Raw genomic sequence first — 284,121 nt, 5'->3', positions numbered from 1 at the left:
TATAGCAGATTTAGAAGTCTATAGTCCAGAGCAGCCGGTCAGACACGACTGCATGGTTGACGATGACGACCATAGTTCAAATTGGCTGGGAATTTTGGGACAGGTAGTCCCTGTACCTCGGGAAAAGGCAAGCTGGAAAAAGTTTTCTAGATCTTTTGCAATTTCCAGGTGAAATTTATGGGATAAACTGAGTTTGGCTTCCAACATGCCCACGACTGACCATAGAAAGTTCTCTCATTTCCCAGGATCTCTCCGTAATTCCCCGTTAGCGTCATCTACCTTAGGTCGCTGCTGCCCCTCTAAAAGCGAAGTGACTTCGAATTGATCGAAAAGCGCTTCTGCCGACCCAACTCTCTCTCCTCGAGATGACGTCACTGGCTTCTCCCTCGTGATCGGCAAAAAAAATGGTGGGGGAGCTCGCTGCACAAACAACCCCACCCCGTTTTTAGAACTTTCCGCTAAAAACGCGCGCCCGAACGCTATTGGCTAGACAACCTGCTGCAGCTCAACGCGTAACCAATCAGAGGACAAGAATACGAAGGACGCCTTCTCCAGAGCGAGCGTGCGTCGTACGTCCGCTTCCGGTTGGCTTTGTGCGGCGAGTTGGGGAGGGGGATGGATGCTCGTCTGCCAACAGGCGTTTCAGTTCCATATAGTTCGAATAGGCTTTGCGTTGAAGTTAAATTTACTCGAGGGTTAATCCTTACTGCGTGCAGGCTTGTTTTTGGACAGGTTTGCCTAGAGCAGGGGTAGGCAACCTCGGCTCTTTTATGACTCATGGACTTCAACTCCCAGAATTCCTGAGTCAGCATAGCTGACTCAGGAATTCTGGGAGTTGAAGTCCATGAGTCATAAAAGAGCCGAGGTTGCCTACCCCTGGCCTAGAGCGGCCTTGTACGCACATAGGAGCCTGGAACATCCGCACTGATTAGTAATAGTTTTACACAATTAGAATATTTTTGTTACACTGTTCAGAAATACACATATTTCTCCCGTATATTCTTCCTTCCCTTGGGTGGCTCCAGCTTATTTAACCATCTTCCCGGTCGAGGCTATTTCTCCCTGGTGGCCTCTCACGCAGGATTGCCTCAGAAATGTCACCCACCAAAGTGTACAAGAGCCAGGTGTTTGGGAGCGCAGAGCAATTCAGTCTGGGAAGTCTTGTGGGCGCTGGCATCCTGGCCCACTGGGTACCACTGTAGCCAAGAGACCTGCTGAATGGGGCCCAGGGAGCAGCTGTTCCACCATTTTTTTCTGGACTGCCTCCTATGGCCGGCTTGCCTGTATATGAGGCAATTGATGCCCCGAACTTTTAAAAGCACAGGGTTGGAAGGGTCCTTGGAGGTCTTCTAGCCTAATGCAATGGATGCCCTGAAGAGGAATCCTCATATCATCTCAAAGAGCGGCCAAATTTTGCTTGAAAAACTTGACCGCTGGCGCATCCGTGATTCTGGATAGTTACCCCAGTCAAGAAATTTCTTGTTTCAAATTTGGTTTTCTCCCTGTTAAGTTTTTCATCCGCAGGTGGTTGTTCCCTCAGCAATATGGGGGCCGGGGAGAGTCTTGGGACCCAGGGGGATGGGGTAGGGATACCGATCCCCACGGTGATTGGGAATGGCAGCAGATGGATGAGCAGAGGGCCATATCGTAATCTGAGATCACGCCCCCGCTATTTTCGAACTGTGGCGCGCTCCGACCCTATGGCTCTCACCTGCTGTCCTGGGGAAGAGGGAGGGCAGACACCTGAGCTCAGGCTGATCTATTTTAATGCCAGGTCTGTTGTGAATAAAGCTCCCCTCATCCATGATTTGATCGAGGAGGAAGACGCAGACCTGCCGTGCATCACGGAAACCTGGTTGGGCCTGGAGGGAGGGGTCCCTCTGACTGATTTATGCCCTCCAGGTTTCCGTGTGCTGCATCAACCTCGAGCTCAGGGTAGGGGAGGTGGTGTGGCGGTGGTTATCAGAGAGACCCTCCATCCGCGGGAGGCCACTGCCCCTCAGATAGACGGATGTGAATCCCTCCTCTTAAGGTGGGGTCCTGGTGGTCAGTTGGGCCTATTTCTGGTATACCTCTCTCCAAGCTGCGCAGCAACGGTTCTACCCAGGCTACTTGACGCCCTCTCAGGATTGGCGGTTGAATTTCCAAGACTTATGGCTCTGGGAGACTTTAATCTACCTTCCCTGGGCAGTGCATCGGAAGTGGCCCGAGAGTTCATGGCTTCCATGACGGCCATGGACCTGACCCAAATTATTCAGGACCCGACTCACGAGAGAGGAAACATACCTGATCTTATTTTTATCTCTGGGCAATGGCTTAATGGGCTGGGTGGGGTTACTCCAACATCTCAACCCCTTTCATGGACAGACCATTATCTCCTGCGGTTGGGCCTCCGTCACGTCACCACCCCCCCCGCTGTCAGGAGGCAGAACTGACCAGATGGTTCCGCCCCAGGCGCCTGATGGACCCAGATAAATTCCAGATGGCGCTTGGATTGATTCCCACCTCCCTCTCCCACAGCCCGGTCGAGTCCTTAGTTAATGCCTGGCAACAGGCTGCTTCGGAGGCTCTCGACCGCGTTGTCCCTTTGCGGCCTCTGACCCGGTGCAGGTCCCGACTCGCTCCTTGGTTCTCCAAGGACCTGCGGGAGATGAAACGCCGGAGAAGGGGCCTAGAGAGCATTTGGAGAACCAGTCGGTCCGAGTCTGACCGAACACAGTTAAGATCCTTTTCTAGATCTTATCTTGTGGCAATGGAGGTGGCAAAGTGCGCTTACTTCACCACCCTCATTGCGTCCGCAGATAACCGCCTGGCCGCCCTATTTAGAGTGGTCCGCTCCCTTTTAAATCAAGGGACGGGAGAGGACCCCCTACGAGGACGGGCTGAGGAATTTAGTAAATATCTGGTGGACAAAATTGCTCAGATTCGGGCTGGTCTGGACTCTGGGCAGTATCTGACGAGAGGAAAACGATGAATTTGGCCGAGAACATTTGGGAAGAGTTTGATCCTGTGACTCCGGATGAAGTGGACAAGATCATGGGGAAATTAAGTGCCGCCACATGTTTGTTGGACCCGTGTCCCTCCTGGCTGGTCTATGCATCTCGGGAGGTTACACGAGGCTGGCTCCTAGCAGTTATCAATGCCTCACTGAGTGAAGGGTACTTCCCTGCCGCCTTGAAAGAGGCGGTGGTAAGGCCCCTCCTTAAGAAACCTGCATTGGATCCAGCTATTTTAAACAACTTCCGTCCTGTCTCCAACCTTCACTTTCTTGCGAAGGTCGTTGAGAGCGTGGTGGCACAGCAGCTCCCTTTGGTCCTGGAGGAAGCTGAGTATCTAGATCCGTACCAATCGGGTTTCAGACCCGGGTATAGCACGGAGACGGCATTGGTCGCGCTGGTGAATGATCTCTGGCGGGCCCAAGATAGAGGTTATTCCTCTGTCCTGGTCCTATTAGATCTCTCAGCGGCTTTTGATACCATCGACCATGGTATCTTACTGCGTCGTCTTGAGGGGTTGGGAGTGGGAGGCACCGTTCTGCGGTGGTTCTCCTCCTACCCCTCGGGCCGTTCGCAGACGGTGTTAGCAGGGGGGCAGAGGTCAAGCCCTAGACCCCTTAGTTGTGGAGTGCCTCAGGGGTCAGTGCTCTCGCCCCTCCTGTTCAACATCTATATGAAGCCGCTGGGAGAGATCATCCGTGGCTTCAGGGTGAAGTATCATCAATATGCTGATGATACCCAGCTTTTCATCTCCACCCCGAACCAACCCAGTGATGCCCTCGATGTGATGTCCCATTGCCTGGAAGCGGTACAGATTTGGATGGGAAAGAACAGGCTTCGGCTCAACCCGGCCAAGACTGAGTGGCTTTACGTACCGTCATCTCGTTTAGTCCAAGAGGTTCCATCTTTGATTATAGGAGGAGAGATGTTACCTCCCGTTGATAGAGCACGCAATCTGGGCGTCCTCCTAGATTCACGACTCAGTTTTGAAGATCATATTGGAGTCGTAGCTAGGGGGGCATTTGCCCAGATTCGCCTACTATACCAATTGCGCCCCTTTCTGGACCGAGATGCCCTACGTACAGTCACCCACGCACTCGTTACCTCCCGTATAGACTACTGCAATGCTCTCTACATGGGGCTGCCCTTGAAAACCACCCGGAGGCTTCAGCTGGTGCAGAATGCGGCTGCACGGGTAGTGATGGGAGCCCCCCAATACTCCCATATAACACATCTCCTCCATGAGCTGCATTGGTTACCGGTTGCCCTCCGGGTGAGATTTAAGGTGCTGGTACTTACCTTTAAAGCCCTACATGGCTTAGGCCCGGGATACTTGCAGGACCATCTGCTACCGGGAACGAATTCCCATCGCCCAGTACACTCACACAGAGAAGGCCTCCTCAGGGTACCGTCGGCAGCTAGACAATGTCGGCTGGCGAACCCCAGGGGAAGGGCCTTCTCTGTGGGAGCGCCAGTCCTATGGAATCAGCTCCCCCCTGAGCTTCGGATGGCCCAAGATCTCCAGTCCTTTCGCCGCGGCCTCAAAACACTCCTTTTCCACCTGGCTGACCTGGACTGACAGGCATTTTAATTATGTTTACAATTTTTAATTTATTTTTAATTTTTAATTTTAATTTATTGCACAGATGACTTTAATTTTAATTTTATCTTAATTTCTGTACTTATTATATGTTATTGTTGTTAACCGCCCTGAGTCCTTCGGGAGATAGGGCGGGATATAAGTCCCATTAATAAATAAATAAATAAATAAATAAATAAATAAATAAATAAATAAATAAATTACAAAAAAAATTGTGTAAATCCAGCTCTTTGCCCTGTGACATCTCTGCATCCAGTGGAAAAATACAATCTCTTCCCTTAAGCCTTCTTCTCTCTTTTTTTTAGATTAAATATGTAACCCGTTCCTTTAACTGCTTTTCATAAGCTTTAACCTTCAAGACCCTTACCATTTTGTCACTCTTCTCTGCACTTTTTCCAGTTTCTGAGCATCCTGTTGGTATTGTAATTACCAGAACTGGACACAGTATTCAAGATACAATTTGAGCAGTGCAACAGAAGGCAATACTATCTCTTCCCATGATCTTGATAATATACCTCTGTTGATTCATCTCAAAACTGCATTGGCACACTGGTAGTCATGTTTAATCTGTGGACTACCAGGACACCCAGATCCTTCAAGTACTACTGCTCAGCCAGGTACCACCTGTCTGGTGTCTGCATGTAGAGAACCTTACATTTTTCACCATTGAGCAACATACTGTTGGATAAGGCCCAACATTCAAATCTGTTAAGATTCTTTTCAGTCTTGAACCTATCTTCTGAGATATTGACAATGTCTCCAGCTTTGTATCATCCACAAATTTCATGAGCATCTTTCCTATTTTTCATCCAAGACATTTATGAATATAAAATAAAGAATGCCTTAGGCCCAGGACAGAACTCTGTGGTACCACACTGCATATATCCCTCTATGTCTATGTGGATGTAGAACCATTAAGAACTTTATGTTTGGAAACAATTGTTCAGTCAACTGCGAATCCATCTCATGGCGGGACCATCCATCACATATTGTTCCAATTTATCGAAAAGTTGGTCATGGTCTATTTTATTGAAGTCTAAATATACTACAGACCATTCCCTTGATTCACTAATCTAGTTGCATTGTCAAAGAAAGCAGTACGATTTAACTTCTTTTTAATGCATCCATGCTGGCTTCTGATCATAATCTTGTGGGTTTTTTTAAGTGCTTGCAGATCCACTGTTTGGCAATCTTATGTAGGATTTTCTGGCAGTATTAATCTTAAACTGAACAGTGTCTTAATGACTACAAAGCAGTATTGTGAGCCACAAAAACTGTGTGGATGGCCATATGTGACACATGGACTGTGAGTTTCATTAACATCAATTGTAAAAATGAGACACTAGATTTTACAAACTTGTACAGCTCAGAGTGAGAAACATCTAGTTAATGTTCAAATTAGGAACTGACAAACATTCTATATGCAATAAATGCCTACCACTTAGCTCATTTTTTTCTCCCCTTTGGCAATGAAACATGCCTATTTCCTTTTATATTTATATTTTTCATGCCTTGTTACAATAACATATCATAATTGAGCCGTTTGAAAACGAATGGCTCTCAGCCACCAATTAAAGACTGTCCTTGCGGGTTTTAACAATGAGGTTGCATTAAAATTGTAATTGTTTGATCCAATAAGGCCTCCTTTAATGCAAAGGAACACACAGCAGTAATCATTTCCTATTTGAAATAGATTAAATTCATACATTACCATCTTCCATGGTTCTTCCATAAGTAGCTCCAAAGCTATTCAGAGCCATGAAACTGAGAGACAACTGAAATCTCCCCAGAGAAGCCAGCTGGATTAGTAGCTGCATTTTATTACAACAGTGATGATTGGGTAATGTTTTCCATAATACTAGAGCAATATAATTTATGTACGCATGACCTAATTTAACATAGAGAGCTTTGTCTTCTAACACAAGGGAATCACTTAAAACTTCGTACGGGATAGCCAACAGATTGCCAGGATTATCTCTAGCAGTTGATTTACATTATATAATGGAAGGATTTTGCTCTGTTTTCAGCAAAGTACGGTATATTGGAAAGAATCTTGCCACCCAATGATGTCACAAGCATCTCTTGTGACCTAGCCTATTGGAGTGGCTCTTCTTCATTCATCCTTCCCATGCTATTTTCTCTTTTCCCTCCAGTATGTCTGAACAAAGATGCCACCTGGCAAGCAGAATAAAGTAGAGATTGAAAGAGTTTGAGGCCTTACCTTTATCTGCATACCTGCTAATGGTTTCTCCTTTAAAACAAGTCTGTGCCCAACGACTCCACCAAGAAAATGAGGTGGCATCCAGCCATTCTTGTTCTCCTTCTTATTTGTGGTAAGTTAGAACAAGGGTCCCCAACCCCCGGTCCGTGGACCTGTACAGGGCCGCAGCATGCCCGCAACCAGTCCACATAAACAAGCAAATCCGTGTCTGTGGGTTGCAGGCAGCACACAAAAGCACACAGTCTCCAGTGCATGGAAAAAACCTTTCTCCAGTGAACCAGTCCCTGGTGCCCAAAAGGTTGGGGACCTCTGAGTTAGAACATTAGTGTAGCCTCTTCCTTACTCTGTTCTCTTTTTTCAGAGGAACTTCACTTTCATTGTCAGGGCCAATGTGTTGACTTTTTTACTATCTTATCTATGGAAACCTCTGCTCCCAGGATTAGGCTAAGACAAGAGAAATCTCCTTTTCTCTTCAGGAATTTTGAATACTCTTATACAGCACGGAGACGGCATTGGTCGCGCTGGTGAATGATCTCTGGCGGGCGCGGGACAGGGGCTGCTCCTCTGTCCTAGTCCTTTTAGACCTCTCAGCGGCTTTCGATACCATCGACCATGGTATCCTGCTGCGGCGCCTCAGAGGGTTGGGAGTGGGAGGCACAGTTCTTCAGTGGTTCTCCTCCTACCTTCGCAGTCAGTGTTGGCAGGAGGGCAGCGGTCGACCTTGAGGCCCCTTGTTTTTGGAGTTCCTCAAGGATCGGTCCTCTCGCCTCTCCTGTTCAACATCTACATGAAGCCTCTGGGTGAGATCATTCGTGGTTTTGGAGTTGGTTATCATCAGTACGCTGATGATACCCAGCTTTTTATTTCGACCCCAAACCACCCCAGTGATGCCCTCGACGTGATGTCGCGTTGCCTGGAGGCGGTCCGGGTCTGGATGGGGAAGAACAGGCTTCGACTCAACCCTGACAAGACTGAGTGGCTGTTCGTGCCGGCATCCCGGGAAATTCCGATTATTCCATCTCTGGCCATGGGGGGTGAGCTATTACACCCCGTAGATAGGGCGCGCAACTTGGGGGTCCTTCTAGATTCACAGCTCTCTTTAGAAGAGCATATTGGAGCTGTGACTAGGGGGGTGTTTGCCCAGGTTCGCCTGGTGCGCCAGTTGCGACCCTATCTAGACCGGGATGCCTTGCGTACAGTCACTCATGCGCTCGTGACTTCTCGTCTAGACTACTGTAATGCTCTCTACATGGGGCTGCCCTTGAAGTCCACTCGGAGACTCCAGCTGGTGCAGAATGCAGCCACGCGAGTTGTGCTGGGAGCTTCCCGATACTCCCATGCTACACCTTTGCTCCGCAAGCTGCATTGGCTGCCGGTTGCTCTCCGGGTGAGGTTCAAGGTGTTAGTGATGACTTACAAAGCCCTACATGGCATGGGTCCGGATTACCTACGGCAACACCTGCGGCCGGCGTCAACTTCCCTCCGTCCAGTGCGCTCCCACAGAGAGGGCCTCCTCAGGATGCCTCCGATCAAGGAATGTCGATTGGTGGCCCCCAGGGGGAGGGCGTTCTCTGTGGGCGCGCCAGACCTTTGGAACCGCTTGCCGGTCGAGCTCCGAACGGCCCCTGACCTTCGCTCCTTTCGGCGCGATCTCAAAACTTTTCTTTTTGAACTAGCTGGCCTGGTTTGATGGGTTGGGGCTGGGTTTTATAATCAGTTTTAACTTTTAATATGTATTAATTTATTACGGGCATTGTAGTTTAATTACTTTTTAATTTTTGTACCCTGGTTTTTATTATGTATTGCCCTGTTCACCGCCCTGAGTCCTTCGGGAGAAGGGTGGTATACAAATTAAATTATTAAATTAAATTAAATTATACAAAAAGATGCCCTTGGAAAGTCAAAAATGTTAATTGTACTATATGTATGCAATCAAGGAAAAAAGAAAAACATGCACTGAAAGCTACCTACACAGCTCAGCATTTTTATGAATCTTGTGTAACTTGTTCCTTACAGAAAGATTAAAGAGGAGGCAAAGGTTGTGGCAGAAACAATGGAGAGAATTTCCTGGTTTAAACTAGGCTGCATTTCTTGGTCTTTGAGGCTGGGTCTTATGTGTTTCTATGCTCTGTGTTCCTGTGTTATTGCTGCCGTGTTAAAAACATTTTATCTGGTCATAAAGGAAAAGAACTAAGTAGGCTCTCAATTATAATAAGCAAGGCAGAGCCTGCAGGGTAGGGTGATCATCTAAAATATATATAAAATGCAGAGAGGATGAGGAGGGAAAAGGAAAACAAAATCAGGTACCAATCCTTCAAATTACCCAATCTTTATTATAACAAACAATGAGGTATAGTAGAAAAGAAACAAAGTAAAACTGGTCTTTTGGCACTCTTGAGGCAACAGCTCAGTGAATGGGGAAGAAGAGGAATAGTCAAATGGATACAGGTAGTCCTCGACTTACAACATTTCATTTAGTGTCTGCTCAAAGTTACAACGGCACTGAAAAAAAGTGACTAATGACCGTTTTTCACATGACCGTTGCAACATCCCCATGGGTCATGTGATCAAAATTCAGGTGCTTGGGAACTGTTATGTATTTATGACAGTTGCAGTGTCCTGGAGTCATGTGACCCCCTTTTGCGGCCTTCTGACAGGCAAAGCTAGATTCACTTTACAACCGTATTGCTAACCAGCAACTGAGGTGATTAACAACTATGGCAAGAAAGATCATAAGATGGGGCAAAACTTACAACTGTCTCACTTAGCAACAAAAATTGGGGACTCAACTGTGGTCATAAGTCGAGGACTACCTGCCTATCTTCCCAGTTTCTTTGCTTTCTGAAATGAATGTTGTTCTTACACTCCTACAGTCCGAAGAGACTTATTTCCAAGCAAGTGTCAGTCTTTTGAAGTGGGCGAAGTCAAGAGGAACAGCAGTGAATTTAGCAATGATTTTCAAAGTTGTAGGATGTTATAACAGTTTCTTGCTACCACATCTTAAATTAAACCAAATCAAGGCAGGGTTATTCTGAGTTTTTTTTCTCTCATATTTTTTTCTTTCCCATTCAGAAAACAAACGAAACTTAATGCTTCATTCATCCCATTTCCAGGGCCAAAGTTATGTTTCAGCACACGATGCAGAGACAAGATAGATTCTTGGCAGATAAGCACAATTGATAAATAACCAACCTAAAACCCATGTAGAATAAAGTCCCTTTCCTTGCAATGTATATGCCTTTTTGGAAACGGTCACAGTTTGCATTCTTGTTCTTGTTTCTTTTACGCAGCACTCTCAAAATGGCTTCTTGCAACAGACATACAGATACAAGATCCATCGCTAGCTGGCATGCCACTCTCAGATGCCGAATACAACCATTTCTTCAAAACTCTGAACAGTCCACATCGAGTCAGCGCAGTTTGCTTCTTGAGATCCATGTATGGCTGCCAGAACGCTTTGGTCCAGACTTTAGACCTGTACGAAAATCACGGAATCGTCCCAGAAGGTAAAGTCTATCACGGTACTTGCAATTACAGAATTGCTCTTACTCCTCTTTTAAACTTCATTAAAGCTCAATTTGGAAAGTGTTACTTACATGCGTGCAAACCTGTGGCTCTCTTACAAGGCAATTAAAATAATTTTTGCCAAACCCGTTTGGTAGATTCTTCTTGCTATTATTCTCATTGATATATAGTAAGTAAGATAAAAGGTAGTTTCCAATCCCTGTTCAAGGCAACCCATATATGTTCATGTGTTTCTTCTCAGAACTGATTTACTGAATATAATCTCAGTCTCTAAAATAATTATATAAAGGTCTCTCTCTCTCTCTCTCTATCTATCATCTATCTCCATTCATTTATTCATATTGTTTGACACTGAAGATAAGAAAATGCAAATTACATAGTGACCTCAACTTATAACCTTTCATTTAGTGACCTTTAAAGTTACAACAACATTGAAAAAAGTGACTTATGACCAGTCCTGATTCTGGTCTAGGCCTCACCTCAACAAAAGTAGAGAGAACCCTGAGGACCAAACTGATCTGGGGGGAAAAAAACCCTCTACTGTGTTTGTAAAGAAATCAAATGTTATAAAGTGCCAAGAACTTCCAAAGACTTCTTTCCAAAAGATCCTCCTCCAACACAATTTTTTACAGTTCGAAGTAACCAGTGGCAGATGCTGAAGTTGCAACCTGGCAGGACTTCATGGAATTGCTGCAATGTTTGGTAACCCATTTGGTGGGAAACCAAAGCCCACTCCTTTGAATTCTCAAAATCCAGCCGAGACTATAATGGTACAACAGTAATTATAGCAACTCTATGGGATATACTGGATCTCAGTGAAAATTAATGGAAGTAACCCGAAGGCCTTGGTGCTTTTTCTCTAACCCTCAACTTCTCTCCTAGGGAGGGTATGTTCTGACTTGGCAGAAATGCCCAGCTTTCCTGATTTCTGCACCCTCACTTTTTATCGCTGCACCTTGAAGAAGTATTTTGTGAAGGTAAGAAAAAGGAAAGGGGCGCTGTGGCTCAGTGGGTTAGGACGCTGAGCTTGTCGATCAGATGGTCGGTAGTTTGGTGGGTCGAATCCCGAGTGCTGTGTAACAGAGTGAGCGCCTGTTACTCATCCCAGCTTCTGCCAACCTAGCAGTTCAAAAGCACATAAAAATGCAAGTAGAAAAATAGGGACCACTACAGTGGGAAGGTAACAGCGTTCTGTGCGCCTTTGGCGTCTAGTCATGCCGGCCACATGACCACAGAGACGTCCTAGGACAAGCGCTGGCTCTTCAGCTTTGAAACGGAGATGAGCACCAGCCTCTAGAGTTGGAAACGACTAGCACGCACGTGCGGGGGAACCTTTACCTTTTACCTTTACCTAAGAAAAAGGAAGAAGCCGTTGTTGATTGGTCTGAGGTGTTTCTTTTCCAGTTATCTGGAAAGAGCGCTTTTAGTGTTAGAAGTAGAAGGGGCTGAAAGGTTTACTGAAGGCAAAAAATAACCATAAGAACCAGCACAGGAATACCAACAGAAAAGGGAATGGAAGAGGCTAGGTCTGCTGGTGGCCCCTAGGAGGAGGGCCTTCTCTGTGGGCGCTCCGGCTTTATGGAACCAACTGCCGGTTGAGCTCCGGACGGCACCAGACCTTCGCTCTTTCCGACACGGTCTGAAGACCCATTTATTTGAACAAGCTGGCCTGGCCTGATGGGGGAAGTTAGGGTTTTTTTAATTGGGTTTTATATTGTTATTGTTTTATCTGGGCGATTATTTAATTATTTTTTTAATTTTTGTATCCTCTATTTATATGTGCCCTGTTCACCGCCCTGAGTCCCTCGGGAGAAGGGCGGTATACAAATTTAATAAATACAAATACAAATAATTGAGAATATTTGCAAATATGATTTTCATCGCATTGTATTTACTTTATTTCCAAGAGGATCAGGCTAGTTGTGTAAGTGAGTAGAGTTGTTTAAATTGAGACCTCAGCCACCTGTATCCAGCACTCCAACTCCTCCTTTGGCTGCATAGCAAGAGTGGCAAGATTCCCTCTGCTTGTCACTCATCCCCATGTTTCAACATCACTGTCCTACACCTGTCTAGTCTATTTTTCGTGGCCATGACAATGCAATCTAACACTCTTTATGGCAGGGGCTGAAAGTTCTCACCAACCCACTTCATCAAAATGCTCCAAGTATTTCACATTTTAATATAGCACCAGAGTTCCATCTACCCTGAATAAAGAATTATAATTATATATTATAATTATATATTATAATATTATAACAGGAATATAGAACATTGTTTCACTCATATCTATTTACTCTGATTCAACTTCGTTTACTAAACTTGGATCATTTTCAGCTTTGTGAGATAGTCCAGACAAGAAACACACCTAAATAAACTATTTCTGCTTTAGTGTAAGGTTACTTTAGAAGAATTTTGCAAGTGTGAATGTGCACTTCTCCCTTATCATCTTTACAGCCCGAGACTAGAGAGGAATCCTCTCGCATTCTTGTTGAGGATTACCTGTCTTTTATCCAATTGTTCCCCTGGCTATGGCTCTCCTTCTTTCTCCCAGGTTCATTCCCACATACCAATACAGTCTATCTGAATACATGGATGCCACTTCACAGAATTCTCAGCCCTGACCATTCTGTAGTCGAAAACCATATATCCGGAGGGTACCCGCTGTTTTTTCCACCCTCCACGTGAGTAGGGAGGGCAGTATGGTGACTCAGCAGTTAAGATGCTGAGCTTGCTGGCTGGTAAACTGGCAACCCACATTTGAGACCTGAGCGCCAAGTGATAGGATGAGCTCCTGTCCTCGCCCCAGCTCCTGCCAACCTAGCAGTTCGAAAGCATGCAAATGTGAGTAGATAAATAGGTATCCCTTGAGTGGGAAGGTAATAGCGCTCAATGAGGTCATGCCGATCACATGACCAAAGAAATGTTTTCAGAGAGCATTGGCTCAGTCACCTTGGAACAGAGATGAGCATTGCCCCCTATGCCTCATTTTACTCTGCAGAGTAAAATCTGCAGAGACTCCTTTACATGAATAGGGGACCTTATGTTTGAGAATTCTGGACCAGCATCGTCCCTGGCCATTGTACCCTCTCTTCCTTGGAAGGACCAGTGTGGAGAAGCTGAGTCTAGGTCCTCCTGAAAAATGTCAGAAACCAGATATAACTTTTAAGCATACAGAATATTATAAGCTGTACAGCATTGTTTCCACATGGCATCATTACATTTGCAGTCAGGAGGAGCTGTCAGTTTCTGCATCACTGGCTTCCAAGGTGATTCTGTCCACGCTAGGCATAAGCATCACTTTCTGCTCATGGGGAACGAATCCAAGTCCCCATTTATGACCAAGGGCAAAGCAGCTTTACGAATGACAAGGGTTTAAGGAATTTTTTTTTGAGAATGAAGAGAAGAACTAGAAGAAGGACCAACAAGCAAAAGGTGAGGTCAGCCATATCATTAAGTGAAGCAAGATAGCAATTTGCCTTGAGGATAAGTCTTGGGATGCCATTAAGGAGAATGCTAGAGGTGAAGTTGTTTATGGCATTCGCTTTGGCATCAGTTTCAGAAAAATTAGTAGCAGCTTTCCTTAATCCGTTATGATCTTACACAGGTGTGTTTGCCATCCGCACATACACACCTACCAGCTGCCCTGCATCTACAATTTGCATTGGAAGGAAAGCTTTTATGGGCACTAACAGAAATTTTCCTCTTGAGAAACATTATTTTCTTCTTTCAAATATTATATTGCACAAAGACTAATGAGATTATTACCGCACCTCATTTGATTCCAAAAGCAGAAAAATGTTGTTGTTTTTTAAATGGAAAAGGAAAAAGGAAAAAAAAAAGGTCAGTAGAAATTACCGCAAGCCCCAACCTGTCTTGGTCATCTCCTTATCTCCTATTCCACATTTTATCCTTGGCAGAAGTCCTCTGTTTTGCAAAGCTGTGTAATTCAGTCAGGAAAGTATCCGCCACTGGTTCCTTGTGTGAAATAAACGGTACCTTGTGAGTACCTGCCTTTTAGTTGTTATAGGAAACAGGTGGGGACTGTTGTGATTCAGGGTCAGCCTGTGGGTTCGGCAGTTGGGTCGGATGACTCAGAGGAGGAGGAGGGGGGTGTTGAAGAGCTTGCTGAGGGGATTGGACAGCTTGATGAGAGCCCCCAGCCAGGCCCCTCTCATCTGGTCACGATGCAGACCCAGCTGTGTGAGCCTGACAGCGTGGATGAAGATGACCCACAGCTGGCCCTGTTCAAGGACGCCCGACGCAGGAGGCAGTCAGTCAGGAGTAAACAGAGGAAGGCAATGGGGCACCTCAGAAGGAGGCACAGAGAGGCCACGCCCTGAACTGTATTTAAGAGGAATGTGTGGGAGGGCTGGTTTGCTGAAGGCAACCGCTTGGATTGTTCTTGCTTCTTAGCTCGTGTTTTATGGTCGGTGTCTTGTCTTGCTCTGTTTTATGTGAATAAATTTGGCAGGCGTAATTCCAGCCTCTTGCCGTTTGTAGAGGGGTTGTCCCTGCCTTTTCTGCAGGGCCGGTAGCAGGCTGGTACAGAACAGGGACCTGAATCAGTTAATAGTTTGCTTCTTGAGTGGAGGAAGGGAAATGCTTGACAGCATGGGAGTGAAAAAAAATAGCACAATCAGAAGCACTTGACATTTCTGGACAACACTTTAGAACACCTCTAGAGATGTCACAGCACAGTCTTCTCTCATGCAGAAGAAAATGAGAGAAATGATAGCTTAGAAAAACCATAGCATCCCAAAGGTGTGACTTCTGCTTTGCATTATTTTCCCTATGTAGCGGATTCAGTGTCCAGATGAGATCAGTGAAACATCTTCAACACAAAACACCAATCAAGAACCAGAAAATACTGAATCACCATCTACCCTACAAGAGACGCCGCTTACCAGCACTCTCCCTATCACAACATCTCCTACACGTCTCACCTCTGCATCACACACTCCCACAGCAGCAAGAGAAACCATCACAACTGTTCCTGAACTTCCCAATATTATTTCTGATCTTCCTTTCTCAAATCCTTTGCTTGATCTGCCCACCTCTTCCAGTCCTTCCACAACTGACTCGGAATCCTTGCTTGAGCTTCTCACCAGCCTTGATGCAGTGATAGCCGAGCAAAGTTTTCCTGAATTATTTACCACCACTCCTAACACAGAGGTAGATTTTTCCCAGCACCTTACGTTTGATATGCCTTCTCCAACCCCTGTTCCTACGCTTACTTCCACTACCAGTGCTATGACAGCTACTCCAGTTACTTCTGTATCAATCGTCACTGAATCCTCATCTAAGCCTACCCCTACGGAAGCCACTACACCAGTGGGTTCTGTTCCTACAAATCCTACCATTACTGTTGCCTCAGCCAGTAGCCCAACTTCAGCATCTCCTACTCCCGTTGTCATTGTCACTGCTACTGAAGCCACTACACCATCAGTGGGTTCTGTTCCCACAAATGCTGCCACTACTGTTACCTCAGCCAGTAGCCCAACTTCGGCATCTCCTAGTCCCACTGCCACTGAAGCCACTACACCATCAGTGGGTTCTGTTCCCACAAATGCTGCCACTACTGTTACCTCAGCCAGTAGCCCAACTTCCGTTGTCACTGGCACTGCCACATCTACATCTCCCTGTTCTTCTTCCCCTTCTCCCTCATCTTCTACTGCTTCCAAAACGTCTGAGTTATTGACCAAGCCCATCATCCCTAAAAGTCCTGCTCATGTATTGCCTCCTGCCAGAGTTGCTGAATGGCCTGGTGTCCCAATCTCTGCTGTTCTTGGACAGTATCCCTTGCAGCCTACCTCCGTCATGCAGCTTCTTCTCCTTCCTCCTGGCTTTGGTCCTAGGAAGTCAAAACCTCAAGCAATTGCCATCTCTTCTCTGCTTCCATTTGGAGCAGGGCCTGCTAATATTTGGCAAAAGAAAATAATTCCTAAACCCCAAATGAACTTACCAACTGCTGCAAAATGGGAGAAATTCTTCTTACAAACAAAGCCGCCAACTGCTGCAAAATGGGAGAAATTCTTCTTACAAACAAAGCCGCCAACTGCTGCAAAATGGGAGAGCTTCTTATCACAGCTGCAGGATAAGAGAGTGCAACAGCTGATCCAGAATATGCGAGAGTTGATGGCTAAAGGGAAAGGTGTAAACAAACAGCTGTTGCAGTTCACCTCTCTGCAACTGCTGGCTGCCCTGAAAAATGCCAAACAAAAGTCTGCGGTTTCATTAGTACCCAAGAAGCAACTTCAAAGATGACATAGCCACATAAGCCGACCACCTCTTTTGTACAGTAAGCAGGATGCTAATGGCCGGATGTCTTGCAGCACCATTACATGAGATCTTGCTTGTACACTTGCTTGTGGTTTACCTGATTCCATTCCTGAATTCTTTCTAAGATGTTCCCTATCCCTTTGAGATGATGGGATCAAAGCAGAAAGCCTTTCCTCTGCAGATTTGAAGGACTGCGGGACTTGGAATTCTTTGAAACTGCACTAAGGTGGGTGCTTTCAGACCCCACTTTAATCTCTGTTAAAATGAAGAATCTCATTGTTAACTGGGCCTTCCTTTAATTGAAAGCCCTCTCTGATTTCTGAACAGAGGAGGACAGATTATTTATTCTTAATTTCAGTTTGAGATTGGACATTAAAGAAACATTTTGCAGAACTGAGCACAGTTAGTTCGCAAATTCTGCCCCACCACCACCAAAGAGGTTATCTGCAAGTATAGATAGTCATTGATTTATGACCACAATTGGGATGGGAACTGACGTTGCTAAGCAAGGCTGTCATTGAGTCAGGCTCAATTTTATCACCTTTCATGCCATGGACAATAAGTAATCACCGCAGTCATTAAGTAAACCATGTGTTTGTTAAGTGAATCCATCTTTTCCCATTGACTTTATTTGTTAGAAGCCTCCTGGGAAGATCGTAAATGATGATCTTGTGGCCCCAGGAAGCTTCAATTATGATAAATACATACCAGTTGCCAAACCTCTGGCTTTTGTTCACATGAATGCGGGGATACTGTGATGGTCATAAGTATGAAGACTGGTCATAAGACCTTTTTTTCAGTGTTGTCATAACTTTGAATGGTCGTTAAATGAATAGTCTTAAGGACTATCTGTAGTTTATTTTCCTTGTGGGAATCTTTGGAAAACTTCATTTCCCGTGACCTTCTTCACCTAAGCCAAACCTGCAAGGGCCACAGAGACCAGGAAGTGGAAAAAACCTTCCATTTTTCTGCAGTCAACCAACCATCGTGGTTGCTGCTGAATGACTGCCAGCTGAAGGGAAGGAGGTGGTCAGAAAACATTTGGAGACTGGAAAGAATAGCAATTTCATTAAAGTTGTTCGGTCAGTTTGGCATGAATATGCACAGCGCAACTACTTCTCAATTTACTTAGCCAGCATTGATGGAGTTTTTCATACACTCATATAGAATGCTATTCATTTGATAAAGATCATATAGGCTTGGATTTTAAACATTCACGAAAGAGCATTTTGGCTCTATCAAAGGATCTCTGTACACACATTTACATCTGCGTGCAGAGAGAGAGAGAGAGAGAGAGAGAGAGAGAGAGAGAGAGAGAGAGAGAGAGAGAGAGAGAGAGTGAGTGTGTTAGGCATACGGGCATATGTCAAATGAATGAGTGGGAAATGAACTGCCAGACATTGCACCAGCCTTTCCTAAGTCAGATTCTTAAGCAAAGCAGTTCTCTGAAAAATGTTTAAGTTACTTGCATCAGATTCATTTTTATTAGCAATAGTGATAGCACTTAGACTTATATACTGCTTCACAGTGCTTTATAGCCCTCTCTCAGAGTCAGCATCATGCCCCCAACAATCTAGGTCCTCATTTTACTGACCTCGGAAGAATGGAAGCTGAGTCAACCTTGAACTGGTGAGAATCAAACTGTTGGCAGTAAGCAGAATTAGCCTGTAATACTGCATTCTAACCACTGCGCCACCACGTCTCTACCTGTATGTTTGGGGAAAAAGTTATAATATCTCTCAGAGCAGACCTCTTGACCACAATGTATATATCATATACATTTCTATCTTAAGCAAAATAAGTCAGGGCAGTTATCAAGATTAGAAAGGTATTGTGTATTGTGTTAGCAATGGAAATTCTGGTCCCTATTGTCAGAGAATATAATATTCTCCAAGATGCAAAGCATCCGGAAGGACTGGGATTGCCTGATTTAAAACTCTATTTTGTAGCCACCCATTTTGTCTGGATGAAAGAGTGGAATGCAACTGAGAAACAGTATTTTAGAATTAGAAAAGCACAAACTGAGGTTTGGATGGCATGGTTTTCTATAGTTAGATGAAATTAAAATTAATATAGATTTTAAAAACCATTATGTCAGAAATCTCTTATTGAGAATAAGCAATAGATATAAATCCAGATGTTGCCTGCTGATTCCTTGTTGCATGATACAACGCACATAAGCAGGTTACCCTAAGCTTCTCATTGCATACAAGTACATACAGATACAAGATGAGGGGAAAGCATAAACACATAGACGTTATTTTCTTGCACAGAAGAAAATATAAATGCTTTCTTCAGTAAGGAGTTTCAAAAATTCAAGAATCCATGTTCTACATGCATTCTCTGATTCTTTAATATTAGAATATGTTTAATACAGAAATATTAGGAAACATGCTAGAAGCAGATGTATCTAACATTCAGAGGATTTTAGAAAACATATATGTTTCTACTTAAAGATATGCAGTCCTGGGCATTATGCCTTCAATAGCATGATTGCATTAGTTTCTTCAGAGCTGATTCCAAGAAAATACATGAAGGTTTGGCAATTAGCAATTAGCCCTTCTGAAGCACAATATTTATTACAGTTGTGGTTTTTAAAGTTCATTTTTCACAATTTTCCAGTAATCACTGTTGAAATCCAATTTTTATAAACAGAGATTTGTGTGTAGACTGTTGGAGACTCTGGTTCACAATGATCACTACCCCAGCTTACAAGACCAATAAGCTTATAGTGTCCATCAATCTTGCATATAAGAGGTCTCCCCAAGTCTCGCTGTAAACAGAAGAAGGGACAGAATGAATAGGATGCAAAATAATAAGCATTTTCAGCCATAATAATACATAGCTTAAAATCAATCCATAATTCTATAGGTTATAGAGTACCCATACTGCTGAGTATCTTAAGTCCTTATAACATTTGGGGACAATGATTCAAAAAAAGTAGGACCGTATCATATCCATAGGCAAAGCTTATTTTGTTTGTTTCTGGAGAAACATATTCTGTATGCTTCCTTCTTTAAAATGGCAGGGAGTTGCTCCACTGATTCTCTACAGCTACAATGCTGATTTGTGGCAATGCAGACAGAAAGCTTTCTGGTGTCAAATATAGCCCTGGGATCACATTGCCCATCTTTTTTATGGATAATCTTACTGATGACATTAGAAATTTCAGTATGATCAAAGCCTCTTCAGTTAACTGGTCCCAAATGTAAGATTACACTTCTCCTATTTAATGACAATATTCCACACCCGTTACGTACATCACATGAAGTTGTCCCTGTAGCACTTCCACATATATTAGTGTTTTTAATGTCTTCACTCCAGAATCTGGCACAGGCATCATTTGTGAGGAGTGATATTTGCATTTGTTGCAGTCTTCTGGAAAACCAACCCTCTAGATGGAAAACAAGCAATCAGACAAATATTATTTGATACATGCAACTGTGGAAAAAGACTGATTAAGTTGTTTTTATCAAACAGTTCCCTACAGCCCAGGTATAACTTTCTGTCAGTGAAAATAAGAATATGAGTCACCAAGCAAAACATACTCCAAATGCTTGTTCAAAGCAAACAATCCTTATGGAAGGCTTAGATGCACATATTTCTATAAACACTCTTCTCAAGCTTTTCCTGAGATTATTTAGGAGTGTGTGTGTGTGTGGGAGTTTCCCTCATTTTTCCTACTGAGAACTCATTCCCCTAGGAGAACTTGTTCAGAACAGTAGATGGAATTTAAAAGGAGTAGATGGATAGCTATCCTTTCTTCTTTCCTCTCTGACCTCCTCTATTTCTCTCTGTAATTTAACTCTCTACTGAATAACAAGTTACAGGGAAGAAAGATCTTTTCCCTCGCTGATGGCCTGAAATGATCCCTTACACAACCCTTGGTTTTTGGTGTGCAGACTTCACATACCGTTGCTTATAGCCTCAAAATGAGATCTATAATGCTCAAGGTGTTCCAGCAGATGTAGTAGGAAATGTAAGCTTTTCTTAAGGGACAAAAGAACTTAAACTAAGTGCTAACCCACCTGGAACCTAGCTCTCTGGAGTAACGCTGGGGAAAATGAAAGAGAAGACAAAGATGATGGGCTCTGTTACAGTGGCAATGGGGGCACCATTGGAAGAGCTAAAGGACCAAGATAGGGTCAGATCAGAGGGGACACAGTGACGCAAAGGCTTAATAACTCTGGAACTGCTGGCCAGACATGGTCTGTGCTCCAGTGGTTTGAGCCCAGTTTCGTGAGACAGAGTCAGTTCCCGTCGATCGATCCCTAGCTCCTGCCCACCCAGCAGTTCGAAAGCAGGCAATGTTGCAAGAAGATAAATGGGCATCACTTTGGTGGGAAACCCTCCCCTAGCTGCCTTTGTGTGTATGTGGAGAGTGGAGCCTGATGCTGGACATGGCCAGAAATGAGGCTTCGTGACATGAGGCAAGGCGAAACTGGTGGAGGAGCGTGGAAGAGCTAGCAACCCAAGCAACGCTAGCTAATCGGTGTAAAGCTAGTTCGCCCTCCAGTGTGCACCAAGGGTAGCTGCACATGCGCTGAATGGAATGAACTAGGAACCTAGGTTGTCAGAACTACATTGTGTCTAACATGTAGAGATTTCCCTGACATTGTATGCCATATGCTGAATAAATAAGGGTCAGATCATCATGGAGAAGCTATACTAACAGACGGAGCCTGAAGGTGGTGTCGAATGCTTCATCAGTTTGGAATCACTACACTTCCACAAGAAACTTACATCCCGCCCTCCGTGAATCCTGTTCACTCTTATCTAATGCCAATTTCCCTTGGCCCTTAGTACAGAGGTCACTAACCTTTTCATGCTGGTGGCCTGGAGGGAAAGGGAGCAGTTGGGCAATTTGCATGCACGTGTGCAGGGCCGTGCGTGAACGTAGCTAGCAGCCCCATTTGTGTAGGCACGCAGGCGCTAGCCACCGTTGCTAGCAACCACATGCATGCACAAACAGGCTGTGCAGCCCCTGCATATGCTAGCAGCCCCATTTGCGCAGGCGCTAGGTGCCGCTGCTAGCCCCATGCACATGTGCAAACAGTTCCCCGGGTGCTAGTGTGAGTGGGGGTGAGTGTGTGCACACACATGCGCGCTCTGGCCAGCCTGTCCCACAGCCTGGTGGCCAGTATGCCACAGCCTGGTAGTGGGGCGCAGCCCATAGGTTGGGGACCCCTGTCTTAGTAGATCAGATTCTTGTGTATAGGTAGCATGTAACAAATCTGAAGTGCTTTGAATTAACCTCCTGTTTCTGTTTACTTGTGCCTGAGAGAAAATCTACATGATCACTAACAGTCAACACCAACTTGACAGCACATAAGCAATCAGTGCAGCAGGACAGGATTCAAGTATCCCAAATAAAAGTGAGGATTTGTGCCCAGTGGCACCACTATCTATCAGCCTAGCAAGGTAATCCAGACAGGAAGCATGATAAATAGACTAATTCTACTTTATTGTAAGGTTACATTAACAGAATCTTGTAAGTCTGAAAGTACTTTTTTTTCCCTCTGTCACCTTTGCAGCCCAACAAACCAGGAAGGGTCCTGAGATGTTTGCCATGCTCACATTCCTTTCACGGGCTAGGCTGCTCTTATTGAGCCATTCCCCTGGCTGTGGCTCCTCCCCCATCTCCAAAAGTCACTTCCATATACTATTACTTTATGGGGAGAAACATAATACAGAAAGGAACACAATAATGGACTTGCAGGAATCCTGAATGCCAGCTTTCCATACTGCAATATTTTTTTCAACTCTCATTTGTGGCAACGCATAGCCATTTTTCATAAATGTGTACTTTCAGAAACACAACACTGGCCATATAGCAGCAATCACCCTCACCTGTTATGTTCCATCCTGCAGTCAAGCAGTTTGCATCAGTGGCTATTTTCTCATCCTGTTCTGGTAGACAGATAAGTCCTATGTTATCTCCTCAAAAAAGAGAAAATAAGGCATAACTGGATTGTGGTATATTCTAGGAAAGGTATCCAAAGATCTTAAAATTGATATCGTTCCTTCAAAGTAGGCCAGATTAAGAAACAGTTACAGCAGGGATTTCGAGAAAACTCTTTATTGATTTAAGTTAAAACAACAAAGTCTTGAGAGCTTGTCCCCTTTGTCTCATCTTAAATTAATAAAATTAAGCCAGGGTTATTCTAAGCCATGGTGGCACAGTGGTTAGAATGCAGTATTGCAGGCTAAACTCTGCCGACTGCCAACAGTTCGATCCTGACCACCTGGAAGTTGACTCAGCCTTCCATCCTTCTGAGGTTAGTAAAATGAGGGCCCAGATTGTTGGGGTCAAAATGCTAACTCTGTAAACCAGTTAGAGAGGGCTCTAAAGCACCGCGAAACAGTATATAGGTCTAAGTGCTATTGCTACTGCTATTCTCCTATTTATGCAGATAGCAATGAATTCACACAGGACAAATACTGGACTACTTCAGTCTGATAAGATGAATCATCTGCAAAAGAGCATTTTTACAGTCTAAAGAGCACTTTCTTGTCCATTTACACACTGGTCAGTTCCCAGAAGATACAAATTAATGGGGCTCAATATGACCATGGTTACAAGAACTTTGGCTTGGTTCTGGTCCATAAAGTTTCTTTAATTCAGCAACTCCGATTCAACTCCAGGTTGATTCCAGGTCAAGCTTCTTTGCAATGAAATTCTAGATAAAGGTTTTGAACCAAGAAAGTTATTTCCCCCATTATAGTACCTGTCTCAACGGGGATCTCCAGTTCTAACAGACTGATGTCATTGCTGGGAGGGAAACCACCGTAGAAGTTGGTATGAAAGTAGACAGCTTTCACTGAGATCTGAGTGCCACCTTCTGTACCAGGAAGCAGATCAGTGATCCCTAGGACAGCTTTGTCCGTTTGAGTGCTAAAAAAACAACATGCTGAGTTCACAACATGCACAATGTAATCATGGCAATAGCATGTTTCTTTTTTGCAAAGAGCAATGTTGCACATTATCTATACACTAAGACCTGGATCCAAGTCCAGAAACTCACAACCCTAACTCCCTCTTTTTGCTATGAAGACAATCTTGAGCCCCTGGAAGACAGTAAGATATAAATTGGACAAAATAAATAAATAATACAGCCTTTTGATGCTCTTGAAGGATTCTACAATACATTGTACTTAGCAAATTTGTATGGCTAGTTTATAAAACCATTAATAATTGAAACACCTATGGCTGTAGTAAAAATCTATAGAGTACATAGTTTAAGGTAAACTCATCCAATGTTTAAGGTTTTAAGGTTTTATTTAATTTGTATACCGCCCTTCTCCCTAGGGACTCAGATCTGTGCACTTCCCAGATCTGTGCACTGGAAGTTGCTGAACTACAACTCCTAAAATGAACAGTACAGAGGAATACTGGGAATTGTAGTTTAGCAACACCTGGAGCACCTGTTATATAGCAATACTATATTTACTATATCGCATTTCAGTTTGTTGCTCAAAATGTTTGTCTACAGATGCATATATCAGAGGATAGTAAGCACACAAAAAATATAGGGGAAGCAATTCGCACAATGTGTGTCCATTTAGGAAAAATATATATCTGAGTAATATACATAAAAGTATATACGAAGTACATGTAGTCCTAGATTTACAATCGGTCATTTAGCGACCTTTCAAAGTTATGACAGCCCTTCCCCCATCACATGACTGCATTTTGGATACTCGGCAACTGGCAAGTGTCCCACGGTCACGTGACCATGATTTATGACATTTTTGCTGTAAATCAGTTTTCAGCAAAAAAAAACAAACCAGCAAACAATGGGTTCACTTAACGATGGTGACGTTCGCTGAATAAGCATGATGTGTTCTTAAAGATTGCTGCAAAAAAGGTCATAAAATCACAGTCACGTGATAACTCACTTAATGACCATCATGACTTACAATCATCATTGCATGTTTAATGATGATCGTAAGTAAAGGACTAGGGTTAGATGCTAGGCAGGGATACAATCTTTTGAGAAATAATTCCAGTATTTGCTTACCTTACATTACAATGTCCAGCAGTCAGAACCCAAGTTTTCTCAATCAAAATGCCTACACAAAAGTGCTTGTTTTCAAACTGTAGGCTCACAAGCCATGGCCAAGATGCAGAAGATGCTAGGTTACCACTAAACATTTCCACTTTGCCCTGTCCTTCCAGTGAGGTGTTTGCGGGCATTGTCTCCATGGGGAATGGATCTTCCACTGGAATTCCACATTTCCCTAGTGCCAGAGCAAGATCCACTATTAATTCTGTATTAGACATTCTAGCATGCAAGTGATAATTCCATAACCTTGTGCAAAACTTACAATATTTTTACTATGTTTCTTTTAAGCCCCTTCCAACTACCATATTTTTTCCAAAATAAGCATTAAATTTGCTGAGAGAAGTGGCAAATAAGTAGAACTATTCTGAATAACCTCCAATACAGATATGTATTAAGAAATAATTGCTGTTTCATTCCCAACATATCACCTCCACGTTAATTAATAAAGTATAAATCTGACCAAAATTGGATGACTAAACTTTCCTTGTCCAACTCCCAAGTTTTACAATAATGTGCATTTATGGGATATTATTTACTTTCTTCAATAGCAATTTGTTTATCAGGCGAATCTGCAAAAGGAAAAACAGGTATCAGCTAAAAGTTCACATTGTTATTGTTACGCTATTAGTATTATTGGTCACTTCTATTTTAGCAAAGTATTTCACTTACAGCAGGGGTAGGCAACTTTGGCTCTTTTATGACCTGTGGACTTCAACTCCCAGAATTCCTGAGCCAGCGTGAAGTCCACGAGTCATAAAAGAGCCAAGGTTACCTACCCCTGATTTACAGTAATTAGCTCCAACACCTGCCAGTTAAAGTTAAATTTTTAAACATATCACCAAAGCCATTGTTGATGTTCTCAGATGAGAACATGGAAATGTTTTAAGAGCTCAACATATCAGAAGTGTTTGCAGGAGAGATTCAAAAAGTCAAGATGGCAGCCATACCATGCAAATGAAGACCTGAAAACCTGCAATTCCATTAAGTTTTACCAAGCAGTCTGTCTCAGATGTTACCAAAATAAAATATACTGTATATATGTAACATATCAAAGAGAGCCAGTTTGATGTAGTGGTTAAGGTACCCGGCAACTATAAAAGGCAGGTGATTGTAAGTTCCATTCCCACCTTAGGCATGAAGCCAACTCAGTGACCTTGGGCCAATCCCTGTCTCTCAACCCTAGGAAGAAGGCAATGGCAAACCACATCTAGAAACACTGACCCCAAAAAACAGCACAGATTAGTCCAGGCAGTTGCCAGGAGTCATGACTGACTCGAAGGTAAAAATAAAAATAAAAAAAACAAATCCTCCACACACAACATTAAAACAAATGTACAGTAATTTATTGCTCAATTTTTCCTAAGATGTCTCTTTATAGGAGGCAACTTGGCCAGAAATCTATAGACATATGCACACTGCACAGACTTCTAAATTTGCTTTCAAAATATGTCTCTTGTTCCAATGCTGGATTTTTGTTTTATCTGTAAAACAGATTGAGATTTCTGATGTATCATAAAAAGGTGACCAATAAACTTTCTAAATGAATAGGAGAAAAATCGGAAGGTCTGTTGGGAAGCCTACAGTCTGGGAAAAAGACTCCCACACAAACACACACACCCTTCTCCAGCTTAAAATTATTACATGGACTGTTGAGTTCTATCCCATTCTTGCTTCTCTGAACCGCTCCTTGATTCAACTCTTCAAAACTGATCTTGAAGCCCTTGGCCCCAACCGAGCCATCTGTTCTGAAATGCACTGTCAAGTAGCTGCTGCTCGAAAACAGCTGAAGATTCCTTTTGTGGCCACACAGTGTTCCTGCAAACCATAAGACAAATAAGATGCCAAGCCAAAGGGTTTCAATTTACCATATGGTTGGGGAAGAGCCAGAGAATGTGAATTGTTGCTGCCTACATTAACCATGTAGCTAGCCTCCCCTCTATGATTTATCCAACTTTTTATTTTCAGGATTTATTTTCTGCCTTTCCTGCAGGAACTTCAGATGGCATATATAGTGCTTATCTTCTAAGTACTTAAGTACTGCGAAACAACCCTGTGGGATAGCTTAGGGTTAAGAGATTGTAATTGCTCAATATCCCATAATAAGCTGCCAGGACAGAGTGTGGACTTCAACACTGGACTTTTCATAAGTCAGCCTCTTAGTTGCTGCACCAGAGTGAAGGCACTTCCACATGGTCAGTGTTACCACCTCAAAAATGCTCATCAGAGCAACTCCTACTCCTGTGATGATTGTCCTAATCACACCATTATAACCTGGGCCCTTTCTCTGCTTATCCAACAAGGGGACATCACAAACAGCCTGGTCAGCTCCTTACCTGCCCTTGTCACGCTGCATTGGTCACACTGAAGAAAATAAAAGGCAGTTAGTCTGAAAGAGACTTGACCCCTTAGTCTGGAAAAAGGATTTCATGGTACAATGGGACTTTGCAGCCAAGGGAAGACCTGCAGCTTTAGGAGATGGGACTTGCCGGAAGTCCTTATAAATGGACAAGCAGCGTCAAATCACAAAGCAGATATTTTGCAATTACAACTTTTGAGTAGCTGAGCTGGAGGAAAATTGTTTGAGCTACCCATCAAGGACCTTGGTATGGGGACCCAGAAGTACAGTGCCAATGTCCCATATCTTGTCTCTCTCTCTCTGAGACCACCATCATCCAAACCAAAGGATCAGATTTTCAGTGAGAAATGACTAAAATGAATACATATTCATAGAGGGAAAGGCAGCAGTTAATAGTATACAGCTCCATTCTGAAACTCTCTGATGCGTTTCTAAGCCTAATCAAACAAAAAATACAATTTCTTCCCTATTTGTAGGCTTGCCGACCATCTGGGCTAAATCATCAGTTTGGTAATTCCAGTCCACAGTCAGGAAAGGGAACAATATTTAGGGCTATGAACTAAAAAACAGAGGACAACGCACCAAGCAATTGTGAATGTTGATCTGGTCCATCATAAAAGCCCAGGGAATCCCAAAGGCAATCTTTAGCATCCTCAATAACAACATCTCGTATCACAGTTTTTAGTTTGCTTCCTGAAGCAGAATAGATTGTCCAAGTGCAGTTTAGCAAATTAGGATAGATGTCTGGATAATTTGGAGAAACTATTTCTGCAACACCGACTGGGATCAAATCCAAGACTGGACATCCTTTAAAAAAAGGGGAAAGAAGGCTTCTTATATTTCTGGATTTTTTTTATTTTGCCCATTATAAAATAGAAACAAACAAGCAAACCAGCCCCTCTGTTATCCAGAGTAGCCTTCATTAACTTGACATCTGGCAGTTGAGTTTATACTGCAATGCACAAAGTTTCCACCCAACAGTTTGAAGCTTCTAGATCTAGAATGCTGGGAACTGTAATTTCAATAGATTGCAGAAAGAGTATTTAAAAGTGTATTTTTAAAAACTCAATACATTCTTGAACTGGGCCTTTTTCAGTTGCAGCACGAGGCATCATGCCATTTCTATTAGGCCACCTGCCCTAGAAAACAGCCTACTCCTGAAGAACAAACAGTCCTATTGGTCTTTAAGAAGGCTGGGCCCAGGGATTGTAATCAAGATGTCACAATAGATGCTCTGGCACAGGGAGTCCAGCATGGGTAGGTGTGATTAGGATTTTGTGATTTTACCGGGCTTTAGTACAATTTTATTTGGCTGGTTGGTTGAATGGAATTCTTTACTTTTATCTTGTTCACCTTGTAGAGCAGACATGTCAAACTCGTGACGTCACGTGACGTCGTGCAACGTATCGGGATGGTTTTGCCATTGCTGGCAATGGGGTGGGCGTGGCTTCCAGTTAATGCATCCAGCCTGCGGGCTGGCAGTTTGACACCCCTGATCTAGAGCCTCCTGGATGGATTGGCAGATGTAAAAAATGGATCGATCAATAAATAAGATATCAATAAATGTTTGCACATGGAGACACTGTCTTCCTCCAACACAGCACAAAACTGTGCTAGCATTAAACGTTGATATGTGACTATTTCTTTTGGTTCAGGCTACCTAGAAAATTACCTACATGTTGATGGTTTGATTCCCTGCCTACTCCTTCCTACTTCAGTACATTTTTCATGCAGAAACTCAGCTGTCATACCTTTTCGAATATCTCTATCTTGTACAGGACCTTATTGGAAAAAGGAAAAAAAAGGATATCATGATACATCTTTATTTTTCTGAGCTAACACAAAGGTAGTTGATGGTTCAGCAAGTAGAGATTTATGTATAAATAGTAAAATTTAAAACTGTCTCATTCCTTTTTTATTATTTATACTTATTAATAATTTCCATATAATAAAAGACAATTAAAAGGAAAAACAAGGTGCAAGAACAGGAAAAAAAACTAAAGTTAAGATAATTGATTTCTGACCTTCTTTTCAACAGATAATTACAAGCTTATTGTCCCTTCTCCATCTTAAATATTTTGCAAATCTGTTCATTCCCTCATTTAATTAACTTCAATGCTCTCAATCTTCAATTCCATTAATCCTCATTTTTTTTCATCTTTCAGCAAAAAGTCCACAAAAGGTTTCCAATCTTTCAAAAAAATAAATTCTGTTTGTTCTCTGGCTAGAGAACTGTCTCATTCCTGTACTCTACTAACACACAACGTATACACGCATACACATATACAGGTAGTCCTCGAGTTACAACCATAATAGATCCTGGCAGTTATGACCATAAGTTGTGATGGTTGTAAAGCAGGTCCCCACATGACCAGACCCAATTTTGTGACATTTTTCACAGCAGTCATTAAGTGAATGCCGTGATCATTAAGCTAACCCATTGTTTACTACAGGCAAGTTTTTGCCACAAAGTAAACACTGGGTTCCAGCAAAACCATCATAAATTGCAATCACATGACTACAGGGTGCTGCAAAGGGCCACAAATGCAGGGTGGTTGTTGAATACCCAGAATATGGTCATGTGACTGCAAGAGGGAAACTGATGTCAAAACTTTGAAACTGGACTGCAAGTAGCTTTGAAGGGGTCCATCATTACTCTGAACTAAGGATTCTACATGTACACACATAATGCATCACACATTAAATGGACTTTCAGGAAAAAATCAGCTTAGGTGAAGAGTATCTCCCACTAGCCTATAATAACACAACAGCAACCTTCAGTGTCCTGTTCCTGCAAGAAGCAAACATCCTCTGAGAACTTTATGGGGCATGAATATTAAACTAACTAGTACTAAAAACATTTCATCTATGACACTGGAGGCATTCGGGAAAACAAATCTTTATGAGTAGTACTTTTTAACTGTTTTATCTTCCATGAATTGATCTAATTCTGCTTTAAAACCAACTAAGTGAATACTCATGCACCTAAGAAAAACAAATTCCAAGTCTAATCATGCGGTAAGTGAATAAATGCTTCCTTTGATCTGTCCTACTTCATCATTCAGCTTCACCGGATGAGTCTATTTTTTAGGGCAAGAAGAGAGCTTTTCTGAATTAAAACTGAGAAATATAACCCCAAATTTGGGGGTGGAAAAGTTGAGTATGTGATAAATGGAGCTCACTTCTTTATTATTCACACATCACTAATCTAAGCGTATTTTCTAGCTGGAAAGTAGCCAGAGTAGAGCAGTTGTTCATGAAGTGATAGAAGAGATAAATGGATGCCCTTCTGTGAGATGGGTTATTCTGCTTTGGTTTTGTAGCCTCTGTTGATATCACTTGGGGACACAATGGTTCAGCAGTTAAAGACGCTGAGCTTGTCAGCTGGAAAGCTGACAGCCCAGGTTCAAGACCCAAGCACCACGTGATGGGGTGAGCTCCCGTTACTTGCTGCAGCTCCTGCCAAACTAGCAGTTCAACAGCTTGCAAATGCGAGTAGGTACCAATTTAGTGAGACGGTAACAGCACTCTGTGCACCTTCTGTTGAGTAGTGGGTCCGACGCAAGGAAGAGACGCCAGCCGGTGTGTGAGTTCAGTTCTTTATTGGAGGGGGGTAGCGAACTGGGGAATGAGGGTTACCTGGCCTCCTTAAATACCTAGCCAGGTAAGCTGGCCCTAGGTTTCCCGCCGAAACTGGGTTTCCCGCCAAAACTGTTCAGGCCAACGCCCCCTAGTGGCTGTTGCTATGCAGGTGCCTGCATACATAACACCTTCAGCATATAGTCATGCTGGCCACATGACCACAGAAGCGTCTTCAAACAACACTGGCTCCCTCAGCTAAGAAATGGATGTGAGCACTGCCCCCTACAATCAGACATGACTGGACAGGGGGAAACCTTTCTTTTTACCTTTAGATATCCCTCAAACTGGTTTTCTCCAGATGTTTTAGACATCTCCAGTTTTCCTTGATCATTGGAAACCAGTAGAAACGACAATTGAAAACCTGTTCTCATCACACCCAGTGAAACACGCCCTCCAAGACCAGTGATGGGATGGAACACGACCAGAGCAATAAATCATGCAGAAATTTCTGGACAGCCTCTTCTTTGGTTCTGGGTGGATATATTATTTGTATTATTTCATTTATTTCAGATGGGAACCTAACTACAAATAGGTCACTAAATAAATACAGCAGGCCATTCGAATTTGAATTCCATTTCCCATCAAGAAGAAAATATGCATCTTCTAATTTGGGCCAATTCTCTTTTAGTTTAGTTTAGTTTGCACTTATGCCTTTTCTCCAAAGCCTTCTACTCACCTGATTCTGTTTCTTGGATTTTGTAGGCCAGAGCGAAACCTTTCATATTTGTATCGGTGCCAGAAGTGAAGTTCAGCATCATCATGGAGGTGCGTGACTTTATTGGATAATGTGGAGCTTCATTACAGAAGTTACCTTTCAGACATACATAAAAAAAGAAATTTGACCATTCTGCCTCTTCGGTTTCATTAATTTTCACTTTTTATTTATTTCTTCTCAAAGACCTGCTTTTCGTGATCTCTAGCAAGCCCTCTGAGAAAGCAAGGGAACCTTCAAAAGCCACAAGCAATATTTATACATGTTTATACATCGTTACAACCAAACAAGATCTAACAGTTGCAAGAACTACCACAGTATAAACATCCAATTCTCAATAAAAATTATAAAAATAGTAGAACAGTTGACATATTCAAACAGATTGCATAAAAAAGAAGAAAGAAACTATTTACAAAAAAGAGCATCATTCATTAATCACCATTATATACCTGGCTGAGGAATTCTGGGAGTTGAAGTCCACAAGTCTTAAAGTTGCCAAGTTTGAAGACCCCTGATTTCAAGGACAATGCCCACTAGACATATCTATGTAGTCCTGACTTACAACTATTCATTTACTGACCTTTTGAAGTTACAACGGAACGGCAAAAAGTGACTTATGACCATTTTTCACACTTATGACCACTGCGGCATCCCCATGATCACATGATCAAAATTCAGACGCTTGGCAACTGGTTCCTGTTTATGACCGCTGCAGTGTCCCAGGGTCATGTATTGCGTTTTCTGACTGTCTGACAAGCAAAGTCAATGGGGAAGCCAGATTCACTTAACAACCGTGTTACTAACTTAACAACCGCAGTGATTCACTTAATAACTGTGGCAAGAAAGGTTGTAAAATGGGGCAAAACTTACTTAACAAACGTCTCACTTACCAATGCAAATTTTGGGCTCAGTTGTGGTCGTAAGTCAAGGACTACTTGTAAAAGGAGGTCTCATGGAGAAGTACTGCCTCTGGACCCCACTCTTCTCACTTCAATATATAGGAGCTGAAAGCACGCTGACTTAAAGGAAGACATTGCATAGGCCATCTCCACATGAAATGGAGTGGTCTCCTATCCAGGTATCTAAGATGGCGGCTCCTGGAATGGCTGCGGCTGCATTGGCTCTTGAAGGCGAATAGTTTTGGGAGGGATAGTAAGGGCTATAGGCCACATGATCAGGAAGATTTTAATGTGTTTGAGCAACATGGTGGAACTAAGGTAACATACAACATACGACCAACAATCTTTGCTGGCATGGCGAGTTTCTAGTTGTTTTGGAACTGTTGGTGAGACCGTTAAAAGTCGTTGGCGCTGTTTGAATTTGTTCTACCAGCAGCAAGATCTGACTGCTGGCCTAGTGATGGATTGTATTGCAAATCAGGGCTGTTTCCAGAGGAGGCAGAGGAGGAGAGGACCTGGAGCTTATGGAGCGAAGGAACTGGATGAGGCTGTCAGCAGGCCCAGAGGAAGAGAGAGAGGCTTTTGGAGCAGTTGGTGGTGGCAGCAGCGTGCTCCAGGGGTAAAAAGAAGCAAGGCCTCTTTAAGGAAAAGGTGGAAGAGTCAGGATCAGAAAAAGGAAAGAAGGCTAGGTTGTCAGAATACAAGCGAATTTGAGGGCTAATCCACATGGAGCCCCATTTCCATCTGTCCTGTTTGCCATCGTTCACTCCCTAGAGACTAAAATGGACAATGTGAAATTTGAGCGGGCCCCGAACAAGGAGTATATATCGGAGGTGGTGACCCTTTGAGAGCTGTATGCAACGAAATTTCATTTTGATGTATGCCAATTGGTGTACATTCAAAGTGACAATAAAGTTATCATTATCATTATCATTATCAAATGTGCAGCCCCAAAGAGCCAGTCTAGCTAGAACTTTTAAAGTTCAAGCCAACTTCTTAAACTGTACCCTGAAACATATTGGAAGCCAATGCAGTGTCTACAGCAGGGGTCTTCAAACTGGCCCTTGTGGACTTCAACTCCCAGAATTCCTCAGCCAGTGTGCCTGGCTGAGGAATTCTGGGAGTTGAAGTCCATGAATCATAAAAGGGCTGAGTTTGAGGAACCCTGATCTACAGTATATATTTTACATGTGCAGTAATTCTCACCTGCTAACATGTGGACTGCTGCATTTAGCACCAGTACTAGCATCTGATCAGTCTTCAGTGGCAATGCCATATGAAGCATATTGCAATAATTCAGAATAATAGTGGTGAGAGGATGGGTCACTATTTCCAAGACATCTTTCAGCTGTTTCCTGCAGGTCTGCAACTGGTGCATGAACCAAAGTTATGTGAAGCCCAATAAGTCATGAAACAAAATGGGACAAGACATTGGACACACCGATCATAGTTCGCTTGAATGATGACCGGAACATCTGAACATACTTTGGCATGTTTCCTGTTTTTATGCACACAAAAGGGTAAATAGGTCACTGAACAACGGAAGCCACAGTAGTTATGTGGCAAAGCATATGCTTTGTGCAGTGGTGGGGTTCAAATATGTGAACAACCGGTTCTCTGTGTGGACTTCTGCGCCTTCCAGAAGTCCATTCTGGACCTGGGCAACAAAAAATTAGCTACAGGTTCTGCTGAACTGGTGTGGACTGACTGAACCCCACCACTGGCTTTGTGCATAAAAAGGTGGATTCAGTCACCCAGGATTCTTGAATATGGCTAAGAGGGGAAAAAGCCATCTTTCACTCATGATACACAGGCTATGTGAACTCTTTTTTTTTTGTGGTTCCAGATTCCCAGGAATTAATGATAAATTTACAACTATTGATTAAATTAGAATGGGCTTAACACATTAAACTACCTTCCCCCCCCAAGAAAACCTTCCTATTTTTTTTAAAGTAGCCTTCACCCATTGTAGTGATAGAAAACGATAGGTATAACTGTAATCCACTGAAAATCCTTTGCCTCTGGTGCAGACAATACCTAGATGAGTACACATATGCTCTAAGTAGATAGGGTGCGCAACTTGGGGGTCCTTCTAGACTCACAGCTCTCTTTAGAAGAGCATATTGGAGCTGTGACTAGGGGGGCCTTTGCCCAGGTTCGCCTGGTGCACCAGTTGAGACCCTATCTGGACCGGGATGCCTTGCGTACAGTCACTCATGCGCTCGTGACCTCTTGTCTGGACTACTGTAATGCTCTCTACATGGGGCTGCCCTTGAAGACCACTCAGAGGCTCCAACTGGTGCAGAATGCAGCCGCGCGAGTTGTGCTGGGAGTCTCCCGATACTCCCATGTTACCCCTTTGCTCTGCGAGCTGCATTGGCTGCCGGTTGCCCTCCGGGTGAGATTCAAGGTGTTGGTAATGACTTACAAAGCCCTACATGGCATGGGTCTAGATTACCTACGGCAACACCTGCGGCCGGTATCAACTTCCGTTGTCAACTTCCCTCCGTCCAGTGCGCTCCCACAGAGAGGGCCTCCTCAGGGTGCCTCCGATCAAAGAATGCCGATTGGTGGCCCCCAGGGGGAGGGCGTTCTCTGTGGGCGCGCCAGACCTGTGGAACCGCTTGCCGGTTTAGCTCCGGATGGCCCCCGACCTCCGCTCCTTCCGGCGCGATCTAAAAACTTATCTATTCGAGCAATCTGACCTGGTTTGATGGGTTAGGGTTGGGGTTTTAATATGTCTTTTAATTACTGTTTTAAATCTGGGCATAATATTTAATTGTTTTTTAACTTTTGTATTTCGTTTTTATATTTATTGCCCTGTACACCGCCCTGAGTCCTTCGGGAGAAGGGCGGTATAAAAATATAATAATAATAATAATAATAATAATAATAATAATAATAATAATAATAATAATAAGTATAAGTATAAGTATAAGTATAAAGCACAAAGTATAAAGTATACAGTACATGTAGTCCTCGACTTACAACCACAAATCAGCCCACAATTTCTGTTGCTATGTGAGACAGTTGTTAAGTGAATTTTACCCCATTTTACGACCTTTCTTTCCACATTTGTTAAGTGAATCACTGCAGTTGTTAAATTAGTGATACAGCTGTTACGTGAACCTGGCTTTCCCATTGACTTTGATTGTCAGAAGGTCGCAAAAGGTGATCACATGACCTCGGGATACTGCAACGGTCATAAATGTGAGTCAGTGGCCAAGCATCTGAATTTTGACCCTGTGACTGTTGGGATGCTGCAACAGTCGTAAGTGTGAAAAAGCATCCCAAGTCACTTTTTTCAGTGCTGTTGTAACTTCGAACCATCACTAAATGAACTGTTGTAATTCGAGGACTACCTATGTAAAGGTAGCTTCCTTAAGAGTGGCAACAATCCAAACTTCATTTTCATTGTAGATCCTTAGGACATTGTCATCTCAGATGTATCAACCTTGAAGAGTTTTTGCATGAAAAGCAATAGGGGTGAACAAGGGTGGGCAGGAAGGATATCACACATCCTTATAACAATCCACTGTAATGCTAAATCTCTCACCAAGCATCTCTCTTGTAGGTCCAAATCCTTCATAAAGTGTAAGTCCACCATGACATTTGGGGACGGAATTCTCAAGCACAAAGTTCAGGAAGTCCAATCGAATGATGGCATTTAATGGGGCAACAATCCTCCAACAGCAACTAGAGCAATAAATCAATAATAGGAAAGTTTCAGACCTAAACACTGGACCATTTTCCTGTCTTTTCTTTCTCCTCTATGTACTAAAGCTGCCAATTCAACATCGCATTGCATCGAGAGTGGCTTGAAGGGAGTGCTGCAAAATGGCATCCCTTCACATTATCCTAATAAACCAGCCTCCCACTCAAACCCCTAGAAAATGGATGGTTTTCACAACCAGAATTTTTAAATGTATTTTATTGATTTTTAAAAATAACAATCTTTAGTGCTTAGTAAACAGCATGTTGTCTGGGTTCATGTATTTGAAAAACAATCAGTAATAATTAATGTCTATAGTTCCATAGTCAATATATTAATTAATGATATATTTCTTTGATCTTTTCTTCTTTCAGTAGTATTCTCCTTTTGTCAAACAAATATAGTTCTTAATATTTTCGATTCATACAAAGTTGGATATAAACATTTTTCTTGTGTTTGTACAAATAACAGTAACATCGGCATATAACATCTTTTCTGATCAGCTTGTTTCAATTGTATTTATAAAAGTCATCTTATTAAATCACTATATGTCCTGTTTTCAAGATTCTTATTTAAGCTTAATTTCCCCTCTGTATTCATACCATTCTTATCAGTCATAATTTTCTCAAAGTTAATTACCTTTAAATATCTAAACTTTTCATTCATGTACACCATCCCAATATTTTTACATTTCATATATTGTAAAAAGTACTATACTATTTGTATATCTTATCCCTTTTACTGTATGGACCTCTTTATATCCATAATTTATGTATTCTTTTAACCATATTCAAATAAGTGTTTGATCATATAGTATTCCATCTAGTAAGTCAAATCAAATCTCTTGGATCTAACTCTAGCCTTCTTCTTTTGCCAAGTAGCTTTCCAAGTCAGTGTGTTCAACTTGCCAGGGCATTCCTCCTGTATTTTTGTAAATATTGTTGGGAATAGGAAAGACAAGTTAGGTAGAGTGTGCGTTTTTTGTCTCCCAAACTCTAATGATTCTCCTGGCTGCTCTATAATCCATTTTGTTAGATCTTCTTTCCTATCTTCAAGTTTGTTTTGAAGTCCTGAAAAATAAGATATCTTTTCCATTTCCATTGTTGTGGCAAAATCTTGCAAGTTTTCTTTTGTTTGTATTAACCTGAGTTCTCTTCATCTATAGCTTCCCACTTTGGGTCAATGTCCTCTGGTTTATGTTCTGTAATCTGGTTTGTTTGTTCATTCTTTGTCATCATTTTCTGAGAGTTTTTTAATTGTAGGTGTAGGTTAGGATGCTGAGCTTGTCAATCAGAAGGTCAGCAGTTTGGCAGGTCAAATCCCGAGTGCCGCGTAACAGAGTGAGCGCCTGTTACTCGTCCCAGCTTCTGCCAACCTAGCAGTTCGAAAGCACGTAAAAATGCAAGTAGAAAAATAAGGACCACTCCGGTGGGAAGGTAACAGCATTCCGTGCGCCTTTGGTGTCTAGTCATGCCGGCCACATGACCATGGAGACGTCCTCAGACAAGCGCTGGCTCTTCGGCTTTGAAACGGAGATGAGCACTGGCCCCTAGAGTCGGAAATGACTAGCATGCATGTGCGGGGGAACCTTTACCTTTACCTTAGGTTAAAGATATGCTCATTTATGTCATCAAAGTTGTTTTTAATTTCATTATGATTTGAAACCATTGTCATTTGAATCTGTCGCAGCATTGCATACATTTCCTCCTGAAAAATATGTGCCTTGTCTTTGAGTATTGCTCTTGCAGATCTCTGATGTTCCAGGCTGGGGCCTTCAGAAGGAGATATTAGGTGTGGTTTCCTGCCACTTTTAGAAAGGTATGCAATAAGTGTTTATAATCTCAGAAAGTCAGCAGTTTTTCAAACAAATATTGTTCTCAATCTTTAATAGGTGGCCCAGTGTATTTTCTTTCTTTTGTTCCCAGCTGTTCTCTATTTGGCTAGACATCACTGAGGTTCAAAGAAACAAGTTGTTCTTTATTTCTGGGCACCTTGCCAATTTCTGAGTCAATGCAGCTGTTGTTTTATGCTCTAATCCTCCACTAGATATCAGTAGCTATTCATTTTCTAACTTTTTAAAACAATGAATTTTTTTTGTAATTTCATCAACACTCTTTCAGATGTGAAATCTTAACAGTTTTCATAATTTTTGGATTTATCCAGACTGTAGTATTATTAACCTCATTTCAATATATTTCTGTCCCCCATAAAAATTAAATCACTGATTCCATCTATGGAAGGGTGGGGGTGTGATCCCCTCCCTTCTCACTTTTGGAGGATTTTTTTCTTCTTGGGGGTCTTTTCTAAGAAATCAATTACAAAATAGAAGAGAGACAATCAATATTCTCATCCATTTCCAAGTGCGCTGTTCACAGTTCTAGTTAGTGCTTTGGGACTTCAGCTGTTGGTAGCTTGGGCTAGTCACTGATGTGCAGCTAGCCTTTCTCCTTTTGGGTTGGAGGGCTTCCCCCAGATCAAACGGATTGACAGCCATCTTTCCGTGATCTACAGGGCGGCCTCTTTCTTTGTTGGCTCTCTGTGGTGACTTTAGACCAATTTAGGGTCCCCTGGCCGGACGAAACCAGCCATGAGATGCGGAGCTCCGCAATCCCTTGGCTGTCCCACTATGGTGCATTACCGGAAGTCTAGCATTTGCTTTCTAACTGGGTGATTCTGGCATTGAAATACAACATATGGAAGTCCCATATTGGAGAGGGTAGATAGAGATCTACCTTTTCCAATATGGGACTTCCAGATGTTGTACTTCAGTGCCAGAATCACCCAGTTAGAAAGCAAGCTTTTCATTATCATCTGAACAAGGAACTGCTGTTTAATCTTGACATGTGAATTAACCATCAAACCATGAAGAGGGATAAATCATTCCAGGTTGGATTATTAAGCCAAGTCTGGCAAGATCTAGGGAGTATAAATGATTCAGAGACACCTCCAGACATTTTGGGTGCTCCATCACTGGAGGTTTTAAAGAAGAGATTGGACAGCCATTTGCCTCCTGCTTGAGCAAAGGGTTGGACTAGAAGATCTACAAGCTCCCATCCAACTCATATATTCTGTTGCAACAAAAAAGATTACATTATAAAGTCATGAAATATAAAGCAAAGAGAAAAAATAAAGTATTTCTTAACTCGTTAAAGAGCTGGTCAAGGCTAAGCCTAATTAGTAATAGTGTGATTATCACAAGTCATTTATTTGTGTGGAAAAGAGATTGTGAAGATGAACACAAAACAGCCCAGTTGGGGAATATCCACTTGGAAAAGCATGCCATATTCAAAATGGACCCCCAACAGAATCTTATTTCAACCTTACCTGGTGGCATTGGAACAGCCATTAGGAAAACTCGGAGTCTGGATTATTCCTTCCTGGGCTGTAAGGATCACATCTCTGCAAGAGGACAATTGCTGGCTCAAGTCACTGGATTCTTTAATGATACGTCCTATCTTAGATTCTATAATGGGAAGAAAGGAAGCAGCAAATGCTATAGGTGGCTCTTTTGTCAAGGGCCCTGCAGCACCTACCATATTTTTCCCTCCAATTTGTGTTGTAAATAACTCCAAGAGAACTGTTAAAATAAAATCACTTTATAATTTAAATGGTACTAAAATCATATTTATAGGGTAATTATTTCAAACATACATACAAAGTATATACCTAGGCAAAGATAACAGTTGTTTCAGGTCATTTACATACTGCATATAAATGACCTGTCATCATGTTGAACGTGTAAAGTGTACCAGCCTAGATGTCAATGGCAGGCAGCCTTTTCACAGCCTATAACTGCATTTAAAAGAAAAGTTTTCAAAGGGCTTCAGGAATGAGGCAATGATGAAGCAACTTGATCATTGGTAGATACAGAAGCTAGGGGTAGATAATCTGTTTAAACAGAAAAACAGCACCGTTGAAAAATGTAATTTTGCCACTGAATTTTCAAAGGCTAATAGAACAAGGCAGTGGTGGGATTCAGCCAGTTCTCACCAGGTCGACGTAATCAGTAGCTAATTTTTTGTTGCCCAGGCCCAGAATGGACTTCCAGAAGCAGCATCCACACAGAAAACCGGTTGTTTACTTATTTGTATCCCACCACTGGAACAAGACTGTGCACCATATGGAGCCTATAAGTTATCCACCTCTGCAAAGGCAAATCCAAATATGGCTTTACAAATTTCAGAAGGTGATAGTGGCTAAATTCTACCACGATTCGTCACATAACCTTAAAAAATTCTCCACCAGTTGATGAATTCTAAAACAATGCAAATAGCCAGCTCTCTGCAAGGAGTATAAATCCTTACATTCTCCACCATCCAGTCATAGCTGAAGAAACATCTTGGATGAGAAGTGAAAAACAAAGAAAAACAAGAAAGTCCAGTTGCCTTGTGAAAAAGCATCTTCGGGAGAAGGTTATCTTCAGGTACCAAGTCCTGAGCCAGGGAGGGATTTAAAGGTGACAAACATCATTCTGAATTTCACCCAGAAAACAATTGGCCATCAAAGCAGCTCTCTGAGTAGTGAGCTCTTCAAGTGTTATGTGTGGTGATCAGAAAATGTCCATAACTACTTGACAACCTTTGCCTGTGTGACACCTTCCAAATGCATTAGTATGGTAATTAACAGAATAGTTAGCACAGCTTTCTAGGAATTGGAATAGCAACCCTTTTAGGATATCAGGCTTGTTGACGCTATGTACCTTGTCCATCAACAGCTTGGAGGAGGTTCATGGGTGACTCCAATGACCGTACTGAAGTTTCAAGACCAAAGTTACTGAGTGGCATCTCCGCTGGTTCCTTCTCTATTGTGAGGAAGGAGGGAGGGAAGGAGAGAGAGAGAAAGAGCAATAAGAGGTACTGAAAAAAGTGTAATCATAGAATCATGGAGCAGGAATGGACCTTGGAGTTTTTCTAGTCCAACTGCCTGACCAAGGAGGAATATTTTATTGCATCCCATACTAATGGCTGTCCGATCTTTTCTTGAAAACCTACAGCGATGGAGCACCCACAACTTCTGTGAAATAAAATTAGCTGCGCTAAGCCCAATGAGTTGCAAACATACTATACAAAGTTAAATAACTTTTAAAAAGTGGGGTCTGACTTGGCTTGTTTCCCTGTTTATGTCATCCTTCTTCCTTTTGATTTCATGTCTTTTATATTACGAACCTCTAGGAATGCCTGTATTGATTATGATTTACACCAATTGTTCTGCTAGCCCTTTTAGCTGAAAGGGGTAAAAAATATGCTAAAATACTGAAATGCAAACAATCAAAGCTACTTTCCCCAAATTATATTTTCCACACATTTGTGCTAATTGCTGTGCCAATTTTACAGTAAACGGGTAGTAACTTGGGTGCTGGCAAAAAATTCTGACATTCCAAAGAATTGGAAAATACATTCACACGCTGCTTGCTTTGCTCAAATCTAGAAGTTCCTAAACTTCTTGCCATCAGATCTCCCTTTAGTGTAATCTTTATGTATCCACCTCCCCTAACAATCCAAAGATCAAAATGAAAATGAGTGAACAATGGAAACGATATGATGAAACTCTATTTTTAATAAAGGCATAAAAATCTTCAAATCACCTCACCGTTTGGGAACTCTAATCCAAGCAGACGATGCCACTCAAATATCAGAAGGCTGTATTGCTTAGCGTTTAGAACCAAAGAGAGACCATGGGCAAGATATAGGACTATGCTTACCTTTCATGACGGATACAATCCAGTCAAAAAAGGTGCTCACTCTTGAATAAACACCTGGTCTCTTGGGCTGGGCGCAACCCACACCCCAGCTAGCAATTCCATGGAGTATAAATGGCTTGTTTTCATTTTGGCAAACCAGCAGACCTGAATCCCCCTGAAAAAAACATGCACACAAAGTCACAGTGTTTGCAAAATATAAACAAAGAACACATAGCTTTATATTTACAGTAATATTTCTAATGTACATGTCTAAATCCATAACTTTTCCATGCAGGCATGGAATTTCTTTCATAAGCTGAGTTGCAGCAAGGGCAGTAAACAGAATGGCTGTGTGATCTGTGTAATAGAGTTATGGTCTTCAGCAGCAGTAGAGTCCTTGATGCATTCTGAGCTTGATGGTTTTCTTGCAGATGTTTCATTACCAAAGTAGGTAAGATCATCATTGCTAGAATGGAGTGGGATTTGCTCTTATTTTTACTGTATATACTAGTGGCTTGCCCTGTCAGTGTTGTTCTTGGTGGTTCCGTGATCTACATACCACTCAAAAGAGACAATCAAAAAGCCCAAAAGGAAAACAAAAAACCCCAAACACCTCCTCGTGAATAATCAACATCTGTATGCACAAAGATTAACAAAAGGTTAACAATAGAACAAGTAAACAATACCCCAATCAAGGAGCTACCAACACAAATAAACAAGCTAATAGTAAACAACAGCTTAATCAAGGGACCACCAAGAACAATCCCATCAACATTGATAGGATAAGCCACTAGTATATAAAAATCAGAGCAAACCCATGTCTCTTTTAGCACTGATGATGTTACCTAGTTTGGTAATGAAACACCTGGGGGAAAAACCCACCAAGCTCAGAAACACCACAGTCGAACCCTGAGCTAGAAGAGTATTCTTTTCTCTTGGTACCAGTAAAGTACCTGCCCAAAAGGAATCATGTTATGCCCCACGAAGAATACAGATGACCCAACCCCCAATCTATTATTCTTCCCTTCCTGTAAAAGTGTGAAGGAGTTCCAAATTCAGCCTATAAGCTACAGATTCTCTTTGGTCTATAACTGTAAAATATTTAACAAAACAAGATGCAGATGATCCATTTTTGATAGCTTGAGCATACTTTCCTTGTCCTAGTTTACCCTTCTATGCTGCAGTTTTTTTCTTGTCTGCTCTCTTGATACCTGGCAGGAATCGTGGCCTTCCAAAGATGCAAACCCAGCACAGAGCATCCGAGGTGTAATCCCTCCAGGGTGATTAAAGTAGTAGTTTTGCCCACAGATGTCATTGGCCACCAGTGGGACATGCATTTGCTGTAGACGAGTAGCAAGGCCTCCAGCTATAAAACAGTAGAACAACATTTCAGAGTAATGCATGTTTTTTATTTTGTTGATGGACTAGGGGGAAAATCTTGCTCAAAACATATTACTAAGGTTTGGGCTACATCTGCGTTGGGCCTAAAAAAAAGGTCAGAAAAAGAGGCTGCAGTAGAAGAAATAGGCTCTATTGATACTTTGATCCAAATAAAGAATATGCAACCTGATGGCATCCAGATGTTTTGAACAAAATGGCCCACAATCCCTTCTCACTATTTATACTAGCTGGAACTGAAAGAATTTGAATTCCAGAACATTGCCTACCCAAATTTAGATAGGCCCCTATTACCTCCTTAGGTATGCAATCCTTCTTGCATTAGAACAGTTTTTTCTCACACTGGCAGTTTAAGATGAGTGGCAGTTTGAGATGGGTGGACTTCAACTCCCAGAATTCCCCAAACAGCAAAACTATCTGGGGGATTGTGGAGGTTAAAGTCACCCATCTTAAACTGTTGAGAAATATTGCATTAGAAACTGAAATCCGAAACCTGAACTTTTTTTATTAGGCATAATTCCAGAAAAAAATGATGAACAAACTGTATAGCTAACATTACATGTATTAACAGCAGCGAGGATTGTATTTGCTCAGCACTGGAAAAATGAAGAAACACCATTGGACGAAGAGATAATCAAGAAAATACAGGTCTGTGCTGAAATGGACAGACTTACTATGAGGATGAAAGAAAAAGAAGATACAAAATATTTCCAAACATGGAACTTATTTTATCAGTGGCTGGAAAAATGGGATAGAGAGTAAGAACTTAACTTGTATTATTAAGCAAAACAAATCAACCCAGACAACACGCTGTTCATTAAGCACTAATGAAATGTAATAACAGAAAATCAGTAAACTATTATATATAAAAAAGAAGAAACTGAAAACCAGATATATCACTGATGCTAAAGCATAGAACAAGTATGCCAGAGAACCCAAGGGTTCCCCCAAGACCCCATTAGGGGTACGTGAAATCCAATTTTTGGCCAGATATTGAAAATATTTCAAACATTTAAAAAATGTCACCCTTCTCATTATTAGTTTTTAATCACTTAAAATACAGTTTTTCATGAAAAATATTTTACCTAATAGGTTTAGCATTGCTATTATGAGTCAATAAATATTCTACAAATGTATCATTTTTAATTTTTAATATAGTAAATATTGATAAGTATAACCCGCATAAACAAATCAAAGCTCTTTTGAAGTCGTCTACGTATAATTCTTAAAAGTCGGGATGGATTCTGAGACACCTAAAAGTTTAAGAAACACTGGCATAAAACTTTAAGACTTGTAGACTTCAACTCCCAGAATCTCCCATCTAGCACGGCTGGCTGAGGAATTCTGGAAACTGAATTCCAGAAGTCTTAAAATTGCTACATTTGGAGACCCCTCGCATAGAACAAGCTGGCTCCAAGTTCCTTCTAGCTTCATAATGCTAATATAATATAGGATCAAGGTATCTTGGTGTGCAGAGATTCCTATCCTCACCTTTAGCCCCTGATGCTTAACAGCTTTACATTTAAGCATTCTTTTTTCTCATCTACCTGACCATTCACAACATTCCCAAGGACGATTTCCTGGCTACCACAAAGCAGTTTGCTCAGTGTTTAAAACTTATTTATACTGTATAGCAGGGGTCCCCAAATTGGCCACCAGGCTGTGTGAATAGTTGGCCAGTGTGCATGTGCGTGTGTGCACAGGCTCACTCGCATGAGCGCTGCTGTGAGCATTGCGGGCGTTGTGGCCCAACTCATGTGAGCATCGCCACAAGTGTCACACATGTTTGTGGCCCCACTCGCATATGCTTCACCACAGGGGTTGTGGGTGTTCGCGGCCACACTTGCATGAGCATTGTCACTGGCGTTCATGGTGCCACTCACGTGAGCATCCTGGGCATTCACAGCCCCACTCACATGAGTGCTCATGTCCCCACTCGCATGTGCAACAGATATTCATGCGCACGCATGTTGTTTCTAGTGAGGAACATCAAGAGCACCTACCTCAAACCAGCTAGAAAATATTAGTAGCCAATGAAAAATCCAGTCCCATTCATATACTACATTTCAAGTCATAAGAATTCACAAAATTAACTGTGACTTTTGCAAAATTCATATTCTCTATTTCTATCTCAACATACATTTATTCTTTCAGTTTCAGGGCCATCCAACTCCACAGTGACTCTGAGCAACTTACAATTTTTAAAAAATCAAAAGAAAACAACATCTATCAAAGAAAATGCTTTCTAGGGAACTGGGATGTGAGCAAAAACTAGATCTAAGAATAGGTTCATTTGATTCTGAATTCCGAAGTGCTACAGAATAAACATTTCTGCATGGGTAGAAAAGCTATGTAAATTGATTTGGATGCATTCAAGTTGATATAAATGAACTTTGCTAACTTGATTAAAAGATCTAATTTGGTTCAGAGATTCAACTGATGCATTTTCAAATTGAATTCCCAAATCAAATATTCATATCCTTAATATATATTTACCTAGGATGTGTGTTCAGTTTGTACATTGATCTCAAACTCTCTTTTTATTAAATGTCATGGTGTGTCCCTCTAAATCATTAGTTCTTAAAACCGACCTTATTATTCCTTTTCCTGCTTCTGAATTATGTCATTACTCCCATTAAAAAAAACACCCCTTCTTGTTTTACATAAATATCTTGGCGGCAGCAGTCCTAAACTCACAAACAAGCAATTACAAATTGCTCCACTGCCCCCCCCTAGGATATTTCCAAATTACTCCCTTGGATAATTATCCCCAGTTTAAGAATCACTGCTCTAAATGAAGGAGAACAATAAAAGGAGATTGCAACATTTCATATCAGGGTTTGGTGGTAAATCATAGGTCTCTAAATGCTTTAATCTGAATTGCTTTAGTTAGATTTTGCAGCAAACTCCCAGACAGAATTTGGCTAGATTACTGTAGAAACTAGCCATGGACAAAGCCTGAAATATAAGAATAACAGAATAGGAACATACTTTGGATGCCTTCTACTCTCATGCCCTGCTCAAGCAGGAGACCTTACTACATCATTCCGGACAAATGGCTGTCCAATCTCTTTTTAAAAATCTCCAGTGATGGAGCATCTACAACTTCTGGAGGCAAGCAAATCCATTCGATTAATTGTTCTCACTGTCAGGAAAGTTCTTCTTTAGTTTTCGATTGGTTCTATCCTATTTTTGCTAAGATTTAACTAAGGTGGAGAAAGTCCCTTAAAAAGGGGTCAATGATGTTCGAGGATCAAAATGGACTTAACCTTCTTGGAAACTTGCCCAGCTAGTCACAGTACAAAGCACAAAGGACGGCAACAGCTCCATGGAACTTGGCAAGCATACTGGCCTCACCGCTGCGCTATAGATCAGAGGTGTTTGCAACTGGACAAGGGCAATATCAGAATCATAACTTGCAACATCAAAGGCTGGGTGCACTGTAATGCCCTTGACTCTTCTCACCTGCATCAAGAGAAAGCAAGAGAATCAGTCATCAGCCCTTTTCACTCAGTAGTAGCCATTTGGGAGGAAAAAAGGAGGAGGGGGTGAGGAGGGGAAATATCAGTTTAGCTACAAATTACATTTTTAGCCAGCATCTCTTTGCAAAATAATCAGCCACTTCCTCTTCAGGGCTCTCCCTATTCAATAGATGCGCCTGCAGCAAGAATTGTTTCTATCCTTTCTTAGGCTGTAGCAAAGGCTGAATTGCTAATTCATTGATAGGAATTGCTGCCAGCACCACTACTGTAGTGCTGCCTTTGTCCGATAAGCTATGAACGTCCTTATTTTAGCCCACCCTTGATATAAATTACCCCCTTTCATCCTTGCTGCAATGTAATTCCTTCTTCCTGCCAGCATCTCCCTCTGAGCAAATATACCACACAATCTGCCCATTACTTTCATTAACATTTCCATTCTGCCTTTTTGGAGAGAACTCTTAGAAGTATATGGTTGTTTTTTTATTTACTGCTAGGATTGGTTAAACCCAAATTTGTTGTCCATGCTAGAATCAGTTTCATCCTGGCTTATTTCCCCCCCCCCCAAAAAAAATGATAAAAATCATGGTTTATTTATCCAGGACAAACAAAAAAAAGAGTTGATTGCATCAAAGCAGCATTTTTTTTAAAACAAACCATTGTTTCAAATTGTGCTTTGCTATGGAAGCCCATGAATTAACAAAACATGGGTAGACTTGTTTCTTTGGGGATTTCAGAGCTGGAATGACTAATCTGCAGCCCTTAATCCCAACTTCATGTATTTAATTAATTTAATTTATTGAGATTTCTATACCGCCCTTCTCCCAGAGGGACTCAGGGCGGTTCACAGGGCATAAATATAAATGACAATACAAAAATTAAAAGACAATTAAATCAATGCCCAAGTTAAAACAAGAATAATAAAACAAGCCTATAAAAAACCCATGTACCCCCATCAGGCCAGACCCGCTAGTTCAAATAAATGGGTCTTCAACCCGCGACGGAAGGATCGGAGGTCTGATGCCGTCCGGAGCTCAACCGGCAGTTGGTTCCATAATGCCGGAGCACCCACAGAGAAGGCCCTCCCCCTGGGGGCCACCAGTCGACATTCCTTGACAGGAGGCACCCTGAGGAGGCCCTCTCTGTGGGCGCGCACAGGGCGGAGGGGAGTCGACGCCGGCAGCAGGTGGTCCTCGAGGTATCGCGGACCCATGCCATGTAGGGACTTAAAGATCATAACCAAAACCTTGAACCTTACCCGGAAGACAACTGGCAACCAATGCAGCTCACGGAGCAAAGGTGTAACATGGGAGTACCGGGAAACTCCCAAGACAACTCTCGCGGCCGCATTCTGTACCAGCTGGAACCTCCAAGTAGTCTTCAAGGGAAGCCCCATGTAGAGAGCATTACAGTAGTCTAGGCGAGAGGTCACGAGCGCATGAGTGACCGTACATAAGGCCTCCCGGTCCAGATAGGGCCGCAACTGGCGCACCAGGCGAACCTGGGCAAAAGCCCCCCTAGTCATGGCCACTATATGATCCTCCAAAGTGAGTCGTGAATCTAGGAGGACTCCCAAGTTGCGAGCCCTATCCACAGGGGGTAAAAGCTCACCCCCCATAGAAAGAGATGGAACATCCCAGGTGTCCCGGGAAGCCGGAATGTACAGCCGTTCAGTCTTGTCAGGGTTGAGTTGAAGTCTGTTCCTCCCCATCCAGACCCGAACCGCCTCCAGGCAACGGGACATCACAGCGAGGGCATCACTGGGGTGGTTTGGGGTCGAAATAAAAAGTTGGGTATCATCAGCATATTGATGATACCCAACTCCGAAACCACGAATGATCTCACCCAGCGGTTTCATATAGATGTTGAACAGGAGAGGCGAGAGGACCGACCCCTGAGGAACTCCACAAGCGAGAGTCCTAGGGGTCGACCTCTGCCCCCCTGCCAACACCAACTGCGAACGTCCCAGGAGATAGGAGGAGAACCACCGAAGAACTGTGCCTCCCACTCCCAATCCCCTGAGACGCCGCAGCAGGATACCATGGTCGATGGTATCGAAAGCCGCCGAGAGGTCTAATAGGACTAGGACAGAGGAATATCCCCTATCCCGAGCCCTCCAGAGATCATTCACCAGAGCGACCAATGCCGTCTCCGTGCTGTGCCCGGGCCTGAAACCCGATTGGTAAGGGTCCAGATAATCCGCTTCATCCAGGACCAGAGGGAGCTGATGCGCCACCACACTCTCGACAACCTTCGCAAGAAAGCGAAGGTTGGAGACTGGACGAAAGTTGTTCAATACAGCTGGGTCCAAGGCAGGCTTCTTGAGGAGAGGTCTCACCACCGCCTCCTTCAAGATGGTGGAGAAGTAACCCTCGCTCAAAGAAGCAGATATAACCGCCTGGAGCCAGCCTCGTGTCCTCTTCCTAGCTGCATAAACCAGCCAAGAAGGGCACGGATCCAATAAACATGTGGTGGAACTCAGCTTCCCCATGATCCTGTCCACTTCATCAGGGGTCACAGAATCAAACTCCTCCCAGATAACATTGACAAGACCGCCCGTGTCCTGATCGCCAGACTCTGCCCAGCTGGAGTCCAAACCGGTCCGAATCCGAGCGATTTTATCCGACAGATGTTGACTAAACTCCTCGGCACGACCCTGCAAGGGATCCTCCCTCACCTCCTGATTAAGAAGGGAGCGAGTCACCCTAAACAAGGCGGCTGGGCGATTATCTGCGGACGCGATGAGGGTGGAGAAGTAATTACACCTCGCCTCCCTCATCGCAGCGAGATAAGACCTAATGTAGGTTCTTAACCGCAATCGGTCGGATTCAGATCGGCTGGACCTCCAGCAGCTCTCTAGGCCCCGTTTCCGACGCTTCATCTCCCGGAGCTCCGCGGAGAACCATGGAGCTCGCTGGGATCTGCGCCGGGTCAGGGGCCGCAAGGGTACAACCCGGTCGAGTGCCTCAGTGGCTGCCCTTTCCCAGGCTTCCACTAAGGCATCCGCCGAGTTGTGAGCAATGGAGGCAGGTGGGGACCCCAGCGCCGCTTGGAATCTATCAGGATCCATTAGGCGTCTGGGGCGGTACCATCTAGTTGGCTCCGTACCCCCACGGCGGGGGGTGGCAAAATGGAAGACCAGCCGCAGGAGGTGATGATCGGTCCATGACAGGGGCATAATAAATGGAAAGCCCCCACCAAGATCATCCAACCACCGTCCAGATAAGAAAATCAGGTCAAGGGTGTGGCCTCCCTCATGAGTTGGTTCAGAAATTACCTGCGTCAGGTCCATGGCCGTCATGGAAGCCATGAACTCCCGAGCAAGCTCAGATGAACCTCCCAGGGATGGTAGATTGACGTCTCCCAAAACTATAAGTTTGGGGAACTCAACCACCAACCCCGAGAGGATATCGAGCAGCTCGGGCAGGGCTGCCGCTACGCGACTAGGCGAAATGTACACGAGCAGCAAGCCCAACTGCGCCCCAGAACCAAATCTCATAAAGAGAGACTCACACCCGACTATCTGAGGAACGGTGGTCTCCCGCGGACATAAGGTCTCCCTAACAATCACCGCCACACCCCCACCCCTACCCTGAGCTCGAGGCTGGTGTAGCACCCGGAAGCCTGGTGGGCAAAGGTCAACCAAAGGGACCCCACCCTCTGGGCCCAACCAAGTCTCCGTGATGCAAGCCAGGTCCGCATGCTCACCCTCAACTAAATCCCTAACAAGGGGAGCTTTGTTAACCACGGACCTGGCATTCAGGTACACCAGTCGGAGCTCAGGAGGCTGCACATCCTCGCTCCCGGAACCTCGGGAAAGAAGCAGAGGGTCGGAGCGCCTCACCGCTTGCAAATAGCGGAGACGGCCCTCCCAGTAATGATATGGCCCCCTGTCTATCCGCCTGCTGCCATTCCCCGTCGTGGGAATTGGTAATCCCACGACCCGCTCATGAGCCCCGGAGACAACGACCCCCCGTTCTCCCCCCGTGCGGTCAGACCCAAGTCTGGCCTGAACTATGGTTGATTGGCCACCCCCCATAGCCAGACAACCCCTATCTCCCACCCCTCTCCCCAATCCCGTAAAAATTTTTGATAAAAACATAATCAGGGGCCTCTTATTAAATTTATGTTGACGGCCCCTGCCCCTGCCCAGCCATAGTAGTCTTCAATACAATGATAAATAATCAGCTCAGGATACAATATGTTTGTGCTTTCAGCAAAAACAATTTATGCCATCGTAATCAAAATGGCCATAGAGAAAGAAGAAAGAGAGAAGGATTCGAATCCTCTTTCTGCTTTTTTGTGCCATCTTGGCAGATGACTTCACTCCAGAGTTCCTCCTCTTGTCTCCAGGAGATGAGCAGGCTGAGTTGGATGGCGGGATTAAATGTGTCATCAGTCTAGAATCGTCATACAGTCCAGCCCCTGTGAATTTCATTGACCCTCATCTTGCATCAGTTTAGCTTTGACCATTAGTTGACCAGGTTCTTGTATATAGATAGCAATAATAATCTCTTCAGTGCTTTGAACTCAGCAAGTGTTCCTGGTTCTTTGCACTTGACATTGTCGGGCCTACAAGATAGCTTTATTTTAAAAGCTATAGTAACAGAATCTTGCAACACTGAATATATCCTTTATATTTGTGTGAACCAGAGAAGGGGTTGTCTGAGATGTTTTCTGAATATAGTTTCTTAACCTGGGCTTAACCTCTGTTTATCTGACTCTTGCCTTGGTAGCAGCTTGTCATCCTGTCCTAGACTTGCCCCTCCACACCTACAGATAATATGCAGTTGCTAAAATATTACTTGTAAAAGAACATATCTTCAACAAGTTCTCTCATCCCTGCTATGGTCTTATAATACAATTTCATATAATGGAGAGACTGATTCTCTTAGGAAGCATAGGAAATCAAATTTTACTTTCTGTGGAAACAAACCTATGTATAATTTTGGCTGAAGAACGACAATTGGAATCAGTGGACCTGTCATTAAGTGAAACAGTTATTAAGAGGAAAATCGCTTGACCCCCCAACTATGCTTCCCTTTCCTCACTCCCCATTTTTTAAAATAAAGTGCCCCAGGGTGCTGGAGTAGTTGGCTCAAAAAAGGTAATCAACTTTACACTTTCCGCTTTGGTTTGCCTCCTAACCACTTCTCTGATATAACTAACAAGAAGGAAACTAATGTTTTATTTGCATAGACTGGAGAGAACAGGATTAGAAAAGAGTAAGCAGGCAGACAATGGGGAATTGTCAGGACCCACCTCAATCCACATCTTAGGAAATAAGAACTCTTGGATGCAAGTTTAGTCCAAAAGGAAAATGTTTACTAGGATGGAATCGATTGTGGCAATACAAGACGGAATCTAACAAAGTTACATTTCAATCCTATATAAAGCATTCCCATTTCAGCCCCTCCCCTCATCCATTTGGTCAGATGTCAGGCCCTTCCATGGGAAAGGGAACTCTCCTTGGTTTTATGGTTATTGCTTCCTTTTGTTGTAAATGAAGATGCAATCCAGATCTGTCTCTCCCCCTCCCTCCCCCAGTTCAAATGTTCCCTGTTGTTAGAAGATCACCTTAAGTCTATCCTCTCCCCCCCCCTTCGGAGAGATGGCAGAATCCCCAGAATAAGCACATTGTTCTACCTATACATTTATGAAATGTGATATAAATGGATTCTGACAGGAATACACATTAAAAGAAAGTGGTGGTACCAGCAGCTAGAAACTAGAGTTAGGAACTGCAAGCGCACTGTGCAAACAGCTCAGTGTATTCCCCATTGTCTGTCTGCTTACTCTCTTGTAATCCCTTCTTCGATCTCTTCAACTCTGCAAGTGGGTGTGGTAGATAGAAATGGATCAGACACAGTAGAGATTGCTTAAGGGTTTTTTCAGTTTTCTTTTTTCCTCCCCTCACTAGTTTTAGTAATCTCTCCGTTCTACAAGAATTTTGCCAGCCATATCTGAAGATGCTGAAGAGGGACTGAACCAAGGACCACGTGGGGATAAAAATAGGTGCTCCACCAGTGAGGAAAAAGAAACATAAAGCTACGTTTGTCTCTACCTGCTCAGCAGCTTCTTTCAGCATTCTGTCATGTTTACCAGCAACAACAGTCCAATATGATGGATTATTTGTTCTAAAAAAAAGGTGTTCCTTTGCTGTTAAATCACGTTTTTTACGTAAATGAAAAATGTTAACAAAATATACTTTAAGTTTCAGTTTAACTTGTTCAACGTTTTATTTAATATTCCTGCAAAAAAACACGTAGGAATGTTTGTGTGAAAGCTGATAATGTCTTCATTATATTTATATCCACTTTGCAGAATAAATTAAATTGCAGAGATGATTCAAAATGTTTCAGGACCCTGCAGGAACTGAAGCATGATAGCATTCTTCCCAGGTCTAAATTCACTCTTACCTACTTTATTCCAAATAACCGGTGTCTACAAAAGGCTAAGGGACGCAGTGGCTCAGTGGGTTAGGATGCTGAGCTTGTCAATCAGAAGGTCAGCAGTTTGGCGGATCGAATCCCGAGTGCCGCGTAACAGAGTGAGCGCCTGTTACTCGTCCCAGCTTCTGCCAACCTAGCAGTTCGAAAGCACGTAAAACTGCAAGTAGAAAAATAGGGACCACTATGGTGGGAAGGTAACAGCGTTCTGTGCGCCTTTGGTGTCTAGCCATGCCGGCCACATGACCACGGAGACATCCTCGGACAAGCGCTGGCTCTTTGGCTTTGAAACGGAGATGAGCACCGGCGCCTAGAGTTGGAAACGACTAGCACGTATGTGCGGGGGAACCTTTACCTTTTTACAAAAGGCTGCTTTGCCCTGCTTAACATCTTACATATGTACTTACATCTTTACACAGTGAGCGGCTGTGAGCACCCAAGTCAAGTTGATGATGGCACCTCCACACCTGTAATCACCCAGAAAGTGCAAACTCACATGCCAGGGCCAGCAGTGAGGACAAGCTTCTTCTCCCCCAAAGATAAGTGTTGACAGCCTCTGAGGACCAAAGGGGGGGAAACCACAGATATCTGCAGCAAGAGGAGGAGGAGGAGAGGAACCAAATGCTAGAGGACATCCAGGAGAGTTCAATAATTCATTGCTTGGCAAGTGAAGTTTCAAGATTTTATAACCATCATTTGTCCTCTCATAGCTCTAGAACATATGTGTATGTTCACATGATAATGTGAACATGCACGCAAACATACATGCGCCTCTCTGGTATATATCTTCCTAGAACTAATATTTCTTCTAAAATCCAAAGCACATTTTGCATTTAACAACACACCTCAGACTTGAAGAATCCATGGTTAGCTACTTTAGTCCATACAAAAGTTAGAGTATCTTAAAATTTCTCTAGCAGTGTTTGCCAAATGCAAAAATGAAGCATTTCAAATGTAACCATGACAGCCACTGCACATTTTATGTTCATAATGGGCAACAATGGAATCCATAAACCTTCAGGCATGAGAGAACAGACAGCTCAAACGGGAATACTTCCAGACAGACCAATTTTGGTGTTAGCTGACAAAAGATATCATAAAGTTAATTATTCTTTTTCTTAATAGATTCTTTCTATGCAAAGAAGACAGCAATAATGATAGGAAGATTCAGCACAGATAGAAGAGGAAGTGTTACAACCTGGAGTTTTCCCAATTCCCGTATCATTTTATGAATGAATTAGGCAGAGTGATGTTACAATAACAACAGCACTGTCTGGAAGTGCCGAAGTCAAATAAAAGGTAAGACTGCTGGGTTTTAGTAATCCTTTTTCACATTCAGGTTGTTTCCTAGGAAATCTGAGAGTGGAGCTATTATTAATCCTGAGGAACTCGCTTACCCAGTGGGATATCTTTTGGTTCAAATGCAGATACAGAAAACAGCCCTTCATATTCCATTTTAGATGTTGCTGTAAGGAAGAAACAAAGCTTTAGTTCAGCAAAAAGTTATTTCTCAACCATGTGACACAAAGGGGTCAAATCTACACAGTTCAGTATTCATTGCTCCACTCATAGAACTTATTCCTATTTTTCTGATGCGCTCTCTCTCTCTCTCTCTCTCTCTCTCTCTCTCTCTCTCTCTCTCTCTCTCTCTCTCTCTCTCTGAATTATGACTTCTAAAGTATTTTGAAATGGAAGTATTACTAGTTTCCCTTGCATGGAAAGTCATGCTTGTTATACTGAATTAACAGGGGAGAAAAATCAGTGAAGATTTCATAAGCATTGCAAAGCTGGGTAGTATAGAATAAAAACAGCCTGCCATACATCAAAAACATTTTGGAAGCTGTAGAACGCAGCTTCTGAGATCTGCAAGTGGGCACTGCACACCGCCCAGAGGCTACCATACAAATTATGCATTGTAAAGATCCCTTGGAGGTGACAGATACTTCCAATGTAATCTACTGAATCCTCTGCATGGATTGCCTCTGTGACTAAGTAGGACAGATGGGGAAGAAGCTAACCACCAGATTGCAAGAGCACAAGTGAGTGGTCAGACAAGGAGACCCAAATTCATTGGCAGCCTCACATTGTAATGAACAACATACATTCAATTTCGCAGCTACTAAGATTGTTGGATGAGCAAGCACAAAAAGAGCCAGAGAAGTGATTGAAGCCTGGGAAACAGGCCCCATGTCAGTCAACAGGAGTGCTGATTTACCACCAGCCTATCAAGTACTGGGCTGGGAAACACAAGCAAACAACAACCAACAAAAACAGCCATTAACGCATCCCACTCAGCATCTAAAAAGCCACTTACAACAGGCACTAAAAATACCACACACAGAACAGCACACCCTCTGCTAGAGAGAAGTTCCCTGAAGATGGGCTCCAGCACGAGTCCAAAAGCTCAGAAGACAAAACGTCTCTTCCCGGTGACCGACCCAGATTGGATCCTGCAACATTATCCTGGGATACATATATTTGTCTTCATTCATGAGAATAAAATCAGATTCAAAGTGACTGGAAGGCAGGTAAAATGCTAAGGGGAAGATAGGCAGGCAGAGGCACCCAATGACTTCAACTTTCCAAAAAATTTTTTTGCATAAAAGGATCAATTTCTACTTTCAAAAATTCACACTAATTACATAGAAATAATAAAATGATAGCTCAAAGTGTGCAAGGTAATGCACAAAATAAGTCTAACATTCACAGCTATAATGTTGAAGCCTGCAGTTGCAGTGTTATTCATTATCATAAACATTTAGCCTTCTTAACATTTCCAGAGGGAATAAGTTATATTCCTTAAGATCAGGGTCTGAAAGTAGCAGATATTGTGCTCCTCTTTTGTCATGAGTCTAATGAACAACAAATTGCTTTTTCAAAATCTTTTGCCACCAGAGTGCTTTACACACTACAAAGTACACAACAGAACCTGTCCAAGTTTTCCTTTTTATTTTTCCACTCCAAAAGTATTTTTCCTGCTATTCTCGTTCAGACAGAAAGCTATGATTGGACCACCTGAACACATTTTGTCATCTGAAATAGTTAACCTCTATATCTCATGAGATGTATGCAGTAATCTATTATAGGAATGTGGAAGATCCCAAAATCAACATAGCGGCACAACTCAGAAGAACCATGGGGGTGCAGTGGTTACAATGCAGTATTGCAGGCTAATTCTGCATTCCACTGCCAGGAGTTCGATCCTGACCCGCTCAAGGTTGACTCAGCCTTCCACTCTTCTGAGGTTGGTAAAATGTGGATCCAGATTGTTGGGGTCAATATGCTGACTCTGTAAACTGCTTAGAAAGGGCTGCAAAGCACTGTGAATTGGTATATAAATCTAAGTACTAATGCTATATGCATATGCCCTTGATCAGACAATGATCAAGGCCTACATGTTCCACTCAAAACAAAATTCACTATGTCTTCTGAGAATAGCCTATATTTTCTTGCATCCAAAATTTTTTTTCTTTGTCTTTGTACATAGTTTGACCTAAGGGGCTTCAAAAAAAAAAGATCATGATGGATGAAACAGATAAAAGGTTGAAAATTGACCTGTTAAATGCTTATTGCAATCCATAGGACAATTCAATTTAGAACCTCAGAAACACTGGATAATCCCAAAGCATACTCTGTTAAGGATCAGAATGGTCAGAATGACTCTGAAAGACAATGAGTACTTGACCACAAAAACACTCCTGCCCCAATAGATTACTTCAATTATTTATGTCAATGGTATAACATTTATCGCCATACCTTTTACCTTTGCCTGGAATTGATACTATGTAGAACCCAATGCCATCAAGAAATTCCCCAGCCTGATTTGTACATTCAGGTGAGGCCCTAAAGTTAGGTGAGTCTCTCTAATTTCTCTGCACTCCCATTGACTCTGGATACAAAAGACACGTGAATCTTTTATTTAGTGGAAGCAGATGTTGAAGAGAACATTGCCAGCTAACCTGAAGATAAAAAAGCAAACTTGGCCTTGAATCCTCTGAAGTTATTTTCTTCATCACTCTCAAAGTGGATCAGCATGATGTTCCCTGGGCTCCACACAGGCGAAGGAATTGAGAAACCACACAGGAGAGCTATAAGGGAAAATAGAACACAACTCCTGCCATCAGCAGTCAAGTACTTCTCTACAGGGGCCATATCCCAAATAAGGGGAAAGAGCTCCCTCAGTCTAAATCACCTCAGGAAAGTTTATTCAAGATTTTGGGACAAATGTTTTAAACCAGAGACATTTTGGTTTGGTTTACTATCTCTTCTCCACCACCACTGCCCATTTGCTTGACTTCCTTTCAGAATATAATCCACACCATCTTCAAGAGTAAGTGGACATGGTCAATGCCACATTGCCTAGGAATTTTGAGAGCTGTATGTAGACCATTGCTGAGACACTAAGTGCACTCTTTCAATTTTTTGGTTCAGACAGCCATTACAATCTTCCAGTTATTACCTAGCTGTTGCTCTTCTTCAGTGTCACCATAAACAACAACAGCATCATAAATGCAGTCCTGGCTGTTTTCAATTGCAAAGTCTTCAAACTCCAACTGAAAGGGAAAACGTTAGCATTCACTCCCATAGAACTTACATAATAGCATTCCCATTCTTATGTCCTCTAGGACCTTCGATGGTACATTCTAGAAATTGTGGCCCTAGCTTATCTGAAGGGCATCTAATGAAACAGCATATCTGAGGCCATAGCAAAAAAACTCTATCCCAACTGAATCAAGGAGCCCAGTAAAGCAAATCAAGACATGATTTTGATTCATGAGACAGGAAATCCTTTCAACTTCTCTTTCTATGTCTGGCTGAAAAAGAATTCAGTAACATCAAATTAAATAATAACCTATTTTCTTGACCTCCAAAATCATCAGCTCGAGGCAGCTGCCTTACTCTGCCAATATTACGACTCTTGTATGAAGCAATTTTAAGTTCTTTGAGAACACAGATAAGTAAGAGTGTTGCCTCAAGAGTGATTTGTGACTGCCTGACATAGGCATTACAAAAAAGTTGGTTGTATTCCAACCTAGGTCATTGCTCCTTATTACCTTGATGACACAGTCCACTGGGGCTTCAATGAGCCAGTGGCATTTTGTGCTGCTGGGATATAAACCAGGGTAATTAGCCGTGTCAATCTTTCCTTCTTCCACCAGCATTGCAACACTGCCACAGCCAGAGCCTACAACATTAGAGCAAGAGAGGCAGCAGCAAATAAGCAAAGATGTTATGCACCATCTGCACCTTATTAACTGGCAAATCAACATTAAGTTCTTTTTCCACCTCAATATACTTAAAATATGCAAATGGAGGCAGAATGACTACCTGCTTTTTGGAAAATAAGTAGAGAGCAAGAAGCTGCCTCTTCCCCAACTGTCCTCCACAGAGAGGTCCAGAGGCAAAGGTGAAGTTACCTGCTTCAGATGCTGGATGCACAGCACTGAAGGTAAATTCAAAGCCTCTGCCATGAATGCTGCCATCAGACACAAAGATAACAATGGCTTGGTCAGACTCTATCAGCAAGGGGGAAGGCAAGACATCACCACAGATTTTACCTGTTATAAGAGAAGAAAGTCAAGTTGAACCCTGTGGGAGTCACATTCATCCTACTGACCCACTCTTGGTAGCTTTAAGGACTACAAAACGTACAACTGGTATAGCTCAAGGATAGGATTCTTGGGTTCAGACAATTCTTTCCCCAGAGCCCTCTGGTAAGATGAACTGTTCTTACCCTCCATTGAGTTGCAGGGCATGATAGCAGAAGGAGAAAGAGAAAACTGGAGAAGTCAGAAAAAGAAGAAGACAAAAGGCTATTCTATAACTGATTGGGTCTACCAGTGCACAAATTTGGTCCTCAACTCAGAGGAATCCTCGGCAAGCTGGTATCATCTAGGTCAGACGTGCCAAACTTGCGATGTCATGTGACATCGCGCAATATATCAAGACAGTTTTGCCATTGCTGGTAATGGGGTGGGTGCGGCTTCCAGATGATGCATCCGGCCCGTGGGCTGGCAGTTTGACACCCCTGATCTAAATCTACTAAGATGATCACTTTCAGAATGCCCAGCTAGTATGGTGCTCAGTTGGACACATTTCCCAGATTCAATCCTTAAAATTTTCCTTTAGGTCAGAAAAGCCATCAGTTGTCATGGCCCCATCCGATCCCAGTTTGGAGGAGGAGGAGGAGTTGGAACCAGGACCATCTGAATGAGATAGCACGTCTCCCTGGGAAATGTTTGGAGAGGCCAGAGACTGAGAATGATGCTGTCCCAAGCCCCTCAAACATCGGGGGAAGTGATCAACGGGGATCTGCCTGCCCTCATAGACATGGGTGGAGTATCAGCTGCAGACAGGCAGTGGTGTTGAGAGGCACCAGATCCCCTCTGATGAAAAACAGCTGCCTCCCCCACTAGATCCAAGAGCACAGAGAATTGAGCAGAGGCAAGCACAAAGAGGGTCTGCGAGGCTGCTCGGGAGAAAGTCGCCCCACTCCTTCTCACAAGGAACACCTGGCTTAAGCAGAGGCTGGGGGAGTTAGCCTTTGTCAGGAACAATTGCTTTGCTTTGGCATCCACTCCCCCGACCTTGGAAAAACCTGTGGAATTTGTCCCTTACTTCTGGACTCTTGACCTTGCCCTCTGGACCTGGAAGCTTGTGTATGACTTACAGAGCTTGCTGTGTGGATTTGCACCTTCTTTTTGAACTTCCTCTCTGCCTTTGCAATTTGGCCCTGGTGACTATTGACTTTGTTTGTGGAAATGTAGATGGCTGCCTTCAGGAAAGTTTGGAGTGGAGCTTTACCGGCCATTGCAGGGCCATTCGTTGTACAATTAGCACAGCAATAAAGGACTCTAGTGAAGCCTGGCTCTGCCTAGGCAACCAGGGTCGTAACACCAGTCCACAGAGCATCTGCTAATCATAATTAATGTATTTGGCCAAATGGAGAAGTGGTCAACTCAGCCAAGGGCAGTTTCCTAAATCTTAGATTGAAACTTCACAAGGAATCACACTAGAGACCTTCAAACCTACCAATTAATTCCTTCTTGCTTGAATGGAAAGCAACGTAGTCATGGTCACATTCAATCTGATCTTCTACGTCTAGTTTGATGAATTCCACCAGAATGATCTTGTCTTCAGACACAGTTAGGTTCCAAATGCACCAGCTGGAAATAGACCATTTAAAGTATGGCTTGGGCAGAAGACATGATATTGCTGAGCACCTGAAGTCAGGAACTGTCATGGACTTCTCAGATGAAAATGCCTTGCACTGTGTCTTCTTCTACCACCTACAAATGTACTACCAAAGCAACAGAGCAGCGAACTCATCTCCCCCAACTTTTATTTGTTTGTTTGCACACAAAGTGAATGGGCAGATTGAACCACAGAGAGAAAATACAAACATAAAGCAGGGGTCCCCAATCCCTGGGCCGTGGCCCATTTGGAACCAGACAGCAGAAGTGGTGAGTGAGCACACATGTGCATGCAGCTGCAGTTGTGTGAGCAGTGGGCAAGCGTGCAGTCCATTTGTGCATGCACGCTTGCACATTGATCGCATGGAACACCACCACCCCTGTCCGCAAAGCCGGAACGTTTGGGGAACGCTGACAGAAAGGATATATAATTCTGGCTTTTAGATCCTGCCTTTTATCTAGAAACCTAAGACAGCATATATAAAGCCCCCTCTTCATCATTCCCTGACAATAGCAAGAGCGTGACTCAGATGACTGAGACAGACAGACTGGACCACGATCTCCCAGTGAGCTGTCATGGATAAGAGAGGGGTGGGGTGGACAGGAACTGCTGGTTGGGGAATTCTAGGGGTTGAAGTCCACACCTTTGAAAGTTGCTAAGATTGGAAAACACTGCACTACAAGTTCCTGGCTTCGTAACAGAGTTTTTCTGGAAAATATAAATCCTATATCTCTTAAAATTCCTAGCTGAGTGACTCACTTCCACTGAGTGGAAAAGTTGGCATAAAAGAGGAATCACAGGTATTGATTCAAAGTGTAACAAAAGGGAATGTAATTTGAGGACCTGGTCTTGGTGGAGCAGTGGGCTAATGCCTCCTTAAGTAACACCAGCTGCCTGCAATTAGTGCAGGTTCGCATCCCACCAGGCTCAAGGTTGACTCAGCCTTCCATCCTTCCGAGGTAGGTAAAATGAGGACCCAGATTGTTGGGGGCAATAAGCTGACTTTGTAATAATGCCGCTTGGGGGGGGAAGCCCTAATAAAGCAGGCATATACATAGAATGAAGGCTATTGCTAAGCACATTAGGTTGTGCTTAAATTGTAAGCCGCCCTGAGTCTTCGGAGAAGGGCGGGATATAAATGGGATTAAAATAAATAAAAAATAAATGTATTCCCTATTGTACCTTAAGCTATGCCCCCCCTCCCCAGTTCCTCTTCCAAAGTTACCTCCAAATTTTAATCTTTATTCCTGCATTGAACGGAGGGTTAGAATAGATTATCGGCAGTACCACACCCAATCCTTACATTGAACAAGTCTAGGGTTCCAACAGAATGGGGAAATTATTAAATAGGCAACTATATTTAATTTGAGTGCAATTTAAATTAAATCTAATCTAATCTAATCTTAATTTGCCCCTGCCCACTTTTTGGACACCTGATCCTGGAATACAGGTAGTCCTCGAATTACAACCATTTATTTAGTGACTGTTCAAAGTTACAAAGTAGTGAAAGAAAAGTGACTTATCACCATTGCAGCATCTCCAGGGTCAGATGATGAAAATTCAGCTGCTTGGCAAATGACTCCTATTTATGACGGTTGCAGTGTCCTGGGGTGAATACCTTTTGCGACCTGGGAAGCCAGAGTCACTTAACAAACCTGTTACTAAGTTAACGACTGCAGCGATTCACTTAACAATGATGGCAAGAAAGGTCATAAAATGAGGTAAAATTCATTTAACAACTGTCTTGCTTAACAACGGAAATTTTGGGCTCAGTTGTGATTGTAAGACAAGGACTACCTCTACTACTTCTAGGCCACCTCCAAAAACACTGAGGATCTTTGGTGTAGCCAGTTGCCTTATTATAGAATGGCTAGCAAATATATCAAAACCACTGAATAAGAAATTAAATTGCTAACAAGTAATTCAAATAATTATTGAATAATTAAATAATAATTACATTATTGGCAGGATTGCTAGCATTTGACTGCTAAGAAGGCATCTATGTACAGATAAGCGATTGCGTCAAGTTCCCTAGGAATCTACCGCCCCTATCTATTTGTCAAAGAAGCAGTGAAGGACTAGAAAGGCAAAGCACATTATATTTAATTTATTTCTTTATGGTTAGGAATTGCATTCAGAATATTATTTAACTCGGTGACATTTACTGTGCATGTGCATTTAATATTCTGTTGCATCTATCAACTCTCCTTTGGTTTCACAAAATCCTGTCACTGCAGCTCATTTAGATTTAGATTTAGATTTTATTAGATTTATATACCGCTCTTTTCCAGTAGGACTCAGGGCGGTTTACAAGGTGTTTAAAACATGAATACAATACAAAAATTAAAAAAAACAGTTAAAAATAATTAAATTCGATCCCTGAAGTAAAATATAAAAACCCCAATTAAAACTCTCAACCTGGGCCGGAAAGCTCAAAGAGCCAGGTCTTCAGGTCCCGGCGAAATGAACGAAGGTCGGGGGCATTTATTTATTTATTTATTTATTTATTTTTATTCCATTTATATCCCGCCCTTCTCCGAAGACTCAGGGCGGCTTACAAGCTTAGCAGTAGCCTTCATTCTATGTATATGCCTGCTTATTAAGGGCTTTCACACACACCCCCAAGCGGCATTATTACAAAGTCAGCTTATTGCCCCCAACAATCTGGGTCCTCATTTTACCTACCTGGGAAGGATGGAAGGCTGAGTCAACCTTGAGCCTGGTGGGATGCGAACCTGCACTAATTGCAGGCAGCTGGTGTTACTTAAGGAGGCATTAGCCCACTGCTCCACCAAGGCAGTGTAGTAATGTCCCTCAAGAAAACTCAGCACCTGTAATAAATACATACCTGTTATCAAGGTAGTTGTCTTCACTCAGGTGGGGGTACTGAACAAGGCCACTTTCCCCAAACATCAGGTTTCCATGGGGATTGCATTCTTCTAGGCTGGATGCAGGCAGAAAGCTTGGCCCAGGTTCTGAGCCAAAGAAAGCAAAAAGGTACCTGTGAAATATTGTCAGCAACACGATGTAATGGAATGTGCACCTGCAGCAGCAGAGGGGGGAGATTTTGCCAACTCAGAACTTTCCCAGGAAACCCAGATCAAGAAACTGAGCAATCCTGAGCTGGAGGGGGGGAGGGGAAAGAGGTTCAGGGTAACTACATCTTAGAATCTCTAAGTATATTTTATTTATTTTATTTTATTTATTTTTATTACATTTATATCCCGCCCTTCTCCGAAGACTCAGGGCGGCTTTACAAACTTAGCAGTAGCCTTCATTCTATGTATATGCCTGCTTATTAGGGCTTTCACACACACACACACCAAGCGGCATTATTACAAAGTCAGCTTATTGCCCCCAACAATCTGGGTCCTCATTTTACCTACCTCGGAAGGATGGAAGGCTGAGTCAACCTTGAGCCTGGTGGGATGCGAACCTGCACTAATTGCAGGCAGCTGGTGTTACTTAAGGAGGCATTAGCCCACTGCTCCACCAAGGCTCTGTATCCTGTATACTCTGTATACTGTATCCATTACCTTAGAAAGTTATAGAAAGCAAGATTCAGTCTATTAGATCAGTGGTCCCCAACCTTTTGTGCACTGGGAACCGGTTCCGTAGAGAAAGGTTTTTCCACGGATCGGAGGGTGCATGGTTTTGTGTGCTGCCTGCATCCCATGGATGGGGCTTTGCTTGTTTGTGAGGACCAGTTACTGGCATTCCTCGGCCCGGTATTGGTCCACGGACCGGGGGTTGAGGAGCCCTGTATTAGTTGTAAGCAAACAAAGATTGCACTTGACTGGATCTCAGTCTCATCTCTGGGCATGAGCCTAACATCAATGTTGCCAAACTAAAACTATAACTTCCTAAGCTACTAGATATATTCTAAGAGATTCTAGGATGAGGTGTACTTGGTCCTCTCTGAGCTTGGTTTCAAGCTCAGAGCGCACCAAGGACCCCTCATTTCAACCCTGAGCTACAAATATTCTTCTTTATCAGCTTCTAGGGTGTGGTTGCCCAGAACCCTTTTCTCCCTTCCCCCTGCAGAATCTCTTGATCCAGGTCTCCTTCTGGGGAAGTTCTGAGCGGCAAAATTTCTCCCTCTGTAATGCAGGTGCTCATTCCAGATTAATATTGGCAGAGTACAGTAAAACGTTTTCAGAACAAAGCATCACTTGACCCAGTAATTGTGTACTTTCTGCCACTGATTTACCAAATATCACTTTATATTTTCATCTAGAGGTTGACCACATGAACACTATGATCATAGGGGAGCAAGGAACTGTACCTCTCTCTCTTCAATTTGGAAAAAATACATGAGAAGCACTCTCCCTTTGAATGCCTAGATGTCTAAAAAGAAAGCCATTAAACACCAGTCCCATCCCATCTTCATTAACTCTACTGTTTTCTGACTTGGTCACCATAGAGTGTATTAAAGATTACTAAAGGGAGAACCCTTAGAAATTGAAAGTTTCCAGAGAGAACAACCACCCCCATCCCTCCACTTTTTGCTATGGGGCCAAAGAATCATGTAATCCTAGAGGATTATCAATGGTGAAAGAAGGATGAGTTCAAAGCAATACTCACTACTGATCATATGTTGAGTAATGAAATCCAGGAGCTCATCCACTTTAGAGAAAATGCCTGGAGAACCTCTACTGCCATTGATCCTCTTGTCCATAAGCCAGCCTTTTCCACAGCCAATTCCCCATGAGGTGATGCCTGCCAATGTCCAGATGCCGCTGGCTTTCCTACATGCCAGAGGGCCTCCAGAATCACCCTGATATACAACATAATATGAGAAGAACCCTTCCAGATAAGCAAGTGGTGGCACAATCCACATTTTTAGAAAAATGCCAAGAACATGATGCCCTCTCCACGTTATTTTATTAGATGTATTGAATTTAGAGCTTGCCTTCCACTTTGGAGCTCAAGGAGGATATACAACATTTCTTCGTCCATTTCCCCCCTCCCCATATCAACCCTGTGAAGTAGGTTGGGGGATGAAGTCCATATCTCTTAAAGTTGCCAATGTTGAAAAACACTGGCATAGACCAAAATGTCCTACTTTCTAATCAACACCATTTCAATACTGTATTGCTCGATTGTATTGTATTATCTTGAAAGAAAAGAAATCCAGCAAATACACTAAATTCAAATTTGTCTCAATCACAAAGATAAAAAAAAGAGTATCACATAAACCAAGGCTGCAAGCACGTTTTGTGCATCTATTCTTCTTTTCTAGCTTTAAAAAAAAAATTATGGGAGACAACTGTTTAAGATCCTGGCATTGAGTGGACCCTTGTAAGTTATGATTCAAATTATCAGATGGGTCAGTATTTTCATCAAGGCAATAAAACTAGAAGTACAATTCCAGCAATTATTTCACCGTATTGGTGCATTGCCCTTAATTAGAGGGGGAAAAAATAAAGGACACCATGAGAAACATGGGGGATCGTCCTAACATTGAAAGAATAAAATTGATTTGGGACAGCTTGCAAATTCTTTTTCTGGGGTGCTTTAAACCCTTGTGGTATGGTTTCTACCTTGCACGCATCTCTTCCACCATCTGGAAAACCAGCACACAGCATGGACCTCTGTATTGGAGGCAAATTTAAAGCTTTCAACAGTTCACTGCAGGTTAGGCTGTCAACGAGGGGGAGTGCCACTTCCTGTAGGATGTTTGACAGGGACCCAGCTGCAAAAGAAAACAACTCTTCAGGATCCAAAAAAAGTATTTTCCAAGAAATCTCAGAACAGGAAAGCTCTCTTCATACCCAAGCTAATAGTTTGCATATCCTCACTATCACACTAAAATTTGATTGGGCCTCTGTTTTTTGAGAGAGAGAGAGACAGCTACTCCAACCATCGGTTTAAAGAAAAGTCCTATTTGCATTGGAAGAATTGTATGAAAGCTACTTTATAGTTGATAGAAATCCTAAATTCACTTATCTTATGGCAAAATGTTGCTACTTAGTGACATCACTTTGCCATGAGAAGGTCACCATTAATGGACAGGATGTCTTTGGTAACCATGCTTACATTCTAAAAAAACGTTGAATATTTCATTATGTGCGCTCTCTGAACTTGGCTGTTTTCCTGCAGACGTTTGATTACCAAACTAGGTAACATCATCAGTGCAAGTAGGGAAGAGGTTTACTCTTATTTTATAAACTAGTGGTAGTATTGGTGGGATGGTCTTGGTGGTTCTTTGATTGGGCTGTTGTTTATCATTAGCTTGTTTGGTAATTCCTTGATTGTTTGTCTAATGTTAACTTTGGTGTTAATCTGCTTATCTGAGTGTCAATTGACTGGTGAGGAGGTATTTTTTTTTAATTTTAATTCCATTTATATCCCGCCCTTCTCCGAAGACTCAGGGCGGCTTACAAGCTTAGCAGTAGCCTTCATTCTATGTATATGCCTGCTTATTAGGGCTTTCACACACACACCCCAAGCGGCATTATTACAAAGTCAGCTTAATTGCCCCCAACAATCTGGGTCCTCTTTAGTCTTTTTGTTTCCTTTTCAGTTTTTTTATTGTCTCTTTTGAATACATTTCATTATGTATCAAATTTCATTTATCTTACTGAATTTTTGGTCAATAACTATCATAAAGTTTTGATTTAATTTGCTCTGACTTGGTTTGTTGATCAATCCACACATTCCCACAGTGGCTGGCTTCATACAATAAGCCAGATAAAACTAAACGGGTGAAACTATTGTGATGTTGAAACCCCAAACAACTTCTCGGCATTCCAAATGACTTCTTAATGCAGCAGTTAAAAACCCAAAGAAACGGTGATAAGGAACATTAATTTTATTTATCTATTCATTTATTCAGACTATACTGCAGCCTCCTCGTAGACAACTCTGAGTGGCTCACAAAATTCCAAAGGAAAAAAAAGATAACAAGGAGAAGACATGTTTTACCCAGGTTATAGAAGTTTAGCAAAAGATAATAAAGACGGCTCCCTCAACTTCCTGGCCTAATGTCTGGAGCCATCCTAATTTTGTGGGGTCTACTGTTCCCTAGGGCAGGTGGTAACATTCAGGTAGTAAACCATCTTTCAGTTTGTATTAAAAATATAAACAATATTTTTTTTAACAAAAACCTTAATATAAAATTTAATGCCCTGAAATAATCACCCTAAAATAAATTTTAGATTACGATTTTTTTTAATAATGGAAATTGTAATGTATTGGGTTTTGTCTTACTAAAGAGTATCATGTGGGGTTAATCGCTGGAAGGTTGTTTAAGCAGGGAAGCTGGCTAACGGCTCCCAGCTCCTCAGACAACCCGTCTCCAGTGCCACCATTGGCTGCTTCTAGGGTGGCAATAGGTTGCTTTAAACCTATTGGCTGCCACCTAGAGCCCAGGGTATAAATAGTTTCATTCGCAGCCCTGTTTCTCAGTTCAGCTCCTGTAAGCAAATAAAGAATGATTCTTGCTGAGCTCACTCGCCTCGTCTCATCAATCAAGCAAAGAACCCAGTATATAACAGAAATAATGGCACATGATAAAAGGAAAATCCCTGTTTTTCAAAATGCTAATTAAGAGGCAGCAAGTTCATGCATCTTAAGGCATTTTCTCTACTGTTTGAACACAGATCTCAATGAACTTTTCCATTAGTCCTGAAGCAGGCAAGAAAGGTGTGCTTTCAACCTTGGCAATTCTGAGATGTGTGGACTTCAAACTCCCAGAATTCCCCAGGCACTTCCCCAGTTGACTGGGGAATTCTGGGAGTTGAAGTCCAGACATCTCATAGTTGCCAAGGTTGAAAAACATTGCCCTAAAGTGTTTTACAAATCTGCTGATTCTCTCAGTGCAAAATTCTAGGCAACGTATGCATCCACCTCAAGGTAGGATATATTAAGATTACTCAGCCAAAATCACTCCATCCTCCTAGTTAAAACAGCCAATGCAATCCTAGAACTTTCTTCAGTGTTCAATGTCTATAGAGCTATAGTTTCCTTTACATCCACTCTGCCTCTTTCAAGCCTTCCTGAGAAAAATAGATCTTTCCTACTTTTATACTGTAATTGGCAAGGAAACTTCAAAGCTCCAAGCAGCTTCAAGGCTTTTCCTTCAAAGAAGATTAATGACCTCTCTCATAGTGTACTAGCCATAATTGTTGTCATACAGACCAATATCTCTGGAGGGTGCCCAAGTAGCAAGGTTGTTCATGCTCTTCCCAATTACTTTGATGTGCCATACAATCCCTTAAGTGCTCATCATTCCAGATGACTAGATGTTGGGCTGGGTCACTACCAAATGCTCATATTGAGGGTGGAAATGTAGAGCAGGAGATGCCACAGAATGAAATATGATTGATGGTCTTTCCCCATTTGCACTTAAACCTTGGAACAAATCCATAACCCCAAAATCTCTTTTCCATAAGGTCTCACAATGTTGCCTATAACTTGTCCCTGGACCCTGTGTGAGTCAGTCTTATGTTGTCCTTCAGCTAACACTGTCCAGGGGTAATTTCAAACTATGTAAAATCTGTTGGGTCTTGCCTCCATTACTTAGAGCAGAGGGTAAAACTGGCAACTTTAAGATGTGTGGACATCAACTTTCAGAATTCCCCTTGATGGGGAATCCGGGTAGTTGAAGTCCATGCCTCTTAAAGTTGCCAAAGTTGGGAGACCCTGCCTTAGAGAGAAGCCAGATAACCACTGTGACTTCAAACAGAGGCATTAGAAGCAGGATGGGGTGTAGCATTCAGATGGTCCATGCTGATAGAGTTTTATATGAAGCATTTCAATTCATTAGTGAGGAAAATCCATGAGATAATAGGAGAAAGATGGTGAGCCAGAATGGAGGAGAACCTGGGCTTTATAAGGTCCAGTACAATGACTCTCAGCAGCTCTAGGCCACAAAGCTAATAGTGAGTCCCACTATGTTTTGTAGTTCTGCAGGTTCATTCTGGAATAATTAAAAAGTAAGTCAATAGCAAACTTCACATGCCACTCTCCTCAGGACAAAATACTCACCCTCAGAGGTTTTGCCCCATCCACTCACAACACAAAGTGTTCCAGCTTCAAATAAATCTTCCTTGTGGGGAAGACAGATAGGCTGCACTTCATAGCCTAAAAGAAGGAATACACCCAGAAATTTTAAATCAATGTTTTCTTTTGATGAACACCCATGAATTTCACAGAGAAGATTTCATTTCTACATTTTTGTGCCCAAAGAACAGCTCAATGATACAGAAATGCTGCATGTACAGTAGAAGTTTCCAGATTTGATCTCCAGTTTTTCCCCCCTCCCCTTTTAAAAAAAGAATCCAATGAGAAATCAAAAATTTGTTCCTAGGTTCCAGAGTATAGTTTGCCTCTACAAACTCTCTTGCTCCTATCCCCATCCTTAACTTCCTTTACTTTTGCACACACACAAAAAAAATCTTGGCCACACCCCTTCTACTGAGGTCATAGGCTTTCCCAAAGTTGGGAGATTGAGTTACAACCTTCCTCTCTCAAGCCTTCCCCATTTTTGGCATACATTCCAACCATTTTCTTTAATAGTGCTTCACTCAAATCTCTTCTTACCATATTGTACCTGGTGTTGCAAATACAGCAGTGCTATATCTGAATCCATATACCCAAATCTGTTGAAGTCAGGATGGACAACAATTTCAGAGACTGGGACACTCTGTTCTTCTTCATCCACACTGCCAAGATCAAACTCACCAACAGTTACAATCAGATTCTTCACAACTTTTCTTAAAAAGAGTGGAAAGAATTATTATTTAGCCAGATGGCTTTTGCACAAATTATACATCCAATGTAGTAAAACCAAATTTATGATTCCTTGATTCTTCTACACAGGAGAAAAAATCCCTAAACTTGCAGAGGTGATACCCAGCAAATTCTACAACAAAGTAGTCAAATTAATGTACTGAAACCTATTAGCAAATTCATTTTTATCATCAGCTCTCATGGACTTACAAACAGCCTTTTTCTGGGGTTTGCAACTCCCAGAATTTCTAGCCAGAATCCCAGAATTCCAAGGCTTCCTTCTTAGAAACTGGAATTCACAACATGCCTGGCAAGCACCCAGACAGAGCCACTTTAATGTGCAAAGCATGCAGTGAAAATAAAAGATAAAAGTTTCCCTGTCCAGTCATGTCCTAAGGTGTGATGCTCATCTCAGTTTCTTGGCCGAGGGAGCCAGCATTTTCCAAAGACATTTTCTGTGGTCATGTGGCCAGCATAGCCAGCATATACCAAAGGCGCATGGAACACTATTACTTACCCACTGAAATGGTATCTGTTAATCTACTTAATATTTGCCTGCTTTCAAACTGCTAGATGGGCAGGAGCTGGAGCAAGGAACAGGAACTCACCCCGTTGCACAGCTCTTGGGCCTCGAACTTGGGCTGTCAGCTTTCCAGCCAACAAGCTCAGTGTCTTTAACCACTGGGCCCTCATGCCTCACAGCCACAGTATTTTGCTTCAAATGCAATTGCTGTTGGGTAAGCATCCAAGAAATAGACTAGTCACCATCGGTACCTACAGCATTAGTTTGATCTTGCCACACAAGTGGACAAGATTAAAAATTCAAGAATGTTATGTACAATGCTGGTCGTGACATTTTGGAAAGTTGGAATAAATTTCTCATTCTTGTTTATAATTAGATAATTATGGGAGAACCTCTTTGAATGTTTGAAATGCTTCTCCCCAGATTTCCCCCCCATCTGGATTAAACTATTATTTATGTGATAAGTTGACATCTAACTAATCTACTGTCTCCTGATTGTTTATGTCTGCTCTTTTTCTCTCTCTCCTCTATTCCTTTCCCAGACCCCCTGGGATGTCTAGGGAATTTTGGGAACTGAAGACCATCATCTCAAAGTCGCCAAGGTTAATAAATATTGCACTAACACTTCCTCCCTTCAGCCTTAGGTTTACATTCTGCCTGCAGATTCCACAAGCTTTATGCACATGCTACTCCAGAAGCTGCCCCCGTATCTCAGCAGACAAGTAACCAGGCATCTTCTTCAATTGCTTTTGGTTCCTCTCCAAGCAATTTATATAAAATATAACTTACAGATCGAAATCTATGACACAGTGAGCTGCAGTGACCACCACATCATCACCAATCAAACTGCCACCGCAGAAATGAGACCGGCCTCGCTTGATGGAGACCTATTAAGTGGAGAGAGGGAGGATGGCAGAAGACAGAAACCAGATGACTGGGGGGAAAAAAGAGTTTTGCAAATGTACAGATTTTGTTTTAAGTGGCTGCCATAAGCCAGCCTGGCCAATTAGAAGTTTGATTAGACAAGGGAGTTGTGAACAGCAGCAAAAGTTTGTCCTTGTATTCTAGGGACATCAATCATAGAACTGATACAAACAAGTTTGTCTTGCCAAGGCATTATTAGAACTTCACTGGTATTTAATATTGGTACCAGTCAGTGAGTCCTGGACTACAAAACATTTCCCTTGACCATTCTACTGTGCAGCTGGTAGATGCATTTGGAAGTTATTAGAGAACTTGCTGAGGGACATCTGCTATTTCTGGTTTAGCTATGCAGCTAGTCCTTGTTTACCAAACACAGCTGGGGCCCACAACTCAGTCAGTAAGTGAAACCGCAACTGAGCTTACAATCTTACTTCAGCTTGCCTTTGCTTTACAGACCTGTGAAGGTCAAAAATGCAAGAATTGGTTCCAAAGTTGTTCTGTCGTCACCATCACAGCTGCAAAACGGTCACTGTATGGCCACAATCACTCAACAAGGGTTACCTATAAATGCTAAACTTTGTTGTTGTTGTTTTAAAAAAAGATGAACTACAGTTCCTGGGAATAGCAATAAGCAAACTTTTTTTTAAAAAACCACAGATACCTGCCAGGGTTGCCCTCCTGGTACAGACATTCTTCCTCCAATAATTCTTGAAAAGGACCCAAGTTGTAAATCGTCCTCCAGATCCATGAAGCGGAATCCACATTTTCTTCCTTAAAGAAGCAGAAAGGAGGGGAATTTGAGGTTCCACTATTCTTGCAGTCTTACATGAGGCCAAACACTGCCTTCCAAGTAATATTGGGATATTTTGCACTAGCATACGCCAGTGCCTCTATCTGTGTCCTGGAAGCCCTTGGGTTCTGCAGAGCACTGGTAGGCATTGGCTTAGCATATACCTGAAGTTTTCAAACCATGATTTATGATTGACTGGGAATTATGATTTGATTGGGAGCTGCCCAGAGTTGGTTGAAAGGTGGACAGCTATCTGAATGCTTTAATTAATAAAGAAATGGTTTATGACATATGGTTTAAAATCCAGCTGTTGACTTGGAAAAAAAAGAAAAATTTTTTTGATAGTGCTTGAAATGTTCTAGTGAGCATCCTGCAGCCCCCAGGCTTCACTTCAAGACTCAAGGACAAATTTAGCACTTCTTTACTGCTGTTTATTTGAATAAATAAATTTCCACAGCAGTAATGAAATGAATGACAAAACTGACCTTTGCTGGCTGCATAAAAAGCAAATATCGCATTTTGCAGCTGTACCATTTGGGGTGAGAAGCTGCCCCTTTCTATGGAACATCATCTCCCAGATATTAGGTTGGTCCCAATCCTGCTGGGTTTAATAAGATGACTGAGACTTTGCTTTTCAGCAAGACTTTGGGGTCTCATGTCTTGCATTTTGCTCTCCTGCAGGGGATGAATGAATGCAAGTGGAATCTTCCTTAGTATTTACAGAATGCAGAATAACAGAGTTGAAAGGGACCTTAGAAGTCTTCTAGTCAATGTCCTACTCAGGCAGGAAACCCTATACCCGTGGTGGCAAACCTATGGCACGTGTGCCAGAGGTGGCATGCAGAGCCCTCTCTGTGGGCAAGGGTACTGTCACCCCAGTCCTAGGCCTTCGGCTGGGTTTTATAAAACCTTTTCGCTTTAGGCCTCTGCCACCATGTGCAAAAAAAAATAGGTTCAATCAATCAATTTCAACTTCTCACGGGGAAAAAAAAGATCTCACAAAGTTGGAATTGATTGATTGAACTTTTTAATCCCACCCAGTCTGCCATTACCACTGCAGCCATGCCCACCCAATGGGCCACGCCCACGCAATTGCCACACCCACCCAATGGGCCACAACCACCCAGTGGGCCACGCCCACCCAGCACCCGACAATACATAAGTGGGTTTTGGGTTGCAGTTCGGGCACTCGGTCTCTAAAAGGTTCGCCATCACTGCCCTATACCATTCAGACAAATGGTTGTCCAATCTGTTTCCAGTGTTGGAGCATTCATAACTGCTGGAGGCAAGTTGTTCGACTGATTAATTGTTCTGTCTCCTTAGTTCCAAGTTGCTTCTCTCTTTGATTAGTTTCCACCCATTGCTTCTTGTCCTGCCTTCAGGTGCTTTGAAGAATAGCTTGACTCCCTCTTCTTTGTGGCAGCCCCTGAGATATTGGAACACTGCTATCATGTCACCCCCTCATCCTTCTCTTCATTAAACTAGACCAGTGGTGGCGAACCTATGGTACGCATGCCAGAGGAGGCACTCAGAGCCCTCTCTGTTGACACGCATGCCATTGCCCCAGCCCCACCTCCCCCCGCAGTCCCCTCATCACCAGAAGCCCCCCCCTGGAGAGTCAACCCTGGGCGTGGCCTGTGTGGAGCAGTGCAGCCAAGAACATGGCAGCCAGGCAGCAGGGACATGACTCTACCTTCATGCCCAGAAGCACACAGATGATGCTGCTGGGTGCGGGTGGAGGGCGTGGCTGCCATGGTGCTACAGGGCCGCCTGGGTGATCAGCAGGCTGTGGAGGCGGTGGGTAGCCCTGTGAGTGGGCGAGGTGGAGCAGGGGGTGGAGCAGGGGCAGGCGGCAGAGCAGGTGGGCGGTCCAGGGGGCGGTGCAGGTTTTGGGCACTCGGTCTCTAAAAGGTTCGCCACCACTGAACTAGACATACCCAATTCCAGCAAACGTTCCTTATATGTTTTAGCCTCCAGTCACCTAATCATCTTTGTTGCTCTTCTCTGTACTTTATCCAGAGTCTCAACATCTTTTTTACATTGTGGCAACCAAAACTGGATGCAGTATTCCAAGAGCGGCCTTACCAAGGCATTGTAAAGTGGTATTAACACTTCATGTGATCTTGATTCTATCCCTCTGTTAATGCAGCCCAGGACTGCATTGGCTTTTTTGGCAGCTCCAACACATTTTTGAACACCAGCCGTGTTGTTGAATCATTAGTGCATTGAGGTCTCTAAGCCACCCAAAGTCAGTCTTGGATTAGAGCAGCATTGAAGTCTAGTAAATACAGGTAGACCTCGACTTATGACCACAAATGAGATCAGAATTTCCATTGTTAAGCAAGGCAGTTGTTAAGTGCATTTGCACCCAATTTTTGTCAGAGTACTTCAGTTGTTTTATGAATCACTGCAGTTGTTTTGTGAATCATACAATTGTTAAATGAATCAATCTCCCCCTCATTGACTTTGCTTGCCAGAAGCCAGGCGGAAAGGTTGCAAATGGGAGTCACATAACCCCCGTGACACCCACAACCATTGTAAATACATGCTGGTTGCCAAGCACCCAAGTTTTCACCACATTACCGTGAGGATGCCATGGGATCAGAAGGGTGGCAGCTGGTCATATCTCAGTTATTTTAGTGCTCTTATAACTTCACATGGTCACTAGACAGATGATTGTAAGTTAAGAACTACCTATAGACTTCAACTGCAGTTATGACTTCCATCTTGATTTTTGGGCACATTCACACCCATAGATGTGCTTGGATAAATAGATATTAAAAGATATTAAGAAGGACAATCTTACCTCTTTCCTTCCTCTCAAAGTCCAGTGGCTTAGAAGGAGCAGAGTTCTCAAACAGCTGTTCATGAGACGATATTGGCTGCCATTCCTCTGATCCACTTAACTTGTCCATTTCTGAACTCCAGAAGACTGCAAAAGTAATTTTTTTTGTGGGAAGTCTGGGACCAACTAACTACAGGGAGGGTTCTTAAACAATTTGTACTCTGAGATGCACTTCCAAAACTATGACTGTAGCTTCACTATGGGAGTCTACATATTTTTCTGTTCCTCTCTAGGCATTTGTAGGTGCCCCAATTTCTGATATACAATAAACCACCAATGTGCCAGGAAAATAGAATACATTTTAGAAAATTTCCTAATCTTTCTAAACCACTCATTGTATGAATGAGATCAATGGAAATTGAATGAAACAAATAAATTGTCCATGACAAACCATGAGAGTGTGCAATGATAGAGGAGGCACCGCACGCACAGTGAATGGGGATGAACCAGCTAAACTTGCTAAGCATTTTGCAATTAGAAGAAGCATTTCATCACAAAGGCCAATAAAACTAAAGGACTTCTTAAGAAAAAAAGCTGAAATTGAAGATGATAGGACGTGCCCACGTTCCTTATGCTGGCTGGCTGGGGAATCTGGTAACACCAAATCACTGGACTCAGGGGAAAGAAATGAAGGGTGTAAAGATCACACTTTCCTAGTGTGATTCTCAGATTGACAGACTGAAAGTGACAGGGGAAAAAAAAAGCATTGCGCACATTGTCGAAGGAATAGTGAGTGTTTGATTTGAATTGTATGTAGTCCTAGGTTAATAATCACTCATTCAGCAACCATTCAATGTTGCAACGGCACTGAGTGAGTATTTATGATTGATCCTCAAAGGTCTGGCCATCTCAGCCCCGCCCCCAGTCACAAGATTGCAATCCAGGTACTCAGCAATTGGCTCATACTTAAACGGTTGCAATGTTCCATGTCATGTGATCATCCATTGCAACCTTCCCTGCCAGCTTCTGCTGGCTTCCCCATTGACTTTGCTCATTGGAAACTGAGAGAAAGTTTTGAGGAAGTCTTTGCTTAATAGCCAATGATCCTCGTTTAACAATGGCAACCGTGAGTGCCAGAATTGCCATTGCTAAGCAATGTATCACATGATGTCATGCCTTACAACCGTATTGCTTAGCGATGGAAATACTAGTCCCAATTGCCATCATAAAATGACCTTTATAGAAAACAACCTTAGGAATATACCATATACAATTATAAAGATGAGAGTCAGTTTGGTGTAGGGGTGAAGGCACCAAGCTAAAAACCAGGAGGCTGTGAGTTCTAGTTCTGCATTAAGCATGAAGTCAGATAGGTGACCTTGGACCAGTCACTCTCTCTCGGCCCTAGGAAGGAGGCAACCCACCTCACAGGGCTGTTGGCTTTTTTTTTGGTGAGGAAAATAGAAAGAGGAAAGTATGTTCGCCACCTTGAAATTATTCACAAAAATATAAATGCAAGATTAAAAAAAATCTAAAAAATAAAATTTAAAAATGTTCTCCAGGAAAGCTAATGCTATTTCCAAGACTGAAAATGTTAAGCCTTAACTAAAAGTGAGAGATTCAAAAAATAAGAATATAAAGCAATCATTCACTATATTATGGGTAATTTCACACAATGTTGACCATGGTGGCTAATCACTAAGCATACATTTACTAGAAGAAGCTGTTGTTCATTTAGTGATCGTTCGATGTTACGACAGCACTGAAAAAGGAGACTTATGACAGTTTTTCACACTTACACCCGTTGCAGCATCCCCATGGTCACATGGTCAGAATTCAGATGCTTGGCAATTGGTTCATATTTATGATGGTTGCAGTATCCCAAGGCCATGTGGATCCCCTTTTTTGCCCTTTTGACAAGCAAAGTCAATGGGGAAGCCAGATTCACTTAACAATCTTGTTACTATCTTAATAACTGCAATGATTCAATTTACTATGGCAAGAAAAGTCATAAAAACTGACTTAACAAGTTTTGGGCTTAATTGTGGTCATAAGTTGAGGACTACCTATTCTGTTTTCTAAGAACACATCTAAAGTTTATGTTTATGTAAGACCCAGAAACTTAGTTGAAATAACAAGTTATGCTTGAGGCTAGGGCTTAGATTCCCAAAATGGTAACATCCTAGTCATTTTTTAAATTAAAATAAATTAAAAAATAAAAATTAGGTGGGGCTTAGTGAACTTTTTACATTTCACTGGACAGAGCAAAATGCACTGGCAAATTTGTGCAGTCATTAAAGATACAGGTCATCATTTAGCAACCCTTCACAGTTAACGATAGTGATGAAAAAGTAACTTTTCAACCAATTCTTGCATTTATGATCCTCGCAGGTCTGTGGCAAGCCAAGAAAAGCTGAAGTATGATCATAAGCAGAGTCATGGTTTCACTTAATGACAGCTATGCTTAATGACTGAGTTGCCGGCCTCAATATGATCACCAAAGGAGAACTACCTTTATTCTCCAGAAACTTCAGGTGACTGGGATTTCCAGATGTAAGAGATGCTTCTGATAACTAGCCAGAGAGTGCATGGGGTGAAAGGGAATTATAGAGGGCGAGAAGAGTCGTGTTTAGTCACCTGCAAAGCTTTTGCTAAGCACTTAGGAGGGATAAGGCAAATGCTACTACTTGAATTACCTAAATCGGAAACATGGTGTAATACAATAATTGAAGGACCACTGGGATAAATTCAGACTTGCTTTCGAGAGGGAAAAACTCATCAAGACTGGGAAAGTGAAAGGCCTTTCAGCCATTGCGATGCAGAAGAATCAATATTTCACAAGCCAGTTTATAAACAACTACAACCAAGAGCTGTCCCTTGGCAGTAATTATGGTTTTAACGGAAAAAAAGGACATTTTAAATACAAGGGGAGTCAAAATGCAATTTTTATATTTTGACTCTTTTTGTTCCATGCCATTTGGACTCTTTCATTTCCTTAAGGAAGGCTGACTAATCCCTCTTGAATACTGTTAGGAAAAGAGGGAAGTTGGTTTGTTTGTGAGTTGCTTCCCAGGTTTGGAGATGTCCTTTCTGAAACAAAGCCAGTTAATGCAAAAGGGGCCATAGATGGGTGTTACTCAGTAGTAAAGCCCCCTGGGTCTGATATTGCTTACTACCAAGTAGATAACAGACTGGACCACCTTCAATACGATACACCTGGAAGTTCAGAAAGGCGTTTTGGACACAACCCTGTTTCTCTCATTAACAGCTCCCACTTCCTAGAATATTTTTAGAAAGCCAAATCGGATGCTTCCTTGTGACTACAATAGCACAGCAGGCAACGCCTCTGCTCAAAACAAACATAATCACTCAATTTTGGAAGGGGAGAGTGTTCTCAAACAACTTACCATGTAGATGGAGACAGACAATGGGAGAGAGGAACCATTGTGATAGTTGCATGGTTCACGTAAATCACAGCCAAACCCTTTTAGCAACAATTGGGAGATTAAGAAAGGATAGAAACAAAAAATAGGCTTCAAAAGGCTTTTTTTTCTTTACAACCCACCACATTTATCAAGAAAAAGGAAAAGTGAGGAAAAGATTCTTGACATCCTGTTCTATTAGTCAAGATCCTCTTGGCAGAAACAGGACAAATGAGCACTTTGTCCTTAACGATTTAATACCTGCCTTTTTCCAAGGGAATCTGGGAATTGTAGTTTAAAAGGCACGGGCAAGCATTTATTAGGTAAGACTCATTGAGAGAGACGTTGCTGAATGTAAACTAAAAAAAACTTACAAACTTTGTGAATAAGATTTTTCAGAAAGGGGGAAGTTAGAATTTGTTTTTCTTTCCTTTCTTTCTTTCTTTCTTTCTTTCTTTCTTTCTTTCTTTCTTTCTTTTCTTATTTTGTTTTCTTTTTAATTATTCTTAAACTTGCTTTATCTTTTTTCCTTTATCAACATATACAAAAAAAATAAGTAGCAGCACAATGGAGACCCTATGCTAAGCGATCAACTTAAATTGCAAATTTTTATTGTACAACAAATACATTGACCCAATCTCTAGTTTTTTTTAATGTTATATTCAGTTCTGGGGGGGGAGCCTAATCTTATCCTTATTGACATCCTAAATTGTCATTAATATTGATATATATATTTTTCTTTTTTTATCAACACTCCAAGTGATGTAAACATTAGGCTAATAATTTGTACAGATATCACTGTACTGTAACAATATGTTCTGTATTGAGATTTACAACATCATAAGAACACATTCAAACTATAAGTAATTGGGTGTACATATAGTATAGTGCTTTCCTGTGGTTAACTAAAGAAAATGCTTTTGTTAGTTAAGCCATATATATATATATATATATATGGGATTAATCTATAACCATGATTTACAAATTATATATGTGAATTTTCACAGCACAGGAAGCTAAAATTAAAGAAACAGCCTCATGGTTTAGTGCAAGGGTAGGCAACCTTGGCTCTTTTATGACTCATGGACTTCAACTCCCAGAATTCCTGAGCCACCTGGCTCAGGAATTCTGGGAGTTGAAGTCCATGAGTCATAAAAGAGCCAAGGTTGCCTACCCCTGGTTTAGTGTAACCCACACAATAAATCAAAACCTAAATGGATAGGTTTGAATTCTGCCATGGAGTATTATATGAACACAGTTCTTGTAGTTTGTAAAACACGATGTAGAGTTTAACCTATTAGATAAACATAGGTAATTTTACTTTAGTCATCAAACTGTAGTTAAGCAGAACACATGAATCCAGCTAGTAAATGGATGTCGTTGGTTTCTATGGGAAAATATAAAGATCTCTATCAAACAGTGGGAGTAGTCTGAGCACATGAAGAAGTTGGTGTGGCAGATGCAGGAAGAAAAGCAGAAGTTGGCCATGTGAACTGAAGAGCTGGGAATGAACTCTAGCACACTTGGAATCTCCAGATTGAGGAGGGGTGCTCCATTTCAAGCTTCCTCAGATTCATGTCCAATTTAAAAACTGAAGAAGAGCAGAGGTCTTAAAACTGCCCAATCTTTAGCCCCAGAAATACAGTCTGAGCAGGCACAAAAATTAAATGGTCATGGTTTGCCATCACTCCTCTTTGCTGCAGTATTGTATTTCTATTTGAATTATTAGCACTGTAATGAATTATTCTAACGTTGCCCCTGTGGAATCCAACAATTTCTGTCTATATCTCCATTCTTTCCTCCCTTCTGAATAAGCATTTTCTCTTTATTTCTCTAGGCAATGTACAAGTAGTCATTGATATACTTAGCAGGGAAATCTGTTTCATTCCAGTTGCTTTGAATATTGACTAAAATCCATTGGCAGATGCCAAATTCCTCCTTTGGACAACTAGGCCTGTGGCATTCTTTACATCAAGACAGTACTGGAACTTTCAGATTTTCTCCATCTGGATGCCTAATCTTTCTTTGGGTGGCTTTCACTCAGTAATTACATAGCCTACCTACAGCCAAAGGTGCTTTTTCAAAAGGCAACTGGACTTTGTTTTTGCTTAAAGCTGTTTCTCTGAGAAAGGTCACTCTTTTGAAGACAGCAAAGTCCACATTCTGGACAGAAAGGACAGCTGTTTGAAAGAGGGATCAGAGAGACCACTTACATTAAGACTGGACAGCCCTCTCTCAACAGAGGGGGTGGGATATGACACTACCTATCTCTTGTTTACAATACAGCCCTTGAGCAGTTCCAGTTCCATTTGTACTATTCAGGTGAAGCTGAGGGCACAGCTTCCAAGTGGCCTCAATGACTCTCAGAAAGAGTGCTAATGACCAGATGACTGCAAGGAATATAAATCCTTCTATCCTCCACCATTTTTGGATGAGAAGTGAAATGTCTTCAAGGAAAACCAAAGTCTAGCTGCCTTTTGAAAAAGCACCTTTGGGACAACCATGATCGGGATGACTCAGAATCTCCACAGACACATATAGCCTACAGTTTTGGGATCAGACTTCGACATGCGAAATATGCTTTGCTTATGAATCTATCCATGGTGACGAGCATCCTATGGTCTTATGCCTTAACATGCTCTGTGAACCCACCCAATTGAAGGCAAATTCAGTGCCAACAGTTAAAACAATCTTACAGCAATGAGTAAGATGTCAGGATCACAACTCATGCTAGGCCAGCCTTCCCCTGACTTGGGCATGTTCCAAATAGATGGACAAATCCCCAGCCACCAGCGCGATTGCCAAGAGTTCAGGGTGTTAAAAATAAATATATCTGGAACATAGTGAAAGGCTGTGCTTAACCAAAACATGATTTTGGCTTAACATGTTGTGCAAGTCTAGCTTTTGCAGTGGGCAAAGTATTCAAGATATTATGATTAAAACAAGTGATTAAGTCATGTGATTCAGGCTACATTTTGTATCATTCTGTTGTTGTTGTTGTTATATTTAGCTAAGCTCAGGCTAGCATCAGTTGCACATTCCCCAATCACATCCAAACACAACCATTTTGTCAAGGACTATCAGGAAGAATATTTTGTGGTAAGGAACTTCCTAACTGTAGCCCTCTCATAATCTTGCCATATACTGTAGAAGAATCCCATATAGCCAAGGGATAACATAGCCTTGGGGTCAGTCTTATATATAAGACAAGTTCAAGAGAAGGTAATTTAACAGTTTGGTCTTGCAGTTCTACTCAAAATATTTTTCTGAATACTTGAGAATTTAGAATCAGTCCTCCCCACTGATCTTTCTACATACCTGCAAATATTTCTTTGGTTTCAGCTATGGAGATATTGGACCTATAGCCCTGGTTCATAGGCCAGTCAGCATATCAGCTTTCCACACCATGAGTGCACATATACCTAGATTTTTCTTTAAATAGCCATTGACTTGATCCATTATTTGAGCTATTGGCACTCTGAACTGCAGTGTATATCAAGTCTAAAATGCAAACATTTTAATTTTTCAACTGAAAACTGTATTTCTTCTTGCATCCCTTGCAATTCACAATTAATATAGATTTTCTGACATTTCTTTAAATAGGAAAGTTTTATAATGCAAGGCATCTGGTAGGTGGTTAACAGTATACATTATTATACAAACAAGGCTAAACTGGACTATTTCTCTTCTGTATGCTGCCAACCTGAGAGTTATATCCACTGAGGATATTCGCTAAAGCATTTCTAAAGCCTATCGCTTGCTAGGGAAAAGATGAGCTTGTATGTCCCTTCCCATCTTGTGTCTTTGTTCACAGAATACACTTGATCAAATCAGTTACAAATCCAGCAGCTGCATTTATGCAACATGCTATGCTTATTGGTGTTAATCTTTATTAGCATTCTAGTATGCTGTGTGACATCAACCCAACTGCTTAATTTCAAGGTATGAGGTGCAAAGATGGAAAATTGATTAATATATAACTATGATTGTGTTGTAAAAATGCATTCAATGTTTGCGAGATTTGTTTGATAAGGCTTAAAAAACAAACTTTTCTGGAACGATGGTTGCTTGGGAGTCAAAATTGTTTTAAGAAGTTCCTTCTTTTTACAAAGTTTATTTTTCATTTTATTGGGATTTAAAAATATGTTATTCTATTTTGTGATTTGTCACCTTCAGCTGATTGAAACACTTCTCCATAAATGCACAGAAACACACGGACTAAAATGAAAGAATCAGTTGCACCACACACATTCCAAAGCAAACACTCAGGGGAAAAAACACACCGATACTTTTATCATTTTTATATAAAATAGACATTTATATACATCTGTTTTGTCCAAAGACTTCTTTGATAATAATTTCTGAGGTCAGAACCCATCCCTAATTTGACAATGAAAATAAAGAATCTTTCCAAATCTTGTTACCAGTGGCATACAATTCACAGCTAAATTGTGCATTTAAATCCAATGAACAAAAGCAATATTTTATTTATTTATTTATTTATTATTTTATTAGACTTATATACCGCCTAATATATATATATAGACATATATATTAGACTTATATACCCCAAAACTGAGAAAGGCAAAAGTGAAAACGAAAAATTCCACATCTATGCAATTAACCTCAACTTATAGAATTTCAATAGCATCCAGATTTGGCAAAGAGAATTCTGAATGTTCATAGAAGTCATCAGTTACCATCAGTGTCTTCACAAGAAGATTTTTCAAGGAACTCAGATCTACACCACAAAGAACATTGGCACATATTTGCAGAGATTACCATAAGTTGACATTTTTTAACCAAGTTTTCTTGTTGCTCCTTGTATATGTAGAAGCAAGCTGCTAACTATTGCACATACTCTAGGCAAAAAGCCCTAAAGGGCCAGATTTTCACAAAGGAAAAGTGTGCAAGCAATAAGCTAAACACATAGTGCAACTGTAAGAAGGGAGCTTAAGTGTGCAAGGATATCGGCAGGCTTTCAAATTAAAGATCAGAGCTGCTGTTAAGAAAACCATCTGAACCATGTAATTGCAATTCCATGACTCCAGCTGTAGTCCTGGTCTGATAAGGCTTTATAATTTTCATTTATGGTCATATTTAATTATTCTTAATCCCCAGAAGTCTGATCATTGCTGGCATCCTAAACTGTATGTGATTGTCAATATCCCCTTTTAGAGAGACTAAAGTTCAGTGACAGAATACCTGTTTTACATGCAAAAGATCCCAGATTCATATTTTGGTTAAAGCAAAGATCAGATAACAGATGGTGAAAAACAATTTGAAATAAATTGGGATTTTAATATTTTGGGGATCTTAAAGGACAATACTGGGCTGCCCAGATTGATGATCTAACTGGAATAAGATCAGGTTCCTATAATCATATAAATAGTGCTTGTAGATATTTGAAGCAGTGCTGAAAATCCATACTTTCTGTTTTTATTTAACATGTGAAGGCGAGGCCCTTGCCACATGATTATATAAGTATATGAACAGTCTTTGAAACAAGGGAAGTAACACAAAGTAATCACTTTTGCCATTCTGATAGCAGTGTCATCTCCCTCCCTTTCACCGCATTCTTTCAACAAAGGAGTCATTATTCTCCAGTATATTACATATATTTCTATATTTCATTATTTTCATCAATTGTGGTCAGATGGGGCTCCAGAGACTGCAAAATACACAGCTTGGAACCAAAAGATGTTGACTTCTACTCTACAGCACAAATTGCTTCTAAAAAGAATCACAAATCCACCATACAGCAAAGGAGAGATGGGGAGTTTCCTTGCTTTAGATAAGTCAGCTTATTTGTTTGGTCTAGCTAGCCCAATATTGCCTATTCTGATTTATAGTGGCTATCCAAGGCAGAACATCAAACTCAGATGAAAATGGAAGTGTCCAGCATGGAAAGGAGGTGTTCTACCATGTAGAGAATCCCTTTTCTGTTTCTAGAAGTGAGTTAGGGAAATGCCCATTGCTCAGCTGTGGGTGCGCCTCCATCTCCCTCAGCTTCATTTCAAAGGTCCATTCAAAAGCTTCTAACAACCTCTGAAAAGTACACTGAATTCTGCAGTTTGACAGCAAATCATCTTAATACAAAGACTTTTTAAAATCTGTCTTTAAAAGAAGGTTATTGTTGATCACTAGGAAACAAATGCACAAAACATTTGGCAAAGGGCTCAATTTTACACTGTGTGGAAATGAATCCACTCATGCTTCATGTTAAATTAAGGTTTGCTGAATAACTACAGCTGACTGTGTTCGCCAAAGATGCTAAGATACATATTTTTAATGATATTGTATAGTATTGTGTCAATAGAAATAGTCACAGACAATAGCTAATTGCAAACTATATTCAGTTACTTTGTCTTAGCATATTATATGAGTCTAACCACTGTGGTTTGTAAAGCAATCAAAATAGAATATAGCTAAGTATATCTTAATTCAAAATGTGAACACAGTCTTCGTTTTTACCAGAAGTAGAATAACTTATCATCATGCCTAACAATATTTCTAGAGTTCATGCACTTCAGGACTTTCCTTTTCACTTCAGTGGAGTGGGTCCTTTGCACAGATGTTAAACCCTTTGCATTGGTCCCATTGGAATGAATGGGGGAAGCTCTTAAAACCCAGTTTGTTTTAGATTCAGCTGACCTCTCTTCATAAAGGTCTGTATGCAAAACAGTTGTTCCACTATTTTTCTTGGAATTTTTTAAAGAAGTTGTTCATCATACAGGGCTAATATATGCCAGAAGAAGAGAACTAAGATATTTATAACTACATTTAATCTACAAGCAGCAAAAAATAAAGGAAAAGTGATCAAATCAGGAATGAAATGCCCTGGGATGGTGTTAGATCAATATGCATAATCACTAAACTGAGTCTTCCCCAAGATGGGCCCAATTCAGCTGGAAAAGGATCCACATTGTGTACATTTGCACAAGTGTGCAATAGAGGAAATGCTGCTCACAGAAAGAGAAATGGTCATGCTAATGCTGAATTTTTGAGATTTTTGAGAGGGGAAGGTAAAGGTAAAAAGGAATAAGAACTATTTTCATTTCAAAACTCAAAATTTAGATGCCATCTGGGAAAAACACATGGCTTGAAATGCAGCCCATTTTCAAGGACAGGATTATTTTTTTAAAAAAAACACACACAAAATAATAGAGCCACTTCTGACCAAGCTGGAATTGAACTGCTTTTTGCTCCTCAAATTGAAAAGCCAAAATTTATTTAAAAAGGAAGTCAGAATGGCTGATAGAGGCAATCATGATCCTCTCCTCTGAGTACATTTCAACTGAAACACATAGAAATCAAAATGGGAAAATAATGCCCCTGTGTTCAATCTGCCCAATAAATCAGCCAACCTGATTTATCTATCCACTTGTTGTGACTTCATTCCCCATTGCTTCCTTTAATGCCCAGCAAAGATAAATCTGTAAATACTTGAAGAAATAGTTTCCTGGTAAGAAAAATAGCAACTCTATTTAAATATGATAGTATTTCAACCATTGGCGTTTTCAGATAACTTGTTATCATCTCAGTTCAAAGGCTAATTTTCCAGAAAGTATACATTTTTTTTCATTAAATTGTGAATAATAAACAATAAATTTCAGCATCTGCATTTTGGATCCATAAAGATGATATATACAAACCTAAATGACTACATGTACCCGATTTACAAATTTATGTTGCCATTAAATTTGTAAGATATTTTTACCATATCATATATCCATCCTTGAGATTCAGTGAGCTGCAATTTGTGATATCCTTTAATGGACTAAGGTGCGGTTTCAGCTTAATTGGCTGTGATCAATTTCCTTTGAAAGGTCATAAATAAATTGTTCCATTGTTTTTCAGTATATCTCATTTATGCCTAAGGTCAAAATCACATACGTTTAAAGCATTTAAAACAAATAGGTAACTTCAGAGTTTTTCCCTCATTTTAGCTGATGTACATTTCAACATTCACAAATGAATATTTTCTTCTTATAAATGACACCACAGCTCCTCCAGCTTGTGCAGGAGAGAATACTCTCCTATTTCTGGCTGCTCTGCAGATTTCCAACTAGATGCAGATATAACTCCACATATCGTCTAATCTCTTGCACCATTATCTTTGCTATTCCTCAGTAAAACTAATAAGTAAATACGGTTATGCATACACACTTTTTTGAAGGGAAATAAATATATCAGAAACTCCCTCTATTTCCTCTTCAGGTCAGGATTAGTAGAGAATTTTTTCAGCATTGATGAAATTGACAAAAGTTGAACCTCCCTTAAACAAATTGTGTCAGTTTCATTAAACTGAGAGGCAAAGGGAAATCATGGTCTATGACATTAATAAAACCTGACCCTGAACATGCTATTTTCAACAAACATAGAAATATTTATGGATGAAACAGTTGAGGCATCCTTCATACATTTATTCATGAGGAAATAGTATGTGAAATATTCATAGCTGTGCAGAGCTGAACACACTGGTGGGTACAAGATTAAAAATGTGCTTATTTATGATAGCTTTACCAAATCAGATGATCTCCAGATGTGGATGTCAGCCTGCTTCATGTTCCTCCAAACACATCAATTGGGTATGCTAAAAGTATATACTCTGGTGGATTATCATGTATTTGGCACAATGTATTTATTGTAAATATTTATTGTCAATGGGCTTACATTTTACCAAAAAGCCCTGAATCATAGCCATGTTGATCCATCAGGGGAAAAAAAATCCAAAAATCCACATCTGGCTAATAAATTTTGATTTAAAATGCGGAAGATACAATGTGTTTCTGTTACAAGCTAACTTATTTTTGCATGCTGAGCTGCTGAGGGCCCACCTTTAACAGCTGACAGCCAAATTTCAGATTTCTGCATTACCACATCCTGAAAGTTCAGAACGATAACAGGAGCTTATTATCTAGAAAGTGCTATTTGTATAGTCAGATCTGTTACTCTATCATTTGATGCTTCATTACCTTATTAAGCATTTAAAATCTTGACTTCCCATCACATTAATATAAATATCACGCCATTTCACAGATAGGCATTAACTGCCTTCACAAGTTCAAGGAAGAATTGGGACTTGAATCCAAGACTCTGCCATGCAACCTCAGAATTATACTACCTGTTAAAAAAATAACTCAAAACTCTCTAGTTTTCGATACAGGTAGTTTTCGACTTACAACCACAATTGAATGCAATAGTTCTGTTGCTAAGCAACACAGTTGTTAAGTGAGCATTGCCCCATTTTACGACATTTCTTGCCACAGTTGTTCAGTGAATCACTACAGTTGTTAAGTTAGTAACATGGTTGTTAAGTGAATCTGGCTACCCCATTGACTTTACTTGTCAGAAGGTCGCAAAAGGTGATCAAATGACCCCAAGACACTGCAACTGTCCTAAATATGAACCAGTTGCCAAGCATCTGAATTTTGATCATGTGACCATGGGGATGCTGCAATGGTCATAAGTGTGAAAAACAGTCATAAGTCGCTTTTTTCAGTGCCATTGTAACTTCAAATGCTCACTAAATAATTGGTTGTAAGTCGAGGAATACCTGTAGATGATTTGAATGCTACTATGCAAAACATACTATGGAGCTGTTATGCCTTTCTCTTGTTAATGGATGCTGTGAGATAAACTAACCAATAAGAACAAATAGGAAAACATGGGATGGCTTCTGTGAATGGACAACTGCCCCACTAAAGCAAAGACTTTAGATCTGCTTCTTTGTGACTCCTGAATGGGTTGCCCCATTCGACATGTACATCCAAGTTTTCCCAAATTGTTCTAATAGCAACACAACAGCAGATAAATCTCTCCAGTCAGTTGCCAAAGTAACTGCAATGGATAGTTATTGTCTTGCCCAGGGCTCTCCGAACTTGGCAACTTAATGGCTGGCTGAGGAATTTTGGGAGTTGAGGTCCACAAGTCTTAAAGTTGCCAAATTTGGAGATCCTAGTTGAGCTAAATGGTTAGGAGCCTTTACTCTTCCCCACATTTTTGGAAATGATGAACTATCTTCCCTCCTGCTTGACAGATCCCCTGTCAGTGAATATGGTAAGGCAAGCCCAAACCACAGATCCAAAGCTAGGGAGAGATAGGATCAAACTGGATTACCAAGCTGGAGATGTTAATAGCATATTATCCAGTTGCAGCCAACATGGGGTTACTCCTGCTTTTCCAAAGCTCAGGTTTCTTTCTTTATCGTCATGATCCCCATCAATTCACATAAGGCCTGAGCCCAAGGCAGATTTGTGTTAGCAGAGCTTACCCTAAAGAACTTAATCAAACAAATATAAACTGCTTTCTAACTAAGCTGTGATCAAACTAAGAAGAAATTTCTTAATGAGAACAATTTAGTCAATGGAACAGCTTGCCTCCTGGAATTGAGGGTGACCCATTGCTGGAGGGTTTAAAGAAAAGACTGGACAACCATTTGTCCAGGATGGAATAAGGACCCCTGGCTTGGGCAGGGGGTTGGGCTAGAAGACCTACAAGATCCCTTTCAGCCCTATGATTCTATTTCTACTTCAGTTTCATGGTTGGTCCACATTCCTTTTCCTATAGAGAATATTTTCAAATCCTTCTCAGAGGCACCCACTACCCTTAGAGTATTATCCCCGTTCCTAGAAATTCTACCATATTTGGCTTCATAAAATAAGAAGCGCAGGTCTAAGCCATCTAAAGCAGAAAAAAATAAACTTATTTTTTGGTTATGCCAAACAAATATTCAAAAATAAACACTATCTGTGACACGAGTTCTCTTCTCCTCTATCATATTTAATAAACCTGATTTTTTTCTCATCTGAGAGGGTGGGGGGGGAGAAGAAGTGAAACTACTAGAAACTTCCACTAGGAAAAAAAATGCCTCAGAAATTATTCATTTCCCAGATCTCAAAACATTAGCAAATCCAAAGGCTTTGGAGCCAGCAAGATGTAGCTGTATCATGTGTCTTAGCCAAGATTCATTAATGTGTCATTCAAGGAGGTTCTGGGGTTTAGAAGGCATTCTGAGGCACTTAGCAGCTCCTTCTACCAATTCCTGACAATCAGCAGTCAAGATCCTCCCAAATCATCCTCTGAGATCACATAGGATCAGAGATATTTGCAAAATAAACCCACTGCGAGCATGAAGGGAACTTTTAGGGAGAGACTGTTCTGTTCTTTTAGGGAGAAGCTGTTCTGACCCCTTAATATTCCCAAAAGCATTCAGCTTTTTGTTTTTAAGCTGTCTCTTTTCATCCGATGATCCAGTTTTCATAATCCAGAAAAACAAATGAGGAATCATGTTGGCCAAAGCATATCCCTATCTCAATTCCTACTGCTGCTGTGATAACACGAGTGTAAATTGTCACAAATGTTTCAGAGGTTTTTGCTTTTTTTTTCTTTTCTTGAAATCACTCTCAGGATCTAAGTGTTTAGAGAAGAATGAGCTACATCACTTTCATTGAGATAACAGTCAATTCTTCTTCGAGATTTATTACCAAGAATTTACAAGTGCCTGGGGCGAGTGCTATTTCCCTCTGTGACAGCTCTCTCTGTCTCTTCTCTCGCTTCCTCACTGACTCATGCAGCTACATTCTTCGCTAATCAGGCACCTGGTTTCAAGAGCATTTCTCTTGCAAGGTGAATCCTTTCTCTGATTTTTGTTAAAACAAGTCCTTGCCTCCCTTCCAACAGTCATCCCAGCAAGGCATTTAATTTTAGCCATTTTTGAAGCATTTCCCCAACGTCCTCTCTGGATTAAGGTTAGGATTTCACCTGTCCTACAACACCTCCAGGAGGGCTCCTGAAGCTTTGGCGACTCCTCTATGATCCCTTCCTAGACGGGTCCCCACTGCCCCGTAAATCTGTTCCGTTGGCTTTTCTCTTGAGGGAAAGACGGGGCTTCCACAACAGGCAGTCATTAACCAAGAGGTGCGTGATTTGCCTTGCCAATCCTGTTACCCTCTTCCCCGCCCTTCCTGCAGCCGTCTCTCTAGGCGGTCCAGTTTTCCCAGATTTTCTTTCAGCAGCTTGCTGTTTGGAACCAGCTGTAAAGCCTTCTCGTAATATTGACGTGCGGTGATATAGTTACCCTGCAAAAAAATAAGAACGTGGAACAAGAGGGGAAACAAATCAAAACACATTTTGCACAGTATTGCCAGCCATAACTTCACAGGTAGGTTCTACAGATTTCTTTTAAATGTCAGCATTCTATCAACTCCACGTCATCATGGATGGTTGTTTTTGCAGTACAGGTAGTCCTCGACTTACAACAAGGTTACAACACTGAAAAAAGGGATTTATGACCCATTTTTCACGTGACCGTTGCAACATCCCTTTGGGCACATGATCAAAATTCAGGCTGTTGGCAACAGTCTCACATTTATGAAGGCTGCAGAGTCCCAGGATCGTATGATCGCCTTTTGGGACCCTCTGACAAGCAAAGTCAATGGATAAACCAGATACACCTAATGGCCACGTTACTAACTTACCATCTGCAGTGATTCACTTAACCGCTGTGGCAAGAAAGGTCGTAAAATAGAGCAAAACTCCCTTAACAACTTTCTCGCCTAGCAACTGAAATTTTGGGCTCAATTGTGGTCATAAGTGGAGGACTACTTGTCGTTCTGTTTGGTTCATTTTTAAAAAGCTGTCATTCTTTTCTTCCTTGAAAGAGCTCCGACAGTGTGCATGGTTCTCTTGCACACGCCCACACTCACAGCAGCCCTGTCAGATAAATTAATTTCTCAATTAATTGAGAAATGATGCATACACCAGACATAATGAATAAGTGCCGAGGCTACATAGGAATGGAGGCAAATGTACATATCCCAGGATAATGCTACAGGATCCGATCTGGGTCGGTCACCAGGACCAGAGATTTAGTCTTTAGTCACACCTTCCGGTGAGACAGAGGTTCCTCAAGGATGGGGGCTCCAGCACGAGTCCAAAAGTTCAGAAGACTCTGGTCCCGGTAACTGACCCAAATTGGATCCTGCTACATAGGAATCTTCATCAAACCAAACAGATAAAATCTCAAATTCATCTAGCTATTGGGTTTTTTTCCTTCCCAATATGGCCCATATTTCACTCTCTGCTGCTACTAGCTTGGCCAATCTCAGCTACTGCTTTTCTCTTCCATGACTTTTTACTCAGAGCCAGCTGTCTGAAGACTTTGTGCCCTGTTCTTGCCTTTGTGAATCTTCTTTTGTTAAAGTCCTAATTTATTTGGGAACTAACCCTCTCCCAAAACACTCTATCACCTACAGAAGTTATCAGAAACCCTGTGTTGTGCCTTACATGAAGGTATAAAGGAGATGACCCAAGATAAGGATAGTGTTAAGGCAGCATCCAAGCTGAGCAGCTACATTTTGAAGGAAGCTTCCATAGAGGCCATCTGTGATGGTATTTAGGTAGACTTCTACTATTTGTTGTTGTTGTTAGTTGCGAAGTCGTGTCTGACCCATCGCGACCCTATGGACAACGTTCCTCCAGGCCTTCCTGTCCTCTACCATCTTCTGGAGTCCATTTAAGCTCACGCCTACTGCTTCAGTGACTCCATCCAGCCACCTCATTCTCTGTTGTCCCCTTCTTCTATTGCCCTCAATCTTTCCCAGCATTAGGCTCTTCTCCAGTGAGTCCTTCCTTCTCATTAGGTGGCCAAAGGATTTGAGTTGACTGAGGCTGAGAGAACATTCCGTTCAGTTATCTGGAGGCCCAACTGTTTCCTATGCTTCTTTAAATAATAACTTAAAATAATAAGAAGTTTAATTGAAAACCAGATACATTTTGTTGCAGCTCTAATTAAACTAGAATAGAACAAGTCCACTTGGGAAATCTACTGTTGCTTGTAATGCTTTTAATTGGACAATGTAAAGATCTTTTGACTTTTAATATTTAATTATTTAATAATTAATAATAAATATTGTTTTAAGTAGACTTAGGGGACCTAGATAATCCAACATCATGTAATCCAACATGATCTGGTGACCACACATTATGTAAAGGATCATAAATCATACGGGTGACTCTTATTTTATTAAAATAAAAATATTTTAAAATATTTTAACAACAAACACTGAAATAATTTCTGCATTTTCTTACCTTGATATGTTCAATGCCTCCCATATTCATCCATGCTTGTGCTTGTTCTGGGTTGAAGTCTACAGACACTTTATAGCTCTATATTAACATGAAAATGAAAACTCAACATTAGAAGACCTGAAACTATATTGTGGAGATCTTAATGCACACAAGGAATAGCTTTTCCCACACTTGGGTTTTTAGATGTTCCAGATTACTAATTCCATGGCTTTACTGGATGAAGACTGCTGGGGGTTGTAGCCAAACCATAAACAGGAGCCCCAAATTGAGAAGGACAGGATAGTATGTTAATGACATGTTTTCCAATAATTGTAATTTCCTTAGAACTATTAATATATTTAATACAACTGGGATGTGTTCCCAAGAGAAGGGTACCATTCTGCAAAGACTTTGAAAGACTATCCTCTGTAAAAGTTTTTTGGGGGAGGGGGGAGAAACAAAGGGGAAACTAGAGCTGTTATCTTGGAGACAGCCAGCTAATGAAAATGTTCTTATGAGAGGGGAAGTGAAAGGAATACAGTTCAAGTGGAGATGAATTCTTGGATATGAACTGAGTATTATGGATCACAGAGACTGCTGTTCCAAATTAAGGAACTGGGAACTTTGGCAACATCACAGAAATTGATCCATAATTACTGGAAATTAGCATATGGTTACCTGTTAAATTTTAAAATAATTACTGGAAATAAGCAAATAGTCACCTATTAAATTTTAAGTTTCAAAATAGATTGTTTCTCTAGAACTTTCAGATATAGATACCCCTTGATATAGATATACATTCAGCTAAATGAATTTCTCCTGTGGCAGCCTTTCTGCTCCATGATCTTCAGATGCATGTGTTCAAGTAAGCAACTCGAAGAGCATCACTTAAATTTAATGAAATAAGCAATCTATGTGTTCATATATAAGTGAGTACCTCAAAAGCTTTATCCAGGTGGTTTTGTTCCCTTAGCTGGTTTCCTTTGGTGAAAAAGAGCTCTGATATGATTTTGGGGTCCTTTGGTTTCAATTGTAAAGCTTTGTCTATGGCTTCAAGTGCCTGCACATACACAATAAATAAAAAATCTTACTGCACCTCAATAGCTATTTTGACATGGCCTTTTCTAACTGTGGCCTTCCAGATGTGGATAGATTTCAATTCTTATATACTTCAACCATCAAGATCTGCCACATTTGGAAAGGCCTTAAGTTAACAGGGGACATGAATGAAAATGTCTTGCTGAACTTCCATTATATTTTGCTAATACCTCTGTCTTTTTGTCCTTTTATTATTAGGAAAAACAACATTTTATTTGCATCACCATTTTTATTCTGGCCACAAAAATTATCTGCTTCCTAGGAAAAAAAAGACTTGCCCATCTTTTACTCCTTTGTGCATCAGAAGTGGAAAGATGCTCACATATAGATTGGGCTGCATGCCACAAGAGTTGCACAGACAAGAAGGAATGGATTGAAACTGGGCAGTTGTCATCTATGTTTTGCTAATATAGCCAATAATTCAGTTCAGAAGGATCTTCTACCAAGGACTTTTGGATGTTCAGAGAAGACCCAGAAAGTTCCCCTAGATCAGGGGTATCAAACTTGCAACGTCACATGATGTGTTGCAATGTATTGCAACTTTTTTCCATTGCTGGCAATCGGGTGGGCACAGTTTCAGCATGACACATCTTGCCCACAGGCCGGCAGTTTGACACTCCTGCCCTCAATTAAATGTCATAGTTCTGACAGACAGAGACAAATAAAGCAGAACTCTGAGGCTTGCAAATTCCTTAAAGAATATGTTTATTAATTACAAACTATCAGCACATCAAAAGTGAAACCATGTCTGGAGATACACGTAACAATTCCCCAAAACAAAGTTAGAAAATCTCACCCCTAAAACTATGCAAGCAACTACGTTCCCCAATACATCTTTTCGGCGGGGTTTTTATGCAACGCCCAGCCTGCAGTCTCGGGAGCAGCCGATGACCTTGGTTCCCACAGGACAAAAGATTATTTAGACTAGCAAAGCACCTGGACAACCCCCCTCCCTCCGTTCTATGTGGCAACTGAAAATGAGTAGGAGCAATGGCTGCAGCCATGCTCATTTGTAGAGTTGACACTAGGGTTCTTTAATACCCTGACAAGTTACTGAATGTACCTATGGATGGAGAAATGAAATTGGTCTCTGCTGGGGACTGTTTCAGCAAAACAGGACCCATCACTTCAGAATCTTCTGAAAATCAGAATCTGATTTCTGAAGTCTATGGCAATTCTCAGTCATCCAGATCATGGTTATCCCAAAAGTGCTTTTTCAAAAGGCAACTGGACTTTGTTTTTCCTTGAAGATGTTTTGCTGCTAATCCAAATAGTTTCTTCAGTTCTGATGGAATGGTGGAGGATGGAATGATTTATATTCTTTACAGTCATCTGAATGACTGCAGAGATGACTGCAAAGAATATAAATCCTTCCATTCCCCACCAATCAGTAAGAACTGAAGAAGCTTCTTGGATGAGAAGCAGAACGTCTTCAAGGAAAAACAAACAAAGAGCCTTGGTGGAGCAGTGGGCTAATGTCTCCTTAAGTAACACCAGCTGCCTGCAATTAGTGCAGGTTCGAGTCCCACCAGGCTCAAGGTTGACTCAGCCTTCCATCCTTCCGAGGTAGGTAAAATGAGGACCCAGATTGTTGGGGGCAATTAAGCTGACTTTGTAATAATGCCGCTTGGGGGGGGGGGCAAAAGCCCTAATAAGCAGGCATATACATAGAATGAAGGCTATTGCTAAGCACATTGATTTGTGCTTAGATTGTAAGCCGCCCTGAGTCTTCGGAGAAGGGCGGGATATAAATGGGATTAAAAAAACAAACAAACAAACTCCAATTGCCTTTTGGGGAAAAACACATTTGGGATTGATTTCTGACATTTAAATAGGTCAGCACTATCCAGCCAAGGCAGCCAGCCACACAAATTCACCTGGAAGTACTGGATGGATCTCTGCCTTATTACTCTCTGCATTCTTTCAAGATTGTTTAAAGTTGTCCCTCTTAACCAGGTGCTCTGCTTGACGGCTTTTGGACTAGAGTGGTAACTTTACCTTGTTGTAGTTCTCTTGCTTGCTGTAGATGGCAGATAGCAAGCGGTAGCACTCCAGGCACTCGGCCCCTTCAGTCACAATATGGCTCAACATTTGCTCTGCTTCCTTTGCTTGTCCCATCATTGTTAAAACCTGAGCCTATTAAGAGAAAGAAGAAGTAAAGGAAACAATTCTCCCTCCCTAGAATCCAGGAGAATATTCAGTTGGTCCCACTCGGTAAAGCAGCCTAAGGACACTAAAGGTATGAGGTGTATGAGGTGGTTCCATCAAGAAGGCTTTTTTTTTAATAGCCTCTCATCTCATATCTGAGAAGAGAAAGCATCTGGCTGAATGATGATGATGAAGAGCCCATGATGTTTGCCGAACCTGGTTGTTTTCTTGCAGGCAGTTCATTACCCAACATAAGTAACATCAGCAGCATCAACCAAGCTCAGAGTGCACCAAGGACACACACACACCCATTTCAGCCCTGAGCTACAAATATTCTGTTTTATCGTTGAACAATGACGTTTGCAGCTGGTCTTTCAAACAGTTTATCTTTCTCTCACCAGGTGTCACTTCTTATGAGATGGACTACTGCTCCCATCACTCCCTATTCACAAAAAATAGAAAATACAGTTGTGGGAGTCTACTTCACATGTTCCTTTTTATGCCTTAGAAATACATTTATCAACCACTTGTTCAGCGACTATTTGAGGTCGAATGAGTGGAACTTATAACAGATCCTTGGAGTTCTGGCCATCTTTTGTGGTTATGCGATTGTGAACTGGAAGCTTGGCAACTGGCGGATGCAGTGTCCAGAGCTAACAGAATTGCCATTTGCAACCTTCCCTGACAGTTCCCACAAGCCAAGTCAATGGGGAAACCAGCAAGGGAAGGTTGCAGGTCACCCTGGCAAGTCCATCCAGCCTTCTATCCTCAAGCCCTGCTCTGCTGTCCACCCTCCTAGCCTTCCTGCCCTTGCGCGCTACTGCAGCATTCATCCCAGCTTTTCCGCACTCACACTGCAACATTCATCCCACGCCCGGCAGCACTGTCCATGCCTAGGTCACATGTGGCCTACAAGATGCCTCCCAAGCTCTCCCACCTCCAACTCACCTGCCACCCGTATTGCCCTCCCAGGACTTCTCCCACCCTCCTGCAGCACCTCTACATTCCTCACCTGGGATCCCACCTCTTCCCACTTAACAGCCTGTGTGTCCTTGGTTTATGACAAGAACCAGGACTCCAGAGACTGTCATCACTAAGCAATGTGATCACATGACATTGCAATTTATTACTGCATCACTTAGCCACAGGAAACCTGGTCCCAACTTTTATCATAGCCTGTTGATTACCTGTGGATCATATATCCTACTGGCTTAAGTATTAAATAGCTTGTAGTTCAGTGCTATGACCTAGGAATATGGCGACATTGTGATGGTCAGAACGTCAAATGCCAATCCTATGTCCATTTTTTTCAGCGCTACCCCAACTTTGAAAGATCATTGAAGAAACAGATATAATCCGAGTACTGCAATTAGTCATTTTTTTCTAATTTTTACTGATTATTTTCATGCAGGAGCAAAAAGAAGCTTCTGTGGAGCTCTATGTTGGGCTGAGAGAGAGTGTTTCCATGGCTAAAAGTAAGCTAGAAAATTGGTGTGCTTCCTTTAGTCCAACTGCTTAACCACTTCATCGCTTTGACTCTTCCTTCCTCACTCCTTCTGCCACCTCCACCTGTGTTACGTGCACTCCCAAGTTCATCACTCACTCATCTCATGCAGTTTGTCAAAGCACATGGATCTTGCAGCCCCTCCGCCTCCTTTAATCTCTATCTGTTTTCTAGATAGGTGTGGTTAGCGCACACAAGATCCATAGCCCTGGTCATCAGCTAGGAAATAATTAGAAATACATGCAAATCACGCTCTATAGCAAAGCAGTACATGGAGAACCAATGAATTCAAAGCGGCAGCAAAACTTTACTGATTATAATGTACGCTTGCTCACTCTCATGCATATGCACATACACACTCATCCCCACTTAGCCACATCCTTCTTAAGGAGACTGCCTGGCACTAGCTAGAGGGATGAAAGCTATCAAATCCAGATCCACAATGTGGGTGGCCATCGGAACCCCTTTTATCCCCCAAAGTCCTTACTTTGTTAATTCACAAATCTGGTCACTATTGATTGCCCATTGTGGTTCACGGGTGTCTGAATAACAGAATAACAGAGTTGAAAGGGACCCTGAAGGTCTTCTAGTCCAACCCCCTGCTTAGGCAGGAAACATATACCATTTCAGACAAATGGTTGCCCAATCTCTTCGTAAAGACTTCCAAAGTTGGAGCATTCACAACTTCTAGAGGCAAGTCGTTCCACTGATTAATTGTTCTAACTGTCTGGAAATTTCTCCTTAGTTGCTAAGGAGCTTCTTAGTTGCTAGGTTGCTTCTCTCCTTGATTAGTTTCCATCCATTGCTTCTTGTTCTTCCTTCAGGTGCTTTGGAGAATAGCTCACTCCCTCTTCTTTGTGACAGCCCTTTAGTCTAGTCCAGGGGTAGGCAACCTCGGCTCTTTTATGACTCATGGACTTCAACTCCCAGAATTCCTGAGTCAGCTATGCTGACTCAGGAATTCTGGGAGTTGAAGTCCATGAGTCATAAAAGAGGCGAGGTTGCCTACCCCTGGTCTAGTCAGTCTCTTTTGCCTATTCTCTGCTAACATTTCTGGGTTGATCCTTCGTGACTTGGTTCCTTAACTACCTCCTGAAAATCTTTTTGTCAGGATTCCTGACTTTTGTCCTCCCTGACTACATGCCTGTTCCATTTTAGTTTAAAACAGCTTCTGTATAGTCTCACATTCTCACACAGCCCAGTCTCATGTTCTCACATCTGCAAGCAAAAAAAAAAAACATGCAAAGTTGATACTTTCAGAAGAGTCTGAACTGACCAGAGCCAGCCGAGTCTCTTTGTTGGATGGCTGTAATGAGGCAGCTTCCCTGTAAATCTTTAATGCATCTTCATAGCGACCTGTGTTATAATACAGCGCTCCGAGCGGGGACAGGATTTCAGTTTTCCGTGCTACTTTAAGTGCCCTAAAGGATAAAATAAAATAATAATTTTCCGTACCTCTTTAAAGTTCCCCAACGGTTCCTCATCTTTTCTTCTACTGTCTCCCATTATGCCCAGCCCTTACTAAAAAGAACCTGGAATTCAGGTAACATTCAAATTCTTCCTTTGCAGTAAACGTCAAGAGCAAAATGTGCATAAAATGTTGGCATAACCCTTTCAAAATTATTTCCCTTCTAAAAGCCAAGGCTTTCTTGTAGCCTTGCCAAGAACATGAGACGCCCAGATGCTTACCGCTTGTACCAAATTTCGGCATCCTTGTTCTGCCCCAAGGAGCGGTAGAGTCTGCCCAGATTCACCATGGCCACGTGATGACCGGGGCTAAGTTCAATGGCTTTCTGATAATGGGAGACTGCAGTCTCTGGAGATCCTGGAAAAAAAGAAGGCTGGGTTAGGATTGCTCTTAAGAGGGCTCACAAAATGTGTTTGTTTGTACCCTATTATTAAAGGGACGCGGTGGCTCAGTGGGTTAGGACACTGAGCTTGTCGATCAGAAGGTCGGCAGTTTGGTGGGTCAAATCCCAAGTGCCGCGTAGCAGAGTGAGAGCCTGTTACTCGTCCCAGCTTCTGCCAACCTAGCAGTTCAAAAGCACGTAAAAATGCAAGTAGAAAAATAGGGACCACTACAGTGGGAAGGTAACAGTGTTCCGTGCGCCTTTGGCGTCTAGTCATGCCAGCCACATGACCACGGAGACGTCCTCGGACAAGCGCTGGCTCTTTGGCTTTGAAACGGAGATGAGCACCGGCCCCTAGAGTTGGAAACGACTAGCACGCATGTGTGGGGGAACCTTTACCTTTACCTTTTACCCTATTATTATTTTTACAAATAACTCAAGGCAGTGAACATATCCAACACACCCTCCTCCTCCTATTTTCTCCATCACAACAAGCCAGCGATGAGGGTTAGGCTGGGAGAGGGTGACTGGCCCAGGGTCACCCAAAGCCATTTCAAAATTAATATATCTGAAAGTATCTTATGAGCTGCTTGAGAGATGTTGGGAGTCAGGAGATATACAAGTTTAATAGATAAATATCTGGGGGAAAAAGAAATGCATATGGAAAAAGGAGGGACAACCCCATATAGAACATTCAAGAGGAACTCAAGTTCATTCAAAGGGAGGCATATCTGCAAATATAAAAAATATAAACAATCACTCCGAGAATCAACCAACAGTTGGTTACTTTGCAATGTTCAAACTACACAATTAATGTTAAGCACATCACCGGCTCTTTTAAATGACTTCCCTGGGCTGTAGTAACAACTGAATTCCCTAATCTACTTTTGAAAATCTAGGGAGAAGGGAATTATTTTCCCAGTATGGCAGAGGTAAGATTAATTCTAATTAGAATTTCAAAAATAGATGCCATATGTTTTAAAAGATGCTTCCAGCAATTTACGGGCATAAAATTAAAAGCGTTAATATTAGTTATATATGTATATATATTACACAGATACATACATGTATACATACACATGCACACACACATGGTGTAAAATATCCAGAGGACAGTATTAAGTCATCTAGAATTTTTGCAGCCCAGCTAAAGTAACCCTATTAACATTAAATAAGGGAGGAGAGCCATGCATAATCTAAAACCAATACCAAACCAAATAGCATATGTGATATTTCTTTTTCCACAAGATGGAGCTGGTCTATTACATTTTCCACGGGTATGTGGCAGAACAACCCATTACAAGAAAGCAGTGAGAACTACAAGCTGTGTGAACTGATTAAGTAGGATAATTTGTCGGTCTTATGTTAAGCAAAAACAACAATCAATGTGTTGACATTAATTTCATCCTTGAGAAAAGTGACAGATCGCTAGCACAGGAAAGCAAACAGCTTTTAAAGATAAATTTTATACAGCTTGTCACACATTCACATATATCCCGTATCACATATATTCCACAACAACAGAGTAGAGCAATCTGCACGTGAAATGCAAATAAAACCGAAGATTAAAAATAACCACAATTTTGATTTAAGATTTAAAGCAAGGAGAGACGAGATTTGCTGGTTGCTAGTTTACATGGTTCAAAATGTACAAACATCTTTTCAAGGTCACCATGTATTAATACGAAACAGGATAAATAATCCCTGGCTCATGGCCTAAAGTCAGGTCTCCTTCAGGCTGCTCTTGCCTCCTAGTCAAATCCATTCAAAGCTCAGCTGAAATAAACTAAATGTTGCCACTTAGCTGGACAAGTAAAACTGGAAACCTATGCAGATTTTCCTGGAAATATTGGTAGTTCTTGACTTATGACCAGTTGCATAGCAACCATTCAAAGTTACAACAGACCTTCCGATGGGAGGGGCTTGCAACCCCATTTCTGAAGTTCCAATAGCCACCCCCCAACCCACGGTCATGTGACTGCGTGTCAGACGTTCAACAACCAGCCCATATTTACAGTCATTTCAGTGCCCCGCAGTCACATAACCACATTATAACATTTTTGCTGAAAACTGATGTTTACTTCTGGTAAAGTTTGGCAAAACTGGCCCATAGGAAACTTGTTTCACTAAATGACTGCAGCCTTTGCTTAACAGCCACTGCAAAAAAGGTCATAAAATCAGGTCAATCACATGGGTGGCCCAATTTATGACCATCACAACTTACAACTATGATGGGCAGGCTCCATTAAGGTCATAAGTCAAGGATTACCGGTATGTCCATTGAACTGGAACTTACTTGCATAAACACATTTAAGATAATTCCGCAAATAAATAATGTCTGATTCTACTGTCAGAAATGTTTGAATGGAAAAACCTGTAATAATAGCAACATCTGTCTTTTCAACTGAGCTTAAATGCTCTTGTCAGCCTTCTCACAACCTGGGTGCCCTCCAGATGTACAGACTTGTTCTAGGATTTCACAATCCATCATGGCCATTGCTAAAAATTCTGGGAATTGAAGTCCTTGAAGTCCAGTCTGGGATGCCTCTGGTGTGTGTGTATTTTTGCATCTGAACTCTAATGCATTTGGACCTCAGGTTTTGCAGCCTCTCCCCTTGCTTTGCTGCAGCTGCCCAGAGGGGGCGCTAAAGCTCCTCATCTTGGAGAAGCTGATATAAGGGCTAAAGTACAGGTTTTCAAACTTGGCCGCTTTAAGACTTGTGGACTTCAATTCCCAGAATTTAGTGGCTGAGGAATTCTGGGAGTTGAAGTCCACAAGTCTTAAAGCGGCCAAGTTTGGAGACCCCTGGGCTAAAGCCACACTTGGCAGTTGAGGGTGTTGGGCCACAAATGTGGTTCTAGGAGAGGAAGAACAGCTTTACAATGCGCGTAATAAATAATAATAAATAGTAAACAGTAAATAATAAAAATGATGCAACACATAATGCAACAGAATGGGCTGAGCTTTTGGAAAATAAGAAAAAAAATCTTCCCAGAGCAGACTTGAGATAAATTGCTGGGCTAGTAACATTTTAATTTGTCCAGATTAGTTCTTAGTCCTTCACGTTTTGTCTTGTTGTTACTTACCAGTATCGACTAAAAAAACCCCGTAGTTATTATGCAGATCAGAGCTTTCAGGACAATTCTCGATGCCAGCCTGATATACTTCCTCGGCTTCTTTTAACTGTTCCTAAAGGCAAAAAAGGAAGCAAATGCTGTTATTCAGTGGCCAGCCACTATTTAGATCAGCGTTTCCCAACCTTAGGAACTTGAAGATGCGTGGACTTCAACTCCCAGAATTCCCCAGCCAGCTATGCTGGCTGGGGAATTCTGGGAGTTGAAGTCCACGCATCTTCAAGTTCCTAAGGTTGGGAAACGCTGATTTAGATGACCATATTATGATCCACCACAAACACTGGCATTAGCTGCCGTTGCTTTACTCCAAGTCCTTGAGGCAGCAGAAACCAGCAGGTCCATGGCACCTTTTGCTCCTGGAAGACAACTAGGGCATGCAACTAACATATAACTATATGAATACATAGTTAAAATGAATCAGTTAAAATACATACCTCTAAAATGATAACTAAGACACACTTTGAGAAATTTTAAATGGTGAACTGCAATCCCTTTAATGTGGGAGGCCTAGATATTATGCAAACTGCTGTCTATTTATCAGGTCCTGTTTAACAAGGTCCCGACAACAGCCAAAAATTAAATGATACATTCTACATTTTGACACAAAGCAGAATTAAACCATTAAGACTGTCTTTCCTAAACTAGAAGACTCCAGATATGTGTAGCTTACAAAAGTTTATTTATTTATTAGTTTTATCATATCCTTGCCTTCCCTCCAGAACCTCAAGGCCACACACATAGTACTCTCTCTTTCAATTAAATCCTCACAACCAGCATTCTGTAAGGTCAGTATGGTTAAGAGACAGACACTGGCCCACATTCAGCCGGTGAGCTTCCATGGTTAAGGACAGACTTGAATATGGCTCTCCTTTATTCCACTCCAACTTTCTTATTATTCCACTCACTCTCAAAAACCAATTGGCTATAACTTTCTGTGATGTCTCCCTTGGGCAACTCCCCAGATTCCTCCTCAGATGTCAGTTCAGAGAAGGTTGAGACCATTTCTGGCACGTCAAGAACTGGGTTGATAGATGGAACTGGGTTGATTGATGGCTCTGAAGACCGAAAGAGATTTAGAGGAGACTTCAACTGGGGAAAGTTTGCTGTGGGAAGATGGCCAGTGAACAGGAGGAGGAATTGCCTCCTACACCTGATCTGAGAACACGCAGGGCCGAGAAATGACCAGAGCTGCTGAGATCAGCCAGACTACTTGCGAGGAGAAGACCCCACCCATCTTGATGGACTGCACTGGAAAGCTGGCTATTTATCACAGATGGAGGCATTGCTGGGAACAAGTTGGTTTTCTAGCTGTTTGTTGATCGCCATGATTTCTTCTTCACTCTGGATTGACACCATGTTTTGAATTGTGCCTTGAAGACTCTGAACTTTTTTTGCCACTTGTATGAATTTGAATTTTGCCTGGTGGAGTTATTTGCTTTGTGGACTATTAGGCCATTGCTCTGTGGACTAATCTTGGCCTGCTGATGGCTGGACTTAATTGGGACAGTTCTGAGTTTTTGGTGAAGGGAATTGCTGGGGAATATTAATAAACGCACTACAACACAGTTACTATGCATGTGTGAGTGAGTGGGGCAGCACACTCTCACAATACTTAACTAGACAGACAGCTACAATAAACCTATATGGCAAAGAATCAATTATTTTGGAATATCTGAAAGCTGCTATGACCTGTTTGGAAGAAGAGTAGTAGTAGTAGTAGTACTATACAAATAGTCCTCAACTTATGATTAGTCACATTGCTTTGGTTCCTTATCAGCTTCCATTCAAAGTTATGATGAACCTCACCCCCCCACCCCCCAAAAAAGGAACTTATGACACATTCTGAAGTTCCAATGGCAGGAGCTCATTTTATGGCTGTTTGCAGCCTCCTCTGGTCACATGACTGTGATTTACAACATTTTCACCAGAAACCAGCATTTATTTCTGAGTTTTGGCAAAAATGCCCCATATTAAACACTGGATTCATCTAATGACCACCAGAAAAAGGTTGTAAAATTAGGTCAGTCACTTGGGTGAGCCACTTTACGACTGTCACAACTTATGACTGTAATAGGCAGGCTTCATTACAGTTGTTCTTTGAGGACTACCAGCAAAAACACAATTGATTATGGAAAATTATTGGAAACATACTGTATTTGATTCATACCCGGAAGCTGATAAGGAACCAAAGCAATGTGTTACAATAATGTGCTATAAAGATAAAGGTTTCCACCTGTCCAGTCATGTCTGACTCTAGGGAGCAGTGTTCATCTCTGGCTCTTAGCCGAGAGAGCCACCATTGTTCAAAGTCACTTCCGTGGTCATGTGACCAGCATGACTATATACCGAGGTGTATAGAATGCTGTTACCTTCCCCCCAAAGTGGTGCCTATTTATCTACTCACATTTGCATGCTTTGGAATGCTAGGTTGGCAGGAGCTGGAGCAAGTCACAGGAGCTCACCCCGTCATGTGGCACTTGGTCTTGAACCCAAGCTGTCAGCTTTCCAGCTGACAAGCTCAGTGGCTTTAACAACTGAATCATTGCTAATGGGTACTATAGTAATGTGCTATTGTCAGGGTATACAGCCAATAAGTCTAGCCAAGCTAGACACCAGCAGTATGTGGATCGAGAACTACCAGAAGTACAGGCAGGATTTCGAAGAGGCAGAGGAACTAGAGATCAAATTGCCAACATACGCTGGATCATGGAGAAAGCTAGGGAGTTCCAGAAAAACATCTATTTCTGCTTCATTGACTATGCTAAAGCATTTGATTGTGTGGATCACAACAAACTGTGGAAGTTCTTAAAGAGATGGGAGTACCAGACCATCTTATTTGTCTCTTGAGAAACCTATATGCGGGTCAAGAAGCAACAGTGAGAAGTGGACACGGAACCACTGATTGGTTCAAAATTGGGAAAGGAGTCTGGCAAGGCTGTATACTGTCACCCTGCCTGTTTAACTTATATGCAGAGCACATCATGAGAAAGGCAGGGCTAAATGAATCAAAAGTTGGCATTAAGATTGCCAGGAGAAATATCAACAACCTAAGATATGCAGATGATACCACTCTAATGGCAGAAAGTGAAGAGGAACTAAAGAGCCTCTTGTTGCGAGTGAAGAAGGAGAGTTCAAAAGTTGGGTTGAAACTAAACATCAAGAAAAACAAGATCATGTCATCCGGCCCTCTCAATTCCTGCCAAATAGATGGGGAAGAAATGGGGGTAGTGACAGATTTTATTTTCCTGGGCTCCAAGATCACCACAGATGAGGACTGCAGCCAAGAAATTAAAAGACGCTTGCTCCTAGGGAGGAAAGCCATGGCAAATATAGACAGCACACTAAAAAGCAGAGACATCACTCTGCCAACAAGAGTGCGTATAGTCAAGGCTATGGTCCTCCCAGTTGCAATGTATGGGTGTGAAAGTTGGACCATAAGAAAGGCTGAGTGCCAAAGAATTGAGGCCTTTGAACTATGGTGCTGGAGAAGACTCCTGCGAGTCCCTTGGACTGCAAGGCGATCAAACCGGTCAGTCCTAGGGGAGATCAACCCTGACTGCTCTTTAGAAGGCCAGATCCTGAAGTGGAAACTCAAATACTTTGGCCACCTAATTCACTGGAGAAGAGCCTAAAGCTGGGAAAGGTTGAGGGCAAGAGAAGAAGGGGACGACAGAGAATGAGGTGGCTGGATGGAGTCACTGAAGCAGTAGGCGTGAGCCTCAATGGACTCCAGAAGATGGTAGAGGACAGGAAGGCCTGGAGGAACGTTGTCCATGGGGTAGCGATGGGTCAGACACGACTTTGCAACTAACAACAACAACAGCCAATAAACAGACCTCTGCATTCTGGACAGGTCTAGCTTCTAAGTAATCTTCAAAGCCTCATGTGGAGTCAATTGCAGTAGATGGCCCCTTTCATAGGGCAATTCCATCTCTATCTATAGTGAAACTGATTTTTTTCTGTGGGACTTAACTGCAGGTAAATTTGTATAGAATTACCGGTATCTTCTCGCTTTTGTTAAGAAACAAGAAGCAAGGGCCTTTTTAGAATTCTGTGAGTTAATCTCCAAGACTGTTACACAGCTACATATTCTGAATTGATTTAATTAGCTTTTCAAAACAAACACTTCCCAAATTTGACAAAACAAGGCCAAATTTGTATTTGGGGCTTGCAAAAAATAATAATAATCATAGACCCTAATGGGAATGTGTGCATTCAAATTCAAGTAGGGTTAACATCCAGGGCAGCCTTTGAAGACAAGGAATCCTTCATAAGGCTTGGTAAACAGGAATTAGGCATTCCATTGTTAGATGTAAATATGAGGCATGCCAATTTGCTACTGATTTATGTTACTTAAAAGAATCTCTTAAAAGTCAAGTGGAAAATCAACCAACCCAACTTAGATATTGCCCTGGAAGAATGGAATTTTATCTGCTGGAGCCTGAAGTGGATACAAAATTCTGATGGCAGAAAAGAAAGGTTGCCAGCACTTTGACAACAGAGAACCGTAGTCTAAGATAAGCATATGTTTCCAGTAATCTAGAGAATTCTTCTTGCACTGGGGCCCCAGACATCATTAGTCTACCATTATTACAATTTCAGGACTCTAGCTGGTTGCTTGGAATAGAATTCTGGCCCTCTCTCTCCTATTAATTTCTATGTGACACACATGCAGACATTATAAATTTTACAGAACTACTGATATATGAGAGTAAGGAAGATCACAGCAGTTTTCTTTTTCATATCTGCGCAGGGAGAAAAGAATTTCAATTACACATTTATATCATAAAGCAAAGGCATTAAAGAGTGAGCCAAAGACTTCCTACACACAGCAGGGATTGAGAAAAAGACAAAAAGGGAAGCAAGAGAGGCAGTTATCTGGAGACATCATTCTGGGAGGAACAATAGGGATTAATTCACGGAATAGGAAGACTTTGGGATGATTAAAATTGGGGAAGGTCAGAAAAGGCAATTGTTATATATTGCGTTGGTTTGAAGCACGAGGCGAGACGAGCAGGTGAAAACAGGAACATGCTTTATTGAGCTGCTGGAACAGAAGAGAGCTGTGTGTGGGTCCGCAGTGCTATTTATCAGGATGGCCACTAGGTGGCAGCCAACAGGTTTAAAGTACTACAGTTCTCGCATAAATCAGCCAATAGCTGAGCAGGAGACTCTAAGTCTGGCTAAAACCCCCAAGCTGTTACACAGGCAACCGTTAGCAGCAATCACAACAGGTGAACTTTGCACACAAGAAAAACCCCAATACATTACAGGGACGTTTTGGGTTTTCAGTACAGAGAGGTAAGGCAAAGCAGAGAAAACATGGAGAAAGAGTGTGTGCATGCTCTGGAAGTAGGCAGAAAGCCTGTAAAGGTATATACCAGGGTTTCTCAACCTAGGGAATTTTAAGATTTGTGGACTTCAACTCCCAGAATTCCCCAGCCAGCATGGAATTCTGGGAGTTGAAGCCCACATATCTTAAAGTTGCCTAGGATGAGAAACACTGGTATGTAAGAAAAGGATGATATGATCAGAATGACAAAAAAATTAATATCAGGCTTCCCATTAGGCACAGTAGTAGAACTTAGCTCTCCAAATACTTTACCCCATATTCAAGGATTGTCTTATTTGTCTTATTTGGCGAAAAGCTCACTGACACAAGTTAGCAAAATTGGTTCTCTTTATTGAAAATAAGAATGAAGCCACATATAGAAAGAAATCAAAGCCCTCACACACCTCTATGTTTCTGAATTTAAATCCTAGGATTTTTCCTTCCATCTTTCCAAGATAATGGAATTTGGCCATTCTCCTAATGGCCTTGGCAGACCTGACCTATGCTGGCATAACATTCTCTCTATCATAACAGAACTAGTGTTGGTTCCTGCCTCATTCCTTGTAATTACGTTTCCAATGCTCTGTCAACCACAATTCATAAAGCAAACACTTCCTATCGGGCTTTTTGCTGTTTGTGGGTCCACTCTGTTTTGTGGTGCTTTTGAAAAAGCAAAGAGCATTTCTTGAGGCTGCTCCCCACCCACCGCCAGTCATTACACTGGTGATATTTGAAATGCTGTCTATCAACAACAGAGCATGTGTTTTGAAGACTGTTATGTATGGGGTTTAAGCAGCAGCTCAACAAATACCACCAGGTGGCGCTGCACTGCGACCGTATTGGCTGGTTAGCTTTCGGCGGGAGATTCAGATGAATGGATTGGCTAAGAGCGTACCTGGCAAGGTATATAAGGGGTACAGGTAGCCCCCTTTATTCAGTACAGTCCTACCCACAATAAAGAGCTGTTGCTGTACTCATCTGCCTGCTGTCTTCCATGCGGTCCAGAACCCACTACACAATAAAGACGGTGCCTTTAATTGTTACAGTTACAGGTGAAGAGAAAGGCTTCTGGATAGTCCTCAGGTTACAATAATAATTGGGACTAGAATTTCCATCACTAAAGGATACGGTCATAAAGGAAAATGTCACGTGCCCGCATCACTTAGCACTGACAACCCCATCAGTCTCCACTGCCATTGTTAAGCAAAAATCATGTGGGTTGTTAAGTGAGGACTTCACATGACCACAATGTACAAAGAGATGGAAATCCATAAGTGTTTGCTAACACCACTGAAACCGTGTTCCAGACAAGCAGGCCACTGAGTGAGAGCTATGGGTGGGTGAGACTGGTGCCACAGTCAGGTGCTAGGAAGACAGGCAGCCACTACAGAGTACAACATTTCCACACCACCTGGGGATCACTTAAAAACTTCCTTGCTTAGCCACAGAAATTCTGATCCCATTTGGGATCGTAAGTCGGTGATTATTGTATACATAATCTGACACAAAGACAATGAGCTACATCAAATGTACAACTAAATCAACTGCTACCTTTGGAACATTTTAGTCTCCTAAGCATTTCCATGGAAACAGTTTTTTCTGAGGAAGGAGACAGTAAACATTTTTAAAAAGAAGTCTGCAGTGTTACTTTGAAGTGTACAAGAATGACACGCCAATTTTCTGGCATGAAAAAAATAGCCTGATGAAAGGTGCAAAATTATCTAAAACACCAGAACCCAAATGGAAATGCAGCATATCAGGAAGGCTCAGATTGGGAAAAGCTGGGATAGATGATTCTGAATTTTTTCAGTTACCTGTTCAGCCAAGAGTGAAGCGAGACTAGAATAGGCATCGGCAAAATCTGGTCCATACTGAATGGAACTTCTCAGGAGGAGAAGCGCTTCCTCTTTCTTCCCTTGGGTCCTGAAAGTCAAACAACAAGGAGTAGATGGCAAAGACAGCTTTTTGAATAATTTACTCAGCTTGCCTATTGATTAAATCACACAGTTAACATACTCAAAACAGCCTGTCCTGTTTTCAGAAAAGGCTAAATAATTAAGTTCTTCTATTGAGTGTCTTCTGGGACAGTATTAGATTCTAGATCCTGGCTGGGTGAATCGGCGAATGGAAGTGGGAGAAGTGGTTGGATCCGTGAATGTCTTGTGCCTTGACTTCTGTTGGCAAATGCTTCTGTTCCCTTCTGTTGGATAGCCTATGACCGTGGTGGCGAACCTATGGCACGCATGCCATAGGTGGCACTCAGAGCCCTCTCTGTGGGCACGCGCACTGTCGCCCCAGTCCTAGGCCTTCAGCTGGGTTTTATAAAACCTTTTCAATTTAGGCCTCCACTGCCATATGCAAAAAAAGGTTCAATCAATCAATCAATCAATCAATCAATTTCAACTTCTCGCAGGTAAAAAAAGATCTTGCAAAGTTGGAATTGATTGATTGAACTTTTTAGTCCCACCCAGTCTGCTGTTACCACTGCAGCCACACCCACCCAATGGGCCACGCCCACCCAATGGGCCACGCCCACCCAGCACCTGACAATACATAAGTGGGTTTGGGGTTGCAGTCTGGGCTCTAAAAGGTTTGCCATCACTGGCCTATGAAATAAATATTCACAAAATCCCCCTTTCCTGATTTTTTTTTTAAATTAAACCAGGCAACATAAATTGCCCACAGAATCTCAGTCCAAACAGAAGACTAGGGGAATTTGAAGAGGGAGGAAAGGAGAGAGAGAGAGAGAGAGAGAGAGAGAGAGAGAGAAAAGGAGAAGGGGAGAGGGGGTGGGAAAGAGGGAGGGATGGAGAGAGGGAAAGGGAAAGGGAAAGGGAAAGGGAGAGGGAGAAAAGACTGCATGAGCGATTCAATTCAGTAATTTACCTAAATCTTTTGTTCTCAAGCAATCTGTCTGGTACTTCAAGAAGAAGAGAAAAGGCAATTCTCCTAACTTTAAAAAATGCTGCAGACAGCATTATTTAACTATGCTGGAATAGAAAACAAATCGTGCAAAAATATCTTTCATTGGTGACGACATGTCATCAAGTCAATGTTGATTCTTAGTTTAATGGAGCATGAGCTCCAGCTATGTGGACCTAAATTGACATGGACAAATTTTCTCCAGGGGGAACTTTTCCCAATGGGTCTTTCCGTTTTCAACAGTGAACCATTGCTGCTATAACTGAGTCCATTGACCACACCAAGATTCCAAGGCATCAGTACAGTAATCTTTGTCTCCTACTTTCTCAAAGTCCAACTTTTCATTTTCAGAGTCACAAGGAAAACCATTGTCTGCATGACTCTGATCTCTTTAGACATAAACATGTCACAACACCTGAATACTTTCCCCCCAAGGTTTACTGCTGTTCTACCTAGAGTTTGTCTGCTGCTTAATTCTTGACTGCTTGACTGCTGTTGATAGTTGACCCTGTTGTTGTTAGTTGCGAAGTCGTGTCCGACCCATGGACAACGTTTCTCCAGGCCTTCCTGTCCTCTACCATCTTCTGGAGTCCATTTAGGCTCACGCCTACTGCTTCAGTGACTCCATCCAGCCACCTCATTCTCTGTCATCCCCTTCTTCTCTTGCCCTCAACCTTTCCCAGCATTAGGCTCTTCTCCAGTGAATCCTTCCTTCTCATTAGGTGGCCAAAGTATTTGAGTTTTAGCTTCAGGATCTGGCCTTCTAAAGAGCAGTCAGGGTTGATCTCCTCTAGGACTGACTGGTTTGATCGCCTTGCAGTCCAAGGGACTCGCAGGAGTCTTCTCCAGCACCATAGTTCAAAGGCCTCAATTCTTTGGCGCTCAGCCTTTCTTATGGTCCAACTTTCACACCCATACATTGCAACTGCGAAGACCATAGCCTTGACTATACGCACTTTTGTTGACAGGGTGATGTCTCTGCTTTTTAGTGTGCTGTCTATATTTGCCATGGCTTTCCTCCCCAGGAGCAAGCATCTTTTAATTTCTTGGCTGCAGTCCCCATCTGCGGTGATCTTGAAGCACAGGAAAATAAAATCTGTCACTACCTCCATAGTAGTGACAGTTGACCCTATAAGGTATTTATTTACCTCCAGTTCAGTATGTCCATTGTCTGTTCTAAAGTTGGTTGTTATACTGTTGTTATTAGGATGGTCTTTATTAAATTTAATTTGAGTCCCATTTTTCCACTAGAAAGTTAATGAATATGCACTTCATTTGCATATTCAGGTGTCAAAGTAGTGTCCTCAGCATAGTTCCGATTACTTTGTTTCTTCCTCCAGTTTTAAATCCACACCTGTTTTCTTTCAAATCCAGATTCTCTCAATATATACACTGCATTACTTAATACCAGAATTACAGTCTCACAGAAGTGTGATGGGTGGCATAGTAATTTGATAAATATATGAAATAAAAACAAAGTAAATTAAATTCTTTCTATGAATGGATGCTAAATCTGTGACAACAAGGCACTGAAAATTAATAAAATAAGTTTTTCATGGATAATGACAGGTTAACATCTGGGACGCTAATAGAACAGAATAACTGAAAGCAATAAGTCATAGGCATTTTGCACATCAAGACTACTTTGAGATAATTTCATACTGTTTATTTCATATGTTAACAACAGTCAGATAGATGATGGACTTAATTTTATACTTACAAGCTTATTTTTCAGAAATATGCATTTAAGCTCCTATAATATAAAACAACTAGTGGAGCAAAAACTGCAGGTTACTCCTTTTCTAGGATTTTTTCCCCCTAAGTTGGTATCATTCAATCTAAATCAATCCAAATCAGTGGAAAAAAGTAGATGTTTCCACTGTGTATTTCTTAAGCAAAGAAAGCATGATGAATGTTAACACAGAAAGAATCTACAACTCATTACAGATGTGCTTCGAACTGAATCCCTGACATTTCCAGCTAAAAGAAGTAAGTAACATCTGATAGGATTATTTTTTTTGCCATATATTTTGCAGAGCTGGTCCCAGTTACAGATGGATAAATTAAAGTTGTTTAAGGCGTCTGCCTCTGTTACAGCTGTATCCTTTCCATTCATTTTACATAACTAAACACATTTTTGAAACCACAGTCAATAACTATGGCAAACTAAAATAATCAAATTCATGAATGTCCATAATTGCTGGAGGAACCCTACTGGCTCAGTGGTTAGAATGCAGTATTGCAGCCTAACTCTGCCCACAGCCAGGAGTTCGATCATGACAGGGCTCAAGGTTGACTCAGGCTTCCATCCTTCTGAGGTCAGTAAACTGATGACCCAGATTGTTGGGGGAAATATGCTGCCTCTGTAAACTGCTTATAGAGGGCTGCAAAGCACTTATATAAGTCTAAGTGCTATTGCTATTGCTTTAATTTCACCACAAACATACCTATTTGTTCTTTAAGACACTTGAAGGCACATACAGCCTTATATCAGTCTACAATGAATGAGGTTTTTATTATTTTAAAAGCAAGAGGTACTAAATGAAGCTTATTATGAGATAACAGCAAGTTCAAAAGTCTTCAGGATTCTGAATTCTGCTTAAGTCACACACCCTAAGAAGACAGTGGATATTAAGGAGCTAAATCATCTTGCCAGGATCTAAAACTTTAGCAACAGTGTTCCGTAACAGGGGTCCCCAACCCCCCAGTCCATGGACCGGCACCAGGCCACGGCATGCCAGAAACTGGGACATGCAAACAAGTGAAGCCCCATCTGTGGGCTGCAGTTAGCATGTGAAACCACACTCCCTGCGGTCCACAGGAAACCTCTTTTCCACGGAATCGTTCCCTGGTGCCCAAAAGGCTGGGGGCCTCTGTTCTATACAAAGCTCAGGTGATTAGTTTGCATATACTTTATTCACCATGTTACTTAAACTAGGCCCCAACATTATGCCCTCTTTCACAGAATTAGGCCACTTGCTACAAATATCTCCATTTCAATCAACGAAGGTCTGGAGAACAAGAGCCTTGGTGGAGCAGTGGGCTAATGCCTCCTTAAGTAACACCAGCTGCCTGCAATTAGTGCAGGTTCGCATCCCACCAGGCTCAAGGTTGACTCAGCCTTCCATCCTTCCGAGGTAGGTAAAATGAGGACCCAGATTGTTGGGGGCAATAAGCTGACTTTGTAATAATGCCGCTTGGGGGGTGGGGGCGAAAGCCCTAATAAGCAGGCATATACATAGAATGAAGGCTATTGCTAAGCACATTGGTTTGTGCTTAAATTGTAAGCTGCCCTGAGTCTTCGGAGAAGGGCGGGATATAAATGGGATTAAAAAAAAAAGATAGGGGAATATAATCCTGAAATGGCAGAGTAGAAAATACCATTAAAGGTCACACAGGATGTAAGCTTCGATCCACTTGTTTTATGATATTCAATAATTATTTTGCATATATGTGTAAGAGAGCCAGCATCTGATCGTATCTGACATTAGCAACCAAGTTTTTCAACACTGTGCAGCCTCCTTGGTACTTGCTGAGGCAGGGGCAGGCAGGACCCATCGCTTAACCTGTTTTGAACAGAGGGATAGAATGAAGATCACACACTGGTAAGACCACACTTGGAATACTGCATGCAGTTTTGGTCACCACAATATAAAAAAGATATTAAAACTCTAGAAAGAATGCAGAGAAGAGCAAAAAAGATGATCAGGGGACTGAAACATATGAAGAACGGTTGCTGGAATTGGGTATGTCTAGTTTAATGAAGAGAAGGACGAGAGGCGACATGATAGCAGTGTTCCCATATCTCAGGGGTTGCCACAAAGAAGAGGGAGTCAACCTATTCTCCAAGGGATAAGAAGCAATGGATGGAAACTAATCAAGGAGAGAACTTGGAGAAACTAATCAAGGAGAAATTTCCTGACAGTTAGAATAATTAATCAGTGGAATGACTTGCCTCCAGAAGTTGTGGATGCTCTAACACTGGAAGTTTTTAAGAAAAGATTGGACAACCATTTGTCTGAAGTGATTATAGGGTTTTCTGCCTGAGCAGGAGGTTGGACTAGAAGACCTCCAATTTCCCTTCCAACTCTGTTATTCTGTTATTTCTGGACCAGATGGGTGGAAATGAGAAGCTACTTTAGAGGTCTACATAAAAAAATCAAAACACAGCCCAGCATGCAGAGCACAACATAACTACTGTTGCCTCTTACTAAGAATGACTATCACAAGCACTAAAGAGTGTTCAAAAGGCTGGAGAAATGTTTCCAAGCCAGTATTAGTTACTCCCATTTCAAGCTCACTTCCAAAAATACTGGCTGAGTTGAATGTCCTTTCATCTTCTGCACGCCTAATATATCAGGAGAACACTTCTGCCTGGTTTCACTATTGAAGGAGAATAGAGCTCGACAAAGAAGGCAAAGCAATTTAGGGTGGCCTAGTTATCTGCCAACTCAAGGACAGGAGAAAGGTCCATTAGGACTGCCGAGAGAAAGAATTCAGACAGAGAGAAAGACATTTGTTGCTGTTGCTCTTGACAGTAAACAGACATTCCTCTCACATTTGATTCTTGCCCTCCCAGTCCACCAACAGGTGCCATTTCTTGTTTTAGTAGCCAGAGCACAAGAAGCAGGAAGTCATGGTTAAAAATAAAGCAAGGATGGCGAATCTGTGGTTCTTTACATGCTACTGAACTATACCCCGAACAACCTTCACCAGTGGCCATGTTGACCAGGTGTATGCTCATAAGAGACCAGGTTCCCCACCCCTACTATAATTTACTTTAAAACATCAACTCAGCTAGTATCGTTTTCATTCTACAGTCAACTTTCTGCAACTTGGTGCCCTTTAGATGGTCTACGAAAATTTATGAAGGTGGAGCAACCTGGGAATAACATTTGCAGTGCAGTGTCAAGATGGTAGAAGGTAGGTGTACAGACTCTGAAAAGAGTGCAGAAAAAAAGCCACAAAGATGATTAGTGGGCTGGAGGCTAAAAAATATGAAGAACGGTTGCAGGAATTGAACTTGTCTAATCTAGTAAAAAGAAGGACCAGGGGTGACACGAGAGCAGTGTTCCAATATTTGTGGGGCTGCCACAAAGAAGAGGGAAACCAGCTATTCTCCAAAGCACCAGAAGGCACAACAAGAAACAATGGATGGCAACTAATCAAGGAGAGAAGCAACCTAGAACTTTCCTAACAGTGAGAACAATTAACCAGTGGCACGACTTGCCTTCAGAAGTTGTGGGTGCTCTGTCACTGGAGGTTTTAAAGAAGACATTGGACAATCACTTGTCTGGAATAGTATAGGGCAGGGGTAGGCAACCTCGGCTCTTTTATGACTCATGGACTTCAACTCCCAGAATTCCTGAGTCAGCATAGCTGACTCAGGAATTCTGGGAGTTGAAGTCCATGAGTCATAAAAGAGCCGAGGTTGCCTACCCCTGGTATAGGGTCTCCTGCTTGAGCAGGGGTTTGGACTGAAGTCTGTTTTAAGGTTCTCCAGGAGACCACGCTCTATTATGCAGACCTAATCAATACTCATATTAATACTGTCTCTAAATTTGCTTTGTAAAAATATTATTACTGTCTCTAAATTTGCTTCATAAAAAAAATCAGTGATGATATTTGACTTGGAATTTCAAGCTCCCTGAGAAGACTGAAATATTAACAGCTCAGAGAGAGGTGGACCTTAACTGTAGCAACTGCAGATGGTTTGGCTAATGAAAAGCTTTCCTAGAAACACTAATTAAGGTAATAGTTCCCCTCTGGGAACTTTGTTCTTTGAAATAAAGTCACTTATTAGTAGTTTCCATCTCTTTCATTTTCATATTATAGAACTAAAACACAGGAACATGGTATGCCAGAAAGAGAGGGGGTGTCCTTTTTTCTAACTTTGACACAGATAGGAAAAAAGCAGTAAGATTAAATTAAATGATACCATCACATACGGGTAGTCCTCAACTTCTAACCATCCATTTAGCAACAATGCAAAGTTACAATGGCACTGAAAAGTAACTTACAACCAGTATGTCAAGGATGAAACTTTGGCAGCAACGTGTCTCTGCATTTCAACTTGCCTTTAGATAAAGGGGGGTGGAGTGTTACTTTTAAGTAGGTAGATGGAGAAACAAGCCTTCTTCGATTCAGTTGTGGATGTGGGAGCCTGAAGTCTTGTCAAGGGCACCAGAACAGGTGTGGATTTGAAGCAGATGGTTCCCATAACAAAGCGGACTTGTTGATATGGATTACATGAGATGTTGGGAGTTTGGCTGGGAAAACTATTGTTTAAGTCTATGAATTGGTGTTGGAACCTCAGAATTAGTTTTGCTTCATCATAACCATGCAGTGTATTCAATAAAATGTAAGATTTTTTGGAAACAGAATTATTGCTGGAGTTTTATCTGGATTCTTGAGCTGGATTTTGGCACTTGTATTTATAACTATGGCAGCATCACCAAGCTCACATGATCAAAATTCAGGCACCTGACATGTATTTACAAAGGTTGCAGCATCCCTGGTCATATGACTTCCCCAGGTGGCTTTTGAAAAGCAAAATCAATGGAAGAAGTGGATTCACTGAATGACTGAATGATTCACTTAACAACTACGGCAAAAATGGTTGTAAAATCAGACCTGATTCACTTCACAACTGCCTTGCTTAAATACGGAAATTCTGGTCCCAACCATGAATGCAAATCAAGGACTACATGTACATGTCACCATTTTAAACACTTCATGATGAAAGAGCACAAGGATAATTCAGATAGTTTTATGCTAGAAGACATGTAAAGGTTAAACCAATTATTCAGTGAAGGCTGGAATATCAGGCAAAGGGTCCAACTGTTCAGACAACTCCCAATTTCAATATCACATTCAACAAAATAGCTTCCATCTTGTTTTGAGATACCCTGAAACAAAAGTCCCAGTCTTATAATAGTATAGCTTGCATTATTCCTCCTTTTCATGTTTTTTCCCTGTGAATATTCTCATCCACAGAACAGCAAAGCGAATGAAACCCTGCTAACTAATTTCTGAAGTGGGTTTTTCACAAATTATATATTTTGGGTGTGATTACAGGACATATACCTGTGGGCATCAAAGTTGAAGAGCCAATTTTTTTTTCTTACATTCATTCCTAAAAAGGCAAACCACAGGTACACTCTCTCACCAATTAAAACAGGAAATGACAATGGCTGCATGTTTGAACCTTGAACAATTCAAAGGATTTTTCCAAAGTTATAGAAGAGAATATAAACTTGGCACTAAAAAAGCAGAATTTCAAAATGCAAGCGCATCTGAAAAGTTGGCATTTAAAGAGGGCATAATCAAAACTGCTGGCTGCAGCTATTGCATGAAATCTGTATTTATTTTATGTTTTAGCTCCACATGGAATTGGAGGTGCCATGGCAGCATGGCAAAATGAGGGATTTGGAGGGTTATGCTTGTGGCTTTGTCGATTTCAACAAATGTGCTCCCAGCAAATATTGGACTATTATGCAACTGGAAAATGTCTTTCTGCATACAGGAAGAAAAAAATAGTTCTGCTTTGGAGACAAAAATGCCAACACTTTAATTAATATAAAAGAGCCGTAACTATAAATCCCTGTTTTCTCCTGCTTTGCTCAGCAGCAAAAGGTCAGCTAATGTATGAATTTACACAACATTTGAACTTCTTCTGAATACAAGATTTTAGTACCTATTTTTTAGAACCTAAAATCTGCTGAAACAATCAGGATCCAGGAAGAGTAGAGGAAATGCTAGTATCAGTTAAAAGGTTTGTTAAAAATCAACTCAGCAACAGCAATAAATATCTTCATTATTCACAGCATGAATTATCCCCTTTTTCTGTTAAGAGTTTGGTCTTTTTAAAAAAAAATAGAGAACAATGCGCAGATTTTGTCAAGATAATAAAATGATTACAACATTTTGTAGATGATATCTTGAACTGTATATGGGACTTGATCTAATGAAAGGAAGAATATTTTGGCCTTAATCCAGATAGGCCCTGGTTCTGTATTAGACAGGATTGATCATATCAACTTCTTTGGTTAAAAATGAAGACAGTAAACAACAATCAATGTAATGATTGGAAGACAGATCGAGAAAAGAAAGGCTCTGAACCTGTGTGTTTCGGGATATAATAGGGATTGGAAGGGTGCTATATTTTCTTTCCTCTTTCAGAGGAGCTGGACTGGGCGAGGGGGGGGTAGACTAGAAGACCTCCAAGATCCCTTTCAACTCTAAGATCATTGAAAGAAATGGGTGGGAATAAACTAGAGCTTTTTCATATGTTCAGAATGGGGAATGTGTGGATGTGTCAAGAAAGGTCAAATGACAGGAGCAGCATTGTGATGTCAACCTCACTCCTTTTGTGCAATCATAGAAAATGGATCCAGCTTCCCTCAGCATGCCACTTCACCATCTTGCCTCTTTTTGACAGATATACAGGTAGTATACCTGAAAAAGAACCAGGTTGTGTTTAATAAATTCACCAAAGAAAGAAAAAATGTTTACATCTGGAGAAGAACTAGAAGTAGTAGACCACTACATATACCTTGGCCAACGGATCTCAATGAAAGGTGATACAATAAAGGAAATTGAATGGCATGTTAAATGTGGTTGGCAGGCATTCGGCAAGCTAAACATAATTTTCAAGAACAACCTCCCCCTATGCCTGTTTTCGATCAGTGTGTACTACCTGCTCTAACATATGCCGGTGAAAGATGGACACTAACCTCACAATCGGCACAAAAGCTACAAGTGGCGCAAAGAGAAAGAGAGATGCTCGGCATGAAAAGAGAGATGCTTGGCATTACAAGACAAGATAGAAAGACCTGCACATGTATTAGAGAACAAACAAAAGTATATGGGATCATCAAAAGAGTAAAAGAATTGAAATGGAAATGGGCTGGTCACACAGCCAGAACCAAGGCAGTCATAGAATGGATTCCACTTGACAAAAAGCATCCATGAAAGAGACCTAAAACAACATGGATTGATGACATCAGCAAGGATTGCAGGCCCAATTGGCAAAGGAAAGCTCAGGACTGTGTTGGTTGAAAACATGCAGAAGAGGCCTTCATCCTGCAGGGGATAAACAATGGCCAAAATTATGATGGTGATGCAGGTAGCCCTTGACAGCACTGGAAAAAGTGACTTATGACCATTGTTCACATTTACAACCGTTGGACTAGATGACCTCCAAGGTCCCTTCCAACTGCTTTTATTGTTGTTGTTGTTGTTGTTATTATTATCTGTTCAAAGTTACAAAGTGACATGACTGTTTTTCACACTTATGACTGTTGCAGCATCCCCATGGTCACAAGATCAAATTCAGATGCTTGGCAATTGACTCATATTTATGATGGTTGCATTGTCCCGGGATCATGTGATCACCTTTTGTGATCTTTTGATAAGCAAAGTCAATGGGGAAGCCAACCATGTTATTAAATTAACAACTGAAGTAATTTGTATCAGTTGTATCAGAGAAGTTATTGGCTTATTAAGCATTTCTTAGTGATTCTGACAAGGGGTAATTTGTAGAAGCATAAGTTTCTTTTTTTTCTTTCTTTTTTAACTCTTTTGAAATTCCTTTTTAAGGATTTTTTAAAAGTATTCCTTAATGAATTGTTCATCGTAGAAGTACTTACCATGTTGTTATGAAGACCAATTAAATATTTTTGCAATGCTTATCTGTGAATTAGCTGTGAATTAGAGATACTAAATACAGCTACAGTAGTCCTTGACTTACAACCTCAGTTGAACCCAAAATTTCTGTTGTTTTTTTTATTGAAAAGTTTTACAATACAGTTTTCCTTTAAAAAAAACCCCTTCCCCCTCCCTATACCCCCCTACCTCCCCCCAACCTCCCTCCCTCCCCCCCTCCCTCCACCCCCCCTCCCCCCCGACTTCCCAGAGCTAAATACAAGGTATATATATATAAAAAGGCAATCATAAACAACCATATACTAACAACTATAAGTTCTAAAATCCATCACTCTCTAGCTTATATAGGATAAAACACACCTTAACAATATTAAATATGTATAAAAAACTAGAATAAAAAAAAGAAAGAGAAACGAAAGAAGACTTATTCGAATGCTACATAAAACTTCTTAACCCTATACTTGTTCTGGATAAACTCAATCCATTTTCTCCATTCCATAATATAACGTTCTTGCGAATGATCTTTCAAATAGGCCGAAATCTTCGCCATCTCTGCCAGGTCGGAAACCTTTAAAGTCCACTCTTCTATGGTCGGCAACTCCTCTTTCTTCCAATATTGGCCTATCAAAAGTCTTGCCGCCGTAATTAAGTTCAACATCAGCTTGGTGTCCACAACTGTAGCGTCTGCAATTATTCCCAGCAAAAAAAGTTGCGGACAAAACTTTATCCTCTGTTTAAAAATCTTCTGCATATTCCACCAGATTTTTATCCAAAAAGCCTTAACCTTCTTACATGTCCACCATATGTGAAAATATGTTGCATCCTCATCACCACACCTCCAACATTTAGGCTGATAATTCGGATACATACTTGCAAGCTTTTTAGGATCTAGATGCCATCTATAAAACATTTTGTAAAAGTTCTCTCTTAGATTTTGAGCTTGAGTAAATTTTACGTTTCTCACCCAAATCTTTTCCCACGTGTCCATTGTAATAACTTCCTGGATATTTTGGGCCCATTTAATCATACAATCCTTAACAAGCTCTGTTTCCGAGTCAATCTCTATCAATGCAAGATATATCCGTTTAATATGTGCTGGTCCCTGATTTCTAATCTGCTTTGTCAAATTTTCATCAGTCATTGTAAATCCATTTTTCTGGTCTTCTTTCCACCTGGCCTGTAATTGAATATATTGAAACCAAGTTTGAACAACCTTCTCTTCTCGCAAGAGGCTATATGATTTCAAACACCAAACGTTCCTTTCCAAGCTTAAAATTTCCTTGTACGTAGTCACATCATGTTTGAAACCAGCATGTATATTTTCTATTGCGTGTTTTGGAATTGCCCACAATGGTATCTTGCTGCTTAGCTTATGTCTATACTTCTTCCAAACTCTCAGCAATGCCTGTCTTAAAATATGCATCCTAAACACAGTATCTACCTTCTTATCATACAACAAATATGCATGCCAGCCAAACAACAAATCATGGCCCTCAAGATTTAATAACCTCAATTGCGTCAAATTAATCCAATCGCTTATTCCTACTAATGCAGCAGCTTCATAATATAATTTAAAATTAGGCAGTTTAAGGCCACCTCTCTCACGAGTATCCTGCATAATCTTAAGTTTAACTCGTGGCTTTTTCCCTGCCCACACAAATTTAATGATACCACGCTGCCATTCCTCCAAGTTGGAATCTTTCTTAAGAATCGGTATCATTTGAAACAAAAATAAAAAATTGGGCAGGACATTCATTTTCACTGCTGCAATCCGTCCCAACAAAGACAATTGCAATTTTTGCCAACTCTCCAGTTCTTTTTGAATCTTCCCCCATAGTTTTTCATAATTATTTTTATATAGCTTTGTATTAGAGGGCGACAAAATCACCCCCAGATATTTAACCCTTTTAACAATCTCAAATCCAGTTAATCCTTCTAAGAGAGCCTTCTGTGAAACTGTCATATTTCTAGCCAAAATTTTAGTTTTCTGTATATTTACTTTAAATCCAGAAACATTCCCATATTGTGTTATTATCTCCATCAGGTCCACAACAGAGTTCTCTGGCTGGGTCACTGTAACAACCAGATCATCTGCAAATGCTCTCAATCTATAGTCCTGATCTCCAACTTGTATCCCCTTAATTTTTCCCGAATTCCGAATCTTAACCAATAGTATCTCTAATGTTAACACAAATAACAAGGGCAATAACGGACACCCTTGCCTTGTGCCCTTCTCAATATTACATGCTGCTGTCAGGCTATTGTTAACTATAATTCGGGCAGTTTGTTTTTGATATAATGCCCTAATCGGCTGTAAAAATTTTTCCCCAAAATCCATTTTATCTAACACTTTCAACAAAAATTGCCAATTCAATTGATCAAAAGCCTTTTCAGCATCTAAAAAGATTAGCGCTGCAGAGATCTGGTTGTGCCTTTCCAAAAACTCTAACACATCAACTATATGTCTCACATTATTTTTCATTTGCCTACCACTAATAAACCCCGTTTGATCCCCATGAATCACCTGTTGCAGAACCCTCATCAGTCTATTAGCCAAAACCTTAGCAAATATCTTATAATCTGTATTTAAGAGCGATATCGGTCTGTAATTTTTAACTTGAGTAGCATCCTGGTCTTCCTTCGGAATCAAAGAGATAAAAGCTGTCTTCCAAGACGGTGGCACCTTTCCCCCCCTCTGAATTGTCTGAAACAGTTCCTTTAACGGCTTTATCATCTCAAATTGTAAATTTTTATAAAAGGCCGCAGTCAAGCCATCCGTGCCTGGCGCCTTATCGACCTTCAGTTCCTTAATTGCTATAAGAATTTCTTCTTCTGTAATCAGTTGATTAATCCCCTCTTTTTGTGCTTGCGTAAGAACCGGGATGCTAGCATTCTCCAAATATTTATCAATATCTTTTACATTAATTTCCTCTTTAGTATATAATTTCGAATAAAAATCCACAAAAGCATCCTTAATAAGATTCTGTTGAAACACAACCCTTCCTTTATACTCAATCTTGTCTATATTAGAGGCCCTTTGTTTTTTCCTCAGTCTATAGGCTAACCATCTGCCTGGTTTATTAGCGTTGCAAAAAGTATTGTGCCTAGCAAACCGCAGATTGGTTGCCACTTGATCTGCCATTAATTTATCAAATTGTCCTCTTAACAGTCTAATAGCCTCCTTGATCTTCACATCCTCTGAATTCAAAATCAAAGCCTTTTCTTTTTCCTTTATTTCATTCTCCAGTTCTTTCCTTCTAGTTTCCACTGCACGTCTATGTCTATTATTCATATATATCAACACTCCTCTCATATAGGCCTTGCTAGCATCCCAAACCATATCCATAGAGGTACCCTTATTCATATTAATCTCAAAAAAATCCTTCATCCGCTGTTTACATTCTTCCACATTTCTCTGATTTCTAAACAAATTCTCATTTACGCGCCACGAGCGCCTGTCTCTTTTCTCCTTATCAATCTCCAACCAAACTGGACTGTGGTCAGAGATAGTTCTTGCACATATCTTCACCTTTTTAGTTCTCAAAAAAAAATCATTAGTCAACAAAATAAAATCAATCCTCGAAAAAGATTGGTGTCTGTCAGAATAAAAAGTATAATCCTTCTCCTGCAAGTGTCTCTCACGCCAGATATCTCGCAATTCCAGGTCATCCTTCATTTCAAAAAAAGATTTAGGCAGTCTAGCATGACTTGGAATGCGCTTAAAAGCTCCAGCCTTATCCAACTGTACATCCAGAACACCATTCCAGTCTCCCATAAAAATAAAAGATTTATAGTCCAACTGGGTAAGCTTTGTGTGGAGTAAGCTAAAAAAATCAGCTTGTTGTTGGTTAGGTGCATATAATCCAACTAGAAGCGTCTTTTTACCTTCTAACAAAATTTCTGTTGTTAAGTGAGACATTTGTTAAGTGAGTTTTGCCCCATTTTATGAGATTTCTTGCCAAAGCTGTTAAGTGAATCACTTTAACAGTTGATAATTTATTAACCTGGTTGTTAAGTGAATCTGGCTTCCCCATTGACTTTGCCTGTCAGAAGGTTGCGAAAGAGGATCACATGACTCTGGGACGCTGCAATGGTCATAAGTTTGAACAAATTGGAAAGCATCTGAATTTTGACCACATGATCACATGGGGATGATGCAAAGGTTGTAACACTGAAAAATGGTCATAAATCGCTATTTTCCGTGTCGTTGTAACTTCTAGCAGTCACTAAATGAACAGTTGTAATTCAAGGATTACCTGTATGGGGAGCAGCCTAGGTCTCAGTACTAGAGACTAGATGTCAGAGAGAAAACCAAAATACAGGTAAAATACAAGACGACCAGGATTCTTTGTGTGTATAGTACAACGTAAATCTACCTGACACAGATGCGGTATCTTGCCTGCCTATCATAAAGGCTTGTGCTACACATCCTACTTTTTTCCATGAAAGAGACTCAGAGCAAGCTATAAGGGGAAATACTTTCCCAGCCTTCTTTACCTGCTACCTAGCTTCCAGTCTAACTCTCTACTTCTCACACAATTACTTTTATTACCAAACTTCCATTGGCCCCAGTGGAGATTTTTAACAAGTTCAGTTGCTGCATTTTTTGAAAGTCCGAGATTTCTGAGAAGGATTTTCAAAAGACTTCCTCTGGTTGCTACTGAGGAGACGGCAGTAAGAAAGCAGCAGTGCTCGTGTGGATCATGCCAAGGATTGACTCACTAAATCTTAAGACACTGGATTTCCATGTGGATGCTCCAGGTTAGTGAAGGCCTGATGTAATTTCCTCTTCAGAGAGACAATCATCTGCCACACTTGATCTCTGCTTCAAGTGCCTGATTCATAGAAAATACTTACATTTTCAAGGAGATAGTGAGCTTCACCTAGTAAATATGCCATGCAAAGTAACCAGGACGCAAGGCTGGGTTTCTGGAAACACCCAAGGTATTTATTTGTAGATTGCATAATCGGTCGGGCAGAGATCGCAAGGTTGTATCCCCCTCTCATGTATCTGTAGAGAACTTAAGGAGCTAGTAAAGGTAAAGGTTCCCCCCGCACATGCGTGCTAGTCGTTTCCGACTCTAGGGGCCGGTGCTCATCTCCATTTCAAAGCCGAAGAGCTTTGGACTAGATGACCTCCAAGGTCCCTTCCAACTGCTTTTGTTGTTGTTGTTGTTGTTGTTGTTGTTGTTATCTGTTCAAAGTTACAAAGGGACCTATGACTTTTTCACACTTATGACTGTTGCAGCATCCTCATGGTCACCTGATCAAAATTTGGACGCTTGGCAACTGATTCATATTTATGATGGTTGCAGTGTCCTGGGGTCATGTGATCACCTTTTGTGACCTTCTGATAAGCAAAGTCAATGGGGAAGCCAGATTCACTGAACAACCGTGTTACTAATTTAACAACTGCAGTGATTCACTCAACAACTGTGGCAGGATAGGTCATAAAATGGGGCAAAACTCACCTAACAACTCACCTCACTTAGCAACAGAAATTTTGGGCTCAGTTGTGGTCATAAGTCGAAGACTACCTGTGCATATTCCTCGCAGATGCTACTGCTGCCTGGCATAAACTGAAGCCTGGTCATGAGCCATAATTTTGATCCTGGATTTATAAAAATTAGCTACAGTGAAAAATAATCAGTTTTTCCAAACTACCGGTAGGTATATAAAAGAAAAAAAAGTATTAATTTTGAAACAGAGACGGAAGTTTCAAGTTTGCTCCTCAAGACTTTGTGAATAAAGTAGCTACAATACAAACGTTTATTTTTTTTCCTAAACCCCTGCCTGTCTTTCTGATACACATTCTCAAATGGCAATAGTCCATTTAACCATATTGTTCTGCTTGTTTGCATAGATCAAGCTCAAGGAAAAGCAATATAAAGAGAATGGGCATTTATTTGCCCCTTCAGGTTCAATATATACCTATATTACTGAGCTTTTGACAGCTATTTCTTCTAATATCCAATTTCTGGTATTTTTATATTTCTCATTTGCTGTTAGAGAAAAATATGCAAAAATCCAAGTTGTCAAGAAACCAGGAGCCAAGATTGAGTAGAAAAGTACGAGGAGTTTATTTCATGCTACCTATACAAAACAGTTTGATCTATTAACAGTCAAGGCAAATTAGAGCTAGGTAAGAGTCAATGGAATTCACTGGGGGCTGGACTTAGATCTCCTGTGGGAGCACAGCAACTCCAAAATGATGACACAATTGACCCCACCTTTGGTCTCAGCTAGGTCATCTACAAGACCCCTGGGGTTTTTTATGCAGCACAATAATATTTTGCACCGGCTCTATGTCTCACTGCATTATTTTTATTTTTATATAGAGAGGGGAAATAACCAGAAAATTATCACATGTTATCTCAAAACTGGGGAAAAAACAAATATTCATTACATGTCTCCTATCAAAATATGATATCATATCAAAAACTCCCTGGCTAAAATAGAAAGCTAGAAGAATTGGGGGGGGTTGCTTTGCTTATTAAAAGAATATAGGAAGTAAGAAATATTCTATTTTGTGGGCTCAAAAACAAATCTAATGACAGTGAATAACTCTCTCTGGAATCTTATTTCATTATGAAAGATTATTATCTGGATGAATATGAAAAATTTAATCAAAAGCACGCACCAACTCAGTCCTAAATGTTCAAGTTGTCTAAACTTAATAGCAGTGCTTCCTAAACTTTTTCCTTCATTACCCCAAACCACTCATCATAAAGTCTTATCAAACTTCAAGGACCTTCCTTCAGCATCTTCGTAACCTTGAATGGTCATTGAACAAATTGTCGTAACTTGAGGACTACCTGTATTCTAAAAACAATATTACTGAATAATATTTATGTCATTTGAACAAATTGCCATCAGTAATTTTATTGATTTTTGTTTTATTAGGAATACTTTGGGAGATTTTTGAATATATGTTAGTATACATGGAAATCTAAAGAAATCTATGGAAATCAATTTAAATGTCTCTGTTGTGATGGTTAATGGATTTGTGGGTCATTACCCCCCCTAAAAAAATACATTTACCCAAGTTTGAGTTACTTTATCCAGGTTTGGGAAGCACTGCTCTACAGCAACAGCTACAACATTTGGGACACCCACAAAAATGCAACCATAGCTATGTGTGTTGCATGTATTCTCTGATCATCCTTTCATTTGGTACATCATTCACAGGCTAGACTAAATAAATAGCATCATAAACACATGCAGCGTAAATAGACTAGAACACAGGTCCCCAACCTTTTGGGCACTAGGGACTGGTTCCGTGGAGAAAGGTTTTTCCACGGACCTAAGAGTACGTAGTTTTGTGTGTTGCCTGCATCCCACAGATGGGGCTTTGTTTGTTTGTGCGGACTGGTTGCTGGAATGCCACAGCCCGGTACTGGTCCACGGACTAGGGGTCAGGGACCCCTGGACTAGAAGACTATTTGAACATGACACCCACTTATTTGTAAAAGAAAATGTTCTTCTGAGAAGTGCAAAAGATGCAAACTAAGTTGTTTCTGTATAGTTCAAATCTGAAGAAACAGCTGCCTGCAATCTTTTTTTTTAAAATCCCATTTATATCCCGCCCTTCTCCGAAGACTCAGGGCGGCTTACAATCTAAAGCACAAATCAATGTGCTTAGCAATCTGGGAGGAAGAGAACAAGGGCAATGGAATACAACTGTACTCATAAAATGTAAATGAAATCAAATTCAGCTTTTGTTCTGGCTCCGCCCATTATTTTTACAATGCAGCCTTAAAAGCCAAAAACAGCTATTAGCTGTTGAGTATCCCTGATTACATTTGTCTATGAAGGTTCTCTGTCATCCAGGTCATGGTTGTCCCAAAGATACTTTTGTCAAAAGGCAATCGGACTTTGTTTTTCCTTGAAGGCATTTCGCTTCTCATCCAAGAAACTTCTACAGTTCTGGCTAAATAGTGGAGGATGGAAGAACTTATATTCCTTGCAGTTATCTGGTTATTAGCACTCTTTCTAAGCTTTATTAAGGCACAGATAAACCTCCAAGTGCCCTCAAAGACTCTCAGAAAGAGTGCTAATGACCATATGACTGCAACGAATATAAATCCATCCTCCCTCATTCAGTCCGAACTGAAGAAGCTTCTTGGATGAGAAGCAAAACATCTTCAAGGAAAAAGTCCAGTTGTCTTTTGAAAAGCACCTTTGGGACATTATATTACATTATGACTGTAATCTGTCTATATACTACTAAAATACTCACTGTCATGACTGTTAACTTTAACTGGTACATCATAAGGTAACCATTTTTGAACCAAGGTATCTCAAATGGGCTAACTTACAAAATGTATCCAAAATCCAAGATTCATGGCTCAATGAAATTTGGGGGAAATGTGGTTGCTTCAGTATTACTGGCTGCAGTTATGCTGCTGCTATGGTCATCTGATCTTCATTTTTAATGTTCCATGACAGTTTCCCAACCAGTCTCATAATTTGTTACTCTGTTCCTCACACAGCAGTGGCCACTTACCTGTGGGGAGGGAAGGGAAGGGGAGGAAAAGAGAGATAAAGGGGAGGGGACAGAAGATTTCTGATGCTCCCTGCCAGATTCCCAGAAGGAAAGTCAGTGGGGAAGCCAGCGGGAAATGAAAAGTCTCTCTTGCTCCCACTTGTTTTTTTGCCAATCTGTGGCCATTCTGGTTTTCTGTTTAGGTAAGGAAATAGCTCTGAAATGATGACACAACTGGCAAGGGTTGTCTAGTTATTATACTGTCTGGACATTTGAAATGTTTATTATATTAACATTTATTTTCATGTAGTCAGATTACTGCCATACAAATAAATTAACGTGCCATGTGCATCTACCCCAAACTTGGATTTTTTTAAAGTCTACCTGGTATTTTAGATCCATTTTTCTATTATTGTTTAGAGAGTGGCTTGAACCAAATTATATTTGCTGCCTTCAAAAAGTAGCAAACTGTTATTGGATAAGCAGTATGATTCAAATTGGATTTCTGAATATTATTGTATTTCTCCTCAAATATTGTAGGCAAGTATACAAAGCAGTTGGTGAGCATGATTAATAGCAATTGATATTGGAGTTTAGATGATATAGCTCTATTACATGAACCTTGTATTAAAGGCTATGTATCAAGGATGATTTATCTTTTAGAAAAACATCAATATCAAAGAGTAGATAAATAAGGGAGAGCTGCACAAAGTTGCTGTTATTTAGCATAATCTAGCTGTTCATAGGAAACAATACCGATAGATAGATAGATAGATAGATAGATAGATAGATAGATAGATAGATAGATAGATAGATAGATGATAGATAGATAGATAGATGATAGAGAGATGATAGAGAGAGACACAGAGAGAGGGAGGGAGGAAGAGACGGGGGGGGGGGTAATACTTGATATAATACCACAATAGGGACCAGAATTTCCAGTGTTAAGTGAGGTGGTGGTTAAGTGAATCACACCAATTGTATGACCTTTTTTGCCATGCTCATTAAGCAGTTGTTAAATAAATCATGTGGTCATTAAGTGAAACTGACTTTCCCCATTGACCTTACAAGTTAGAAGCCATCTGGAAAGTTGGCAAATGGCAATTACATGACCTCGGGGTGCTGCAACCATCATAAATACATGCTAGTTGCTAAGTATCTACATTTTGATCACGTGACTGTGGGGATGCTGCAACAGTCATGAGTCCGACAGCTGGTCATAAGTCACTTTTTTAAGTACCTTTGTAACTTCAGACAGTCATTAAATGAATGGTTGTAAGTCAAGAACAATTAGATAGATAGATGGATAGCTAGATAGCTAGATAGCTAGATAGCTAGATAGCTAGATAGCTAGATAGCTTGATAGCTAGCTAGCTAGCTAGCTAGCTAGCTAGCTAGCTAGCTAGCTAGCTAGATAGATAGATAGATAGACAGACAGACAAACAGACAGATATAGATAGACAGACAGACAGATAGAACATTAAAACATAATAAAATACTTTACTGTATCTGAGAACCATTATAATAATACACTTGCATACCTTTTTCTCTTACTTCTGTAGTTAATTCTAACATTAGCTCAGTTTTGATGTTACAAGAAAGTTCAAGCTACAGTTATCCTAATTGAAACAAGCTTTAGCGTGCTTTCCATTCTGTTTCTCATTCTTCTTGGCGTGACAATAAGGAGATTTCACTTTCACTTTAATTCTTGATTAACTACAGTCTTACAGCTAAACCTTAGACTGAGATTAATCTTAGCAATGGTTTATTGTTAAATCTCATAATCCATAATGTAGGTTGACTTGTTTCAATCAAATAGTAAGTTGTAATTCTCACCCATCACAATGGAAAATAGTTTACTGCAGTGCCCCAAATATCTAACTGGCTGTGTTCACACTAAGCCATACAGATAACATTAAGTCAAAAACTCAAGCAAGGCACTCTGAAACAATGGAAGGGACCAAGGAAGGACTTAGTTTCTGCATTACAAAAGCTAAACAGTTGCCCAGTTAGACCTCCATTGGATTGGTTCTTTCTTTGTCTCTCACACTCTCTCCCTCACTCTCTCTCTCACAGCCATAGTAATTAAATGCTGGGTGAGGGTTCTGGTATTTCCTTGGCCTTGAAAACCAGCTGGGTGACTTTGGCCAGTTATTCTGTCTCTACTGTAGACTGGGAAATTGAAAAACTTTCTGAATTGGACCAGTGTGGTGGATTATATATACTATATATGAATGCATGCATGGACAAACACATACACAGCAGTTTGGTGCAGTGGTTAAAGGTGCCTGGATAGAAACCAGGAGACTATGAGTTCTAGTCCCACCTTAGGCATGTAGCCAGCTGGGACACTTGGGGTCTCTCTCAGTCCTAGGAAGAAGGCAAAGGGCAAAGCACTTCTGAAATCTTGCCAGAGAAATTGCAGAGACTTGTCTAGGCAGTTATCAGACTGACTTGAAAGCAGCAAAATTGTATATAGCTGTATCTCAACTGTAATTGTATAATACTTGAAGGAGTCCGGAAACCTACTTGAGAAGATTTCCAAGATTGAAGAGGACTCTATTGTGCTGAGGATTCAGCTGGAGAGCTTTACTGTAGTATTCCTTTGCTTGTGCCACATCTTTGGTCAACGTCCCAAGGTTGTTGAGGGCACTTGCATGACGTGGATATAGTCTGTTGAGCAAAAAAAATAAATCAGATCATCTTACTGAATACAAAAAAAATCCAAACCGTTTCATGTTCGTTGCTTCTTATTAGACCTTCCTATGACATGGTTTAATTCTTTCATTTCTTTGTGAAGACTTGGGACTATAAGGGAACAGCAACAAGCCCTGATTTGAAGGCCTTCATCAATCAGTGGGGCTGACCCATGGCCTGTGGGCTAAAAAAACACATCCATGGAATGTTGCCTTCCTCTCAAAGTGTGGCAGGGAGAATTCTGTACTGGGTGGCAGAACAGGCAGATGCTGAGCCCTCTTTGGTTGCACTGTACCCCCAAATGAAGGAAGGGAAACATCTGGAACCCATGGGGGAAAGGCTCCAGGAGAAAAAAATAGGGTTCTGCTCCCCACCGTGCCCCACTTCTCTGACTGCAGTTTCCCAGAGGGAAGTGATAAGCATTCTTCCTGTCCCATCTCACCTTTTTTACTTATGAATGTGAAGAGCACAGTCTTTGTTCCCGTAAACAATATCAGTGTTTAAACAGAGATTTTTAAAAAGTCTACTTGCATTTAATCTTACGGGGGGGGGGGTATTTTTGTTTGGATTTTTAATAAAATACAGACTTCCAGTTTGCAGTCTTTCTTACAAAGCCCATGTGTAGGCTCAAACACACCAGTATAATATAGAAGGAAGAAGGAAGCAGAAGCCACCAGCCTGATGATGACGGATGGGATTCCGTCGAAACGTCGCACCTACACCTTTAGTTCTACGCGGGGAAAACCCCGAATAACCAAAGATACACACACACACACACACACACACACACACACGTGTGTGTGTGTGTGTGTGGATCTTTGGTTATCTTTGGTTATATATATATATGTGTGTGTGTGTGTGTGTGTGTGTGTGTGTGTGTGTGTGTGTGGTTGGAAATGGCAACCATCTGCAAGCAATATCTCTTCTGCTATGCATCTCATTAACCACCAAGTCCTCCTCGCTTCACCTAATCAAGCGCCAACTACTACATTATTTATGAAAGAAAATGAATTTCATTAAATTCTCACTAGGGCCGCCAGATTCTATTTTTTAAAAAATATATATATATATATTGTTCCCATCTTTCCAAAATTCTAGGCATTTTTACAAAAAATAGCCTTTCCTTCATAGTTATATAAAAAACCTGAAAGCTGATTCCAATTGCCAAAAAAAAGGAGGAGAGAGAGAGAGAGAGAGAGAATGAATGGAAGTAATACTTTACATTAAGTTTGGCTTTGAGTTTTGTTTAAATAAGAAGCCGGATGTTTTTTGGAGATCAGATAAATTATTCAAAAACTCCTTCAACAGTGCCTCTTCAGTAGTCAGAACCCATTTAGATAGCTCGGCTTTGAAAACTTACTGCCTTCCCTTCTATTCCCCAGAAATATTATTAGATTATCCTGATTCCTAGTGAGTCTATAACAAAGTCTTCAGGAAGTGGAAAACCTGTCTGATCTTGGAAGCTAAGCAGAGTCAGGTATGGTTAACTTCTTGGGTGGAAGATATCCTGTGAAAATCAGAGCTATAATTAAAGAAAGCTATGAAAAGCTACAGTAACACTGTTGTCAGCAAAACTAGTAGGAACCACCTTGCTTAGAAGAAGTCTTCAACTATGACATAATAAGATCAGAGTTTTTAAAAAGAATTGCAAAAGATTAATTATAGCTTCAATACAAAAATAGAAGGCAGAAATGGATTTCAAGAGAAATATAACCAATCTTTTCTTTTGAGACACATTTTTATAAATATTCTTGAACTTTGAGCCTCACTGGTTGTCCCAGTTATTTGAGTGACACCAAGACAATTCAATATACAACTAAAAACACATGAGGGAAAAAAATGGAAGGGGGAATTTTTTACCTGATGCTACATTCTGTCTTTCAGTAAGAAGGTCAGTTTACAAGGAAACTCCGTAAATCGAAATGGCTGCACAATCAGCAAAGTCAAGGCCTATGGGAACTAAAGCCCAGATTCTATAAAGGTAAAGGTTCCCCCGCACATGCGTGGTAGTCGTTTCCGACTCTAGGGGCCGGTGCTCATCTCCGTTTCAAAGCCGAAGAGCCAGCGCTTGTCCGAGGACGTCTCCGTGGTCATGTGGCCGGCATGACTAGACGCCAAAGGCGCACGGAACGCTGTTACCTTCCCACCGGAGTGGTCCCTATTTTTCTACTTGCATTTTTACGTGCTTTCGAACTGCTAGGTTGGCAGAAGCTGGGACGAGTAACAGGTGCTCACTCTGCTACGCGGCACTTGGGATTCGACCCGCCAAACTGCCGACCTTCTGATCGACAAGCTCAGCGTCCTAACCCACTGAGATTCTATGCTGAGACCAAAATCCAAAAGAGTTATTTACAAGGTCATCAATTTCAGAGGCTGTTTTAGAGTCCACCAGGTTTTTGAAGGTGCTCTCTGAAACTGGTAGAAATCATCAGTGCAGAAATTACGGTAAATCAAATTGAATGAAAGAATAAGCTGGGGTAGAAAGTTCTAACAGGTGCCAACAACTCAGGTAGGAAATTACAAATGGAAGAGGCCCAGAAGGCATTTACAGACATTGTTGTCTTCCTATTAAAGGGCACACAGGTGCCACCTGTCATCCCTCTCAATCCTCATGAAATAAATGTTCTTGTAGAGGGGGGCACAAAGAGACTGTTTAATTTTTGAGCCTCAGTATAGTCCAAATCTCTCCTCCAAGATACTAGCCTAGACAAGAGATTCAGAGAGAAACAAAGGAGAGCATTAGTTCAGAGCTTGCCTGTTCCCAACAGATGGCTTGTGTGCTTCTGCTCACACTAGCAAAAAGGAGAGGTAACATCTCTACCTGTTTGTATTTTGGGCTCTATTTTTTTTAGCTAACAAACCTAGAATCAGACACTGCATTTTCTTTTGGTCTGTAATTTGTCTATGATAAGCAATATAGCATTTAAAAAAAAAAGTAAACAGTACGAGAATTCCAGGAGTTAGCTGTGGTGATCAGTGGCTGCTCTATGTTCCCAGAAACAGGGCCACAATTTTGACATCACACTTTGCCAAAATAGCTTATAGTTTATAGTGTTCACTCTGTGTGGAAAGTTGGAGTCCTATTGCACCAGGTTACATTATGCTGAATGATAATTCAACCTATCAGCATTTTGATTCTACGAACATCTCCAGTGTTTCTCAACCTTGGCAGCTTGAAGATGGGTGGACATCAACTCCCAGAATTCGTCAGCCAGCTATATGCTGGCTGGGGAATTCTGGGTTGAAGTCCACACATCTTCAAGCTGCTAAAGTTGAGAAATTCTGATCTAGAATATTCACAGACAGTTTGGAAACCAACCCACAAGCTCAGAGAACAAACCTTCACCCTCATCCTACACCCAAGCAACACATATTCACCACTATTGCAAAGCTATGTTCCTTAATAACTCTAACTAAACTCATCATTTTTCTTTCTGACCCATCACACATGGCCAGTCAGCAAGAATAAAGATTTTTCTCCTATTTATTCCACAATCTTGGCAGCTTGAAAATGTGTGGACGTCAACTCCCAGAATTCCTGGCTGGGGAATTCTGGGAGCTGAAGTCCACACATCAAGTTGCCAAGTTTGAGAAACACTGTCCTATCAAGTCATAAAAGTACAAACACTTCTGCAGAAATGGGATAAGATGAAGGCCCATTTCAATGTATCCGTTTATAAAATATATGGTCAAGCAGATCAGTTAAAATGGTTGAACATTTGCAAGAGTGGGAAAGTGGGAGTCTTGTGCTGTCCTTCCAAGACAAGGAAGAAATCCAAGAGAAGTATAATGTCAGATTTTTCCAACTTATCAAGCCATAGTTTGCTTAGCCATAGTTTATTAAATAAATCATAACTGAATGAGGCAAAACATTAGACCACTTGCATGCTACAATGGCTGGGGCTTCACTGTTCATAAGCCCAAAGTAAATAAGTTATAATATGGTTGAATATGATGGACAAACCCCATCTACACATGTCAGGATTTATATTAAGCAGTAGGTGAATACACTTCGCTTCCTGTGTTCTGTGAAACCAGTCACCTGTGGTTATAAGCTATGAATGATAAAAAAAACTACAATCTATAAGTATATGCACAGGAAAAAAAGAAACAAGCAGAAAAAGGATGAGAAATTTCTCTAATGTTCTGTTCATCACAAGTTTCTCCAAAGCCAAAGAGAAGGCCTGCCCTAAGGAGCTCATTAAATGGTCTATGTCAAAAGCTCATGGAATTGCTTACCTCCTGGAACTTTTTCTTTATTGCTGTATCTATTTAAGAAAATGCAGCTCTTTTGCTCATTTCTGGATTGATTGTTGGCTACGAATGTTCCTGACACAGCATTATAGTGACTGTAGCCAAACTCTAGGGAGATTTGGCTCTTTATACAGGAAGAGTGTAAATGGCTGATAACCTGAGCCAACGAGTTATAGCTAAATTCTATCATTTATCCCAGAATTGAAAATACACAGAATGTTGTTGTGTTTGCATCAATATACTGTAGGTATGTAAGAGAGATGAAATTCCACAATCTCTTGCAATTTTTTTTTGGCTAGAGATAGAAGAGATACATCATCTTCTGCTTCAATTATTTGGAACAAGGCTGTACATTGCAGCAAGGAAAATATGTGGAAATTGCATAAGCAAAACCATATCTCAACATTTGCACAAAGATACTTTCATACATTTTTAATTAGCATAACCAAACATCTTTACTCCGAACCTTCACCAGGTTTAGCTTAGTGATATTTTAAGGTTGCAATTCTAGACCTCATAATGATCTAGAATCATAGAATTCTATGACTCTATGATTCTAGATCATTATGAAGTTTAGAATTGCATCTTTAAAACATCACATTGTGCTCCAAGCAAAAGTAAAGTATTTTATTTATCTAATTTATATAGTTGCCCATTTCACAAGCAAGCAACTCTGGGCAGCATACAACAAAACTAAAACAGTATTTAACATCATTACCATTAACAAATATAAAAGCATTAAAAGAACAAAGGAAACAGCCCGTAAACAATCCTGGGTTGCTTTACGTGCCATTCCAAGCCTGAGCCATTCAAAACAAACCTCATTTAAACCAACAACCGTACATTAATTCTTTTGACAATGTTTACCATATCTGGGCTTCATCATGGTTATGACTCACATGGACCATTTATTTAACTGTTTACAGTATTAGGAAAGCCATTCCAATGGTAAATTTGAACATGTTAGGGTAGTTGGATAGGGCATGTTACATTATGTTTTTCCCTTTAAAACCAAATAATCTGGGCTGTTTGCTGTTAAATGCCTGACTGCCTTTAGCACATTTAGTATTTTTTTCTAAACAAAAATTAGCAGGATTATAGTGTGCATTGAAAACAGATTCTCTGTACTGAAGTCCCAAAGACAACATTGTCCTCCACAGCTACAATTAAATTCAGGAGGAAAGTTTCATTGGATCAGTGGCATTTCTTCATTCAATTGTACAGGTAGACCTTGAGTTACGACCTTAACGATCATAAGTTGTCCATCGTGATCATAAGTTGTGACAATCGTAAAAGGGGTCACCCATGTGACTGACCCAATTTTACAACCATTTTTGCAGTTGTTAACCAATTGTTTGCTATGGGGCATTTTTGCTAAAAACCAGAAGTAACTTTTGCCAATTCTTTTGCCAAAAATGTCAAAAATGAGAATACATGATGCAGGGCACTGCAAATGGCCATAAATGAAGACCAGCTGCTGAATGCCCAAAGTACAGTCACATGATCATGGGTGTGGGGGGGGGGGCATCAGAACTTTGAATCCAGTCCTAGTGGGGTTCGTCATAATTTCAAACAGTCACTAAGTGACCAGTCATAAATTGAGGTCTACCTGTAGTGGTTTCAGATTACTTTTGTACAAAGGCCATAGGACACAGGGTTTTTTTAAAAAAAAATATCCTCCTCCTAATATTTATCATACTCACACACTTACCACTTCTAAGAAAAAAACAACCCAACCACATTAGAAAAATAAAAATATACTTCACAATTACTTTTGCCTACTCTTTGTAGCTAAAGAACCAGAATAGATGGGAGACACCATAATTGCTGTAGGATCCAATATTTGACCATAATTGCTGTTCCTATATGTCAATCCACATCTTATAGAACCATGGCTTTTTGAATAAACCACAATGGCTCCTTTTGTGCCATGTGCAGTGCAAGCCAACTCCATTATGATTTGGCACACAATGCTGTGCACCTAATCTTTTAGCTCCTTTAGCCAGGCACAATCTGCATGGATCATATGAGCCCCTTGACATCCTCACCCAAATAATCCAATTGCATCCAATTTGGATTATCTCACTGGAGTAGTGTCCACAATGACACCCTGTGGCTTGCTTGTACCTATCAATGGAGAGATTTCTTTGCATCGCCTGACCAAAAAAAAAAAACCTACCCTGAAAAAGCCAACAATGATAAAACTAGGATTTGATTATGGACATGTCTGCATGCAAAACACGCGGGTTTGGTCCATCTCCAGCACTGAAGAATGACCACGAAAGCAAGACCACAGACAACCAGAGAAACAGACTCTGCAAGGGCGAACAGTAGAAAGCAAAATAAATTTTGCGGACTAGAAAACCTGAACATCAAAGAGAAGAAAGAGAGCGTATGTGTACATTTTAAAAAGACAGACTCTAATAGGCCATTAAGCATAGTACCAGAAACTAAATACCCCAATTTTCTTGCTGTAGCTCCCACATATTAATACGCCCATGTAGCAATAATAAGCTGTACTTTATTTCCTGCAAGATTAACATTCTTTGATATTCCTTCCAGCTAGATGTCTCGTGCTTTAATGGCAAATATTTAAAAATTAAACATCTGGGGATAAACGTCAACTCTCCATAATCACCAGTCTCTTGCAACATCAAGGATCTTACTTTTTCTCTTGATTTCCCTAAAAACACTTCTGCCAAACAGCATGACTTTTTTCCCTGGCTCCAACATGATTGGAACGCTTCCAAAGATCTCTGTTGTAGCAATTTATCTTTATTGCTTTGCTGCAAGTATGCTTAAAGGTTTTTAAACATTATCACCATTCCAGAATATCAATCGCTTGTGAACTCTGGTTTAGATACCGCTCAGTTTGCATTCCCCAAAAGAATGACCCTTTCAAGCTAAGGTTAATGTCCTCCATCTGTGCTTGGCACAAAGAAAAGAATTTCTGCCCAGACAAATAGAGAAGTTTATTTTATTTTGCTTATGACCGCCTCCCCTGTGGCTTCTGGCTGTGGAAATGGCCAGCTTTCTGGCTGCAATTTACAATAGGGCTGATATAGGCATCAACGCATCATTTTGGACCCACCTTTTTCCTTTGGAAATACCCTGCTTGAGAGTCACTGCTGAGCAAAATAGATTTTTCTTCTGTGAAGGAAGCTTGAAGATTCTTACTGTGATTTTTTTAAAGATGGAATTTTTATACCTATTATAATTCTCTCTCTCTCTCTCTCATATATATGTGTGTGTGTGTGTGTGTGTGTGTGTGTGTAAATTTTTTTTGGATTGCTAACAAAGAAAGGGAGACTGATATGCATTTCAAACTTATTTGTTCTCATCAGTCAGCCACACCCTTCTGAAATTCAAACCTGGGCTGATTGCACATTAGGCAATTGTTTTAACCCGTAGGCCACAGGCTCGCTCTCTCTCTCTCCTTGTTAGCTGAGAAGCAAGGGAGATATGTGTTAAATGTTTGTTAAGTATTTAGATTACCTTGCTAGGCCCCAAACATGGGACAAATCTTATTTCCTGTTTCAGCCTAACCCAAGGCCGTCCACAGGCAGTGGTCACAGTAGTGACAGCTCATATTTGTGTATGAGCTGACTGATGAGAACAAATAAGTTTGAAATGCATATCAGTCTCCCTTTAATTCTTTGTTAGCAATCCCCCAACAAATACACAAATATGAGTGGTCACTACTGTGACCACTGCCTGTGGATGGCCTTGGGTTAGGCTGAAACAGGAAATAAGATTTGTCCCATGTTTGGGGCCTAGCAAGGTTATCTAAATATTTGAGAAACATTTTTTATATACATATACATATACATATACATATAAATATACATACACAAACACACACACACACACACACAGACACACAGACACACACACACACACACACACACACACACACACACACATATATATATATATATATATATATATATATATATATATATATATATGTGTGTGTGTGTGTGTGTGTGTGTGTGAATTACTAATGCATATGAGGCAGTGTTATTTGCCTCTAAGCCACAAGGTCTCTCTCGCTCTGTTAGCTTTTTTTCTGCAAGGGAAGATATGTTTCAAATGTTAACTATTTAGATTACCTTGCTAGGCCCCAAACATGGGGCAAATCTTTATTTCCTGTTTTCAGCCTATCTTGAAGGCTATCGAACAGGCAGTAGTCACACCGGACAATTCATATATTTGTGTAAATTACTAACAAAGAATTAAAGGGAAACTGAGATGCATTTCTGACTTGTTAGTCGTCATCAGCCAGCTATACCCATCTGAGATTCGAACCAGGGCTGATTGCATATGAGGCAGTGTTATTTGCCTCTAAGCCACAAGGTCTCTCTCGCTCTGTTAGCTTTTTTTCTGCAAGGGAAGATATGTTTCAAATGTTAACTATTTAGATTACCTTGCTAGCCCCCCTAGTCACGGCTACTACATGATCTTCTAAGGTAAGCCGTGCATCTAGGAGGACTCCCAAGTTGCGAGCCCTATCTACGGGGGGTAAAGACTCACCCCCCATAGAAAGTGATGGAACATTTTGAATGTTCCGGGATGCTGGAATGTACAGCCACTCAGTCTTGTCAGGGTTGAGTTGAAGTCTGTTCCTCCCCATCCAGACCTGAACCGCCTCCAGGCAACGGGACATCACAGCGAGGGCATCACTGGGGTGGTTTGGGGTCGAAATGAAAAGTTGGGTATCATCGGCATATTGATGATACCCAACTCCAAAACCACGAATGATCTCACCCAGCGGTTTCATGTAGATGTTGAACAGGAGAGGCGAGAGAACCGAACCCTGAGGAACTCCACAAACGAGAGACCTAGGGGCCGATCTCTGCCCCCCTGCCAACACCGACTGCGAACGTCCCAGGAGATAGGAGGAGAACCACCGAAGAACTGTGCCTCCCACTCCCAATCCCCTGAGACGCCGCAGCAGGATACCATGGTCGATGGTATCGAAAGCCGCCGAGAGGTCTAATAGGACTAGGACAGAGGAATATCCCCTGTCCCGGGCCCTCCAGAGATCATTCACCAGAGCAACCAATGCCGTCTCCGTGCTGTACCCGGGTCTGAAACCCGATTGGTACGGGTCCAGATAATCCGCTTCATCCAGGACCAGAGGGAGCTGATGCGCCACCACACTCTCAACAACCTTCGCAAGAAAGTGAAGGTTGGAGACTGGATGAAAGTTGTTCAAGACAGCTGGGTCCAAGGCAGGCTTCTTGAGGAGAGGTCTCACCACCGCCTCCTTCAAGACGGTGGGGAAATTACCCTCACTCAAAGAAGCAGATATCACCGCCTGGAACCAGCCTCGTGTCCTCTCCCTGGCTGCATAAACCAGCCAGGAAGGGCACGGATCCAATAAACATGTGGTGGAGCTCAACCTCCCCATAATCCTGTCCACTTCATCAGGGGTCACAGAATCAAACTCCTCCCAGATAATTTGTCTCAACCTTACATTTTTCTCCCTGAATTTATTTCTGTGCTGGTCACCATGGAAAATATATAGGCCTGAGATCCTGAGTCTTTCAAGGCCAAGAGATGCATTTGGAATTTTAAAGACATGTCATGGTGTTCCAATAAAAAGGCTGGAGCAGGGGCTTCCCAAAATGGTTGCTATGAGGGACATCTCCATGTGCAAAGCCCCAGAAAGTTATATGCCCCCTTTCTTTAGCCTCCTGCCCCGTAGGAACCCCCCAATACACACATACACCCTTGCTTTCCTTTATATATTTTTCTGGGCAAGACAACATGGTCATTTCCAAGCAAAGCACTGTCTAACTATCCTCCATTTTCATTTTCTAAAAATACCTTATGGTTATCTAGTTGCCTATTATCAAAGAGACAAGTGCTACCTGCTCCTTGCTAGCTCCAAAGATTTTTTAGCAGCAAGAAGAGCAATGCCCTAACATGAAACCATGTCTAGTTTTGCCCACCTGAATTGCTGGAGTTGAAAAGATGACAGATGTGATCACAACTTAATTTCAAGTTGCCAAGCAACCAGAAATCCCTTAGTGTAGCTAGCAGCAACTTTAGAAGATTCACTGCCAGTCCTTCATACCTGCAAAAGTGCTCTGAAAAGAGCTTTGCTCTCCAGTCTACACACCTAATGAGGCTTAATTAATCCTCCTAGCAAATCAATCCTAAAAAACAACCTTCTTTATAATTAAAGCTCTTCCCAGCCACTTGATGCTTATGGAGTTGGGGGAGGGGGGAGAAAGGGAGAAGAAAGTCTCTGACAGCAATTACTGGGTGCTTAGCCTAATTCCCAAACAAATTGACTGAGCTTAAGTGCCAGTTGAAGAGGGCTGCATCTTCCTGTCTAGAGATAATAGAGAGATTGCATTCTGCAAGAGTAAGAGTTCAATCAAAAAAACCTGCTAACTGCCTCCCAGTTATTATTTTTGTCTATATTGGACCATGGAATGGGAAAACATGCCAGGGCCAACTCACCACATGGGACAACTCAACAAATACAAAAGTTAAATGAATTTCGACAGAACCGTGGCCAATAATCATAAAATAAAGTCTAACCAGAAATACAAGAGTTAAAATAATTTTGAAGAAAACATGGTCACCAATAACAAAAGATCCTGAATGAAATGATTACTACAGCATTGAACTACAGCGAGTTGTCCTGTGGTGAATTGACTGTGGCGAGTGGACTGTGGTGAGTTGTCCTTGACTCATTGGGCCATCCTTACATCTATAATAATGTCTCTCAACCTTAGCAAACTTAAGATGTGTGGAGTTCGACTCCCAAGCTTCCTTATCAAAATTTAAATGTCCAGATCTAACTTGAAGGGTAAAAGTAGAACATCCTGATGTGCATTTCTCCGCCTCCTAGTCAGTAAAAATACAAGAATAAATGCCACAATGCACCAAGTTACCTGAAGACAGCTGACAAAAATGGTATTATAACCAAGGGCCAGCTCCAAATCTATTACATCCTTGGGAGCTTATAATGCCAAAGAAGGGAGTGCTACAAGGAATTGGTGAGAAGGATAACACGTGGCAAAACCAGTTATGCAGAGACCCCGGCCCTCGGTTACAATCTGTCTCCAAATTGGTTCCATTCTGCTTAATACCACAAGGGAAGGCAGTGGCTACCCATTCCATGCAGGGGCCTCGTGCTAAAGTCAGTGAAGCAGGGCAAGACTAAGTTTCTTGTAGGTTTTACTTTAATGCAATTTGCATTAATCAAATTCAGACCCTGTGAGTCTGTCCCATATTTCCCTTTTTGTTGTGTATGTTTAAAACTTTGGCATTTTGGAATGCTGAAAAGGTGGCTGAAAGATGGCCCAGGCTGTGGGTACAATAAGCTCTGCCAGAAACCTCAGAGAGCAAGTTGGTCAAATCTTTTCAAGATGCTTTTTTCCCTAGAAGAGCAAAGGTAGAGATTCCGTGGTTGGGCTTTGATGCTGTGAGAAAAGAAAATCATATTTTCTTATGCAAAGTTTATTACATGAATCATAACTTGGTTCATGTAGAGGTAGTCCTTGTTATCTAGCATTGCTTTCATGGGAAACAACACAGATAGATAGATAGATAGATAGATAGATAGATAGATAGATAGATAGATAGATAGACAGACAGACAGATAGATAATAGATAGATAGATAGATAGATAGATAGATAGATAGATAGATAGATAGATACACAGACAGACAGACACAGTAGATAGATAGGGTTATGATAGATAGATAGATAGAGAGAGAGAGAGAGAGAGAGAGAGAGAGAGAGAGAGAGAGATGGATGGATGGATGGATGGATGGATGGATGGATGGATGGATGGACGGATGGACGGACAGACAGATATAGTTACAGTAAATAGAGTTACAGTAGCTAGACAGATATAGATAGATAGATAGATAGATAGATAGATAGATAGATAGATAGATAGATAGATAGATAGATAGATAGATGATAGATAGATAGATAGATAGATAGATAGATAGATAGATAGATAGATAGATAGATAGATAGATAGTGTTCTGTTCCAGCCTACGACTGGCCCTGTTTGTGTATCAGGGACAACCCCTTTTTCCTTTTTACAGTCAATAGGCTGGAAAAACCCAACCCAAATTTATTTACAGTTCAAACAAAAAAGCAATAGAATAAATGAATCAAAATATCAAACAAGAGTTAAACAGAAGTAACAAGAACAGGCCAGGACTCTCTCAGAATGTCTTCAAATGGTTGCCTTCAGCAACCAAACCCACCCACACCTTCCCCTTTTATTATCAGTCCCAAGGCGTGGCTTCTCACTGCCTTCTCCTCCTCTCACTGAGTTGCCTCATTGATTTTCTCTGCTCTGCTCTGCTGGATTGCCTTCTGCTTCTAGCATCTCTGAACAGATTTAGCTGTGACTCTTCTAAGTCAGACACCTCATGCTCACACAGCTGGGCCTCATGAGGAACATGACTGGAGGGGCCAGGCTGAGAGTCCTGCAGTGCATCAGAACCTCCCTCCGATACCAAAGGCTCTCCAAACCCCTCCTCCTCCTCCTCAGATTCATTGGACTCAGTTGCTGGGAGCACAGGCTGACACTGAATCACAACAGATAGATAGATAGATAGATAGATAGATAGATAGACAGACAGACAGACAGACAGACAGACAGACAGACAGACAGACAGACAGACATAGTTACAGTGGATGGATAGATAGACAGACAGACACAGATAGACAGATATAGTTACGATAGATAGATAGATAGATAGATAGATAGATAGATAGATAGATAGATAGATAGATAGACAGACAGACAGACAGACATAGTTACAGTGGATGGATAGACAGACAGATAGACACAGATAGACAGATATAGTTACAGTAGATAGATAGATAGATAGATAGATAGATAGATAGATAGATAGATAGATAGATAGACAGACAGACAGACAGACAGACAGACAGACAGACGATACACACACACACACACACACACACACACACACACACACACACACACACACACGGGATGTGTGCAGGTAGCTCTCCACATAGGACCACAACTGGAACCAGAATTTCCATATAATAAGCAAGGTGAATCACACCCAATGATTAAGTGAATCAAACCCAATTTTATAATCTTTTTTACCATGTTTGTTAAGCATGGTAGTCCTCCTTGGGAGTCCTCCTAGATTCACGGCTTACCCTGGAAGATCATATAGTGGCCGTGACTAGGGGGGCTTTCGCCCAGGTTCGCCTGGTGCGCCAGTTGCGGCCCTATCTGAACCGGGATGCCCTGTGTACGGTCACTCATGCGCTCGTGACCTCTCGCCTTGATTACTGTAATGCTCTCTACATGGGGCTTCCCTTGAAGACCACTCGGAGGCTCCAACTGGTACAGAATGTGGCCGCGAGAGTTGTCTTGGGAGTTTCCCGGTACTCCCATGTTACACCTTTGCTCCGCGAGCTGCATTGGTTACCAGTTGTCTTTCGGGTGAGGTTCAAGGTGTTGGTTACGATCTTTAAGGCCCTACATGGCATGGGTCCGGGATACCTCAAGGACCACCTGCTGCCGGCATCGACTCCCCTCCGCCCTGTGCGTTCCCACAGAGAGGGCCTCCTCAGGGTGCCGCCAGTCAGGGAATGTCGACTGGTGGCCCCCAGGGGGAGGGCCTTCTCTGTGGCTGCTCCGGCATTATGGAATCAACTGCCGGTGGAGCTCCGGATGGCACCAGACCTCCGAACTTTCCGTCGGGGCCTGAAGACCCACCTGTTCGAATTAGCTGGCCTGGCCTGATGGGGGATTATGGGTTTTTAATTGTTTTTTAAATTTGTATTACTGTTTTTAATTGGGCATGGGTTTAATCCTTTTTTAATTTTTGTATTGTCTTTCTTTTTATATATGCCCTGTGAACCGCCCTGAGTCCTTACCAAGGAGAAGGGCGGTATATAAATCAAATAAACTATAACTATAAACTATAAGCAAATCACTGCAGTTAAGTGAATCATGTGGTCATTAGGAGAATCCAGCTTCCCCACTGACTCTGCTTCTTGGAAGCTGGCTGTGAAGGTGCAAAGGGGGATCCCACGTTTCTGGGACATGGCTACCGATGTAAATACATGCTAACAGCTAAGCACCCAGATTTTGATCACGTGACTGTAGAGATGCTGCAATGGTTGTACGTGTGAGGACTGACTGTCAGTACCTTTTTCCAGTGCTGCTATAATTTAAATGGTTGTTAAATGCAAGATTGTAAGTCAAGGACTTCCTGCGCGCAAACATAAATTATGATTTACAAAATCCACAATGGCTGTATTAAAATAATCCACTATGCGAAAATCAAATTACATTACAGCTTTTCACAACATGTGCAAGAGATCTGTTGGAGCTGAAAAATTATTTTCAGCCAACTTTGAATAGGTAAATGGACTAAAGAAAAATGTTTCCCCCTCTTTTCTTCCTCAATCTCTTTTGTGCTGATGTTAGTTTTCTGTTTCCAATGCAATACATTCATACGTTTCATTTGCCCACAAAGCATTCTCTAAAGAAACATAAAAATACCCACTGGTAATGATTATGCATGTTGATAGCATTATATATGTATTTATGCAACCAGAACTGCAAAGCCTTGCCAATATGTTATATTTAAACATAAACATCCTCTTACCAGGCTAGTTGTAAACTTGACATCCTTTGACAATAAGCATGGAGATTATGACAAGGAAGTGCATTAATCCTACGCTCTCTCCAAAGAAATGCATGAACTCCAATCCAGAAAGTAAAAATATCTGGGAATTAATTGATCAACTGGATAATTTAAAGGAAATATTCATCTGTATCTCATCTGCCGTTGTCAAATTACTCAAGACAGGAGGTGGACACTATATCCTTCAGCACTCAAATTATTCAAAGCTAAAACAATAGAACAACATTTTTAGGGTGCCCAGCTAGACCCCCCTTCTGCAACTTTGTACTCATTAGAACTTGTTCAATTCAAATTTCTAAGCTTGATCCTTCAGATCTCAAAATGTGTGTCTAAAGCGACTCTAGAGATTTGAGATAGGCCTCATGAAAGTGGAAATTAAAGAGTTATATGCAGCCCCAAACTTCCCTTCAATTTTGCAACCTGGATAAATCAGCCCTATGTCCCAGCTATCAGGCTGTTGTTCTTTTTTTCCATGATGGAAGAAGGACAAATGAATGTTACGAATATTTCTGAGAACTTACTGGAGTGCCGTTTTGTAGTGGTAGATGGCTTCTCTATCACGGCCTTGGTCTTTCAGAAAATTGGCATAGTTGTAGTGAACCTTGGCATTATGGGGTAGAGTTTGGACTCCTGATCTATGGAAAACAAACCACACAGGAACAGCAATGTGAATTACTTGGTTTAAACATTATTGACTTTTCACTTACTTCTTATTCTGTCTCAAAGAACATCAAATGAGAAAGAAGCCTGCTCAAACATAAATACATGAAATGATCATATCATGCAGAATTTTATACTGGTGATTCATATTAGCTAAGAATTCTGGGACTTGTAGTGCTAGTACATGTGGAGAATACTAAATGAAGGACAAATTCATGGTATTTCACCATAATGGGAAAAGAACACACTGTATAAAAATTCAAGCTTGCAGCTTTGTCTCTAAAGAAATCCCTGCTCTGACACAGACATATTGGAGCCTAGGAATAGGGATGAACATCAGTGTCAGGATGGTCAGCTCCATTCCCAGAAGGAGAAAGTAGCTAAGATGGCATACAGCTAGTAAGGACATACTGTAGACACAGCTCTCAGTGGCTAGGGAAATGTATTTCCTTTTCCTTGGCTCCTTATTTTTCCCATTTCTTTTTTATCGTCCATTATCCCCCTCTCTCACACACACACCTTCCCCTAATAATACTGATAAATATGACTGTAATATGACCTTGGTTGATTCAGTAGTCCTGTTCTCTTCAATGAGAGCTGCCTTAGAACAACTATCAGATCACTATGGCAATGGACAGTGAACCCCAAAACAGCCCAAGACTGCCTCAGCTATGAAATGTCTGAGAAAAAGCAATGCCAAGTATAAACAATGAGGAGATGGTGGTGATGGTGACGTAGAACAGGGGTCCCCTGGGCCAGTACCAGTCTGTGGCATGCCAGCAACCGGGCCGCACAAACAAGCAAAACCCCATCCGTGGGATGCAGGCAGCACACAAAACCACACACACTCTCTGGTCGGAACGGGTCCCTGGTGCCCAAAAGGTTGGGGATCTCTGATGTAGAAAACAAGAGGTGGAGTTTGGGTGCTTCTACTACTTTTGCTGTCCTTTGGTTTCTTTTTGCAGAATCTCCAACTACCAAGATTTCTGAAGTACAAGAGAGAACAATAAGGGTCAACTTTTCCAAAAAGCGGTTGAATAAAAATACTCCCACGTTAGAAAGGTATTAATGCTTGGGTCTGTACTTTGCAGAACTCTGCTTAGAGCAGTATTTCTCCATCATGCTGGCTGGGGAATTCTGGGAATAAAATCCACATATCTCAAAGGTGCCAAGGTTAAGAAACACTGCTCTAGAACATTTTCCAAATAGTACCCACACAGCTTTCTTAAACTCAGAAGCTCCTCCCTTCAATTAACACAAACCGTTCTGAACGTGCAACAAAAAGCACATGTGAAACTGAAAAGAACAAGGAAACTCTTATAAACACCATTCAGATGAAGGTGAGGGCCAAATAAAAGTTTAATAGACTTTTGTCCAAAAGTTATATTCAGGGAGGGCTATAATAACTCAAAAATCCCAGGCTTAAATTTAATTGGATGATGCTAGTCTTCCTCATGTAATCAACAGAAGCAAAATCTGACATTTTGATACTCAGGAAATTTCTAAGTATTTTGTCAAATTGCCCTGAAAAGCCTGAAATCTGGTGCCAGATTTTACCTGGAAAATCATTTTTCTAATTAAAATAGGAAATAATAAGTATGCATAACATAGCCAGGTAGGGAAATGTGAGGAACAATAATGAAACATGTTTTCCATTTCTCGTTGAATAATACAACTCATAGTTTCCATGAACATTTGCCCAATAAAATCTGATACTGTTCCCTGTAGAAAATATATAACAATTGAACTAGTTGAGAATAGGAAATAAAGGGGGAAAAACTCACAATTATACTGTTTGAGAACAATATGATTTCCTTCCTAATAGGTTACTATGGCCTTTCTCACAGACCAACCTATAAAGCAGTGCCATGCATAAACGGTCCACTTGAGATGGAACTGCTATGGGTCAAGAATATGTTTATTTTTTAGGACACAGATTGTCCACACAGAATACACATTACCAGCTTCCTATAAAACTCCCATTTTAGGACTAAGAGAAGTGGTAGTGTTTCAACAAGTAGGTAGACCTGATGAAATTATTTATTTAGCACAGGGGTGTCAAACTAAATTTCATTGAGGGCCGCATCAGCATTGCGGTTGCCCTCAGGGGGCTGGGTGGGTATGGCCAGGGTGGGTGTGGCCTACTGGGTGGGCGTGGCTAGAGTGCATATGGCCTACTGGGTGGGCATGGCCAGCTCTACATCGTTTGCATCAAGGGTGCCTATGGGGGCCCGGGCAGAAGTGGGACAGATCTGAGGGTCTCTGGCAGAAGGAGGATCTCTGGGCAGGGCAAGGCAGTGGGGGCCGTTCCCTCACTGTTTCCAGGATGGCTTCACGGGCCACATGAAACCACTTCGCGGGCCGGATCTGGTCCCCGGGCCTTGTGTTTGACATGTCTGATTTAGCACATGTCATATCATACATGGACTAGCAATATATATTAACGTTTCATCTAGATTAGTAGAACACAATAAAATATAAATGTTAAAAAGATCTATGCTCAATCTCTAGGCCTTCTAACTGTTGAAGTGCAGCATCGTTTATATTTAAAAAATCAGATACTGGACTGGTATATGCCCCCAGCTTACAGCCGGTCATGATGTAGTCTACAGTTTGTCGTGGGATCACGCAGTCACACAGAGGGGAGGATGCTATGCCCCATTTATACAGAGTCCTGGCAGATGCCGTGTGAAGTGCGAATTCTATTCAGGGTTGTCCATTGCTGACGTGGTAGTTCAAAGCTTGGCACCTTTTTTGGTGGGATCCTTTATATGATGAAATAGTAGGTCAGTTCTGAAATCACTTGGTTCTAGAGGTTATTATGAACAATTCACATATTCCCTGATTTTGCTTCTCCTGTCTAGGGGGAAAATTAAATTAGGGATGGAGGTAAATGAAGCACGCTTAGCTTTTGAGTGGTGTGTTGATAGGCACACTGTGAAAAGTGAAGGAGGATGGTGGAAAAAGCAGTTGGGGCTATGAAAAGAAATTACTTTAAATTGGACCTGTTTGGCAGGCAGAAGGGGAAGATTGTAGACTAGACTGGGAAGTCAAAAAACATCCTGAAGAAAGCAAATATTAATCATTTCCATTCGATTGCCATGAAAACTACACATGCCTTCAAGTTACCAAATTGCTTTTATTGTCATTAGTCTACACATATTTAAGTTTTCCACTTCTATTGCATTAAAAAAATAATTTGGTAGAAACTCTTGGAGTATCTCCTGAAGCTTCAGATGATGCCCTCCTGACAGCCAATAACCAACCATGAAGCTTCTCCATAAGGTCTTTGATGTTTTCTTAACCAATTAAAATTTTAAGTGGTGCTGGTTTATTTGAAGAGGAACAAGCCAAAATGCTAATTTATCATGTATGAATCACATCATAAAGAGAAAAAAAAATCTATTTTTTCTCGATTGCCTTGAGAATCTACATTAATACAGTGCTCTACCATAACAAACTGTCTCCCATGCAACCTCTGATTAAATTTCCTGCCATTGATTTTTTTCAAGTATTTGTATGAGGTGCTTATTAAATAAATGTGTTTGCCATGTATGCATAAAAGCACAGTAAAAAAACACTTAGTGGGGACTGGGTGATCATCACATTCCCAGTTGGGTCATTTGGCTCAAAGAAAAAAATGAGGAATAAAGGAGAAACTAGAACAGACTTAAAAGGCAGCATTTTAAATGTCTGATTGCATCACTCAAGTTTCTTTCTACTCCCTTGCTACAGATTGTGTCCATGTATGTCTGATTGTGTGACTTTGGGTCAGTCAGTCTTGACTCCTAGCAACTGCCTGGTCTGGTCTCTTTAGTTTTCTTGGCCAGGTTTTCAGAAGTAGTTTGTCCTTGCCTGATCCTAGGACTTTTTGGCTTGCCTGGGTCACTTTGAGTGAAGAGGAATTGTCTTGGGCTGCATATAAAATATATAATATAGTAACTATCATCACAAGTCACATAATAATGTTAAAAGTTCACAATCTTGTGAGAAGGGCATTAATAGCTGTCCAGGGCCATATGTGGCCCATGTGCCACGGGTTGGACATTCCTAACCTAGACCCAAGGTCCCAGAGCTGCCTTTGTAGCTAAGGAATCTCAGGATTTACTGATTTCTAATATGGTGCTTTTAACCATTGTACCAGACTAGCTATTGTGACTGCTTATACAGTAATCAAAATACATGCTGTCCAGCTCATAATCCAATAAATCCTTTTTTCAGTTTCAAAAACATACAGAATAGAAAGGCACTGGAATACTCATACAAAGCCAACATGGCTTTTCCATCCGCTAGCTCTTTTAAAGCCATCCTACCTGAAAAGAGATTCTCTTGACAACCAGATTTCATTCTGTTTCACTGTTTTCCAAGAGAACAGAAGCAGCAGCAAAGCCGAGAAGGACACTGCGGTGATTCCCCATTTATGTAGCCACAGGCAAAGCCTGTTTAAGCCGTGGACCAATAGGATGCAGTAGCCCATACTGGAGGGGGGGAAAAGGGTGAGGGAATATGTTATACTTCAATTTACAGACAGTACAACAACCAGCGTGCCTTCTTAATAACCCTTTCTAATGATAACCTAATATGTTTTAAAGGCAGGATAAATGGCAACATTCTAGCTAATCTGAAAAAGCTAATTAGGTCAGATCAGATTCGTACAGGATGGGAGACCATCAGTGCAGAAGACTAGACAAGAAGTCAAAGAAAGATCCTGGAAAAAAGGCAGCGATGCCATTTCTATATTGTTGTCCAGAAAACTACATGACTATGAGCACAAAGTCTCCAGGTACAGAGGTCAAAATTACAGAATAGCATATTTGGGAAGGACCTTGGAGGTCTTCTAGTCCAACCCAGTGCTCAAGCCGGAGACCTGTACCATCCTGGACAAATGGCTTCTTAAAAGTCTCTAGTGATGGAGCATCCACACCTTCTGGAGGCAAACTGTTCCATCCCCAGTGGGTTAGGATGCTGAGCTTGTCAATCAGAAGGTTGGCAGTTTGGCAGGTCGAATCCCAAGTGCCGCGTAGCAAAGTGAGTGCCTGTTACTCGTCCCAGCTTCTGCCAACCTAGCAGTTTGAAAGCACATAAAAATGCAAGTAGAAAAATAGGGACCACTACGGTGGGAAGATAACAGCATTCCGTGCGCCTTTGGCGTCTAGTCATGCCGACCACATGACCATGGAGACATCCTTGGACAAGTGCTGACTTTTCGGCTTTGAAACGGAGATCAGCACCAGCCCCTAGAGTTGGAAGTTGGATTGCTGACATATATACATACATATATAAAAACATATATATATATATATATATATATATATATATATATATGTAGATCTAGAGTCTCGGGTTTCTTCCCGCGTTCCTTTCATCTTCAGAAAGTTGTGGCGACGTTTCGACGAAATCCCATCCGTCATCATCAGGCCGGAGTGTTCCTCCTGCTGCTTCCAGGAGCAATGCGTGGTCTGGCTGTTCCTTTCCTTCCAACTGCCGGTGGGGCTGTGGCCACGCCTCCACCCAGTCAGAACACAGCCCCACCGGCAGTTGGAAGGAAAGGAACAGCCAGACCACGCATTGCTCCTGGAAGCAGCAGGAGGAACACTCCGGCCTGATGATGACGGATGGGATTTCGTCGAAACGTCGCCACAACTTTCTGAAGATGAAAGGAACGCGGGAAGAAACCCGAGACTCTAGATCTACACATACAGACACCCGCGAGAATCTACGAAAACATATATATATATATATATATATATATATATATATATATATATATATATATATATATATATGTATGTATGTAATGTATATATATATATGTATGTAATGTATATATATATATATATACATACACACACACACGTGTGTGTGCGTATGTACGTATGTATATGTATATATACTGAATTTCTGGCAGTTGCAAATTAACACATTTATGGAACATTAATTTGTTCTTTCAAGATTAAAAAATTAACAATGAGTATTAAACTGGGAAGAGTAATATGTCTTCAAACATATTAAAATATCAATCCTATAGCAGCAGAACCAAAATATAATTTGTTTTTTCTCCCCCTTGAGAATCACTTTGCTATAGAGCAACAGAAGACAACATACTTTTATTTCCTAAATTTCCTTTGCTTTTTATGTAAGTATATTAATCAGATATCAACTAAGCCATACATGGGTATTTTGTTGTCTTGTTTCTCAGATTTTGGCTTTCTATGAAACCAAAAAGACTTTTTAAAAAAGCTCTTTTTAAATAAGCAAGAATATTGCATGCACAAAGTTGGAAAGATTCAGCAATGCCTACAGTGGAAGGATGCTTGGTGAACATGATGGAACTTGCTGAGATGGCCAAATTGACTTTTTTCATTAGAGAAAATACATTATCTACCTGTATTGCTAACTGGAAAATCTTCATGGACTTTTTATGTGAAAGAGAAAAGAAAATGAACTTATCAATAGAAGAAAAATATATGTAGCTCCGTTGAACTATGGAGCCCTTGGTGCTCTCAGAGCTTGGTTGTTGCAGACTCTTTTACTCACTCTGAACCTACTCAGGCAACAAAACATCTGCAAGAAAACAACCCAGCTGAGAGAACACCAAAGACTCCACAAAAATGAACTTATTGTTTATGGTTTTGATGATTAGGTAGGATAGTTTATTGAAGAAACTGAAGAGAAGAAACACAGACTTGTAAGAGAAAGAGATAAATTGATAATTGTACTTAAAAGTACTGCAAAGAAGATCAGAAGCATTTCTTTGTATCTTTTTTCTTTTCCACTTTCCCTTTCCATTTCTCCTTTCCTGCTCTTTATAGCTTTCTCTTTTTGATTTTTTCCCTTCCTATTTTATATCAGTGTCAGAATCCATTTATATCATATTCATAAATGGAATGTTTCAAACATTATTCCATGGATCCTGCCATCTCCCGAAGAGAAGAGAATATCTATTCTCTTCTCTTCGGGAGATAGCAGGATCCATGGAATAATGTTTGAAACATTCCATTTATGAATATGATATAAATGGATTCTGACACTGATATAAAATTGTATATATGTATTGTATATATGTATTGAACCGGCAAAAGGCATTTCAAAGGAAAGGAGAAGCTGTTTGAACTGGGGAAACAAAAGGGGGGGCTAGCATCTGGTTTTTGTCACGGAAGACAGCAATAAACATGAAGGGTCCTAAGTTCCTTTTTCCCACGAGATGGAGGATACGAGAGAAAGGATGGAGGACTGACCAAATGGGGGTTAAGGGGGGTTAAACCGGGAACTCTTTATAAGGGTTTACTTCGTGGAATAATATTAAGTCCTGTCTCGTTCCTACAACCAAGCATGTCATAGTAAATATTCTTTTTGGAATAGATTTGACTCCAAGTATTTTGTCTTCCTAAGACGTGGTTTGGGGTGGGTCCTGACAATCAGTTTGTATTAGTTTTTAATCTTCCTTTTTAAAACTGTTCATATAGAACAGGGGTGTCAAACTCAATTTCATTGAGGGCCGCATCAGCACTGCGGTTACCCTCAGCGGGCCGGGTGGGTATGGCCAGGGTGGGCGTGGCCTACTGGGTAGGCGTGGCTAGAGTGGGTGTGGCCTACTGGGTGGGCCTGGCCAGCTCTACATCGTTCGCATCAAGGGTGCCTATGGGGGCCTGGGCAAGAGTGGGACAGATCTGAGGGTCTCTGGCAGAAGGAGGGTCTCTGGGCCAGGGCCAAGGCAGTGGGGGCCGTTCCCTCACTGTTTCCAGGATGGCTTCGCGGGCCGCATGAAACCACTTTGCGGGCCGGATCTGGCCCCCGGGCCTTGTGTTTGACATGTCTGATATAGAATATAAAGGCTTTTACTGAATTCTATGCAGAGAGCCTGATTTGGGCAATACACAATGCAAAAAGAAAAGAAAAAAAGAATTTGGCTAAGAAAGATCTAAAAGAAAAAGTCTTTGCAACCCATAGCAAGTTACACTGATTTATCTGTTTTGAGTATAGAACAGGGGTAGGCAACCTGGGCTCTTTTATGACTAGTGAACTTCAGCTCCCAGAATTCCTGAGCCAGCCATGCTGGGAGTTGAAGTCCACAAGTCATAAAAGAGCCAAGGTTGCCTACCCTTGGTACAGAGCAAGGAAGCATTTAGCTCTAATGTCAATTTATTCTTCTTTTTTTAATGTGAGCAAATTAATTATGCTTTACTGCTATCTCCTGAAGGATTCTATTCTCCATGCAATTACATTTGAATACTCTTATATATAACACTGTGTAGCCGACAGTCAGGCAGAAATGTACTCAGCAGGTCTTTTTTTACAATCATGGCTGCTCCATCAGACCACATTTTATTATGCCAGGTCATACTACTGTCTATTGAGGGACATTTGGAGCAGAGAAATCTCCCCAGCTGTATTACTGCATGTACTAGTTCAACAGCTTGTAACTTTCTTTGAGCTCATGCGCTGAAAATTTAAATTTTTCTATTCTCCCCTTGGCTGAAGAGAAAAATTGACCATGCCTTAAATAATAAATGGTAGAAAAGGCCCAGCTCTAATCACAAAGTTTTTGGTACTTAACAAGATTTTTTAAAGAACTGCCAGAGGGACATGCTTTGTGGATGCCACATCTAAATGGATAAATATTCACCACCTTCACTGGGAAGCCACTGTCAATTACTCTAAGTAGGCTGTTTGCCGGAGGGCTCCACCACCAGGCCCTATTGGTTTCCAGACAGGATTATTCTATTCTCCTCAGCACAGGTTTATATTGTCACAGTATGTGTAATGTATTGTGCTTGTTTTGTAACACCATGTGGTAACGGCTGGAAGGCTGTTTGAGCAGGGAGCTAGCTAACGGCTCCCAGCGCCACAGACAAACCGTCTCCAGCGCTGCTATTGGTTGCCCCTAGGGCGGCAATAGGTTGCTTCAAACCTATTGGCCGCCGCCTAGGGGCCAGGGTATAAATTGCTGCATCTGCAGCCCAGTTCTCTAGTTCAGATCCTGCAAGCAATAAACCGTGATCTTTGCTGAACTCACTCGCCTCGTCTTCATTCCTGCGCAACGAACCCAGTACACAACAGTATGCTTGTTTTATTTGTGTGATGTGTGAATCTAGCCACTGTAGCTTGTAATCATAGTTTATGACTTAGCATTACAAGTAAATCAGGTAACTATGATTTGTTCAACAAACAAAGGTTTAGCATGATGCACAAATGCATTCAGACCCATTATTGGCATTGAACACACTCAGTATTTAAAATTATAGTATTAAATTTTTTACTTCTGGACAATGCATAAGTAGCTTTAAAAGAAAAAAAACTAGTAAAGCAGAGTTAATAAAACCTACAATTCAAAAAAACCCAGCATTGAAATTAAAACAATGCAATGATTTTCCTTAAGCCCTAAAATAATCCTGAATATGTATTTCTGATGATGATTTTCTGTAGCATCCCGATCATTAAGATTTTCACAAGGCTATTACCTGTTCTCTTTACTGCAGTGACATCTTAACAAGTTGTGATGACATTAAAATCATAACCCATATATCACATCATGTAAATGATTATAATGATATTATCAGCTGATGAAAGTATGTAAGTTGTTTGTGTGCTGCTATCAAGACACATGTCATTGTCTCTTTCCCTTGCCCCCCTCCCAAGCCACTTGCACTAGACTATCTAATTATAGCTCTATGTAGAATAGCAGGAATTAATAATCTTTTTAACCTTAAAGGCCTGGTGCTAACTAGTGAGCTGGTGCAAAACTCAGCATTCAAGATTAAGCTTCTCCTCCCATCATTCTATACCAAGTTCTCCAAGAGTTAGTCTTTAACTTATAAAGGAGAATGTTTGTAGTTCAGAGTTGAAATGAAGGGGCCTTGGTGCTCTCTGAGCTTGGTTGTTTTCTCGAAGATGTTTTATTACCCTAACTAGGTAACATCATCTGTGCACTGGGCTTGGGTAATGAAACATCTGCAAGAAAACAACCAAGCTCAGAGAACATCATGAACACACACACACCCCACATACACTTTAACCTCTTCTCCCCACAAATCTCAGCTGTCTCCAGGAAGTAGCTTAAAGCATCTCCTTCTTAAAAATCCCCCTCAACAATCTTGATGAAGCCAAAAGTGTTCTTGCCTTGCTGGTCAGTGATGGGATGTGTAAATGCCAGACAGAGCGAACTTGAGAAATATCCCTTGAAAGCAAAGGCATTTCTTCCTTGCTAAGCAGCTGAATTGCCCTCTTATGGAACCACAGACCCAGCTTACCCTGCCTTGGGGCAGGAAATCCATCTTGGAGAGAAGTACTCTATGGCAGTAGCCTGTACTGAACAGTTAATACTGCATCTAATTTTCACAATGACTGGCAGGCTGAGGCACTGTCTCTTGGTAGCTTAAAAAAGAAGTGCCTCTGGGGGAGAGACTATGAGAGTTTTATATAATTACAAGTGACATGGAAGATTGGGAGAGCGATATTTCTTTCTGCCAATTACACAATACTTGAATTCAGGATCATCTAATTAAGGTGACTGGCAGTAGGTTCAGGAATGACAATGAGAAACAGCTTTTTCAGGCACCATAAAATAGCTTATGGAAATTCATTGCCCCAAAGCAGTTGCACAGAAAATGAAAGTATTGTAAAAGAGGTTCCCAAAGTTCAACCCCTGGAATGTCCCATTGAAAGGATCAGGTGGCAGATCCCTTGCAAATAGGCTAGTGAAACTGTATTTTCAAAGGTGGACTAGATCAAAGCTAGTACATTTAATCACATAAACCATCTGGAGCTGTTTTGAGCTGTGCAGTGTAAAACTACATGAACTAAATAAACAAATGTTTTATAACACTTTATATTGAATAGATGACCCATTAAAACTACTGTAAACAGCTATTTGGAAATTCTATGATAAGGTAAAATGAATTTTTATGTACAAAAGAGACTAAGTGCAGTTACCCACAACAGTATCTTGGAAAACCTAGGCAATTGTAAACCCACTGATTTTAATAGGAAGGAATGTATCTAATCAGCTTGCTGGCTTTTACTTCAATGGAAGGTCTCCTTCAGAGAAAGTGAGATGGTGGACCTTTCTCCCCCCCCTGCTCATCCTTCAGTGAGAAATTGTCCAAAAGATGGGTTTCTTTGTCCCACAAGTCTCATGGGAGGCAAACAAATACTATATACTATCTCTTCCACCCCACTCAAGACATTTTTCAACCTGGGGATTCTCTGGGACCAGGAAGCCCATATGATGGCTCCATTATTTTCTCAGTTTGTAAACTCTCTCAGGGTTATATGCATGTTTCTTGTTTTATGGTTATTTTAAGATATGTTTCTGTTTTTATTGTCTACCAAAGATGTACCCAGAATTGTATATTTTATTGTATGCCAGAGGTATACCAGAATCACATTTGTTGATGGCTATACAAATTTAATAAACAAACAAATAAATAAATAAAGGGGGTCCTCCCAAAAGAGAGAAGGGAAGATTTTTCAGTTCTACTTTCTCACTAGGTTGATCCTTTCAGCTCCGTTAGTCAGTTGACTGAAAACCTCTACATTTGAACAATTTGCCTAAATAATTGCATCCTGGCCATTTGCAAATGAAATATGTACAGATAGTGTCCTCGACTTATATGACCTGTCACTTAGAGATGTTCTGATATTATGACAAACCCCCAAAAAATATTTTCAATCCAATTACAGCCATTTGCAGCATGCCACAGTCATGTGACTGTGAGTTATGACTTTTTTGCCTGAAGCTGGTGTTTTCTTCCAGTTTCCAGCAAAAAACCCCACCCATTGCAGACAATGGGTTTATTTAACGACCACTGCAAAAAAAGTTGTAAAATCAGGTCAGCCATGTGATGACCTGCTTAATGAATGGCATGACCTATTGCCATAATTCGGGGCTCAGTTACAGTCGTAAGTTGAAGACTATCTAGTATTGAACATTGATAATTATCTGAGGGAACACCTGCTGCTGACATTAACTCCCCATCGTCCTGTGAGCTCCCATAGGGAGGGCCTTAGGGTACCGTTGGTGAAGGATTGCCGGCGGGTGACTCCCAGAGAGAGGGCCTTCACTGTGGGTGCGCCTGCCCTTTGGAACCAACTTCCTATGGAACTTAGGACTGCCCCCGACCTCCGTTCATTTCGCCGGGACCTAAAAACTTGGCTCTTCGAGCTGTCTGGCCTAGACTGAGGGGTTTTTAATTGGGTTTTAAAGTTTTAACTTTTGGGCTTAAATTTAATTAATTGTTTGAAATTTATTTTAACTTTTGTATTGTATGGTTTTAATTGCCCTGTAAACCGCCCTGAGTCCTATGGGAATAGGGCGGTATATAAGTCAAATAAATAATAATAATAATAATAAATAATAATCTCGCTATTCTCAAATCCTGTTCTGATGTAAGCAGTTATCCCTTAGAAATTTGATATTGCATATAAAGAAGTAGGTCCTGGATTCAGCCACAGCTGCAGGGCCATAAGAAAAAAAACAACTATCAAATAAACAAACAAGCTTCTCCTAATATTGTGAGGGCCGATACTGACAAACTGTGAAGAAAAAGTCCAGGCAAGATCATTACATAAAGGGTTACAGAATAGAGCGGGAAGGGATCTTGGAGGTGTACTAGGCGGTGTTCATATAAGGGGAGTTCCCAAGTTCTGAACTAACAAAAGTACAGCAGAAAACCAATTATCACCACTTGGGGAGGGGGAAAAAAGAAAGAAATTGGGGATTTAAACCTTGGTAATTGACACATATGCAAACATTATGTGACTTTGTTGTTGTTGTTCAGTGGTTAAGTCATATCTGACTTTTTGCGATCACATGGACCACAGCACACTAGGCTCCCTCTCCTCTGTCTCCCGGAGTTTGCCCAAATTCCTGTTCGTTGAGTGGATGACACTATCTAACCATCTTTTCCTCTGCCGTCCCCTTCTCCTTTTGCCTTCCATCTTTTTTAACATCAGGATCTTTTCCAATGAATCCTCTCTTCTCATTAGATGGCCAAAGTATTTGAGCTCCAGCTTCAGTATCTGTCCTTCCCAGTGCTTTGTTTGTAAAAAAAAAAAAAAAAGTGCCGGAACTCACACAGGTCATACAACCCGGCTTGCCTGCCCTACAAGGTTCCATCCAAAAATGGTGCCGGAACTCTATTCTGGGCATTCTATGACAAAAAAAGCCCTGGTCCTTCAAAATAACAGTCAGGCTGGATTCTTTACGATTGACTGATTTGATCTCCTTGCAGTCCAAGGGACTCTCAAGAGCCTCCTCCAGCACCACATTTTGAAAGCATCAATTCTTCGGGGGTCAGCCTTCCCCTTAGGGTCCACCTCTCACAGCCGTACATTACTGCTGAGAAATTGATAGCATTGACTATATAACCAATGTGGCTATCTTCCTGCAATCCGTCGTAATGAATCATTTGCATAACCATGACTTCCTCTAGTTTGCAATAAAGCTTATATCAAACTGTGCTGAGGAAGATTCTGCTGTGAGGTGGTTACTGAGCACAGAAGGAACCAAATGGCTAAAGGAAGCTGTATCGGCATGAAGTCTAATAAATATAGGGATTTTGTTCTGTCTATATATTATTATCAATTGCTATGCCTAAGCAATAGAAATTCTTCGAGATTGATACATTAAATAAAATAGCATGAAATGTAACCCGGCAAAGAGAGCATCAAATAATGTTCATTAACAGAAAATTTTAAAAAAGGGAAATAACACCAAAAGCAAGAGAATAATAATATATTCTCTGAAATAAATACTAGGCTGTGGAGGAGACAGAGACAGAGAGAGAATGAAACAAAATCCTACACTTTTGACAAGATGAAATAAAATGATAGCAAAAACCTTTTGAGCCTTTAATTTTTCTCACAAGTGGAGTCTGCTTTTCCTCCCTTCAAATCAACCGTGTGTTTGGGATAGGAATTGACCAACCAGCTTCCTAGGCTGAGAGAGAGTGACTGGCCCAAAGTTACCTAGCCAGCTTTCATACCTAACTGGGATCAGAATTTAAGAGTGTCCTGGCTTCTAGCCAGGTGCATAACAATATACTGTGACTTCTAAGCAATTTCCTCAGATGCTTTTGAGAAATAACAGATAATATGCATGAATTTTGCTGATGCTTTGAAATATACAGTGGTGACCAATAATTATCATCCTCTATTGTGAAACTTCTCATTCGTTGTGTATCACCTGGGGAAATATCTCATCTGCTCCTAAATTTTTTTCCAGATCGTTATCCTCTTGTTCTCAAAAACGGATATTTAATTCTTAATAAAAATGGTTAGGATTGTAAAACCTGTGCAGTAGAATAAAAACAGTCTCACCTACAACATATCTCTGCATAGTTGCTAAAACCCTAGTATCTGTGGAGATACAGAAATACCTATATTGTTCTAACATACAAGACCTCTTTTCTGTCTTTTTAAAAAATTACAGGAAGTCCTTGACTTATGACCAGTTGCTTAACTACCCCACCCTGGTCACACATTTATGGCTACTTGCCACATCCTGCTGTCACCTGACTACATTTTACAATGTTTTTGCTGAAAACAGACATTTATATCCAGTTATTGGTATAAATAGCCCAGAGTGAACAACTGATTCATTTAACAATCGCAGCAGTCGCTTTATGATTGTAGCAATCACTTAAGGACTACTGCAAAAAAGGTCATAAAATCTGGTTGGTCAAATAGGTGATCTGATAAAACAACCTTCAGGACTTACAACCATAATGGCAGGCTCCATTACGGTTGCAAGTCAAGGACTACCTATTATTTTTCTTTTCAAAATTAGTTTTGAACCTCAAATTATTGAGGCAATATCAACTGTGGGAAACAAAGCAAGAATCAGTGCTTCTTAGGCCAGAGATGGCAATGATGTAAGTATTCAACTGTTGCTCACTTCAAGCCCTCCAAATTTCTGGAAAGGAGGAGGAGGAGGAGGAGGAGAGGTTGTTATTCTCAAGTTTTCCTGATAGAAGATTCAAGACACCATTGTTTAAAAAACACAACAGAATATTTAGCAGTAATTTATATTTTGGAAAGTAGTCATATTTAGTTTTCTCAATGCTCCAATTTTTTTAACTAGAATATGTACCAGAGAGGCCTCAGAATTTTTTTTTAAAAAATCACAAGACTACCTCATTTTACAGATTAGATCTTGTACTTTTTCATCTGAGATTTAAATTACAGTACTGAAACCATAGCACAATTTTTATAGCTGAAAATTCAGAATCAAATTTTCAAATGGGAAAGATATAGAGTTTCAAACTCCCAGCAGCATGCTAAAAAATTAAGGAAGATATACTTCAGATGATAATCTTAAACAAAATAAGAACAGGCAATAACTACAATTTGAGATAGCATCTGACTCCTTTTTGTCAGATCCTTCCTCAGATTGCAGCCATTGTTTGTTTTCATTTTACTCTCCTTGGTTTCTTGCTTATCAGCAAGGAAGGCTGACAACCACAAGAAGGCCCTCTGAATTAACCTTCTCTTCTGGTTAGCAGTAATATATAAACTGCCCCCTCCTAGAAAAAGTATTTTTCTCCTTTCAAACTAAAAGTTCTTCTGTAATATCACAAGGTATTTTGAGCCAAACGGTAAGGGAATATGAATTGGTAGGAAGTTTTGAAGCATGCTGCCAAATTGCCAGGATTACACTTCTGTCACTCAATAAAAACTATTACAGAACATGAAGCATGAGAAAAATCATAAGTCTTACTATACATTATGAAGCAGGACTGCAGGCTTTCATTAGTAGATCAAACAACCGAAGCTTAATAAGCTTTGGGCAAGAAAATATGAAAGAGAGTCAGTCCCACCGTCTTCAGGATTACATGTCTAGGATTTTATTAACTTGGCACTTTTTTGGGTGGTAGACAAAGAGTCCTAGATCTATCCATTCCTCCTTAGTAGATTCTGTGTATGTGTCTTTGTAGAATCACACATCATGGATGCATACGTGCAAAAAGAAAAAAAGATGGAAGAAATAATGTGAAAACATTTGAGATTACAACTGGGAAACAATGATGTCTAGATTCCCAGTAAGCACCATTGATATGATAATGCAACCACTTCTACAGGGATTAGTGATAAATTCAAGCCTCCTGCATGGAACCCATAATGCAAACTGCTTCTGTTCAGGACCAGCATCCTTGATCCCATCCCTGCCTCATCTCAATTGTTTTCATTTTCTGGCTTTGAAAGGTCAGTGAACATACCAACAAATATGCCCAGTTATAATTGTAAGCTGCCCAGAATTACCTTATGATAAGATGGGGGGGTTAATATATTCTATAAATAAATAAATTCTCATTGGGATACAAGTTGTCTTCGACTTACAATCACAATTGAGCCCAAAATTTCTATTGCTAAGTGAGACATTTGTTAAGTGAGTTTCCCCCCATTTTGCAACCTTTCTTGCCATAGTAGTTAAGTGAATCACTGCAGTTGTTAAAGGAATTTGGTTTTCCAATTCACTTTGCTTGTCAGAAGGTTGCAAAAGCTGATCACATGAACCTGAGACACTGCAATTGCTGTAAATATGAAGCAATGGCCAAGCATCCGAATTTTGATCACGTGACCATGGGGATGCTGCAATGTCGTAAGTGTGAAAAAGGTAATAAATTACTTTTTTCCAGTGCCATTATAAGGTTGAAAGATCACTACATGAATTGTTGTAAGTTGAGGACTACCTATATGTTGGGTTTTCCCATAAGATTTCTTCCTCTTGTGTTTCTCCAAAATCTGGAGTTATCACAAGCCCATTAATCTCCTGGATGATACCATTCTATCAGCTTTTTCTTATTAATAAATATAATAATGATATATTTATTCATACATTATTCATACAATCATTATTCATTCAATCATATTTTCTTTTCTCATTCCATGTTTATAAAAAAGCTAAAAATGTCTGAGTGTACATAAATACATTCAGCAATCTCAGTCACTTCCAGTAAGCAATTAAAATATCTACTAATTAAGTCACTTAAATCAATGGTCCTAGATATAGTGCTTATAGATGACAAGATAATGAAATAATTCTGAAGCACTACTGAATAATGAACTCTTTTGAACAAGACAGTTGTTTTCAAATTTGTTCTTTTAGCAAATTCCTTTACAAATGTACATTATAATGGGTTCTTTAGTTAGGAAATCAAAAATGTCAGGCAAGCTCCCATGAAAAATATGAGTAGTGTCCACAAATATTCTTCTATATGATTAAGTCAGTTCCCATGATGAACTGAACATGCCCTCAAAAAACAAAAAAAAACAAAAACAAAAACAGACCAGCATCCTGTGACAGACATTTGTGTGTGTGTGTGTGTGTGTGCATGTGTTCGTGCGTGCGTGCCTTCAAGTCAGCGTTGACTTCTAGTGACTGCCTGGACTAATCCCTGCAGTTTTCTTGGTAAGGTTTAAGAAGTGGTTTCTCCATTGCTTTCTTCCTACGTTTCAGAGAAAGTGACTAGCCCAAGGTCACCCAAAGCTGGCTTTGTGCATAAGGCAGAACTAGAACTCACAATCTCCTGATTTCTAGCCTGCCACCTTAACCTTTTACCTCAAACTCTCATGACAGAGATGAACTGAACTGGAAATGATCAAAACAAACAAACAACAAACACCCTATAGCAGGCATGTCAAACTCGCAACGTCACGAGACGTCGCGTGACATATTGGAACTTTTTCCCCATTGCCGGCAATGGGGTGGGCGCGGTTTCGACGTGATGCATCCATCACATCGAATATGTTCATCTCGAGCTCAACCTATAGATTATTTTAACCCTGGTGAGCCAAGATTATTTTTTTAAAAAGATGGAGCAATATATGAACAGCTTTATATGAAATCACCACATACAGCTAAAGAAAACTATTATGGCAACCTGCCACAATTCCTTTGAATATTTTGACCTACCTGGCTGAACAAAGTATGTCAAATTGGGGGTGTTTTTACTACTTCCTTTTTCTTTTCTTTTTTTTTTACATCTTTGGAAATTTCAGAAGTGGTAGCTTGTGGAAAACCAGTGTAATAAAGAGTATAATTTCAAAACTCGTGCTTGAGTATTGCATCGTACAAGAATTAAAATGTATGAAAATTACCTAGGCATATACAGGATGCGTTCTGCTACAACAAATCCCACCCTGAAGAAGAGGTTGCTAGCAGGTATGAAGGGGAAAATCAGGAACAACAGGCCAACTAGAATTTCTCTGTGTTCCAGTTTCTGCAACAAGAAACACATGTGAAAAAGAATTAGCCGAAATCAGGCAAGATCAGAGATCCAGTTCCAAGATTACAATAGTTGTGCTTATTCATGTGCAAAAATCTGAACAACCACTAGATGGGAGCAAAGATTTTCTGAATCTAGGTGGGGGCCTCAATTTTTGCATGACAGACATGGTAGCCCAAAATACAGGCAGTCCTCAGCTTACGACCCGTACTGAGATCAGAATTTCCATTGCTAAGCAAGCCAATGGTAATTGTTAAGTAACCCACACCCAATCTTTTTTCTTTTTTCTTTCTTTTGTAAAGATTGTTAAGCGAGGTTAGTAAATCATGTCGTGGTTCAGTGAATGTAGTCTCCCCTATTGTCTTTGTTTGTCAGAAACCAGCTGAGAAGGTCGCAAACGGCAATCACACTATCCCTGGACACTGCAACTGTTGTGGATACGTGCTGGTTGCTAAGGGCCCAAATTTTGATCACATGAAAATAAGCCACAGCCCCCTGCTCCACCCGTTTCAAAAAGGGACATCACGATCTGTCCAAAAACTGTTCATGTGGTAAGAAATTAGTAAAAGGGGCAGCGAGACGTGCTGGCTGGCATTTAGCAAATTAGCTTGCATGATAAACAGTCATTTTGGTGTGTTAAATGGAAAAGAAAAAAAGATGTTGAGTAGAGCCGGCCTTTGGGCATGAAAAAAAAGATTTCACAAGAGAACACTGTCAGCAGACAAATTGGGCTGATGTTTTTGTTTTTTCTTCTTCCCTGAGATGTTACAGAAACATTTAAAAATAAAATGAATGCGAGGATGCCTCAACGGTCGTAATTGTGAAAACTGGTCATATGTCACTTTTTCCAGTGCTGTTGTAATTTCGAACAGTTGCTAAATAAACGGTTGTAAATCAAGGACTACCTTATGCCTTGCGTATATAAATATTCGTTTCTTGTAATTATCTGGTTAAAAATAGCAATTTGAATCTAGTTTTATTTAGTTTGCTTTTATATAGTGCCGTATGTAGTTTTTAAAACAGGGATTCTGAGATTTGAAGCAGAACACAAGTGGACGGGTTGACTACATACTCGTTATTTTTGGATTTACAAGCATTACTGCACTTGGTGAGGGACACAGCTAATTTTGGATGGAATTAGATATATGTCTTCCTACTCTTTTTAATGTTTGACACTTAGATCTGCATCACGACAGCATCAAACTGTAATTTTTAATATGTGGCCCTCTCTTATTTTGAGTCTAGATACCAAACTCTGTGCAGAGTGATAGACTGGAATAGCTCCATAAAAAGTACACTCTAAGTCAGTGTTTCTCATCCTTGTCCATTTTAAGATGTACAGATTTCAAATCCCAGAATTCCCTAGGCAGCATTTTCAATTCCCCGGAGCCAAAGTCCCAATAGTAGCCAACATTGAAAAAAGCTGTTCTGTGTGAATGGCCTCTTTCTGCTATACCTCATCACATGCTATTGAAAGGAACTGAGAAATTCAGCATGTCCAAATAACTAGGGAAAAGCAGAAAGGATTGGAATGGAAAACCAGGTGGCCGTATTGGAGTGTCTTGAGGGACGACAGGAGACAGTAGGCACGGTCCAAAGCAATTTGTTTATTGGGCAGAGGTCCCGGGCGAGGCACCGCCGGGAATCCCTCGTATTTATAGTCAACAGCAACATTAACAACTTTAGTTAGAACCAATAAACAGGCGGGGTTCTCCCGCCTAACGATAACGCCCATTAGGGAAGAGATCGGCTAAGGTAGTCACGGCTGACAGCGGGTTGTTGCTGGGGCCAGCTGGCAGCTTTGACAGCTCCGGCTGAACTGCGCATGCGCGGTTAAGCTCAGTTTGACAGCTGTCAGTGTACTGCGCCTGCGCGTCAGTTGACAGCTGTCAGAATCGGCCGGTTTGACAGCTGTCAGTGCACTGCGCATGCGCGGCAGTTTGACAGCTGTCAGAATCGGCCGCTTGCTGCGTCAGTGGGGGGGAAACGCCGCGGCAGCCTTTTGACGGCTGTCAACGGCTGCCAGGGATTCCTTATGTTTTGTGAGGGGAATGTGTGTGTCTGCTGAGTACATAACACGTATCATTTACAAGTTATGTTTGAATGATATTCTTCCTTACGTGATTCTCAAAGTCTTGTCTATGAAATCAAGGCAGCTGTATTTCATCTAATCGTGTTGATTTTTCTTATCAACACAATTGGATTAAATACATAAAAGTCCCATAGTGAGCAAATCTGAACTCTGGGGATAAATTGCCACAGTCAGAAGAATAAATTGAGTTTGGTTTGCATGTACTGGATTTTACATTTCTTTGAAATTACATTCGCATAATTTCACAGAAACCATCTAAAATAATAATAACAGTTTTCTCCTAAAAATTACCATCCTATTCATATGTCTATGGAGATTCCCAGTCATCCAAGTCATGGTTGTCCCAAAGGTGCTTTTCAAAAGGCAACTGGAATTTTTTTCCCTTGAAGGAAAAAACAAAGAAAAGTCCAGTTCTTTTGGGAAAAGCATTTTTGGGTGATCCTATTCATAAAATAAAGATACTGGGGGGGAGGGGAAATGCAATTGAATTGCCCTATGGAGAACTGAACTAGAATGTTTAGTTGCTGACTTAAAGATTATCATTGCTAAATTTGTTACTACCTGCCTTAACAACAATCCAAAATTCATACTTTTCAGCTTAATAGGCCTTCCTTGAGATTGTTGAAGCTTACTGTAATTGAGTATTTGTTTAGCAACTTCTTACAATCAACCTTCTTCTTGTAACATTTAGGTTTTCTCTTGAGAACTCCATTCTACCACTTATTCACAGGTTTCTATATTTGATGCCCAATAAAACTAAGATGTGACAGGTATCACTAAGCAGTTTGAAACTGAAACTGCACAGTGTTATCTTTATAAGCATTTTTCAGCCTACAGAGCATTTTATAGCCCTCAAATCCCCAGGATAAATTGTTCCGCACTTCATCATTGGTATACAGTACTAACTCTCACAGATCTATTAAATATATACATAAAAAAGCTTAACTGCAACACAAATCTCCAATCTAAATCTAGATATTAGACTAAGTTGAAAGTTATCCCTAGAAGAAAGCAACAACAAACAACTTCTGTGCTGTGAAAATTGTTCATGTAGTCACCAGTCATCACAGAAGATGGCTCCAACTAACCAACCTGGCTGACCTTGAAAAAGCTAAGCAGAGTCAGTCCTGGTTAGTATTTTAATAGGAAATCTGTAGTATTAAATTTTTAGACTGGGAAATAATAATAATATTTTAATAGAGAAAGGCAGTGGAAAAAATCCCCCTCTATTGTATTCTGACACTAAGAAAACTATGTTCACGCTTATGTTCAGATTCATTTATATTTAGGTTCATACAGGTTGACTATCCACTGAGAACTAGTTTGCTAAGTAAAGTCATTTTCAATCCTAATTTTTAATACATAAGAATAGTTTTGGTCTGAAACTAATTACTCTATATCAGGGGTGTCAAACTGCCGGCCCACGGGCTAGACGTGTCATTGGGAAACCACGCCCACCCCATTGCCGGCAATGGCGAAAAAGCTCTGATAAGTTGTGCGACATCATGTGACGTCGTGAGTTTGACATGCCTGCTCTATATTAAAATTTACACTTTATTAAACCCTACATTTTTTCCACTAATTAAGTGACCATATCCCGGGGGGGGTCTAGAACAAATCACCATGGCCAACTCACTATGGCCAACTTGCTGCAGGATAATGTGCTGCGAGACAATTCATTGCTGCATTAATCATTTCATTGTTACTTTTATTATTGGTGATCACAATTTTGTTGAAATTATTGTAATGTATTTCTGGATTGACACTCTTCTTTTTTATTATTATTGCCCATGGTTCTGTCAAAATCAATTCGACTTTTGTATTTGTTAAATTGTCCCACGGTGAGTTGTCCTGCTGTGAGTTGGCTGCAGCAAGTTGGCCACAGTGAATTGGCCATAGCAAGTTGACCGTGGCAAGTTGTCCCATTCCATGACTAAGGATTTGTCAGTGAATGTAGATTTGTCACTAGAAAGAAAGGAGAGTACAAGGAAAAGTTAAGTGAGGAGAAATATATATATGATAGATCAGAAATTCTAAGATTCCAAGATTCTGCCATCCTGCCGTACAACAATAAAAATATTCCATGCTGTTTCTTAACATGGCCAACCTCAAAAGGCTGACTGCAGTGAAGCTTGAAATGACAGATTAGCCCAGGTTTTCCCAAAAACCACATCTGTAAATACGTTTTACTGCTAATCTGAAGTTACTTATTTAAAGGTTCCTGTTGTGACTAGTTAATGAGTTTGTAATTAGCCAAAGAATAACCATTTTTATCCAATGTCACCCTTATTTATCCAGATTTGGGAAACTGGTTTAGCCAAAACACTAAGCACTTTCAGTAAGAAGCAATTTAACCAGGTTGATGTGGTGGATAGGCAGAAAAAAGTCTCCCAGGCAGTCTTGCATATATCCAACATCTTATTTACACTGGAACTTCAGTTCCTTATACAAGTAGTCCTCACTTAACAACCGGTCACCTAGCAACCATTCAAAGTTATGACAGACCCACCAAAAGCTACTTACAACCAGTTCTGGTCTTCCAATGGCTGCAAAACCTCATCCCTCCACAGTCACATGACCGCATTTCAGGTGCTTGGCAACTGTCTCACCTTTACATCCAGTTGCAGCATTCTATAGTCAGGTGAACGTGATTTACCATGTTTTTTGCCAGTTTCCCCCCATAGGAATACATTGATTCAATTAATAATCACAGAGTTTGCTTGAAACCCACAGTGTTTGCTTAACAACTGTGGCAAAAAAAGGTCATAAAATCAGGTCCGGTCACATGGGTGCCTCAACTCACAATAGTCATGACAGAATTTCCAGGCTGTATTAAGTTGTAAGTAGAGAATCTGTATAGTCTTGGTTGCAGTTTCTTAGTATGCTAAGGGGAGGTAGAAATCAGACATTCCAAATTAAACACTGCATAGGTTACTTATTCATGTAATCCCAGCATTCCACTTTCATCTTTTCTAATCCTACGTCCAACCTAAGTACAAAGAAACTCACCAGCCACAGCACATCCAATGTTTATAGTGTGCAGGAGCCCAGCTCTAGCACTGCCATCTCAATTAAAGACATCCTGAAGAAAAAGCTATAGGGCCTTGAGAATTTGATCTATTTTCTATCATGGCTGACAAGAGTGCCATAGGTGAGGCATAGAGAGGCCTCATCATTATCATCATAATCATCATAGTTGGAAGGGATCTTGGAGGTCTTCTAATCCAACTCCCTGCTCAAGCAAGAAACCCTATACCAGGGGTAGACAACCTTGGCCCTTTTACGACTTGTGGACTTCAACTCCCAGAATTCCTGAGCCAGCATGGCTCAGCTTGGAAACCTCTCCCTTTCCCCTCAGCATGGCTGGCTCAGGAATACTGGGAGTTGAAGTCCACGAGTTGTAAAAGAGCCAAGGTTGCCTACCCCTGCCCTATACCATTCCAGACAAATGGCTGTCCAGTCTCTTCTTAAAAGCCTCCAGTGATGGAGCACTCACAACTTTTGAAGGCAAGCCATTTCACTGGTTGATTGTTCTCACTGACAAGAAATTTCTCCTTAGTTCCAAGTTGCTTCTCTGCTTGGTTAGTTTCCATCCATTGCTTCTTGTCCTGCTTTCTGGTAATTTGGAAAATAAGTTGATGCCCTCTTCTTTGTGGACACCTTAGTACAAGGCAGGTCCTTCTATCCATTCACTGTCAAAACACCAGTAAATTGTTAACAGTTAGGAAAATATTCTACTATATTATTTTATCAGCTTCTCATCAAGATCTATGTTGGATCAATTCATCAGAGCCTTAAGTTCATTCTTGGATTGTGGACTCTCTTTTTTGTTTTTAGCAGCACTACAAAGAATTGCTTTGGTGTTTTAAACTTTAATCCTTGCAGGTTTTAATTACACTTGACAATCTTGCTGAACAAAATGTGGATGATGACATAATAGCCTTATTGAGATAAAACACTGAAGAGACAATCTTTTTTCCTAATCATTTTACTTTTGTAATTTTTTTATTTGAAACTACATAAGATGATGAAGGAAAATGATGGAATAAAGGCTGTACATGAATATGAAATAATTCTGATTAAAGGCAGAAAGCATAATAGAGGGGAAAACTGTATGAATCCAATGTTGTGGGTTTGTTACTCCATCTGAAGATATACAACAGTGAAGATTTGCATCTTCTCCAGTTGCAATTAACAATGGCAAAAGATTATCTAAGTAGTTCCTGTTCTCTTTTAAGGTAATTAAACAGATCAAACATATAATTTAAAGAGCAATATCCTTTTAGCCAGCCAAAGATTTTACATCCAGAATTAAATACTAAGGCAACAGATTCAGAAGCAGCATTACAAAACCCCTGAACAACATTAACCTTAGCAGCAACATAAGGAAGGGACTTTGAATAAGTCAAACATTCAAAATGGATCTTTTATTAAAATGATTTCATATGAAAAAATGAAATGATTTTTCACACAAAATGAAAAAAATGCAATTTACTTCTGAACAGTCAAATGTGGAAGCTCCACAAATGCAGGCAGCTGATTTGATGCATCAGCAGCACCGTGATTCAAATAGATGGCGTACTAAGCAGGAGGTTAGCAAGCTCGTGTTTGAGACCCAAGAGCTGCCGTGGGGCGGGGATGAGCTCTGATCCTTCAGTCCAGCTCCTGCAAAAGACATGAAAGGAGCCTCCAATGGGACATTCCCCCAGGGCAGTGGTGATATTACCAGCTAATCCTTTCAACCCGGATGTGCCTTGGCGCTTCTGACTTGAGTGCAAAATTTGATGCATCCAGATAAGAACCATTTGACTGAAGTGGGGACCTGGACCTGGGTTTGTGCAACTGTAGAATCCACAAACTTCATGGAGCTCAAGCACCAATTCATTAACCCTGCACGACATCTGAGAAAGAGATGGCCCAAGTATAATAATTAATCAATGAGAGTCTACAGAAGATATTTTCCACCATTCTTCTTCTGCCAGTATATCCACGTTTGCCAAATAAGAACAGCTCCCTGAACATAGTTCATGATTCCCATCTCTTTAATTCTCACTCTCCCTCTGTTTTCAGAGTCCTTAGAACAGGTACATGAAACAGAACTCTTCATCAATTAAAACTAATGAGGCTTGCAATCTAATTGTATGAAGGAGGGCCATGAAACAATAAGAGACTTTTGTCTTTCATGTAATGGTATGTGGGACTGACACTGGGAGATAGGAGGAGGAGCAACAGTCTAATAAACAAAATTTGGCTAAAAAGGAGGGGGTGATGAAAGCATATCAGAAGGTCTCCTAGTTTTCAGGAGAGTAAAGCAAGGGAGGGGAGAGTTTCAGACTTGCAAGATGATCCATCCCAGAGGGATAGAATAAAGATCAAGTACTAGTACCATTTTTCCTGACAGTTAGAACAATTAATCAATGGAAAGTCTTGCCTCCAGAAATTGTGGTTGCTCTAACACTGGAGGTTTTTAAGAAGAGATTGGACAGCCATTTGTCTGAAATGGTATAGGGTTTCCTGCCAGTGCAAGCAGTTGGACTAGAACAGGGGTCCCCAACCTATGGTCTGCAGCCCGGTACCGGGCCATGGCCTGTTGGCCACCAGGCCCCTGGAATAGCTGACGAGCCCTGCCCCACTCAAGGTAGCACAGCCGCTTGGGTACTAGCAGCCCCATTTGCGCATGCACAGGGAAGCTAAGTCCACCACCAATGTCACATGGGCACCAGCGGTACACCAGCACACATGCCATGGGTGTGGGCTGCCCACTTGTGCACGCACACACACACACACACACACACACACACTAGCACCGCTGTCATGCACACATCTGTTTATGCATGCATCGCAAATCTGCATGCATACATTTTCCTGCTGCTCCCTTTCCTTCCGGGCTGCCAAGCCGGAAAGGTTGGGGAACTCTGGACTAGAAGACTTCCAAAGAGAGTTGCACCCTCTTTTACAAACTTTTGCCATAGTTATTAAGCAGATCGCTGTAGTTGTTAGTGAATCATGCGGTCATTAAGCAAATCTGGCTTCCCCCTTTGACTCTGCCTCTCAGAAGTCAGCTGGGAAGGTCAGAAATAGTCATCCCATGACCCGAGACATGACCGTGGGGAGGCTGCAATGGCTGTAAGTGCAAGAACCAGTAATAAGTCACTTTTTTCAATGCTGCTGTAACTTCAAATGGTCACTGAATGAAATCGTTGCAAGTCGAGGACTATCTGTATACCATCTGAACTTAGGCTGCAATCTGATACACATTCCTTGGAAGCTTGCTTCTGAAGAGACAGAGTTTGCACTAGAATCTGTCAACTTACTGGTTAAGCACCAGGTGAGGGAATTAACTAACAATTATTATGCAGAATATTCTAATTATTTTACATATTGGGGTTAACCTTTTATCTAATTAAAAAATGTTTAGAAACCAAAGTAGGGAATTAAAAAAAAACACCTAGTCATTCTTTTTCCTCTTTGCGTCTTATGAATTGGAAAGAAATTACGTACAGTATTCTCAAGAACTGTGACCCATATACAAGAAGGAACAGAACTTCTGGGAATACCATAGGATGCCTACGCTGGCTGTGGGGAAATGAATGTTATATTTCCCTCATTATGAGAAAAAGAGCCATCAGAAAGAACAAGTGAGCTACAGAACAAGAGCACCGTAATTTCCTGAAACAAGCAAAGCAATAGTAGTGGAAAGCTGTTTTTCCCTTCTAGGCTTCCTCTCCTCTAGCAAACGGTCCAATAACTAGCATAAAAAACAAAACAAAATGAGAGACAGAGAATGAGAGTCAGGAGAGGAGGGAGGGAGGGGGAGAGAGAATAGCTGATCTATATAAATGCAGAAATGTTCAGCAACGAAACCACCCATCTTCATAACTTAAATGTCTTTTTTTTCAACACTGTGCACTCTTTCCAACAATGCAATTATCCACATTACCAGTGAGCAAGAAATTAGTGTCACTTTAACCCCTGTTGATCGGAAAGGAAACGATCCAGTAGACATATTCTATATGAGGGGTCCTTGGTGCTCTCTGAGCTTGCTTGTTTTCTTGCAGACGTTTCATTATACAACTAGGTAGGATCATCAGTGCTAGTAGGGAGTGAGGTATGTTCTCATTTCATATTCTGGTGGTCTGCCCTGTCAGCGTTGGTAGGAATGGGTTTGGTAGTACTTCGGTTGGTTTACTGTTAGCTTATTTGGCAGTTCCTTTAGTGGGGTATTGTTTACTTCTTGTTTGTTGGTCTGATGTTAATCTTGGTGTCAATCACTGCTCCTCTGGGTGTTGATTGCTGGTCTTTTCCCCTTTTTGGCTTGTTGATTGTCTCTTTTGAATGGTATGTAGATGTCATTTATGTCTATGTGCCCATTGATGGCTGATTGTCAGAGTGCCAGGTTTCCAAGAATTCCCTAGCATTTGGGGGCTTGGCTTGGTCTAGGATGGTCAGTTTCCCAGCTGAAACTATGATTAAGTCTGTCCACATGTTGTGAAACTAAGGAGTTTCCATCATGTCTTCTGACTGTTAGTTAGTTCATGGATGCACTCTGCCAGTCTTCTGCCTGTTTGTTATACATAGTGCTGGTGCAGTCCTTACACTGTATGTTGTAAATGACTCCTGTTTTTTCTTCTTAAATACCAGAGATGAACATTTATTTTTAAAATTATTTTAGGCCTGCTTTAAATGTTATGCCATTGTTTTTAGTGCTTCTCTCTTCAAAATGGCAGGAAACCTATCAATTTTCATGGACCACAGTCAGACTTGAATCTGGGAACCTCTAAAAGGAAGTTTTCAGGTTAAAGAAGGCCTGCAGTTGCCCATTTCTGAGTTCAGCCTTGGTTTGCTTTAGACATGGCTTACTGAGTGAATTACCATTCATAAAACATAGTAACCTAAAACCAATAGAACCACATTATGGTTTAGAATGCTATGTGAACACAGCCTTTCAATGGCTTCATGGCAATCATATCCTCCCCTCAAAAATGTTTTGTGTTCCCAAACAGTTCAAACAACTAAACAGAACACAGAGTCTCCCTCATTCTCTCAAATAGGAGCTGCTTCTGGAGAGTTAATCAGAAAGGATCTAGGACAAATCGCCATGGCCAACTCACTACAGCCACATTGCTTTGGTCAGTTCGCCCCAGACAACTCATTGCAGAACAACAGGCATGGCCAACTTGCCAAGGTACAACTCGCCGAGGAACAATTCAATGCTATATTGTTTCATTCAATTATTTTTATTATTATTGGTGACCAGGTTTTCATTGAATTATTGTAAATAATATTGTAATTATTATTTCTGGATTGACTTTTATTTTATTATGATTGGACACAGTTCCATTAAAATTAATTTAACCTTTGCATTTGTTCAATTGTCCTGCCGTGAGTGGGCCATGGTGAGTTGTCCCATTCCAAATCAAAAAGAGGCAAGTTGCATAAGTAGGAAGGTAAGATTTATTCCTTTCTCTCTCATAAAAAGATTCCATACCTAAATTTTCCTGTGAGAGAAGCCCTGACTGGCACCAATAAAATGAAAAGTACAGGCAAACTGATGCCCTGAATCTGTCTTTCTGATTTAAGAGAAATTCATATAGCCACACTGACAAGTTAAGAGCATGGACAGAATTGCTCCTTGCAGAGTGATGCATCTGGTTTAGCAATTACCCAGCTGTAGTCATCCACACTGAATACTCTCTGAAATAACTTTTCAATTTGTCAGTTTAACTATGTGAATTGTTCCGCTCATCATTCCCGAGTCATATTCTTGCTTTTCCTGTATTCATTTTAGTACATGACTAAACCACTTCATGCAAAATGAAAATTAGGCAGCTACACCACAGCTACCCAGATGATTTTTTTTTGTAATGGAATCATAGAAGCAGGCTATTCCTTGCAATGCTTCGGCCCATCTAATGCTCAATGAAACACAAAACATGAACTCTGCATATAGGATCCTCAAGAAGGAGAAAGGATTAGTGCACTTTTGAGACATAGGAAATGATAATAGAGTGATTTCTGTAGAGCAGTGTTTCTCAATCTCTGCAATTTTAAGACGTATGAACTTCAACTCCCAGAATTCCCTGTCTAGCATGCACTGGCTAAGGAATTCTGGGAGTTGAAGTTCACACATCTTAAAAGTTCAAAGATTGAGAAATAATGCTGTAAATCAAATTTGTTCCAGCAACTGGAGTCTTATTTGCATCTAATTTGTTGTTCAACTCATACATAATCTAAGATTCCCCAGCTTCATTCCATGCACGTACTCTCAGTTCAGTAAACATGATATGGCCTAGGCAATATGGAATTTATCCCAGATGGAGCTTTATTTCAGCTTTTTAGAGATTAAATATGTGTGAAAACAACCCTTCATGTGTACAACTGAAGAAATATTTAATTGTTGGGCAAACTCTTAAAATTTGCTCTATATAGCACTAAACCTAGATGTCTCTTTAAATGAAAATATAAGGATAGTCTGCATGATTAATTTACCTAACTGGAGTAGAGCTATAGAAGAACAGTGTATAACCATGACTTCTTTATAGGTATGAAATTACTTGGACTAAGTGTAATCTGTACTCAGTGGGATGCTCACTAGAGAAAGCAATTATGTTGGAAAAAGTTAGCAGTAAAAGGAAACCAGGCTGCCAAAGAACATGATGGCTGGACACCATCAAAGCTGACTCCAGCCAGAGGATAGAGAAACTCAGAGAAACAGTGCTATATCGGAAGATGTGGAAAAACCTGCCCCATAGAATTGCCAAGTCAGACACAACTGAATGGATAACATCATCATCATCAAACTGGGATGCATCTTTTCTTCTGTATTGCACCAAGGGATAATGGGATTGCCTTGATTTTGGTATCACGTGATGTGTGAATCCAGCTGCCATGGTTCATAAAACATCATTTATGACTCAATGCATTGTGAAAACCAATTAACTGTGATTTATGTTTAAATCTGTGTGACTGCAGTTGCTGACTTGTCAGTCAAACTACATCTTTTTGTCTCTAACTTGGAAAAATGGCAAAATATTATTAAGGCTTCCGTTGTGTTTGAACAATGGTTGATAAAAACTCAAACATATAGTTCAAATAATGTGTTATGTTATACGTCTAACTATACCTTCTCCTCTATAGGCCTTGCACAGCTGCAGACACAGTTTAGGTTTGATCAAATTCTTATTTTTAATGGGGAAGGAGGTTTGCATGTGTAAATCTGCTATAGAATGAATGACACTGATTCAGTGAAATACAGTGTGTGTGTGTGTGTGTGTGTGTGTGTGTGTGTGTGTGTCATAGATTTTCCTACCTTTTTTTTAAAAAAAAGCACAAACATTATTCCTTATTTGATTTATATGGGCACCTCTTCAACTAGAGCATAAGGCAACATAGCAGATTTGGAGCAAGATATAAAATACTTTAGAAATACAAACCCACTCACTCACACAGAAGATAGCAACAGCCACCTGAGTGTTTTGCTTTATGAGAAAAAAAGACATGTCTAAGAACAAGCAATTCCTTTGTCTCCTTACAGTAGAGTCTCATAATATTTCTAACTGCTAGTTGTATTACTTTGTATAATCTGAACCTCTAGGGCAGACATGTCAAACTCACAACGTCACTTGACGTCGCGTGATATATCAGAGCTTTTTCCTGATTGCCGGCAATGGGGTGAGCGCAGTTTCGTCGTGACGTGTCCGGCCCGTGGGCCGGCAGTTTGACATCCCTGCTCTAGAGCATTATAAAGTACTCGTGAATAAGTTTACACACAGCTCATCTTTCAAGTTTCATTGCCAACACTGGATTCTGCCTGTGTTTGCACTCAAGGTATAGGCAAAATTGTCAGATGTTTTCTAAATAACTTGCATTTACTAACAATGGAAAGCATTTGGTGAGCACTTGCTTTGTGTCTTAGCTGATTTCTAAGCAAGTACATTTAAGGGGAGCATAAATAAGGTTATAAGAAAAAGGATTAAGATTTTTTTAGTAAAAAAAGAAATCAGAAATAGTTGGAACTAAGAAAGTCCAAATCTTCCACAATGATAAGTTAAGAAGCCTTGGGCACAGCCTAATACATCACTCTTACTTCTTTTTTTAACCCACTCGTTTCCCCTGCGGACCTCTCTCTTTATCCTCCTATCAAATTTGGTTAAGGAGGGATTCTAAGCAAGAGGAAGTTAATCTTTTGCCAGTTTTCTATTTAGAATGCAGTGAGCTAAGTAATCAAGAGAGATGCTAAGAACAACAGTAAGTAAAAAATGGTCCTGCCAAGCAAAGTTCTAATATATTCCCCACAAAAGCCAACAGCTAGAAGTCCAGGAAAAAAACTGATTTTGCAGAAATGTTGTATTCACAGCATCCTATTTCATGGATACATAATACCTGATACAAATACCTTCTACCAAAGCAATTCTGTCAATTTATTTCAAAGAAGAAAGGTACTATTTAATTCCCTTGCAATACGTGAGTGGATTAATACTGATGTTAGTTGTCTGGATTGCCATGTTGTTTATTTCTCTTGCTGCATTTCTATTTATTTGTTGTGTTTAGATTATTTTTACATAGTAGGCCACCCAAGATCAGGGTGGAATTGGGTTCTGCCAAAGTTCACTTAAATGGATAAATAAATAATCACTATCACTTCCGCCTTATTAAACCTCTTTGATTCCAAATCACATCAACAAAATTCATCTGTCAAATTTTGAAGAAAATTTGGAGGAGAAATTAACTTAAAACTTAATTTGTTTGCTTTAAATTCCAGAAAAAGGAAGAGCTGGTTGGAGGTTCCTTCTCCCTAATTTATCAAGATTTCTTGAATAATCTGCAATTATTTGGGGTAATCCATTAAGGCATAAATCATGGTTTTAAAACACAGTGTCTAGAGCAGGGGTAGGCAACCTTGGCTCTTTTATGACTCGTGGACTTCAACTCCCAGAATTCCTGAGCCAGCATGGCTCAGCTTGGAAACCTCTCCCTTTCCCCTCAGAATGGCTGGCTCAGGAATTCTGGGAGTTGAAGTCCACGAGTCATAAAAGAGCCAAGGTTGCCTACCCCTGGTCTAGAGTCATACAGTATACTAGGGCAGCATGAACGAGCATGGTTTAGCATTAGTCAAGTGTCTGTCTAACCAAAATCTTCCATAAAAAGAACATACAATATGTGTTTGAAACGCAAATGTAAACCTCAGTGTGGAGAAAAGTTTATTTACCTTAAATGCTACAAAACAATGTAGACAAAGGACAAACATCACAAATGCGAGGATCAGGGTAGCAAAATTCCTCAGATCCCAAATTGATTCAACCAGAGGAATACTCCCAACCTGCCAGTCATAGCACAGCGTAATCGGGGCTAGAAGAAGCCAGGCATTGAAGGCCAGGAGGTAGGAATAAGTAAGAAACCTGCAAAAACAAATACACAATTAAACAATCTGCATGTTTCTTCAGTGGAAGGCAGAAAGTTCAATAGGACCATGCAATACTTCAGATTCAGCCCCCCAAAACTGATTCCAAGTATGCACTACCTGATGGGGGGTGGAAGGGGAGGGAAGAGACACAAATGCTTTAAAATGTTGCAGAGAGATGCTGCAGATTGTCCCATCTTATGGCCACAATTGGGCCAGAACTTCCACCACTAAGCTAAGCAGTCATTAAGTGAGCCACAAATGATTTTACAATCTTTCTGCTGCAGTCATTAAGCAAATCACACAGTCATTAAGTGACTCCAGCTTCCCCCGTTAACTTTGCTTGTCAATGGAAAAGTCACAAATGACTACATGATCCCGGGATGCTGCAATCATCATAAATACATGCTGGTTACCAAGAACCCAAATAGTGATGGCATGACTGTTGGGACGCTGAAATGGTCATAAGCAGAAGGACCACTCATAAGTCACCACTTTCAACGATGTCTTAACTTTGAAGGGTTGCTAAATGAATGGTCACAAATCAAGGATTAACTGTATGTTCAAGATCCTGCATGTTCCAAAATCTTTAGGAGACTGGCTCCAAAGAATGCCTAGCCCTACTGTTCAGGTTCTAAGCACAAACTGACTGAGTTAATGTTAATCATGGGGTACTGGATCCGTCCCAATGCCTGCGTTCACATACTATGCTAAGTCAAGCACATGACAGCTTAGCACACTGTAGACCTACATCACATTGAGCTTCTTGGAGAAAATACAGGGTATGCGCATAAAGAAAGTGTGAAAACATATTATTCAGACATTATTTTTCTTTAAATTTAAAACTTAAGATATACAGTGATTTTAAAATACTTTTTTATAAAAATATTAGCCAACATAGGGATAAGAATCACCACAGGGGAGATCTCAGAGAAATAATAAACAATAGATACCACAATTACAATTACAATACAATCCAAAGCTATTCTAAGGTAATAGAAACCGTATATTTACACAGGGGGCCTCTTGCCCCATTCATACAGGACAGACAGGACAGTGGTGGGAGAGGCAATTCATCATGACACATGTGTATCTTGAGTTCTTCAGCAACCCAGGTCTTGGGTTCCTTCTTCCCATTCAGCACTGGAAATGGTGCCAGAGCACATAGATATTGGATGTTTTCCTTATGGGCTAGCTAGGCTACTTATGTTTTATATTAAAAACCAATTTCATATGGTGTGGTAATATAGTATATGCAAACTGAAGAGGAAGCAAAGATTGCAATGTTAATCCCAGCAACACACGGGAAACATTACAGGAACCAGGTAATCAGAGAAAGTCTCCTATGTAATTAAAACTTTTAAATATAGTTGAGACAGCGCTATATTATGTGAAGCCAGCAAGTGTCTGAGTTCTGCAAATGTTCTTATGTACTCATCATATAAATATAAAAACATGATATCCAGAGTTTCTCTTCTTTCCGTTGTTTGTGAAAAGTGATATTAGATTTGTTCAATACTTTATACATCTTCCCAGAAATTGTACTTAATAAAAACATGAAAAATATAGATATCAACTCAATGCCTTTTCATTGTTTTGTTGGGTCTTGGGACCTCTTAAATTCCTCTCATACCATCTGTCAACTTCTGTTGATTGACTTATTTCCCAGATTCTAAAACATTCATCACACGCTGTTCATAACTGTCTGGTTCACGTCTCAGCTCATCACAACAGGGAATTTCTTGGTTACATTACTTTTTTGCCAAATAATGAAAGTTCTTGTTAAATTTCAACAATTTAGAATTTATTTGCCAAACATTACAGTAGGAACCAAAGAAAGCTCATATTGATTCACTGCAAGCCTGTTTGAAAACTCATGAATTCTATTTGTGAACTACCTTCCTGTTTTAATTGTGGTGGATCAAAATCTAAGATTGTCTACAACAAGGGTACTAAACCGAGAGCCAGAGAACCAAGACCCTAAGAATTACTACATGAGGCTTTCCTTAGTGCCTCTTCCATTGCTTTGCAAAACATATTGAAGACTTGAAGCATATCTTCATGGCTAATGCATTTGGTATCACTGATATAAGCAACCTAAGGAAAAAAACACAATAAATTGAGGTCTGCTAAGGACACAGAGCTATAATTGGATATGGAAAATAACAAATGCATGTTTGAAAATGAATATCAAATCTGTATATACTCCCACCTGCCTCTGGACAAGAAACACACAAAAAACTAATTACTATAGAGAGAATAATATAGAGAAAAGGTTTATAATAGCTTCCAGCATAGGCTGTTTTCCTGGGATGAGCTACAGATACTTGAGAAATTTGACTGCTGGATTACATATTCCAGAGATGCAGGTCTAATCTAATTAGGCACTGCTTTTTTCTGTTTGTAAAAAGATAAGTCGTGCCTGGCTCTAGAGCATGGTGCTTATCTCCAGGTTTCTTGGCTGAGGGAGCCAGCAATTGTCTGAAGACACTTCTGTGGTCATGTGGCCAGCATGGCTATACGCTGAAGGCACACGGAACACTGTTACCTTCCCACCGGAGTGGTACCTATTAATCTACTCACATTTGCATCCTTTCAAGCTGCTAAGTGGGCAGAAGCTGAGGGAAGGACAGGAGCTCACCCCATTGCACAGAGCTTGGGTCTCGAACCCAGGCTGTCAGCTCTCCAGGTGACAAGCTCAGTATCTTTATTGGCTGGAAAACATTACCCCAATATTTCTAGAGCCTTTGAACAAATATCCTGATATCTGTACTGATAGAGACTCCAGGGAGTCCTCGACTTTCAATCATTCTTTTAGCGAACATTTATACAGCAGCACTGAAAAAGTAATGTAGCATCAGTTCTTACATTTACAACCATCGCAAAATCCCATTGTGTCATGATCAAAATTTCAGCTCTTGGCAATGGGCAATGCATCAAGCAATCAGCCATTGTTTACTTAACAACTGTAGCAAAAAAAAGATCATAAAATCAAGTTTGACTCACTTAACAATTATGGAAATTATGGCCCCAACTGTGGTCCCAGAAGGGACGCACAAAGGACACACAAAAATGAAAAAAAGAGGTAACAATTGTAACCACTTGAAAAAAGACATGTATTAGAATGCTTTGATTTCAGAAATGTTTTTAAAGAAAAGCTTAGTGTTTTAAAATGGGTGAAAAAAGGTACCGGTATTTTTTCCCCTTTAAGGTAAAGGAAACTGAAAGAATACAGTGAATTTTGTTAATATAAATGATGATAGTTTATAAAGATTATTAAGCATAATATTATTTCAAGAATGGAAATGGTTAAATTGATTATTCAAAGAGAAGAATATACAATATTTATGTTTTTTTATTTGGTTATCACTTCTGGATTTTGTGCCTGTGATTAAAAAAAATGAAACTTTGACTTTGGTTATGCTGATTAGATAAGATTTGTTATAGAAATGGCTAGTTATATCCTAGTGTATAAAAGTAAAAACTTGGGGCTGTAATGTTGTTATCTTGTACTGTGCTAAAAAGAGTCAGAAGTCAATGCCTTTTTCTTTCTTCCCTTGTACTTCATATTTTCTTTCCCCTTTTCTTTTTTCTTCCCTTAATTTCCTATTTTTTTTTCTTCGTATTTTATACATTGATAAAACAATAAGAGCGTAAGATTAAAAAAAAGAGAGATCCTGTGTACATTACGGATCCCCTGCAAAAGGTTTGCTCTGCTTTGACACATCCCATCTGTGTGTTTGTGTGCCTATATGCAGATTAACAGAACAATATACCAGTGCAGATATACCCGCATCTACATACACGTACAGGAGAAGCTATGATGATTAACTTTTGCAAATGATTTATTTGACCAAGGCAAGTATGCCAGCAATACCAAGGAAGAGAAAGCTGGGTTATCTAAGCAGTGTCTCAACATAAACCAACTCAGCTAAGATAGAAAGACCATAAATAACAGAACTTGGTTACAATTGCAGCCACAGTGCTTTATAACCTTATTATAAAGTGCTTTATCAGACGCAGTTGATTTAGAGCCTATGCAAAAGATAAAGGCACCGCTGAGGAAAAAAGCTCTCAGTGTTAAGTAGCAAAGAATATTATTCTGACTGAAAGCCATTACAGTAGTCTTCCTGTGTTAGGTAGCGTTAAGATTCTGTTGGTTATCTAAGAAAGGAAACACGTGTATCTTTAAAAGGAGATATCAGGATAAACCTGTTCAGATCAGGTCAAAGAACTCAGAATACTGAAGGTTTGCATTGCAATGCCTTCTGTCCTCCAGATATGGGACTTCAATTGTATTCTTAGGATTAGCCTGGAAAAAGGCTTCCCCATGATCATTTTCACAGAGTGCAAATTTAAAACATGATAGCTTAGCTTGAATTTTCCTCTTCTTTCATAGAAATGCCTAATTTAAACAAAGGACCCAATAGGACCATCCCCTAAAACAGCCTTTTGAGAGGAATCCTAACAGGTATTTAACAAAACCAGCAGTTGCATGGTTTTAATGTGATGAATTATTACCTGGTGATAATACACTGGGCAATTTTCTGAAGCTGCAAGAGTTACCTGTGGTAATGGAACTTAAGCTACTACAAATTTGATTCAAAGAAAGAAAACAAAAGATAGGGAAAAGATCAGGGGAAAAAACCTCCAAAGATGTGTTGCTTCTTCTCAAGAGATCCAATTTCCAAAATCTCTTGGGTATTTTGACATACATTGCTTCCTCTTTTAAGTTTACAAATGCCTGCCCTAAATTTGGGGAAAAATTGTTTATGTTCTAGCTTCCTCCCTTGCTGCAGCAATCATAGCTTAACTGCCTTGCTGGCTTGCTCTGAAGAGGGCAAATAACTCTGCTTTTTATTCTCTGAATTCCATGGGGAGATGGTGGTGCACAATCCCACCAATATACAGCAAAGCATTTATTAAGCATTTATCCAAGCTGATAGTGCTTATATGTCTTGTATCACTTAGCAGGGACAGCACCCAGATGGTCTTTTCAAATCCTGGTAAATAAGCAGGATGGATCCTGATTAATATTTGGCTGGCCTTGAACATCAGATCTGTACTTTGCAAAGCTTACTTAATATTCTGCATAATCAAAGTCTTTGAACTAGGCTTCCCCCCCCCCATATTAAATTCTCCTGTGAATGAGAAAGTCCACTTTTCTAATAAATCTTTTTCTGAGGACATTGAGAATATGCTCTTAAAACACCATCAGGCTAAAAAGATTTGGGGATCTCTGATTTATATAAAACATCCAAGAATCCCCAAAATAAAGATTGATAAAATCAATAATGTGATATAGAGGATCACACAGCCCATTCTTGAAGGCTAAATTGGAATGAAACAAACAGATAATTGCAGTAGGAGCAGGTGGCTGATAATCACATTTAACACATTATGAAAATATACTAGTGTAATTATGAATTTCAAAGCATTCAAGATATATTTTGGAACTGGCACTAGTCACATGCAAAAGTCTCCAAACGTCACCTTTGGGAGAGTTCCTGAAATATTTACACTGAGATGATTTAATGGCAATGAGCTTAAACTCCTAGGAATAACAGAACTGCTGAGTTCATTTTAATATATCCACTTTTTGAGGAGAAAAGTGACAAGGCATATAGACTACATTTGGTTTACATTTGTTTTATATTGAAAAAGAAGTAAATCCCAATTGAGTACCTTGTAAGAAGATACGGTGAGAATGAAGCTGGATTGTCCTGCTCTGAAAAGGCTGGCATGGAACCTCCCATTATCCATAGGCGAAAATACATAAGTAGGATCCCCTTCAGATAAGAAGAGTAAATTCTTGGATTATTAGAGAGAAACCCAATTGTATATGGCCAGAAAACCTAAATCTATTACAACACTTCGTTGTTACTGGTTACCCCATTGCATCACCAGTGTCAAGTGATAAGCTATCATTCCAAACTTAAATGGCGATTCTTTATTATTTCCAAAATAGAAAAATGGGGGTGGGGTGGGGTGGAGAAGAGAATAATTTGAAGGTTGGTTAATCATTGAAAAACTGCCAAGTAATCTTACATATATTTTATTGGGTGAATTAATGAGCTGTTTCTAGAGTGGAGCAAAGTTTGATCAGCTAGCAAAAGGAACTTCTACCTGAGCTTCCGTTAATCAAAAAAGATTTGTGATGCTGAAAGTATCTTCATCTTAACCTGTTCTAATCAGCAAGTCTTTGACTTATGACAGTCCTGCTGAATTCGTTTATTCTTCACACTCAGGTACTAATAGAACATAATTCAACTGAAGACATTCAAGAAGAAAGAAAATGATTTATAGCAATACTTACATAGGTAAGTACCAAGGCAGCCCTCTTTAAAAAAGGTCTTGTGGAGTATAAGAATTTCTCCTTGTTACTCGCTGTCAGGTAACTAAAACACAGCAGAAGAAAAAGAAGATTATGATTTTTATAAGTTTCAGAATTCGTGGACATTAATACTTTGCTAATTTATTTATAAGAGTGGTTTTTCCACTGACGAATGTAAGATATTCACAGTTTAAAATAATGGCTCTCAGGCCAATATCAAGGAACATAAGTAGAAAAAAAAATAAGTAGGCTTCATTATCATAGCAACACATAAGACAATTCTCAAAGTATGAAGGAGTCAAACAGCAATTAGTAACAGCCAGATTGCTGAGTGCTTTTGCTTCTCACTTCTTAAGCATTCATAGTATATCTCTGAATCTTAGGCAGAACCAGCAGTCATATAAGTAATATCTATAGTTCAACAGTGCATATCACATGGGCTAGATTTATGTTTTCACTCAATAATTTGTATTTTATATTTTGATAAACTAATAAAAATATATTATAAAAAAATAATTGAAGTGTATTCTTCAGAAGGGCCAGAAGGCCCCAGAAGTGAGTAAACACTGTAAACTCCTTGGCCCTTTATGCCATATGCTCAATAAATAAATAATAATCCTGTTTCTTCAAAGTCTAACAAAGAATATCATAGGAAATACCATGGCTTGCAAAATTCTGATCTTTGTTGTTGAACTGGAGAAGAAATTATATGTGCACAAGACTCTATCAAGATCTGAGATGTTCCAGGTCAAGTCAGGAATGGATCGAGAATTCTTTGAAAGTGTTTGTATTCCCTTTGGCCACCGAATGGTTATGGGAGAGAACACCTTGGTCCAATGAACAACTGCCAAATGCTCATGACATGACGTATGGGGTAACCTAGCAATCAGACTGAAGCAATCCAGCATGATGTATAAAAAGAATGCTGGAAGGAAATAAAAAAAACAGTTCCATCTTCCACTCCATTAAAGTTCCTCTCAAACTGCACTGTCAGGGGACTTTCCATGTCCTTTTGTCACCTGGCCAATCCAAAGAAGAATCTCAAATATATGTGAGATTTGAATGACAGAGAAATAAAGAGAAAAAAATGTAATATGTTTATGTTTCTAAAATAAAGCTTTTAAATTTTACTGGTAGTCTCCTGGAATTATAAGGTAGCATACCGTGAATTTACTCTGATGCTGGACAAATGATTCCTGATTCTATAAAAACACTCAGATTCCTTTTCAATGAATCAATATTTAAGCATCATATTACAGTACATGTTTGCATTTGATCCTGGCATCTTTGTCAAGTATCTCATCAGACTGAAATGCTCTTAACGTACAAAATTCAAAAGTCTGCTTTTGTCAGGCAATCAATAGCTCCCATTTTAAGATTATTTCTAGCAAGTCTTACTATTTTGGTGCAGAATTATTAGAGGAATCAATCTGAACAGATCCTTCTCCACCATTTCTCCTCTGTGTGCTTTTTAAATGGGCACCCAAAATAAACTGTATTCTGTAAAACCTTACACATTTTTATGACTTAAGCAACCAGAATAATAATAGAGTTGAAAGTGGTCTTAGAGGTCTTCTAGTCCAACCCCCTGCTCAGGCAGGAAACTCTATACAGGGTTGGACAGACTGGCTGTCCAATCTCTTCTTAATAATTTCAAGTGTTGGAACACCCACAACTTCTGGAGACAAATTATTCCACTGGTTAATTGTCTCACTGTCAGGAAATTTCTCCTTAGTTCTAGGCTCCTTCTCTTACAACAGACATGTCAAACACAAGGCCCGGGGGCCAGATCCGGCCCGCGAAGTGGTTTCATGTGGCCCGTGAAGCCATCCTGGAAACAGTGAGGGAACGGCCCCCACTGCCTTGGCCCTGGCCCAGAGACCCTCCTTCTGCCAGAGACCCTCAGATCTGTCCCACTCCTGCCCAGGCCCCCATAGGCACCCTTGATGCCAATGATGTAGAGCTGGCCACGCCCACCCAGTAGGCCATACACACTCTAGTCACGCCCACCCAGTAGGCCACGCCCACCCTGGCCATACCCACCCGGCCCCCTGAGGGCAACTGCAATGCTGATGTGGCCACTGAAATTGAGTTTGACACCCCTGTCTTACAAGAACTAATTCCAGCAAGGACTACTCTATCCTATCAGAATTGCAGGTGGAAAAAGAAGAAAGTAGTCCCAAAGGTGCTTTTTCATGAGCAACTGGACTTTCTTTTCTTTGAAGACATTTCGCTTCTCATCCAAAAAGCTTTTTCAGCTCTGAGTGGATGGTGGGGAACGGAAGGATTTATACTCCTGGCAGACAGCTGGTCATTTGCATTCTTTTAGAGAGTCTTTGAGACCAACTGGAGGCTTATCTGTGTCATCTGTGTCATATAAATCCTTCCATTCCCCACCATCCAGTCAGAGCTGAAGAAGCTTCTTGGACGAGAATAAAACGTCTTCAAAGAAAAAACAAGAAAGTCTAGTTGCCTCATGAAAAAGCACCTTTGGGATAAGTATGACCTGGAATGACTGAGAATCTCCATAGACATTGAACAAAGTGAATGAGAAACATTGCAAAATGTTCTCCCCCGTCAATGGCATCATTTATTCTAGTTGAGAATGTACCATGAAATGCTCTCTGTCACTTCTGTCAAACTTGTCCCCTTTTAAAGCACCAGGTAGCTCCTTAAGTTCTCTACAGATACATGAGAGGGGGATACAACCTTGCAATCTCTGCCCTACAGATTTTGCAATCTGCAAATAAATACCTTGGGTGTTTCCAGAAACCCAGCCTAGCGTCCTGGTTACTTTGAATGGCATATTTACTAGGTGAAGCTCACTATCTCCTTGAAAATGTAAGTATTTTCTATGAATCAGGCACTTGAAGCAGAGATCAAGTGTGGCAGATGATTGTCTCTCTGAAGAGGAAATTACATCAGGCCTTCACTAACCTGGAGCATCCACATGGAAATCCAGTGTCTTAAGATTTAGTGAGTCAATCCCTGGCATGATCCACACGAGCACTGCTGCTTTCTTACTGCCGTCTCCTCAGTAGCAACCAGAGGAAGTCTTTTGAAAATCCTTCTCAGAAATCTCGGACTTTCAAAAAATGCAGCAACTGAACTTGTTAAAAATCTCCACTGGGGCCAATGGATGTTTGGTAATAAAAGTAATTGTGTGTGAGGTAGAGAGTTAGACTGGAATCTAGGTAGCAGGTAAAGAAGGCTGGGAAAGTATTTCCCCTTATAGCTTGCTCTGAGTCTCTTTCATGGAAAAAAGTAGGATGTGTTGCACAAGCGTTTGTGATAGGCAGGCAAGATACCGCATCTGTGTCAGGTAGATTTACGTCATACTATACACACAAAAGGGACGCGGTGGCTCAGTGGGTTAGGACTCCGAGCTTGTCGATCTGAAGGTCGGCAGTTTGGCGGGTCGAATCCCGAGTGCCGCGTAACAGAGTGAGCACCTGTTACTCGTCCCAGCTTCTGCCAACCTAGCAGTTCGAAAGCACGTAAAAATGCAAGTAGAAAAATAGGGACCACTACGGTGGGAAGGTAACAGCGTTCCGTGCGCCTTTGGTGTCTAGTCATGCTGGCCACATGACCACAGAGACGTCCTCAGACAAGCGCTGGCTCTTCGGCTTTGAAACAGAGATGAGCACCAGCCCCTAGAGTTGGAAACGACTAGCACGCATGTGCGGGGGAACCTTTACCTTTACCTTTTACACACAAAGAATCCTGGTCGTCTTGTATTTTACCTGTATTTTGGCTTTCTCTCTGACATCTAGTCTCTAGTACTGAAACCTAGGCTGCTCCCCATACAGGTAATCCTTGAATTACAACTGTTCATTTAGTGATTGCTAGAAGTTACAATGACACGGAAAATAGCGATTTATGACCATTTTTCAGTGTTACAACCTTTGCATCATCCCCATGTGATCATGTGGTCAAAATTCAGATGCTTTCCAATTTGTTCAAACTTATGAACATTGCAGCGTCCCAGAGTCATGTGATCCTCTTTCGCAACCTTCTGACAGGCAAAGTCAATGGGGAAGCCAGATTCACTTAACAACCAGGTTAATAAATTATCAACTGTTAAATTGATTCACTTAACAACTTTGGCAAGAAATGTCATAAAATGGGGCAAAACTCACTTAACAAATGTCTCACTTAACAACAGAAATTTTGGGTTCAACTGAGGTTGTAAGTCAAGGACTACTGTAGCTGTATTTTAGTATCTCTAATTCACAGCTAATTCACAGATAAGCATTGCAAAAATATTTAATTGGTCTTCATAACAACATGGTAAGTACTTCTACGATGTACTGTTTTAAGTCGAGGACTACCTATAACTGATTTCATGGGTTTCCAAAAGCAGCAAACTGGCCAAATTATATCTTCAGTTCATTCTTTGAAGCCGGAACCTGAACTCCTACTTCAAATTCCTGTCTGCTCTGGTCTTTATAAGCCAGAATTTGTGAACATGGTAACTAGAGATAGTTGGCAAACAAGCCAAATAAAAAAGATCAAAGCTTAACAATGGTTAAACTAGACAACACCAGCTTGGTAGGATGTTAAGTCATCACAGCCTTGAATTCTAACACAAGAAACAGAGCAAAATACAATCTCTATCTACAACTTTATGTACAACTAATCCAAGCTGATCAAAAGGCAAAAAAAAATTTCATTTTCAAAAGGGGGATAAAAGATGGGCTGTTTTATCATCTATTTATAATCTGATATCTGTTAAGACAACGAGGCCACAAGGTAAGTGCTACATTCAGAAAGTTATGAAAAGCAATATAAGTAATCAACATTCTGGGGGAATCCTGGGGCTTCAAGAAAAATATAATGGTTGAGAGATATCCATTCTCTATTTACGTGATACTGAGAGAAAGAGAAAGCAACAGAGATGCCACAACACTGAAGATTCTGGAATCTATATGTAATTTTGGAAACATAAAGGTACAGAATTTTGCATGGTATACGAGACTCTGAACTTTCAGAAAGAGACTTCTAAGAGTGAGAAAAAGATCTTAAAATGTCACCAAATCAGCAAGAGCAGTGCTCTGCAAAAGGAGGATAGTACTGTTCACATGGTCCAAATAATAGTTTTTTGAATAAACAATAATTTGATAGGCTTGCACAACACAGCAAACCATAAACCATGGAATAAGTAATACAGCAAGATAAAAACAATAGTCTCATGTGTGAACCTAACCAGGATGAAATTGTGGGAGTCTACAAAACAACTTAGATCTGATTTTCACAATCAGGCTTTATTGCGAGATTTGAGAATTTTCACAGGAGTATTAATTTAATTTGATGCCATGGGGTTTTGTGGGGGGAAAGGGTTGTTTTGTCACCTCAAGCTCAAAGAAAAATAGTGTGAATATTTTTAATAGCTTATTTTGAGCAAGTTATTTTTCAGGAGCAATTTTGAAAAGTGTTTCTGATTTTTATTTTAAAATAAAATATGATTTCTACTCTTTGACTAATATGCAAAGCATGATGTAGTTATCTTTCAGTTTTCACATTTGTCCACATTTTGTGATACACATGAAATATTTACAGAAAGAAAAATATTCATTATGTATTTGCAAGGAATGAAATTTTGAAAAAAGAGTAAGATTGGGAGTTATATGTCCCTACTTTTCAGTATATCATAAACATGCATATACTGCACAATTTGATGTGTTGACTCTGAATTCTATTATCACGAGAAAGAAAAAAGAAATCTTAATAGCCACTAAAATTATATAAAAGTATCTCATAACATTCTCTTACCTGGGAGTAAATGCCATTAAACTTAATGAGCCTTGGTTTTGAATTCTATTATGCTATAATTCTAAGTTAAAAAGCCCCAAGTGTGTTTGCCTTTACTTATAATGAAATTCCAGTTATTTATAGCTACTTGTGTACAGTCTTCCATACAAATCTATTCCAGAGTGGTTAACAATAAAAAACATTCCATAAATGAATTCATAATGAAATATACCAGGTACGCACATATAAATGGCTTGGAAAACATTGCAAAATTAACTTAAGCAACTTTTCTCCACTTGGAACTAAGCAGAAAAAAAATTATTTCCATTTTTATTAAAAATGATGTTAAGATACCATTACTTTCCACCTCATTCCTCACCAGTGTTCAACTCTGAAGAGATATGTGGTTTTATTTTACCCACACATACTAGATGAGTTCACAAATCATGCTATGCCTGTTCATATTACCCATGCTTTATTAAATAAACCAAAATTGGCTGAGTTTGCAAAGCAAGTCACATTATAAATCATGATTTACAAGCCATAGTGGCTTGGGTCACAGAATACTAAACTCCAAACCAAACACACTAAATTATGGTTCATGTGTTTGTAAATCAAGCCATGCTATTTGGTTTCTGAATTACAAGCAGAACACAAAGACTCCAGCTACATTAGCACATTAATAAGGAGCAGACCAAGGGAATTCAAGATGGCTAAACCACACTCTGTTTGTGGTTTAGCAAGAAGCATGAAGCCATCTGTTAGAGTTGAATGATATGTGCAAACGAGGTTATTATTACTTGTTCAATGCACCATGTTTAATCTGGGATTAGCAATATATGTGAAGTGAGCAGTGTGGTGGCCTGGTGGTAAAGACTCTCACCTCCCACTCAGAAGCTTGAGAATTCAATCCTAGGTAGCAGCAGATGTTTCTCTCTTAGGGTGCAAACAAAAAAATATCTGCTACGAACTCCATGTGGTGTCAGGAAGGGCATCTGGCCAGTAAGCTCTCAACTTCCACCAGTTGCCGGATTCTACCCCAAATTAAGGGATTACAGTCATAAAAAGGGAGCAATATATGTTAAGTAGACTTGGATGTCATATTCAGCCACAACTAGTTAATGTGCACTGTTCTCTAAAGCAGGGCTCTCCAGCCTTGGTAAGTGTAAAATTTGTATACTTCAACTCCCAGAATTAGCCAGCCACAAGTCTTAAAGTTGCCAAGGTTGGAGACCCTGCTATAAAGAAGAAATCCATGTCATTTCTCTTGGACCAGCAACATCCTACTGTAGACTGTAGCCATTAAACAAATGGCTCTGGTTATCCAGAGCTATGCTACCAGAAGTTTTACCTATCCATAATTGGTAAATAAAGAGCATGCTACAGTAAACTTTTAGGTATCCATAGGTTTTGGTGCATGATTCTGTTTGGAGGCCAACTTTTGGACAGTTTTGTGTATTTTATACACATACAAAAAGGCAGGTAGAATTTTTCATATAATTCATGTGTTGCCTGAAAAAGAACTCCAGGAATAATTATAGCCACCTGTATAATCTACTTAGATTTCCAACTTCTGCATGAATCTGAATTCAATCATTTAAGTTTCAAGGTGTCAGGCTCTTCTTATCTATTTAAAACTGGAAATAATTCCTTTTTCAAGCACAATTTTTATGGAATCTCTGTAGCAAGATTAAAAAGAAAGGCTCAAGGCTACAATAATTATAACAATTGAACTATTTCCTATCAACAACCAGCATTTCATAATATACATTATGGCAGAATTGTTTCATTTTCTTTTATTACTGAATTTTTGTGAACTGCAAACCCGTAGGTGATGAACACGCTTTCAGGGGCTATTTATAAGACCATCTCTTGAATCCTGATCAGTCTGGGGACAAACCAGAAAAAGACAATACAGGACTAGACTGTATTTCTTTTATTGAGATCCAAGCATATTCAGATTAAGAAATAGCAATTATTTTTGCTTTTGTTAATACAACAAAAAACATTTCTGGGGACACAGGAATGTTTATAAGTCTTAACTTACAAACTACAATTTTAACAATGCTCCAGTTCTTCATAGGTTTACATCAAGGGTGTTCATGATGCCTGAACAGTGTGCCTTGGCTGTTAAACTTACAATGATACTTTACTGGAATTGCAAGGTATTCTAAATTTTCTTCTTTAATTCCCATAAAATGTGTATTAAAAATCAGGAAATCTCATAAGATAACCTTGATGATGGGCTTAAATAAGTCCATCATATTCTCATAGTGAAATGCCTTTCAGCTCCCTCATAATTTCCCAAGGTCAACTTTAGATTTTACCTACACCAAAGAATTCTGAGTGCAAAGGGCAAGTAGAAAGACAATTTCAACAGCCTTTATTCCAGCTACACTTGAGTTTAATTTTAGATGATGCACCGGTCCAAAGTCAGTACAAGCCAAAATAGTATTATTAAGTGACGGAAAACAATTCAACACCATTTCTACATACACAGAAGCTGTTCAGTCTTGTCCATCGCTACAACCTACCCATAGCAGACCATTGGCAGACCTATCTGTGAATGGGAACCAACTGTATCCCACCCTAAATATTTATTTGGTACCTTTAAAAAAATGGGATAACCTAGTGTGTTTCTCAACCTTGGCAACTTTAAGATGTGTGGACTTCAGCTCCCAGAATTGCCTCTCCCAGTCTACATATCTTAAAGTTGCGACAGTTGAGAAACACCGGGTTTAAAAAAAGAGTGTGATTAGATGTGGCATGAAGAGAGGCTTATGCTATCATCCCCTTCTTACTCTGTATCACCCCTGAACCTGTGAAAATTGAAAAGAGAGAGTAAATGCTCAGCAAAGCCCCTACTGTACATCCCAGGGTCACAAGGAGCTCTGAATCCAGCTGCTAGAAAGAAAGTTAATCTAAATTTCACCCTGTCTTCCTGGTTCATAGAAGACATCTAGCCGGGTGTCATGGTTCCAATAGATGAGACCAGTAAAAGCAGAACTCCAAGGCAAGAGGTCTCCTTAAAGAACATATTTATTGGCTACAAAATATCGGCAGAGTCAAAAGTGAAACCATGTCTGGAGTTCCCTCCCAAGTGTTACATGTTACAAAGTTGAACTTCCCACACTAGCACTATGTAATTATCCACGTTCCCCAATAGAATACTTCGGCGGACTTTCTAACAGAAGGCTCAGCCCGCCAAAAGTCAGGCAGCAATGACCTTGGTTCCCACGGGACAATTTATTGTTTAGTCTAACCTTAAAACTATTCATCCCCCCTCGCATTACTGTGGCAACCGAAAACGAAGCAAAAGTGGCTTCAGCCAAGATCGTTGCAGTGTTGACACCGGGGGCAGGGTGGGTGTGGGTTGCAGTTTGTCTCAAAACAATTCTCAAGCTGTCTGGTCTTCATCTCCCACTACTGAGTATGATTTCATATTTCCCTGTCATTTTATTCCTGTCTTTAATTCATTTAATTTTCTGGTTGCCAACCACCCATTAAGTAGCCTCCTTGAAGAAGCCAAAACTTTGATAAAAATGAAGATTCTGCCTCTGTCCACAAATTATTTGATCATGTCAACATCCACAGCTGAATAATGATCTGTGCCAAATCCCATTAGAGAAACAGCACCTTTTTTCTTTTTGTGCAGGAAACAAAAAGCGCCTAATCTACCCTCGGCATTCACAGGATTTCTCACACCAGTGTGAAAGACACCCTGCATGCACTTCACAGCAACATTTTAAAAGAAAATAATTGACACGTTTCCCTTCTTCTTCTTCTTTCTTGATATTTTTATAAATCATTTTGGGAATCACCTCTCATTTTTAAATGACAGGTGCGCTCCCATTCACAACCTTGGGGAAGATTTTTTTAAAAGAAATTGAGGAAAAAAATTTTTTAAAAAAATCTGTGAGTGGGTTTTCCCCTTTGGGAAAGTTTTCTAGTTTTAATAAAGTAAAGCATCTAAAGAAAATTTCCAATCCCTGGCAAGCTAAGTGTTGTTAATGCTGCCTGAGGTGCTGAGGTTTTGCTGTTACGACTTTCTATGTGAAAAAAATGAATAGTGCATTCTGAGCCACGCTCCTTCCATTTATTCTGTTTTCTTCAGAATCAAATTGGAATCTATATCTAAATAGGGAATATGTGAAATCTGGTTCAGTTATTGTATTCTACATGGAAAGATATTTTCTTGTCCATATTGATTCGGCTGGGTTTTTAGTACAGCACAGCAATTAGGAATGGCAAGAACTTGAGAACAATGGATTACAACATTGTCCTACATTGAAAAGATTTAGGTTGGGTTAATATGGTTCTAAACACCCAGAAAGGACCATGTTGCGCCTCATACATATGTTGTTTGTAAATATGATATAAATCAGAGTGTTAGTAGGTCAGATTCTTGAGTATACGGTAGGTTGTATGGAATATAATCACAATGCTTTCTGAAATCTATCCTGACTCCTGGTTTCTTGCACCTTAAATAAGACATACTATGTCTTGTTAATTAAACAAAATGCCTGGCATACTATGTCTTATTTAAACCATAGTCTTTTTCTTATCCTCGAGGGGTGTAATGTGTTCTTTCTGTACACAAAGAACAGCAAGTTTCCCTTCTTTTTTCTTGGTATTTTTATATATTGTTTTGGGAATCGTATTTTATCTCTTAACCACATCCCTAACTTTTCTGAAATGCTCTGAGGGCCACTAAAAGGTTGCTTGAGATAAAGGCAATTCTGTATTGCTTGTACCTGTTGTATACTAAAAGAAAAGTAATTTTCCCAACCTGTATCCTTGTGTAGTCAAATAAAACTGTCACACTACAGTGCAAGAAAAAGATAAGCAGACAAAACAAAAGAGCTAGAGGAGAAAAAATAATCTTATTTTGTTTTTTAAGGACAGAACAACCTTAAGAATCACAGAATTCTGACTGATTAATAAAGGGGTAAATGGAAAGACAGAAATAGGGAAGGAACAAACCTTTAAGAGAGACTTTAACTAAATGAATCCACAGCCCCAAATTGTCAAAACAAGTCACTATTAAATATCACATTCTCTTTTGTAGAGTCTAAGAAGAAACTTTCATCTAAGCTAGAAGCGATTATCATGCCATAGATTGAGTAAATGATTTAAGGAAACTCTTATAAACCAATAATGCTGTGTTAAGAATCAGTTAGTAAGACATATTAATTCAATGGCATCTGATTTAATAAACAATGTTCTGCTTCTGCATTTTTATCACATCTGAAATAGATACAATTATTACAATCCACAAAGTCTGATTATTATTTATCACTAACACAGGGATTAGAACTTCTACAGCTGCATTCATTATTTCTTTGCTCTAGTCTTGTCATGTTGTCATAATTATAATGTAGTCTATTTCTGATGTTATTCTGTAAATTTTTATTAGTTCATTTGGTTTAAAAAGAACTTTCATAGTTGGATATGCAAGGTATAATAAGTATAGTATATACATAACTGTCTTTTGTAGTATATATTTCTCTACACTGAAAATATTATAAATAATAAATGCCAGAATAGTTAGATAAGTGTAATAGTTAGATATGATGGAAATTTTAACCCAATGCATCTTCAGTGCAGCAAAGACCATATTCGCCTGGGGGGGGAAAACATTTTCTTCCAATATTATTTATCTTAAAATGAGAAGAGATCAACATCTATTCACCCAGAAAAGAAGATAAACATACATTTTTACCAGCAATTTCTTTTTCTTCTCCGTGGAGATCACCTTAAACTTGAATATCCAAAGAATGCATGCAACACCTTCGCTGCACAAGCTGCATTATATGTCAGTTTGTTTCCAGGTCCAATTCAAGGTGTTGGCTATGAACTTTAAAGCCCAACATTACATGGGGCCTGGTTATCTATGGAATCGTCTTCATCCAATTGCAACAGCCCAGTCCACCTGGTCAGGTAAGGAAGGTATGTTGCAGACCCTGTCAATTAAAGAATTTTGACTGGCAGAGTCCAGGAAGAGAAACTTCACTGCTGTTGCCTCCTCTTGTCGAACACTTTGCCCTCCCCAGAGGTGAGATGGCCCCCACTAATTCCCTGCCTTTAAGAAAAGTTTGAAAACAAGGCTCCACTGTCTTGCTTGGGGCTCACAGAAGACCTGCCCCAAAGCCCCCCCATCTTTTAATTCATGTTTAATGTTGAATCTTAGTAATTGTTGCCTCTTTTTAAGTTTTATATACAGTTTTTAAAGCTTTAATATTTTATTTGTATAATGCCCAGAATCCCTCTATGAGGGAGTTTTCAAAATTTGATAAATAAATAAAAATAACATAAAAACATCTTCCTGTTGCATAAATATGGAAGAAGAGAAAATTCCTCATCTAAATTAAGTCAATTTAAGTCAATTTAAAAGTATCAATTTCCCCATTTAATTACTGAAGTACAGAACATTTACCGATAAACGGTAATTCTTCCTGAAACTAAATTCACACCGCATATTCTGAGAATAGTAGAACAACATCTGAGGACAAAGTTGTGAAAAGACATTTAATAAAACACTTTTGCAACTCTGACAAAATGATAATTCCTCTAGTTTGGGGGAAAAGGGAGAAAAGAGAGAAGCCATTAGCAGCAAACTAATTTCAAAGTAGCTACAATTTGGAATGCAGATTTGCACTGAGGTACAAGAATAGAAATGACTCATCTGACAAGGCTCATGAATATCCTTAGCACAGGTTAAACAATAGGAGAGATGACTGAATTTACATTAATCCACACAAGGGAAAAAGCATGAGAAATTAAAATCAAATGTTTCACAGATCCAAGAGTGCAAAACCATAGCTTAGATCTAATGATACCTGCAAATCAACACAAGTCCCCAGGTCAGAGAGAAAATTATGAATTCCTCATACTAACTACATCTATACTCAACTTAAAACCACTTGTTTAGCAACTGTTTGAAGTTACAATTGAACTGAATTGAAAAAAGTGACTTACGACTGGTCCTTGATAGCAACCCACAATCACTTGATCAAACTTCAGAAGCTTGGCAACTATTTACAATACTTGCAGTATCCCAGGTTCATATAATTGCCATTCGTGGCCTTACCAACCATTTCCAGCAAGCAAAGTTAAAGGGAGAAGCAAAGTTCTCTTAATGACCACATAATTCTCTTATATTGAGTGAATTATACTGAACATATTGAATGTACTCAGCTATAGTGGTTTGCAAACCTTGGTTTATGCACTAAACTGTTGCACTAAGTCAGCTAAAACATAATTTTTACAAATCACAGCTAAACAAACAATAGATTTGTGCAATATGTCCATCTGATTACTAAATTTAAACTCAAAAATAAAAGCAAAATACATTTTCTAAGGAGAAGCCAGTATATTTGTAACAAACTGCAAAAATTGCAATCTTATATTACTGTACTATGCTGCAAGAAATACACATTTTACCTAAAGAATGGTTTTATTGCCAGTTCTAGGACTTGGAATGAACAAACATATTAGTGGATATTTATTTATTTTATTTATTTTATTTTATTGCATTTATATACCGCCCTTTCCCTGAGGACTCAGGGCGGTTTACAGGGAGTTAAAAATCAAGCATACAAAAGTTAAAAACCAATTTAAAAAATATTAAATCAACCCTGTACTATTAAAAACCCCAATTAAAATAATTTTCTCCTCAGCCTGGGCCCGAGAGCTCAAAGAGCCAGGTCTTCAGGCCCCGGCGGAATGATCGGAGGTCGGGGGCAGTCCTCAGCTCCACCGGCAGCTGGTTCCAGAGGGCAGGCGCTCCCACTGAGAAGGCCCTATCCCTGGGTGTCACCCGCCGGCAATCTCTTACCGGCGGAACCCTGAGCAGACCCTCCCTGTGGAAGCGCACTGGGCGAAGGGCGTTTGATGCCGGCAGCAGGTGTTCCCTCAAATACCCCGGACCCAGGCCATGTAGGGCTTTATAGGTAATAACCAGCACCTTGAATTTCACCCAGAGGGCAACCGGAAGCCAATGCAGCTCGCGGAGTAGAGGTGTTACATGGGAGTATCGGGAGACCCCCATTACAACTCGTGCGGCCGCATTCTGCACCAGTTGAAGCCTCCGAGTGGTCTTCAAGGGCAGCCCCATGTAGAGAGTGTTACAGTAGTCCAAACAGGAGGTCACAAGCGCATGAGTAACTGTGTGTAGGGCGTCTCGGTCCAGATAGGGACGCAACTGGCGCACCAGGCGAACCTGTGCAAAAGCCCCCCTGGTCACGGCTCCTATGTGATCTTCAAAATTGAGCCGTGAATCCAGGAGGACGCCCAAGTTGCGAGCCCTATCAACGGGGGGTAACACCTCACCCCCCATCGTTAGAGGTGGAATAACTTGGTTAACCCGAGATGCCGATATGCACAGCCACTCAGTCTTGGCGGGATTGAGACGAAGCCTGTTTCTCCCCATCCAGACCTGAACCGCCTCCAGGCACCGGGACATCACGGAGAGGGCATCACTGGGTTGGTTCGGGGTGGAAAGAAAAAGTTGGGTATCATCAGCGTACTGGTGATAACCCACCCCGAAACCACGAATGATCTCGCCCAGCGGCTTCATATAGATGTTGAACAGGAGAGGCGAGAGAACCGACCCCTGAGGAACTCCACAAATGAGAGGCCTCGGGGCGGATCTCTGCCCTCCCGTCAACACCGACTGCGAGCGGCCCTGGAGGTAGGAGGAGAACCACTGTAAAACGGTGCCTCCCACTCCCAACCCCCTGAGACGCCGCAGCAGGATACCATGGTCGATGGTATCGAAAGCCGCTGAGAGATCTAATAGGACCAGGACAGAGGAGCAACCCCTGTCCCTTGCCCTCCAGAGATCATTCACCAGCGCGACCAATGCCGTCTCCGTGCTGTGTCCGGGCCTGAAGCCCGATTGGTACGGGTCCAGATAATCAGTTTCCTCCAGGAACAGAGGGAGCTGATGCGCCACCACACTCTCAACAACCTTCGCCAGAAAGCGAAGGTTGGAGACTGGACGATAGTTGTTTAAAGCAGCCGGGTCCAAAGCAGGCTTCTTGAGAAGGGGTCTCACCACCGCCTCCTTCAAGGCGGCAGGGAAGACACCCTCCTTCAAAGAAGCAGTTATTACTGCATGGAACCAGCCTCGTGTTCCCTCCCGAGCCGCATAAGCTAGCCAGGAGGGGCACGGATCCAACAAACAGGTGGTGGTGCTCAGTCTCCCCATGATCCTGTCCACATCTTCAGGGGAAACAGGGTCGAACTCAGTCCAGATAACGTGCTCAAGACCGCCTGATTCCTCCACATCAGACTCTGCCCAGTCAGAGTCCAGGCCGGTCCGGATCCGAGCGATTTTGTCCGCCAGATGATGACTAAACTCCTCGGCTCGTCCCTGCAAGGGATCCTCTCTCACCTCCTGGTTAAGGAGGGAGCGAGTCACCCTAAACAGGGCGGCCGGGCAATTATCTGCGGACGCGATAAGGGCGGCAAAGTAGTTAGACTTCGCCGTCCTTATCGCCGCAAGATAAGACCTTATAAAGGTTCTTAACTGCAATCGGTCGGATTCGGATCGGCTGGATCTCCAACCGCTCTCTAGACCTCGTCTCCGACGCTTCATCTCCTGGAGCTCCACAGAATAAAGCAATGTAGAAGAGCTATTATTATGAATCTTAAAATGGATGTTGAATATAAACATTATACAAATGAAATATATTTTTTACAGTTAAGGAAGCAAATCACACTATCTTATTTTTTTAAAACAAAATGTACTAAGTTTTAAAAAAACATTATAAACTAACACAAATCACAAATAGTCCTCAATTTACAGCCATAATGGAGCCTGCAATTTCTGTCACAAGTCATGATAATTATAAAGCGGATCATCTCATGACCATGCCAGATTTTACGACCTTTTTGTGATGTGTTAATTGAATACCACAGTTGTTTAGTATATACTGTGATTTTTAAGCAAATCCACTATTCATTAGGTGACATTTTTGCCAGAAATGGGAAATAAACAATGATTTCTGGAAAAATATCATAAATCGTGGTCACATAATCACAGGAGGCTGCAAAATGGCGGTAAATGTGGGATGTTATTGTTAAGCACCCAAAATGTGGTCAATTGACTGCAGGGGCCCTGGATATTAGAACATTCTATTTACCGTATTTTCTGGCATATAAGACGACTGGGCGTATAAGACGACCCCCTACATTTCCTGTTAAATTATAGGGTTTGGGCGATACTCGCCGTATAAGACTACCCCTCTTCCAAAGCACACCAAATAAAAATTAAAAAACATCAGATTTGATTTTAATATGGTAATTTTAATTCAAATGCTTATGACATGCAGGTACTTAGTAGGAAAACTGTCACTTATAAACATAAGGCTGTTTGTCATCAAACATGTAAACATAAAACAGTGCAAGTGGATTAAACTTTTCCTAATTCACTCTAAAGCTTTCCCTGTGCAGACCAAATGGGAGATCCACTCCAGGTTTTCCAGCCAGCCCGCCCAGTTCCTGAGTCAAATGTATCCTTAGAGCTAAGCAGCTGCTCTGGCTGCTGCATTCCCCACCTGCCTTTCAAGTTGGGATAGACTGCAGCTGCTCTTCAACTTTAGAAGGAAAGACGCCCAGACCCCAGCCTGTAAAAAATCACAGACTGCAGCTTCTTCTCCAATTGGTCCCGCTTTCCCTGCGCAGACCAAATGGGAGATCCGCTCCAGGTTTTCCAGCCAGCCCTGTCCCTAAAGTTTCAGCACCCGGCGTATAAGACGACCCCTGACTTTTGAGAAGATTTTCATGGGTTAAAAAGTCATCTTATACGCCAGAAAATACGGTATTTTGTTTTATTCTAATTTTATAAATTAAAAAAATGTAAGACCTTTTTTGAGGTTCATCATAATTTTGAACGGTTGCTAAGCAATCAAGTTGAGGACTAACAGCAATACAAAGCAGAGAGAAGAAAGAAAGAAAAACAAAGGAAAAAATAAAAGGACACTGGGAAACTATTATGATTGTCCAACTAAAAACCACTGAAATATTTCATATGTGGTTGTTTCACAAAACTGTCTTCTGCCTACTATCCATATTCAACCAAACTCAAGATTTTCAATTAGACAGAAGTGCTCCAAAACAATTTTTTTCTCAAAACTGGAAATAATTGTTTAGTAGATATTTGGCACCCTTTAAATTAAAAACATGGAACATATTCTTTTTTCATACATTACTCAAAACTGTTTTAGATAAGTTTTTTTCCCCCCGTCTGTTTTGGTGGATCAAGTTATGGACTCTTCTATAGGCCCTATTGCAATTGCAAATCGTGCTCCCATGACTTTAACTCGGAAAATGAATAATTATAAGTGAGTTGATTCCAAGTGGTTCTTGAATTATTTATCTGTGTAAAGACACTCTTCCTGTGAATTATATTAAGAAGGAAAACTGTGTCTTTTTAAAATTAATCAGGAATCAATTAATACTCTAACATGGTAGAATGCATTTAAGGCATTTATTATGGGATCTAAAATATTGGTGCTTTGGCTGCAGCAAAAGACAGAAACTGTCATTTTATACAGTTGGAACAGATGGTTGTGGATTCACTTTTGGTATATGCTAGTAATCCCACAGATGAATCATATCAAGTTATTTACAGCAACAAAGTTTACATTCAAAGCAATCTTTGAATGTTCTTTGAACTGTACTGACGACCAGAAATCATTTCATGAACGCATAATCAATCACCACCATATGCTACGCACTTCTGCCAACAATGGACATGCTTCTAAAAGCAATCATAAAAGAATGCCACACTTTGTAATTTTGGTTTTAAATACATACATTAATTCAAATTTTTGTAAAGACTAACATGAAATTGAAACCAGAAATATTCCTTTTGGGACTGATGGATAAGCAGTTGTGGGGCGGGGAGGACTCATGGAACTTTGTTGTACTATATGATAATAGCAGAAAGATTTTTATATCCACAGCTGCGGAAAGATTTGACTATATTTACAATGGAAGTTTGGTGAAGTTGATGGAGTTGGATGAGATGGCAAGATACCTTTAATCAGAGAAATGACATTAACTTTAATGCTGATTGAAAGCCTCTTCTGGACTCTTTCCCAAAAAGTTGGAAAAAGATGAAATTATGATATCTGGATTTGATGATTAGAAATAACAGAGATAACAGAAAAAACGAAAGTCATGTTGCAAACTTAGAGTAAGAGCTTAATATATACTTATTTATGTTGTAGTCCTTGACTTACAACCAGTCACTTAGCAATTGTTCAAAGATATAATGGACCCGAAAGAGGACTTACAACTCGGATTCAAAATTCCAGTGTCTGCACCCCTGCAGTCACATGACTGAATTTGGGGTACTCAACATCCAGCCCACATTTATGGCAATTTGCAGCATCCAGCAGTCATTTGACCGTGATTTTACACCATTTTTGCCAAAAACTGGCATTTACTTCCAGCTTCTGGCAAAAAAAAAAAAGAGAGAGAGAGAGACAGAGAAAATGGCTTCACTTAACAACTGCCATATTTGCTTAAGGATTGCCACATTTGCTTAACAACCACTGCAAAAAAATAATAATACCGGTAATAATCAAGCACAATCATGTGGTGACCCGTTGTACAATCATCATGACTTATGACCAAACGTGCCAGTCCAATTACAGTCACGAGGACCTATTAAAAAAAAGTCAGAAGTCTTTGTATTTCCCATTTCTTTCCTTTTCTTTCTGCACTTTACCTTTTGTTTTCCCTCTTCTATTTCATTGTTACTTTTTGTTAGTTTTTATTTATTTTAAAATTTAATAAAGTTATTAAAAAGAGAGAATTCCCTACTTTGCCTCCACAATCAGGTGCTGAGCGTCTTTTCTACCACATCATAGAAATATCCTTGAGCATATTCCTTCAATTTTGGAAAAAACGTGGAATGGCAACGAAACTGGGCAAATCTGGGTAGGATGGCGATATCCAACTTCTCAAGGTCAGATGGACATCCTCTTGGATGTCTCAGCTTTGTCATGTTGCAGCAGCAACTCCTTCTTGTGCTCCCAAACTCCACTTAATAGTTGCTTCAAAATGTTGACTATTGCAGTGTAATGCTCTAAGTTGACAGAGATGCCAAGCTGAAGGAAATTCATAAGAAAAACACCATCTGCATCCCTCAAAACTGTCATCATGAATTTTCTTGCCAAAACCTGTTCTTATTATTCTTTTTTTTCCCCACAGGTGAAGCTGTGTGATGATATCCTTTGAACTGCCATTTCATTTCTAGGTCATAATTATAAGCCAATGTTTCGACAGCTGTCATGATGTGGGAAGAAATTCCTCACCTTTATTTTTGTACCATGACACCAACTGCTGCCAAATTTTAACTCCTGAAGCTGTCATCTTTGCCATCAGCATTCAAGCAACCGATCTAACACAAACCTTCAGATATGGAAGAATATCAATAATGCAGCCCCTGTGTGCCTACAAAATGCCAAGCATAACAAAAATTTCTCCTTGGGTGATCCTCCAGTTGTCTAAATCAGTTCATCAGCCATTCTCTGAAAAAGCTGTCAGGTGCTGTCAAAGGTCATCCAGTCAGTTTTTCCCTAGTTTATCTGTCAAGCACAGGAAATCAGGAGTCCAGGAAGTTCAAATGAATATAGGTTTAATGCTCTTTACAAGAATCTGAACTACTAACAGTCAAAGCAAATTGGCAGTAGATAAAAGTCAATGGAATTCAAGGTGAGCTTGACTTAGATCTCTTGTGGTTGTGAAGGGACTTGAGACTGATAATGTGTTTCATCCCTCCTTTGGGCTCAGCCTGGTCATCTCCTGCATCACCATTTTACAGTTTTGGGCCCAGTGATGCACAGTACTCATGTCAACATCATCATCATCATAAACAATCTGCATTCAGCAATGGTTTTCAAGTGGAAATCAGCAATCAAACATCCAAACATGACGCAATTGCTTAAAATGCACTGGTAAGTATTGCTGCAGGCTTCCACTACACACACAATAGCAACGTAACTGTTTCTTCTAACAATTTACCATCAACTGGAGTGAAGGAACAAGTGTTAAGAACATATCAGAGTTTCTTGTGCATCAGTGCTTCCATCAACTGGCAATTTATAACTTTGGAGGCACTACTCTTCTTTACATCCTCATATTCAGGGCTTTCTCCTTCACTATTTCATATACACCCATTTATGTGTCACTATTTTAACAAATCAAAAATTTTAAAAAATATTCAGTAAAGTCTTTAAAACAGTTTTGTTTCAATAAGTTTTTGGACCTTAGGATGATCCAAGCCATGGGTATTATTATTTCCTATTACACATATTATTGTTTATTGGATTGATTGAATGGTTGGGATAATCTGCCTTGGTTTGTTCATATACACTGCCCAGAGCTAATCAGATAGCATGTATAAATGTTATTAAATGAACAAACACACAAAGAACATTCTTGCTTAGAAAAGCTAAAAAAAAAGAATTTCCAAACACATCTCAGAAAAAAAACTGTTTATACTGCTACCTCTGTCTTGATCTATCATTTCCTTTCACCCACCCACTTTTAAACATTGTTTTGTTTTGTGCAGTATCAATTTTATAGCCATCATAATATATTCAGTCAGTTATTATTAAGTAAGCAATCCATGAACTAAGTCTACGACAAAGAAGGTTAGTATAACTTTCAAGAGTTTCAAACTGCATTAGCATAGAGATGCTTCTATACCAGTAAGCAGCTGTGGATAATGAGAACTATAAACCAAGAAAAGAGGTCTCAAGTCTCTTCTTTTTGTTATGCATTCAAAATGGTCAGTGGTTAATATATACTGTATGTGTATGTTTGTATGCACATATATGCATATATACAACGTATGTATAAGTGTGTGTGTGTATGGGTATTGGTGTGCGTATATATATTTTTCTTTTGAGAGCGGGCATCAGAATTTCATTTTTAATATGTGCCAGTATGTTCAGAGAAAAAAATGACAATAAAGGTTGTTTCATCTCATTTCATCTTATCGTATATGTGACTCACCATCCATAACCTCTCCTAGCCATATTAGGAAGCTCTAAGTTCTCCATTTCTACTAAAAGGCAACAGACATGGAGAAGGCTAGGATGGCATGGCAGGCAGTTCACGATTTATGATCATAACTGAGCCCACAATTTTGGTAATAAGTTGTGAAATTCCTAAAGTGGGTCATCATGTGATGGCTTCATGACCTTTTTTGCACTGTATCGGTGGTGGTAAAGCAAATAGCAATGCAACTTAGACTTATATATACTGCTTCACAGTGCTTTACAGCCTTCTCTAAGCGGTTTACAGAGTCAGTATATTGTCCCCAATAACCTGGGTCCTCCTTTTACTGACCTTGGATGGATGGAAGGCTGAATCAACTTTGAGCCGGTGAGGATTGAACTCCTGGCAATAGGCAGTGAATTAGCCTGCAATACTGCATTCTAACCACTGCACCACCGTGGCACTTGCAATCATTAAGCAAACACCATGGTTATTAAGTGAACCCTTTGTTCACTACGGGGCAGTTTTTGCAGGAAACTGGAAGTAAATGCCAGTTTCTGGCAAAAATGTCATAAATTGTGGCCACATGACTGCAGGATGCTACAAATGGCTGCAAATATGGTCCAGTTGCCAAGTCCAAAATATAATCACATGACCATGGGGGAGATGGACATCGGAACCTCAAAATCAAATCATAAATCTTTTTTCAGGGTCTATTGTAACTTTAAACATTTACTAAGCGACCGGTTGTAAGCGGAAGATTACCTGTGCCACAATTGCACTGAAAAGACCTTCTGTGTCCTTGTATCCTTCAGAGGCTTTGAGTCTCTACACAAATTACAAGCAGCAGAAACTGGCAAATCCTGGAGCTTTAATTACAAAGAGTCTTACGGCTTCCCCAGAGTGTTCAGCTTTCGTGCTCCTAACCTTTTGTTCTACTGGTTCCAGCATTAACCAAGGAGCAAGAACAGCAAAGTCTTACGTGTCTATTAGCCCCAAGACAAAAAGGCACAATATAAGCAATATCTGACCTCAGGAACATGCCCGGCATAAATCAAATGCAGTGTGGAATTGTCAAGTCTCTGAATAATGATACAACAAAGACATCAGTTTTACAGCCTTACAACATTTAACATCCTGACCAAAGGCATAGAACAAGCAAACAAAAAAAAAATCATTTCTCATAGATCTAGATCTGAATGATCTATTATGTAATCCACTGGATATGTTACAATACAATAACCATTCTTTGCTTTAAAACAAGGAAGGAATATAAGAAGAAGAGAACCTAAAGTTTGCAAGAGGAATATCCTGTTCTTCTAAATGGCTGTGTGTTTAGGGGTAAATATTCAAACTCAATCCAATAAGAAATTACGAAATGCTGAATCTTTCTCTCGGGAATAAAGGATGCATAACCACAACATTGCACAGACAAAAAAACAACCATATAGCTTATCGTCATGTTTAACGCAACTTGTGTATGTGTTTCACCCCATTCAATCCTTTAGTCCTACTTCTAAAAAGCAAGTCACCAAATGCAATAAAACAAAGTGGGTCCGGTTTTAATTGTATTTGACAAAAGCAACCTAGTTCCATAAACAGGAACGGTTATCATATTCACTGTTTAATGGGAGGAAAATTTCTTAAAGCTATGAGACATTTCATAGACTCTGGAGGAATGCCATAACAAGATATTAATAGATAGTGTTTCGCACATACACCAACACAAACCTTGCATGACAAAAAAAGGTAGAAACAAGATATTATCTTTATTAAATGGTGAAAAAGAGATGAAGACTTGCATGATTCCATTATTATAGCCAACCTCAGTAATAGTAATTGTAATAGATTATGAAAATAAATTTAAGAGATAGGAGGCAATGCTGCAGCCTAGACAATAGTCTGATAAGAGAAATATGAGTCCAAAGCCGGAATGGGAGTGGAGATAGCATCGCAGAATTGATCTGCCTAGTTCTCTGTACGGTAAAGGCAGGGCATCTCATTCTGAAGCGCTTTCACATTTACAAGATTCTGTTACTGTGACCGAACAATAAAACTAATATTAATATTCTGGGCTTTGATTCACTGGTCTGGACTACCTTGAAGGGCTGAAAGTAGGTTTAGCCTTCCTGCAGAATTGATTTCTTGGTCTGGTCTATCTAGTGGGGCTGACATCCATCTTGAAACTCTGATTGTGCTATACCTTTTTCCCTTCTTGTATTTCAGTGGATTAGAGAAATAGCAATAGCATTTAGGCTTCTATCCAGGCCCATAGTGCTTTACAGCACTCTCTGGGTAGCTTACAGTATAGAAGCATTATTGCATATGGCCCCTAACAATTTGGGTCCTCATTTTACTGACCTCGGAAGGATGGAAAGCTGAGTCAACCCTGAGCCCTGCCAGGATTGAACTCCTGACAGTGGGCAGAGTTTGCCCACAATCTTGCACTTAACCATTGCACCACCAGGGCTTACTAAGATGTTTGTCTCAACTGCTTTTAAATACCATCTGTTTGTTGTGGATTTCAGATATGTTTTACCCTGGCATATCTTTGCCATGATCAACTTCCTTATTCTCTACAATATCCCGCAAGGTAATGATACAATCCACGCTGACATCTCCTATGCTAATACCTTATCACTGCGCATTCCCAACTAGATACATAGGATATGTTCAGATGCATACTCTCATGTATATGCTTCTCCTCCTACCCCTATACATCTCTTTGCCATTCTGTATGCATTTATATTCTAAACAATTGTGTGACTCTGGTACCTAAGTACAGCCCATGGAGCTTTTCTCAAGACAGAAAGGCCATTGCCCTGTTGTTCTTCAGGTGAGGCAGGATGGCAGGAGTTCCACGTCCCCTTGTGAGCCACATGGTGCTTCCCGTTCTCCCGGCTGGATGATGGAAAATGTAAAGGGCTTTGAAGAGAAGCTGCTGGCTGCCGAACCAGCTTCACATGTAGCGCTCCATTTTTTCTAATTAACAAAAAAATAAGAAGTTTGCATTAGTGAGACAGAATTCTGCCTCTGTCTTGTTCTTAAGGAGAAAAAGCTTAGCAACAATATTTATTTAGCAGTCTACCCATGTGAGAGGTAACACGAATTGACCCAAAGACTAATTTTCAACCTAGCTGGCTGCCCAGAATTGAGAATGAATAAATACTAAGAAGCAAATTAGACTATTAGAAGATGTACCTGCTCAATGTTATTTATTTGCTGGTTGATTGGTTTAATTGCATGTGCTTTGACAGATTATTTAAACAGAAATGACATAAAAATGACACAAAAATAATGATAAAAAATAAAGAAGATAAACATGAACAAATAATAGAAGTAACATGTTACATAAAAAAACCCTTTTTGGTTACACATTTTCTCTTTCCATTTATTTCCCCAAACACTAACCTTTATCTAGGTATTTAACAGAACAACAGAACAACACAGTTGGAAGAGACCTTGGAAGTCTTCTAGTCCAACTCAAGCAGGGGACCCTATATCATTCCAGACAAATAGTTGTCTAATCTCTTCTTAAAAGCCTCCAGTGATGGGGCACCCACAACTTCTGAATGCAAGCTGTTCCACTGGTTGAAATTATTGGTTGAAACCATTTGGTTGAAATAATTATTAAATAAAAAAAACAAGCAAACATATAGAAAAATGAAATTTGCTAAAAAGATAAAGAATTAAGGGAACGTCTGCTAAGGTAAGTCTTGTCAGACCACATTTTTACTCATTTTTTTTGAGGTTGTCAACAGTCATGCAGGTAAAAATGATTCAGTAGATTTTGTACACCTGAGTTTTTAAAGAGCCTTTGACAAAAATCCTCTATGAAAAGCTGCTGAGAAAACTCAGCTACCAAGGAAACAGAAAATGGGAAGAAAAGAGCAGATCTCATACCAAGATGCACAAAATAAGACCCCCCCAAGGATTGGCATTGGAGCCGGTGCCTTTGACTTGTATATGAACATTCTAGAGTCTGCAATTCAAGGTAATAAAAAAAAGGATTGTGAAGAGTTGCAGAAAGATCTCTCAAAAACGAGTGAACCGGCATTCAAAAAAAGGAAAAGGTGGATCAGGGTAGGCAAGTATAAAGAGATGCATGTTGCACCACCCCCCCCGCTCCAAAAAAAAATGCAAACTTCACGGATCCATTAATGAAAATTCATCAGGAAAGGGATTTTGGAATCACAGCAATCAGTTTGATAAAAATGTCAACCCATTATGTAGCAGATTAAAAAAACGAGAATCTACGAGGGTGACGGTTCGTTCTCTGAGCTTGTGGGTTGGTTTCTGAACATTTTGTTACCAGGCTAGGTAACACCCTCAGCGGAATTTAGGGGATGTCAGTGTCCATGTTCTTCAGTGTTCTTCTGAAGCCCTTATAAACAGAAGAACACGGACACCGACATCCCCTAAACGCCGCTGAAGATGTTACCTAGCCTGGTAATGAAACATTCAGAAACCAACCCATAAGCTTGGAGAAAGAACCTTCACGCTCATCCTACACCCGAGCTACAGATATTCACCACTATTGCTAACAATCTATGCTTGGAACCTTAGGAAAGGAGCTGAAAACAGAACTGATCAGAAGGTAGTGAAATAGCAGATACAGAGGGCTCTGGGATGAAATATATCCTTTTCCATTGGGATTCAGGTCCAGGCATGGGGCCGAGATTGCTTTGGTTGTTTTTGTGGAGGAGAAGTATGATGGTCCTGCTGGACCCTTTGGTACCACTGTTCATGGTATCTTATTGAACCATCTATGACGATTAGGAATTGGGAGCATTGTGCTGCAGTGGTTTCTCCTCCTCCCTTGGTGATCATTCAAGTCAGGGAAAGAGGCTGAACTCTCAAGCATTTTGATGCAAGATGTCTCAGGACTTGGCCCTGTGTCCCTTACTGTTTAATATTTACAAGAAGCTGCTAGAGAGGTCATCTATCACTATGGAGTAAAGAATCATCAGTATGTTGATTATTCCTAAACTCAACCTCAAGCTGATCAGGAAATACTGTATAGTCAAAGCCCCACCCCAGGGCCTGGATGTTATTAGGGCCTGAATGGAGTTAACCATATTTAGACTTAATCTCATCCAGGTAGAATGGCTGTGCACTCAAGAAGCCTTCTAACTCTTAGAGGAAGTCCCACTTTGACTCTAGCTGATATTTGGCTCCTTTGCAGAGGACAAAATCAGCATCTAGATTCATGGCTCCTATTGGAAGAGCAAATGGAAACTTTGGTCAGATTAGTCTTTACACATCTCTGACTTATGCACCAGGTGTGGCCTTTTCTTAAATGAGAGGTGTTATTGATGGTCATTCATAATTTGTCACCTCTTGTCTAGGTGACTATAATTCATTCCACATGTCAGTGCTCTTCAGCTGGTTCAAAACTCTTACTATGGGGGTTGCATTGACTGTTGGTTGGCTTCCAAGCACAATTCATAGTGTTGGTTGTCACCTCTTAAGCCCTAAGTGATTTTGGTTGATCATCTAATCCACTCTGAATCTGTGCCTCCAAGCAAACGTTGGCGAGAACCTGATCACAATTACACTTTGTGATGCTACGGCAATATTAGTTGTAGTGATGACAGCCAATTCTATCAGCTATTAATTATTCCTAATAGCAGTTAAAACTAAAATTGATGGCTGTTTACTATCTTCTGAATCTTAGAGTAACACAGTCTAAATGCTGGATCTTGGGAAGCAACAGTTGAAAGGAACTATCATTCTCCATTGTAGCTTATGAGCTTCCCAAATGCTTTTGGCTGGCTATTGTGTGACACAGAACACCGGCTGTGGATGTAGGTCCTGATCAACCAGATGTCTTCTTTTGTTCATATTTTGTTGTTCCTCTTCTTTTGTTCTTATTTCATTGATCCTCCCTGATGACAGCTGCAGTTTCTGACAGTATTGCATTATTAGTCTAAGCTGTTAGAACAATAGTAGCAGCGTTGCTTGTTTAAAAATGGTGAGAAAACCTGTCTCTTCAAATCAGTACCCCAAAATAAAAAGGACTTATGCAGACATTAAGCTGCATAAATTATAACTCTTGTGCTTGATAACCTTGTCAGGGCTTCTACAAGTTGTATTGTCCAGATATTGGGCACCATATGTTCCTGAAGCAATCAAACATAATAATTAGTATCTAATTATTATTATCTAGGGGTTTGCTAAACTATTAGCAGGTGATGGCATGTGACTAACCTTATCAGAGGTTGGAAGCTAAGCAGGATCAGGTCTAGTTATTCTCTGAATGGGAGATCACCTTATAATCCCGCAGCTAGATCCAAGTTGAAAGAACACAGTGTAAACCACCTCCATATTGTTGCTATGACAACTTCATGGACATAAAATCACTAGACACATTTAGCTTTACCTACCCAATGCTAATACCATTAGCATTATATTTTCCCTTGTTGTACTAATTATAGATTATATTTTTATCACCCCAGTTTTCTAATTACTCAGGATGACTTTAAAGTTTCTCCAATCTTATTCCCACCCTACTTTAGCTTCTGAGAGAAGGTTTTGTACAGTGCTTATGGCATCAGGTTAGTTGCCCAGAGACAACAAGTTGTAATCCTGCCCTAGGACACAAAGCCAGTTGGGTGACTTGGGGCCAGTCACTTAAGAAGATGGAAAGGGCAAATTACTTCCAAAAAGTCTTGCCAACAAAAAACTGCAGGGTCTTGTCCAGGCAGTCACCAGGAAAGGCATTAAAAAACGAATCTTTAACTTCTATTTCCCTTTCACTGACCCAAAAAAGGAGAATCAGGTAATGTCTTCATACGAATTGCTTCCCAAAGGAATAACATGAAAATGAAAATGAGTTTCTCATTTTGAGAGCTATATGTAATTCTCCAGAGATCAACCATAATCTAATGTGTAACACTTGTTCTAAAAATGATAGCCTTTGATTTAGGTTCCTATGGGTCTCGCAAAGCTATAGCACAATTCCAAACACATTGAACTTAATATTATCAACACCTCTTCTAACAAAAAAAATAAAACCAGGTAAAATTTAAAATATTTACTGAAGCGTATTATTTACTGAAGCATAGGTAGATGGTAATTAGATTATCTTATACTTTAAATGTAAGGATTAACTATAAGCTTTTTAAAAAATGGTGTAATTATAAGATATTTTATTATTTTGATATAGTGATATTTATACAATATCAACTAGAGATTATTAATACTCTAATATTTAACTGAGACTTTTAAAGATAGAAAAAAAGGAAAGATATTAAGATTATCAGTTATCTAATGTTCAGATGACAGTTTTGAAGATAGAAAAAAGTAAAAATATTATATCAACGTTAACTATAATTTGGAAAATCAATGTCAACAAGTGTAAAATTAAATACGTTTTTATGTTCAAAGCTGAAATATAACTTTAACAAACAGTGAACTACTGTTCTACAATGAAGATTTCTGTCTTAATACTTAATACTGAGCTCTCTACCCTATTGTTACTTATTACTATTTGGGCATGCTGAGAAAAATAGAAAAACAACAAAGCAAAGTTGGCAATAGCAAGTAAAAGAAAAAGAAAACAAGGGGAAAATCTTTTCTAGCTTCCCTCTTCTTGTCCTTTTGCTAATTTGTGATATCTTTTTACATTCAGAACCTTTTAGAAGCCAGACTGTAAATGTTTATATTTGCCATACTGTTTTGTATTATATGTATATTGTATGCATGGAAAAGCGTTAAGCTTTTGAACAGCAAGTATCTGTTCACTGTTGCACAAAAGAATGAGTTTTCTTTTATGTCCAACACTATCGAGATGCCTAAGAGAGTCAGTATGTTGTAGAAGTTAAGGTGTTTTGCTTGTTTATTTGTTCATTCAACTTGTAAAGGTAACAGTAATGGTTTCCCTGTGTCCGTTTCTTGGCCGAGCTAGCATTGTCCGAAAACAATTTCCATGGTCATGTGGCCAGCATGACTATACACACCAAAGGTGCACGGAATTTTGTAACCTTCCCACTGAAGTGGTACCTATTAATCTGCTCACATTTGCATGCTTTCAAACTGCTAGGTGGGCAGGAGCCGGGGCAAGGAACTGGAACTCATCCCACTGCACGGACATCAGCTGAGAAGCTCAGAGTCTTTAACCACTGAGCTGTCATGCCCCGTTCGACTTGCACAGCTATCCAATTCACAAAGCAAATCAGGGAGCGAAGGGAAAAAAAAAACACCAGCAACCGAGGACACAAATCAATATGCTGCGGTGCCCCTTAGAGAGACAGGGTCACTCCACACTCTGGCCCCATTTCTGAATGCTGACCTAAGGTTCAGGTCCACCTGTAGCCATGAAAAGTCACTGTGTGGCCTTGGGCCACTCACACTCTCTCAGCCCCAACCTACTTCAAAGGACTGCTCTGGAGATGAAAGGAAGGAGGAACCCATGTGAATTGCCTTAAGCTTTTGAAGAAAAAGGTGATATAAATCTAACAAATACCGTAGATTCCGGCGTATAAGACGACTTTTTAACCCATGAAAATCTTCTCAAAAGTCAGGGGTCGTCTTATACGCCGGGTGCTGAAACTTTAGGGACAGGGCTGGCTGGAAAACCTGGAGCGGATCTTCCATTTAGTCTGCGCAGGGAAAGCGGGACCAATTGGAGTAGAAGCTGCAGTCTGTGATTTTTTACAGGCTGGGGTCTGGGCTTTTTTCCTTCTAAAGTTGAAGAGCAGCTGTAGGCAGGTGGGGAATGCAAGAGCAACTTGAAAGGCAGGTGGGGAATGCATAGCCAGAACAGCAGCTTAGCTCTAAGGACACATTTGGCGGGCTGGCTGGAAAACCTGGAGCGGATCTCCCATTTGGTCTTTTTTTTTAATCCCATTTATATCCCACCCTTCTCCGAAGACTCAGGGCGGCTTACAATTTAAAGCACAAATCAATGTGCTTAGCAATAGCCTTCATTCTATGTATATGCCTGCCTATTAGAGCTTTCACCCCCCCCCCCCAGCAGCATTATTACAAAGTCAGCTTATTGCTCCCAACAATCTGAGTCCTCATTTTACCTACCTTGGAATGATGGAAGGCTGACTCAACCTTGAGCCTGGTGGGATGAGAACCTGCACTAATTGCAGGCAGCTGGGGTTACTTAAGGCTCTGTGCAGGGAAAGCTTTAGAGTGAATTAGGAAAAGTGAAAAAGTGAATTAGGAAAATAGGAAAAGGGTTGCTGGAATTGGGTACGTGTAGTTTAACGAAGAGAAGGGTGAGGGGTGACATGATAGCAGTGATCCAATATATCTCAGGGGCTGCCACAAAGAAGAGGGAGCCAAGCTATTCTCCAAAGCACCTGAAAGCAGGATAAGAAGCAATGGATGGAAACTAGTCAAGGAGAGAAGCAACCTAGAACTAAGGAGAAACTTCCTGACAGTTAGAACAATTAACCAGTGGAACAACCTGCCTCCAGAAGTGGTGAATGCTCCAACACTGGAAGTTTTTAAGAAGAGACTGGACAGCCATTTGTCTGAAATGGTATAGGGTTTCCTGCCTTAGCAGGGGGTTGGACTAGATGACCTCCAAGGTCCCTTCCAACTTATTATTATTATTATTATTATTATTATTATTATTATTATTATTATTATTATTATTATAAGTTTAATCCACTTACACTGTTTTATGTTTACATGTTTGATGACAAACAGCCTTATGTTTATAAGTGACAGTTTTCCTACTAAGTACCTGCATGTCATAAGCATTTGAATTAAAATTACCATATTAAAATCAAATCTGATGTTTTTTAATTTTTATTTGGTGTGCGTTGGAAGAGGGGTAGTCTTATACGGCGAGTATAGCCCAAACCCTATAATTTAACAGGAAATGTAGGGGGTCGTCTTATACGCCCAGTCGTCTTATACGCCGGAAAATACGGTAGCTAAGCTGGAAGCTGAGTGGGGAAGTTCTTTGGTCTGGTGCTTGAGGGAAGGATAGTACTAATTTTATGGATTGTTGTGACCTGCCAGAAATTATTGTACGAGATAGATCACTACATAAATCCTATTAATAAGTAAAACATATAACATACATGTAAATGGGCATGCATGCTATTGGACAGTTTTGGGAACAGGCTAGTCTGTCTCTGCAATAAAAAGGCCAAAACAGTAAGGTACACACTCTACTCACACTCTGGATCCATTTTGTGAAAGCAGGAAGCCATCGTACACTAAGCAGACGCCAAATACGGTGATCCCCGTTTCCTTTACCAGCATTGCACAAGTCCCAAGAAATAAACTAAGCAGCAAAAAGGACGGGGAGGCAGTGGGAGGAAAATGTTCCCCAACATAAAGCTGATCCACACTCCTGCAAGGCAGAAAGAAAAGCCAATTGTGAAATGAAAATTTTACTACAGTACTAGCAATAGCAATTAGACTTTTGTACCACCCCGTAGTGCTTTACAGCAAAGGTCCCCAACCTTTTGGGCACCAGGGACCGGTTCTGTGGAGACAGGTTTTTCCACGGACCGGAGGGTGCATGGTTTTGTGTGCTGCCTGCATCCCACGGATGGGGCTTTGATTGTTTGTGCAGACCAGTTGCTAGCATGCCGTGGCCTGGTACTGGTCCAAGGACCGGGGGTTGGGGACCCCCGCTTTACAGCACTCTCTGGGTGGTTTGCAATGTCAGCATATTGGCCCCAACCATCATTTTATCAACCTTGGAAGGATGGAAGGCTGAGTCAACCTTTTGCCCATCAGGATCAAACTCCAGGCTGTGGACAGAGTTTACCTGCAATACTGCGTTCTAAGCTCTGCGCTTCCATGGCTCTTAAACCCTATAACCCCTAAGACAGACTCAATCTAAATTTAAAAAAAAAACAGAAATAAAGGTTTTGAACCCAGAAACCAACTCCTGTCTGTAAGAATATATATAATTGTCCAGAGTTGTTTAGGAAAAGGTAGCTTTATAAATTGAATAAATAAATCAGTGGCTGGGTTAGATATGGAACACAGTATAAATAGGCAGAGAAGAATTATATTTCCTCTTTATTGCCAAGTTATTATCCTACAATACATTCACATTGAAACTGGAATTTTCTTCTTTTTTCCTTTCAATAATTTTTATTCAAAGACTGTCAGGATGTAGAGAAGAGGATAACTCTGGTTGACTAGGGGTAGACTTTAAAGTTTTGGGGATGGTCAAGAAATATACCAGGGGCAACTATGATGCAAATTTGGCTGTATCATATATCTTCAGTAAGGTCACTCATTATTTTGGAGAGACAGTAAGAGTCTGTTAAATCCAAAGCCATAAAAAAGTGGAGTATGTGACTTTACTTTTTTTTTCCTGGGATGAACAGAAGGAAAATTCTTGTGTTTACTCTCACACAATGGAGGATGAGGAACAAAGAAGCCACTTGAACTACCTGTGCCAAGCTGGGTAAGAAGTGGAGAGCCGCAAGAGAGAGGTGGGGAAACAGTAGGCAACAGAGTAGGCAACAGAGCTAGAGGATTTTATGTTGATAGATAAGGAGCAGGAAGTGATTGAAAAGTAATATATAGGAAGTAGAGAATGTGGTATAAAGAGAAGCCGCTTGACTTCTGATCTCTACTCCCCAGGGATAGCTGCGGATAGTTGGGAACAAAAAGGTTCAGATGATGGCCTATGGTTTAAGCCCCACCTCCTTTTTACATGCATTGAATGCACAACAAATGTACAGAAAGGGTAAGGCTTTCAAAAATGGCCACAGCCTCCATGTTGACTTTTTTGACCCCACCACAGATGTTGCTGCTCTCTTCTCCCACGTTCAAGATGGATAAGGTTTGTAGCAGTGCATGCTTCCCTTTTCTCCTCCAAAGCAAGAAGGCCAGTAAATGCACAGATGAAAAAATGCTACAGCACACACAGAGAAGCATTTGCTAAGATAGACTTCAGAAACAATGGGCCTGTGCATTATTATGAGGCTGACCTCCAAACGCAAATTCAGTCCATTGTATCCAAAGTTCCTCAAACTGGGGCCTATCAAATCAAAAAGTTTCAGTGTAATATAATTCAGTTTTCCTTAATTCCCCAGTCATTCTACAAAAGAAGGGGGGGGGAGGGAGACTATGAAGGAAGGAGTTGGGGTTATCAACATAAAATAGATCCAAAAGGTTCACATATCTTATTTAAAAACCACAAGCATTCTAAGATAAAAGATACCTATTATAGGAGAGAAAAGCCAAAAGAAATAACAGACAGGCCAGAACATCTGCTCTGCCGACTATACCCGTTACCTAAAAAAAAATAATGGAAAAAGGCAGAATAAGTTACCAGTTGCAATCAAAATGTCAAAGCTCCTGCAAAGAAAGTGTATATAGAGATGGTTTTCAACTTATGACCATTCATTTAACAACCATTCAAAGTAACAAGAGCAATGAAAAAAGTGACTTTACAACCAGTCCTCAAACGTATGAGTGTTGCAACGACATCGCAATCATGTAATCACAATCCAGGTATTTGCCTTGCAGCTGACACTCATGACAGTGTCCTGCAGTCGCGAGATTGCCATTTGCTACCTTCCCAGCTGGCTTTCCACAAGAAAAGTCAATGGGGAGCCAGCAGGGAAGACTGCAAGCCACAGTTGTCTCTTGTGTCGCCTAATGACCAAGAGTGATTTGCTTAATGTCCCCATCAAAAAAGGCTGTAAAATCAAACGCAGTCATCTGTTGCCTCACTTAATAATCATAACACTTAACAACAAATTTTCTGCCCCTGTTGTGACCATAAATCAAGGACCACCTGTAGGATAAGTACTGCCTAAGATACAGGTAGGCAACCTTGGCTCTTTTATGACTTGTGGACTTCAACTGCCAGAATTCCTGAGCCAGCCATGCTGAGGGGAAAAGGAGAATTTCCAAGCTGAGCCATGCTGGCTCAGGAATTCTGGGAGTTGAAGTCCACAAGTCATAAAAGAGGCAAGGTTGCCTATCCCTGGCCTAAGATATTTAGTGAACTTGCTGTCTGGTCATAGTGATAAAAATCTGTAGAATGTTTTATGCTGAAACCATGTAAAAAATGTGGATTCTTCTGAATGGCATCAAAAAGAAGAACAAATGAGGTTGTTCAGCTAGCTTTCTAGAGAAGGCTTTCATAAATGTTTTTACCTCAGACAGCTTTATCTATCCCTTGTTGTTTTCAATACAGGTAATCCTTGACTTATGCCCACAGTTGAGCCCAAAATTTCTGTTGCTAAGTGGAACAGTTGTTTTGCCCCATTTTACCACCTTTTTGTGCCACAGCTGTTAAATGAATCACTGCAGTTGTTAAGTTAGCCACGCAGTTAAGTGAAGCTGGCTTCCTCACTGACTTTGCTTGTCAGAAGGTCACAGATCTCGAGACACTGCAACTGTCGTAGAGATGAGTCGGTTGCCAAGCATCTGAATTTTGATCATGTCACCATGGGGATGGCTGCAACTGCGTGAAAAACAGTCATAAGTCACTTTTTCCAGTGCCGTTGTAACTTTGAATGGCCACTAAACAAACTGTTGTAAATCGAGGACTATCTATAAACTATAATGGGAAGTCTTGAATATTTATCAATGTTCTTCGAATGTAACATATAAATAACTACAGAGATGGTCTTAATTGACCACTTAAGTGAACCCATTAATTCTTAGCTACAGGGGCAGTCGGAAATGTCAACTCTGTGTTTGAAAACCCTCCTCTTTTTACCCCCAACATATGGAAAAGGGGAGATACCGTTATGATTGCCATTATGATTTTTTTTCATTGCCTCTGCAGATGCTTCCCTGTGAAAGACAAAGCAATTCCTAAATGTTCATGACTACAAAAGATGCACTCACTGAGAGTTTTGTCAATTCCCCCAAACTGGCAAATTTTGTAACAATTTATTCACTTCATTATAACTTCACCTATTTTGAAACTTGGCTTGTGCTAAAGGTCATTCATCTTCACTCTGAACTCTATTCATTTTTATCTTTAAAAAATCCAAGTGTGTTGTATTCTCCAACAAACACCTCTGCAGTCTTTCCCCAAAGCTAATGACATACACATAAGTATCCATTTAATCCTATTTAAGTAGTGGGAGAATGTAAAAACTGCTCGATTAATCCCAGGAAGTACTCAGAGAACTCAAGACTCCATTGTAATGAAAAGTTCAATTTCACCCTCCTAATATTATATAACTTTAGGCATTCTAGGGATCCCTCATTCTCAAGCCATTCCACAATTACAATTAGCCCACATCTGCCACCCCACCATCCCAAAGCAAGCACCAGTAAACAGAAATATCAATTAGCCTTTTGCAGTGTTTCATTAACAGCTGTGCAGACATCCCTTTTAATTTACAGGAATATCTCCTAATTATCTTCAAAGCAGTTAAAGGCAAACATTGTTTTTACAAGTCAGGGCAGAAAAGAACTAGAAAGAAGTTTCTGTTCTCCAAAAATGCATTTTAGGTTCTGTTATTTGGGGCAGCATAGAACCATAAGAAGAGATTGGACAACCAAGATCTCTTCCAACTCTGTTGTTGTTGTCTTCATCATCATCATCATCATCATCACCTTCGCTCCTTCCGGCATGATCTGAAGACCTACTTGTTTGAACAAGCTGGCCAGGTCTGATGGGTTTGGGTTTTATTATTGCTTTTAACGTATTTGTTGTTGTATTGTATTGGGCATTATGTTTAATTTTTTCTTAATTTTTGTATCTTTGTATTTTAGTATTTATTGCCCTGTTCACCGCCCTGAGTCCTTCGGGAGAAGGGCGGCATACAAATAAAATTATTATTATTATTATTATTATTATTATTATTATTATTATTATTATTATTATTATTATTATTATTATTATCAATCATCATCATCATCATCATCTGAGGGGTTTTAGCAGAATCCCAGTGGAAGGAACTTGGTCTTCAAGCCAAAACAGCAGCATCAGGAAACAAGGGTAGATTATGCTATTTAGAAATGAAAATTAGCAATATGCTACAGGAAGGGGGTTAAAAATGGGAAAGGAAACACTCAAAACAACCAATGAGTGCCAGATTTGCTCAACACCAAGGAATTCTAATTCTAATTTCAGTCCTCAACACACAACCATTTAGCAACTGTTCAAAGTTATAGTGGCACTGAGAAAAGTGATTTATGACTGGTCCTCACACTTAATGACCGTAACAGCATCCTACAGTCATATGATCAACATTTGGGCACATGGCAACCAGCTTGTAATTACAGTGTTGCAGCATCCCAGTGTCCTATGATCCCCAGTTGCTATCTTCACAGTCTGCTTTCTAATAAGCAAAGACAATGGGAGAAGCCAGATTCGCAGAACTGTGTGACTCACTTAACAACTGCAGTGATTTGCTTAACAACTGTAGCGGAAAATGTCATAAAATTGGGTGCAATTCAATTAACAACTGCCTTGCTTAGGAACTGAAATTCTGGTCCCAATGGTTGTAAGTCAAGGACTACTTGTACTGGGAGGAAAATTGAAAAAGTTAGAAGAAAACAATGGAATAGAACAGGTACTGTTCTATTGTAGCTAGGGCTGATGGGAATCGAGGACCAACAACATTTAGAAGTCCACGGCTCTCTTATCCCAGAATTATATCAACCTAGGACAGGGGTCCCCAACCTTGGCAACTTTAAGACTTGTGGACTTCAACTCCCAGAATTCCTCAGCCAGCATGAGGAATTCTGGGAATTGAAGTCCGCAAGTCTTAAAGTTTCCAAGGTTGGGGACCCCTGACCTAGAAGACATATTTAGGTTGGAATTCCTAATTATGGAGCAATGCATACTGCAACTGGTCTAATTGTGTCTTACCTATTGCCTCACTGGAAAAGAAGAGGAGAAATCTTGCAAGTCTTCCATTTGTTTTCAAAGGAGTGGAGGAAACGCTCCTTTAATTTTTTTTTTACACAAGTGAAGAATCAATACTCAGTTTGTGTTGACAAAAGAAATTGTTAAGTGTATGTACAATTTGCTAAAAAAAATGATACCAAATTTGTGAACACAGCTCAAGTATTTGCTTGAATTAAGGACGCCTGCTGTCTAGGCTACAAATTGAGAAACTCAGATTCTTCAGCTCAACCATCATTGAGATAGATGTATGAATTCACAGCTTCTGGTCAAGTCAGAAGGGCCTGACAGACAATTCTGGATTAAGTCCCAAAACAAAACCCTCTCCTAAAAACGTGGCAGAATTCCCAGAAATGTATTTGGTTGTTTTGGAATTTGACTTCCCCGCTTTCTTGTCATCCTTGAATAAAAATAACAAAATCTTAGTAAAGTTTTAGTGTACTAAATAAAATCCTGTGTTTTAAATCACTTTGTGATTTAAATATCATCCCCAAAATGAATTCATGACATGGCCTTATGCAAATGTTTCTCCTTTTTTATATTATCATTTTTATAAATAACTCAAGGCAGCAAACATATCCAACGCTCCTTCCTCCTCCTATTCTCCTGTGAGGTGGGTTGGGCTCAGAGGGAGGGACTGGCCCAAGGTCACCCAGTGCTCCTTCATGCTCCTTCAGTTTCATTCCTTCTTCTCCTATACGACAATAATAATATTAACCTATTCTACAGAATTGTTGTATATACTGTTAGGCTTGTTCTGAATCCTTTAGGAAAATAGGGCTGAGTTAATGGAGATTTTATTTCAGGTAATCTTGAAAATCATTATGTAACTGCTCAGTATGCTTATATTTTGATACAGGTAGTCCTCAATGTGCGATCACAATTGAGTCCAATATTCATGTTGCTAAGTGAAAAATTTGTTGAGTGAGTTTTGCCCCATTTTATGAATTCTCTTGCCACATTTGTGGAGTGAATCACTGCAGTTGTTAAATTAGTAACAGGGTTGTTAAGTGAATCTGGCTTCCCCCATTAGCTTTGCTTATCAAAAGGTTGCAAAAGGGGACCACTTGACCCCAGGACACTGCAAACGTCATAAATGTGAGTCAGTTAACAAGCATCCAAAGTAAATCACGTGACCATAAGTGTGAAAAATCATAAGTCACTTTTTTCAGTACCGTTGTAACTGCGAACATCACTAAGTGAACCATTGTAAATCGAGGACTACCTGTATAAGCTCGTAGTGACAAATCATTTTTAAAATTGCTAAGCACATTGATTTGTGCTTTAAATTGTAAAGCCGCCCTGAGTCTTCGGATAAGGGCGGGATATAAATGGGATTAAAAAAAATAATTAAGATTTATAAATCAATCAGAATGAGGAATATTTCCAACATTTTGCAGGGTACTTTTAATGAAGCTAATCTCCCAAAACAAAACCTAACTAAATGATAATTGATGCCATTTGGGGCATTTAGGATTTTCCAGATGTAAATTGTCCAAACCAAATGTGATTCAAGATGATCTGAATGAGATCTAGATTCAGAACAGACCTTTTTTATCTGAAATGTTATATCTAACACACTATGAGCTGTTTCTGGTTCAGATAATTTATTCCCAGAAACCACAAAACCATCTCCTGGGAACAGCAAGGTTCAGATTCAGCATTGGGTAGAAAGTTTCAGAATTTCCAAAACAGTTTATTCCCATGGTACTAATTTTTGCACATCTTCATTTAAAGTATATTAAAAAACATTGTGTGATTTTTAAACTTCTCATTATTCTTCCATGAAACACTTAGCCTTTTTTTAAACAGTATTGATTGAGGCAGTTAATTAAAAATATTCTCAAATTATTTAAATTATTCATATCAGAAGCAAACTCGTATGAAATAAGTCTCACTGAAATACATAGGATTTATTTCTAAGAAAACTTGCTCTACATGAGATTAGATCTAAAGTCTTAAGTGCTCTCAAAGATCTATCACAACTATTGAGAAGATATGAAGTTGTCTTTAATGAAGCCAACATTACACTTATCTTTATAGGAGAGATTGTCAGTGATTGGGAAGATCTAAACTTTCATGAAGCTGGATTGTAATTGTAGCATGAAGTGATCTCGCATACTTACGGCCTCAGTGTGAATGGGGTGGGCAGCAAAAAATAGAGCTGTGACAAAAGCCAGGCCGCTATCCTTGAAAACAGTTTTGTCACAAGTATACATCAGCACAAGTGTCACAAGGCAATGCAGGACTACATTCAAGGCATGGAAGTAGAAGGGATTCATCCCAGCCAACAGTATGTTCAGCCTGTAAGAAAGCAGAATTGTAATAGATACTGAATGGAAAAATGCAGTGTTAGAGGAAACAGAATATCCATCTACATCAGACATGTCAAACGCAAGGCCCGGGGGGGGGGGCGGATCTGGCCCGCGAAGTGGTTTCATGTGGCCCGCGAAGCCATCCTGGAAACAGTGAGGGAACGGCCCCCACTGCCTTGGCCCTGGCCCAGAGACCCTCCTTCTGCCAGAGACCCTCAGATCTGTCCCACTCCTGCCCAGGCCCCCATAGGCCCCCTTGATGCGAACGATGTAGAGCTGGCCACGCCCACCCAGTAGGCCATACACACTCTAGCTACGCCCACCCAGTAGGCCACGCCCACCCTGGCCATACCCACCTGGCCCCCTGAGGGCAACCGCAATGCTGATGCGGCCCTCAATGAAATTGAGTTTGACACCCCTGATCTACATCAAGGGTCTTCAAACTTGGCCCTTTTATGACTTGTGGACTTCAACTCCCAGAATTCCTTAGCCAGTCCACAAGTCATGAAAGGGCCAGGTTTGAAGACCCCTGATCTACATAAACTCATAACTAGTTCAAATTAATCCATGTAGAGAACCTGTATACTGCTAAAACTCTCATATCTGTTTGTTTGTAACCTTGAAGTGGGCAAAACGGTGCACCACAGGACCACAGTTTTTGAATCAATGTACCTCAAATGGGCTAACTTACAGAATGAATCCAAATCTGGGACCCACAATTCCCATGGGATTTAAATTTGGCAAAGTTGTGGCTGGTCCAGTACAGTCAACTGCAGTTATGGGATCATCATTTCTAGTGGCCCCTGCCAGCTTCTTACAAGGGAAGTCAGTGGGGAAGCTGGTAGGAAGTTGGAAGTTACTCCTGCTCCAATTGTTCTTTTCCCACTTGTGGCTATTCCATTTCTCTGTTTAGCTAAGGAAATATCTCTAAAACAATGACTCAGTGGGTTGATTACAAATATTTACAGACTGATCACCATATACCTACAAATATATGAAGTTCCCTTGATTCACATACTGCTCTGCCTATCCAAGGGTTATCTCTAGTCAACCAGTCAGTCAGATCTAGGTAGAAAACTGCTGGAGATTTCCAGAGATCTGTAAGGTCCAAACTATTTGTTCTCTACCACCGAGTCAATCACTTCTGCCAATCCTCAGCCTGAATTAGAAAGGCGGAGGAAAAATTATTTCCTTTTCAGTTTACAAGTACTTTTTTCCTTGGTTACATGGAACTAATTTTAGCTCCACCCTGGCTAACAGAGCAGCAACTATTTACAAATAAGCATGATATAAATATGACTTTCCCTGGGAAGACTCTTTTGTTTCTCTACTTCTGTGGATGAAACAGAACGAGGCCAAAGAAGCAGCACATTCAGTTCTCTCAGGAAGTGAGCCCAGCAACCCATCTTTCTGTGGTGGGATCCAGAGGACAGGAGGGCCTCCTCAGTGGAAGGAGGAGAGTATGGAATCAAGAGAAAGCATACAACTTTGCCTTAAAGATTTCATGTCTTTGGCTCTAAATGTCTGAAGAGCAAGGTGTTTGAGGGAGATCAACTAAGTCAAGATGGAAGACATGAGTGTTGTGACCTAGATAAAAAAGGAGTGAGGTTTGGTCACATGGCTGTAGGCCTCTTTGGGAATTTTTGACACCTCCCTGGAGATACTCCTGCTGAAGAATAAGACAAAAGGAGTTGGGATGGGATAGGGGACGTCCAGTTCTTCCCTGAATCTCTGCTGTGCTGTTGAAACACCAACCCTGTCTGCAACTCCTTTCCCCCAAATCTACCTTTAATTAATCAATTTGATGCTCTGTTGTATCTTTAATGGTTGCCAACCAGGCAGTACAACTATAACCATGTGGCTGCAAAAGGAAAAGGACTGGGAAACGAAATGCAAAAATGGCTAGACTACGATGTTGGAATAAAAATATGGTAGTGACTGCAGAAATTCACAGGAGAGTATTAGTGACTGAATTATCACAGTGATGTGTAATCTGATTAAAATATTTAGTGTGATGAAATACATAAATCCAATTGAAGGTGCTATACTGAATGTGCTAATGAACTGTTATTTAGCTGTTTCCTATGACAGGATTTTTTTTTACTCTTCTTTGTTTGAAGATAGCTGCACCGAAGGGTCTGGAACGACCCTGGGAAAGAGGAAGGCAAGTTGAAAAACAAAACAAGCATTACACATCAGCACATTCCTCTGTTATCAGGAAAATGGACCAACTAGCTCTCCTGTCCATCAAAGGTTGGACAGCAAGAGAAATAAGAACTCTCTACCTCAGCCACTCCAAGAAACTGGATTCTAAAAATGAAAGCATCTAGCTCTGGAAAGTCATAACAGAACACAAAATTTTCACCAAGATGCCTATGTTCAGATTTATTGAAGAAGAAAGGGAATTAGGTCTTTCCCAGGCTCTGAGAAGATTGAAACATAATGTTAACATTTCTGAACATGGTTTAGTGAACAGATCTAAGCTCAAACCAAGCAAACTGCATTATGGCTTACTGCAGTGCATTCTGGCTTAGTGTTATTTCTTCATTAGTTCTGTAACCTGCCTTTCGTCCAGGGGTACAACTGGTGTACAATTTTCTCCACAATCAGCCTATGATTGGTCTATATAAGATCTGACTCCCCACCAAATAGCAGGAAAGAGAGCCAGAAAAAATGTAACTCTTTTCTGTTAACAAGTGGTTGTGTCAAATCTACTCATAGGTCATCCCTACTTATGAAGTGCGTGGGCTGGTGACAGCTGGCCGAAAGTCATCCAAATGTTTTCCATAAATGAGGGTGGCCTTGAATTTCATTCTCCCTGGCTTCAGTCCAACTTCTTAACCACTACAGCACATCGGTTGATCTTTGCTCCTACTCGTTTTATAGAATTGCTCCAAGGTATCTCCAGAGGCGGAGAACTCTGCAAGTATAAATAAATGAGACATGACAAGATCAAGGATGGGAATTGCAAGACAGTTCTGGCTCACAAGGATTTCTGTTTAAGCTGTTTTGGAAGGGAGCCCTTTGGAGCCCTATCAGTAAAAGAAAGAAAAGATAGTTTCACCCTGAATCTTCTTTAAGTTGCTGAGATGACTGTCTTAATCCTCTCACTAGGCCACAGTGTGGTCTGTCTGGTTTGGGTTTAATATGATTTTTAACAGAGACGCTGTAATTTAGATACTACAACTTAACATGTTACAGGTGAAGCTCAAAAAATTAGAATATTGTGCAAAAGTTCATTTATTTCAGTAATGCAACTTAAAAGGGGAAACTAATATATGAGATAGACTCATTACATGCAAAGCAAGATAGTTCAAGCCGTGATTTGTCATAATTGTGATGATTATGGCTTACAGCTCATGAAAACCCCAAATCCACAATCTCAGTAAATTAGAATATTACATGCAATCAATAAAACAAGGAGTGTACATAGAACAATATCGGACCTCTGAAAAGTATAAGCATGCATATGTACTCAGTACTTGGTTTGGGCCCCTTTTGCAGCAATTACTGCCTCAATGCGGCCTGGCATGGAAGCTATCAGCCTGTGGCACTGCTGAGGTATTATGGAAGACCAGGATGCTTCAATAGCGGCCTTCAGCTCTTCTGCATTGTTTGGTCTCATGTCTCTCATCTTTCTCTTGGCAATGCCCCATAGATTCTCTATGGGGTTCAGGTCAGACGAGTTTGCTGGCCAATCAAGCACGGTAATCCCACGGTCATTGAACCAGGTTTTGGTGCTTTTGGCAGTGTGGGCAGGTGCCATGTCCTGCTGGAAAATGAAGTCAGCATCCCCATAAAGCTCGTCTGTGGAAGGAAGCATGAAGTGCTCCAAAATCTCCTGGTAGATGGCTGCATTGACCCTGGACTTAATGAAGCACAGTGGACCTACACCAGCAGATGACATGGCTCCCCAAATCAACACAGACTGTGGAAACTTCACACTGGACTTCAAGCATCTTGCAGTGTGTGCCTCTCCATTCTTCCTCCAGACTCTGGGTCCTTGGTTTCCAAATGAGATGCAAAAGTTGCTCTCATCAGAAAAGAGGACTTTGGACCACTGAGCAACAGACCAGGTCTGTTTTTCTTTAGCCCAGATAAGACGCTTCTGACGTTGTTTGTTGTTCAGAAGCGGCTTGACAAGAGGAATACGACATTTGAAGCCCATGTCCAGGATCCGTCTCTGTGTGGTGGCTCTTGATGCACTGACTCCAGCCTCAGTCCACTCCTTGTGAAAGTCCCCAACACTTTTGAATGGCCTTTTCCTGACAATCCCTGCAGTCATCCCTGCTCCTTGTGCACCTTTTTCTTCCACACTTTTCCCTTCCACATAACTTTCTATTAATGTGCTTTGATACAGCACTTTGGGAACATCCAACTTCTTTTGCAATTACCTTTTGAGGCTTTCCCTCCTTATGGAGGGTGTCAATGATGGTTTTCTGCACAACTGTCAGGTCAGCAGTCTTCCCCATGATTGTGATTCCTACTGAACCAGACTGAGAGACCATTTAAAGGCTCAGGAACCCTTTGCAGGTGTTATGGCTTAATTAGATGATTAGAGTGGGACACTTTGAGCCTAGAATATTGCACCTTTTCACAATATTCTAATTTACTGAGATTGTGGATTGTGGACTTGGGGTTTTCATGAGCTGTAAGCCATAATCATCACAATTATGACAAATCACAGCTTGAACTATCTTGCTTTGCATGTAATGAGTCTATCTCATATATTAGTTTCCCCTTTTAAGTTGCATTACTGAAATAAATGAACTTTTGCACGATATTCTAATTTTTTGAGTTTCACCTGTATATGAAGCCAGCCAATTATGATTTATGCAACAAACCAGGAGTGCCCAGATTTTCTGGGCTAATGGGCATACTTGAGATATTTGACTGACATGCAAAAGGCTGCCTCCCCCGCCCCTCCCCCCCAAAATAATAGGGCAACAATAAAGAGTAATTCTTATTTTATTCTATTAATATTTAAATATATATTCAATATGATTACATTCCCATCTTAATCAGTCTCTTCTGTCACTTTAGAAATTAAAATATGAAGACTTTAAGGGGAAACGTACAGCATTTGGAACTCAGTGTGAGCATCTCTGAAATAAATTATTGCTAAACAAACTGCAGCTTAGTGCAATATGGGCACACAGCTAATGTCAACTTGCATCTGACTGGAGACTAACAAAACAATTCAAACAAAACAGGGGGCTAATATTTACATGATCTCCCTGATTAAAGACCTTCCAGCTGTACAGAATTTTTTTTTAAAAAAATCAATAGATCCAGCTAGCTCAATTCACTAAAGAATCCAGCAGAGTACTCCAGTTCTGAATTACAGGCACTGAAATTATGTATATTTGGGAGGGCAATAACTTGGGAAAATCTTATATAATACTTTTTGAATGTACAGGTAGTCCTTGACTTACAACTGCAAATAGGACCAGAATTTCAGTAGTTAAGTCATGAAGGTTGCAAGTCAAGGCACCCCACATAACCAGACCTGATTTTATGACCATTTTTTACAGTGAATCACACAATCATAAGTGCAACCCCTTCTCCTAAATAAATGAGGGGGTTTGCCAGAAATTGGCAAAAAGACACCAGAAACCAGCAAAATACACTGTGGTCATGTGACTACAGAATACTGCAACCAATCATAAATCTGAAGATTGCCAAACATCTGAAATGCAATATTGTGACCCACAGGGAGGTTTGTGCAATATTTTACGATGGGCCATAAAGCACCCCATCCAAGGCCGTTGAAACTCTGAACACCGGTCATAAGTGGAGGATTACCTGTATAGTTGTCCCAAAAAGAATGAAAGAGTAAAAGCAATAGATGCCTTCCATTACCACAGAAAAGAATTCTATCTTTATTATTCTTGTCGGTTATCCTCAGAATGGTTGGAAAGGGCAGGAGTTTTGCATAGGGAAATAAGTTTAAAAACAAAGAAATTGTTAATAGGACAGGTATTAAACTGCCTAGTGAGCAAATTACACATCATCTCATTTATATTCATATGCAGTTCAGAGCTTGTTACTCCAAACCATGTGCACTGTGTGTGTGATGCTATGGATGCTCTCTTGTGGTGCCTGGTAGCTGTGGTGGCATGGATGGGGGACAACAGAATTCAGCTGAACCCTGGTAAAATGGAGTGGCTGTGGATAGGGGGGCCCCTCTACATCTGGGATTTATCATCTGGTCATAGATGGAATTGCACATCCCAGACCGACCCAATCTGTAATTCTTAGTAAAAGTCAATAGATAGATATGATATGACGAGAAACTAAGAGTATTTCTGTCAGATTCCTTTCAAGGATCAAACCAGCTTTTACGGAGAAAAATAAAGCCAAGCAATTAATACTCTTGAAGTCTGTTCAAAATCTTTTTCGAATGCAACAATGATTCCAAGACAGAATACACGCCACCTGATATTCTCTCAGTTTGTATATTGTGCTATTTATTAATCCATATGGATATGCTAATCCATAGTCTAATGAATAAATCACAACTGGATAGATTTGCACAACATGCTAAGCCATCGAGCATGATTTATAAGCCAAAACTGGCAACCTTCTAATTCCAAACTAAATAATCTGCCTTTTAATTTAGTACTTTGAAATGCCACTTAATCTCATCTAGGCCAACAAATTGTGTCCAACAAGATTCTCAAAGTACCCTTGTTTATATAATATTTCAATATAAGGATTCATAGAATTCTAGATTGTGGAGTTGAAAGTGACTGTGAAGACCATCAATCCTCTGCAATGTGCATGAAAATCAAATACAGTAGGCCATCATCAAGAGATGGGTGTCCAACTACTTTTTAAAGAACTGAAAACCCACAAGTACCACAGACCAGGGCTTTTCAACCTTTTCACCCACTTTTAGGATATGGCAACATCCGAGTACCACCAGTCGCCTAGCAAGGTGTCAAAAACTTGATGACCAAAAAAAAAGTGATGAAGTACAGGTAGTCCTTGACTTACAACAGTTTGCTTAGTGACTGTTTGAAGTTACAATGGCATTGAAAAAAGTGCCCCCCAAGCCACAGCCAAGCAAGACACCTGCCTGCCCACCCAGTGGCGCTCTTCCTCCTGTCTGAGGTTTTCACTGTTGTGAGCATTTCTGTTGAGGATTGGCAGTGGGGGTGGGGTGGGGGGGGTGTTTGGTTTTTATTCCCCCTGTCTGCAGGTTTTGGTCACTTCACATGACCCTGGGACACTGTGACCGTCATAAATATGAATCAGTTGCCAAGCATCTGAATGTAAATCACAAGACCCTAGAGATGCTGCAACATTCCAGCTGATTGGCGCTTCTTCTGGGCTCAGAAGCACCAGGATCAGCGCCAAGATCCAGCTAGAGCCTGGCGCTGATCCTGGCGATTCCACTGAGCCCTGACAGCCCTGCAGCTCCAGCCATCTCTCACTCAGGCTTGTGCGGTGCTGCCACCGGTTCAGCTCATTCCCCTCCCCCGCTACCACTTTTCTAGGATGGTCGCGTACCACCTGCTAGGTGCCGATGTACCACAGGTGGTACCCGTACCACTGGTTGAAAAGCCCTTCCATAGACAGATTGTTCCACTGATGTACTGATCTAATTATCAGGATGTTTTTCTTACATTTAAATGAAATTTAAGTAGCTGCAATGTATACAAGCCTATTTCTGGTCCTGGATTTTAAGGCCACCAAAAATAGTTCTTTGCCATCTTCCCTGTAATTCTCTTTATGTACTTTAACAAAACTACCATGTCCCTAAATCTTCTTCAAACTGAAATCCCAAGGTTATTTTTATAGAGCAGTGATGACGAACTTTTTAGAGACTGAGTTCCCAAACTGCAACCCAAAACCTAGCAGTTCGAAAGCACGTAAAAATGCAAGTAGAAAAATAGGGACCACTACGGTGGGAAGGTAACAGTGTTCTGTGTGCCTTTGGCATCTACTCATGCCGGCCACATGACCACAGAGACGTCCTCGGACAAACGCTGGCTCTTCGCCTTTGAAACGGAGATGAGCACCGGCCCCTAGAGTCGGAAATGACTAGCACGCATGTGCGGGGGAACCTTTACCTTTTTAAGAGAACATGCCATGTGAAACCCTGTGAAAAGCTTTGCTTAAATCAAATTTTATGCAGACACTCCACTTGTCCATTACAATTGTATCCTTGTCAAACAAGGAGTAGCAATTTGGCTGCTTTATTATTTCCTCTAACATCTTTCCAGCTATTGATAAGTCCACTATTAGGTACTCAGAGGGCTCTTTTTTCCTTTTTTCATGGAGGGGGTCAGTTTTGCTTCTCTCCAGTTCTGACACTTCCCTAGTTCTCCAGAACTTCTCAAAGATAATCAAAAGAGGATTAGGGTTTGTCCTAAAAGATATAAGTAAAAGGTAAAGGTTCCCCCGCACATGCGTGCTAGTCGTTTCCGACTCTAGGGGCCGGTGCTCATCTCCGTTTCAAAGCCGAAGAGCCAGCGCTTGTCCGAGGACGTCTCCGTGGTCATGTGGCCGGCATGACTAGACGCCAAAGGTGCATGGAACGCTGTTACCTTCCCACCGTAGTGGTCCCTATTTTTCTACTTGCATTTTTACATGCTTTTGAACTGCTAGGTTGGCAGAAGCTGGGACGAGTAACAGGCACTCACTCTGTTACGCGGCACTCGGGATTTGACCCGCCAAACTGCTGACCTTCTGATCGACAAGCTCAGCGTCCTAACCCACTGAGCCACCACGTCCCTATCTAAAAGATATAGTTGGACATAAATTGGGAATCATTATATGCAGTAGAATGATGGGAGATAATTGATACATTTTTTAAATTAAACTAATTATGAATGGATACAATTTATATTTAAAGGCTTCTCGCAACTTCATGAACATATCCAACCATCACAGGTGCCGTCTTCTAGGATGCTTTTCCATTTCCCAACTAACCCACAGTTCTGGCATTGTCTGTTGGTTTCCCATAAAAGTGCTAACCAGGTCCAATCCTGCTTAGCCTCCAAATCCAGCCGGGAGCTGTTCCATGCTGTTTCTGAAGTCTGATAACTGAATGAAATCTGTCTCTCCTGGCACTTACTGAAAAAGGCTCTTAATTTCTGCTATGCTCAGAAATAATGTGATGGATGTGATGAATAATGTGAGAAGATACAGAATTGCAGCTAAACGTAAGATTCTTCTAAAATGCTGTTATTTTGGACTACAGTGGTACCTTGGTACTCATCGTTAATTGGTTCTAGGAGGTGCGATGAATACCAAAAACAATGAGTACTAAACAAATGTTTCCCGTATGGAATAATGTAGTGAGTCACAAGGCAGCCAACATCAAGTTCTAGCCGTTGAGTAGCCAACAAACAATGAGTACCAAGAGCACCAAGATACCACTGAAATTAAATCTTATTTATCTGACAGATCTACCAAAATAGCTTTGTAGAACTCATAACCTCTGTCACCCTTACCAGGTAGACTACACAGGTAACATGACTGGTAAGTTAACTCTAGTTTATTATAAAGCTGCATTGACAAAATCTTGCAGATCTGAAAAGCATACACACACACACACACACACACACACACACACACACACACACACACAAATCTCCTTGCAATCTGAGAAATTAGGGAGGAACTTTCTGGGCCTCTTTCCCCAACCACTATCCAGCTGCAGGCTATGTTGCCTCTTATCTGACCATTCTCCTAGACCAGGGGTAGGCAACCTCGGCTCTTTTATGACTCATGGACTTCAACTCCAAGAATTCCTGAGCCAGCTGGCTCAGGAATTCTGGGACTTGAAGTCCATGAGTCATAAAAGAGCCGAGGTTGCCTACCCCTGCCCTAGACAGCATCTCTTCGCCTGTGTCACAAGATCTTTCCTGCACACCAATACAGTCTCTTTTTTTTTCCTTTTCTTTCTTGGGAATGATGCAGAAATTACCGGTAAGTGGATTTTTTTAAAATTTTCGGATGATGAAATAATGAGGAACTACTGAAAGAAACTTGATCCAAAATTGCTAAATGGGCTGGATCCAAACAGCACACAAAACCATGACTCATTTGTTTATTCAATTAGCACTACTGTCTTGATTCAATATTATCACCATAATATTAAAGCCCCCACGTCTCCTAGTTGTGTTTTAGTGGAAGAAGGAAAGGGAACAGAGGAAAAATGGTGAGCGATACTGGACAAAATAAAACAAATGGACTGGGTTGTGGAAGAGTCATGCATTTTAGGCAATCCTCACATCCTTTAAGAAGACATCTGCTCGCCATATATTTTGGAGAGAACCAACAGTATTCACTGAGACGCATGTGGGAAACCTGATTTGAAAGGTTTGGCAACGTGGCTTCATAAGAGAAACAGGAGAACTTGAAAATAAGGAGGAAATGGATGGGGTGTTTGAGAGTAGCAAACTCTTTGGAATGTCTTCTAGAAGTTGAAAAACCTGCTAAGAATCAAAACAAACCAAAGAAGTAGCTAGGAAAGAACTCAAAAGACACAAGAAATAGGCAGTCCAGGAAACTGCACTTTAAATTCAGTTAAGATAAAAAAAAATAGGAAATGAGTTTCAATGAAATTAATGTTGCTTCCTTCCTAATTAAGACTGTAAACTTAAAGACTGTGTTCAGAAGAGTATTCTATTTACGTATATAGCAACGCTGATACTGTGTTCTGTGGAAGCTCTTGTCATACAGTGACGTACCTTAGAAAAATCATTTCTTATTCCAGAAAACGTCCTGGGGGTAAGGTTGCCACTGTATGAATCAGTTGCCAAATAACCCACCAGAAACAGAGAGCTCTTACTTCACCGTATTTGTGACCTAAGACTTCTGTGGTATCTTTCTTGCTTTTTATTGCACAAAGTGAACCTTGGTACAAATGCCCAGTCTTGTTCTAGTGGCCCAGATGTTATCCTGATGGTGCTGAAACTACAGAAGGAAACCTCAACGTGCATGTCATGTAGTTTGGGGTTGTTGTTTTTTAAAAAAAAACAGCATGCATTTTTGGCAGGATTAAAAAATCTGATGAGATGCCAAAAATATAAATCCATTTCTCCTTTAAAGAAAGAGAAATAGTAATTAGTACACAGTATGGGGGGGAAATAGTCTTCCTTCTCCTGCCAACAAACAAAATAAAAGTCAATTCCCTGGGCACAAGAAAAAGATAAATCAGAGAAATGAAAAATTCCAGTTAAATCTCTCCCTCTCTCTCTCTCTCTCTCTGTCTCTCCCTCCCTCCCTCCCCCTCCCTCTCTCTGTCTCTTTCTCTCACACACACACATGCACACGCACACACACACACACAGAGTCCTCAACAATTGAGCCCAACATTTTTGTTGCTAAGCAAGACAATTGTTAAGTGAATTCTGCCCCTTTTTACGACCCCTCTCTTTCCACAATTGTTGTGAATCACTGCAGTTAACAAGCACAGTTGTAAAGTGAATCTGGCTTCCCCATTGACTTTGCTTATCAGAAGACCACAAAAGGAGATCACATGACCCTGGGACACTGTAGCCATCATAAATACATACCAGTTGCCCAGCATCCAAATTTTGATCATGTGACCATGGGAATGCTACAACATTCTTTTGCTACAACAAAGGGTGAAAAATGGTCATTAAGTCACTTTTTTCAGAGCTGTTTTAACTTTGAACAGTCACTAAACAAATGGTTGTAAATCGAGGACTGCCTATATCTGTCTCCCCTTTATTCTTCTATGGATCCTTGACACTGTTGCCAACTACTGGTAAGGTTAACTGTTAACAAATGAATTCAAGAGGCATGATCAGTTAACTGCAAGAACACCAATATAGCCTCTCCAGTAAGTCTGAAGACTGCATCACCAACTGTGGATTGATGACAGGCACAATCATATCCCAGGAGCCAAGGATGAAGCCCCTCAGTGGCCCTCTGAGAAGTATTGCCTCATTATTAGAGCCACCATTTTAATTTTCCCATGTCTACTGCTGTCCTGGAGAACTGTGGGAAAATTAAGATATGGTTCGTTTAAACAGCCAGCCTCCTCAGAAAACTTCCTCTTCAATTGAGTTTTAAAGAAACAAAAATATTAGCCTGAACATTTAATGTTTAGATTTTCAGCTGAAAACAAAACAAAACAAAACCCCTGAAGGCAGTAATTACTTGGGTTTAGGAATAAATAAAAATGGTCACTGTAGTGAAGAATTAAAAAAAAATAATCCTAGGAATAAAGCTAGTGACAAGTTTAAACAGGATTATGAAAGGCAAGGGTATTTCAGTGACAACTAAGATGGGTTGAAGCAATAGTTTTTTCAGTGGTAATGTTTGATGGTGATTCCCAAAACAGTAGGAGGAACAAGATAAATGTCTTCAAATATATAATTAATGCATACACAATTATTTAAGTAAAAATTCAGGTGAAGCAGTGGGTGGAATGCAGTGTTGCAGATTGACTCTGCCCACAGCCAGGAGTTTGATCCTGACCTGCTAAAGGTTGACTCAGCCTTCCATCCTTCCAAAGTCACTAAAACGAGGACCCAGATTGTGCAGAGCAATATGCTGACTCTGTAAACTGCCCAGAGAGTGCTGTAAAGATTATGGGGCATATATAAGTCTAAGTGCTATTCCTATGCTAGTGCTAAAAACCAGAAGCCTCCGCAGGTAGTCACAATGATAGCATCACAATACACTTTTTTTTACTTGCTTTGTGATGTCACACCCAGATACGTAAGGGGTGAAATTTGGGTCATGACATCATGAATCACATTTTGATCCATGAATGCCTGTGACTAAAGTTCTACATCTGATTTTACTCTTATTGTGCATTTATCAACAGCGTGACAAAAGCAGCAATTTGTCGTTGGATACGCTTGTCCAAAAGACAATATGAGAGCAATTTACCAGATGAGATGTATTAAACAGAGAATCTGAATCCTAACCATCAAAGACAAATTTACAGACTTGCTTGGATACCAATGGGACAAAAGTAAATCCATAGATTAGCGTTCAACATCAGTACAAGTTGTCCGTGCATTAAACCAGCTGCCTCCAATCTGATCCCCTTTACATTTATTGGATGCCAATTTCCCATTATCCTTAGCCATTATGTTGACTGAGGGTTATAAGATTATACACATCTTGAGAAGAACAGATGGAGGAAACCTGCTTAAGGAATGAACGGCGCAGATCAAAGAAGATGATGACAGATATTTGATTTTGTGAAACCCAATCAATAGCAAAATTATATAATTACAATTTTCCCAGCTTATATCAACAAATGAGCTAGGTTACGTCTATGCCAGCCAGAAACATCCACTAAACTCACATCAAATTCTCCAGGTTCTAGAACTCGAGAACTGTGTCTAGTAATTCAAGAAGAAAGGTAACAAGCTGGTTTAGGTATCAGCTGCTAAACCTGTCCATCTGCTCCACTATTGATCCATGGAATATATAGCAGATGGTCTAAGTCAGGGGTAGGCAACCTTGGCTCTTTTATGACTCGTAGACTTCAACTCCCAGAATTCCTGAGCCAGCCTGGCTCAGGAATTCTGGGAGTTGAAGTCCACGAGTCATAAAAGAGCCAAGGTTGCCTACCCCTGGTCTAAGCCTAACAGACAAGAACAGTCACCCACACAAATTTTTGAAAATATGATTCTATATCCAAAGTATCTCTCTTCGTCTAATAAGTGAACCCACCTATACTTGAGAGAAGATACTGGTGGAAAAAAAGACTAGGTGAGCACAAGAATGCATAGGCTGAAACTGAAGTAGATGTTGATTGAAGGATTCATATCCCACTCAGCCACAATCCAGTGAATGCAACCTTTACCTGCACTTTTACAAAATGTTTTACTAGCCCTTGTCTATCGCTCCCCAAAGTACGGCAAGCTCTCTGTCTGGCATAAGAAAGCAAACTGCCACTCTGCGGATGATTTTGCAAGAAGCTGTCACTGACTATGTCCAAGACACGCTCACAATAGCAGTAGCTGTAAGTCCAGGAAAATCCTGAGAATATGTACCAGGTCCATCCGAGGCAGTGCAATTCCATCCAGAACCAAAGATGCTAAATCCCCAGATGCAGAACAGCTCTCATGTGCTGTGTGTAAAAGCCTTTCCTTCTATCCTGGATCTCCCCTGCAGTGAATGATCTCAAGCTCTGTAAAAACAATAACTTCTCTCATTATTTAAGGCATGCATTCACTTACACACCACTATCTCCCCTTCCCTTCCTCTTTGCCAGACTAAAGAGCTCTGAATGCTGCATTCTTTTCCTTATAAGATAGTCCCCTAATCATCTTTGTTGTGCCCTGTATTTTTTTTTAGCTCCGTAATATCCTTTCTTTTAATCTATTTTCAATTGCTTTCTTGATTCCAAGCCTGGAATTTGACCCTTTTACCGCAGCTACACTCTGGATTGATATTTTCATCGAACTGCCCATGGTAATTGCAAGATTCCTTCCTAGCTGTTCATTCCCAGCTCAGATTCTATTAGAATACTGTATAGGTGTAATGTGCATTTTTGTGTCAACACATTTCACCTTGCATTAGGTTCCTCTGAACTACATTTGAAGACCACTCACCTGCTTTCAAGAGATACCAAAAAGATACTCTGTGTTATTCTTTCCAACCCAATAAAATAATGGAAAAATTATTTAAAGGAAGTGGAGCTGGATCAGGCCAGAGAGTGCAGGAAAAAAAATAATCCTAAACAATTCCCATGGACAAGATATTTGGGTAAAAGTTCAAATATACACAACTGGTCCCTTCTATTCTCTTCCTCCCCAATTCTATGATCCACACTGGAATGCATGCAAGGCACACACACAGGAAGTTTCTGTTTACTGACTGCCTTGATTAGCAACCTTTTCCAACAGTGATAAAAAAAATAACTTTACAATCAATCTTTACATTTATGATCTCCGCATGTCGGTAAAGCAAAGGCAAATTGAAGTAAGAATATAAGGAGGCTTGTAGCTTCACTTAGCAACTGCTTCACTTAATGACCAAGTTGCCAGTCCCAACTGTGGTTGCTAAATGAAGGCTTCTGTACATGTACATCCAAACATATGGCTGTTGCTGATAAAGGGGTTAAAAATAATACCAGAAGCTATCCTCTGTATTCCTTTTTTTAATTTTAACCTTTAACCTTAACCATTTGGCACTATCAGCCAACAAATTTGTTGTATTTATAATTAGACCATGTAAATTTTGGGAAATGCCCAGCCAGGCAGGGAGAAGTCAAGCAGGGAATTAGCTTTGAATTGCTGCACAGCCGCAAGAGATCCAGAATTAACCTCCCCACAAACAAGTTCCATGAAACCTTTACCTGTCTGTTCCTAAGGGAAGGCAAGCAGTCTGGGGAGATTCCTGTATTATAGGCAGAATGCAATGAAGTAGTTAGCTTGAACTCTACATATGGGGATCTGGTAACTTGCACCTGACAGGTGAAAAATAACGGGAAAACCTTTTCTCTATCTGATACTCTACATATCTGCTGTCAATCAGAGAATGTAAAAGTGGTCAAGCTAGCCTAATAACAATAATTAGAAGCAAAGCAGTTTTCTTCATCCAAAACTCTACTCAGTGAGAAACTTTCAGCTTAAATCAAAACAATTTGAGTGCATTAAATAGGAAGGCAACAGGGGGAAAAGAACTAAAATAATGCCAGCTTTAGAGAAAGACTAAAAAGATATTAATTTATTTAATACTCATAGCCTTGCATTTATATTTATAAATATTCTATTTTACTGAACAAACTGATGCACATACAACTAACTACCTGGCTCCTTAGAGAATAGAGGCAACTGTGGGCAACTGTTAAAAATGAAGACCGGTCAGGATAATATGGTCAGAAGCTATGACTCCAGAAGGTACAAATGGAAAACAGATCAGTCATTCTGAGGCAAAAACAGAAAGCCATGGAAATTAAGAGAAAGGAAGGGCTCCTTTGGCATGAAGGGGAAATGGATAAGAATCTTTATACAAAGAAAAAGTAAACAATGACATTAATCTTTTAGAAAAGTCTCCCCAAAGGAAAATATTCGAGGCCGCACAATAGTTCTGAAAAGGTCACCACATTTCTTAAAAGAACGCTTCTTTATCCAACTCCGGGACAGAAACGAAGAATAAAGAGGGAGTTATTATCCAGTTTCAAAGTCTGGATGAAGCAGAGGCTGCCTTTGCACGACAACATGTTCACTTTATCACCAACACAGCCACGGTATATCCACCAAATACAATTTTCTGGGTTTGCACAATACACTGAATCACATATAAAGCCCTAATAAGCAGGCATATACATAGAATGAAGGCTACTGCTAAGCTTGTAAGCCGCCCTGAGTCTTCGGAGAAGGGCGGGATATAAATGGAATTAAAATAAATAAATAAATAAATAAAAATATAGACCTTTGCACGTGGACTAAAATGTGGTTGAATAATTTGTGGCTTAGAGTATTGTGCAAACAAATGCGTGGATTAAACGTGTACACTGGAACCACACAACACACTAGGCTGCATGCGGTTGAGCTTATTCTGTAGCAAAGGAGGGGGGGAACCTTCCAAGAGATTTCACTGAGCAACGGTCCTACTCCTAACACAAGCACTGAGTTGGAGGTCAGAGACAACATAGCTGGGGCAGCAGCTTAAACCTACAGGAAGGTCAACTAAGAGGCATGAGGGAGAGGCAGGGAAGTAAGAGCTTGCCCTTGGCCCAATTCATTTTATGGGTGCCAGTAGCATCTATATTCTATGCCACTCGGGGTGTTTTCCTGATTTATATTCAAGGCAAGACAGAATTTTCTCTGAATAAGTCAACAGCCATCCTTTTCTGGGTGCTGATTAGACTGCAACCATCATGATCCCAGCTCCTGGGTACAAAGCTGACACCATGCCCTTCCTTTCATTCTCTGTGGTCAACATTTGGTCAACATTTTCTACTCTTGAGTAATTCCAGGCAGGCAGAGACAGCCTTCTTACATTACTCCATCCCACCTATTCTACACATTTGCATAAAATGTATACAATGCTTTCTAGACTTATATAGAACATATTATTCTATACATCCCACTCCCCGTCTCATCTGAGTATCCATAGCTACCAACCCCAATTTTATGTAAAAAATTCTCAATGGCACCTAAATGTAACACCTCTACTCCGTGAGCTGCATTGGCTTCCAGTTGCCCTCCGGGTGAGATTCAAGGTGCTGGTGATGACCATTAAAGCCCTGAATGGCTTGGGTCCGGGATATTTGAGGGAACACCTGCTGCCAGCATCAAGTTCCCTTCGTCCAGTGTGCTCGCAGAGGGAAGGTCTTCTCAGGGTGCCGCCGGTAAAAGATTGCCGGCGGATAACACCCAGGGGGAGGGCCTTCTCTGTGGGTGCGCCTGCCCTCTGGAACCAGCTGCCCGTGGAGCTCAGGACTGCCCCTGACCTGCGTTCATTCCGCCGGGACCTGAAGACCTGGCTCTTTGAGCTCTCTGGCCCAGGCTGAGAATTTTAACTGGGGTTTTATTTTCAGGGATAATTTAATCTTTTTAATTGTCTTTTAACTTTTGTATTTTGTATTGGTGTGATTTTAAAATGCCCTGTAAACCGCCCTGAGTCCTTCGGGAAAGGGCGGTATATAAATGTAGTAAATTAAATTAAATTAAATTAAACATGTGCAACCAGCTTTGATGCCAGCTGATCTCTGGTCCAAAATCAATAAGCCTTTCAGTTGCTCCATTCCAGGGATATGTTTCGTGCAGGAAAAGAAGAGAGGAGATTTGCAGAGCAGGCTGAGGAAAATAATGCCCTCTAACCATGTGCAGAGTGCAACGAACACCTCTCTTGAGAAAACCAAGGATGGAGAGGTTTGCGCTGATTTGCTGGGTCAGTGTTCAAGAGAACTTCTGCTTTCTCAGCAAACATTCCAGAAATCACTGCTAGAAATGAACCAAAGATGCTTTTTCACAAGGCAATTGGACTTTCTTGTTTTTCTTGGACCATGTTTTTTTTGCTCCTCATCCAAGAAGCTTCTTCAGATCTAACTGGATGGTGAGGAATGAGTTTCCCCACCATCCAGTCAGAGCTGAAGAAGCTTCTTGGATGAGAAGCCAAACTTTCTTCAAAGAAAAATTAAAAAAAAAAAGTCCAGTTGCCTCAAGTGAAAAAAGCACTTTTGGGACAACTATGACCTGGATGACTCAGAATCTCCATAGCAGACTGCTAGGAATGAAGTTGGCAAGACAGCAACCAGCCATTCCCAGAATCCAAACCGTTTGTTTTTTTTTTTTATGCCGACACATGCCAGCTACCTCCAAAACCAAAAGACTTTAAAGTCGGAGACCGGGTCTGTTTATCCCACCGAGTAGTTTACACTCTAGACAACTGGAACCAAAATACGTGGCCCCTTTTCCTTTCCCTGTGAAAAGAGCGATCAACCGCAGGAGGGGAAAAAATGGGCTGACATTTAGTCCCGGAGCAGATACTCGGATCAGCGTTGACTACCTTCAACCGCAAGAGACCGAGGGGTTATCTAAGACAGCGTTTCCCAACCTTAGGAACTTGAAGATGCGTGGACTTTAACTCCCAGAATTCCCCAGCCAGCTATGCTGGCTGGGGAATTCTGGGAGTTGAAGTCCACGCATCTTCAAGTTCCTAAGGTTGGGAAACACTGATCTAAGACTCGGCTCCGCTCCGCGATTCAGGGACGAAGGCGAGCGAGCCGCCCTGGCCAGTCCTGCGCGAGAGAGTGCCGGGTCTGCCGCGGTGGCCAGGCTCGGCGGTGGCTTACCTGAAGGTGAGGACGCAGAGCGGGCGGTAAGACTTGTGGCTGGTGTTCTCGGCCATGCCTTTGCCCCAGAAGTCGTCGGAGAAGGCGGCCAGCGGGGAGGCTCCCGGTCGCACGTCCGGGTTGTTGACAATCGCCCAGACGTCGTCGTGCACGAACTCGCCCTGCAGCGAGTTCCAGTAGCAGAGAGCGGCCAAAAGCGCGGCGCTCGCCGCAGCCCCGCAGCGCCCGAGCCGGCCAGCCCAAGCTAACCACCGCGGCTGCGGCGGCGCTGGCGGCTCTCGGCTGCTGCGGCTCTCGCTTGCCGACCTCATCCCGCTACGGCGGCCGGCTAACTGCCTCGCTCCGCGGAGCGTTCCCCGAGCTCATCTTCGCCCCGCGCCTGCATAGCCGGAGAAATACACGCCGGCCGCTCCCGCCGCCCTCCCTCGCTCGCTCGCTCGCTCGAGCTCTGCCGCCGCGCCGCCTGGCCGGCCGCAAATAAACAGCGGCCGCCCCCAACCCGCCTCCGTCCCTCTCCCCTCCCTCCTACCCCAGCGCGCATGCTCCGCGCGGCACGCGAGTCGGTCCTCCCTTGCTTGGAAGGGGGACCTGGGACGGGAGGGGCGGTGTGGCCGGCGCTCTCCCTCAAAGTTCAGACTCGCTGCTTTTTCCCCTTTGAGCATAGCATGTTTAATAATAATAATAATAATAATAATAATAATAATAATAATAATAATAATAATAATAATAATAATAATAATAATAATAATAATAATAATAATAATAATAATAATAATAATAATAATAATAATGATAATAATGATGATGATGATGATGATGATAATAATAAGTTGGAAGGGGCCTTGGAGGTCATCTAGTCCAGACATGTCAAACACAAGGCCCGGGGGCCAGATCCGGCCCGTGAAGTGGTTTCATGTGGCCCGTGAAGCCATCCTGGGAATGGCCCCCACTGCCTTGGCTCTGGCCCAGAGACCCTCCTTCTGCCAGAGACCCTCAGATCTGTCCCACTCCTGCCCAGGCCCCCATAGGTACCTTTGATGCGAACGATGTAGAGCTGGCCACGCCCACCCAGTAGGTCATACGTACTCTAGCCACGCCCACCCAGTAGGCCACGCCTACCCAGGCCGTACCCACCCGGCCCCCTGAGGGCAACCGCAATGCTGATGCAGCCCTCAATGAAATTGAGTTTGACACCCCTGATCTAGTCCAACCCCCTGCTGAGGCAGGAAACTTTATACCGATGCTCTCTCCCTCCCGTGTCGGGATTCAGACGCTACGCTCCCCGCCAGCAGATAGAAATCGAATCCAGGCGGTCAGCATCTCTTTTCTAACCCAAAGGATCCAGTTTTGGTCACCGCATTATTAAAAAAAAAGTTGTTGAGACTTTGGAAAAAGTGCAGAGAAGAGCAACTAAGATGATTAAAGGCCTGGAGATGAAAAACATATGGAGGAGGGTTGCAGGATTTGGGTATAGCCAGTCTAGAGAAAAGAAGAAATAGGGGTGACGTGATAGCAGTATTCCAGTATTTGAGGGGGCTGCCCCAAAAGGAGAGGGGGTCAAACTTATGTTCCAAAGCACCAGAAGGCAAGACAAGAAACGATGGAAGCTAACCAAGGAGAGAAGCAACCTGGAATTAAGGAGAAACTTCCTAACAGTGAGGACAATTAAACAGTGAAACAGCTTGCCTTCAGAAGTTTTGGGTGCTTCATCACTGGAGGTCTTTAAGAAGAGCCTGGACAGCCACTTGTCTGAAACGGTGTAGGGTCTCCTGCTTGAACAGGGGGTGGGACTAGAAGACCTCCAAGGTCTCTTCCAGCTTTCTTCTGATTGATTGAATGAACCATTCCAGAAAGTCTGTAAAACACTCATTCCTGAAAGGATAGCATTGACTTTATTTTATTTTATTTTTATTTTTCTCTGGTTGCAATTTATGGCAGTGAAAGTTGGACCATAAGAAAGGCTGAGCACTAAAGATTTGAGGCAACTATGGTGCTGGAGAAGACTCCTGCGAGTCTCTTGGACTGCAAGGCGATCAAACCGGTGAGTCCTAAAGGAGATCAACCCTGACTGCTCTTTAGAAGGCCAGATCCTGAAGTTGAAACTCAAATACTTTGGCCACCTAATGAGAAGGAAGGGCTCACTGGAGAAGAGCCTAATGCTGGGAAAGATTGAGGGCAAGAGAAGAAGGGGACGACAGAGAATGAGGTGGCTGGATGGAGTCACTGAAGCAGTAGGCGTGAGCTTAAATGGACTCCAGAAGATGGTAGAGATAGGAAGGCCTGGAGGAACGTTGTCCATAGGGTCGCGATGGGTCGGACACGACTTCGCAGCTAACAACAACAATTTTTCTCTGGAAGGGAAAGAGAAGCCATCCAATTCTGTTGGTTCCTAATCCTTAGTACAGGGGTGTCAAACTCAATTTCATTGAGGGCCGCATCAGCATTGCGGTTGCCCTCAGGGGGCCGGGTGGGTATGGTCAGGGTGGGCGTGGCCTACTGGGTGGGCGTGGCTAGGGCGTGGACAGCTCTACATCGTTGGCATCAAGGGTGCCTATGGGGGCCTGGGCAGGAATGGGACAGATCTGAGGGTCTTTGGCAGGAGGAGGGTCTCTGGGCCAGGGCCAAGGCAGTGGGGTCCGTTCCTTCACTGTTTCCAGGATGGCTTCGCGGGCCACATGAAACCACTTCGCGGGCCGGATCCGGCCCCCGGGCCTTGTGTTTGACATGTCTGCCTTAGAAGAATCACTTTGAGCACCAGCCTGAAGTAGACAAGCAAATAATGTGCTGACTAACAATTGCCACTGACCTGATCAGTGCTATTACTGTCACTCTGGTTGGTGATGATGGTACTTCCTAAAGGCATTCCATTTTTCAGCTTTTAAAAGCAAGTCCAGATATACTGCCAGATGTATTGGACCCCAATTCCTACCATCTCCATTGTAAGCAAATTAAGTAACTATGTAGGAAAGATACATTAAGTTATGAAATAAAATGGCAGGGTGTCCTTAAGCCACATTAAAAGGTCTAAGGTAGTGTTTCTCAACTTCGACATGCTGGGGAATTCTGAAATGGAAGTCCATCCATCTTAAAGTTGCTCAGATGGAGAAACATTGGTCTACAGGAAAGGAATGGGCAAAGTCAATTCCAAATAACAGCTAAAACAATTTGCATCTCACTCCAGGCTTACAACTTGATTGAAATGGATCTACATCTTCTGTTTCTTAAGAGTGCTAGAAGTCACTCAACCATTACTGGTTGACGGTTTCGTCCTCAATGCTATGCTTTGGAAGCCACTTCCATTTTTTATATATATAAATAAGACCATGAACATATCTAACACCACTTTCTCTTGTTTTCCCCACAACAAGCCTGGGAGGTGGGTTGGGCTGAAAGGGAGTGACTTGGCCCAAGACACCCAAATGGTTTTCATTCCTAAGGCAGAACTAGAACTCACAATCTCCTGGTTTCTATGCTGGTACTTTAACTACTAGACCAAACTGGCTCTTTTCAGGATTTATTTCTGAGACTTCCAAAACACTACCTGGAATGGCACTATATCCAGAATTTTCTGCACTGTAGAAAAATGTAAGCCTTCTGAATATTAATACTGTAAGTGTTTTGCAAATCCCACAGTTCCCATTCTTGAGTTTTAGATCACTCTGATCCTGCTGCCCATCCAGAAGGCTATAAAACCTGGCTTTCCTCACTCTTTGGGCTAGCTTGTTAGTAAAGCCTCATGTAAGTAAGTTTGTGATCCAAATTAAGGTGTGAGGTGGCTCTCCTTTGGGTTTTTGCATTTATTATTATTTGTGTTTTTACTTGTATTTATGGTTGTTTCAAAAATGAAACCCATTTTTGATCCTTTTTATTCATAATGCAAGGTTGCACCACACACAAATACAATTGCAGAAAAAGAACAAGGAATTAGAAAGGTCACTCATGGTTTATCATGGCTAGTTATAGTGTGAGTATACATGGTAATAAACCATGCTGTGCAAGCTTTAAAGTCCCTCTGCGCTAGCCCAAGAACCTACAGCAGAATTGAATGAATTCAGTCTCCCAAGCGGATTTCATTGAGTTAGCTTATAAAACTATTATTATAGATCTGTTGAAAATGAATGAGTCTCTACAGCTGGAACGCAGGTTTAAAAATAAATGTGTGATCATTCGCATAAAAACAAAACAAACAGGGACGGAAAAGTGGTGCAGGAGAACCAATTGGGGAATGAGTTATAACAGACTCGTGTGAGCCAATGTCACAGCAGAATAAAATAGTGTAGTTGCTGCCTATGTTTCTTCACTAAAAGTTGAGAGAAGGCTTTTGTAAAAGAAGCTGGGCTGATAACTCCTTGTGTTTAGATTTGGTAAGCTGCAAAGGTTCACCATGCAAATAATCAGCTCTGTTCACATCCTCAAGCTGTAAAATTTGAAAGTCACCCAACAAAATCACATTAGATGGTACTTCGAAGCATTCTGCTTATAGGTTCCCCTGCACATGCGTGCGAGTCGTTTCCAACTCTAGGGGCTGGTGCTCATCTCCATTTCAAAGCCGAAGAGCCAGCGCTTGTCCGAGGACGTCTCCGTCGTCATGTGGCCGGCATGACTAGATGCCAAAGGCGCACGGAACGCTGTTACCTTCCCACCGTAGTGGTCCCTATTTTTCTACTTGCATTTTTACGTCCTTTCAAACTGCTAAGTTGGCAGAAGCTGGGATGAGTAACAGGCGCTCACTCTGCTACGCGGCACTCGGGATTCGACCCGCCAAACTGCCAACCTTCTGATCGACAAGCTCAGCGTCCTAACCCACTGAGCCACCGCGTCCCATAAATTATTCTGAAGTTACCCTCAAAGGAGTTTGCCAGTGCATTGTTGCTGATCAATTTGTATGACATGATTATTCATGGTTAACTGAACCACGGTTTACTTACTTCAGTGTTTTGGGTTTGTGTGTTGCAACTGGATGGAGAGCCAGTTTGGTCTAGTGGTTAAAACACCAACCTAGAAAACAAGACACCATGTGTTCAAGCCCTGCCTTGGCCATGAAAGCCAGTGGGGTGACTTTGGACCAATCATCCTCTCTCAGCCCAAGCCACCTCACAGGGTTCTTGTTATGGGGACTATACAGGGAGGGAGGTGTGTTAGATATAGTTTGTTCACTGCCTTGAGCTATTTGTAAAAAATTTAAAAAGTGATATAAATAAATAAACTGAGTCATAAGCTAACCACTCCAACTAGGCTCAAATTTGGTTGTCTGATCTATGTGGTCTAGTAGTATTTGTGCCATTCCATCATTCGGTAGACCATTCAAAGGACTACCACAGCATTTGTCAAACATGGCAACTTTAAGATGAGTGAACTTCAACACCCAGAATTCCCCATTCAGCATAGACATTGTAATCCACATATCTTGGATTACATATGTTGCCAAGTTTCAGAAACACTGGCCTACTACAAACCTATATGCACTTTCTGCTTTGGAGAGAAAAGCATAACAAACTTTGTAACTTTTTCAGGTTATGGAACAGCAATTGCTTCCTCCTATTTCTAGTAAAAGGCGGTGCACGTAGCCTAGATTGCTGACTGATTGGCCCTTGCAACAATATCAAAGCCACCTCCCTCCTTCTCCCTCTTCTAGTTGTATGGTACTAATTGGATAGTCCTCTGGGATTCATGCTCTTATCAAAGAAATATATTTGAATTGCAAACAGCATCATACTGTAACATGATATGCAAACTCAGCCAGGAGGTAATATGGGAAAGATTTATCCCAATAGATAGATAGATAGATAGATAGATAGATAGATAGATAGATAGATAGATAGATAGATAGATAGATAGATAGATGATAGAGAGAGAGAGAGAGAGAGATAGAGATAGATGATAGATAGATAGATAGATAGATAGATAGATAGATAGATAGATAGATGATAGATAGAGAGAGAGAGAGAGATAGAGATAGATGATAGATAGATAGATAGATAGATAGATAGATAGATAGATAGATAGATAGATAGATAGATAAATAGATAGATATAGATATAGACAGACAGATAAAGATATAGATATAGATGATATAGATATAGATATAGATATAGATATAGATATAGATATAGATATAGATATAGATGTGTCTCCTCCTCAACAAGATACCTTCTGGCAAATCAAGGTGTCCATTACTAATCCTTCCCTGATTAGAAGAACCAACTAATCTCATGTTCAGTACTTCTGAGGGATAGCTGTGTCTACAGTAATTCAATCATAGCTCTTACTCCCTTCCTTAAAAAGAAAATTCAAGCTGCACTAAGTGTTTTATGACCTAAGGACAGTGCTGAAGCTCTGCTTCCCACCGGAGCTGTCAAGAATATTCTCTGCAATCTCTTTCTCACAGTGATTGGTTCTTGGCTGTGCCTACCTAGGCACAGTGTAGCTGTGAAGCAGCTGTTCAAAACTGTCCACAGATAGAGTAGAGAAGAAGCCTGGGGTGATCAATTTGTTTGTTTCTTTGCTCTGTAGGTGACACAATAGCAATTGAACTTACAAACAATATTGTCTGTTTGGATATTGCCAGCTAAATATGGGAATCTCGTCACTAACCTCTGTCCTAGGATTTGACAGTCAATTTATAAATCACTCACTCCCTGAAGAGGAACAAAGATGATTAGGGGACTGGAGGCTTAAACATGTAAAGAACAGTTGCTGGAATTGGGTATGTCTAGTTTAATGAAGAGACGGACGAGGGGTGACATGATTTGTGCTCCAATATTTGAGGAGCTGCCACAAAGAAGAGGGGGTCAAGCTACTCTCACCTGAAAGTAGGACAAGAAGCAATGGATGGAAACTGATCAAGGAGAGAAGCAACCTAGAACTAAGGAGGCATTTCCTGACAGTTAGAACAACCAGTGGAATGACTTGCCTCCAGAAGATGTGGGTGCTCCATCACTGGAATTTTTTTAAGAGATTGGACAAACATTTTCCTGAAATGTGTTTAGGGTTTCCTTTCCTGAACTAAAAGACCTCTAACATCCCTTCCAACCCTGTTATTCTGTTCTGATTTTGTCCAGCTGGCATTATTTACAAGTGTAGTGAATGTCTTTTTTAAAGACATGGTTCACACATGGTCTTAAGCCTTGCCTTCTTGAAGAAATCACAACTTTTGGGATTCACACATACACATGCCAAGCTGTTAACTGTGGCTTAGAAACTGTCACACATTAAGCCAAAAAGGAAACAAGTCATATTATAGCTTGGTGCAATATCTGAACCAGTTTAATGCATCTAACTTACAGGGATCAGTCTCAAAAACAGGCTTACTCTTTTTTTTGGGGGGGGGGGGAATTCTTCTAAACCATTCATCCCTAAATGGGAAATACCATTTGCCAGGAATGTAGTAATGGAGACAGACAAAGAGTGGAGAATTTGGAATATTTTGGGGTCTAATCAGTGGTGGGATTCAGCCAGTTCGCACCAGTTCGGCAGAACCGGTAGCTAATTTTTTTGTTGCCGAGGCCTAGAATGGACTTCCGGAAGTGGCCTCCACACAGAGAACCGGTTGTTCACATATTTGAATCCTACCACTGGCTCTAATATTTAGGGATGGAAAGCTGTGGTTCAGTTTCACTTTATTTCCTTTTTACTTGGAATATTATTTGTTCAGGTGAAGATTTGGCCTTCAGGGATATTGATTCATATACAGGAATCTGTCTTCAAAGTAGAGCAGAGCAAGTTAAATATCGCCATTTTAGGCCAGGAAAGGTGTTACCACTAGAAGAGATGAGAAAATGAGTTTTCACACAACTGCTACTTTATCACCAATCTTTTCATCTGCACAGACATGATGAGACAACAACTAGAACAGAGGTCCCCGAACCTTTGGGCACCAGGGACCAGTTTTGTGGAAAGAGGTTTTTCCATGGTGCGTGGTTTTGTGTGGTGCCTGGTTTTGTGTGTGCGTGGTTGATGGTGAGTGGTTTGATGGTGCGTGGTTTTGTGTGGTGCCTGCATCTCATGGATGGGGCTTTGCTTGTTTGTGCAGCCCAGTTGCTGGCATGCCACAGACCGGTACTGGTGCATGGACCGGGGGTTGGAGATCCCTGAACTAGACCACACAGGGTCTACTGGTGCTGACGCAACCTTTACAACTACCTTGCAGAGAAGGAGAGGAAAGAAAATGAGGGTATTGCATTTTAACATCTCCTCTAGCTCTGACGTCACTTTATGTATTTGCATTTCTTTCCAGTAACTAAATGTGCTGCTTGCAGTTTACACTTAGCATCGCAAGAGGCCATCAGAAGGACTCCTTGGGGAAGCTGAGTCATACCATTTGGTAAAGATCCCTTGAGAAAATCATCACAAGACTCTTGATGTAGACACTTCTCTTTTTCCACGTTTCTTGAAGGCAGAAAAAAAAATCACAGCATTCACTGAGCTGGAAAAAGATTACGATTTCCTCCACGCTGCACAAATCAGACAGGGAAAAACATGTAAGCGAGAGAATTACTTTCCATTGTTGGGTCACTTGATGGGTTTTTCATCTTCCAAAGAAGTAATTAAACTTTCTGCCCTCCCAAAATGTCTATGATATATTGTATTTTGGGGGGTTTTGGTGTTTCTTTCAAATTAGTGTTGACTCCTGATGACTGCCAGACTGCAGGCTGCAGTTTTCTTGGCAAGATTTCAGAAGTGCTTTGCCATTGCTTCCTTCCTAGGGCTGAGAGAGAGGGACTGGCACAAGGTCACCCAGATGGCTCTGTATGTTCTCCCAGTTTTTAGCCCAGTGCCTTAACCAGTACACCAAAATCGTTCTCTTAAATATGGATTACAAGCACCAAAGCAATGGTTCCCATCCTTTTATATTCCCCATACCCCTAGGAAAAGTCCGATTAATATTCACACCCTATATAAAAGTAATTGTGACTTGTGAGTCCCAGAGTCGGGAACACCTGCAGTAAAGAATTACATTTTATTGGAAGTATTACAAAACCCCACCCAGATTTGCTGAAAAACAGCCATTGTAGAATGTAATCATTTTGCTTCATTGCACAGTCAGCCAGATATTTCGATTTGGCATTTTTATCCACCTATCAAGTGCTTCCCAAGGACCTGGGATAGGCAGATGTTGATGTTTGATAATGTTAGAGATGTTGTCAGAGTATGTAAACTGTTCCAAGTAAATCTGTCTTTTACAATTGCACGATGGTGATTTTGTCAAAGCCAATGGTGTTCACGTGTTCTTCAAATGGTTTGGTATTTTATCTTAATGTTAGCCTTGATTTTACCTTTTCTCTTATAATGATGGGTATGCCTCTCTGTCTACATGTATAGTTTGCATATGTTTTCTGTGGATAATAACTACAATTGTGTGTGTGTGTGTGTGTGTGTGTGTGTGTGTGTGTGTATACTGCTCAAAAAAATAAAGGGAACACTTGAACAACACAATGTACTGTATTTAACAGTAGGATGTCTTATCTTGTGTTCCCTTTATTTTTTTATTTTTTATTTTTTTATATATATATGGTCATAAATGTGAACCAGCTGCCAAGCATCCGAATTTTCATCACCTGATCATGGGGACGCTGCAGAAGTGGTAACTCTGAAAAACAGTCATAAGTCACATTTTACAATGCTGTTGTAACTTTGAACATTCACTAAACAAACTGTTGTAAACTGAGGATTACCTGTACACATTAATGCATTCCTTATTGGTCTTCTTGATATCAGAAAATTCCTTTGCCAGTGTGTGGGATAAAATGGAATTCAACTTAATTTACCACAATCCAAAAGGCGTGTCCATATTGTTAGCCCATTAAGGATTGTACTGTTAATGTTAAATTGATTTTAATTGATTACATTTTGTCAATTCTGACAGCTGGGTTTTTAAAATATTATTTCTGGGGGAGAGTGCTGCTTTTGGGGGAGATTTTTTTTTCCTTCCTGGGGGCATCTTTTTTCATGCAATTTGCCAGATGACTAAAAAACAAAATTATAAATGTTAATCAATCCTAAAGGCTCAGTCTCCTACATATTTTCCCAGTCTGCCCTCTTCCTTCTCACCATCCCCGTTCTTAAGAAATTCCATAAGCTTCATTAAAATGCTAGACAGACTGCTTTAGAAGGAAGAAACATAAGTAAATCCATATGTGCATTTAATCAAAAATCTGTGCCAATTGATGTTGCTGGGAGAAACCTAAGGCACCTCCTGTACTGTTGGCAGTAGACCATTGGTTGATATGGCACAGGCATGGAATGAGCTTGAAATAGGGCCATGCAAATTCTTAGGACAGATGCGTCTTGACTTATTTTATTTTTAGAGAAGAAAGAAAACCGATACAGCTGATTGTGCCATGTTCTCAGGGGAATCTTGATCTGGTAGTATAAAACTATCCAACTTTGACCCAGAGGCTGCTTTCTGAAGATAGTTATATTGCACAGTCATCCTAACTTCTTGGACAAAAATTAAGATGGATGTGTAATTTAGATTTCTCTCAAATCAACCTGTAGAGCTGTTCTTTGCTTTCTAATGGAAGGGTTTGCAATTGTCTTTGACCAAAGGGTCATTTTGGATAGTGAGATGGATGGCATATTAAATAAATAAATAAGCAAGTAAACATACAAACAAACTCAAACAATTAATTTTGATATGGTGTTTAAACGATGTTGCCTCCCATTTAGAACACTCTTACGTTTTTTTCCATATTTCTTATTCATTTAAAAAAATATGGAAATATCTGTTAAGGAGGGGAAAGTGGATTAATTGAGTGCTCTCTTTTGAAAGGTAGGGTTCAGAGTGTCCTGAAACCACCCAGAATTAGGGCTTTGGAAAACAAACACTACCATCAGAAATAACTTAAAGAACAGCTTACATGTAGTAGATGAGTGAGAAATTTAAATGGAAAAATCAGGTGCAGGTTGCTCATAGATGTTACAATCTGGTACTCTGAAAAAAATTCACGTTTTCGTGAAATGACACATCAGCTGTTTTGTCTGATTCATTATATGTCTGTCTTAATTAACGAGTCTCTTCTCCATGTTATCTTTGTGAAATAGATTAAGCTAAAGATAATCAATTGCCCAAGCAAGCAGTGAGCTTTCTGGCTTGAGTATATTTGATGCTGGATATCCAATATACCCCAAGGGACGTGGTGGCTCAGTGGGTTAGGACGCTGAGCTTGTTGATCAGAAGGTCGGCAGTTTGGCGGGTCGAATCCCGAGTGCCGTGTAACAGAGTGAGCACCTGTTACTTGTCCCAGCTTCTGCCAACCTAGCAGTTCGAAAGCACGTAAAAATGCAAGTAGAAAAATAGGGACTACTCTGGTGGGAAGGTAACAGCGTTCCGTGCGCCTTTGGCATCTAGTCATGCCGGCCACATGACCACGGAGACGTCCTCGGTCAAGCGCTGGCTCTTTGGCTTTGAAATGGAGATGAGCACCAGCCCCTAGAGTCGGAAACGACTAGCACGCATGTGCGGGGGAACCTTTACCTTTACCTTTTTATCCAGTATACATGGCAGATGACATCTGTTGGATGACCATGGCTGAGCAAAAAAGCTAAGTAGAATCAGTCCCGGTTAGTATTTGGATGGGAGACCCCTTGGGAGTACCAGAATTGTTGATTAAAGTGGGAAGTAGGGGGGGAACCCTCTGACAAGAAGGCAGTACCAAGCCATTTCTGTTCTGTTGCTAAGATAACTGCATAGATAGACCTGTCCGTGATATCACCAACATCTGAATTAGAAGAGAGTTTATTTTTACTGTTTTCAGTTGAGTTCAAAACAAGAAAATCATGGTGAGTTGCTGAACTGGGATGGGCAGAATCCAGATTCCAATCCCATTTAATCATGTAGTTTGCCAAGTGGCTTTGGGCCAGGTGGCCTCGTTCAGCTCAACCAGAGTTACAGCCTTGAGGGCAAAATGAGAAAAGATATCCCCTCAAACACATATGCAGCGCATTGAGCTCCCAGGAAAATGGGTGATATGTATAAATACATGCCTTGGTTTCTTCAATATATTTGTTTATTCTTCTGCATGTTGGATAAATGCATCATTCTGCATTTAGTTTTTCCTTCCTTTTCCAGTTCAGTGCTATCTTTTTGAATTTGAAAAGATGATGGAAAAGTATACTTCTGGTCATCAGGTAATTCAGCATTGGTTTGAAAATAGTGTAAATTGCTATCTGGCTTCTAGAATCAATGGGAACACAGGCTCAAAGTCCATCATCAGCTCTAACTGTTGCATAAGTTACACTTCTATATTCTCCATCTGGGGAACAATCACAAGAGAAACTTTCTCTAGGCTGGGTTGGGCCACATTTGGGAAATGAGAACTACAACTGCCATCATCCTTATCAAAACCCTTAGCTGGACATGGGATAGGAACTATTGTCCAACCTATAAGATCAACATCAGTTGAGAGGGCTGCTTTAACTCCTATGATATAGTACCATATTTATTTTTTTAAGAAACTTCCTAGCAACTCTTTATCTTTTTAAAAAAATACTTGCATTACCTTAGTTTTAAAACTTTTCAGCCAACATTTATGGTATTTTTCAAAAGCAATAATTACATAACTATTGTTCATTGTTCATCTATTGTTTTAATAGTTTGCATCTTTACGTGTCTACATTACCTTTGAAGCAATAATCTGAAACGTAGCCCATAATTAATTCAGTTAGTTAAATGTATGTTCTTATTCCTTCCTTTTTTCTAGTTGTTCCCATAAAGAACAGGAGACAGAGTGGTAGATTTCTAAAGGGCAGACAGAATGGAAGTCTGCCCAATAATAAATCAAAGAGAAGAGTCATGGTACTTAGCAATTCAAGGCAAATATATGCTATTTTGTCCCATCATCCAGTGAAGCATGCTGTCTCCCAGAAGCAAGCATCAGGGATATGAAATTTCAATTTTTAAGACTTATCATGCCCACTGTCAGCTTCCCCTTCTTGCTATTATGTATGGGGACAAATTGTAATTCAACTTATACATAGAGCCTTATCCCACAGTTTTTGAATCTCTAGAAGCAAAACCTAAAGTCAGGTTGTTTGGAGATATTCTGATCCAGTCTTTCAGTCCATGGAAAGAAGGCAATGCAAGAAAATGGCCGATGTTGATGGGAATGTTTTGATTCCTGGGTAAGTAGTTTGAGTTATCTAAATGATGGCACCAGAAGAATTGCATGTGACATAGAATAATAAAAAGGTGTTTGGCCAAAGCATTCCAAGCTTAATCAGGAGGGCTTTAAAGTGAATCCTGAAAATGAATATACGGGGGGGGGGAACCTCAAGTTGCACATTATAGAAAGTGAAAATTTTGGTAAAATGGTTTATACAGTTCATGGCTTTCATTCTCTGTACAGTATATTAATGCCCAGAGTATAGAAAATAAAACAAGATGGGCTTAATATCTTATTACAGAAAGCAAATATGATTTAATACATATAACAGAGACCTGGTTGGGATGATTCCTATGACTGGACTAAAACTATTACAGGTTACCAATCGTTAATTGGTAATACAAAGGAAGGAGTTATACATGTGCTAAAAACATACATTAAAATATGTACACTTTGCTTGGTGTAAAGAAGTAATGGATGGACAAATGAAAGCCACATTGTAGGTGGCGCCTAACCTAACATGCCAAAGCTCAGACAATGGAGGATGCCTTCCAAAGTAAACTGCAAATCGTTCAAAGTTTAATTACTCCAACATTTGTTGGAATACAAACTCTGCCAAACATGGTTCTTCCAGGAAATTCCAAACTTGACTTGCTGGCAGTTTTTTTTCTTCTTCAGAGGCAGTATAAGATGTTCAGCTATCCCTGATCTGATATTTAACAATAGGGAAGACTTAGTTGAGAAAATAAAAGTAGCCCATCATCAGTGCTAGTAGGGAGTGGGGTTTGCTCTCAGTTTGCTCTCAGTTCATATTCTAGTGGCTTGCCCTGTCATTGTTGGTGAGGGTGGTCTTAGAGTTCTTTGGTTGTTGTTAGCTTTGTTTGGCAGTTCCCTGATATAAATTGAAAGCAACCCCCACTCCTTACTAGCACTGATGATGTTACCTAGTTTGAGTAATGAAACATCTGCAAGAAAACTTGGTGGAGCTTGGTGCTCCTTGGTGGAGCAGTGGGCTAATGCCTCCTTAAGTAACACCAGCTGCCTGCAATTAGTGCAGGTTCGCATCCCACCAGGCTCAAGGTTGACTCAGCCTTCCATCCTTCCGAGGTAGGTAAAATGAGGACCCAGATTGTTGGGGGCAATTAAGCTGACTTTGTAATAATGCCGCTTGGGGGGGGGGGCAAAAGCCCTAATAAGCAGGCATATACATAGAATGAAGGCTACTGCTAAGCACATTGATTTGTGCTTTAGATTGTAAGCCGCTCTGAGTCTTCGGAGAAGGGCGGGATATAAATGGGATTAAAAAAAAAACAAGCAAGCTCAGAGACCACGAAGGATCCTTCATTTCAACCCTGAGCTACAAATATTAGTTATTAGTAGCAGAAATGTTTGAAGAAAGTGACTGTAGTCAAACACATAGCTTGGGCTAGAAAAAACAAGGTGGATCTTAGTAAATGCATGGCAATAGTAAGTAGTACTGCATAACAGGAGATGCTAAGGGAAAGAGGAATTCAAGATGCGCCGGTGTTCGAAAAGAAAAGCACACTAAAGTCAAGATTTCAAAACAACAGAAACCAATGCCCGGAGTCATTTATTGAGAATAAATTAATTAAATAAAAATAAAATAAATAAATGTGGCTCCACAGAAAACTTAATAAAGTTCTAAAACAAAAAGGGGGACATATAAAGAATGGGGAAAGGGCCAGAGTACAAGCAAAGTGAACATTTAGGAGTCAAAACTGTAGTATTAATTTCTGGAAAGCAAAAACTCAAAATGAAGTTACTGAAGGACACTAAGAATAACCAAAAGGGTTTCTTTTGATGTTTTCAATATAAAGCGGGGGGATCATTCTTCCAATACTAGAAAACAAGAAACTTTTTAATATGGAAGAAAAGAAAAGTTATTAAACAACAACAACAACAACAACAACAACAACAATAATAATAATAATAATAATAATAATAATAATAATAATAATAATAATAATAATAATAATAATAAAGTTGGAAGGGACCTTGGAGGTCATCTAGTCCAACCCACTGCTCAGGCAGGAAACCCTATACCATTTTGGACAAATGGCTGTCCAATCTCTTCTTAAAAACTTCCAGTGCTGGAGCATTCACAGCTTCTAGAGGCAGGCTGTTCCATTGATTAATTGTTCTAACTGTCAGGTAGTTTGTCCTTAGTTCTAGGTTCCTTCTCTCCTTGATTAGTTTCCATCCATTGCTTCTTGTCCTTCCTTTGGGAGCTTTGGAGAATAGCTTGACTCCCTCCTCTTTGTGGCAGCCCCTGAGATATTGGAACACTGCTATCATGTCCCCCCTCGTCCTTCTCTTCATTAAATTAGACATACCCAATCCCAGCAGCCGTTCCTTATATGTTTTAGCCTCCAGTCCCCTAATCCAGTGGTCTTCAAACTTGGCCCTTTTATGACTTGTGGACTTCAACTCCCAGAATTCCTTAGCCAGCGTGCCTAGCTGAGGAATTCTGGGAGTTGAAGTCCACAAGTCATAAAAGGGCAAAGTTTGAAGAACCCTGTCCTAATCATCTTTGTTGCTCTTCTCTGTACTCTTTCTAGAGTCTCAACATCTTTTTTTACATCCAAAAGTTTATTGTATGTATTTTCTTTGGTAAATTCTGGAGAACTAATGAAGAGAAAGGTGAATAGAGAAGAGCAAATCTTGAACTTATCTTCAAAAAGGAGAAAAAGAAAGATTCCGCTGACTATAGACCAGTCAATCAGATGTCAATACGCAGGGCAGCTCCAGAGCAAATCTATAAGCACTTTGAAAGTAATGCAGTAATTACCACAGTTCAGCATGGATTTGTTGAGACTGTACCTTGCCAGGCTAACTTTTATCTTATTTTTTTCTTTATCTTCCTTCATGGGAGCTAGTTTTGCTTAGAGGTTAAGACCTCAGGCTAGAAACTGGAGACTGTGAGTTTTAGTCCTGCTTTGGGCACAAAGTTATCTGTCTGACCTTGAGCCAGTCACTCTCAACCCTAGGAAAGAGGCAATGGCAAATTGCTTCCAAAAAATCTTGCCAGTAAAACTGCAGGGACTTGTCTAGGCAGTTCCCAGGAACCAAGACTAACTCAAAGGCACACAAAAATCCTCCCCTTGAATAGAATAGAATAGAATAGAATAGAATAGAATAGAATAGAATAGAATAGAATAGAATAGAATAGAATAGAATAGAATAGAATAGAATAGAATAGAATAGAATAGAATAGAATAGAATAGAATAGAATAGAATAGAATAGAATATTTGGCCAAGTGTGATTAGACACACAAGGAATTTGTCTCCAGTGCAGAAGCTATCAGTGTACATGCAAAGGGGGTAGTAGAGAGGATGAGAAGGACAATAATAATAATACTACAGCCATACAACATGAGTGAATATACTTAGACATAAGGCTGTGAGGCACAAGAGAAAAAACTGTCCCTGTGTCTAGTTGTTTTGGCATGTAATCTCCTATAGGGGCGGCCCGAGGGGAGGAGTTGAAACAGTTTATGTAGATATTTTCTCAACCCTATTTCTGACCCGCACAATACTGTATGCAGGTCTTTTATGGAAGGCAGGCTGCTTGTAATTGTTTTTCTGCAGTCCTAACAATCCATTGGAGTCCATACCCATCTTGTTTAGTTGCTGTATCAAACCAGACAGTCACAGAAGATTGATGTGGAAATTAGCAGTTTGAGGACCATTATATAATTATATAACAGCAACAACTACTTGGTTTCCAGTCTATCAGACATTGTGATAATTATATGTTAATTGAAAGGGCTAAAGAACGAAGCCAAGAGTCTAAACTCTCAAGGGTATAAAATTCATTTACATCTTCTCACTCACTGGCAGAGTTCATTTGTTTAGAACATTCAGTTTGTTTACTGTGGCCTCATTCTTGCCGTCAGATTCTAATCTGTTCACACTGGGTCTGTGGTTTTTCTGCCACATCAAGCCAAGAGGTCAAGCTAAATCTTGTACTGTCAGGAGATTTGCTATGTCTAGATCAGGAAGCCTGGCATATATCTTGATTTCAGGAAAACATTTGAGATTTCCATGACATGCTGGCTAGAAAGCTAGTAAAGTGTGGGCTGGAAAGCTTACCAATTAACTGGATACCTACTTGGCTCAGAATCATACCCAAGCAGAGTTCATCAAGAGTTCCTCAGTGGACAGGGGAGAAGTATTGAGAGGATAGAATAGAATAGAATAGAATAGAATAGAATAGAATAGAATAGAGTAGAGTAGAGTAGAGTAGAGTAGAGTAGAGTAGAGTAGAGTAGAGTAGAGTAGAGTAGAGTAGAACTGGAAGGGGCCTTGGAGGTCTTCTAGTCCAGCAGGAGGACCTATACCCGTGGTTGAGGTCTTCTACTCAAGCAGGAGGACCTACTGTATACCCGTGGTGGCAAACCTATGGCACAGGTGCCACAGGTGGCATGTAGAGACGTCTCTATGGGCACGCATGCCGTCGCCCCAGTCCTAGGCCTTCAGCTGGGTTTTATAAAACCTTTTCACTTTAGGCGTCCACTGCCATGTACCAAAAAAAAAGGTTCAATTAATCCATTTCAACTTCTCGTGGGAAGAAAAAAGTTCTTGCAAAGTTGGAATTGATTGATTGATTGAACTTTTTAGTCCCACCCAGTCTGCAGCTATCATTGCAGCCATTCCCACCCAATGGGCCATGCCCACCCAATTAGCCACACCCAACCAAAGGGCCATGCCCACCCAGTGTACATAAGTGGGTATTGGGTTGTAGTTTGGCCACTCAGTCTCTAAAAGGTTTGCCATCACTGACCTATACCATCTCAGACAGGTGATTGTCCAGTCTCTTTTTAAAAGCTTCCAGCGATGGAGCACCCACGATTTCTGGGGGTAAGCTGTTCTGTCCTGAATCTTCAACACTTCCGTATTTTCATTTATGACTTGGACAAATGGAGGAAATGCAAGTTTGCAGATAACACAAATTTCAGTGGGGTAACCATGCATTAGAAGACATGAATTTTACCTTAAAAATAATCATTATAGTTTAGAGAAATGGATGAAAGTAACAGAATTAAATTTAATTTGGGCAAACTAATCATTTTTTTTACTTAGTAATAAAAATAAATTAATGTAGATGATTGGAATACCTCCATAAAACACTGCCATCCTCCTATTGCAGACTTCTTCTTGCCTATCTTATTTCTGATCCGTTTTAACACAATAATCTTCAGATATATTGGGACTGAAGCCTCCAGCATTCAAAGCCATTTAAGGAGAAAGAAAGAACCACCACTTACAACTTCTGAATTTTGTTTTCTTCTGCAGTATATTTAATCTGGATCTAGACAGTTTTTAGGATTGTCTAGGTGACATGCTAGTACAGTACTGAAATTTTCATAATATTGATCAGTTAAGAAGTGAATTTTGGGAACTACTTATTTGACAAGCACGGCACAGTCAAGACAGAGTAGCTTGGATGTTTTTTCCCAATACCGTCAAAAATATAATTACATGAGGATAACATAAACTCATAAAAAGCTAGATTGTAAAGGTGGGATAAGATAATATTGTTCAACTGCTTTTCTGGTGCAGGAATCTACTATTAGTACAATATTCTGAACAAGGTGACATCCACCTTATAGAGAGTCCACTTCCCAAGACATTTATCTAATGTCTTCAACTGTTCTTCATAATTTTTTCCTTCCAGCCTCATTAGTTTTGAAAGGTCTACATGCATGTTCAGCTTTCTAAGTACTTTTCAAATTCCTTAATCTGATCCATAAAGGAGTATTTGTCAGTGGACTTAAAGAGCTTGGGAATCTTTCCATCATCTCCCGAACATGTTCCTCTCGGTAGGGTGTCTCCAACCATTACCACCGCCAACAACTGTGGTTTCCTCCTTTTCCAGACCAAGGCAGAGATCTTTTCCTTTGCAGAGGTTCTAGAGCAGTGTTTCTCAATCTCAGTAACATTAAAATGAGTGGACTTCAACTCCCAGAATTGTCATAGCCAGCATGGGTTCTGGAAGTTGAAGTCCATGCATCTTAATATGTCCAAGGTTGAGAAATGTTTTCTTCCTCAATCAGTCCCTGAGATTTCAAGCAGTTTTTGTTCATCCAAGAGTCCAGAAAAATAATACAGCTGGCTCTTGGACACAGTGTTCTAAATTAATATATTTTCTTGTAACTACCCACAAGGAATGGTCTAAAGGAGGGGTGTCAAACTGTCGGCCCATGGGCCGGACATGTCATGTGGAAGCCGTGCCTACCCCATTGCCAGCAATGGCAAAACCCTCCCGATTCATGTCTGGTCTAAAGCAAATAACAAATAGTAGTATGCAAAGTTGGCAATTGCCTTCATGTTGTAAACATGGTGATCAGCAATGTGACTACAGGGAAAGAACTGTACATTCATTCAGTAACCTTACAACAATCTAATAACTCAGGCAAACACAATGAGGGAACATATAATTTTATGTGCCCTCATTATGCTTGCCTGAGTTGTTAGTCTATTGACTTGGGTTAATAAACACAAGGTTGACTTGCGGTTAATAACATTCATTCGATAATCATCTCTCTCTCCCTCTCCCTCTCCCTCTCCCTCTGTCTCTCTCCCCCTCCCTCTGACTCTCTCCCCCTCCCTCTGTCTCTCCCCCTCCCTCTCCCCCACCCTCTCTCCCCGTGTGTCTGCATACTTCTTTAGACACATATTAATCATTGTTCTGGATCTGGCTTTCGCAGTATATTTCATTCCTGCTGTACACTTGGAGTAAATAAGCTTGGTTAGGGCTTTTCTTAAATTCTAAAAACCATGTTGCCAACTTGAAAATCGTGAATCTTTGACCAAATGATACAAAGTCATGATACATATAAAAAGGATTTGGGGTTTTAATTGCAGGATTATGACTGTCCACCGTGACTTTCTTAAGCCTCTACCCTGTGGACACCCGGGCAATCCATGGAGAACAAACTCTTTTCATCCTAATCTCTAGCAATTTTGCCCATCATTGCTAAACTATAGTGGTCTTTCAACATTGATATAATAATAATACTGCAAACTGTTTGGAATTAACAAAAAAGTAAACGTTAAATTGAACTAATGAGAAGGAAACAACAATGTGGTAAATATGTGAATTGAAATTATAGGAATACAGTTCTTAAGAGATATATTTAATGATTCTGCATAGATTTTTGTGAATTGTTGTGCAAGCAGAGGTTGTCATTCACATTTCTGACTATAACAAAGCCTTAATTTTTACTTTTTGTGTCTCTTACTAAGAGTCACACTGCAAAAATAAACAGAGGATATAGGAAGGGATGGAATTATAGCCATATATGAATTGGTGGTAGGTATGTAAAACTGTTAATGTCATCAGGTTTATTAGCACCATTTTTGTTAATTAGATTACTATTAAAACGTAAGTAGAATGATTTTGCTTTGGGTTTCATATAGAAATTTAAAGATTTAATCTTTATTTAGCTGGCATCTTTCATCTCAGATGCCTGAAAATATTTTTGCAGAAGAAAAATCAAAACAAATTATAAATGTGTTTGTGTGTGTATCTTATATCTATATCTGTATCTATATCAGCTATCTTTACTGCTAAAATACTGCTATATAATATATAGTAATATGTATGTATGTGTGTGTATGTATATGTATATTATACATATATTATATAGCAGTATTTTGACTTACCAAACAAATAGCCACACTGAAAATAGGCACATCAAGAGGGGAATTAATGTGCCTATTATTCTTTCAGGATTCACTGCAAGCAAGTATATGAAAAATGATACATTTTCCCCCTTGTATCTGTTTAAAAGCGGTATGTATTTGCCCTGCTTTTATATGACCCCAGAAAGCTTTGGAGGCCTAGATCAGCTCAGAAGGGACCAGATCCAAAGCTTCTGTCTCCCACACACTGAATCTGATCTCGCCCACATGAATAACGTCTACAAGAAGCTAGCACAATAATTTCCCCGCCTGTTTTTTTAGCAAGAACCTTTTGGGGGGGGTTCGTTTAAGGAGCAGAAAAGATTATCAGGGAAAAATGGAAAGTGTCTAAAGAAGAAGAGGAAACCTAGCGAATGACTGAGTAGTAGATTATTTGGCATATTTTGCTCAGTTATTATTAACATTTTGAATGCCGTGTTTCCACCCCCCCCCAAAAAAAAGATCAAGCCCACCCACCAGAAAAGAAGAGAAACGGGAAATCGACTGCTAAACAAAAGCAGGAGAAGCCATTAAAATAAAATGAGAAATGCCGAAGTAGGAGATGCATCCTGTTTTTTCTCTCCACCCGTTGCACAGCTCTTAAAATGCCAGCTTCCGTCTCCCTCAAAGGAAAAAAAAGGTGTATTTCTAACCATGACTAACGCTGTCTTTTTTCCAAATGCATGCCTCAGCTACTTGTAAAACGGCAACCAGATTAGAATGTTTTTATAAAGCAACATTTCTTATTCCTATTCCTGGGGCAAAGTTGTGCTTATTTTAGCTGGGAAAGCATTGATGTTGGATTTTTCTTGGGGGGGGGAGTTGTCCTTGGGAAAAGCACAACAAGGACACTCTATTCCTCCTTCCCTACATGGGCCATTAATTGCTTCTTCTTGGACTTTGTTGAAGTTAAGGGAAGGGCTCTCCTGCTTTACTTACGATTTACTCCTTAAAGAAAACCACCTTCACAATCCACTAAAAACATTTGTTACTGGGACAGTAGAGCTAACAACCCCTTAGTTGTTAGTTAGCTAACAACCCCTTAGTTGTTAGTTAGATCAGCTTCTCTCCTAATCCCTGTTGGAAAAGAATATGTAGTCAATAAATATTGTTACAAAATTATTATTATCTAATGTAACAGTACGTTAACTATTTGGCTGCCAACATGTTAAGTGTTTTTTTTTCCCCAGAAAGCCTGGGGATCTCCTGGTAATCTGTATATGTGTAATGTTCTCCCGCTTATAGTTTTGTTTGTTTTTTATTTTTGTTTATTTTATTTTATTTATTTATTTATTTATTTTTGGGACTTATACGCCGCCCTGCAGTTTGAATCCCGAGTGCCACGTAACAGAGTGAGCGCCTGTTACTCGTCCCAGCTTCTGCCAACCTAGCAGTTCGAAAGCACGTAAAAATGCAAGTAGAAAAATAGGGACCACTACGGTGGGAAGGTAACAGCGTTCCGTGCACCTTTGGCGTCTAGTCATGCCGGCCACATGACCACAGAGACGTCCTCGGACAAGCGCTGGCTCTTCAGCTTTGAAATGAAGATGAGCACCGGCCCCTAGAGTCAGAAACGACTCGCACGCATGTGCGGGGGAACCTTTACCTTTACCTTTACGCCGCCCTATCTCCCGAAGGACTCAGGGCAGCTAACAACAATAAAATACAGCCATACAAAAGTTAAAAAGAATTAAATTAACAGCCCCAATAAAATAAATTAAAATTGAAATTAAAAATTAAAAAAAAACATTTTAAAATCCCTGTTGTCAGTCCAGGTCAGCCTGATGGAAAAGGAATGTTTTGAGGCCGTGGTGAAAGGACCGGAGATCTGGGGCCATCCGGAGCTCAAGGGGAAGTTGGTTCCATAGGGCTGGCGCTCCCACAGAGAAGGCCCTCCCCCTGGGGGTCGCCAGCCGACATTGTCTAGCTGACGGCATCCTGAGGAGGCCCTCTCTGTGTGAGCGCACTAGGCGATGGGAGGTCGTTCCTGTTGTGATTCAGGGTCAGCCTGTGGGTTCGGCAGTTGGATCGGACGACTCAGAGGAGGAGGAGGAGGGGGTGTTGAAGAGCTTGCTGAGGGGATTGGACAGCTTGATGAGAGCCCTCAGCCAGGCCCCTCTCATCTGGTCACGACGCAGACCCAGCTGTGTGAGCCTGACAGCGTGGATGAAGATGACCCACAGCTGGCCCTGTTCAAGGACGCCCGACGCAGGAGGCAGTCAATCAGGAGTAAACAGAGGAAGGCAATGGGGCTCCTCAGAAGGAGGCAGAGAGAAGCCATGCCCTGAACTGTATTTAAGGGGGAATGCGTGGGAGGGCTGGTTTGCTGAAGGCAACCGCTTAAAAAGCTCCTGTTTCTTGGTTCGTGTCTTGTTCTATTTGTTTTTGTAGCAATAAATTTGGCAGGCGTAATTCCAGCCTCTTGCCTTCTTGTAAAAGGGGTTGTCCCTGCCTTTTCTGCAGGGCCGGTAGCAGGCTGGTACAGAACAGTTCCTGGCAGCAGACGGTCCTGCAAATATCCCAGCACTAGGCCATGTAGGGCTTTAAAGGTAAGTACCAGCACCTTCAATCTCATCCGGAGGACAACTGGTAACCAATGCAGTTCACGCAGGAGGGGTGTAATATGGGAGTATCGGGATGCTCCTATCACTACCCGTGCGGCCGCATTCTGCACCAGCTGGAGCCTCCGGGTGGTCTTCAAGGGCAGCCCCATGTAGAGAGCATTGCAGTAATCTATACGGGAGGTAACGAGTGCATGAGTGACCGTACGTAATTGGTTTAATTGGTTTTATAGTAAGTTTTTATTATACGCCATCCAGAGATACTTTGTGTGAGATGGGGGAGCCATACAAACGTGATAAATAAGTAAATAAATAAACCCTCCAGAGTAATATGGGTAAGAAGAGCAGCGTAGACATTTGATAAATATATTAAAAAAATAAAATAAGTAAAATGTAATACATAGGAAGCCTTTTTCAGGGCACTTAAATGAGTGGCAGGGAGCAACCACCTATATACCCTTCCTAAGGGTAGGGTCAGCCTGGGAGCAGGAAAACAAAAAGTGATGATAATGTAGAAGAAGGACATGTTTAGGGAAAGAGATCTTTTGCAGAGGTTTTAACACCACCAATCTTGGGAAGAACCAAGTGAGAAGACCTAGTGTGCTTCAAAGCTGCAGAATCAATTGGGTACTGTTTCAAATTTCTTGGCTGTGATATTCATATTATAATGGAAACTGCATGAAACATAACAGGGACATTTTACTCACTGGAGCAGGGCCGACTTCCACCCCACCTTCTCCCCATTGCCCCATAACAAGCCTTCCTAAAGGAGAGGCCTCCTCAGCTGTTCTGTACGTTTGCCAAGACAACACAAAATCCACCTGGTTTTTACAAAATAGCCTAAACGTGAATGTGATCTATGGAAATTAAGGATTCATTGGCCAAGCATTCTATGGTGGGATTGTGTATCAAAGAAGGGAAATATCTGGCAAATAAATTCATCTGACATTCAGAGACAAAAGGGTTGTTACACATAAGGCCCACTTTTGTTCTACGTAATCAGTAAGCGTCTATGGAGATTCTGAGTCAGCCAGGTCATAGTTATCCCAAAGATGCTTTTTCCCAAGGCAACTGGATTTCTTGTTTTTCTTTGAAGATGTTTCACTTCTCATCCAAGAAGCTTCTTCGGCTTTGACTGGTTCCATTTCCCACCATCCAGTCAGAGCTGAATAATAAATAATAATAATAAAGTTGGAAGGGACCTTGGAGGTCATCTAGTCCAACCCCCTGCTCAGGCAGGAAACCCTATACCATTTTGGACAAATGGCTGTCCAGTCTCTTCTTAAAAACTTCCAGTGTTGGAGCATTCACAGCTTCTGGAGGCAGGTTGTTCCACTGATTAATTGTTCTAACTGTCAGGTAGTTTCTCCCTAGTTGTAGGTTGCTTCTCTCCTTGATTAGTTTCCATCCATTGCTTCTTGTCCTGCCTTTGGGCGCTTTGGAGAATAGCTTGACTCCCTCCTCTTTGTGACAGCCCCTGAGATATTGGAACACTGCTATCATGTCCTCCCTCGTCCTTCTCTTCATTAAACTAGACATACCCAATTCCAGCAGCCATTCCTTATATGTTTTAGTCTCGTCCCCTAATCATCTTTGTTGCTCTTCTCTGTACTCTTTCTAGAGTCTCAACATCTTTTTTACATAAGAAGAAGCTTCTTACATGAGAAGTGAAATGTCTTCAAAGAAAAACAAGAAAGTCCAGTTGCCTCAGGAAAAAGCATCCTTGGGGTAATCAGTAAGTGTTATATGGCCATCTTCCCCAATAAACTGCCTGTTGTGTAGCGGGTTCTTTGGCGCAGGAATGAAGACGAGGCAAGTGAGTTCAGGAAAACTCATGGTTTATTGCTTGCAAGATCTCAACTGAGAATTGGGCTGTAACTAGCCGCAATATATAGTCTAGCCCCTAGGCGGCAGCCAATAGGTTTGAAGCAACCATTGCCACCTAGGGACAGCCAATAGCAGCACTGGAGACTTGTAGTCTGGGTTGATGGAGAGCCGTTAGCTGCTCCAGCAACCCACGTGGTATTACCATTGAGCCCAATACATAACACCACCCTCTGAATATATAGGGATTATAATTCCCAGAATTCATAGGAGACAACTCTCAGCGGGATTCTGGGAGTTTGTCATCCCATTCAGTTCTTTTTTACATACTGCAACTCATAACTAGTACATGAGTATTGTAGAAAGAGGTGATCAGAGGTTTTTAACATTCTGAGATCATGTGATCATCATTTGTGACCTTCCCAAGGGCCTTCTGACAAGCAGAGTCAATGCGGGAAGCCAGATTCACTTAACCACATGATTGGCTTAACAACTGTGGCCAAAAAGTCTGTAAAATCAGGCATGACTCACTAAATGATGGAATCACTTCGCGATATAAGTGCCAGTCCCAATTGTGGTTATAAATTGAAAACTATCTGTAGTAATTATTGGTGGATAATTGTAAAATTCCTGCTTCTCATTCTGGTGATTACTTAGTTTTAACCTGGACCTGGCCTGGGTAATCCATAAATACTGTTATCCATTATCTTTGACAGTTCTAATGACTAGAACAGGGGTAGGCAACCTTGGCTCTTTTATGACTCGTGGACTCGTGGACTTCAACACCCAGAATTCCTCAGCCATTCTGGGTGCTGAAGTCCACGAGTCATAAAAGAGCCAAGGTTGCCTACACCTGGACTAGAGGAATCCTTCATTTACCTTCATCTGTGACTAGAGGGATCATCGGAAGTCAATGGCTCTCTTTAAATTAAGAGAAAATTAAATGTTTAATTTATGCTTTATTTATTTAAAATTATAATCCTATTTTTCTATTTAAAAGAGAACTAATTTGGCATAGTGAGCTAAGGTACACAGGCTGGGAACTAAGAGACTGTGAGTTATAATCCCACCAGAGACATCAAGCTAGCTAAGTGACCTTGGGCCAGTCACTCTGTCTCAGCCCTAGGAAGTAGTAGGCAATCACAAACCACTTCTGAAAATCTTGCCAAGAAAACTGCAAGGGCTTGTCCAGGCAACACTGACTTAAAAGCACACTTTTCTATTAAAAGGTGTTTAATATAGATGTTTTTATAGTTAAGCAGAGTTAAAAGTGCCTCTTTCCTAATTGGAAACTACAGCAGCATTGCGCCTGTCATATCATGCAAAACGCAATGTATCCCTGAGATATGTTTCCATATCTGCTTAATGGAATGAGTTCTATTACAGGGGAGTATATGAAAAAAAAACTTGTCTTTTTTATGTTAATTGTAGCAAGGGCTCGTTTGCTTGCAATTCTTCCTTTCCTCTTCCTTGTTTTCAATTAATTGTTCTATATCTTGCTAAGCACTGTTTTACTTTTAATGTGACTTCTTTCTAGTATTTAGGAGATATGCAGTAGAGATTGTGACTTTGAGATACCCTCCCACAACTGATATTCCAAGAGGCTTTAAAAAAAGCCGGGCCATCATAGCCACCATTTTGACCATTTTGACCATATCTTCTAGATTCTAGAACACCCTCCCAAGCTGCTTATTTGATACTGCAAATATGTCAGGAGCAAAGGATCAGGGCCTTGCATTAAGTTGCAGTTCAAGATTTATTGTTCAAGCCTATATACAAGAGTCTGGTCAATTAAAGTTCAGTACTAAATTAACATTAGATAAGCATCAACAGAATTTAAGAATGATTGGACTTGGATCGTTTGTGGCAATGTAATGATTCTAAGCTGATGACACATTTAACTCTGCCCCCCCCAATCTGCCTGCTCTTCTACAATATTACCTGAGGGCCAAGTCGACCATCTCTCTTTTGCACCTTAAAATTGCAGTTTAATGGAGAAGCAAAGTTTAAAATGGCAGTGGTTGCCATCTGATGTTGACTTCAAATTTTATTCAGTCGTATTAGAAAAATATACATAGTTTGTTTTGAAAAAATGCTTTGAGTTGAAGTCAAGTAATCCAATATTTACTACTTTAGATGTAGGGAGAAAATAGCCATAAACCAATCTGTTCATTTCAGTTTCTAATTTTTCCAACCTGATACTTGGTTCTTTCTATTATTTTCACATTGTCTTAACAATTTCAAATTGCACACAAAAAAATGCATGTCTTTTTTGTGTGCATTTCAGACCTTAATATTCATATGGCTGTAAGCAATGACAAGGATTAAGCAACCCATAAGTAGCAGTATGGGGAATGACTCTTTTAAAATTATATAGAAGAAATAAATTTAATTCTTTGTACAAATGTTACATAAATCAAAATGAAACTTTATTATAATCTTTGACCAGCAATCCAATGTAATCAAACCTAACACATAACAAAACATTCAATAAATTCTCATGTGTCAGCAAGCTTACCTCAGCACATACTCATTCTTTTCTGTGATGTTGACGTTCTCATTGCATCTCTGTTTCTCTAAGTAGTAAAATTTTGCCATGGAGTAGGTGACTGTGCTAAGCTGTGTGATACAAGGCAGCTTACATATAATTGTTCTGCGTGACTCAGAAGATTTTTTTTTAAAAAAAATAAAGAATAGCTGTCATCTTAAATAACATAAAAAAGGCAGAAAGCCTCCAACATCTTGGAGTATTTTAGAATCTGCCCTCCAGGTATGATTGAAGGCATCAAAGTTGTTTTGTAGAAAATGACTGTGATACACTATTCATTTCCTATCTTCCTCCAAGCCATACACATGTAGAAATACAAAGGAAAAAGGAATGGATTTCCAGATCAGGAGAGGTTTTGGTCATGCAGCAGGAGCATAATCAATTTTTCCCTTTAGAGATCTTCCAAGATTTCGGGGTTTACACCCACAAAAGTTAGAGCACATCACAAAGCCAGTTAGGAACCAACATCTTCTATGTACAGTTACAATCTCTAGCCACACGGGCACTGCTCTAATCAGCTGCTGCTATGGTGACAGAAATATAAGAAACAGGTCTAAGCAGTGTTTTTTTTGTAAAAAAATAAAAAAAAGGTGCCGGAACCAAGTGGCATAGCATGGGGGGTGCAGGGGGGGGGGCTGCACCGGGCGCAACATCTGGGGGGGCGCTCGCACTGAGCTGCTCAGGGAGCCCCAAGGGCTGCACAGAGTCGGCTTGGCTCCGCTCTCGAGCTGCTCTTTCTTGCAAAGCGAAATGAGTCCGGCAGGTGAGATGGGCGGCCACATAAACTGAATAAAATAAATAGAAGCGCCCAACTCTCCGCCCAGGCTCAGGCCAACCGCAAGCGCCCCGCAGGCGCCCTGGCAGGTTTGGCCGAGCGAAGACGGACCCGCTGGCCGGCCGGCCTAGCTTCGTGCGCATGCGTGGCTTTATTTAGCGGGGCTCACGTGCGAGCTTGAATGCAGCGGCTCTTGCAGGTCGGAGCCCCACCCAGCCGCCCTCGAGAGGGACCCGGAAGCATCCCACATGCGCGCAACTCTTCTTGGAAAGTCTACGCCGCTGCGGGGTGCGTCTTTTTGGTGGTGCCGTGATGTCACTTGCCTTGCCCCGGGTGCTGACAACCCATGCTATGCCACTGCCAGAACCACCCTACAAGGTTCCATCCAAAAAAGGTGCCGGAACCCCGTTCTGGGAGTTCTATGAGAACAAAAGCCCTGGGTCTAAGTGATTACATTGAATTATTTATCTGGATGAACAATATTACTTCTTTCTCAACAGCTGCACTTATGCAACAATATTTTATGTGCCACCAGCATTAAAGCAACTAGAGAGACAACCCTGGAGCACAGCCAGCCTGCCTTCAAATCTTATGAGAACCAATTAACTCCTGTACAAAAATAATAATAATCAAGCTACAGTTTACAAAGTTCTCATTGATAAAAATCAGCAGCTGAGATTTGGAGGAGGAAAAAAATTATGACAACCAGTGTTGTGTAGTGAGTTCTTTGGAGGCAGTAAGCGAGATGAGGGGTTGCAAACAGGAACATTGCTTTATTGAGGCAAACAGGAACAGAACTGAATCAGAGGCTTCTGCGAAGCTACTTCTATGGTTGGCCACTAGGCGGCGGCCAATAGGTTTAAAGGAACCCGTTCCCACCTCAAATCATCCAATGATCTTCTTGGGAGACAGCAAGTCTGGCAAGTCAGTGACCGTTACACAGACATACCAATTGAGCAACCTTAAACAGCATTCAGACATGTGAAACACTTCAAGTAAAATCCCAATACATTACACCCCTTCCCCCTAGAATGTACACACATTACTAATATTATTTAAGAATAAAGTCTGGTAAATATGGTGGTGGTCTGCGCAACCTTGCAGGCCATCTGGGGGACCCAGGCAACCCCCGGTCTACCAGCTTGCCCGCCGGGCTGGGTAGACCAGGGCTCACGAGTTCATGAGAAACGGATTGACTCAAGTCTCTTTGGCTGGCCATTCCTGGTTGGCCCAAACCAAAGTCCAAAGAAGAAGCAGTCAGTGCAGTTGCTGCCTTGTTCAGGTTGACTTTCCCCATCTGAAGACCCATGTTGCACTACTAGACTTTGTCCATCTACAACCATCTCCCCATTGTACCGACTGGTTGAGTCCTCAGAGCATGTGAATGGCCCTACTTGGCTGCTAGTTTCTAGCTCTATTTGCGGACCTTCCATAAGGTCCTCGCTTAGTGGCCATTCTGCAAAACGCTTCCGCAGCTGATCAATATGGCAGTGAATGACTCCCCCCCCCCATCCAGAGCCACCTCGTAGGAAAAAGGTCCAGAAATTTTGACAATTTTACCCAGCATGCACAAGTTCCCATGCCCATAGTTCTGGGCCCATACCCCATCACCCACTTGCAACCCCCTTGGAGCCTTTGGGCGAGAGGTGTCTGCTGCCACCCGGTCAGGATGCAACCTGTCCAGTTTCGTGATGAGCCTTCTTCCCCAGCGAAGCTCTGCTGGGCTCTTGCCTGTTTCTGTACAAGGCATAGTGTGCTGGCAAAGCAAGAAATCAGCCAGCCTATGGTGCCAATCTCCGGTCATAATGTGCTTGAGTGATTCCTTTGTCGTGTGCATCATTCGTTCGGCCTGCCTGTTAGTCGAGGGGTGAAAGGGAGCTGATGTTGCATGCCTTATGAGGTTAGTCCTCAAGAAGGCCTGAAACTCTGCTGCTGTGAACTGGGCTCCGTTGTCTGAGACTATGACGTCCGGTAGCCCATGTGTGGCAAAAAGCTTTCTAAGCACCTGGATGGTCCTAGCAGTAGTCATAGTTGCAATAGGAATTACTTCCAACCATTTAGAGTGGCTATTGACCACTATGAAAAATAGCTGCCCCTGAAAGGGCCCAGCGAAGTCAATGTGCATCCTTGATCACGGTGTATGAGTTTCTTCCCATCTGTGGACAGGAGCATGTGGCATTTCTGGTCTGCACTGTTAACATGTGTAACACTCATGTACTTGGGCCTCGATAGCCTTATCTAACCCTGGCCACCATAGGTAGCTCTGTGCCAATGCCTTCATCCGGACTATTCCTAGATGGCCCTCATGCAGAGACTGAAGCACATGGTGCCTTAATGAACTGGAGACAATAACCCTGCTTCCCCAATAAGATGTATCCTTTGTGAGTTGAAAGCTCATGTTTATGTGTGAAGTAGCTCTGGAACTCTGGTCCAGGGCTATTTTCAAGCCACCCTGTGTGAATCCATGACAAGACTCTACTTAAAACCCTGTCTGCAGCAGCTTCTGCAGCAACACCCCCAGCATGGAGGGGAAATTCAGGCAAATCCTGAATTGACAAAATGCAAGCTGCTGGAGCTGGATCTGGCTCTACCTGTGGCAATGGCAACCTGCTAAGGTCGTCTGCATGGTCCATGTCTTTGCTGGGTTTGTGAACCAGCCTGTAGCTGTAGGCTGACATAAAAATAGACCATCTTAACATTCTAGGGGACAATATTTGAGGCGTCTGCCTATCTGTAGTAAATAACCCCAACAGTGGCTTGTGGTCAGTAAAGACTGTGAATTCCCTGCCATACAAGTAATCATGGAATTTCTTCACCCCGGCCACAATGGCCAAGGCCTCTTTGTCTATCTGAGCATAATTGCACTCAGTTGAGGACAATTTCCTTGAATAATAGGCAATGGGGACTTGAGTCCCATTACTTGACAAGTGGCTTAGAACTGCCCCCACCCCATAAGGGGATGCATCACATGTAATGCACACAGGCAATGTTTCATTAAAGTACGTAAGCACTGAATTGGAGGACAGTAGTGATTTTACTGCCCTAAAGCTGTTTTCATGAACCTTGGTCCACTTCCATGGGGTCTTTTTGTCTAAGAGCTGGTGTAACTGCTCTGCCACTGCGGCCTTGTTAGGAAGGAACTCATGGTAAAAATTAAGGAGACCCAGGAATGCCTGAAGCTCTCCCTTGGACCTGGGGCTTGGTGCCAGATGAGTGGCCTTCAGCTTGGACTCAACAGGGTGGATGCCTTCAGCATCGATATGGAATCCAAGGAACTCAGTGGAAGGAACCCCAATGTTACATTTGTTTCTTTTCAATTTAAGTCCCACTTTGCGGAACCATTGAAAGATGGCTTTGAGCCTCCTTGCAAGCACCTCAGTGGACTCACCAGCAATGAGCACATCGTCGAAATAGGGGCAAACCCCCAGAATGCCCTTGAGTGTATGCTCCATAACTCCTTGGAAAATTCCTGGGGCTATGCTAACCCCAAATTGAAGGCGTTTGACTTTAAAAGTCCCCCAGTGTGTCACAATTGTTTATGCAGCCTCTGTGGCCTTGTCCACAGGTAACTGGTGATAGGCCTGTGCCAAATCTAACTTAGCAAACACAGTACCCCCTTGCAGCAATGCCAAGATGTGACTAATGACTGGCACCGGGTACGTGTGCTGCTTAAGTGCCCTATTTATGGTGCACTTGTAATCAGCGCAAATTCTGACCTCCCCGTTGACCTTAAGTGGCATGACAATTTGGGTTTCCCATTCACCCCCATCTACAAGCTGTAATACCCCGACTGACTAGCTTGTCCAGCTCTGCATCGATTTTGTGTTTTAATGCAAATGGAACTCTACGGGGTTTGATCCTAATAGGCATTATGGCAGGATCAAGTTTAAAGGCTATCAGAAGGCCCTTGTACCCTCCCAGGATTGTGTCAAAAACATCTGCGAACTCCTCACATACTGACGCCAATTTCGCCACTTTTTTCTGGTGGATCCTGGTTACTTGAATGCTCAGGGCATCAAACCAATCAAGCCCTATTAAGCTCGTTCTCTGGCCCTCTACCACAATCACGTCTAGGGGCCCCCAAAACCCCTTGATCTTGACGGCCAAGGTGGCCTCGCCTTTGACAGCTACTCTGGAATTCTGGAAGTCAGTCAGGATGATGTCGGATGGCCTAAGCTTGGCCCACCTCTTGCTGCAGTTGCACATGAACCGGAAAGTCTCCAGGGAAATGATGGATACAGCTGAACCAGTGTCCAGTTCCATCCTGCAAGGAACGCCTTGCAACTCAAAGCTGAAGTTTGGGCTTAAGGGGGCGGCGAGCTCTCATATGGCAAATGCTCTGACGGCTGGAGCAAAACCCTACTCTATGCGCCCCCGGGGCCCCGGTACCTCTCCTGATCAGATCGTCCAATTGGTGGTCCCTCTGGTGACCTCTACAGACTGATGTGATGTGGCTGGTTTTCCTGCAGGCCCAACACATGGCTGTCCAGAACCAGCAGTCCACTCGTTGGTGGTGGCCACCATAGCCTGAACACCGAGGGAAAGGAACTGCCTTGTAAGGGGGCTTCAGTTCCTTGTCGTGGTGCTGTTGGATCTTGTCAACTTCGTGGTCGAAGTCAGCATCTTCTGGAAGTTCGGCATCCTTGTGGACGGCTTCCTCGTGAGGAGTGCTTTTTGGCACGCTGCAAGGCCTTCACGGCTCTGCCCGTGGCTTCGTCCACCATGACTTCTTTTAAGGCTTCCTGGAGCAAGAGAGTCTCTTTTGCAAAAAGTTTCTGTTGCAGCTCTCTGCTCCTTAGTCCACAGACGAGTCGGTCTTGAAGCCTTTCTTCCAAGTCTGAAAATTGGCACAGGTGTGAAGCTGTGATGAATTCCGTGGCCATCTCTCCAGGTTGTTGAACTTGTTGTTCGAAGGCGTGCCTCCACGCAATCACCGACAGCTTGGGCTGGAAATGGTTGCCGAGCCATTTCTTCAGGTCCACGTAATGGACTCCAGCTGCGCTGGTGCGACTAAGTTCTCCACAATGTCGAATGTTGCAGACCCGCAGAAACAGAGGAGTGCTGTGGCCTTCAGGCTATCTTTGGCGACTTATTTGGCATGGAGGTAGTTTTCTACTCGATATGTAGGATGACCATCTCTCTGGGTGAGTAACATCAAATTCCTCAAGCTTTCTGACTTTCGCCATCATAGGGAAGTCTTCGCAGCTCATGCCTCTCGTTGCCTCATCCTGCTTCTTCTGTAGGCCCTGGGACTGGTCCGCAGGGCGGTGTGGTCACTAGCGTGGCTTGCTAGTCTGACTGAGGCAGGGGGGGAAACGCAGTCCCAGCCAGGCACTTTGCTGGCCTCACCCCCTAGTGACTTTCAGCTCTTCTGAAGAAGCAGAATCCCACCTTTGTTGCCAGTGTTGTGTAGTGAGTTCTTTTGAGGCAGTAAGCGAGATGAGAGGTTGTAAACAGGAACATTGCTTTATTGAGGCAAACAGGAACAGAACTGAATCAGAGGCTTCTGCGCAGCTACTTATACAGTTGGCCACTAGGCAGCAGCCAATAGGTTTAAAGGAACCCGCTCCCGCCCCAAATCATCCAATGATCTTTTTGGAGACAGCAAGTCTGGCAAGTCAGTGACCGTTACACAGACACACCAATTGAGCAACCTTAAACAGCATTCAAACAGACACGTGAAACAGTAAAATCCCAATACATTATAACCAGCATGAGGACTTTTATTTTTTGACCTTTGTAGATTTGCATTTGAATCAGTCCAGGGATTTCACCTGGAAATAACAACATATATGTCAGGAGTAAGAACTCTTCTATATGACTGGTTCTGATTGGTTCATACCTTAACTCAGACGTCCTCAACCTTTGGGGCACCAGGGACCGGTTATGTGGAGAGAGGTTTTTCCGTGGACCAGAAATGGCCTGGTTTTGTGTGCTGCCTGCATCCTGTGGATGGAGCTTTCCTTGCTTGTGCAGACCAGTTGCTGGCATGCTGCGGTATTGGACCGGGAGTTGAGGACCCCTGCCTTAACTCATCTTGGTTCATGGTAAGTGCAGCAGGGTAATAGATCTCCTTTGCAATTTAGTCTTGATAAGTTGGTTTAAAATATGAACAAAACACGCTATATGAGAGTTGAAAAGGGCTGGAGGCAAAGATTCTCAAGCCAGGCAGAACTATTATGTAAACATGGAACAGATGAGTCTGAATCCCAAGGGTCAGGAAAAAGAGTGATCAGAACTCTATTTATTTGAAAAAGTAGGAGAGAAGACTTAAGATTTAAACTCTAGGGCTGACATATGTGTGTATGAATGTACTGTATGTATGTATGGGGCTTGATCTTGTATAGGGAGATGTTTTTGCAATGAGAGAGAGAGAATGGTTATTGCCTTGCCTATTCATGAAGTCTGAGATGGTGATACTATCCTGCTGAAAAGGCCAAAGTCAATTATTATGAAACACTAAGACAGTGTCATCTCCCATTCCCTAATATTGTAAGATAGGGGGACAGCTCGGCTTTCAACACCATTTTGCCGAGCATTCTCATCGAGAAGCTGACTGACTTGAAATTCTCCCCCGCCATCTGCGATTGGATTCAAGACTTTCTTAGGGACCGGTTACAAACAGTGAGGGTCGGGTCTGCTTTGTCCACCTCCCTGAAGCTTTGCACTGGCATGCCACAGGGCTGTGTGCTTAGCTCCTACCTGTACTCTTTATACACATATGATTGTGTATCATCTGACCCATCCACTGCGATAATCAAGTTCGCAGATGATACAACTATGGTGGGTCTTATTACAGGTGGGGATGAGACAGCATACAGGGCGGAGGTACAAAAACTATCCATATGGTGTAGTAACAACAACTTGCACCTAAACATCGGCAAGACGAAAGAGATGGTGTTAGATTTCCGGAGAAAAAAGGAGGAACCTGCCCCACTTTACATCAGGGAGGACTGTGTGGAGAAAGTTTCCTCCTTTAAATTTCTGGGAGTCTACCTCTGTGAATATCTGACCTGGAAAGTTAACACAACCCAGGTGGCTAGAAAGGCCCAACAGAGGCTTCACTTTCTTAGGGTCTTGCAGAAGAACAGAGTAGAACAACGGCTAATGACCCTCTTTTACCGGTCTACTATGGAGAGCATCCTCTTGTATGGTATTGTGGTTTGGTATGCTGGTCTGACAGCCGCTGACAGGAAAGTATTACAGAGGGTAGTGAGCACAGCACAAGACATTGTGGGCTGTCCTCTGACACCACTGGATGACATCGCCAGGGCTCGTTGCCTTGGAAGAGTGAGGAAAATTCTCAGGGATGACTCGCACCCTGGACGGTATCTCTTTACTCTCCTACCATCGGGTAGGAGATATAGGAGTATAGCCAGCCGTACCAACAGGCTAAAAAACAGCTTTTATCCGTGGGCTGTTAGGCTTTTGAATGGGATATAATCTCTGTGAACTTATGCAGAATTGACTTGGGAGGCCGGTGTGTGGTGTAGTTGGTTCACATGGTGTGGTAGGATGGAGGGTTTGTTGTCACTGTGTGTTGCGGGGAGGGAGCACGGGGAGAGGCTCAGCTAATCTCAATGTACACATGTTGTACTTTGACAATAAAGGTTTATTATTATTTTATTATTATTATTATCAATACAAACACGTCAATTTTGCATTATTTAAGTTAGCTGTTAATCCTTTCTGAATGTTATCACTAACTTGTGATTTTTAACATCCTGATAGACTGAAAACAATTCTGTCATGTATGGGTTATTTATGATGACTTGGCTCATGCATCTCATTACCTAATCACTGAACAAATATCTAGTTTAGATACACATGCACTAAATCTGATTTTCAAGCTCCAGTGCGTAGTTGCACTCATTTCTCTAAGTGATAATGAAACAATCCATACTGTAATTTAGTACAAGATGGTGAATCTAATCATCTACAGTAGGCTGAACAAAATAGAAATAACTGTGACAATAGCAATGAAACACATTTTTGTTCTCCCTCACACATCTGGGTCTGCTGTAAAACTCTGTAAATAAGACAGGTCATTTGCCCAACAAAAAGTTCATCTAAAAGTTTCTATTATTCTTGCAGTTCAGTTAGCCTAATGCAACAATTACAAGAAAATACAGTTGAGAAGGATCAAAGAAAAGTTATTCTTAGGATATTTTTTTAAAAAAAAACCAAAATACATTTAGGCACTTCAACTCAATTATAAACTGTATAATTGTTCTGTCAGTGAGCAGCTGGAATGGCCACTGAGGTCACTCTTCTGTTTTGAAGTGCTGAAACATACTACATGGAGGAGTTAGTCAAGCTGTTCCTGCACTTTTTCCATCTCAACCAGTTGAAATGGTTATGGAAACCCTTCTGAAGGAATTAGTTATTAAAAACAAAGGGAATAATGTCAGAAATAACTTGTCATCAAAACAGTATCAAACGGACATTCCTAGGACTCCATCAGGCTGTGGAGTGTAGTTCTTTCACAGCCAGGTTAGTCCAGTTTTTCTGCTTTGAACAAAGAAGCTGAGAACTTTCTCTTTACTCAGATTTTTAGGGTTGGATTTAATTCTGTGGTTTTGATTTATATTTTATTTCAGACTATAGTAATTTTGAGAAGGCTTTGAGTAGAATGCTGAGGTTTAAAGTACAATAATTGTGTCTGACTAGCTCAGTAGCACTGAAGACCTTCAGGCATTCACTGAGATTTTCGTTCTTGCTGAAATGCAAGGATAGAGATTGAATCAGAAGGATAAGTGTACTGAACTGACGTGGGGTTATAAGATTTGTGGGGCCATGTCAGAAAAATTCATCTCCTCTTACCCCTAATCCCATGTGCACAAGAACCCAAAGCTTGATCTTGGTTTCTTCCACATATGGAATAAAGTAGTTTTTCAGACAACTTCAGTAATAGTAACTCCTGTCCACCATAACTTGATAATACTTCTTTATGCTAAATTATTTCCAGCACTGGGACTCTTAAAAGCAAATTCCTCTAATTTTATCATGTGCTGCCTCTTCGATTCTTTCAAAAATATATTTATTTCATTTAAGGGTATGCCAAATCCATTTTGGAAAAAAATATGTTAGGAAATGTGAACCAAAGGCGTATCCTTAATTCAAGAAAGCCTCTTGGGCCAGGAAAAATGGATTTTCTACCAAAGTTTCTACTCATGTAGGGATTTTCCCCCCACTTGTATGAATGTGAAATTTATTATGATTTTTGCAGGATTCTCTAATAATGCGGTCACTGCTTTCTACTTCCAAACCAGAACAAGAAGCAGAAGGAACAATGACTTTCTATTTCAAAGTAGCAGCAATTAAATTTTGGAATCTATCTTATATTTTAATTATTCATGGAACCTTTTACGAGGCTGGCTTCTTGAGGTAGAATCTGCCTCTCGCTGGTCTAGAAGTGAGAGAATGTTCTGGAAAAGATTGGCTGATTAGATGTTCACTGCTGCAACCCGCTTTTTCTGAAATGAACTCTTTAGAAAAATGGAGACAATGATCCTCTTTAGGTGGGCATCTTCCTAATGGTTACAGCAATGGTTTTGTTTGCCTTTGTGCATAATTAACATATATATTTTATGCACCACAATCCTCATAGAGTTGGGAGAATTAAGAAGCATAGAAATGATTGCAAGCAAATAAAATGGGAAGCATTTTGAAGACACATCATACTCACCTCAACTAAGACAATGAGTAGGACTTTGACCATTTTTCCATTCTGATCAATAAATCCAGAAGCTAAATTTGAAGAAAGTCAATTTAAAGTACAGATGCCCTCTGCTATTCCAAGGAATCATGGAGCTAGAAGAGGCTATGAATACCATTAGGGAGGAATAAAATGCTATCCATAAATGTCTGAGAATTGCTGTTCAAGTAGTCTTTGACTCACAACCAGGGCTTTTTTTTTCATAGAACGCCCAGAACGGAGTTCCGGCACCTTTTTTGGATGGAACCTTGTAGGTTAGGCAAGGCGGGTTGTATGACATGTGTGTTGCAGCACCTTTTTCTTTTACAACCATTTGTTTCAGGATGATTCCAAGTTATGATGGCTTTGGAAAAAGTGACATACAACCTGTATTCACACTTGCGACTGTTGTACCACCCCATGGTCATGTGGTCAGAGTCCGGGCACTTGACAATCGGTTGCAGAGTCTAGCGATCATGTGATTGTGATCTGTGACCATTTTTGCTGATTGGAAAAGTTGGATTTGGTTAACTATCACCATAAAATTGTGTCCAATTTCACCTACAACTGTAATAATTTATGATGGAAATTCTGTTCTCAATTGTGGTTGTAACTCAAGGACTATGTTATTAGAATAGTTATCTGAAAGAAAGAAAAGGGGGAGGAGTCTAATCAACTGTTGTCTCGGAGAAAGTTGCCTTACTGTGCCTAAGTGACTAAAGAAAGAAGGGAAAATGAAATGATAAACTGGTGTATATGTAGATGTTGCTGGCCGCTATCAGCATGTTTTAATTCCATGAGGTGAGAACACTGTTTGTCAACCTGAACAACTTTAAGATGTGTGGGCTGGGGAATTCTGGGAGTTGAAACCCCACATCTTAAAACAGCTGAGGATGGGAAACACTGGGACACAGTGAGTAGATGAGCAGTTGAAAAGAAAATGCATTAAATTACTACCAAAGAGGGTGAATGGCTTTGGATTATTCCAAAGTGAGGGCAAGGTACCATATTTTTCTTTTTGCAAAACAAAATGATTGTGTGTATTGGGAAAACACCTTTGACAGAACTTTAGGTAAGTGTTTTACAAAGAAACTCACTATTGATTGTCAATCTTGTGTGCACTTAGACAAGGAAAACAAAGCAGTTAGAGAAGAAAGCTCATCAGAAAACTGACAAGATTATTTGTAAATAGGGATTCAAAGGATGCTGTTACCGCAGCAAAAAAAAACATGATAGCATGTCACACTCTTAGGAATCATAGTAGTTTCAGGTCAATGGAGTGTCCAATTGTTTTGCTGAAAAAGATACTGCTTGCTTTTGACATAGTCCCAACATTTTAAACTCCTGAAATTAAGGAAGGAGGAATGGCTAATTTTGTAAATTATACTGCATTCAATTGATGTTCCTCTGAAAACATTTGAAGAAAATTGCATAGCTAGAATTGTTTCTACAGATGGAAGCAATCACAGTTCAGTAAAATTATTCCCAGTCATCATTTTGTATTTTGACTGGTACAGCAGTGTGCAGTCAAAATTAACTGGGGTTCAGAATACACTTGATGCTGCTGCTATGACTGCTGTGTTGATAAAGGGACAGACGGCTTTGTTTGATTCATGCCTTGCGCTTATAGGTGATAAATGCTTATAAAGTTTGGGGACTCCATTGTGATGAAAGGGGTTGCAAATATTAAAGATGTTGTAGAGATCCTCTTTAATCTGTCTCATCATAGGCTATCCAGCAAGATTTTTGAACAATTACATTTATCATGTGGTAGAAACAATGGATGTTGACAAATGAGAACATTTTTTAAAAAATTCTATCAAAATGTCATATTGTTCCAACCTAACAGCTGATGGATGTGAGTTTGTTGATCCTGAAAACTGCTTTCTCACAAGACATGATGGCTGTCATTATTTCCAGGAATTACAAACCTAATCCAGATTTTTCTGGTATTGTAGTCATTCTTGTACTAATAGTTGAAAAAAACACCCCACCATGATTAAGACATTCAAATATGTATTTAGTGAAATATACCCCAGACAATGCATTTGTTCTTAAGGGTATTCCAATCATACATTCAATTTTTTTTTAACGAAAAAGCTTGAACATAATTTGCATCATTTTCCTTGAATGTAAGGCTTTCTTATCAGCTAAACTTAAAGGAATGCCTGGGTCAAAAATACATAGGCCAATCTGAGAAAGAGTGTGTTAAATTCTACCCTCTAATAAATTATGTGTACAACTTATGTTTATAATGGGAAAAATGGCCATAAATATACAAATGAAAATATGTACATGCCAC

General features: G+C 40.9%; 2 protein-coding genes across 2 annotated transcripts; both read right to left on the bottom strand.

Annotated features, from left to right (window-relative positions):
• Window positions 1-19,229: 19,229 nt before the first annotated feature.
• Window positions 19,230-75,095, bottom strand: OVCH1 (ovochymase 1; the record flags this gene model as incomplete). Its single annotated transcript, XM_083365386.1, has 31 exons — window positions 19,230-19,394; window positions 19,882-20,015; window positions 22,472-22,561; window positions 23,350-23,516; window positions 24,643-24,862; window positions 25,224-25,256; window positions 26,329-26,502; window positions 27,626-27,850; window positions 28,795-28,824; window positions 31,362-31,496; window positions 35,853-35,992; window positions 39,333-39,471; window positions 41,710-41,863; window positions 42,900-43,054; window positions 46,356-46,551; window positions 52,630-52,702; window positions 53,422-53,638; window positions 54,412-54,480; window positions 56,974-57,102; window positions 57,474-57,567; window positions 58,069-58,199; window positions 58,432-58,572; window positions 60,047-60,180; window positions 63,057-63,183; window positions 64,793-64,985; window positions 65,752-65,903; window positions 69,200-69,295; window positions 69,755-69,927; window positions 71,256-71,353; window positions 72,052-72,161; window positions 74,987-75,095. 31 exons carry the CDS (start codon window positions 75,093-75,095, stop codon window positions 19,230-19,232), a joined length of 4,203 nt encoding a protein of 1,400 aa, XP_083221512.1.
• A 14,639-nt stretch (window positions 75,096-89,734) lies between these two features.
• TMTC1 (transmembrane O-mannosyltransferase targeting cadherins 1) lies at window positions 89,735-243,997 on the bottom strand. The gene is made up of 20 exons (XM_083365190.1): window positions 243,605-243,997; window positions 224,662-224,839; window positions 218,876-218,949; window positions 216,863-217,039; window positions 209,494-209,700; window positions 185,929-186,010; window positions 185,298-185,401; window positions 179,421-179,610; window positions 164,993-165,114; window positions 151,207-151,371; window positions 146,755-146,868; window positions 131,130-131,273; window positions 109,342-109,450; window positions 102,148-102,250; window positions 98,900-99,035; window positions 98,487-98,631; window positions 95,557-95,694; window positions 93,398-93,520; window positions 92,482-92,559; window positions 89,735-90,470 (listed from the first exon to the last, which is right to left on the bottom strand). Exons 1-20 carry the CDS (start codon window positions 243,913-243,915, stop codon window positions 90,336-90,338), a joined length of 2,835 nt encoding a protein of 944 aa, XP_083221316.1. The 5' UTR covers window positions 243,916-243,997; the 3' UTR covers window positions 89,735-90,335.
• Between the last annotated feature and the right edge of the window lie 40,124 nt (window positions 243,998-284,121).

The sequence above is a fragment of the Vipera ursinii genome, assembly GCF_947247035.1.
Source record: "Vipera ursinii genome assembly, chromosome: 6".
Lineage (NCBI taxonomy): Eukaryota > Metazoa > Chordata > Lepidosauria > Squamata > Viperidae > Vipera > Vipera ursinii.
The sequence above is the reverse complement of the archived record's forward strand: the minus strand, read 5'-3'. Positions and strand labels throughout refer to the sequence as shown.

What these genes read in the sequence shown, in the direction of transcription:
- TMTC1 (XM_083365190.1), bottom strand. Translation starts at nt 243,915, where the DNA reads ATGAGGTCGGCAAGCGAGAGCCGCAGCAGCCGAGAGCCGCCAGCGCCG. An exon ending in CGCATCCTGTATATGCCTAG is followed by an intron (nt 151,372 to 164,992) that starts GTAATTTTCATA and finishes CCCCCCCTCCAG; the next exon opens with TATGGGCTACTGCATCCTAT. An exon ending in GCCGAAATTTGGTACAAGCG is followed by an intron (nt 98,632 to 98,899) that starts GTAAGCATCTGG and finishes TTTATCCTTTAG; the next exon opens with GGCACTTAAAGTAGCACGGA.